Raw genomic sequence first — 288,358 nt, 5'->3', positions numbered from 1 at the left:
TAAATGAACAGCAGAGTTGAATTTCACTTGAGACCAAGATCAGACAGGGAGTCGCAGACCAGATCAGTGATCAGACAAAGAGCCAGACCAGACTAAATCAATAACTGGTGTCCTCTGTGAGGAGGAGCCAGAATAAATATACACTAATGCCGATTGGTTGGCTGAGTTGTCCCACCTCTCAGACAACCAATCTGCTCACACATAGGAGAAGTATCACTGTTGGTGTCCAACACTGAAATCATAGTGAGAATGTGCCGGCATGAGGACTCCATGGGCCGAACTGACATAAGGACGTCACACCAGTCCCGATCCTCAGTTGCAGACAGCACACCATGACACTAGTGGGCATCAGTTAGTAAGAGAAGTAGTGTGACCATTTTTGTTTGTCAAGGACTAAAGAGTCGCTTTAAGGCTTCACAATAAGAGAGAATCTATTTGACTCCTACAGCAGTTTTTAACTGTAATACTGGACTCCGCTGGGTACCATATTTTGAAGCAAACAGTAGAAGCACCTGAAAACATCAACAATGTCCACAAAACTTAATATGACCGGAATCTGGAAAATTGTGAAACACAGACTACTTGGAGGCGCCCAACATCAGAAAAGTTGGTTATTTCATATTGGCAGTAGTGCAAAAGCTGCAATGTTATGGTAAGTGAATCACACAGCACAGTTGTACACAAATTTCTTTCAGCTGAAACCAGGATCGGAACTTTTGGCTCTAAGGAAAAGTGAGTTTAGTCTAACAGTCATTCACGCATGTGGCTACTTTCTGTTGGAGGACAAAACTGTATGTTGAACTGAGCTATTTCAACTCAATATGACTTACTTATACCCTGTCAGCATTGAACTTGTATTCACTGGGTCTACTGAAAAAAAGATTCAACTCTCGAGACAATTCAGTTTTATTTGCATTGTAAACTACAGAGGCAATAAGGTCTGGTGAGGAGAAAAAAACATTTTACAAAGTGACCTGAAAGTTGGCTTGTCATCTGCAGAATTTCATGGGATCTCTCATTCTGTACAATTTGGGCCTACTGGGGGATTATCTGGAGGACCTGTCTAACCCTGATACTCCACAATACCTAACAGTCATGTTTGTATCTAAAAACAGAAAACGCCCTACATATAGACAGGAACACCTTCAGGTGTATGTGGCCCCTTGGTTAACAACGTCACCGTGGATCTTCTATTTACCTCACCCTGGCTTGAATAGCGCAGATACGTTTTCCCAGATTACTGTGGCCTTTCCTTACAAGCCCAGTGGGTCCTGGCATCTTTTCAAGTCTAGCTGGTGTTGAAATTGACCCAAAACACTACCTGAATTTAAAGGGAATCTGTCACCGGTTTCATGCTGCCCAAACTATGGGCAGCATGAACCCAGGACCGGTATGCCTATTGCCATTTTTTTTTTAAAAAGATACTTTGATGTTTGACTTGGGAATGGAGTTCTGAGTCACGGAGGCAGGCCACACTGGCCTCTTCCCGCCAAACCATGTAGACTGACAGCTCTCTTCCTATACACCCAGTGGGGAGAGGCCAGCATGACTCAGAGCTCTGTTCCCAAGTCAAACTTCAAAGTATGTTTATTCTGAAATACAGCAGCATTTCAAATTAAAACATACATGAAGGCAATGGGCATACCTATTCCGGGTTCATGTTGCCCATGATTTGGGCAGCATGAACATGCCGACAGATTTAATAACATAGGTGGCAATTATTCAAATTAAAGGGCTTTTACCAAGAACATAACTCCTTTTCATATGACATCATAGAGTGGGGTTCCCTCCTCGGTATCCCAGTTTATTATCCCGAATGGGTCTGGTGGACTTTGGTGACATTCTGACAGACTTTGTGCCATCCTCGTATTACAAGCAGCTGCTGCAGGGGAAATGTCTGCTTGGCTCCCATGGCAGAATCAAGCTGTTTGCCAAGAGTGCTGGGAGTGCAACCTGGGGCGATCAGCTGTTTACACTGTGTGGCGTGATCCGAAAAGAGTTGTGTTTAATGGCAGAACCTCTTTAAAGGAACACAGTCATCACTTTTAATCCCCTTAAACTAAGTTATGGTGTTCAAAGTGGGAGAACAGGAAGTCCGGGGAAGTTTGCGCGCAGCAGCTTGACTCTTTCTGTGTGCACACCTCCCATAGAGATGAATGGGAGGTGCACATGCAGAAAGAGTCAAGCTGCTGGCACTTGCGAACTTCACGTAGACACTGCACTGGAACGGGGTACCCGGTGAGTATGAAACATACATCCTTGGAATCCCTGTTCCCCCACCTTTGAGCCCCAAAACTTAGTTTATTGAGCTCAAAGGTGATGACTGAAGGCCCATTCACACACAACGATTATCTCTCAAAATTCACTCAAAAGCCATGGTGTGAGCGGTAATCGTTGTGTGTAAGTGCTCCCATCTTCACTATTCGGCTGAACGATGATTTTTAGGTGAGCATAAAATCCACCATTCAGCCGGAGAGAAGGTAACACTGACCGCATGCTGTGTTTGCTGTCCATGGTGCTGTATTCTCCCCAAGAGTGCTGATTACATTGTATTTAGCTTGCAGCCCCGCGGCAGAACAAAGGAGCTGAATGCCGAGAACAGACCACCTGCTGATCTCTGCATACAGCTCTAGAGGCTCATTCACATGCAAAGGTGATAAGCTGCTAATGGACATTAGTGTCCATTAGCAGTTTATGCAAAACAATCGCTCAAAACCTATACTTTGAGCTATTATCTTTGCGTGTAAATGGTCCTTAAGTCCCTCTAATTTCCACAATATATATAGCTGGTAAGCTTATATACCAGTAACTTAACCTATCATGTGTAATACTATCTAGGAAAACGATACAATGACACAGTGTATTCCCTTGTAATATGAAAAGGATGAAAGCTGCATCTTAAGTGAGGTTTGAAGAATTCAAAATTCAATCTTAATCCACAAATGCACAACAGTACATCCCCTATCCCACCTCGTGTGACGCAGAGTGTTAAGGCAGCAGTATACAATCCTAAACTCTCACTCACGAACTGAAGGTTGCAAGTTCAATCCCTTCGTGGTTCAGGTAGCCGGCTCAAGGTGGACTCATCCTTTCATCCTTCTGAGGTCGGTAAAATGGCTGCCCAGCTTGCTGGGGGTGTAATAAATAAATTGGAAGACCCTCAGATGCTGTTTGGACAAGTGTCAGCTAATGTAAAAAATCACAGATATCGACAAGCCAATTTCTCTTCTAACCTCAATAGAAAAATCTGGCTTTTGACCATTCTCTAATTTAGACCATTCTCTAATTTAGACATAAAGGGATCCTTTCCTACTGCATGAGCAGCTATGCAGAATGAAACACACGCTGACCCTTACATGATGCTTTTCATGGTGCAAATATTTTTGCGCAAAGAAGGTTTGATCCTTCCTTATGAGACACTGGAGACTAACCACACTTACGATAGGTACCCGAGAGTTTCAAGAATTCTTAGGGCTCACACTGGTGTATGGGAGTTATATATTATGCACGTAATTTTCAGGCACGTAATACACAGTACATAGTTAATGACGCATTTAGCATTCAGAATTAAGTTGTCTTGACACGGGCGTGTTTGTGCACGCAATTCACAGAGAATAGAACGCATTAATTTCAATGGGTTCATTCACATTCCCTTTTTTTTGCACGCTGAAAAAAACCAGCATGCTCTACTTTTGTTTGCATTTGTGCTACAAAAGTCCCCATAGAAGTATATTTGTACACCCAATATGGAAGATTCGCAACATGCTAAATAGCCATTTAAATCGGGGGGCGTGGTTGTGTCCCATGCACAAAAAAAACATGCCTTGTGGGCGCTAAAAGTACGGTAAAATGTGCTATGCCCGCAAAAAAGCCTTGTTCATAGCGCAAATGCGTTGCATTGAGTCGCATGCAATTGCACATATCCCCGTTTGAAGCCAATCTTACAGCTTATTTTAACCTCCCATAGCTTATAATGGGCGTATTATGCGCCAAAATAAGACATGGTGTTTTTTTCACACTCGTAAAATCCACATGAAAAAAAAACATGCCTGAATGGCCTATATAAATCAATGAACTTTTATAATTGCATATTACACGTGTAACATGCAGCCCCCATGTGAGTCCTTAAAGAAACAGTAATAAAAGTAGACTGAAGAAAAACGTGTCCACTGTGTTATCCCGTCTGCAGTACTTTTTGCATGATTGGAAACAAACAGTTGTGTAGAAATCCTGCAGAAAACACAGGGTTAATTTCCTGGGAGGGATCAGGAAGAAATTAGGTTAGGACTACACATCGACTTTGGCAGCGTCAGGGGTCGTGCCACAAAAGATTGCTGTGTAGCGCTGCGACCTTGCACTCTCATTGACATCAAAGGAAGCTGCAGTGTGACTCGTGGGCTGCCATGACTGCAAGCCGCAAATCAGAAAAAAATCCACCAGATTTTCCTAGGACAATCCAAAATGCGGCTAGTGCCTTTTAATACATTTGGCGCAACTCCAAAAATCTATTTTTTAAAACTGACTTCTTTATGCATTCGTCCCATTGAGTCCACCACTTGGGACTAGAGATGAGCGAACCTACTCGGCCACGCCCCTTTTTCGCCTGAGTACCGCGATTTTCGAGTACTTCCGTACTCGGGCGAAAAGATTCGGGGGGGCACCGTGGGTGAGTGGGCGGTTGCAGGGGGGAGAGGGGGCTCCCCCCTGTTCCCCGCTGCTACCCCCCGCGCCGCCACGCCTCCCCCCACCTCCCGGCGCCTCCCGAATCTTTTCACCCGAGTACTGAAGTACTCGAAAATCGCGGTGCTCGATCGAGTAATTACTCGAAACGAGTACGTTCGCTCATCTCTACTTGGGACCCATTCTATGCGGAGGCTACCTCTTTGACTTCCTTGGATGGACCCCCTTGCCACTCTGTGACAAGCTTATACCCTAAGAGGGCATAGAGAAAGACATTGGAGAGGTATAGTCTGATCATGACCACAGAGCAGCCTAGAAGAATAAGATACTGTATATACATACTAGGCCGTGATGTGTTTAACACTACATTGGTCATATCTTCCTCATGCTATGTGGGAATTCTTTGTCGACTACCTTTTTTCAATTAAGTAAAAATAACGCCAACAAATACCGAACAGATATATGAGAAAGGGACACTTTTTGGAGAATTTTTTCTGGTGTATACGTTGAGTTATATAAAAAGCAATGTCAATAGAGCCTCAGCCTTTTTTTAGATAGCGTTTTTCGCGCATCGTGTGGCTTTCAGTTTCGGGGTTCCTTCTGAATCATCCAAAATGGTATTCAGACGGTATCGTGAACGGAACCAGAAATTTTAATATGTCCGATGGAGGCTCCTTTGGTCTCCTTCTGACATCATTTCTGTTTGTTTCTGTTGGAGGGCAGAAACATGTAGTCAACTACGCTTTCCTGACCTCCAAAAATGGAAAGCAAGTCAAAAAGAAACTAAAGTAGTCTTCATTTGAATCATTAACCCTTTCCAATCCAATTTGTATCCTGGTTTTCCTAGGGGGCTTACTCTTTTTTTTTTGCCATTAAAAAATGGCGCTATCTGCAGGCTAAAGCCATTACTGCATGATGTGACACGTTGGATAGGCTCCGACAGCAGAAAGGCAGGCAATATACAGTAAGAGAACCCCGACGGATGTCTTCCAAGATCAGAGGTGTACGACCTTAACCCTTTCAAATCCAATTTGTATCCTGGTTTTCTTAGGGGGATTACTCTTTTTCTGCCATTATGCAACGGCGCTATATGCTGGCTAAAGCCAGTACTGCATGAGGTGACACGTTGGATAGGCTCCGACAGCAGAGAGACTGGCAATATACAGTAAGAGAACCCCGACGGATGTCTTCTAACATCGGAGCTGTACAACCTTAAATCATAATGCCTTCAGACGTCAGACAGTGGATTGGAAAGTGTTAAATCATAATGTCTTTAGACGTCAGACAGTGGATTGGAAAGGGTTAAAGTCTATGTTTCCATTGAGGATTGTGCCTGAATACCATTTTCAGCGATTCAGAAAGAACCCTGAGACAGAAAGGCACACGGTAGTAGAAAAACGCTGCATGAAAGAAGCCCAAATCAGCATTGCCCTTCAAAACCAAAAAATACTCCAGCTATAAGTCCTTGGTTATACCCTCCGCTCCCTCTCTCTTATTATTCTACTTGTGTAGGTATCACAATATATTCATGAGCCAAGAAGATCAGGATGAAGAGTGTCAACAGTGCTCTTCCGCCACACCCATAGACCACAATGGTGGGCTGCAGCCATCCAGATTACGATGAAAGGGGGAGAGGGGGTCCTCCATTTTAGTGATTCGTAAGTTTACTGCTCCCTAATATAATCAATATTAATAAAACTCCATTACCAATTAAATATACACCCTGAGGTGGGGGAGGGGTTCTCGTGAATGGGCGTACACTTACTCTGCCCATCCCGCCCCTTCCCATTGCAAATAGTAGAGAGGGGGCGGGAGCTCAGTGCACTGCTCCTGGCTCTTCCAGCCTCCTCCCCCTGCAGAGTGGGAGACCGTATGTCGGCCGGGCGTGAAAACCCAGCCGATATATGGTCGTCTGAATAAGCCCAAAAATGGTACTAATACAAACAGCTCTTCACACAAAAAACAAGCCCTTACATAGCTCCGTCAATGGAAAAAAAAGTTATGGCTTTTGAAAAGTGGAGATGAAAATCCCCAAAAAATCGTTGCATCCTTATGGCCAAAATAGGCCCTGTCACTAAGGAGTTAATGGTAATTATTAATGAATTAAAGGTATCGTATTGATTAAAGCAGTCACATGGGCAGGGCTGAGACATTTCAACCAGCGCTTGTAATATGTTGAAAAATGATATGTCAGACGTAGCTGAAACAGTATGATTAATGGGAGACCACCCCCCACCCCCATCTCTAGGCACAACACCTATAGTCAGTGACTAAGAAAATTAATCCCTGAGGGCTATTCAAGGTTAATTGAAATTAAATTAAGATTTTTTTTTGTGCAGAAATAAATGGTTGAGTTCCACTATGTTAATTACCCTCTGCATGCAAGAAGAGGAGGACACGGAGGGTCTTACTCATAAATTATATACGTGGGGAATGGGTTGGCTGCTAAGAAGATAATGCTATATGTACAATCACAAAGCTTGACTTCAATTTCTATAAGTGGTGCACATGCTAACCCCCTAGCCTAGACAATCAACCCTTAAAGGGGTTTTCTGGGCTTTTTTTATTGATGACCTATCCTCAGAATGGGTCCTCAATAGTTGATCAGATGAGGTCTGGACCAAGACTGATCAGTTGTTCGTGCACTTAAAGTCACCAGCTAAACACAAGGTTTGAAGCGGAGGTAGATTGCTCTGACGCCTGTGTAGTGGCCGGCACTGCTATTTGCAGGCGCAGCTCCCAATAAAATCATCACCCCCAGGCATCCTGTTGTGTCCAATCCAGCCGAACTGACGAAGGGGTGCGTACCCGAAATGCGTCTTCAATTGCTGGTCTTTATTTTGTGAAATAATAAAAAAGAAGTGCTTTCACCATCACATATTGGACCTTTTATCTTCTAGTAGCTTAGAGGGTTGTGCCCTCATACCAGTATTTTTCCACATTCTTTTCACTACACTCACGCCCACCCTGGTGGAGCATCAAATGGTTGGCAGCACCTCCATCATTTGAAGTACTCCATCATTGGAAACACTTTGTACTCCAGAAATATTCCACCACCCTCACTGGGTCTTGCTCCACCCATCTTTTTCATCTCTTTTAGGCGGCCTGCAGACGGCCGGGTCGGATTCGGCTGCGAGAATTCTCGCAGCGTGACCCGTCCCGCGCCCCTACAGGGACCCAGCGCGTACTCACCTGCTTCCGTGGCTCCGGCTGTTTGATGAGCCGGCTGCCGGTCAGCCGGCGCATGTGCAGACTGTAGCCGCCTGCCGGGAGTGAGATTGTTGTGCGGGGCTCGCATGCCGCGATTTGTTTGCCGCACGAGATTTCGCACAGACAAATCGCGGCCGTCTGCCTAGGAATGCGTTTGCTAATGCAATCCTATGGCAGCGTCCACGCGTGGATATTCTGCGGGAAACCCCGCCGCGGAATTTCCGCCCGTGTGCACGAGGCCTTACAATAAAATCAAGGACAGCTGCGCTTGCAATTAGCAGTGCAGGCCACAACCCAGAGGTCAGAGCTATCCACTTCCACTCCGTATCCTGTTGTCTTGGGCACCTGAACAACTGATTGGCGGGGATCCCATGCGAGAGACACCAGCTGATCAATTATTGAAGACCTTCCCTGAGTTCCCTCATCAATAAAAATAGCCAGGAACCCCCTTTAAAGTTTAACTATCATTTAAGGTTTTTGTTTTTTTTAACGTACAGAATAGGCAATTTTAAGCATTTTTGCAATATGTTTAATTATCCTACTGTGCAGATTTTTTCCTTCATACCCTTCTTCTGCTATTAAGCTGCCATGGAGTTGCTAGGGCAATCCGTATTCCCTGCATAGCAGAAGAGGCAGTAGAGGGCGCTCCAGCTGTGTCGGCACCTGTTCAGCTGCAGACACAGCTGTTCCCATTGAACACTTTATTAATAAAGGCTGCTTTATACATTTTATTGGGTTTTACACACTTAATTCCTCTCTGTGTCCCACATCTGTCCGCTGCACTTTTATTTTTCTTCTGGCTGCTGTTCTTCACTGGTGGTGTTGTGAATGGAGAACCATTCTATGCTGACAGCCTCACCCTTCACAGTGTGCCCGCTCTTCACTAGACCCGCTGCAATGAAAGCCCTGGCAGTGCATCAGGTCTGGCGGGGAGTGTTTTGTATGGAGAAGCTGGCCCTCTGCAGTACAAACTTCACAAATTGGTGCACCAGGGAGGAAAATCACGGGTACACCAAGTAGTCTACAGTCTCAGTTATCTGTATGGCTCTGGACCCACACAACTTCTCTTCTCCAGCTCCCTACCGGTCAGCACTCACGGCAAACACACTCCACTCTGCACTGAACCTCAGTAGTAGAAACCCACTAGCATCTCCTGGGTGTAACTGACCCAGGGAAATTGGAGGTTACCTCTCTCTTTCTCCCATTCTGGATTGAAGGTGTCCGTGTGGATCTTTGGTCTCTACTCACTCCACCTGCTGCTGGTTGAGAACAAAAGACCCACCCTTGCAAACACCTTGAATTTACATACATAAAGCACGATCACGTGACAAACAACAAGATACATTTCCCAGACATTCTCACATACCAGACAGTTAGCTCATTCAGTGCTGCAGAAATGCAATACCCATCATATTCATGCAACATGAAAGACGCTGACAATACAAAGCACAAGACAAATGCATTCATTTATTATGGAGGGGCCCCGATGTTCCGGGCCACTACAAAGCCATCTGCAGCATAGAACTGCATCTCCCCTTCACAGTGCACCCGCTTCCTGCCCAGACCTGATGCACTGTCAGCGTGGCATCAGGTGCATCGGGTGGTGACATATAGTACTGTACACCAGATGCACTGAGGACCTTGGCAGTGCATTAGGTCCGGCACAGAGTGGGTAAAGCTGTCAGCACAGAATGGCTTCTCCATACCCAGTACGCCTCCAGGGAAGAACAGCTGCCAGAAGAGAAATAATAGCGCTGCGGGCAGATGTGGGGCACAACAGGAATTATGTATGTAAAACTCAACAAAATGTATAAAGCAGTGTTTATTAATAAAGTCTTTAATGGGAACAGCTGTGTCTGCAGCTGAACAGGTGCCGACACAGCTGGAGCGCCCTCTACTGCCTCTTCTGCTATGCTGTGAGATAAACATATAGATTTTCCCAGCAACCTACTCACCTAGCTGCATAGCAGAAGAGGGGTTAGAATGAAAAGTGTACAGAATAAGCTAATTAAGCATATTGCAAAAATACTTAGAATAACCATTTCTGTACATTGAACATCTCTTCTGAGAATACAATGTAGAAGTATGACCCCAGTCGTGACATGGCACTGCCAAAGCTGGAACTTGCCTGCTTCCAGCTCTCAAAACTAGAACCAGGCCAGCCATGCCGTCTGCCAAAGATGTTCCCCCCAGGCAGCCACTAGACTATCGTCTGACCATTGTGACTGCCCAGGCCTAAAACATCCCGGGAGCCGTGAAACGCAGCTAGTGAGTGTCCACTCATGTGTGTTTTTACTGCCATGCAGCTCATGGTAAACTTGCCATAGTCTACCACCTAACCATTGTAGCAGGGCTGCAGTGTTGCGGTCCAGCTTTAGACCTCATGTCCACGGATGTATGGATAAACCACTGTGGTTGTCCCGCAGCTTTTTACCAGTCTGTGTGATGCCGGCAGAGATCGCGTATGGGTAGCAAATGTAGAGAAGGGCCGGAGCTGAGGCCTACAGGGCCTCGGCAAAGGCCACACATGACAGGGTTAAACGGGGAATGATGATGAAGGGGTTAAAGGAGAGAGAAGGGATGGACGGAAGCAGGAGGTTGAAGAAGAAGGAAGAGGAGGAGCAGAACAGGACTGGAAGGATCACTTTGAAGGAAGAAGCAGAAGAGGAAGCAGCAACAAAAGACTTGGTCAATGAATGGTAATGGGGGGGTCTGTAGCCTTTTGGCTCCGACAGGGCGGTGGCCTTGTAAAGAGGGTAGAGTGGGTTAGACCCGGAGTGGCTAGCGGGTCTTTAAGTTGGAAGGTAGCCGGCTGGAGGCAACTGGTGATGTTGGGCCTCCCCAGTCAGGTGACTTGAGCCGGGAGGCATGTGTGAAGATCAGTTGGATTTCCCGAGTCAGGTGAGAAGGCGACAGACCTACGGAGGGGGACTCCAGGGGATCTCCCCTCATCTTCAGGGGTCATGGGGGTCTTCGGGTTAACAGGATGATAAAAATTCAATGTATGATCTGTGTGTATGATAAAATAGCTGCTATGGCCAAATTATCCAAAAGAAAAGGCAGCACGGGTGGGCGTGGAGGTCACAGCAGGAACACCTCCGTGATGCCCGGGTCGTTCTCATGACCACGTATCACAGAGTGTGCAAGAAACATGTATTCACTGCATATTTGCGCATCAATGCAATCGCACACGAAAAAACACAGAAGGGCAGAAATATGCACGGAAGAGGAGTTTTTCGGTCCATCAATCCCCTATGTATTCACAGACCGAAATCCGCTCCTGCCCTTGTGAATGAGCCCTAAGATGTGGCTGAAGGTATTTTTCTAAGGGCTCATGCACACAAGCGTATGCGTATAGAAGCTCCTGAGAGCATGACGTGATTGCGCTGTGAATGGAGCGCTATCACGTGTTCTTGCGAGCGTATCCGTTCCGCTTACTGTACTTTTCTGCACTGCCGGGTTCATTCACGGGTGTGTCCCACGCCGTTTTGAACCGGCTGAGCAACCTAATTAGTCCTAGTGTTAATTGATAACACTGCAGACAGGACATGCATTTGCGCACCTCCATAGACTCCTATGGTGCATTGGAAGTGCAAATGTGCACAAAATAGAGCATTTCTTTTCCCCAACGGCAATCTACGTACAAAAACGGTGAATGTGAGGGAATCCATTTAAAATATGTTCTATTGTCAGCGGTTTGCATGAGTGATTTTACGTGTGAGAAAGCGTGTGCAAAATCACCAGCCCTTATCATGTTTTAATATTGCAGGCCTCTTAAAATTCACAATACCCATCCATGGATCATCTATATGACGTAATGCATTATCAGTCATGTTATATACAGTAAACACTTTGTCCATGGCCTTGCGTTGTGCATATCACATTTACCTGCCCGCGCCATTCTCACTGGTGACTGACAGCTGGCTGCTGTATTGGCAGATACAGAACAGTCCTCTTCATTGGGCAATAATCAGATTATAACTGAGGAAATACATGTATAATATATATATAATTAGATAACAGATCAGCGACAGTGTGATTAATTTACATTTAAAGCATGCAGAATGACAAATAGGATGAAGAGCGCGCCACTTATATAACGATAAACTAGAGTTATAGAACTAAGATTTGTGTAGAAGATGAAAGACAGAGAAGTGATGATTGAGGATTTCACCAAGAAGTGCCCATATCGTGAGACATATACCCCAGGAACGTGCTAAAGTCTGGAAAATCCTCATCTGTTTACATTCCCATATTTTCTGTCATTTCTAAAAAGTCCTTTAAGTACCAAAACTTTTAGATCTATTAAACTGTGATCCCGTCTAGAGAAGTGGTTCCCCATGGATGTGTCCAGCTTCTTCATTATGCTGGGCCTGTGCGGATTCATCCTGGACTGTAGCTTCTGTTTTATTTCTCCACTATTGACCCCATCGGACCACCTTGTACACCGTATCACCTGCACAACATTGGAGGGTGTATCAGTCATTCTGTACTCTCGTTGTGTGTTGGGTATGTGGATGGTGCCCGTTGGCAGGATGTGGGTACAGGTCTTGCACCTTCCCTTGCAACAACAGAAAATGCAAGTCTTCATCATGATGAGAGGCTTTGTTTAAAAGGAGAGGTAAAATTTTTGCCCTTTAATGGATATACAAGTATGATAAACATTTGTAACTTTCAATCTCTCTTACACAGAGTTGTGGAAAATTGTGATTGAGGGGCTATCAGCATTATGCCGTCACCAAGAAATACAATGCACCAACAAACCACATGCCACCACCAAGTAAAAAAACAGACACCATGTGCTGGCACCAAGAAATAACAGGCATCATGCGCCGCCACCAAAATACACCTGACAGCATGTGCTGCCACCAAGAAATATCAGACACCATATGTCACCACCAAAAAACACCAGGCAGTACGTGGCGGCACCAAGGAACACCAGGCAGTACGTGGCGGCACAAAGGAACACCAGGCAGTACGTGGCGGCACCAAGGAACACCAGGCAGTACATGGCGGCACCAAGGAACACCAGGCAGTACGTGGCAGCACCAAGGAACACCGGGCAGTACGTGGCGGCACCAAGGAACACCAGGCAGTACGTGGCAGCACCAAGGAACACCGGGCAGTACGTGGCGGCACCAAGGAACACACGAAAATACGTGTGTGCACCAAGAAACACCGGACAGTACGTGTCGGCACTAAGAAACACCACGTGCTGCCACCAAAAAATATCAAACACCATGTGTCACTACCAAGAAACAAGACATCACGTGCCGTTGCCAAAAAAACACCAGACACCATGTGTCACCAAATAGAAACACCAGACACCATGTGCCTCCACCAAGAAACATCAAACATCAGGAGCCCCTACCAAGAAACATCAAACATCAGGAGCCCCTACCAAGAAACATCAAACATCAGGAGCCCCTACCAAGAAATACCAGACAGATGATGTCAGGATAAAGAAGAATTGGGCCTGATTTTCATTAAAAAATTACTTTAAAGATCCGCTGGTGGGAGGGCCCCGCCAGCCTAAGTGCGCTTTCACATGCGTGGAATATGCCGTCCCGGGGTTCCGTACCAAAATCTGCAAGTTTAAATGTGGAATTATGTGCAAGATTGCACAATTTTCAATTCCACATTAAAATCCACACATTAGCAGCGTATGCGGATTGTGGTGCTGAATATTTCACAAGAGGGCACATTTTGCACTGCTGTTGTGGAATACATGTGAAAGTATCCAGAGCTCTCCTTATACATAAACAGGGAAAGACCTGTCAGTCTAGGCCAGGGGTGTCAAACTTATTTTTACCGAGGGCCACATCAGTGTGGGAGAGAAATGATATTCTTTAATTATTAGGTTTGTATTTCAGTCTAAATCTGCTTATGTCAGCAAGCATCCCCAATACACAATGAGAGTGAGATTTTGTATTGTTTCTTATATAGTTTCAACATAAACAGGAAAAACGGATTATTATCAAACACAATGGAGGAAACAGAGAGACGAGTCGAAAGAACATGATCATTCTTTACACTTCAAAGAAAAACCAGTTTGAACCAAATGAATTATGTAGCTGTGTTTGGCTTTGTAACACCCCTTTCTGTATCAACTTGAAAAACCTATTTATCTATAAAAGCTGTGTCTTGGGTAATGCATCCCATTGTGTTTTTTAGAGTATTTTCTCTGAGCTCGTACCAACCACACCTAAGGGCTCATGCTCACGGCCGTGACGGATTCTGACTGCGAAAACAGACTCGGCATCCCACAGAAACCCCAGATTTTACCTCTCTGGATCAGCCGCGAGCGTCTCGGCTGACAAGCCAGCATGCATGCGCAGGGCAAGGCATGATGCGCCGGCGCTTGGCTGTGAAAGGGATTCTCACGGTACTTCCGCAGTGTACACTGCGCAGAATATTGCGGGACGGACAGCTTCCATTAACTGCAATAGAAGCCGTCCGTGCGATTTTCCGCACAGAATAGAACATGCTGCGATTCTCAGTTGATTTCCACTTGAGGGTAGCGGAGAATCATTTACCACTGCATGTCTATGGACGGTCATTGCTGTGGAATTCAGGGCGGGCGTCTGGCCATGAATTCCACAGCGATCATCCGTCTGTCGGCATTAGCCCTAATATGGCAGCCACAGAATATCGAAGAGCGCGATTGCGCTAACGGCAGCATTATGAAAAGCCGATTGTAATTGGAAGACTGTATTTTAAAGGATATATTAAAAAGGGGAGAACAGATGGGTCAGAGCAAGGTTCTAGTCAGGAAAAACTGGGGCACAAGCACTCAGTCAATATCCACCCGACATCGTAGTGTAGGACTAAGATGGCAGCCACGACCCTGGTACCCAGCGGCAGGCCGCAAACAAGTCCACAGTTCGCCAGAGGGTCTTCCTGGCACAGCTCAGAGGCTCTTATCTGCCCGAACCTCGCGGGGCACATAAAATTATGTGGCAGGCATTATTTGGTCACGGGAAGAGATAAGCGAGCCTACTTGATAAGGCAAACTACTCGAGCAAGTAGTGCCTTATTCCAGTACCTGCCCGCTCGTCTCTAAAGATTCGGCTGCCGGCGCGGGTGACAGGTGAGTTGCCCTGGTGAGCAGGGGGAAGCGGGGGGGGAGAGAGGGAGAGATCTCCCCTCCGTTCCTCCCTGCTCTTCCTGCTCCCTGCCGGCACCCGAATCTTTAGAGACGAGCGGACAGGTACTCGAATAAGGCACTACTCGCTCGAGTAGTTTGCCTTATCGAGTATGCTCGCTCATCTCTAGTCACGGGCATTGAGTTTGACACGTATTCCAGGCAATCCAAGTGGAGAGAGGCTGCTCCGTTCCCCTTTCCACCCCCCCCCCCCCCCACCCCCCACGCTCTGTTCAAAGCGGATTTTCAAAGTGTGTTTATTATCTGAAACGCTACAGCGTTTCGGAGAAAAATATATGCCCCTGCAATATGGGTCCCTGTCCTGAGATCACGCTGCCCGTGGATCAGACAACACGAGCCTGATGATACGTTCCCCATAATGATTTATGTGTACCCCACTAGGTTGTTAGCGAAAAATACAACTCATGACGCAAAAAAACACACAAAACGCCCCTGGGAAGGTAAAAATAAACGCGGCATTTTACAAAAAATGTCCTAAGGATACCATTTGGTATGAATTTTAACTCTGATTTGCATTAGATTTCACCCTTTCAACTGAAGGGCTGAATGTCTTCTGTGGATCCATATCAAATTCTGCATCAATGGCGTGGATTTTAACACGGTTTGTGATTTTGCGCCCTGGAAAATCCACACCAATTCCCACCACCGTGCCCTACTGCAGATAAAATAAAATAAATTATTGATACTTATGAACATGGAATTTTTTTTTCTGCGAGAAATATTTTTATTGCGCAAAAGTGGTAACATTTTAAAAAAAAAATCATGTTAAATCCTTATATTTTTTAAACCAGAAATATATGCATTGAATATATTTCTTCATAGACAAAATAACTGTCCACAAATGTGTACAGCTGCAACGGCAGCCTCATACATTATACTCAGTAGGGGACCCTCTGCCAACCACTCAACCCCGAGGGAGCCATTAACGACGACAACTTAGCCCCTCCCCTCCCTTAGTTTGCGTTCCAAACCTCGCTCTCGCTACAAGCGGCAAAAGCACAACTTGGATTTCGCATCGCTATTGGTCAAGACGGGCCCTGGGCGTGGTTCATGTTTAAGTCCTCGCGAAATGATTGGACAAACAGGAATGATTGACAGCTGGGTGGGCCGAAAGGAGGAAGTTGCCTCCGCTCACGTGATCGTCGCTTGTATTGGGCGGGAGATGCAGCAGGGCTGGAGCCGCCGACGTGACGCTCGTTAGTCACGTGCTTTGTTGTTATCGTGACGTGGCTCCCCGTGACTGGTACAGAGGTGACAGGGGCGGTGACGTCACACGGTGACAGTTCTCGTGGTGGCATCGGGGGGGGACAAGTTTTGAGGGGGTCCCCGTGTGGTGAGTTTGTCATATCGAGGTGAACCGGGCGGGTGGCGCTGATGACGCCGTCTGTGTGACGCGCTGCATGTCTGTGTCGTGTTTGCTTGCCGTGTGCTGTTCAATGGGGGCACTTTAAGGGGACCAGCCGGGATTAAGGCGCTTATGTTGTGTCCTGAGCTCAGAGCATCCCTCAGGGGGAAGGTTTTACCTCATAAATGTCGAAATTGGGGCTCGTATGTGAAACATTTACCTCATATCTATCTGTTTGGCGCACGGTGCGGTATATATACCAGTCCGCCTCAGAAATATGGCACAGCTGCCGAGCATCGCTCTACCGCTGTGCCCGTTACAGGACGTTGTAGGGACAAAGTGCCCGCAGAGGGCATTAAATGCGTTGGCCGCTATTGATTAAGCGTTGCTATGTAACTTTGCCGCAGTGACATAGGAATGTTGGCAATATACATGGTACTTTTTTCTGTTTCCTTTTAGTGCCGCCGTTTCTGCGCAATTCCTGGGTGCAACAGCCTCCAGCGGTCTGGAATACCACATTTCGTCCAAGGAAGGTGCTAAAATGGCATCTAAAGGTGGCATCGTGCGTTGGCGTCCCCCGTAGGGCTGGGGCACAGGATGCGCCTCAGGGTGCGAGCTCGGTCTACGCTTTTGCAGGAACATCCTTGGCGCAGATGATTCTGCGCTGGACTGATGGAGGTCGCGCTACAAAAGGGCGTTGTGGGATCGCTCGTTGGGCACACATCTTCAGTATGGGTGATGCGGCGCGTCTGTAGGTGCCATTTTAGAGCGTTTCTTGAATGAAACATGATTTTTTTGGTTTTGACTGCTGGAAAGGGTGGCGTTAGTGGAAAATAAAAGTGCATTGTGTGCCGATTCTATCTGCTCAGCCGCGTCCGACTCTACGGTACTCTGTAGGCTGGTCCTCTCCGTTGCCTACTCCGCTTGGGTACTCTGTAGGCCGCTCCTCTCTGTTGCCTACTCCGCTTGGGTACTCTGTAGGCCGCTCCTCTCTGTTGCCTACTCCTCTTGGGTACTCCGTAGGCCGGTCCTCTCCGTCGTCTACGCCTCTTGGGTACTCCGTAGGTCGGTCCTCTCCGTCGTCTACGCCTCTTGGGTACTCCGTAGGTCGGTCCTCTCCGTCGTCTACGCCTCTTGGGTACTCCGTAGGTCGGTCCTCTCCGTCGTCTACGCCTCTTGGGTACTCCGTAGGCGGTCCCCTTTGTTGTCCACGGCTCTTGGATTCTCTGTAGGCCGGTCCTCTCCGTCGTCTACGCCTCTTGGGTACTCAGTGGGCCGGTCCTCTCCGTCGTCTACGCCTCTTGGGTACTCAGTAGGCCAGTCCTCTATGGCTCTTGGACACTCTGTAGGCCGGTCCTCTCTGTTGCCTATGGCTCTTGGGTACTCCGTAGGCCAGTCCTCTCTGTTGCCTACTCCGCTTGGATACTTTGTAGGCCAGTCCTCTCCGTCGTCTACGCCTCTTGGGTACTCCGTAGGTCGGTCCTCTCCGTCGTCTACGCCTCTTGGGTACTCCGTAGGTCGGTCCTCTCCGTCGTCTACGCCTCTTGGGTACTCCGTAGGTCGGTCCTCTCCGTCGTCTACGCCTCTTGGGTACTCCGTAGGTCGGTCCTCTCCGTCGTCTACGCCTCTTGGGTACTCTGTAGGCTGGTCCTCTCCGTTGTATACGGCTCTTGGGTACTCCGTAGGCCAGTCCTCTCTGTTGCCTACTCCGCTTGGGTACTCTGTAGGCTGGTCCTCTCCGTCGTCTACGCCTCTTGGGTACTCTGTAGGCCGGTCCTCTCTGTCGTCTATGCCTCTTGGGTACTCTGTAGGCCAGTCCTCTATGGCTCTTGGACACTCTGTAGGCCGGTCCTCTCTGTTGCCTACGGCTCTTGGGTACTCCGTAGGCTGGTCCTCTCCATCGCCTACGGCTCTTGGGTGCTCCGTAGGTCGGTCCTCTACGTCATCTACGCCTCTTGGGTACTCCGTAGGCGGTCCCCTTTGTTGTCCACGGCTCTTGGATTCTCTGTAGGCCGGTCCTCTCCGTCGTCTACGCCTCTTGGGTACTCAGTGGGCCGGTCCTCTCCGTCGTCTACGCCTCTTGGGTACTCAGTAGGCCAGTCCTCTATGGCTCTTGGACACTCTGTAGGCCGGTCCTCTCTGTTGCCTATGGCTCTTGGGTACTCTGTAGGCCAGTCCTCTCAATCGTCTACGCCTCTTGGGTACTCTGTAGGCCGGTCCTCTCCATCGTCTACAGCTCTTGGGTACTGTGTAGGCCGGTCCTCTCCATCGTCTACAGCTCTTGGGTACTGTGTAGGCCGGTCCTCTCCATCGTCTACGCCTCTTGGGTACTCTGTAGGCCGGTCCTCTCCATCGTCTACGCCTCTTGGGTACTCTGTAGGCCGGTCCTCTCCATCGTCTACAGCTCTTGGGTACTGTGAAGGCCGGTCCTCTCCATCGTCTACAGCTCTTGGGTACTGTGTAGGCTGGTCCTCTCCATCGTCTACAGCTCTTGGGTACTCTGTAGGCCGGTCCTCTCCATCGTCTACGGCTCTTGGGTACTCTGTAGGCCGGTCCTCTCCATCGTCTACGGCTCTTGGGTACTCTGTAGGCCGGTCCTCTCCATCGTTTACGGCTCTTGGGTACTCTGTAGGCCGGTCCTCTCCATCGTCTACGGCTCTTGGGTACTCTGTAGGCCGGTCCTCTCCATCGTCTACGGCTCTTGGGTACTCTGTAGGCCGGTCCTCTCCATCGTCTACGGCTCTTGGGTACTCTGTAGGCCGGTCCTCTCCATCGTCTACGGCTCTTGGGTACTCTGTAGGCCGGTCCTCTCCATCGTCTACGGCTCTTGGGTACTCTGTAGGCCGGTCCTCTCCATCGTCTACGGCTCTTGGGTACTCACTCTGTAGGCCAGTCCACTCTTTCCTCTACGGCTCTTGGATACTCCGTAGGCTGGTCTACTCCGTCGTCTATGCCTCTTGGATACTCTGTAGGCCGGTCCTCTCCGTCGTCTATGCCTCTTGGATACTCTGTGGGACGTCCTCTCCGTCGTCTACGGCTCTTGGGTACTCTGTAGGCCGGTCCTCTCTGTCGTCTACGCCTCTTGGGTACTCTGTAGGCCGGTCCTCTCTGTCGTCTACGGCTCTTGGGTACTCTGTAGGCCGGTCCTCTCTGTCGTCTACGCCTCTTGGGTACTCTGTAGGCCGGTCCTCTCCGTTGTCTACGCCTCTTGGGTACTCCGTAGGCCAGTCCTTTCTGTTGTCTACAGCTTTTGGATACTCTGTTATCACTTCCGCATAGAGATTAAAAAGGAGAGAGAATGCATCCTTGTCTTGTGCCCTTTTTGATCTTGAAGCATTCTGCTTTTCGCTGTACTTTCTTGATCGCTGTAGAGGGACCTGATCAACGTGATCTGGTGTGCTGGTACTCCTACATCCCTCTGTGCTTTGCAAAGCTTATTATGCTCAATGCCTCCGAAAGCCTTGGTGTAATCAATGAAATGCAGGTAGAGCTTCTTTTGATACTTTCTTGCCTTTTCCATGATCCATCTCAGGTTTGCAGTCTGGTCACGGGTCCCTCTGCCCTTGTGGGATCCAGCTTGAACACCATGTAGGGTATACTGCAAACATTTCTACACTCGAACATTAAAATTGGAACACAAAGGGGCAAAAATCATAATGAATGACAAGGTATTATAACTGTGCCGCTTGGGAGCCCCAGTGATCCTTTGATGTTTCCCCTCCCCACAGTCACTGCAGCAGGCCGGATGTTGACGACTCTGTCCACATTGGGATTGGAGCTGGAAGTGCTATAGAAAGTATAACTCCCATTGATTTCAGTGTGAACTATACCTTCTATACCACTTCTGTCTCCAACCTGATTGTTGACGTCCAGCCCTGCACAGGCGCTGAGATCAGCTGATCATCGTTGGGGACCCCTATCAGTCAATTACCGATGAGCTTTACTGAGGATAGGTCATTGGTACTAAAAGGGATTCAATGCCTGCAATACCCCTTGAATGAGAGAGGTTGGTGCGCAATCGATAGTTCATGGAGTGGTGGTCATGCATGCGCACCACCGCTCTATTTACTAGGGCAACTTGGGGATGGCCATATTTTTATGATCCCTGGGGTTCCCAGTGGTTGATCCCCAGCAATCATATATTTGTCACCTTTTGGATTTTGATAAATGTCAAAATAAATAAAAGGTGATAAATGTTTTTGGTGGGAAAAAACTACAGTTTCCATTTAAATCAATGGGCTGTCATATAGGGGGGTCTTCCAGAGCAAGAGATGCCTTTGTAACCCCCCTCCACTCTGGCCACGAAATGAGGATCCTGAACAGAGGATCCCCTCTACAGAAGGGGTTACCCGGTCAACAAAAAAATATGGCGCAATGTTTTTTTGCCATTATAACATTAACTTAGCAGTGACACTTTATTGACCCAAGACTGTAGCGTTCATAGTTGCGGTAAAATGTCCCGTCTGCCAATCATTGGGCTTTCCCTCCAGCTCACCCTGCCCCTAAAATAGAATAGGGTAGGGCCCCTGTCACGGTCTGTCTTGGTTGGGCTGGAGAGGAAGTCACATGATCGGCAGACAGGATGTCTTACTGCAACGATAAATGCTGCACTCTTGGGTCTCATGACTGTGGGGGGCAACTGGTTTCAGGCGCACAGGTGTCAATAAAGTGTCCGTACTAAGATAATGCTAAAAAAACATTGCCAAGTGTTTTTTGTCAAGCCGGCAATCCCTTTAACTCAGAGTTCCCTAACGCTCCTTTTACACGTCCCTAATTCTTTGTCCAATGTAACGAGCATCAATCAAACACGTGCGCCGGTTTCTTTCCTCTTGTTTACACAGGCTGTAGATTGTTCGTCCCCGTCAGCCAATCACAAATGCGGTTGTTTGTCCCCATAGTCCAGTTGTGTATCTCCGTTTTCACTTGGGTAGATGTACCGCCAATTAGCGAGCATTCTTATGCTCACAGAAACCAGCCGACAAACGAGTGGTTGCTTGTCCGTAGGCTGACCGTTGGTCCCATTACACAGCCTGATTGTTGGACAACATTCGGCCTGATAATCAGCCCGTGTAAAAAGGACCATAATAAGGGTATATGACACAGGCGCTGTGCCGTACATATAAGTGTGGTTATGCTCGGTATTGCAGCACAGTAGCGTTCACTTGAAAACAGCCTTAGGCTGGATTCACACGAGCGCAGGCGTATTTACGTTTGAACGTCCGTGGCGTATAATACCCGGGAGGGACGTTTTCCGGTGATCATGTTCAGAGCTAGTTAGCGTATTCTCGGCTGTTCATACTTTCAGAACTATATTTTTAGCCACCGTATAGGCATTGGTGCGTATTTCTGTCGCGTATGTTCTATTTTCAGCGGGTCGCTGTTTTTATGTGCCGCATAATCGCCTGTGTGAATAAGCTCTTAGATGCATAAAATTTGAGGGATTGTCCCATATGGACTGCTCCTTTCTTTATGACCTGTTAGGATGTATGGACACCCTTCTATGAGCACAACCAGCTACTACGGCACACGGCTTTCTTAGGCCGCAGTAGATGATCCATGGCGGTTACAGAATCCTGACCCACTACAGGCTAAGGTCACATGCGTTAAAGAAATCGCACAAGAATAGGACATGATACGTTTTTTTGGGTGCTGTTCCCGTCCCGTTTTTGGACTGATTTCTCGGTCTACAAATCAAATGGAACAATGGTCCTTGTACCCTCAGCAGGGGTTATCTGGATGCAACAACCGCTATAAACGCCGCCGCCCTGGTGTTTTCCTTTCAGTTTGCAGCCGCTGTTTGCATTTGGCTCTCGGCGCGCCCAGTACATTGCTGATTTCATGGGAGGAGGCTGCGGTGAGGCAGATATCTCTCCAGCACCTGCACTAGTACATGGCGGTCATTCAGTTAGATGCATGGCCGGAGTATACTGCATTCTTGCTTGTAGATGGGTCCTGAGTGGGAGACCCCAACATATCACCTATATGTGTCCTAGCAGGACATATGGATACGTGTTGGCTGTACCATGAGTTCACATTGCAGATCTCTGTCGAGGAACTTTCTAGCTTCTGTACTTCCCATTGGCTTTTTATAAGCAGGAAGAGAGCGCATAATCACAGGCAATCTGCTATTTATGGCATATCCACCACCTTTAATAACTCAAAGCTTCTGGATGATACTGCATGCAGCAAGCAGCGGCCCATCCGAACCCTTAATGCCGGCCAATAGACAAGATGGGGAGATTTAGTGAAACTGGTGCAAATGAAAAGTGGAGCAGCTTCCTGCAGGAGCCGGCAGATTCCAGCGCTCTTATTAGGGGCCCCGGCTGTAGCCTAATTACTCTCTCTGTATAGCGGCTCCACTTTTTTTTTTTTTTTGCATGCGTTTTTATACATTTTCCTCAGTGTATGTAAAACTGTGTTTTTAGTTTTTTTTCTTTCTCAGCTAATTGAGGATCACAGGACCAGTTTTGTGGCACCATTCTTACATGTGATATGTGGCTGTTCCGTTGGAGCTGTGTGAGCCCAACCATAGGGCTTCTTCAGACGACCGTATTTGCGCATGTTTGTGCGTGTGTAAAATATACACGTGCAATGCGCAGAGAATAGAAGCCATTGGCAATGGGTTTGTTCTCATTTGCCCTCGATACTCAAATATGCAAGAAAACGCAGCAGGACCTATTTTATTTCTTTACGTGTACACTTTTTGCTGGCGCAATAAACAAAATAGATCCTGCTCTATTTTTCTGTGTATTTGTGCACCAAGGGTCCCGTAGAAGTCTATGGGAGCTGCGCAGATACGTGCTCAATGTGTACACAATTGCGCAATTCAGCAGGAAAACGAACACATTTTGACCTCATTAGGCTAAATAGCCTTTTAAATCGCGGAAGGGATGTGTTGTACGTGCGTATGAACTGGCCATGCATGCGCAAAAAGTACAGTACTATGCGCCGATACGCATGCAAATCTATCTCATTGACTGCACAAATACGTTGCGCTGAGGCGAGCATATTTGTGCATACGCTCGTCTGAATACGCCCTTAGCTTGGGTTCAAATCTGGGGGCCTTAGCTGAGAATGTGCCCGAAACTGCATCTACATACCGGACATTATGGTTTTCAAGTTGATTGCAGCTGAAAGAAGTTTGTGTTAACTCCTTCCTGCTTTAGCTCTTAAAGTGTTTTGTTTTTGTTTTTTTTCTTAAATTTTCATCTTTTTATTTTTCCATCCCCACTTTCATAAGATCATCTTATTTTTGACATTTTTTGGATAAGGGGATATTTTCACAGCGTTCAAGGTGCGGTAAGAAGGACGTGTTATCTTTATTCTACAGGTCAGTCTGATTATGCTGATGCCACATTTTCTATAGTTTTCTTTATGGCTTACTAGTTAAGTTGCTCTTTGTCGCCGTCTTCTGACTCCATAATGTTCACATTTTTTGGTTGGTGACACAATACGAGAGCCCTTGGAGGGCGACTTGTAGTTTTTATTGTTATCATGTTGGGATATATATAAAGCCACTATCAAGCACGTCGTCGGCAAAATGTCGCCATTTAGATTTTTATCAGCGTTTTTGAACGCAGGTTACTGCATTCGACAACGCTTTTTAACGCACCCCATCATTGTGATGGGTAATGAGGTGCGATAAAAAGCACGAAAACGTGCCAAAATAGAGCGGACAGCACTCAATGCTGTCTGCATTGAAATCAATGTGAGCATTGTACCACAATTACCGCCGCTTTCAAAATACGCAGTAAAAAGCGCATTTGTGAGAGTGAACTAAGACAATTTTGATAGCATTTTGTTCACTTTTTTTCATGGAGACAAAGTGACTAAAGTGCAGTTCTGACATTGTGTGTATCTTTTTTTTCTGACAAACTTCAACATGCAAGATAAATAATGAGATACTTTTAATTAATTGGATTTTTACACGCAAGGTGAAGCAAATTCTTTTTTTCATGTGAGGACTTGGAAACAGGTTTTTATAATTTTTTTTTTTTAGTTTTTATTTTAAATTTACTAATAATTGAAGAAACTTTATTGATCTTATTTATTCTTTTATTTATCTTTTATTTTTTAGTCCCCACTGGGGTCTTGAACTGACGATCGTCTGATCACCTGTGCAATAGTTCAAAAAAATATAAATACAATCCACTATAACTACACTATAAATACATTAAAATTCCATGGTAGCTGAGCAGTAAACTGCAGTCTCATCTTGGGTGTACCATTCGGGTGACGGAGGAAGCTCCCTCTGTTGGACCTGTTAAACGTCAGTGGCATATAAAAGCTTAAAGTGTTTGTCCTACTATTTACTATTATTAACCTATCCTCAGGATGGGTGGTCAACAGCAGATTGGTAGGAATCCGCCGCTCAGGAGTCCCCCGCTAATCAGCTGATCCTCAGAGCTGGTCATTGTCAGTACAGAGCTATCTTTGTTGCCAGAAGCAGACAGCTCTGTACAGTGTGCAGTGGCCACAGCTGGTATTGCATGCTGATTCCCATTAAAGTCAATGGAACTGGGAATGCAATACCAGCCGGAGCCACTATATAGAGTTGTCTGCTGCAAGCAACAAAGACCGCTCTGTACTGACAGTGACCGGCCCCAGGGATCCCCATTGGCAGATCCTCTCCAATCTGTTATTGATGACCTTACCTAATGATGGGTTATCAATGGTAAACAGTGGGACAACCCTTTAACTGAAGTGATTGGCGTTATCTCTAATCCCAACAGTAGCGACCAGGTGTCAGCTGCTGTGTACAGAGGAGGCGAAGTTCCTTAGCCCAGTCTAAACAATGATACTCTATAAATGTATGGCAGGAAGGGGTTAATGGTTGTGTGATAATTGCCGTTTTGCTGCAAAATTGTTTATCCATTAATAAATCTAGCTGCAATCAATCTGAAAACCGAGCCGACCTGCATGTTGACATCGTGGCTGCAGCGCTTCATCCCAGGTTTATATTGTAAGGACTCCCACACACAGTCGTGCAAAGCGCAGCTATAATAGGGCTCTCATAGAGGTACGTGAGCCTTGTAATGTACCTCTGTAGGTCTCTGATTTCATACATCAGTATAGCTAGGTTGTAAATAATAACAATCTTTATTTATATAGCAACAGTCTAGGGATGAGCGAGTATACTCGCTAAGGCACTACTCGCTCGAGTAATGTGCCTTAGCCGAGTATCTCCCTACTCGTCCCGAAAGATTCGGGTGCCGCTGCGGGGGAGAGCAGGGAGGAACGGAGGGGAGATCTCTCTCTCCCTCTCTCCTGCCAAAAGTAGTCCTGGATATTTATGAGCTGCAGGCTAGCTCAACCCACTCCACTCCCCAGCCAATGATGGACTGCTATCTGCCTATTAGTGTGTATAGGGAGTGATTTGCCTATCATTGGTGGGGTGGATATGGCTAGCCTGCAGCTCCTGAATATGCAGGGCTAGTTCTGTGTCTGGCTGATACTAATTAAACGCAAGTTTCTCCAAAACTACTGCACAGATCTACACAGCAGACATCGCTGTAATCAGTGTGACAGGCACTACCTTATGGCGCTCTCAGCGAGGGCTGCAAAAAGATGGTGACAGAGTGTCATTAAGTCACCCGTCGACTTCTACAAGGTGCTTCTGTATCTCCGTATGCCGCAAATTCCAATTGCAGTTCCTGCATTGCTTGTAGAGGCCATATTACACTTTAGACTTGCAGCATATGTATCTCTTATCTAGGATGTAAGTAAATAATATGACACTTAGCTGTAAAACATGTTAGTCTCTTGGTGTTAACTATTGCCATATGTTCGGTTTGTCAGATGATGGGCCATGCGGAGCATTTGTGAAAAACTATCCCAGCTTTGAAGTTCGTGCACCATGAGTTGTCCAGAGAAGAAAGACGAGTGCTCCCCTCCACCTGCTAAACAAAGGAGAGTTTTGGAGACTGAGGAAAAGAACAATGGAGTTCTCGATCTGCCAGATAGTCAGGAAGCCGAGGCTGCTCAGACTTTATGGGAGATGACCAACTGGAGAGAGAATGCAGAAGATAAGGAGCATCCAGGAAATGTTATTCCACACACTCCAGAAAACGGGGCAGTAGAAGATCCCCACGTAAGATTACCTGTGTGTACACCCGAGAGGGGAGATACTGGGGAAAGTGCAACAGGAACACCCCACATCCCTGAAGGTGGTGAAACCGGAGAGAAGAACACCACTCCATCAAAGCAAGACACCTTAAGAAGAGATGAAGCAGGGAATGGAGATTCGGACGATCAACGTAGAAGATGTGCCCAGCCAAGCCTGGAGATAGCAGACGCAGAAGAGCCTGCTGTTCTGTCACCCCTTTCCTCAGATTCAGAGACAGGGGACCATCCATGCAGTGAGGGGGACGAGTGCTGCATTGTGTCTGTTGGTACCCAAGCTACTAGTACTGATCGCTCCCTACAGGCCCTGGAGTCAGTACAGCAAGAACTGAGGTCGGTGAATGAACGGGCTGATCGGGCTCTGCTGCAGCTGAAACGGAGATACGGACAGCTCCGAAAACCACACATCCAGAAACGCAATGCCATCATACGTACCATCCCAGGGTTTTGGGTCACTGCTGTATCCTATATAACCAGTTTGTTACACTTATCTTTGACATTCTATCCTTTTTTGTTTCTTTTTAAGACAGGCAGTCATTAAAAAGTAATATCTGTGCAGGAATTTCATCAATCTGTATCCATCAATCTGAAGCTTAAATGCTCAGTGTCTGGAAGCAGGTGGTTTGGGGCAGGTCTACTTGCAAAAAATGGTCAGACGGTTGACAATTTTCATTGCTTGTACCAGGCACATGCAATTTGTTTCGTTGCATAGTAGAGGTGCTGTCAGTATGTGTACAACTATATCTGATTGTATTGGTTGTTCCTATTGGCACATCATATACTGACTGCCCGGACAAGGCCTAAAGTGGTCTTTTATCTCCCCTCAAAAAATGTAACCTGTACCTAATCTATTTAAATTATACAAAGTATGTAATAAGACTACTTGCTGTACATCTGTAATACTGTATTTTCCTTAACATTACCCTGTTTCAGTTTCTGAATCACCCACAGCTTTCTGCTATGATTGATGACCGCGATGAAGATACATTAAGTTACATGAACAATTTACAGGTAGGCAGATGTAGCGATAGTGTGAATCTGTTCATGCCTTATACACTAGATTTAGGGGCTCTTCACATTAGGATTTTAGCATCCATCAAGCCGTACGTTTTATTTCAGAAAAAGATGTAAATAATGCGTTACTTTGATAGATTGGACTTTCATGGAATCAGCGATGCTGGATAGTTTTGTTTTTTAATTTTAGATTTTTTTTAAATTTATAAATATCGGGAAAAGTGTGTGTGTGTGGGGGGGGGGTTAACTGTTATATTTTTTTAATAATTAAACTTTCCTTTTTTTATTTTTTTTTTTATTTTTAATCCCTGTAGGGATCATGAATTTGCAATGATTAAATCGCTCCTGCAGTATGATTGTAATACCATAGTAAATAAATAAATCTTGTTATTTGTATAGCGCCAACTTATTCTGAAGCGCTTTTAGGTAATTTATTTATTACCCCTTCACCAAGCTGGGTACTCATTTTACCCACCATGGAAGGCTGAGTAAACCTTGAGCTGGCTACCTGAACCACGTGGGGATTGAACTTGCACCTTCAGGTTGTCAGTGAGTGCTTAGGACTGCATTTCTGCTGCCTTAACACTCTACACTACACGAGGCCCTGTTTACTGTGATTTGACAGGCAATCTATCAAGCCACAGCTCAGGCAGGGCTTGATGGGCAATCTGCAATGGCAGTCCTGGGGGCTTTAAGAAGGCACCCGCCTGCTGTGGCACCTCGCAATCTCATCGCGGGGGACTGTGTGAGACTCCAGAACTCCGATCAGGGCATTTAAATGCCACTGTCAGAATTGATAGCATGTAAAGGGTTACTAATTCCGATCAGCAGGAGTGCTAATCGCAGCTCTTGCAGGTGGGTACCAGCTGTAAGAAACAGTCAACATTTGTATTGTATAGAGTGGGATCAACCTCATTTCCCCCCCGATCCTCCTCCATATAAACCCTGAACCTCCATGACGTGACTGTATGTCATGGAGTGTTAAAGGGGGTAATATTGCAAATTCTATACAGAAAATGAAGTTCTCTGTAAAATGTAGCCCTTGCAATAATATGGCTTAGAAATGTTATTACACCAAAACTACTTGTTTTTATATATTCTTCTCTATACCAATGCCATCATATTTAATTTAGGTAGAGGACTTTACACACCTAAAGTCAAGTTGCAAGATAAAATTCTACTTCAACTCCAATCCTTACTTCAAGAATGATGTGATCATCAAGGAGTTCCAGTATGGTTCATCTGGTGAGTGTTACCTAAAGTTGGCATATCATAGTGGTGTATTGGGACTGCCGCTTTGCCGTCTTCTACTGTATGTAATTGTATCTATTATGAAATGCTTCCTTTCTATAATATCTTACTAACCTTGTTCTGCAGATGTGTCAACATTTCTGCCGCCCCAATTAATCAAGCTTGCAGAATTGCTTATTTCAAGTAAAATAATTCAGCGTCTCCATTCTAATAGACTAGAAAGGTTTATCTGTATTTATGTATTTTTCTTAGTTAGATTTGTCTGTAGAAGATAAATATATTCGATCTTTTTCTACAGGGCTTTCCCTGGTTTTATAAATTAATGACCTTTCCACAAGATAGGTTATCAATAGCCGCCACGGCCACTCAGGTGTTTGTTGAGGCAGTTATCATGCTGTATGGAACAGGGAGTATATAGATCATACATTGTGCAGTGGCATGGTATTGCGGACGCAGCTATAATTCACTTCAGTTGAAGCTGTGCTTGCAATACCAGGCCGGCCACTGCACAATACATAGAGCTATTTGCTTCCTACTCCATATATGGTGACAGCTGGATCAGCAAAACAGCTAATTGGGCCTGGTGGGGTGTACTCCACTGGTCAGCTATTAATGATCTATCTTGTATATAGATCATCAGTTTTTAAGACCTTGAAAACCCCTTTAATGTTGTAGCTGTTCATCATTGTACCATGGGATGGCCATATTGAAGGCACAGACTTCCTTCCTACTCTTTCTAGAGAAACGGTCCAGAAGAATATGTGTACTTTATGACAACTGTGATGATTCAGAGTTAATTGACAAAATTATTAGGGCATGTTCACACACAGCAGGTTTGTTGCAAAAAGTTACGCGACTGTTCTCATTTGAACGAGGTTTGCAGAAATCCATACTTGTGTACAAAAACAGCTACATTCAGAGGATTGGCTGAAGGAAGCCACTCAGATTTCAGGAAAGGAAGGGGAGAAAAAAGGCAAAGGCACAATTTTGTGTAGTATTCCAAAAGCCATAGTAAGTGATAAGTGCCTAATAAGTTCTGTGCCCTCACTTGGACCAATTGTGCAAAGTCTGCGCATAACCACACAAATTTTTTTTTTTAAAGGAATTTTATTTAGCCAGAATTAACAAGCATGTAAACACGTAAACACGGATAACTGTCACCGCAGGTGTCAGATTCAGCAGATAGTACATTGCATGAAAAACAGGGTAGAGATAACCTTTGCCTGCTTACATATACATATTTCTTCTTGGCATGCTATACCTGGCTAGTACTTTTATTTCTTTCGCCCCCCCCCCCCCCCCCTTTAAACTCTTAACTTTATCAGTTATTGCTAAACAGTAGTTTAACCTTGAATAGATCAGCTGTGATCAATCAGGGAAAAAAAACCAAAAAACTTAAACTTAGCCCCCCCCCCCCAACCCCTTGGCGCGACTCTCTTAAGAACAACTGTGGGAATAGAGGAGAAAAAATTAGTTTTCTGAGCATAGGGTTTTATCGTAGAAAGCAGATTTAGCAGGTGTCTCTCTTTTTTTTATCCTTCTCTCACCCTCACTCCCCCCCCTACCGCCTGGCTTGGCTCTCCCGACGCGGTCGCGGGGCAACTCACCCAGCTATCCCAAATCTTGTCGAATTTTTCAGGGCACCCCCCGGCCATGTATGTCAATTTGTACATTGGGATTTCAGCATTAACGACCCGGATCCATGCGCTCCTAGTCGGCCTCCCAGGGTGTTTCCAATTAAGTAGGATCACTTTTTTTGCATAGAAGAGTAGCAACTTGTATAATGTACGTGTTGCTGCCGCCACCGGCAGGTCTCCCACTAGCCCAAAGAGGCATGTTCCAGGATGCATGATCCTCGGTGCCCCTAGATGTGTTTCCATGAAGACAAGCACGTCTCTCCAGTATTCCTGTAGGACCGCGCACTCCCAGAACACATGCATGACCGTCCCATCCGCCACCAAACATCGTGGGCACGTTGCAGTAGGGAGCAAGCCCATGGTGCACAACCTGGAGGGGGTATAATATATGCGGTGCAGAAATTTAACTTGGATGAGCTTGTCTCTAGCGCTAACCAGGGGGGGACCATAGCCACCCAGTATATCCTCATCCTCCCCTGAGGTCAGGTCAGGGATATCTCCCTCCCATCTCTGTACGGCTCTTTCGCCTAGCGGGGCCAAGCATCGCACCGTAAGGGCATAAAAACTCGACAGCGGTTTGACAAGATTGCACATCTGCGCCAGGCTCTCCAGCCGTGTCATGGATAGTGGGATAGACAGACCTCCAAACTGAGCCCTGGCTGCATCTCGCAATTGATAGTACCTAAAGTAGGAGTTTTCGGGCAGGCCGTGGGCAACCCGTAGCTGCATAAAGGTGGAAAACTTGCCCTCGCTGACTATGTCAGAGAGGACATTAACGCCCCGGCGTCTCCAGAAGGCGGACTCCGGGAAGCGCTGGAAGTGTGGCAGTTTGGGGTTATTCCAGAGGGGAGTGTGTGGGGATCGCGCAGTCTCCTCTGTAGTGGACAGTCTCGTGACCCGTTGCCAGGTCTCCAGTGTCACCAGCATGGGAGTAGGCAGAGGGGCGACCGAGGATGAGGGGCCGCTCAGTAGCAGTCCCCGTAGGTTCTGAGCAGGGTGCGCATAACCACACTTAGCGTTTTTATCTCAGAACAAAGCTGGTCTTGTAGGAGCAAACAGGAGCCCGGAGATGTAAGCCTCTGCTGCGAGAACAGCCTTTCCCCCGGGCTTCTCTCTAGTCATCCTATTTGGATAGATGAATAAAACCAGCAAACATATTGACACTGCTCCACAGATATCATGTAAAGGCCAAGAAGGATTCCACTATGTAAGACTATTTATTAAAATAGAGCTACACGTTACGACTCTGGACTGGAGTCTTCCTCAGGCATAAATGTTCTAAAAATACACTCCTTTACTATTTTTGCCTTTTTAAAAATATAGCTTTTTGTTTATAGAGTTATGTTCGCATCTATTTGCTACTTTTATATGGTTTATTTGCCTGCCTTGTGAGGACCCACATGTTTTTTGTGGCATTTTTCCATTTCATGTAACGTAATGTTTCTTCGTGCTGTGATGAGAACCGATTACAGCTTAGGCCCCGTGTTTATTGACGAGGTCAGTGCAGTTGGAATGCAGATAAATATTGCAATTACTATCTAAGGACAGAAAGTGAAATTATGCACAAATATTTTTGGAGTAGTTAATGGAAAGGAGCGGTCTGTTCTTGGGATGGGCAATCTTTTATCTCTTTGCAGGGTTTATACGACATCTCCTGTGATGTTTAGTCCTAAATTATCATGGAGGTTGTCTATCCCTAAATCTTTCTATGATTTAATCAACAATGTACTTATAAATTACATTTTATACTTGTGTTGGCTAAATTGTTGACTGTTTCTTCTTGGAATGACTTGGTAATGTTTTTAACACATTGTTGTTTTCTGTGCAAAGAGTGGCCATCCCCACCTTCTTGATCATTTTTTATACTCTTTCTACCAACATATGCAAACACTAGTAGCAATGTCCATCATTGTCTTGCAGTATTAAAGGGGTTGTGTCTTTAGAGACCACCAATGTGGCCACAGGGTGATCATCTCATTGCCCGTGGGATCTGCTCCTGTCTCCCCTGCAAGCTACTGTTTACTATTAATAGGCTATCCTCAAGATAGGCCAACAGCAGATTGGCAAGAATTCACCATATGAACAGGGATTGAACTGGGGGGCCCCCATGTAACCTCCACCACCTCTGGGCAAGGTCTCAGCAGATCCTGCAGTCCCTCTAGTGAGTAGAGGAGGCAATACTGATTGGCTCAGTGCAGCTCCACCATTTATCCCATTATTAAAATCACTGTATTCAACTCTGGTAAAAGGGGTTTTCCAGTGAAATACTATTAATGACCTATTATCGGGATAGGTCATCAATAGTTGATCGGCTGGGGTCTGTCGCTCTGGACCCGACCAATCAGCTGAGCGAGTGCATGCTGTCAGCGCCACAATAACACAGGGGTCAGAGCGCAAGCCTCCTTCCCTGCCTGCCTCCATGCACAGTAAGCAGACACTTATTCAAAAGTGAATGACTGCCGTTTTCACTGAACACGTCCTTCAGTTTTCTGCATGCAGAAACTGAATAATTCTCGTTCAGTCGCTGCATGCATTTACACGGGAAGATTATAGTTCAGATTCCTGTGGGAGTGCGTGTAAAAGGGCCATTAGTCCCAGAAAATCCCTCAGATTCATTGCAGGCCTGACAGTTTGTGAGTCTGCAGGAGGCCTCAGGGTGCAATCGATCGCGGCCTCATTGACTGCAGCATCTAAAACAGTTGATAGCTGCCGTGTATAAAGGAGGCTTATCTCTTGAATCTGCTTGTACATGTGTGTCATTGGTCCTTTAAGAGAGTATAAGTGGTGGGTGCTAAATATGCCCCCTATGGTTTCCGACTGCACATGTTTGATAGTGCTGTGTCAGGGTGCCACACTACTGCGACTTAGCAAAAACTGTTAACTGTTCTTACAGATCAACCGGTAGTTTGCTGATCACTAAGATACATCTGTGCGGATATTGTGCAAAGTCATATTGTGTTTGTTAGGGAGAATAATTCTGCTTCTGACATGGAAGTAACATGAAAACCTATGGACCCTTTAAGGGTCAGTTCATATAGTTAAATGTATGTATTTTGGGGGGGCTGAAAAACCGTTTTGCAGTAGAGTTATACTAAAAAATTTGCACCATTTAGCATCTGCAGGCATTAACAATGTTCAGGAAGCTAGCAGAGTGCTATTCACTGTATAATCTATCAGTGATCTGACGGCTCAGTCTCCAGCCCCTCTCCTGAACGAACTTCTTAGGTGATTCATGACCAAATCAAAATTTAACCAGGATTTGGTCATAAATTGATTTAGAAGTTCATTCTGGAGTGTTGAGGGGCTGGAGACCGAGCAGTCAGATGAGCACACAGACAGATTGCACCATGAATAGCCCTATGCAGCTGCCTATGTACTGCAATAAACAGAAAATGTAGATGCTAAACAGAGCAACATTTTTTTTAAATAAACTCTTATAGCAAAAAATGCTTTTTAACTAAAAATCCATGCATTTAAGGAATAAAAAACACCCTAAAGGTGTCCTTTTACTTTTTAAATTCCTTCCTGTGTAAAGTGCTGTTCATAAATATAATTTTCCATCTACTTTTGTTTCAGGCCGCCTCACATCTCATTCTACTCCTATTCAGTGGTGGCGAGGGCAGAACCCATCATATAGTGGGAAAAACAGTTCTACACCAAGCTTTTTCAGTTGGTTTTCTGAACACAGCTTCCCTGCTGCTGACCGTATTGCAACAGTAAGATATAAAGTTTCTTCCCTAAAAGTCTGGCCTATACAACAACCAGAGGCCCTAAAATAACATTAAAAACTGCATTATTATTCAAAATTATCAACACTTTGAGAAATAGTAAAGCATGCCTCCACTGAGTGCTCTGTCAGCCTTTGTAGCAGCCTGCACATTTAGTGTGTTTCAGTATGCCGCAAAGTAGGAGGGGAATTACTGCAGCACTTTAAAGCGTACTTGAGTTTTCAACAAGTTTTCTAAAATACATTACAACAGGTTTTCCTTACCCTCTCTTTTTCTGCTATTTATACATGTCTGTAAGTTCTGATTTTCAGGTGGTCTTCCCCAATCTTCTGCGGTTTGCAATCTACTTTCTGGAAGGGGGCATGTAGCAAGCCTGGCATTCTGCCAGTAGTTCACGGTCCTGCTCTTCCTTGCCCTCACTTCCCCTGGTGCATTACACTGTCTCTGGTCCAATCAGCAGGGAGTCAGTATCTGAGTAACTGCCCCTCTACTTTCCCAGGATAATTCAGGCATTTAGAGACATTCTAGCCAAATGGCTAGTAATCCCACTATAATGTATGCACAGATGCTGTAACAGCAGGGGGCAGAGATTGTGGAGATTATCAGTTTCTACAGATCTGTCAGGCTGCAGCCTGTGAAGATTCCCCCCCCCCCCCCCCCTCTTGTTTGCTAAGGAAACGGTCCTGTGTCCTTGCTATTCTAGAATACTTGTCAAACACAAGGCCCACCACCTTATTTTATTTTGTCTGCCTATCAGGCACTGCACTCGTCCAGCCTGCAGTTCCGGTCAGGCGGCAGTGCAGAGTCTGTGACTGTTGGCCTCTTTCCCCCGGTGTCTGTATGCTCCGTTCTGTACGCAGTGCAGATTCCAAGGGGTGAGGTTCACAGACTCAGAAGCGACTGCTGCCATACCATAGCTGCAGACTGGTTGAGTGGAGTGCCTGTAAGGATGCTGGCCGGCCAGAGGCCAATAAGGGGGTCACGGCTACTATGGGGGTCATTTATTATTACTGGGGCCAATACAGGAGGCACTATTACTACTTGACCCTACCGTGGGGGCACTAGTACTACTGGGGCCACTAGGAGGGGTCACTATTACTACTGGGGCAACTATAGGGGACCCCATTACCACTGGTGCCACTATAGGGTGGGGGTCACTAATACTATACAATCTTACAGTTACAATTAGCCCTTTGAAGGCAACCATAAGGCTGATGTGACCCTCAGTGAAAATGAGTTTGACACCTCCGCTCTAGAAGCTCTGTACTGAAGGACAGAAGCTGGGAGACCCTTAGTTGCAGCGACTTAAAATGTTGTTTACAGTGGTAAAGCAACAAAATTATTGCATTTATATTACAGCTATGGTAGTAGATGAGCAAAAGTTGTCAGAAATATTAGTTCTCTTTTAATTCCTTCCTGCTGCTGGAACAGAAAGTGAGATGGCTAAAATAACTGCTTTCAGGGCAATAGACTTGCAGGGGAAGATTGAGGATGGATGCAGTGCTGACGTAATCAGCGCTGGTACATGCAAGAGCAGACAGAAATGTCTCAGACTACCGAAGCACGCCGTGCATAGTGTGGTCTGAGCATTTGGCAGCCATTTTGCATGCCTGTGTGGGGGGGCGGGAAATGGTATGAACTGGGACGACCGCATTGAAGAAAAGGGCATTATATATGTTCACTATACTTTCTTCATCTGTAGAGACATTTTTGTTGTGAACTTGAGGGTTGTGTTGACTATTTCAAATTCTGACAGTGGGGGGGTTGTTGGTTTAATAAGCCCAAAATCATAACTTTATTTTAGTGTATAAATGTGCAGATTAATGTTTTCGCATTAATTTATCTGCCACAAGTGGTGGTTGGCAATTGCATATGAATTTACAATAGCCGCATGTATTTCTTTTAGATAATCAAAGAGGATCTATGGCCAAATCCTTTGCAGTATTATCTTATTGGCGAAGGCGAAAGTGATGACCATCCAGCTGAAGACAGGTTAGTAATGAGATAGAAGTGCACTGTTTCAGTAAATAGTGTTCTGTTGTGGACTTTGAAGTTTTGTTGTGTCTTATAGCGATCCAGACAACACGGATGATTGTGTTGTCATTGTTGATGATGATGACGATGACGAAGAGGAAGATGGGGGAGAAGAGAATGAGGAAGATGATGATGATGAAAATGATGTGCATGAAATATCTGATAATACAGAAAAGCACACAGAAGGTAACTATTGAAACGTTAGAGATTCTACAACCTTTAGGTTTAGCATTCAGTTTTTATTATTAACACTTTCTAATCCACTGTCTGACGTCTAAAGACATTATGATTTAAGGCTGTACAGCTCTGATGTTGCAAAACGCCCGTCGGAGTTCTCTTACTGTATGTTGCCAGCCTCTCTGCTGTTTGAGCCTATCCAACGTGTCGCCTCATGCAGTACTGGCTTTAGCCAGCATATAGCGCCATTGTATAACGGCAGAAAAAAGAGTAAGCCCCTAGGAAAACCAGGATACAAATTGGATTGGAAAGGGTTAAAGGGAACGTGTCACCTCCCTAATAAACTAAGTAATGGTGCTGTTAAGGGAGATGACAGAGAGTCGAGTGATGCATTTTTATACTCATGTGCTCACTGGTTCCAGTGCTATCAGCTGCCGAAGATCACGTGATGCACGGAAATCGGACTCTCTTAAGATAGCTGTGCATGCTTTCTCCCATACAAGTCTATGAGAGAGCTTGGACACACCAATCTGAAATGAGTTAGGTTTTTGTGCGTTGCAGTCTTTAGTGGTGCGGTTTTTGATGCAGATTTTGCACCGCTGATCTGCTGCAGAATGTCCTCTGTGGACGGTCCGCTGCATATTCCACCTTTGCAAACCTAGTTAAGGGCTCATTAACAGCGATGTATTTTTGCTCCATATCACGTGCATATTTTTTACGCACATAACGGTCTAGTTGGCTGTCCGTATTGTTTTGCATTGGTGTATTTTGACCTGCGGTTTTCCCAAAATTTTTGTATGTTCTACTTTGGTCCATATCACAGATCACAATCACCCATGTAAGTTAATGGGGGTGTAAAAAAAAAATTGCAGTGTATACACGTAACATGTGCATTTTTAACGCATGTTGCTATGACACAGAGTGCTGTTTTTTACGCACATGAAACACGCTATGTATACGCATGCACTAAGTACGTAAAAAAACGCATATGTATGAAAAATGCACATATACACGCAGTGAATATGCTGCGTTTTTCATGGACCCAAAACACAGTTGCCCGTGTGAATTAGCCCTTAGCGTGACTTTTTCCAGGACATAACCTCTGATGCAACAGGAGCCAGTATATAAAGTTTATTTATAGAGATGAACGAACGTACTCGGATAAGCACTACTCGTCCGAGTAATGTGCCTTATCCGAGTACCGCTGTACTCGTCTTGAAAGATTCGGGACGCGCTGCGGAGCGGGGAGCTGCAGGGGAGAGCGGGGAGGAACGGAGGGGAGATCTTTCTCTCCTTCTCTCCCGGCCGCTCTGCCCCGCTCCCCGCTGCGACTCACCTGTCAGCAGCGGAGCGCCCCGAATCTTTCAAGACGAGTACAGCGGTACTCGGATAAGGCACATTACTCGGACGAGTAGTGCTTATCCGAGTACGTTCGCTCATCTCTATTTATTTACAATTGCTGTTCTGACAGCGCTGTCTTAGGTCTCTGATCATCATGAATCTGTCACCAATTTGGATGTTTACTCACTATTATAACCCATTAAAGTCAATGGGACTGCGTAAATATGTAGTGAATGCGCATGATACATGCGTATCCACTGCGTATTTATGCGTGAAGCAGTGGTCCGTCATGCATTTTTCTGGTGCATGAAATACACAATGAATACGTGCAATCTAACCATAATATGCAGGGAATATGCACAGTTTCGGTCATTGAAACTTTGCTTATTTCATGGACTTAAACTGAATACACCCATGGGAATCAACCCTTCGTTTAGGATATATTCATGTTGACTCTTGCAGTACTTTAAAGAATAAAAAAAAAACTTGGCAGAAATAAAATATTCTGGTTAATTCTTCCCCTAATCCACTGGTGTGCCTTACTATAGTGATGACCGTGTGGGGTCCCTGCTGCTCAGAACCCAAACTGTGCAGAGATTGTGAGTCAGTCTCAGCACTGGCCTAGCTTCAGGGACTGGGGCACACTCCTTTAGTAGTAGTTAACACATGCACTATACCACTGATGAAATGGCAATGCATATGAATTCCAGCAATTATATTACCAGTTACATAATGAACAGTTGTAGAAATTTACATCAAAGGGCTTTTATCATCTTGGCATATCGCTAGGATCCGTCCTTTGGGGCCCCTGAAAATAAAGTGGCTTCAACCTTGGTGTTTACTTTATAAGATGGGAACCCTCTTTTATGTTAGTACAGAAAGGATGTGATATGATACTGATGTCATTAAATACCTTTTTATATGCTCTTCAGGTACTGATAATGACGACGATGATGATGACGAGGAAGATTTGGAGGAAGAATCGGTGCCTGAGGAAATGGTGGAGTCAACTGTTGTTGATGAATCAGATAACATTGTGTTGGATGCGGATGACTCAGAGAACTCCTCAGAAGAAGGTGGCGATTCTGAGTAGGATGCTGGACGACATTGAATAGCTCAATAATTAGTAGGTGCAGGGAATCCTTCACCCCCACTAGAAGGCGAGTTGCACTACAGGGAGTAAGGTGTGTAGGATAAACTTGGTGAATTCCACTGGTATAGGAAAATCTACAAATACTTGCGGGGCTTCCCATGCCCGGCGCCACAAGCATGTCTGATCAGGGACAACCCATTTATATGCTTTTCTAGGTAATGTAGTAGGGAAGTGGACCTCTGCTTCTATTCCATTGCAGTATCCATAGCATTTGCACTGCAAAGTAGGCACACAGGAGGCAGATTTAAACCTTAAATACTGGATTTGTTAAGGTTGTACTCTAATTTAAGAAAAAAAGAAGCTATTTTATCAGTAAATTTAAGTGTTTTTTAGATAAATAGATATTTACAGTTTTTTATAATTCAGGGGTTTTTGTTTTTCTTGTGTTTTTTCTTAAACTGAAAATGTTAGATTGGCACCAATAAGTGCCACCAAAAATTAAAAAAAAAAATAAAATAAAAACACACGAGACACCAAGTAGTGCTCTGCAGGCCACTGTTGGTAACCTTTTTTTTTCTGCCACTACTACACCTATTGGAAGATTTCATAAGTAATACAGGGTTGGTCTTTTCATTGGTCAGTTATATTTATTTCCTCATTACAATCCATTCCACATCTGTGCCATCTGCTGCGGACCTCAACCATACTTTTCCATGACGAGCTTTGATTCTCCGTCGCGTGGACCACACCTTTAAAACCTCAGTCCTGTCTTACTCCGTTGACACTTGGTAAAGCTGTGTTTCTTCTAGCACAATAGTGTGTACACTGGCTTACTGTGTATGAGTGTATTTATAGAAAGAGAGGTGATTGCTGAAGAACTTGGAAGACCATCCTGCTTGTGTGCTTAGTAGTATGTGATACAGCTAGCGCTCAACATTTTTTTGGGGAAATTAAGCCACCAGCGCTGTAAGTAGTTGCGGCTTCTTAGTTACCAGATGCACAATCCTGTCTTACGTTGAATCTCATGTGCAGAGCTATTTTAACGTCTGTTTTTAGGAGCAGCGACTTATTTTTCCCAACTTCTGCGCAGGCCACACGTTAGCTCAGTGTGATGGTACTGCACCCTGGTGGCAACTATTTGGTTTTTCAGACAAGAGTCACTTGGCATGAAAGCCGCATACTTGAGCAACACGATATCTATTCTTTCACATACATAGCACTCAGTAGGATTTGCTTATCCCATCATTTAATCTCACTGGAAGGGGCATCTGCATCTGCACATAATATCGCCCAGCAAGGTTGATGGTGTTTCTATTTTCACCGTATGTCATATCTTTTTATTGTGATGTCCTCCAAGGCAAATATGGTTGTCAGGAGGAGTCAAAACAAATAGTATGTGCATCATTGTGGGTTAGAGCATTGCTTTGGTGCTTGGGGATTCAGCGTTCAGTCGGTTTAGAAACTGTGGAACTGAAATTTTGGGGTAGATGTTGCAAAATGCTTCATTTTCTGCCGCTAGGCAGTGTAATGCTCAGGATTATAGTGCACTGATTACCTATAGAACACCCTGTTCTTTCCATATTTTCTATTTTTCGGCAACCTGCACTGTAAAGGTTAACGGCCTCTTTGTCCTATTATAGTATTGTAAATAGAGTGTACCCTGTTACATTTCTGCTAGTCTTCCCTTCATTGTTATGTATGCTACCTGTGTAGTTGTTTCTTAGGTTTCCTTTCTCCTGCTGTTATGGGAAGACATTTGCTAGGTATGTGGGAGATGCGGCCTCCCTTCTTCGTGAATATGTCATTCTCCATCCATGCTGGGATTAAACTCTCAGGGCAAGCAGCTTTCCTTCATTGGAATTCAAATCTGGAGGTCTATTCTGCAGTAACTTTCCAGGGTAGCTGCCCACAACAACATCCAGAAGAATGACACAAAATGAAAGGGGTCTCTTAGAATTTCTGTTCGCAAAATAATTATGTAGTGTGACAAGTGGAGTTAACCTTAAAAGAACCGCAGGACCTTTAAAGCATGGATTTGCCTCTGAACATGATTCACATGTATAAAAGTTGAATTTTTTTTTTTTCAACTTTGCATTACTTATTCCTTAGTAGTTTTGAGTTACAGCTTGTATTATATCCCATTACATTTTTGCAAGTAGCTAGAGACTCCTAGCATCCCCTCCTGGTTCACTATCGGCACGCAGCTTGCTTTGCTGATACTTATACATGAGAGTAAGGCTGGCTTCACACGGGCAGATTCCAATTGCGGAATCTGTGATTGGAATCCGCACGGAGGGTCCGTGACCATTCAAAAAGCATGCTAAATCGCTTTTTCGCTCACTCGCGGATATGAATTGTGTATTCCGTGAGCAGAGGAAAAATCGCAGCATGCTCGATTTTTGCAGTGGATTCCGCGCGGATGGCCTCCATTGAAGTCAATGGAGGCCATCTGACCCACAGCCAATACACAATTAACATTTAAAAAGAAAAACTACTGTACTTCGCATGACCGACGGCGATCCGTCGCTGTCATATGCAATACTGCACATTGAGGTACGTGGGGTCGTCAGCCAGGCTCACAGCCCGAATCCGCTGCGGGCCTCCTGCATACGGAATCCGGTTCACCCGTGTGAAGCCAGCTTTAGGGCTTCTTCACATCTGCATTTTGGAATTTCTGTTTGCATTACATCTGTTTGTTCCATTTTTGAAGTAGAGAAACGGTATTAAATGTTCCCCTTTTTTTTCAGCCCTGCAGACGGCACTATTTTTCTGTTAAAAAAACAACCGTAACGGAACAAAATCAAACTAAAAGCGTCCATTTTTTTATCTTTTTAAACCCATTGAAATCAATGAGGGAAAATGGAAATTCTTAATTCCATACAAAAAAATGGAACAGACGGATGGATGGAATTTAAATGGAAATGCCTAACACAGATGTGAGCGAGCGCTTATAAGTTACTGTTGTGGAGTAACCCCTTCAAGGCTGGTTTCATACACAGCATTAGGCTGCATTCACACGAACGTATATCGGCTCGGTTTTCACGCCGAGCCGATATACATCGTCCTCATCTGCAGGGGGGAGAGGATGGAAGAGCCAGGAGCAGGAACTGAGCTCCCACCCCCTCTCTGCCTCCTCTCCGCCCCTCTGCACGATTTGCAATGAAAAAAGGTGGGGCGGGGCTAAGTTCCGAGAATTAGCCCCGCCTCATCCCGCCTCTTCCCATTCTATTATGCAGAGGGGCGGAGAGGAGGCAGAGAGGGGGTGGGAGCTCAGAGCACTGCTCCTGGCTCTTCCAGCCTCCCCCCCTGCAGAGAGAGATGACGTATATAAGCTCGGCGTGAAAACCGAGGCGATAAACATTCGTGTGAATGCAGCCTATGTATGTCTGTGTGTTTTTAGTTTTTTGTTTGTTTGTTTTTTTTAGCCCTAATGCTTCTAGATGTTACTGTAAAGTCATCAATTAATATGACACTGGGTACACGCAAAGTTTTGTGCTAGGTATATTATCTTCCTAGCGTTTATCTCCACAGAAGAAAAATATCAATACAAAATTTCATAAGTAAAAAAAAAAACCTACTAAAATTGACTGTTTAAGAAGAAAGCAAAAAAAAGAGCTTATTTTACATGCATTTTGGAACACAGATGAACATAAAAACTGCTTGTGAATTGTTCCAGTTTAGAGGCAGTTCTCATCACATTTCTAATGCATATTTAGCATATAGCATACATTTTTTTAAAAAATAAGTATACAAACATGCAGTATTAAGCATGTGTGTAAGGTTTTTTTAATATATGTATGTTTACCCTATAGTCATATGTTTGAGTCCTGTTTACATTAAAGGGCCACTCCGGTGATTTTTTTTTTTTTTTTAATTCATTCATTGTGTAGCTACTCCCCCTAGTATATATAAATCAGCTGGTGTTACATTGATTAGTTATTGCTTTCTGTCAGAAGCTTCTGGACTCTTTTTTTTTTTTCCCTCAGATATTCATGTGATCTTAATACTGATCAGCTAAGATCTACTTGGGAGTTATAGATTCATTTTCTAGACAATTTCTCTGAGATGCTTTTACATTGATCTACTAAAGCAACTATGTTGAGGGCAGACAGGCGCTCCTCTCAGTTACTGATAATGATCACAAAACTCCTGTTACACAGTTATACTAGAGGAGATCCTGGTCTGATGCATCATGGGATTGATTGAAAGTAAAAAAAATATCACCATCAAGATGGTACCTGACGGGGGGCTGCAGTGTAGGAAAGTGACTAGCATACACACAGGCGACGTCCAGACTGTGACATACAATCAAGCAAGTGGGGGCAGGGATGGGAAAATTTGTTTTCGCCGGAGTGGCTCTTTAACAAGTATTCAGTTTTTCACTGTAAAGTCTTTCTTTTAAATAAAGTTTTGTAGTTTTTTTTAATTTATTTTGTTCTTTTTAGGCACTTAAAAAAGCAAAAAACATGTATGTTAAGCATTTGGAAACGTACAGCTTTACTTTTCCACAATACGTATATTTCATACTGACCATAATGTAAAAAAAAAAAAGATGCACCAAGCTTTTTTTTTTTTTTTGAACAAAAATGTTTGGTATGCTACGTTTTTCTATTACGCAAAAAGTGTCCCCTCAGGTCTGTCCTCCCAGTATGCAGGGCAGCTTAGAGCATTGTATACTTGGAATTCAGCCAAAGCTGGCCACACATTGGGGATTTCTCTGAACGACTTGTTGGTCTTTGACAGTCGACATCTGTCATGTTCGTTCAGGTCACGAGAAAGCGCCAGTGGTCAGCAGAAAGTGGTCTGAACTGGCCTTTTTGGGCGTCCAGAATCTGCATTGTATGACCAGCATTAACTCTTGAGGGGAGGGTGGGGGTGTCTGTCAACATCGACAATTCCGAATTCATCCCCGGGCTGTGAAACAAGCTGTAACTCGGTATTAGTATAAGTAACTTGTATAAGTTGCCAAACCTTCTTATGTAAAATATATCTAAATGAGTGATTAAAATCTTGTTCAAAGGTAAGCATATGTTTTAAATGTAAGCTCTCTTATGCAAAGAACTACCCGTAATAGTCACAAACATTTATGTAAGACATTTCTAAAAATATACTGGAAGTTAAGTTCTTTTAATCATAGAGGATCCTTTTCCTTCCTTCCTTCCTATGCACAATAAACTTTTATTTAGTATCTTGAACTTAGTCAGCCTAGTCTTTCTGCTAGAACAATACCTTGCAATGTTTTTTTTTTTTTTTTATTCTTATTATTTCAAGATAAATTCAATGTCCGTCGTTCCCCCCGGATCATGTTATAAGTTTTTACCTATTGCTATGTTCTGTATATTATGTTATAGATGATGTAACAAAACTGTTTTAAAAAAAAGACAACACCTCCCTAAAGGCACATGAATTCAATGTTAAAAAAAACATTTTTTTTTTTTTTATAATTGGTTCTACTTTGTATGTACGGCCGCTCTGTTGTCTGTGCTTTTTTATATGTTGTTTTTTTTCTGTGATGTATTTTTAAATTTAAAACTTGCTTGAGCTGTAGAAATTATCTCAATAAATGCCCCAGGTAAGCAATTTCAGCAGATCTCTCCATTCAAAGATGGTTTCTTTAAGGAGTTCCCCCAAAATTAAATTTTGGGTTTATTTACATAGCAGCTCTCTAATAGTCCTTTTACAGTGGGCCAGTTATTAGGCTCTAGCGGTCCTCCGAGCTCTCATTCACGCGAGTGTTGGACCATGTAAATGAACCAATGATCAGCTGACGAATGAATGAACTCTTATTCGGCTCATTTATGCAAGCATATAAAAATGCTCGCTGATTGGCAGGTACGTCAAATGATTGTTTTAGCGATCATGCATCCCCATAAGCTGATTTTTGGCCCATGAAAAGAAAAAGAAATTAACATCGATCAACATACGTGTCAATTGGCGTTCATTATATCGGCCCGAGAATTTGAGCTGCGTTAAAGGACCATTTGATGTGTTACTTCCTTCTGCTCTGCCTCTCCACTGCACTTGGGACAGTAAAACTGGTGAACAAGTTCTCCTCTTTGCTCTTACATGTCTTATAACATTTTATGAAAGCTCTACTCAGTGACTGGATTCTTCACTTCAAGATACAGGACTGAACTCTTGCTTCGCTGGTGAATGGTGATGTTGGTGAGATATCTACCTGATTTAGGGTCCGCTTTAGGATATGTTCCCTTGTGGCATACATGCTGCGGATTTTCTTTGCAGAGAATATCTACAGCATTGACACTACAAGCCATGTGGATGAGATTTTAGGAAATCTCACCCTCATGGTGTGAAAGAATCTGTAGTGAAATGGACATGCGTTGTGAATTTTAAATCCACAGCATGTCAATTTTTTGGCGTGGATTGCACCCTTGCTATGCAAAGCGTGAATTTTGCAGCAAATTTATATTTCCATACTGAGATCCGTGACAAATGCTGCATCGTTTCTGCTGCATGTAAGTCCTGTGGGAATATTTCTTTCCCTTCTGCTGACTATATGTAAAGTATAAGATGAAAGTACATCCACTTGATTAATAAAACCGGTTCTATATATTATAATATGTAATGTTCCAATTAGCAGATGTACAGGGTGTCAAAACCGGTCTGCAAATATCTATCTCAGTGGGTCTGTTGCTGTACAAGTAGCATTGTTTGTTTGTCTTCTTTCTTTCACCGGCTGCTCTTTATGGTCTGGTTATGTGTCCATAGAAAAACCCTTACTTAGTAGCCTTTCCATCCAGCAGCCTGAAAAGACCATCCTGCAGCACACATAATCAAACAATGCCTACCCTGCTGCTGCAGGACTGAATTATTGGTATGTTGTAATGCTACTCTTGTTCAACTATTTACATGTATGCAATGTTCTATGTACATGACTCATGTCCTACACACTGGCCCTGCTGGCATGATGCTGCAATAAAACCTTCTGTAACTACCGATGACATGATTTATTGGTATATACTGCCTATTTGCTTAACGGGGTTGTAATCTATGGATGGCCTGTTCTTGGGTTATGCAATAAACAGTAGATCGGAAGGGGTTCACCACCTGAGATCCTTGCTGTTCACCAGGCTGGTGGCCTCATGCACTTAGTTAATTTTTGCAGAAAGCAGACAGCTCTATTCCCACTTCAGTGGCCAGACTTGGTATTGCAGGCCATGTCCCATTCACTTCAGTATGAACTTTCTGCGTAATATCAAGCCTCACCACTGCAGCGGGAACGGAGCTGTGGGCTTCCTGCAGAAATCTGCACACTGGTGCAAAACCCCTGCTGATCTACTATTCATGGCCTGTCCTGCTGATAGGTCATCAATAGTTTACAACTGGGCAACCCCTTTAATACGCACAGTGTAAGTGATTGTCTTCCTGATTTCTGCAGTTGCTTCCGAAGATTTTCTTTTTGTATTATTTGTGAATGTTGCTCATTATTCTTTCTTATTTAGGAACTTGTAATTAGTGGGCTAAGGTTGTACAAATTCAATTAGCTGGCATGATAATGCAGCGGGTTGTAATTTAAAAAGAATAACTTTTTATATATATATATATTTTTCTGTTTTTAAGGTGTACACTCCCAAATGTTTGACCACTTAACCTGGCATACAGATTGTCTTTATAGGAATGCGTAGTAGTAGTCCCAGACCTGAATTCGATCCACAGAGAACATCATTCATGGAATACGCATGAATGACCCTATAGTCAGGCTCTTTGTGTGCGGAGAACAATAGTAAATAGCCATTTATGAATATGGCGTGAAAAATCTAAATTACTATCGCAGTAAGAGTCATCTTTGAAGACTTTTGTGAAAAGGCAACTTTGTATCGCAGGTCTAGTGGTCATGTGATTTACTGCATTTATTATGTGCTGAATATGATTTCTCTTTTGGTTGCCAGATTTCCAAACTTGCTTTTTAGTCAATTTATTAGTGTAGCTTAAATATTCTGTGTAGTAGAAATGCGGGTTCAGTCCTGCGTCCCATCTACCAGATGTAGAAGTACTTGTATCTCAGTCTAAAGATGGGGGGAGTCCTTCTATTCTTCATATGCAAGGGTGATCTCCAGGGCTACTCTAGCGGTGAGTGTGGGTTTATCTTATTACATGGCTTAAAGTATATTGTATAGTGTATCCTAATGGTGTTCAAATGCTTTTCTTGCTAATTACCCAATGCTTTATATATAATTTTTTTTTTTTTGCCCTATTTGCAGTTTCCCTTTTTGTCTTTAAAAAAAAAAAGGTTTTCATTTCACAGAGGACGTTGTTAATTTTTAATAAAATTCTTCCTACATTATTTGCTTGTGCTCTTCGGTCTCATTACTGCTAATTTAGATTTGGAAGCTATATCCACGTTTAGCAGTAAATGAAATGGCTTATTAACTAGGCAGAAGTTCACAGCGCCGAGCATCATTTTATAGCTCACTTGGAGGGATTTACAAATGGAAGGTATTTTCATGGCTCACTTCTATCTCCTACCAATAAGACCTAGGTAAAACTCTAAGAATATAGTTTGACAGGATGTCGACTTCACCCTCATGTGGTACCATGGGGTCTGTTTGACCCCAGCCTTGTTCATTGAAGTCCTGCACTCTGAAACTGGTACCACACAAGGGGTAAAGCTCCTCCATGCACATTACATTTAAGTCATCTGAACCTGTCTGTTTTGGGGCAACCAGGATGTTCCGCTGGATAGGTGATGTGCGGGAGAGAAGGATCGTGTTGGAGTGTCAGTTGCACCTCGGTGTGATGTTTTAGTAGGACGTATGGAGCTAAAATAAAGATTACTAGAGATTTTATTCTCCTTTTGGAGCTGGATTTTGTTTCTCTACAAAAAAACAATTCAACGCTTGATCTTTTGTTCTTCCTGGAGATAAGCCACTATTACAGTCTGGCTGCGGCTTCCTCCACTGGCCCCATGGAAAACTCATGAACGCTCAGCCAAATCGAGTGTTTGTGTATGAGGGAGTTGGGAGAAGTAGCTGTTGGCCAAACAAGCATTCGACTGACAGCTATTGAAGGTGTAAGGGCAGCTTTACACTGACCATAGGCCATAAAAGATAAAGGATTGTAAAAAAAAAAAAAAAAAGTTGCAAAATTTTGCGCAAAAAGACCCATTATTTGTAGAGATGTGCGAGCACTGCCTTTAGCGAGTATCTCCCCGCTCGAGACGAAAGGTTCGGGTGCTGGTGCGGGGGAGCGGTGAGTAGCGGCAGTCAGCAGGAGGGAGCGGGGGGGGGGAGAGAGAGATCTCCCCTCCGTTCCGCCCCGCTCTCCCCCGCAGCTCCCTGCCCGCTGCCGGCACCCGAACCTTTTGCCTCGAGCGGGCGGGTACTCGATAAAGGCAATGCTCGCTCGAGCAATTGCCTTTAGCGAGTATACTCGCTCATCTCTAATTATTTGACAGATACACTACTCTATGACACTTTCTCTACAAAAGAGTGTGGCTTGTTGGGATGCGATGCAGCCGGCCTGGACTGGCAGATATACAGGGTGCCCAGAGAAATGTATACACACTTTAATAGTGGTTATCTATGCACCTTTTTTAAATCCAAATTGAATTATGGCAGCAGTGTGTAGTATTAGCGTTTCCTTAAAGATGTCAGTAGTCGTATATGTTGGTCCTCCTTTTGATGTATACATAAATCTAGTATTTATGCAGATATTTTGCAGGTTGAAGTGTGTATACATTTTTGGGACCCTCTGTATGTATAACGTACACCAGAAATCTACCCCACTACTAACTGGCGTAGATTTCTGTGTGGGCACATTGGGCTGCCGAGATGCGTCTATTATATGAATAGATGCTAGGCGTATAGTTCACCAGTGGGGATACTATTAAGACTAGGTGTATGAAACATCGGTCATAATCAACTCCCATGTTCCAATTCCCTCATTAGAAAGAGCAGCTGACCACCCAAAATGCCGAGCTTTGCCGAGTGCACGTCTATGTGGTAGTGGTATAGTCGCATGCATATGATTAGAAATAGTAATAAAGAATGATGGCTCTCAAAGTCAAACCAAAAAGCACCGCTGAATATATAACAAAAAAAGAGTGATTTGAGAGTAGAGATGAGCGAGCATACTCGCTAAGGGCAGTTACTCGAGCGAGCATTGCCCTTAGCGAATACCTGCCCACTCAGAAGAAAAGATTCGGCTGCCGGTGTGGTGGAGTTGTGGGAGTGAGCAGGAGGGAACAGGGGGAGAGAGAGATCTCCCCTCCGTTCCCCACCACTCTCCCCCGCCGCTCCCCGCCCTCACCCGAATCTTTTCTTCCGAGCGGGCAGGTACTCACTAAGGGCAATGCTCGCTCGAGTAACTGCCCTTAGCGAGTATACTCGCTCATCTCTATTTGAGAGCCATCATTCTTTATTATTATTCCCCCATTAAAATGCAATGTGCATGCTTGGCGGTGGCAAAGAGCATATTAAAATTGGAGCAGGGGGTATAAGGGGCTACCAAACCCCTCTGATGTCACTTATTTTTCTGAGGGGAGGCTGAAGAGGAAACGTCTGTCTTGCCGTGTCTCAGTGGTGGCCATGATCCAAAGGTTTCCTGGGTTCCGTATTGACTGTCATTGGGTCCTTTCTGCAATGGACTGAAATGTAATGTCATTGGAACTATGAAGGCAGTATGGAACGTCAGTGGACTGTAATAGCAAACAAGATTGATAAAGCAAGTTTCCTCGGCCTAGGCTGCACTTCTGTCACTAATTCATACATGAACTAGATACTTTAACAGTATAAAATGCATGAAGCGCGGCTGTACTTGGACTCGTCTTTTACAACTTTGAAGTTTATTTGCAGAAAAAATATATCCCGGAACTTCTTCATGCGAAGTTAAACATTCTCATACCAACAGTAAGAAGGTTGTTTCTGTGTTTTCACATCATTAGTTAACTACGTGGCAAATTGAAGATCTGTGCAAAGCTACCGTAGGAAATTTGGCTCTTCTTTGTGTTCTGCTAAAGTCATTCTACAGCGTGAGTAAAAATATGTATTGCTACACTGCTAAGTAAGACGATAGAGCGCCGGTGCCGCCTCCATTTATACCCACTTAGAGCAACAACAAAGCCACTAATGTAGAGTAGCACATCTGAGGAACTTTAGGAGCATTCTTATCTTACTGTATAAATGCCACTTACTGTTATAATATAGCAAGCAGTCGGGCTGTTTAGTGCTATTTAGAAGTAGCAAGCACCATATCTCTTATGCTTTAGAAATCAAAGCTAGCATTACTCTTAGCATAGCTGCTGTTGGACACCTATCTCTACTGCCTTCTCCATAAATAGATAGAATTGGCTAACTGTGCATGTTTATTGCTATTGTGAGAGCGGATAAGTGGCTGTCAGAAAGCAAAGAATTGTGACTGTTGTTTCTGACAGTCTGCCTGCAGATCCGCCAGCAACGATCTATCTATGGCCGGCATCGTGGAAGTTTATGTAAACCCTCTCCTTCCTGTTGCATGACAGGGGTACGTGCTGGAAATATTTCCGCAGTCCCCTGCGAAATGCCATTTTCCTGTAACGGAGAAATATTTGTTGACCTTCTTACCTTCTTCTCGGACGTCAGTAGCTTCCACTTCAAACATGAGGGGAAATGAACATAAGGGCATAACTAGAGAGAAGAAGTCTTGACTTCAGTGAGTGCCTAATATAGTTCACAGTGACACGCAGTGATCGGCTGCCGTCATTAAGTGGGGGACAAATTGATATTAAATAGGCTTCAATGGTGCGACCAAGAAAACTAGGCGGTAAATATCTTGGAAACTTTTTATTTTTTTGCATTTCGATCTTTTAAAATTTTGTAGAAAATCCTTGTTAATGTCAGTATTTCTGTTACCCTGATATAACATAGGTTTCTGATTGTGACATGGATTGAACACTGGATATCGGTGATTTTCGTTTCCTGGCAAAATAACATCTCTGCGGGGTAAGAGAAATACAAAGGGCGTCTCAACAGAGCGGTAACATCCATGTAGAATAAAAACTGTTTGGCAAACGGTAATCCAATTTGGCATGCAAGCTGCAGGTGAAACCTCAATTTGTTCTTTTGTTAACAGTGATTTTGCTTTGTGAACGGCGATGGGAGTGATGGCGTTATCTCAAACAGAACGGGTTGAGATTATCCTTGTGTCAGGTAAATGAAGCTCACCTGTCATCGCAGGAGATTTCAGTCAACGCCAGCCAACCAGACCTCTCGTTACCCACAGTGCACTTGCCAAGCGTCTTTCCAAATTCCAAGAAACTGCTGCTATTGTTGACAAACTAAAAGTTGGACGATCAATAACCGTTACTGATGAAGCATCAGCAACCGTTGTCCTGGTCTCATTCAGCAGAAGCCCACAATGTAGCACTCATCGTCATTCTCAAGACTGTAGGGTTAGCCGTGCCTATATCCGGTAAATTGTGTCTACGCATAAATGACCTACTTCCAAATGGCAAATGCTGCAACACCTGATCGAGGGCGATCTCAACACATTCTGCTTGAGAAACACTGTGTTAACATGGGGACAAATAAAGTTATGTTAAAATGAAGTAAACCATTGTTTTCTGGTGAAGTTCTCTGCCAGTTTAATATATCACACACTGACCTTCCCATGGGAGTTGAATCTAAGATGGCAGCATTCAAAATGGCCATCATTTTGGTGACATGGCCTAACTGGGTTTCCCCTTCCCCCAAAGCTTGTATGCAAAATTGGATCACTGTATGCCAGTTTTCATTCTATATGGGTGTTTCCAATCTTTTGAGAGACCCTGTATGTTTGATGCATTGCAGCTGAAGCATTTCTGCAGATCCTGTGTTTTGTTACACAATTAAAAAAATATATATAATTACTTGTGCATCGCTATTAATATGTGTGCACTAAACCCATTTTTATGAAACTAGATAGCTGCTAGTCGCTGTCTTGCTGTTTGCAATCCACTTGCAGGTTTGATGGTGGGTCTTAAGCCAGTCGGTCTGTCAGTACTGGACTAGCTGGGACATCCTGTCCCATGTTGCCTCTGCTTCATGTAGTAACTAGCAGGGTCCCCATGTCCCTGTTACTAAATGCCTAACAACAGGCAGTGGAGTGCAAAGGTGCTGGAAGGGAGACCCCTAGTGGCAGCCACTTCAAACTTTTGAGTGATAAAACCAAAAGATAATACAAGTCTACTACAAGATCGGTGATACATATGTAGCTTGTTAGAGGAGCATAAGTTGAGCAGCTGTAAAACCACCATAATTGAACCATAAACTGCAATTATTTGCCTGTTTTATGGTTTTTATTTCTGCAAGTATTAATAAATATTGCGGATTTTACTCTAATACGAGGACATTGGACCTTTTTCTTTTTTTTTTTTTGTAACAATCACAGACACAATGTGTTTTTTCCTGTGCGATTTTTAATTATTTTTTTTAACCACACCTCAACTGCAAATGTGAATGCACCCTTACACTTTCCGCTAACTATTATGAAAGCTGCTAGCTATCTACTACCTACGAGATCGGTCTTTCTGTGAAAGATGAAACAAGGATTCCCTAGGTTTGATTTCAGCCTGTCAAATCTTGCTGTTTCCGCCAAGATAAGTGGCATCGGAGGGGTCTGTCCATAGTTTGGGTGGTAGCTATTGCATGCCTGTGTCCAGCTTAATGTCAAGTTAGGATTTACTTGTGGCATTTGTAGTTGGAGGAAATGATGACCATGTCATGCACTGTTCAATAATCCTCATCCAGCCTCATTGCCCTTGCTTTCTGGAAATAAGAACTGTTGTTCAGGCTTACATCTTGGCAGTCTTGGCACGGTATTGAATATAAACAGTAGACACCGGTTGCTACAATAGATCATGAGATACGTGAGGCCTGTGATTGTTTAGTATCATGCCTGTATAGTTATTGAACAAAATCTCACACACACATTAAAAAGCCAAAACTTCAGTAACTTCCATGACAAGGCAAGTGTATCTGCTATCACCCAACTCTCCCCAATAGACCAGAGCGGTGGCTGTACGTAAACTGTTCTCTCCGGGTATCGGCAAATCAGTAGCAACAAGGCAGATTTAAGGATTAGCACAAGAGATAACTGGTTGTCATTAGTGGAAAAAATTGACGGGATGGTCTTCATCAGCCTAAGGCCAGGCTCACATGACCATGTTGGTTCAGCGGATTACACATGCGGAATAGGCCCCCTGCACACTGCAGAGCCGGATTTCACATCCGGCTTTGCAAGCAGCATCGTCTGCTTCCATTGACTTCATTGGAAGCTGACCACGCGGAATCTGCCAAAAAATGGAGCATGCTGTGATTTTTATTTTATTTTTTTCCTCCGCTTGCGGAAACCGCAATTGGTTTCCGCAAGTGTGCAGGAATGAATCGATTACCCATAGCATGCTATGGGCGCTATTTGCTGCGGATACACTGCACCAATCTCCCATAGGTGGCAATGTTGCCACTCATAAGAATTGCACGCAAGATAAATTGCTGCATGTTCTATCTTGGCGCGTTTTACACGCACATACGTGCCAATATCGTACATGGCGATAGGCAGCCCGCAGAAGGTGGCACACCGCGAATTAGGCTCTTGTGAGCCCAGCCTAATGTAGTAGAATACATGGCGGTTACTTTACGTTGTAGATTTGCTGCTTTATATGTACTAATTTTTTAATTTGTCTTTTCAGGTCTTTTTAATAAGGGAATTACTGTACAGCTAATGAGCTTTGGTCCTACAATAAAAAAGTAAATCTATTTAATTTAGTAGTCTGCTAATGTCAAGTTGATAATGTTTAGACACTTCTCATTTTACTTTTCTGTGGACGCCATTACATTACGAACCAGTAGCCCGCCAATTATCTGTAAAATGCAAATGCTAGAGGTGGCCGGCTAGTGCTGGTGTACTAAGGCTCTAAGGCTGCTTCAAGCAAATTTGGGTGATAACTAGTATAGCTATTTATCTGGATCCCGCAAGTATTTGCATTCAGCTATTCCCGAAGGACAGCTCTGACTAATCTTGGGGGTTTCATGCTGTTTTGCAGCACTCTGAATTGTATGGAGCTGTAATATGGCATCCACAAAAGTTTGGGCCCTTATAGTTATACAGTCCTCACTTCAGTGCTGCTGCTCAATTTCAGAAAGCTAGGTGACAACCATTGTGGGTACTAAAATGGTAGCCCTTTTTGATTGCCACCCAACTTTTCCATAAACACTTATAAACACTTATAATCAAGAAACAACTGCATAGTACTGATGTCACCAGAGAGCCCCTCTTAAAGACTTGCCCATACACCTTCAACAACTGTTGGATGAACCATAACTCATCCAACCGCTGCTCCCCCATGAACTTATGACTCATCCAAACACTTGTGTATTTAGGGTATTAAGCTGCAGCCAGATAGCTCTACTAATGGACTATCCCTCGGGAAACAAAGGGATTGAGCATTAAAATGACCACCTGGTTTTGGAACAAATGGGACCATATGGGATAGTTCTGTTACCCTACGATTGGTCTTCTGTGCCAATACCCCTCTGATCTGCTTGCTCTGAGTCTAGTTTTCAGTTGTCCCACATGGCCGACATAATCTTTAGACTACGTAATCCCCACCGCCCATTGGTAGTAGTAGACTACTAATGCACTGTACCTGCTCTCTGATTTCCCAGCACTGTTCACGTGATCAGTACTGGCCAATTGGAGAGCTGTACATAGTGTGCATTAAGTAGCTAAAAAATTGCCATCTTTGACAGCTGAAAACAGGATCCCGACCTGGTGGACCAAAGGGACAACAGCAGAGAAGTTAGGCAGCAGATAATATACTCCCCCCTTCCCCCCATCCTCTTATGTCCAAGTACAGAATTTTATCCTGAAGCAGGAGGGTCGCTTTAAGATTCAATCCCACTAATCCCTGTTTCTCCTGACATCATCTGGAGAGAAGGTTGAGCTGCCCTCGTACACATTAGAGAGTCGTCTTGTCTCTGCTGTTAATATGTATGGGGACCTTATTTGCAGCTTTGTGTACATTCATATATTTGAGGTTCATAAAACACCTTACATATTACTTGGGAAGTTGATCCCATCACTGGAAGACAGAAGAAGCTTTGGAAAACCCCGCTATGCTGTTAACGTGCCCTTAGTTTATATAAAAACTCATACAAGAGAGAAGGAAAAACTAGAACAAAAATTTATTTTGCCACATTTTTTTTTCTTTTACGTTTCACTTTTTTCTTTTTTGCTTTTTCTTTAACGGTTTCTTTTGTAGTTCTAATTTTTTTTTTCTCACAATCATGTTATTCTTTTCCCCCTCTTCTGCCTCATTCTCCTTCATTTCCCCTTCTCCTTCTATAACATTTCATGAATGAAGGACCATTACATTGTCCCAGTGAAAGCCCATTGACACATTGTTGTAGTGTAGAAAAACACCTGTACTTTTCATTTCACCATCAGCGCCCTCGTCCAGTCAGCCATGAAGAGAAAGGCTTGTGAGCAGCTGGCCGGGGATGTTGTACACTCTAATACCAAATATTTGAAGAAGCATTGGGAGGAGGTAGGGGTAGCCTGAATGTCATAAAGAATAAACCCGCAATGAATTAGAACATTCTTATGCATTAACTAGTTTGCCCTGATGTATAAAATACTTTGAGAAGTATTGAGAAGCCTAAATTTTCATTTCTCTGTAAAATCAAAAACTTCCATTGCAATTTAAAATTGGTCTAGAAGGAAAAGAACAGAAGAAATTAAAGGGGTTTGGCCAAGATTTTAAAAAAAAAAATGGTTTGGCATTTCCCCTCCCAGAAACGGCACCACTCTTGTCCATAGGCTGTGCCTGGTATTGCAGCTTATCACCATTCACTAGAAGTAATGAGATAATGACATGAGTAGTAGTAGTATGCTGGCACAACACATTTTCACAATGTTAAACGCTTGTTATAATTTTTCATGAACAATTGATTCGCTCAATTACAAGGCTGATTATGGTTTTCCTTAATGCTTATTATGTTATTTTAGTTCACATTGCATGAAAAAAAAACGTTCAGTGCAAATGAACCTTAACTTTCAGCGCTTTATTAGGCTTGATGATGGGGAAGATTAGTCCTTACGCTCAGCAGCATTCTGCTTTTGTGTTTACAATTGCATTAGCTTTTTTTTTCTCTCCTAGGAAAAACCAGGAACACATCCCGAAAAAAAAGCCATATAATGCCTTTCGTTGCACTTCTATCTTTTCTTGTTCCTCTTCACCACCCCGAAAGACAGTCGGCAACTATGCAAACCATGGAGCAGGCACAGTTTGGGGTAGCGGTCTTCTTGTCCAGTGCTTTTGAAGGACACTGTATTGCTACATAGGGTACATTCATACCTAACGGAAAATCTGCACCAGAACCGTGTCAAAAACTGCACCATTGGTGTAGATTTTGATGCGGATCTGCAACAGACTTCACCCCTTCAATTGAAAGTGGGAAATCTGTTGTGGATCTGCATCAAATCTGCAGAAAAGCAGGCCCCAAAAACCACAACCGTGGTTGTAGATTTTGACATGGATTTGCAGCAGACTTCATCAATTCAAAGAGTGAAATCTGTAGCAGATCTGCATCAGCAGTGTGGATTTTCTGCTGTGAAAAATCGGCACCATTTCCTGTACGTTTGAATGTGCCCTTAACCCTTTGCAATCGAATTTTGGATTCACGGTTGCCTAGTGGGTTTTCTTTTTCTGCCATTCTACAATGGCGCCATCTGCTGGCTAGAGCCAGTACTGTGGTATGGGACATGCTGGAGAGACCCCCAACAACAGAGAGGCCAGTAATATACAGTTAGAATAACCTGCCGGACGTCTTCCGACATCAGAGCTTGTATAGCCTTCAATCAAGATGTCTTCAGACGTCAGACAGTAGATTGGAAAGGGTTAAAGTGCTATTCTCATTTGAGACCTTTATGGCAAATCCACAACATATGCCATCTTATGGGTGCAGGTCCCACCTCTGGAGCTACAAACATGTGCAGCCACCTGTCCATTTAGTCTGATGGGGGGCAGCCCTTTGCCTTGTAGAAACATGGACAGGGGATTTAAATGGGTTTTCCCACTAAAAGAACTTATCCCCAATCCAAAAGATAGGGGGATAAGCATTTGATCAGTATAGATTCAAACATTGTGATGCCTACCAATCAGGAGAACAAGTCTGCACATCCGTAAATGGGGAGTAGTGTCTTCGCTCTACAGTTCTATTCATTTCAGTGGGGCCGCTGGAGATGGCCAAGTGCAAATGCTCAGCCATCTCCTGCAGTCCAAAAAGTTGAATGGAGCAGCGGTGTGCACACATGGCCACCCCTCAATTCAGAGACTTCAGATAAGTTGGACTCCCACCCATCAAATATTTATCTCTTATGCTATGGATAGGGGATAAGTTAATTTGGTGGGACAACACCTTTAATATTAGGTACCCCCACCTGTCAGACACTTCTGGCATATCCTGTGGATATTCCAAAAATGTCGAAAATCCATTTTTCTTGTTATGAGAGATCTTAAAGAATATTCCCAGTATGCATGCAAAGAGGATCGTCATTTATGGTTGAGGTAAATTTGGTCTTTTCTCCATAAGTTATTTTCCACATATATGGTAATTTTGTCCAATTTTTCCTATAGAAATGTAAGTCTTATGCAATCAAGTGTGAAATGTGTCAGTGCGATAATTGTAATGATTGTAATGGAAAGGGTTATAGTTAGAGATGAGCGAGCACGCTCGTTTAAGGCAGATACTCGAGTGAGCATCGCTCTTCTCTCTGTCGCTCCCACCCCCCCCCCCCCATGTAGCAAGATCTCATTTGCTTAATCAACTTTCTTGTAGAGATCAGTCCCATCTCCGGCATTGTTATGCAGTACAGACATATTGGTTTACATTTGTTCTTCACATTCTTTATCGTTGCTCGTGTCAGTATCGTATTCTACTAACTTAAGTCAGCCGAGCCTTAATCCGTACACAGCATTTGTGTTGGGCCGAATAAAGAGGCGCTAATAACAACACAAAGGAGCAGCACCCAAATAGATGCAAGTACCTACAATTCATATTCCGTGTCTATATGTTACTCTCCATATTTCAACCACAATGGCCGAAAGCTGAGGGTTTAATTTTTTTCTAAGTGATCTGCTAATTTGCAATAAACCATTCCCATAAAAGTACAAAACATTCTTTTCTGCCCCGTTGAGTTTCACTTATTTGTTTTAAGCGCGTAGTGTATCTGTTCAGAAATAATAAACCGTTTCCAGTCAAAACACCAGATTAGATTAACTCTAAGAATTCTATTACACATTAAACTATGTCGTACGTCAGCGCTTTCCCGCGCCCCGCACTTACTTTCGGTCATGGTTTACATCTCATCATCTAAGTAAATCATGTCAAATTTCAATCTTTTTGAAATAACTATATATATATAATTTTTTTTTTTTTCTCCTGAGGAGAGTAATGATCACAATACAGCATCCAGCCTTCATCCAGCCCTCATCTCTCCATATACAGCATCCAGCGCGCATCTCTCCATATACATCAGCCAGCCCTCGTCCCCCCATATACATCAGCCAGCCTTCATCCCTGCATATACTGCAGCCAGCCTTCATCCCTCCATATACTGCAGCCAGCCTTCATCCCTGCATATATTGCAGCCAGCCTTCATCCCTGCATATACAGCAGCCAGCCTTCATCCCTGCATATACAGCAGCCAGCCTTCATCCCTGCATATACAGCAGCCAGCCTTCATCCCTCCATATACAGCAGCCAGTCTTCATCCCTCCATATACAGCAGCCAGCCTTCATCCCTCCATATACAGCAGCCAGCCTTCATCCCTCCATATACAGCAGACAGCCTTCATCCCTCCATATACAGCAGCCAGCCTTCATCCCTCCATATATATACAGCAGCCAGCCTTCATCCCTCCATATATACAGCAGCCAGCCTTCATCCCTCCATATATACAGCAGCCAGCCTTCATCCCTCCATATATATACAGCAGCCAGCCTTCATCCCTCCATATATACAGCAGCCAGCCTTCATCCCTCCATATATACAGCAGCCAGCCTTCATCCCTCCATATATATACAGCAGCCAGCCTTCATCCCTCCATATATATACAGCAGCCAGCCTTCATCCCTCCATATATATACAGCAGCCAGCCTTCATCCCTCCCTATACAGCAGCCAGCCTTCATCCCTCCCTATACAGCAGCCAGCCTTCATCCCTGCATATACAGCAGCCAGCCTTCATCCCTCCATATACGGCAGCTAGCCTTCATCCCTCTATATACAGCAGCCAGCCTTCATCCCTGCATATACTGCAGCCAGCCTTCATCCCTGCATATACTGCAGCCAGCCTTCATCCCTGCATATACAGCAGCCAGCCTTCATCCCTGCATATACTGCAGCCAGCCTTCATCCCTGCATATACTGCAGCCAGCCTTCATCCCTGCATATACTGCAGCCAGCCTTCATCCCTGCATATACTGCAGCCAGCCTTCATCCCTGCATATACTGCAGCCAGCCTTCATCCCTGCATATACTGCAGCCAGCCTTCATCGCTGCATATACTGCAGCCAGCCTTCATCCCTGCATATACTGCAGCCAGCCTTCATCCCTGCATATACTGCAGCCAGCCTTCATCCCTGCATATACTGCAGCCAGCCTTCATCTCTGCATATACTGCAGCCAGCCTCCATCCCTCCATATATATACAGCAGCCAGCCTTCATCCCTGCATATACAGCAGCCAGCCTTCATCCCTCCATATACGGCAGCTAGCCTTCATCCCTCTATATACAGCAGCCAGCCTTCATCCCTGCATATACTGCAGCCAGCCTTCATCCCTGCATATACTGCAGCCAGCCTTCATCCCTGCATATACAGCAGCCAGCCTTCATCCCTGCATATACTGCAGCCAGCCTTCATCCCTGCATATACTGCAGCCAGCCTTCATCCCTGCATATACTGCAGCCAGCCTTCATCCCTGCATATACTGCAGCCAGCCTTCATCCCTGCATATACTGCAGCCAGCCTTCATCCCTGCATATACTGCAGCCAGCCTTCATCGCTGCATATACTGCAGCCAGCCTTCATCCCTGCATATACTGCAGCCAGCCTTCATCCCTGCATATACTGCAGCCAGCCTTCATCCCTGCATATACTGCAGCCAGCCTTCATCTCTGCATATACTGCAGCCAGCCTCCATCCCTCCATATATATACAGCAGCCAGCCTTCATCCCTCCATATATATACAGGAGCCAGCCTTCATCCCTCCATATATATACAGCAGCCAGCCTTCATCCCTCCATATATATACAGCAGCCAGCCCTCATCCCTCCATATACAGCCGCCAGCCCTCGTCCCCCAATATACATCAGCCAGCCTCCATCCCTCCATATACTGCAGCCCGCCTCCATCCCTCCATATATATACAGCAGCCAGCCTTCATCCCTCCATATATATACAGCAGCCAGCCTTCATCCCTCCATATATATACAGCAGCCAGCTTTCATCCCTCCATATACAGCAGCCAGCTTTCATCCCTCCATATATATACAGCAGCCAGCTTTCATCCCTCCATATATATACAGCAGCCAGCTTTCATCCCTCCATATATATACAGCAGCCAGCCTTCATCCCTCCCTATACAGCAGCCAGCCTTCATCCCTCCATATACAGCAGCCAGCCTTCATCCCTCCATATATATACAGCAGCCAGCCTTCATCCCTCCATATATATACAGCAGCCAGCTTTCATCCCTCCATATACATCAGCCAGCCTTCATCCCTCCATATACAGCAGCCAGCCTTCATCCCTCCATATACAGCACCCAGCCTTCATCCCTCCATATACAGCAGCCAGCCTTCATCCCTCCATATACAGCAGCCAGGCTTCTGTTCAGAGCTAACTGTACAGAGTCATTTCTTACACAAGCGCAGCATGGCACGCCAGCAGTGGTAATTGTCGCCCTTATCCATATGCTATGTAAGGATAAGGAAAGATGCAATATGCATGCCGGCGCCCACATATTCCCTGTCAAGTCACCATCTGCTCGGAGGACGGTGGGATGCTGCCTTTTGAGATGAAACCTTTTTGAACTGGTTACAGATTTTTTTTCCCTTTCTCTTCCACCATGCCACCCCTCCCCTCATCCTTCGCTCCCTGCCAGCTTGCTCTGCCTGTTTGTCTGATTCTTATCACTGGCTCTCAATGCAGGATTAAACACGCTACCAGGAATGTTAACAGAAGGGCGAGAAACACCCTGAAAATTTGTTAAAGTGGCTAATCAAGATGACGCATTAAGTTGGGTTCCCCCTCTTATCTGTTCCGTTTTTAAACCCTCCTTCTATCCCTCATGTATTTACCGCTGACCCAAGTGACTCTTGTAGTAGAAGAGCTCCGCTGCACATACTTACAGAACCATAAGTGCTTTCCAGCGCACTTGTCTATAATCTCGTTGATTCCATTGCATCTCTAAACAGACGTATCTTCTGGCATGGCCCAAACTTGGCACTGTTCTTCTTCTTTTGTTTCATTCCAGCAGAGCCTATTTGTTGTCTAGTTGTGTTATTTAGTGGCAATTATTAGAAGACTCCCTTTCTGCATTTATCTGTGTTCCAGTTTCTTAATTGATGTAGGTGTCCACTGGCCAAGAGGGCAGCATCCTCTCGGAGTGTCTCAATGGGACAGGCAACATTGTAGGAGTGATTGACTTAAGCTGGGCTTGCAGTGGGAGCCTTGATCACTTTATGAGACCCTCAGCACATTCCAGACTTTTGTGTCCCTTCTAACTAGTGTTTGCATTGTCGGGGATGAAGAAGGCACTTACATAGACAACGGGAAAAGCGCAGCTCCCTCGCCGCATTTTATCTGGGCCCTGGTTTCACTGTGCAAGCCTAAAGGTACTGATCATCTAGTACACCTGTATTCTGCCTTGTATCTAGGGTGCAGTCTTGTACTGTTTCTCTGCTTTCTGGTAGTATTGTGAACTTCATTCCTTTTAACCCAGCCAAGTGCAGGAATGAATAAGCAGGCCTACTTTTCCTGCCTTCTATCTGGATTTCCAATTGTATTTGCGACGAAAACTGTATTTCATTTTGCTTACTATACAATTTTCGCTGAAATGCGCTAAGCCAACATATTTTGAAAGAGTTCTTTTTCCTGCATAGGGCCGGTTTCAGACCAGCGTATTGTAATATGTTCGTAATACGGATTTGTAATACGGACGGGTTACAAAGTGACACAGCGCAGTATGGCATCTATGTTTGATCTGTATTAGCTGTCATTGGTTTTATTTTCTGATCTGTATTTGCCAAGAAGAGTAGAACACCATTAAATGCAAATATGGAGGGTAAAAAGTGCGTCATGCTACATTTTTAACCCCTTAGAGACCAGCCTAGTTGTACCTTAAGGACCGAGTGATTGTCATCATCCCATTGCAAGAGACATTACTCGTTGACATAGCCATATGAGGCTTGCTTTTAGTGTATATATTAATGGCAGCACCCTGGAGTACATAAAATGTGCTGTATAATTTTAATAAAATTTAGGGTTTTTTTGGCGGGGTGAGGGGATAGAAAAAACGGGCAGAAATTCTGCCATTGTTTTGGGGTTTGTTTTTACAGCATTCACCATTCAGTAAAAATAACATGATAATGTTCGTATGTGGATCAGCATGATTACTGCGATACCAAGTTTGTGTGTGTGTATATGTGTGTGTATGTATGTGTGTGTGTGTGTGTGTATGTGTGTGTGTATATATATATATATATATATATATATATATATATATATATAAATTTCTACATCGCTGCATTCTAAGAATCGTAGCATTTTTATTTTTCTGGTAATGCAGCTATGTGAGGTTTTGTTTTTCTTTGGGAAGTGATGTAGTATTTATTGGTACCAGTTTGAGGTACCTGTGACTTTTGGATAGCTTTTTATTGCATTTTTTGGGAGGTGAACAAAAGAAAAATCACAATTCTGGCCTTACTTTTGCAAAACTATTTTTATGACGTTCACCAAGCAAGATAGAAAACATATTTTCATTGTCTGTGTTGTTATGAATGTATTAATACCTATTATGGGTTGCTCTTTATTAAAAAATGTTGGGTATTTTATTCATTTAAAAAAATATATTATGGGGAAACCTTCCTTTTTAAAAAAAAACTGGATATGTATATTTTTTAAATTAAACTTTATTGCATTTTTTAACACTATTTTTAGTCCCTGAAGGGGACTTGAAGATGCGATTGTTCAATTGCTAGGATAGTACACTGCATTACTTATGTAATACATTCTACTAAGCCTATGACAACAGCCTATTAGATGTTGCCAGAGGTGCGACCTAATAGGTTGAGTGACATGGAGGCCTTTGTCAGGCTTCCGGATGTCATTGGTATTCTTCGATCGCATTGCAGGGTGCTGATGGGTGACAGAAGAAGCCCCCCTTCCCCTGCCGTCTGCTAACATGCTGTAGTTGCTATTGACTGCGGCATGTAAGAGGTTAAACTGACAGGATCTGAGGTTTCTCCACTACTAGCTGTAGAGCAGAATCATGTCTGTCAGAAGTCAGCCAAGCCACTGCCTTAAAAAGAGGTATGTGCAGGTTTAAAGCCCATTGGTGAGGTCAATAAAAAGGCGTATTGCCAGTCACTAATGGGTTAAAATATAGCCATTTGAATAGAAACGTAAATTTATATTAGCTCTGCATTGTGGTCTGCAAAACATGGATCAAATATGGTGTTGAAATATGCTTATCTGAAAGTCGCCCGAGGCAAGAAAACTTGTTTTTTTAACAGAGGAAACCTACGGGAAGAACATGCAAACTCCATGCAGATGTTGTCCTTGGTGGGATTTGAACCCAGGACTCAAGCACAGCAAGGCAACAGTGCTAACCACTGAGCCACCGTGTCTTTCTGGCATTTAGTGTTTTGGTCACTTGGACTCTTTTTGTTTGTCTTCGCTGTTTGCTAGAGAGAAGCCTAAGGAAAACATCCATAGCCAGAACGTGCTACGATTTTGAAAAAACTCCATTAATGCAAACCCCCCCCCCCCCCCCACAAAACATAATGCAACAAGAGAAACGCCACAGCTAGAGATGGATGAGCGAGCATGCTCGTTTAGAGCAATTACTTGAACGAGCATCGCTTTTTTCGAGTACCTGGCTTCTCGTCCGAAAAGATTCGGGGGGCGGCGGGGGGAGATCTCTCTCTCACCCCCGCCGCCCCGAATCTTTTCGCACGAGTAGGCAGGTACTCGAAAAAAAGCGATGCTCGTTCAAGTAATTGCTCTAAACGAGTATGCTCGCTCATCTCTAGCCACAGCAAAAAAAATATTAACTTACAGTTAATATTTGGACATGGCTTTATTTGGTGCAAAAAAAGTGTGACAAAAACGCTGCAGTTTAGGTTATTCATGGCCTGGTTGGTATCTCCTTTAATTAAAGGCACTTGTAGTTTTACATTTCCTTTATTTTGTGTCCTGGTGTCCCACATCCCTATCCCATGTCAGCCTAACTTTCACCGAGTGAGCAGGCTCGCCTTGTCCATTTGCCAGGTACGTCAGTGACCGCCCACTTATCTATTGTTAGAGTCCGCTCAGACTATTCTGCCTTGTACAAGGCTCTATTGCTACTCTTTGTTATATCGACACTTCCTTGTGTTCTGGTCTCCATCCCATAGCGACGTCTGATAAGCTGTGCGTTTAGAATTCCTTTGGGAGGGGACAAATCTGTTTGGAGTTGTTCCTATGTATTGCCCTGTGCACCGACCTCCCCTCTACATGTGTGACTGCTGACTGGAGAACCTGCGAGCTTCCTGGTCCGCTAATACCATAGCTATTAGATCATTCTAATCTATCTAGTCAAACGACACTCTTGTTTTGTCTGGATGACACTCATTCATCCATAGTAATCGAGACGCAGCCAAAGGTTATTGTGAACCTTGTAAATGAAGGAGAATTAATAAGGTGATTTCTAGTTAATGGTTTTCAAGATTCCATTGAACCTAGTGCCATTAAGAGCATCTCTATCTTCGCTGGTTGCTATGCTCTGCGTCCAGTTATTTACCATGCCTTGGTGTCCCGCTGAGGCAGAGAATAGTCAACAGCTTCCAGCACAGAGCAATCCCTTGTCTTGGCTAGGGGTAAAGGGTAGCAAGGCCTGCACTTCCATTGCCCTTGATATGTCTATATTATGGATGAAGCTATAGGATAGAAATCCGCTGCGCTCAGTAGGGAGCTTAAATGGAAGGGGGGAGGCTTACACTGCTAGCTATGTACCTGCTCTGTATATAAATGGAGTAGTTGACAGAGGAGAGGATTGGCAAAACAAAGCAGAAAGGGCACGTCAAGGTCACGAGAACATGCAAAGAACAGAATATGTAATGAGCCTTTTCATGGGCACGCAGGGGGTACGCTAAAAGAAAAAGTTGCAGTGTTTTGGGCATGGGGCTGTACACACAAAAATACCATCAAATTGAAAAGGTCCTTTGGAAATCGAGAGAGAACGGTGTAGCCACATTACACAAATTCCCTCTTCATGGTTCCTTTTATGCATATTAGTGATTAGTCTTCTATGGACCGGCAGATAGACTTGATCTTCCACCCAAGGGTCTAGTCAAAAGGAACTCATTGCTAGATGCGCATACAGCGGCGTATAGTCTCCATTACATCAAGCTGTTCTACAGTTGCAGGCATGTCAGAGGTTAATTGCATTGTAACGGCAACCTGAAGAGTCGAAGACTTCACATGGGTCTGACATTGCTGGCACTCTCCTCCTTACTACTTTAACTCTTCACTCTTATACTTCAGCCCCCCTCCATAGTGCTACCCCCTCCTCGATGGCTACTTTTGCCTCTCAGGTGTTTGGGTCTTGTTGCTTCTTATCTGATCTATAATCTTGCTCTCCACCTTCTGATTCTTCTCATAGTTGTGATTTGGAATCAGGTAGTTTGCTCCAGTCTTATTCCTTCCCTTTAATCTTCTCCCCTCCCTCATACCTCTGGCTGGCTTGTCCCTCCCTCTATGCTTACTCTTATTCGCTCTCTTTTAACACCCCCCTTGTATTCCCTCTTCTCTCTCTTCCCCTTTCCTTCTCCCTCCTCCCTTCTCCGCTGTTTCTCTCCCCCTTTCTTTTTTTCACTCCAACAGAATGGAAAGTAGAGCTGTCAGGTTCTGTCACTCCGAACCCTCCCTCATACAGTCACACTTTGCTCTACCAACATAACTGCACAGACACGGTGGCTCAGTATTAATCTGGGCTGTGCATGTAAACCTGTCCTGTTTCCGAGGTTTATTACTTGGTCGTAGGCTCCAAGATTTGCAGGAGACTTTTTTTTTTTTCTTCCTTCTTCCATTTTTCTTTGGAAAGCTGGGACCGTAACCACCTGCAGACTTGTCGACGCTTACGAATGACATCCTTACCTAACCGGTATTGAACTTGCCAACGAAAATAGTAGTGACTTCTCTCTCTCGACGGAATACACACCTGGGTTACACCTGCAGTTTCCTGTCGGTCAGTCTTGACAGCTCGCATGTTGCATTCAGTGATCACGTATACTTCCCGTAATGCACATTTCGAAATGGTACAAAGTCATATCAGCTGATTGGAGATATCTTCCTCCTCTTCCCTTATCAAATCCTTGCTCGCAAGAACATATCTAAGGTATGTACCACTTGAATCCTCTCCTGTGAACTCTTAAAACATCCCACTCGGTCAAGTCATTCCTGCAGTTGGCCAACATACGTATTGCTCTTAGTGACTCACATATAGAACATTTTATGTAGCATTTTTTGCCCCCTTTGTCTTGTTGACCTACTTGGTCAGTAAATGGTGGTGATGTGTCTTCGGTCATGGTGGATGGTCTTGCACCACTTACCTTGGGATTGTTCGCTTAATGTGTTACGATTGCCTCTCCATGTGTCGTTGTATTCTTTGTACTGTATCGATTTTCCTGCTCTTGGTGTAGTACGGTAGCTTCAGCTCTGTACTTTCCGCTTGCTGTTTCTCCATTCACACCCTATCCAGTATCTCATTCTTTTGACTTGTCCTTTTCTCACCTTTTTATAATTGACAAGTTCATCTCTCACTTCAAGTCTCCTCCCTGTCTGGTCTCTTTGAGCTTTCCCTCATTAATCTCATCCCTCCATCCTCTTTAGTTCTCTCCTTCTTTCTTTCTTCTCTTCTCCAATTCTTTTCACTTTTTTTTTCTCGTCCCTGCCTTCCAGCACGTTCTCTCTCTCTCTCCCTCCCATCCAACCCCTTTTGTAAGTTGGACAGAGATGGGAAAACACAGAGCTCGCTCCGTATCTAGTGCCTGGTACAAGGTGTCCCAGGTTTGAGAGGTGGTGGTTTCACTGTGTTGTACAAGCTTTCGAGAAAAGCCAAATTGACAGATCGGCATCCTTCCTTTTTTTTTTTTCTAAACCCTGAAATCATACCTCTGCCAAAAATAGAGTAATTACGCTTCTTAACCCTTTCCCCCCTAGTCACGCGAGCACTGATTAAAAAAGGAAACCTTATTGTCTCGTTCCTAATGTGCCGTTTCTAGGATCTTTTCATGCGCAAAATAATGGGAAGCCGCAAGACGTTTACTGCAGATTAAATGCTTAATAGGTTTATCGGAGCTAAATGGTTTCAATAATGGATCGTGGAGAGTTGCGCTTCTCAGCAGGTATCCTTGCTTGGTATGGTAGTCATCAACACTGCTGAAATGGGTTCTGTTATTTTTAATTATAGTAGCAGAGTTCGCGCGCGTCACGTACGTGTAAATTCACCTGAAGGTGCGATTTCCCTTTAAACGATGAGAGAAATGTAACTTTGGCACATCAGTCCGAAAACGCTACGTCTGATCTGGCCTGGCTATAAATCATAGTTCGTGTCGCAATCCAGAGCAATTTTTTCAATGGACACGTCTCAAACTCAATCTGGTTGGGATAAGGAAGAATCCAAAATGTTACTTCCTATGCATAAAAAAAAAAAGTTTCCTATAAGAAACCTTGCGGATTCTAAAAATATAATGTCACTCCCTTGTATATCCTTCTGAAGGACACCCTGTTATAAAGAACTTCCTTTTTACCGCAGTATATTCTCACGCTCCTTCCCTTACACACAAATCCCTTGAAAGCCCTGGGACCAAGGTACAATTGTTTTGCACAAAGTGCATTTGCATCCTAATTTGACCCAGAAATGCTATGCCCAACACCACTTCCTGGTCATTGTTAGTTATAGAATAATTTCAGGTTTCCATTTTTGTAAGCTTTTGTGCCATGACCACACAAGAAATATAGTTCTTGTGGCTGCCGTCTAAACTTTTCGTCTTTGTAATTACAATAACGTAAAAATACATAAAACGCTATAAAAATAAAATAGTGAAAAATAGGCTAAGCAAGAATAAAGTACGTAACCGGTCTAAATTAATAGAAAGATGTACTAAAATGTAAAATAAAATGTCGGGGGAGTTCTTGTAAGGAAGGGGCTGACAAACAGTCTGCAAAGCAAGGATCAAAATAATGATAATAGAAGTGCAGTTAAAAAGTTGTCCATTATTTCCAAAAGATGTCTTACCGCTATATCCCGGGGTGTTTTTTTTATGACTGACGTGAAAAGTGAAGATGAGATGATTAATGGTACGTGATTACGGAAACTTAGAAAACAAACATAAAAATAAAGTTTTGGAAGCCTCCTTGGGTCACGGGGGGTCCGGGAAGCTGCAATATGGGTGGGTGGTTGGTTCCTTGTGGGTGAGAGCTGTTGGTCATAAATTAATTGCTTTACTTGAATTAAATATTGGCTTTTCAGGGTTTACAATATATATATATTTTTTCTTCTTGACCCCTATATTGAGAGCCTCAACAATAAATCTCAGCTACCTGAGTTTGCAATTGAAGAGAATGCTGGGGGTTAACCGCACTCATATTAGTTTTGGGTAAAGTGTACCCCCCCCCCCCCCCCCCTGCCCCAATGGGGATCTTCTGACTTTTTCCCCCCTGATGGTAGATGTTGGCGAGAAAGATGGATTGAGCATGTTGGAGTTCACCATGCCCGATCCATTGTTCCCATGGGAAATTAACCACTTCCATAGGGATCTTGCCAAGGCTTATTCTCCTCCTGTGAAAAATAATGCGCGCTGAAGCTAAGGCGAGTGTGCATGTTTGTGATGCAGTCGGCGGGCTTTTAGGCTTTTTTTTATATAACGTGTAATGATTTTATTGTAATGGATTTAGAAGAAGAAGTTCTCCCAGACTCCGTCCCTGCAGCCTCTTCTACAGCACATTACAGATTAAGCAATTAGTCAATACGTCGGTTGTGCCCCCTCGGGGCTCGGAACATTACAGCGTTCCGGTATACGTAAGCCTACGTTATCTGCCGTCATTAGGTGATCATGCTCTCCTGAGCCCTCGGAACAGAACAAATGAACAGATTTCCTCTTCATTGTCTGTTTTGCCCACGATTCTGGGATGCTTATTTTTATCAGTTTGACTAATGTCTGCATCATTTTCCTTTTCGCTAGAAGGAAAGGAAATTTTCCCGGTACGTCCCAGCAGTGACAGGACAGATTAGATAAGCGCCTTTTCAGCAAATATAGATTTGTTCTATATCAGAGCAATAAAATCTCATATCCTGCTAGGATTCGTCCGGTCAGTTTGATTTACGCCCTTTTTAATTGTCCTGTAAGGTGATCTGTCCTTGATCCTAACGAGCGAGCCAGTGAATGGGATATGTGTCTTTATTGTGAGGTTACTGTGGGAATTCAGCGTTTTTTAAACTTTTTTGTGTTTGTCGCTCTCTCCTTGTGTCTAGGGTAGTGACAACATGCTGGTGTCTGCGCTGCCGTCTCTACTCCTTCTGCTGCTCCTCAGTTTTTCGGTGAGGACATGGAGCTCTAGACCAGCACGTGTCTACCTGTCATACAAAGGTAAGATGAATTCTTCTATCACGTTATTTAAGGAGGGTTTGTAAGGAAATGCTCCGGCAGTCAAGGCTTTGCTTCTCTACACGGCGTCTCCGGGCTCTCTTCTGCTTCCACAGGCCAAGTATCTGTTGTGTTTAAGCTGGATTTATATGGGATCAGCCATCCGTACTCACATGGAGTTTGCGTTTAGATAATTAATTAGGATGGGAATAGAATTTATTTTACCACTTGCAAAATAAATCACTGTTGTTCATCAAAGAGGGGGGATACCCTCCAAACTCCGTTAAATGGCATCATCCGTGGTAATGCGATGGAGCTTTTTACAGGTCATCAAATCCATCATTATTATTAGTTACATGTAGCAGTTATTGCAGCAATCGATAAAGTCAATAGCGCCCTGGCGTGTGTGCGTGCGTGCATGCATGCGCGTGTGTGCGTGCGTGGTGGTTTGTGTATTTGTGCTTTTTTTTTTTTTTTTTTACAGATGCAGCAAAGTTTAACTTGATTGTGATAACTTTCTGCAACACATTGTTTTATCTTGAAAATCTATTTTTCGCTTATCTTAACACAATCAAAGCCATTGTAAAGCAATTACCATATTGTAAAGCAATTCTAAGTATAAACTGTGGCACAGAAAGTTATCACAACACATTAAAAGTCATAGTAAACTGAAACCACTGTAGAATTAGGGCGCTCCAAAGAGCAGCTACGGACGATTGTAAACACGAGACCCAACAGGGCAAGCGAGCGAGAATCACCCACTTGTTGGAGTTGCTTGGTGTTCTGCTTACCTAAAAACCAAGTGACTCTTGGCCCTTTTATACAGGCAGTCTTTCGTGTATGAACAACTGCGGTTTACTCTATATGGAGGTGGGCAGCCTGGAAGAGATCTCCAGTGCACTGCGCCTCTATTCAATGTGCGATCGTCGCTGAAAGCGATAATCGTTGCGATGGCTGCGGGGCGCTTCAGGGCCTGACAGTTGTCCCGTGTAAGTGTACCCTGAGTGCGCATTAAAAGTTGAGTGACTTTTGTACATTAGTGTCCACCCTTATCTTGTATTTCATTAAGGACTCCAGTTTCTAAGGATACAAAAACAATAGCGTCTCACAGCATCCAGTAAAAAAAAGTATACATTAATAAATGTATACGTTTTTTGTAACCAGCGGCTATGGGTGATGGATGGCGTCTGTCGGAGATATCCGTCGCAGCCATACAGTAAAAAAAAAAGTAGATGTTAAACATACAGTATGTTTAGTTTGCTTGCATGCGCACCTATAGTGGCTGATGGAGGACAGATTATAGCTTTTTAAATCTCACCACGCATTTCAGGATTTGTCAAGTCAAAGAAAACCTGTCAGGTTGTTCATTAGGGTCTAAACCAGTGGTCGGCATAGGTGGGCAGTGACAGTGGATAAGTGTCAATATACCTGTCCTTCACTGCACAGATCTCCAAATTTCACCGAAATAAGTGTTAGAATGGGGAATGCACTGTATGTAAATGACTAGCAAGTCGTCTGATGGGCGCTTCGCTAGCTTCAACTAGTCCGGGTTCTCTCCCCTTTGCTTTGCACAAACCTGGACCCTCGCCTAATGATTCAAGCAAGCTGAAGTCCTTAATTATTAGGCAAGGGGTGGAATTTGTGCAGAGCAAAGCAGAGAAAGCCCGAAGTAGTCGCAGGTAGCGAACCACCCATCAGACAGTATGCTAGTAATTTACATATAGTACGCTGCATTAAAATATTGATTTGGGGGACATTACGAGTTCTGGGCAGAGAAGGACAGGTATGTTGACACTTGTCTCTGCCCACCTATATCGACCTCTGGTTTAGACCCTAAAATCACTCGGGACAGATTTGGGTTAAGGAAGGACATAATTGTGCACACCTTGAAATACCTATTTTATTATACTCCACAACTCTGTTCACAATACTGAAGGCTTCAGAGCTGAAACTTCCTTACTGCACAGTTTGTGATTTGCATCCTGCAAACTGTAGTCTTTGCACCCGCTACTATACATTAATCTCATGTAGGACTAACTAAAGCTGCTCATACGCCTAAGGCCCCATTCAGATCCGCGCCTGCGGCGCCAAGACATTTTTCTTATTTGGCTCTGTCCTTGGGGCTGAATAATGGAAATACCGTAACTGCCCAATCTGCCACATGCTGCCGCCCGATAACCAGCTTCTGGCATTCCGGCTGGCATTATACCAGACGAAGTAGCACAGCATGTTGCACTATTTTTTTTTGTTCGGGATTTTCTGCTGGATCTACGCTGGAGAATCTGAACAGTAGTCTGACACTGATGTGAATGGGCCCTGAGATAACTAATGGCCAAACGCTCATTTGGCTGGCAACTAATCCTCCTGACTTCCCTGTACATGTGTGAGTATAAATCTGGCTCTGACTTCTCTTGTGAGAACAAAAGGCCCATTTAGACACAACAATTATTGCTCAAAATTTGCTCAAAAGCAGTCTTTTGAGCGGCAACCGTTGCTTCTAAACGCCTGCCCATTGTGCACTTTTCGTGCATTGTTCGTTCAGTTAGTTGCTCATTTCTCAGCTTTCTATAAATGAGCAATGACTCTTATCAGTGATGCAGACTAATAAGATTCTCTCAGCTGGTATCCCGCTGGCAGTTCTCAGCAGGACACCAGCTGAAAGAGCGGAGAACAATACAGCTGTTTGCCTATGCAAAACAGCTGCATTGTTCTCCTAGGGATCGTCTTGGTATCCTGCTCCGCCTCCATTAACACTTTAGTAGCTACTTAGCTACTTAGAGTTATGCAAAGATGATCGCTCGAAACTGTCACTCAAACTGTCGTTTGAGCGATTTTTGAGCGATCATCTTTCAGTGTAAATGGGCCCGAAGAATTTGGGTCCAATTCTTCTTTCCCCTAATCTTTACCTTAAGAGGAAAGTTGAGAGACCCTCATTACATAGTCAGCTGCTTCCTCCAAAATCCTTGGGTTAGGATGAATTTCCTTTAACATGTATGGGCACCTTATTCGTTCCACTCTGTTTTAAGGGTTCAAATAAACTGTTAAAGGGGTTGTGTCACAATCCTTCTTTAATAGAAATCCACCATAAAGATTGGCTGATTCCAGCAGGTTGGATACGCTCACCCCCACCGATCAGCCATTATTACTGTGGGGGGCCGCCGGCAGCATGGCAGCTCTTCAAATCAATGCACACAGTGTGTCGGATGGAGGATTCTTTGTTCTGGCTCACAGTGCAGGATCCCAAAGCCAATGCAATCTAGGCATAGGGTTCGTTGACTTGAGATGTTGACAGCAGAACTGTAAATACAGCTCTGAAGTATATAGATTACTACACTGGATCTGTACAAGTTTAGTAATGTATCTGTTCCACCTTTCTTTGTGCTGCTTACATAGATAAATAACCACTTTTGCAGATCTTCCAACGCATTCTCTAATATAACGGTATTATCAGCCAAATACTCACCACTAGACCATACATTATGATATGCAGCAGTGCGTAATCTGTGAATGGGGATCCAGACGGTCATAAATTAGTCTGTCGTCTGTATGTTGATAGCAGGAAAGTCACAGGGGCGGGAGGAATTTGGGTTTCCCGTGTCAGCGCTGCAGTTTGGGGATTGTTACATCGGCTAACACAACAATTTCCTTAATCATAACTTATTAGGGATTTGTTATATAAGTAATTCCCTGAACTATATATATGCGATATATCCGTTAGACTTCATGTATGATATGACAAGTACCTGCCTGTGAGCTGTCAAGAGGAGGAAGGATGTCTCGATACTAAAGGTATAATTTTGCAGACTGACACCTGCACCGCACACACATTTCTCTTTGGCGTCCCTTGTTGTACGCCCTGCAGCAGCGCTGTGATCCCACTGATTACACGTGATAAAAATGCAACCCGTGTGGGTAACCTTTGCCTTCGGGTCATCAAGGGGAAGGAATTACCCAGTGTTTTTGTGTGCATTTGACTTCTAACCCTAAAAGGTCGCAGAGGGGTGAAGAATTGTCTCCTTACGTTACCTCCTGGAGGAATTTGTAGTTGCGGTGGGGGCAATGTTGGCAGACTCTTGATATTGACATTTATGAAGGGCTGCTGAACAATGAATACTGTTTAACACCTATCCTTCCATAAACAAGCTTGTGCAATAAAAACACACCCTCATTGTCACCATTTTGTATAGTATTTTTGGCTGTAAAGCGGAGGCTAATGCTCTGGCCATGCCATCTTTACAGCTCTTGGCAACCAGTCGTACACACGCTCATGTTACAAGCAACAGCGAATTCTCTGATATGGTAAATTAATATGAAAAGGATACAAGAATGACTGGACTTTATAAGTATACGAGCCGGGTCTGAACTTAGAAAAGCCGTTTCCGAGCGGGTAAAAGGGTCACGTCTGTAGCAGTTGGGTGTTAACATCTCTTCAACGTTTGATTACACAAAGAACAAAGAGGAAAGGGCAGTTGTCGGGATTTTGATATACTTTGTTCTTGACAAGCGCATCCCAAAAATACCACGGTTACCTCACCGCAGCCGCGGGGGCCTATTAATAGGGAGCACTGAGCCCCGCTATCTGTCTGCGACAGCTGGGTCTTTATCCCTCGAGTCACTGGTTGTGAAGCCGTGTGCTGTATCTCCGTGGCTGGGGACACCCTCTGTGTGTCCGAGTATAAATCCTGAGACATCCTATGTGTCACGGCATATCTATGTGTGAGCAGGATGAGCTCACAGCAAGTGCATGCTTACTGGAATGGAGGCATGGATGTCAACCCAGTTGGGTATATAGGAAATTTAAGCAGCTCTAGCGGACAGAAGATGCGTCTCGGCAGCTCCCCTACGTTGTTGTGAATCTCAGACCTTTCACTTGCAGTTTGCACCTCTTCCTCCTATTTAACTTATTGTAGTTGTTGTTTTAGTAGTTGGGTTTACATTGATTTATCCATCCAATCAACATTCCTCCCGCTCCTCCTCATTAATCTGAAGTGACCGGTTATACTTACTGAGTGAAATTTCAGTGTCGTCATTTAGTGCGGATGTCACGGGTACATGGATGGCTCCCTGCGGCAATCATTTCTGCTCATGTGTTCTATAAAGTGAAGTTGCTATAAGTATGGCCTTCTGAGTTATTCCATAGTACTGTGTTTAACAAATTTTTGTAACCTTGGAGCACTTTTGTCGGGAAAAAAAAATTTCACCACGGAACTCCTATAAAAAAAAAATTCTTAAAAAAATGGTAAAATGACCTCCCCGTTGCAGTGTAATCACAAGCAGAGCTTCACTATCCCTTCCCTTCACAGTTTAATCACTTACAGCACTTCAACAACCCTCAAACCTCTTTACCCCTGCCGCAATATATGTGTATGTGTTGCCAAGCCTCCCCTCACTCTGCCACAATATATGTGTATGTGTGACCAAACCCCCCTCCACTGCCACAATATATGTGTATCTGTGGCCAAGCCCCCCTCCCGCTGCCACAATATATGTGTATGTGTGGTCAACCCCCCTCCCTCTGCCACAATATATGTGTATGTGTGACCAAGCCACCCTCACTCTGCCACAATATATGTATATGTGTGGCCAAGCCCCCCTCCACTGCCACACTATATCTGTATGTGTCGCCAACCCCCCCTCACTCTGCCACAGTATATGTGTATGTGTGGCCAAGCCCCCCTCCACTATCACACTATATCTGTATGTGTCGCCAACCCCCCCCTCACTCTGCCACAATATATGTGTATGTGTGGCCAAGCCCCCCCTCACTCTGCCACAATATATGTGTATGTGTGACCAAGCCACCCTCACTCTGCCACAATATATGTATATGTGTGGCCAAGCCCCCCTCCACTACCACAATATATGTGTATGTGTGGCCAAACCCCCCTCACTCTGCCACAATATATGTGTATGTGTGGCCAAACCCCCCTCACTCTGCCACAATATATGTGTATGTGTGGCCAAGCCCCCCTCCACTGCCACGATATATGTGTATGTGTGGCCAAGCCCCCCTCCCGCTGCCACAATATATGTGTATGTGTGGCCAAGCCCCCCTCCACTGCCACAATATATGTGTATGTGTGGCCAAGCCCCCCTCCCGCTGCCACAATATATGTGTATGTGTGGTCAACCCCCCTCCCGCTGCCACAATATATGTGTATGTGTGGCCAAGCCCCCCTCCCGCTGCCACAATATATGTGTATGTGTGGCCAAGCCCCCCTCCCGCTGCCACAATATATGTGTATGTGTGGCCAAGCCCCCCTCCCGCTGCCACAATATATGTGTATGTGTGGCCAAGCCCCCCTCCCGCTGCCACAATATATGTGTATGTGTGGCCAAGCCCCCCTCCCGCTGCCACAATATATGTGTATGTGGGGCCAAGCCCCCCTCCCGCTGCCACAATATATGTGTATGTGTGGCCAAGCCCCCCTCCCGCTGCCACAATATATGTGTATGTGTGGCCAAGCCCCCCTCCCGCTGCCACAATATATGTGTATGTGTGGCCAAGCCCCCCTCCACTGCCACAATATATGTATATGTGTGGCCAAGCCTCCCTCCACTGCCACAATATATGTGTATGTGTGGCCAAGCCCCCCTCCCGCTGCCACAATATATGTGTATGTGTGGCCAAGCCCCCCTCCCGCTGCCACAATATATGTGTATGTGTGGCCAAGCCCCCCTCCCGCTGCCACAATATATGTGTATGTGTGGCCAAGCCCCCCTCCCGCTGCCACAATATATGTGTATGTGTGGCCAAGCCCCCCTCCCGCTGCCACAATATATGTGTATGTGTGGCCAAGCCCCCCTCCCGCTGCCACAATATATGTGTATGTGTGGCCAAGCCCCCCTCCCGCTGCCACAATATATGTGTATGTGTGGCCAAGCCCCCCTCCACTGCCACAATATATGTGTATGTGTGGCCAAGCCCCCCTCCCGCTGCCACAATATATGTGTATGTGTGGCCAAGCCCCCCTCCCGCTGCCACAATATATGTGTATATGTGGCCAAGCCCCCCTCCCGCTGCCACAATATATGTGTATGTGTGGCCAAGCCCCCCTCCCGCTGCCACAATATATGTGTATGTGTGGCCAAGCCCCCCTCCACTGCCACAATATATATGTGCTCTCCCAAACCACTCTCCCTCAACAGACAGAGAGATGATTGAGCTTATACTTACTGTTGTATAAGTTTGTGGATATCTGACCCCCACATGCAGCTGAATGCGCACACTCCTGTCTGGCGTAGCGGTTGACGAGTACAAGGAGGTGGGCAAGGCCGCTTGACTGTGTTGTGGGCGGACATTGCCTGTGGCGCTTCCTCTCATCCCACTTCCTGGAGTGCTAATGGCCAACAGCTAATTAATCCTCTGATGTGGGTAATTCTGATGCCCTAGTGAGGAGTCTCACGGCACACCTTTTGAGAATCGCTGCCCTTATATAACGTAGTACCTGAATCCTTGCCTATACAAGTGACTTGGATAATCGCCAACGCTATAGGGAAACTAAATTTCTGCTACATACAGGTACCCCGTATGAATTTGGTTGTCACAGACAACCCCTTTACTATAGGATCCACCATGGATACCTGGCCCTAGGAAGACCAGGAAAGTAGTGTTTCAGCAAGAGGAAGCTGCAGCCAGCCAGACGTGGTTGCTGCTGCAGGGTTGGAATGGGTAATGTTTCTCCTTAGGGAGAGCAACCAGTAGGTGTGAGGAGACTTGTACAGCCAGCAAGCTGCTCTGGGAAATCTATGCAAATAGGAAGATGGAACAATGCCTCCACAGCGCCAGAAGGCAGCATTCCTGCAAGCCAACGTCTGACCTTTTAATCGGCCTTGTAACAATGACTGGGAATATAAGCCAAAGTCAGAGTCTTCTCCAAAAGGAAAAGATAACCAAGTGCAGACAGTTTCAGGCTTTTTGCCCCTCATCAGAGTACAGTAGATTGCTGGGTGAGAGGCCTATGATGTGGGTTGAATGGGGTAAAGTTTCTACTGCTGCAGAAGAAATGTAGTACTACATAGAAGCTATTGAGCTTGAGACCGCCTCAGTGAGAGCTACTTCTCGTTATTAGAGGGGTCTTAAGCAAAATAAGGGTCATATGGACAGGGGTTGGCCCTGATGGACAGCCCCTTTGAAACATGTCTACTTTCTTGCTCTCTCAGCAGTAAGATTTTTCCACTTATTCCAAGGTATTCTCCTGATGAAGAGACCTGTTTAGTGTCCAAACGTGTTGCCGTTAATCCAATAAAGCCTAGGTAGCAAAGAGGCAACGAATTTCAGTGGGATCTAAGTTGAGCGTTGTGTCAGAATCTGCATCTGTCTCCATCTGATCCATGCATTTTTTTTCCCCTGCTTCTTCTTTTGGGGGAGATCCCAAAAAGAGCAGCTGGCTGCATTCCTGAATCGGTTTATGCAGTCAGTCTATTAACAGACCCCTCTTGAATTGTATTGAAGAGAAGGATGGGTAATTTATGGATATTATGATCATGCCAGTTGATTAAACATTTTTCTTCAAGTTGTGTTGCGTGCAAAGTCGGTGCTGGACAACCGTTAGTTAGAAAACTTTGCAGTTCTGAAACTCATTAGCTGCCTCTTTGGAGAGCGGACGGCTGCAATCAACCAATGTCTTAACCCTTTCCAATCCACTGTCTGACGTCTGAAGATATTCTGATTGAAGGCTGTACAGCTCCGAAGTCGGAAGACGTCCAGCAGGGTATTCTTACTGTATATTACTGGCTGCTCTGTTGTCGGGGGCCTCTCCAGCATGCCCCATACCACAGTACTGGCTCTAGCCAGCAGACGGCGCCATTGTATAATGGCAGAAAGAGAGAGCCCCCTAGGAAACCCTGAATCCAAAATTGGATTGCAAAGGGTTAAATGTCCCCATTCCCCGCAACACAATAGCGCAAAAATATCCTGCCTGTCCGCTACACATCTGCTCTTCATATAAAGTCACTGCCTTCCAGGACACTTGCATCTCCTGGACAGAAGCTATCGGCCCGGACATAAGAGCAGCGGCAGCCCCTTGTACAATCTGCGTACAGTAAAATCTGAGTTATGTAGGAGAACAGAAACTGTCCATTGTTGTCTGTTGCACTAATGCACTGTGAGTTGTAACAGCTGCCTTCAGATAAACCGTATATTCTGGCACTAGGTAACCTAGATGTCTCATGGGAGCGATGCCCCCTTTTCTCCATATGGAGCATAGAGAATAAAGAGAGAGACAGAGAACGTCCAAATGTGCAAATCCCCTTTAATAACTTAGTGAATGTAGCTACGATGTTTTGTAACCAAAGACAACAATGAAATATTCTCTCTTATTAGTCTAAACCGCTCAGACACGGGGGAGATCTACCTTATGCTGTAGGGTAAGCCTATTAATGCCTTTAGTGCTGCTTTTTGTCTTGCATCGAAAGCCTTATTATTGTCTTGTGTTCAACACTTGTATGTCCTGCTGGTAAGCTGGACTTTCTCTGGCATGTTTGACCAGGTTTACTAAAAAGCTATTTTTTTTTTCTTCTCTACTGCCCATAGATGCAGATTTAGGAGACCTCTGTACAGCTATATTGACCGGGCTTTTGTGCTTTCGCAGATAAAAAATATTTTATATTGTCCTAGTTTTTTCCCCTTTCTAAAATTTTGAGAAGTTTAAATAAAATGACCGGCTAGGCAAGGGCAAGTCGAGGTGAGATTGCAGCATTGCTACATCTTGGGCCACAGTGTTTCACGATAGGGGAAGAAATTGCTCAAGAGTTGGTAGAACTTGGTTGGAGTTTTTGCAATCTTCACAGGTCAGCCGTAACTTTTTCTCTCCCGTTGAGTTCGTGTAGGAGGTCGCGGCAGTGCCATAATACATGGGTGACTTAGTGTCACTTTGGCGCTCCAGCCTAAACTGAAGCAACCTAGTTTCAGGAAGCAAGTCCCCCGAACACTAGTTTCTCACGTGAAAGTGAAAGCTGATGCGTAGATGCCGGCCTCCCCTACAGTAGGGGAGGAAAGCATTGCACAGGGTGTCTCAAAAGTGTGAAAACATCCATAGAGAATGGAAGACTGTGATCTAGTTTTGCGTACAAGCTGTAGGGGAAGTGAGGGTAGGATGACTTGTTATTTGTATAGCGCCAACTTATTCCACAGCGGTTTCAAGTGATTTGTTTTCATTACCCCCCACCAAGCTGGGTACTCATTTTACTGACCTCAAAAGGATGGAGGGCTGAATCAGCCTTGAGCTGGCTACCTGAACCACGCGGGGATTGAACTCGCAACCTTTAGGTCATGAGCGAGAGCTTAGGACAGCATTCTTCTGCCTTAACACTCTGCACCACACAAGGCCCCCTAGCAGGAAAAAACCTGTCACCAAAATGACAGCCATCTTGAATGTTGCCAGCTTGGGTTCAACTCAAATTTTTCCAGTGGGAAGGTAGGTGTGTGATATATCCAACTGTCAGAGAATTTCACCAGAAAAGCAGTGGGTGTTCCTACACCCGGGCTCACTGCTCTGAAAATTAGAGGGGAGTTCCTTTTACATAAATACGTTCTCATGATTATCTGAGGGTCGTTTTTACACGTTGCAATTAATCATTTGAATGAGTCTTTTGCTTTCAAATGACATCCGTTTACATGCGCAGATAATTCTTTAAATCTTTTTGTCATTTTTGACATTTGCATTGCTTGTTCAGTCCTTCGATGGTCTATCAGGGGGTCTGGAAATGCCTTGGGAATGGTCTGTGAACGACCGGCAAATGATGAATCATGATTTTTATTCCCAGGTAAAATGAACGGCGGACAATAAGCGAACTAATTCATTCATTGATCGCAATGTTTACGATTATCGTTCGTTTTTGCACGATTCAACGATTATTTGAACGGAATCATTCCATGTGAGGGACCAAAGTTCATCTCTTTCTGGAAAATGTGGCTGACAACCAGTACAGTTACCATTACAAGTTTTTCACTGGTGGTCATCCAGCTTTACCCAGCTTCTGAATAGCAGTGATTTTTTTTTCCTTTGCGTAAGTAGATGGATTAAGATTTGTGGAAATCTGGGTGACAAACCTTGTTATTGCTGCAGTAATTTGTGCGTTTTTGGAAAACAAGAGAAGGGGGAAAAAAGTTACAGACAAGAAACTTCTCACTTCATGCCAGGCTCGTAGTCTGTTAGACGAAACCTAGACATGCGAAACCTAGACATGCGGGGACAGAATTTGTCATTTTTGTCAGAAGTATCACGTGACATTTGTTTTTGTGACCTTTTAATGCCACTTCTTGACACTTGTGCAGATTTATTATTGCTGTCGCAGGCTCAGGGTTTGACTAGTATTAAAACTTTTAAGTCCACTTTTGTGGGACACAAATATACTACAAAGGTGGAGAACACGTATTGGTTGTACATGGGGTGCATTCATATGTTTACAATACACATTATGAGAACGGAATGGTCTGGGGTGCTTTTAGACTGGGCGATTATTACTTGCACAAGCGTACGGGTCAGAGACATCATCGCTAGTTCGTTCGCTCTCATGCAGCCTGTTTAAACAGATTCATTGTTGATTCGTTCAGTGTTTCACATTCGCTATATTTAGACTGAACAAGCCAACAATAATTTTTATGCCCGTATAAAGTAAATGACGAGTGAGAAGCAAATGATTCTCATTCGTCATTCAGCTGTTGGCTCGCATTTAGACTGAACGATTATCGTTCACGTTCGCTAGTTTGAACGATCATCGTTCCATCTAACAGCGCCCTTTTGTGAAAGATGATGATCGCACCAGGTCATGGATAGAAATTGTACAATGTATATCCCTTAAGCACCCCTGAAAATCTGCATAGAGTTAGGGTAATTTTACATAGACCGAAAGTCGCCCAAGTGATTGCTCAAAAGAGTGATTATTGGCGACTTTCGCCCTCTGTAAACTTTGGACCCGACGGGGCATGTGAGAGACAATCGCTCAATTGTTGGATGGCTGTTGAATGCTTAAGCACTTTTTACTCTCCAAAAGGTATTCCCATCTTCGCTTTCCATAGCCTAGATGGGAATCTGCTGTTATAGTTACTGGTCACCCGGCCACTAACTACCAAAATAACTGCGCATTTCAACGCAGCGCTATTTGGATAGCCCCTATTGACGTGAATGACCGCTATGGATTCGTCGTAACACAGCATGCTACACTAAATTCCGTAGCTTGGGCAGTTATGGAAACAGCGTAGTGCAATATGCTAGACTGTTTACGTAGCTCTCATTCACTTTAATAAGAGCCCCACCAACTATGCAGTATTAAAGTATTCTGCTGTATTTGGCAGTTGGTTGGAAACAGAGGGTCCTCCCATCTTGGCCATGAAAATGATACAATTCCGCCACCACTAGGGGGAGCTTACTGTATACATTGAGATTAATAATAACACAGTATGCAGTACATTCTTAGTTTTCCCCCTAGTGGTGGCTGAATTTGAACTATTTGAAGAGGTTGTCTCATCAAAGACACCCTCTTTCAGAATGCTGCACCATGGGTAAACAGCTGATCAGTTTAGGTCCCACTTCCGACACTCCTGGCAAACATCTGATTTCGACGGGGATAGCTGTGGCCAGCCTTACATTTCCTTTGCAGGGGAAATACATTATTACAAGACTGCCATTCAGATGACAAGGACGACACAAGATCCGTTGGAGTCTGTTCGGGTCATAGAGGGAGGTCCTGACCTTGTCTAATGGTGTTCATATGCCCTAATAGGGCATATAAACAGGGGATTTGATCTTGGCACAACTCCTTTTAACCCCATCACTAAACAGGCTAATTGCAGCTCTGTAGTAGAAAAATGGAGCACCAGCTCCTGTAAAGATGTTAAGCAATCAATCGGCACCGAATGTTGGATCTTACAAATGACATGGTGGCCATTCACATAAGTGTTGTGACATGCATCAAAGCAGATTCTTTAGAGCAGACAAGGCATCGTTCTTGTTAACAGGCTGAATTTCGGCAATAGCAGCCCCCCCCTACATGAACATTACTACATATTTGTCTTGTCTCATTACGTCTGTGCAGAGAACATTCCAATCGCTTTCTTGCAAACGTCTTCATCAATTTCTGTAAACATGAACTTGTCTTGAAAGGGCAGTTCTTACATACTCATTTAATGTGTCAAATTCCTTTTAGAATATAATGGGATTTGGAGCCCATCGCTTGGCAGTATCAGCGTTAACCCCACCACTGGTATATGAGTTAGGAAATGGCACATGGACTTATCAGTGCAAGATATGGAATGCGGGTGCTTACAATGTTACATACAGAACGGCTGTTTATAATTAGTTGAGTAAGGCCTCCGTAACACTAGTGTTTTTTTTTTTCTTTTTATCACCCGTATGTTGGACGTTAAAGAAAAAAAGGACCCATATTATTCAATGAGGTCGTGCATACTACCGAGTTTTTTTCATGCAGACATGGACTGCGTGAAAAAAATCATCACATGTCCTATTCTTATCTGTGTCACGGATGAGAATTGGGACATGCAAATACATGTCAATTTGCTCGGCGTCCACATATTGGAGAGCACAGGTGTCCATGTGGTGTCCGACGCAAATTGGGCCGTGTCTCTCAAGCTCAACCCGGATACATGGCAAGTGTCCTGGTAGCCTAAAAGTGAAAAAAAACAATGCTCCCACATATAGAACCACCGTGGGACCTCGATTACTTAACCAGTGCAGATTACGTTTAGATTATGTTGTTGCTCTGGGTGCAGAGATTGCTGGCGCTACCGTGGGATGAACACCCGGAACGCTGAGATTCAGAGGAGATCTATTTTAGCAACGTGCTTCTGAGTCGCACTGACACCTTTTTCAAGCCTGTTCTCAGTGTAACTGCAGACAAGAACTGAAAATTAATTACTGCTTAAAAAAGAAAAAAAAAGCAGAAGTAATTAGTTTGGACCGCTATACTGTTACTCCGCATATGCACACAACTGCTTAGTTGGAAAAGCCACCTGGAAGCTCGGCTACACTTTGTTATATTCACACATTGCCTCCATTTAATGTATATCCTAAGAAAAATGCACGACGTATACGGTTAACGGAGGTGACGACTGTTGCTATACAGTGGCATCAGTCACACCGCTCCGTACACTATGCAACTGCCCGCTTCGGTATTGCAGTGACTTTTCCTTAAGTTTAATGGGTATAATAACTGCAATACCAACCCAAATTGCTGCCAAGTGTACAGAGCTATCAGCTTCCGGTTTTATAAACGGACGGTAGACCGCCACGATCAACTATTGATGACTTGTCCTGAGGATTGATCATCAACTGTTAGCAACAACAAGTGTGCTTCCGAGGACACTCTCTTGACCTGCCTTGGGCATGAATAAACACAACTGCAACTATTTGACGGGCAGCGAATATTGTGCACAGGTCCTATTAATCACAGTACGACTTTGCACGATACCCACCAAGGGTGGTACAATACGCTCAGCGCCGCCCAACGTGCAGTAACATCTCTTTACACTCAAGATCGCCTGGAAGAATATCCTTGCAGGCACATTTTAAGTTGTGACTAATGAAGATACAGACGCAACTCCTAAAGTGTCACCTGGCATGCTTTGTATGTTTTTTTCTTTCTATGTATTGTAGTATTTCAGCAGACGGCACTGTGTATAAATGACACTCAGTGTGTGGCAGGACACAGCGAGGCCGTAACGCTCTACATGGATTAGAGAAAGTGCAGCGGAGAATGCGATCAGATGGTGAGTTTCACCATTTGTTTCTCATCTTTGTGAGCCTGCCTTGTGCACTGTGAATCTGGAATGGGGCCACATACCAGACAAAGGATGCCTTATGATGGGTGAGAAAGAGTGGAACAAAACCCCTCCACTGTATGAAATACAAAAAAACTACAATGCAGATAAAGGTGACTTCATGAGCATATGGACTTTTCCAGGCTTCCTAGAAGAGAGCTGCACAGTTCTGCTTCAACGTATAATTGTATTAAATCAATAATAGGCTTACGGAACAAGTTTTTTTTTTCACACACATAGTTGGAAATCCTCGTGTGTACAGAAATACACTATCCTTATGTCATATGAGACCGGCCACGGTGGCGGCCAACGGAGGTGCCAGAGTCATGCCCTTGTGCCCGCCTTAGTAAGATTCTCTACACGCTTTTCTTCCCAGCCACAATCAGTTGGAACATTTGCTAAATCCGAGACCAAAGCTTGCAGCTTGGGTCTCCGGTTTACTGATGGTTCTGTCCAGGGTTTCGTCTGTACGCCATTTTCGATCATCCGGACAGAATGCCTAATTGGGGTTGTGATTGCTATATGAATGTGACCTTAGTTGGCTTACAATATGATATACTGTGTCTTATATCGCCCAAAAGTAAAAAGACGCCAGTAAACGTAAGTCCTGATAAAAATTACTTTCAGTTGCTTCTTATATCCGTGACTTCTCAACGCACATACGCCTAGTAATGCAGTAATATGTCACCGCTTAGCTAGGCAGACTTGCCCTTCAGGAGTCACAGAAAAGTGGGGGGAAAACAGATGTCTGAGCTGTAATGGAGGGAAGATTGATGGTTGTCAACCAGAAACGGACGAATAGATGTGTGAAGTGGAGCTGTCAGCTTTCCTGACATGCCTGACTTAGTAAATACTTGTATAACCCATAAAAAAAATCCTTCACTTCTCTGTTGTTCTTCCTGGAAATGTATGAATACACTAAGGTTTACTTTACACGGGATGTTTTTTTTTTTTTTGATGGATAGTTGCCCCATGTAAAGCCACGCTATCAACTGGGTGGTACAAATCACACTGCCGTGCATTGCTGCTCACTCTGATTGGACTGAGGTTGCAGGTACGTGTCCCACTGATAGGATGTGATTGTTCTCAGTAACCTTGTAGATATGATAGCTTTTAATGGCTAACAAAAATACATGATGATGTTGCAAGCTTTCGAACCTCTGAGTCCTTTCTCAGGATCCTGAGAGGTTTGAAAGCTAGCAATAACATCATATATTTTTGTAAGCTATTAAAAGCTATCATATCTACAAGATTACTTGGTTTCTCTTACTGAGAACAATCACACTTTGCTCTACTGGCTAACACCGTACCAAACGGTTCTCGTTTTACCCATTAACAGGGTGAATGGTAAAGTAACACTCATTTAGAAAATATGCTTGACAGAAGCCACTGCGGTAAAACCGTTTGTTTGATGGAGGAATAAATATTATTTTGTCACAAATATTTTTTACCGGTAACACCCAGTTGTCGGTGTAGTCATACATTTCCTGGAGGAATAACAGAGGAACTACACAAAGAGCGCTAAGAAAAGCTGCTCCAGCATTGTCATTGTGTTCGCAGTGACTTGCTCCATCTAATGTGGATTGATCCACGGAAAACTTGTCACATGATTTTATGCGGCGCTGCAAGGTCCCGCCTCTCGTTTCCATACGGGGAAGCTCCAATCGTGAGAGACCTGGGGCTCTAATAAAGTGGCCATTGAGTGCACATTAGAGGACTGTATTTACAGCTGCGCACACTTCCTGCCTGCTCAGCATTTTTGCTCTTCTTTGATTTTCCTATAGCGTCTATTTAAATAATATCCATGTATTACTCAATCGCTTTGCCTCATTTATATTTACTGTGTTTACGTATTGCTAGAGGCGGACGAAACTCAGAATCTGGTGTGTCTTGTTCAGGGCACAATAACCTGTGCGTCCTGCCGGGTGGGAAGTAGAACTGCTTCCATCATCCTAATCGCCTCTGATTACTCCGGACTAACGACGTTCTGCAGGATGAAGCCTCCTACATGCATGGATGACGTGCTTAGATGAGGTTCTTTCTTATGACGGTCTCACATGAGCCTATGTACAGAAACGCTCACGATAGCAAGCATTTTTGTGCTGTGCAGGTTGCGCTATCGCGCACATATCTGCGCTGTTTACTGCACTGCCATGGACCGTTCGGTGACGTGATTTAAAAGGCTGTGCAGCCTAATTAGTCCCCAGTGCTATCAGTTTCCCTGCAAAATTGTGCAGTTCATTATGCTGGGATCGGGTGCGCATTTGCTCACCTTAGACTCCTATAGCGCCTTTGGTGCACAGATGTCAGAGTTTTTTTTGGGGCGGGGGGAGGGGATTGCACGTGAGAAAGTGACAAATGAACCCATTCAAAACAATGTGTTTTATTCTCTGTGCAATGCATGTAAAGGTGTGCACAAACATGCTTGTGTGAGAGAGCTCTCCGTTTCAGCTGACTATAGGGCAAAATCATTCTTTTTTGAGCAATGTTTTTCAGCTGATGGTTGGCGAAAAACAGCCTTAAGCAGCTGAAAATGTATAGCATATGTAGTGCAGCTAGACATCGTATGTTGGTGGCTGTCCTCATGCAGTCCTGATACTCATGGACCCCCGCACGTCGCATTTCCTATTCTCATCTATAAAAACGCATGAGAATAGGACAAACAGTGATCTTTTGTTTCACATGGGCCAATTGAAAAGTCTCCTAAGTGAAATAGGCTATTATGGGGCCATGTACTGTCCGGGTAATACACGGAGAGCACACAGCCCAAATATACGGCCAACTGAATGGGCCCTGACGGGGGTTCTGGTTTTGCGCTTTGTCCCTCCGTCTGCATGCCTTTTCTTTGAATGCCTGCTGAGTAATGTTAATGCCATGCTTGGCACTCCGAACCAGTCGGGTCTTCCCACTTCATACACAGAGGGAGAGGAGGGAGATGCAGCTGCAGTTTTTTGGTCTTTTATTTGCCGTACTAGTATTACAATAGCAACTATTTTTCAGATAGTCATTCAGAAAATTCGTGAAAGCACCCATAGACATGCGGATTTTGGCATGGAATTCCGCCGCTGTGAATTTGGGTGCGTGCTATATGATAATCTGGCCTGTGTGAAATGTCCCTAATGTATTCTGCGGCATTGCCCCTCATGGGCTTGCACCTCAAGGGACCTTTCACACGTGCCAAATATTTCTGCAAGATGCTCTAAGGCTAGTTTCACACGGCCATGCACCATGTTGGGCCGTGAAACTCGGCCTCACGTTGAGCTCTGGAATACATGATATACCCACGGATGTGAGGTGTTTTTGTGTCAAAAACGCTTCCCATCGTTTCGGCATAGCTGCGATCCTCTGGCGCGGTTTTCAGCCTCATTGGAGGATCAGCAAGTGTTTTCAACCTCGCATTGCACGCCAATGCAATACGTTTTCCGGCCCCATTGAAAATAATGGGCGAGGTGTTCCAAGGGAATGTCAACAGATAGAACATGCCGCATTTTTTTTTTCGGCACCACGATGCGGTGGGGAAAAAAATCACTCACGTATATGACCCCTTTCAAAAGAAGGTGTTTCATATTCGTGCTCGATTTTGTGCGTCTCACAGAAATCTGCAGCAGCAGAGTAAGGCCTCATGTCCACGGGGAAAATCAGGCCCGCTACGGATTCTCCATGGAGAATCCGCAGCGGGTCCCTCCTGCCCCGCGGACATGAGGCATAAAAATAAGAATTAACTCACCTCTCGCCCGCTCCGGATCTTCCTTTCGACACGGCTTCATCTTCTCTCCGTCACGGCCGGATCTTCTTTCTTCGGCCCGGCGCTGGCCCGAAGAAAAAGATCCGGCCGCGACGGAGAGAAGATGAAGCCGCGGCGAAGGGAAGATCCGGAGCAGGTGAGTAAATTCCCATTTTGGTCTCCCGCGGATCCGGACGGCTTCCATAGGCTTCAATAGAAGCCCGCGGGAGCCGTCCCCGTGGGAGACCCGCACGAAAATGGAGCATGGTCCAGATTTTTTCATGCTCTATTTTTAAAAAAATCACTTTTATTGACCATCCGCGGGTATTTATCTACCCGCGGGTGGTCAATGCATCCCTATGGGATGCGGATCCGCGGGCAGGAGAAGAGTTAAAATCCGCTGCGGATTTTAATTCTTCTTTTGCCCGTGGACATGAGGCATTACAGAAATATTCCAGACGTGTGAAAGGTCCCTAAATCTCTTATCCTCATTCCTTCCTAATCTTGTGCATGTCTAATGCCGAGGGGGGAGAATGCACAATCTCAATCAAATCCTATTAGATCCCCGCTGGAGGTGATCCTATTGGTTTTGGTGCATCCGATGGGTATTTCCTCTGAGCATTTCTTTCACAAGATTTAACCCCTTGCTGCATCATATTAATTGTCAAGCACTTTTGGTTGAGTTGAAAACGCTTGGGGTAGATTGTAGATAAGTGTGAGAGAAAGTTACTTGTATTCCAAGTTGGTTGATTGGACATTGATCCCATCTCTTACAGATATTTTTAGGCGTGAAGTAACTATAATTACATCATTATATAATTACCGGAATGATAATTTGTAGACTTTACATCATCACTTTAGTGCCGTTTGCTGCCAATGCCTTATTTAGAAGAACTTGTCCTCTTTAATTAATAATTCTGTCGCTATTAATTTGTGTGTCCTACATAATAGAACTTGGCTCGTGGTTTGGTGCGCATCTGTGGAGGGACCCTGTTTATCATCAACATGTATAAAGGCGGCACATTATCACCAGAGAGACAATGCAGTCCTAATTATATGGCTACAAGTAATGATGTCATGTGCGTTTGTCAATTAATGTGTGGAGTCAGTTTACAGGAATGTAGGAAATTTTATAGAACTTTTTTTTGTTGTTTCCACCTTTAAAGTCATTTTAGTATTTTGCTTCGCTGCGTGAAAAATAATGCAGTTTTGCAAATAAACTTTGTACACACAGCTCTTATACAGACCCATGTGTCCATAGAAATAGACTACAAACAAAAACCCTATGTAGTCCAATTCTGTAGGTATTGCTATGTACACTTAAGAGGTTGGCAAGAAGTAGGGGACGGATGGCAATATGACTGCAGAGTCACACTACACAGGGTTGTAGTTGTCTTCTGCCACTATGGAGAAATATAGTATTGGCTTGTATAGGGGCTGCAGGCATAATGTAATAGATTTTTAATGAACACTGCACTCCCTTCAGGCACTGAAGCACTATTGTTGTGGCCACCTTCTACATTTTGGCCAATTTGACTTGAGAAGAACACTTTTTTGTATAGAACATAAGCTTTGTATCTGACCCCCAAAGTTCAGTTTGTGGCGACGTTCAGCCACCACTGCTGTGATTCAGAAAGAACATCCCAAAATGATCTATCTGATAAGGTTAGGATAGTTTTTAGGTCTTCTCTTAATGTTGAAATGTGTTGTATTTTCTCTTTAAAACCCCGTTCCCAATGCATTAACATAACAAATAATCATATACACTCCTATCCCCACTGTGTGCCGTGGCGCCAATCTAGTTCTCCCCTCTGACGTCACCTCTACAGGCTTCCCCAACCTGTTTACGGGGATGTCGCAGGCGCTGCAGCCAATGACAGAGCTCAGCAATCGATCGCTGAGCTCTGTCATTGGCTGCAGTGCCTGCTACGTCCCATAAAGCAGGTAGGACGGCAGGCTGTAAACAAAGGATCAGAGGAGCCAGCAGTTGCTTGGGACACAGCGGGAAGTATATGACTATTTTTTATGTTACTGAATGGGGTTTTAAAGGGAAAATACAACTTGGATAACTCCTTAAAGGCATGCGGAGTTAGTAGGGGGTCCTCTGTTCAGGACCCTCATCTGTCAAAGTGGAGAGCAGTTACAAAGGGCATCACTTGCTCTGAAGGGCTTGTCCTGCGTTCTACAGATAGCCCGTAATTTTGTATCGGCACTGCATAATGCTTAAAGGTTTTGTCCCAAAATTAAAACTCCTCTACCACCTCAGTCATCTCTATGGGACTGCCAAAGATTGCCAAGTGCTGTATCTGTTTCTCTTCAGCAGGCCCATAGAGATAAATGGAGCTTCATGCATGCTTGGCTGCCCTTGTATTCATGTGGGAGGACACAGGATTCCTGTTCTCATGCTCCTGCAGGTCAAACCTCAAGCAGTCACCCACATCCCTAATCCTATGGATCCTTGTTTTTCATGCATCCAGCGGGAATCTGAACGATTATCGTTCAGTGTAAATGTATGAACCGAACGAACGACGAAAGAGAGTTGCCTCACTGCTTGTCCGTTGTTCAGTTTATGCATGCAGAAACATGAACGACAAATTGGCCCGTGTAAACAGGCAGTCCATCTATGGATGACGGACTGCCTGTTTACTGTGAATGGAGGCGGGTGGAAGAGATCTCCGTCCTGCTGTGCCCCCATTCACTAGCGATGATCGTTCATGTATAAAAGCACAGGAACAATCATCATCCCGTTTAAAAGGACCCCAAGTTTAAATCTTGAGACAACTTTAATTTCCCCTATAGTGCCGCTGCGGGGGAATTCACCACTTTACAGTCAGGTTCCCTCACAGATTACATGTGATTATTGGCAACAGAGATGAAACTTTTGTTGAACTTATTTTTAAAGGATCCTTCTAACAAGTAGAGCTTGTTGTCCCAAGTGTAAAGTCCCTTTAAGGAGTATTATGAAACAAAAACCTCTTTGTTGCACTCTCTTGAGTCATCATTTTTAGAGGGGATGTCTTAATTACTGATGAAATGTCTTTACGATAGGTCATCAATAGCTGATTGCTTGGGGACGCCAACTGTTTGCCAAGCTGCTGTCTGTGTGTATGGACCAGAAAGCAGACCACTCCACAAACATTGTAGCAGGTCAGGTTGGTAATGCAGGCACCGCTTCCTTTGAATCCATTGGGTAATGCTGTGCTTACATTATTAACCCGGGGCGCTGCAATGTGTACAGAGTTGTCCGCTTCCTGGCGAACAGCTGATCAGCAGTAGACCCTGGCTCATTAACTATTGATGACCTTTCTTAAGGATAGGTCACCGGTAGGTGAGTAACTGTCCCAATTTGAGGCAGTACTGATTCTCGTTGAAGAGATCCCAGTGATCTATGGGAAAAAAATGCTAATTAGTTATCCTTGGGGAAAAATGCAACTATCTCCCATTAGCCAAAATTAGAGACTCCTCCGAAAGCGAATGGAATCCTCTTCCTTTTTTGGGGGGGCTCTTTGGTTTGGCTGATGTAAGAGTGTTTTTCCTTCTGGATGATGGCTAATTTGCATCCATCTTCCCAGTTGCAAGACTAATTCCTTGCTAATCCTCAGGACATTGTCATTTTGACCCACTCAGATTTTGGTTGTAGGTTTACCAATATAATCTGCCAGTTATAGTGCCACATGCGATCTGACTATCACATATACCCTTATACTCTCTATTATTATAGAACATCTTGGCATTATTTGTGTTTATATGTCCTTTTATGGTATGACAGACAATATAGATCCCGTTGCATCCCCTACATTGTTCTGCCTCCAGCCTTTCTTAGACTCTTAAATGAAAAAACTATCTAGTCATACCCTGATACATCAGCCCGCTTTTGTACAACCACAGTGGTAACTAGAATGGCAGCCATATTGGTTACCCTCCACTCCCACTAGAAATGTCTGCAGCCGTTGAGTACAACTTTTAGGAATTTAGTACTGAGGACAGAAGGACAGCTCAAGGACTATATTTCTGATATATTTTCTCGCTGGCATCAATAGAAGCATACTGATGAAAATCGGTACTTTTCCATTTTTTTTATAGTTGCTATGTGCTGCGTACACCGCGGTGCTCGTTGTCCTCAGAGGCCGACAGCTTTGTGGTACAAAGATTTGAATCATCCTTTTTCCAGTCTACCGCATCTCCCGAGTGGTCTACTTCCCCTCCAACGCTGTGAGGCTGTGACTGAACTGCCTCCATTATATTCTGCTCTATTAAATCCCAGGCACTCAAGCTTATCGAACCATTACAAAGTTTACCAGCAATTGTGAGACCCGGCTCACCCAGGAAGGGCAGCTCCCTCTCTTTGGGACCCTTGTAACCGCTTTCATTGGAGGCATGGAAGTAGAAAGTAAACATTAATGTGGGCACAAAACATTTGGTGCAGTTTTTGTCTCACTTTATTATGCCGTTTTATACATTCCTTGATATATTACTGGCAGGTTTTTGTGTCCCCTTTTATGTTCAGTAAATGTTTAGTCTTTTGCCTATTTGGCAATCTGAATTTTAATGTCCGACTTGTCCTTGGATACAGTTGCAATTAATCATTAACGCGGCTGCAATGAGATACAATGGATAAAGAGATTTTTTTTCTTTTAGATATTTCAAAGTATTTGAACTTCTTCACAAATCTCTGATACCTTGGGGTAACACTAATCTAGCGATGGCACTTACCGGGCAGTTTCCAAACCCACTCATTGGGGCCATAAGGAAGCACAGGTTGGATGTAAAATATTACCTAGCTGACAAAGTATAGAGTACTACTTTTAGGACATCTAATAGATGTTTCCATTTTGAGAGGTCCATCTTTAAGAGGTTTTCCAAGACTTGTCCCTTTTTTTTTTGTAAGTGTAGAGAATGGCACAAACTATGTAGTACTCGCCAGTTAAATGTCCTGCTGGGCCAGTGCAGCCGCCCTGTTCCTGCCACTGCAGCAGTCACGTACCGATTATCGTTCATGTGACTGCTGTAGCCAATCACTGACCTCAGCAATCACGTACTATGCATGCAGACATGATCACTGATCCCAGTTAGATGTCCTGCCCCGATCCCTGTGCTATTCACTGTTCGAATGATCGCTACATCTAATCATTGCCTTCATTGTTCACTTGCCAGTTATACACACACATGACTGCTGAAGGCAGTGATTGGCTGCAGAAGTCACGTGATTGATGAAAAAGGCACATGACCACCGTAGGAGCTTGCAGGATAGCGGGGAGTGTGGTGGTTGTTTTAAACCAATGGGACAGCTAACTGGCCTCATAGTCATGTGTGCATGAATGGTGGGTGAACACTGAGGCCAGTGATTGGCTGCAGCGGTCATATTAGCAATGGAGGGCATATAAACACTGCATGCTGTTGGGACAGGGGCAGCGGAGACCAGGGTGGCTGCCTTAGACTGGTGGGACATCTAACTAACCCCATTGGTCTTTTATGCATGAATGGTGTGTGATCACTGAGGCCAGTGATTGGCTGCAGCGGTCATCTGAACAGTGAATGGCACGGGATCACTGAGGCCAGTGATTGGCTGCAGTGGTCATCTGAACAGTGAATGGCACAGGATCACTGAGGCCAGTGATTGGCTGCAGCGGTCATCTGAACAATGAATGGCACATGATCACTGAGGCCATTGATTGGCTGCAGTGGTCATCTGAACAATGAATGGCACGTGACCGCTGCTACAGCTTCCAGGGCCTGAGCAGAGGAGACCAGAGCAGCCGCTGTAGAGCGGCGAAACATCTAACCGGTGCGTCCTGGATAGTTTACTTTGTGCCGATCCCTACACTTGGCCTCTGTTTTTTTAGCCTTGGAAATACTCTTTAAGGTGTAGGGCTAGAGAAAGAAGCAAGAAGACTTGGCAGGACTCGGTCTATACTGTTTTCTATCTCTCTGTCATATTAACGCCAGCTACACTTAGAGGGATAACCTCATCTCCAGTAATTTATAGCGCTCTATCACTTCTTAGGCAATATTCCTCAGAAAGCTGCTATTATCACCGAAACAGTTGATCATAAGACAGCAGTTGCATCGGTTCAACAGAACGGTTACCATTACGGCGTACAGGGCAACGGTTTGTTTTCCCAACCGAATGATGTATGACAAGAGTATTTACAGAGGAATCTACCAGCCTCCATGTCGAGTTCTTCAGAAATGGTTGTTCGGCACGCTCACAACAGCTGGATTATCCAGCACAATGTCTGTAAACATTGCCTGATTCTTGGCACCCAAACCTCGAACTCGTCATGTACACAAGTTGCAAGTTTTTGGCAATGCTGGACACAACTACCACCAAGAAACGTCACGGACAGCTCATGTGGAAACATCGCTGATTCTGGCGGCAAGCTGGCTCCAAGACGCTGACAACTTTGATGCGATAGAAAGTGCATCTTGAAACATGCAGAAATCTGGATTGTGTAGAAGGAGATCTATTATCGAAGAAGTAAACTTTTTAATATTGGCACATCATGGAAATATTCCGTATCATCTTTTAGCCAGCAATGTTAAGCCTATTAACTAGTCACAGATGATGAAGATAATAGTTGTATATAAAGATCACTTTGGAGATAAATGGTTCTGTATAGTAGCATTTTCTCTCCTAGCATCAGTATGGGAGAATAACTCCATGATACAGCGTGGGGTGGAGACGCACGTTGGTCAGATAGTATGGGCCCGTGGTATTTTAATGGGTGTCTTGTTACAGACCCAGACAACAGAGATAATGTACTCTATTTTCAAAATACTAACAACCACCTGTCCGTGAGTGAGTGAGTGAGTGTGTTACATGCTCCACCCCTGATCACATGATGGTGATGTCATCACAGGTCCTTCATCCCTGTGCAGATTATGAGCGGACTACATTCCTTACAAACCAACGCGGCCTCAGTTTCTATAAAATACTAATGAACACCTAGTCGGACAGCAGCCGTGTGCTTACAGCACCTGTAATAATGTCACCATCATGTAAGCAGTCACCTGTGTGGGAGAAGCCCGAGGCCACATGACCAGGGGCAGGTGGTCAGTTTGTACAGGACTGCTTTGCTGGTTGTGATCCCTGTTGTATGGGATGAAAAATGTATGTAGCAAAGCTCTATTTGATGCACATATAGCAGAGCTGTGTGCGTGTGATGTGCATGTAGCTGAGCTGTGTGTGTGTGACGTGCATGTAGCAGAGCTGTGTGTGTGTGACGTGCATGTAGCAGAGCTGTGTGTGTGTGTGTGTGTGTGTGTGTGTGTGTGTGTGACGTGCATGTAGCAGGGCCATGTGGTGCATTGCGCCACTAGAAACACTTGTTTCAACTCTAATACTCCCATGTGCACAAACTCTATGTAGTAGGACAGCTGTGTATTACAGTCCAAGAAGCCTGGCACTCCATTGTCTGTTTGTAGTGGATCACACTTAACTGCACCCTATGGGGGGAACTTATTAGACCAGTATAGTGTATGTGGAAGGACAGCACTTGTGTGAATGATTCATGATAAACATTAGCTGCTTTGAAGACAAGTGGTTTTCTAGCTGCCCGAAGTGTTAGCAACATAAACACTTCTGATAGCGGTCTTATCATAGTGTGCCATAAGTCGTCTTATGCAGTCCGCTTGAAGGATAGTGACTTCTCTATTAGCCCATTTTCTTGGAGATGCACCACAAATAGTAGTTCAGCACTACCTGCTATATTGTAAGCAGCAATAGAGGACAAGACTGTCTTATAAAATACTTTCTTTATATAATCCAACATTTTTGGGACTCTCTAGGTGCCTTTAATATCCACTTTCCATTTTCGTTATGCTCTAATTCTCATATCTTTGCAGGTTTTCTCTGGTGAATTTCTCACCCTTGCAGACAGGGTTTCTAATGCTTCCCCAGCTGACCTGATGAGGCACCTCTGTTTCCTACCTCTGACCTCACTCCCCTATACTTTACACTTTCATATTTCAATATGGAATTGCTGGACTATAGGACATTTTCCGACTAATCTGCCATTCAGTTTTTTTATGGTTGCTACAGTATGGAATATGCTATGCAGCTTTGCAAAAATAGTTATTCAGTCTCCTTATCATTTGGCTTCTAGCCTGTTTTCCAACTGGTTGACAATTTGCCCTCCGATCCGACTAGTGTTCTGGTTGTTGCAGGAATGTACATTCATTTTTTGTGTGGGAAATATAATCATGAGAAAAACTAAGTAAAACCTCTGTGAATTCTGTGGTTTTTTGGATCGGGACATAATAAAAAACATATGGTCCCTAGAGGGTCTATTAGGTAAATACAACATCAGATGAGTAAAAACACATTGCAGATTACAGCGTGTGTTTAACAAAAAACTACGCCAAAATGCAGAAGCAATGTGTGAAAAAGTTTGTACAGCCTTACTGCTTCCATAGGAATTAAAAGGCTTTTCCACACAAATACAATTACTGACCTATTTTCAAGATAGGTCATCAATAGTTGATTGGCTGGCATCTGCTGCTCAGGACTCCGACCAATCACTTAAGCGGGCGCCCATGCCCACAATACACAGGGGTCAGAGTGGAAGCAGTTGTCTCCGACCCCATTGTAGTGGCCAAGGCTCATAATTGTTGGTGCAGATCATTAAAATCAACAGGAGCTATGCCTGCAGTTATAAGTGCCAGCCACTGCATCGGGTTCAGAGCAGCAGCTTCTGCTCCCACCCTTTTGTATTGCTGATCTATTTGTCTGAGGTCCTAAGCGGTAGACCCCAGCTGATCAACTATTGATCAACACTATTTACGTGGCAAACCCCTGTAAGATGGTAAGTAGCAGCCATGTGCTGCTAATTAAATACCCTTGATTAAGTGCAACAATTTAATCTGAGCCTGCCTAGAAAGAGATTTACCAATTGGCTGCTGCTGGACCAATAAAAAGGATCTTTGTATCACAGAGAAAATGCAGTGGGCCAGTCAAATAAACAGAAATGCTGTCAGGTGGAGTGGACTGACAGAAGAGACAACCTGGAGAGCAACCGGAATACAGCAGGTTGAGCAACCAGAGCTGCTAAAGAGATGCTGATCACTGCGCAATTAGAAACTGCCTGGATCTACCTAGGTCCAACAAAATGTGCCAAAGAAGCAAAGGAACTACCAATTCTTGTGAGGCGGTCGTCGAGAGACTGAAGGTTCGATACTGCACTAGGGAATCAACAGATTAGGATTCACTAAAGGGCATCAAGGAATTTGACAATTCAAGTCGTAAGTGAGGCTAGCCTCTTTAAAAGCCGAACAGTGTGCACACTTATTAGGGCCTAAGAGAAACGCTATTTATTGGAACACTAATAATTGCAAGGTTTTAATACTAAGCGGAGAACTGCGACTGAGCCTTTTACCAGAATCGAGCCTGGGATTATCGAGCAGTAGCATTACAGTCTCTGCAAATCTGTCGGTCTCGGGGAGTATTTTTTTGTTATTCGTTAACTGTGTGCGGTAAGCCGCTTTTATTGCTGCACTACATTGTGTTAGGCCGCCTGCAGACGGTCTGGTCGGATCCGGCTGCAAGAATTCTTGCAGCGGGACCCAACCTGAGCATCTGCAGAAAGCAGCATGACACTCACCTGCTCCCGCGGCCCTGGCTCTTTCATGTGCCGGCGCATGCGCAGAGCGGAGCCGGCGGCCGGTGAGTGACGTTTCTGTGTGGGGCTAACGCAATCCTATGGCAGCTTCCAGGGGCGGAAATTCCGCCCATCTGCAGGCAGCCATAAGGTTCAGTTTATTTGATCTATCGAGTGGTGTAAACGCTGCAACTATTTCATACAAATTGTGGAATATTGTTATTTTCGGGCATTTGTAATACCTGGGTTGTAGGCCATAGCTATTCGAAGACAGGAGTACACGTGACTTTACGGTGACAGTTATTTGCTTCCTGAGCCGTTTCCTAAATTGCCTAACATTGCTCTTTTTCGGTTATTTGTTTAACATAAACATTTCTATTTTTGTAACTCCGTCGTCTGCACTGTACTCTGTAACCCACTTCGCAATCCATCACCCGCAACGTTGTTTATCTGAGGTTATCCTTGCCTAATTTTAAGACCTTTTAAGGACCTTCTTTTGTTTATTTTTTTGGTTTGTTTGTTTTTTATGTCCTGATAAGTAAACCATTGCATTTAAAGAGGGTGTACTCAGTTTTTCTGGTGACTGAAGATCTCCCCGCTCCAAATTGTTCATGTTCATATGCACAAAAGCGACATATGTTCATATGCACAACAACTAGATATTGGTGCCAATATCTGATATTAAAGACGGTGATTATCATTGTCAACAACACAAGTTGTTGGAGTAACATGGCGGTAGAATCAGTAATGGCCATTTTTCTTTTTTCAGATCGTTTATAGTATTGTCTTTCCTTATCCATCCTTCCACCAACAACTGGAAATGCGAGGAGCCCCTTGTCCCTCTGGGTAGATGCAGGACCCAGCTGCACGAACCCTGCACTTCTGTATGGCTAGAACAAACCAGAGAATGCTATCCCGCAGTCCTGTTACTGCGGTGTAATATAGTAGATTATACTCCACGTCTCCAGAGAGCAGTTTCTCACTAGGGATAGGTTTTCCTCTCTGCAACGATGTCGCTTTCTTTAGAACAACTGACTTTTGTTACTTGAAAAGTAAAAAATGGCCCATGATTGACATAAATGTGTTCTCTTGTTACATGTTCTGTGCTCGGCGCATTCTGAGATTTCACAATAACATATTGTCCTCCATAACACAATAGCCGCACGCTGCCGGGAACTCTACTGAATTAGCCGGGCAGGAACATTATCTGCTCCAGGGGTGCCAAGTTGTCAATAAGTGTTTACTAGCTCTTACATTAGCGTGTGTTTCTGGTTTACTAAGAGCCTCTGTGTCCTGGTAATTGCCTAGATTGACCTCATAATATATTTTTACTGGAGGGGATTACAAAAAATCAAGACAGAAATTTATCAACAGGGTTTTTTTTTTTTGTGGACACCGCCACTCACTTACTTGGAAAACCGGTTACCATTATGGTAGATATCTCCATCGCCACGCTGTTTAAAGAGGTTGTCCAGGATTGGAAAACCATGGTTGCTTTCTTCCAGGTCTAGTGCCACACCTATCGATGGGATATATTTAGTATTGCAGCTTGGCTCCATTAAAGTGAATGGGGCTGGCTTGCAATATTGCTCAGAACCTGTGAACAGGTGTGACACTGTTTTTGGGAAGAAGGAGCATTATTTTTCTAACCTTGCAAATGATTTTGACACGCTCTCCCTTCCAAGCTTGGGCAGGCCTAACCCATTAAAAGGGTATTCCAGGACTATTTAGATTTTTTTCTATTGATAGCCGACAGGGACCGGCTGCTCGGATCGCCGTCAATCATCTGATTTCCCCCAAGGCTGCTGTCACTGCAGTCAGCAGAGGAAGCAGAAAGTGCTGACCATAGAACAGTGGCCTGGGATGGTACTGCACACACAGCTTCTATTGAATTGAATGGGAGCTGTGATGCCAGTACTAACCTGAACAGCTACACTATGGTCAGCGCTTTCTGCTTCTTGCAGTGACAGCGGCTTCGGGAATCAACTGATCGCTGAGGATCTGAGCGGTGAGTCCCTGCCAGTCATCTATTAATGACCATCAATGGTCATCATTAGAGAGAATAAAGCATAGAATATTAATGGACCCCATTGATTTTATTGAAGCTGGACAGGCCATTATAATAGTAAGCAGGTATAAGTGGTGTCAGTTAGGGCCCTTTTACACTGAATGACAATCGTTCAGATTCTCACTGGGTTGCTAGAATCTGAACAATGATCGCTCATATTTAAATGCCGGATGTGACTGCAGGGCGAACGATATTCTTTCGTTTAGTTTCAGCAGGCATAAAAATCAAATTATGATCGGCCCGCATAAACAGGCAGTTGTTCATCTAGGAATGACTGCCTGTTTACTGTAAATGGAGGTGGGTGGCCAGAGCAATCTCATTTCACCTCCATTCATTAAGAGGAGTGATTATATAGCTGGGATGACAGTCGTCCGGGGTAAAAGGAACTTTATTGCTCCTTATCATTATAGTCATTATTTATTTCCCTTATTGTTCGGATTCCCACGATCAAGCGAGAATCTGAACGATTACCACTCAGTATAAAGGCACGCCCCGAATGAACTATTCATGAGAAGTCGTTCACTTCTTCTTCGTCGTTCAGTTTCTGCACACAGAAAACCGAACAACATGTCGTTCCGTGTAAACAGACGGTCGTTAACTTATGAAAAGCTGTCTGCTTACTGTTAAAGGAAGCGGGTGGGTGGAACAATCCCTGTCCCGCTCAGCTTCTATTTAGTTAGCGATGCTTGTTCCCATGTAAAAGCCCAGGAATGATCGCTGGGATGACCTATTGGGCATCTCCTGCCAACTGATCGTTCCGTGTAAAAGCACCTTTACTGAAGACTTTGCACTAAATGTTTCTACCGCTTCAGTACTTCTCATATGAAAAAAATCAAGCAATTATGCAAACAGTCTAGATTAAAAATCTCTGACCGTTTTGTGTATACAGCTCCGAAGCAGAATTATGTTTCTGTGGTTACAGATTACATGCTTACCTTGTGTGTAGTCTGATTCTGCAGTCATGTGTTACTCCCTTTCATCTGTCACTTTCTGCTATCCTACAGATGTAGACCTTAGTCAGACGGGCGATTTTTCGCGCGATTTGCGCATGCGGCCGGCGATTTTATAAAACCATTGCTTTGCAATGGTATCGGACACATGAGCGCTTTTTATGCGCTCGTCCGATAAATTATAGAACAAAAAATCGCAGATCGCACCTGTCTGCGATCTGCGATTCCTGTTCTCTTCTCTATATGCGCTCAATGGGGCCGGCGGCAGCAGCGCCGACCCCATTGAGAACATATAGAAGACAAATCATTCTTCTCTGCCACAGCTGTAACAGCTGTGACAGAGAAGAACGATGTTTGCCCATTGAATTCAATGGAGCGGCAATACAGCCGCTCCATTGAAACCAATGGGCTGCCGGCGTGCGCGGGGTGAATTGTCGGGAAGGGGTTAAATATATAAGCCCTTCCCTGCAATTCATTCTAAAATGTGTTAAAATAAAAAAAAAATGTATACTCACCTTTCCGCTGCAGCCGGAGTCCAGCCGCGGCCGCTGTCAGTTCTCCTGAACTGCTTCTTGGCACTATTCAGCCGGCGGGGCTTTAAAATCCCCGCCTGCTGAATGATCTGCCTCTGATTGGTCACAGCCCTGACCAATCAGAGGCAAGTTTCACTCACACACCCATTCATGAATTCATGAATGGGTGAGTGACTGCTGCCTCTCAGCGCTGAGCCAATCAGGGGCAGGTCTGACTCACATCCATTCATGAATTCATGAATGGGTGTGAGTGAGGCATGCCTCTAATTGGCTCAGCGCTGAGCCAATCAGGGGGCAGGTCTGACTCACACCCCCTTCACACCCACTGCAGGACTGCCGCACGGAGCTCCGGCTGCCGGCAGAAGGTGAGTATACAATTTTTTTTTATTTCAACACATTTTAGGATGGATTGCAGGAAAGGGCTTATATATTTAAGCCCTTACCGACAATTCATCCCGGGCTCGCCCGCAGCGCATTGCTTTCAATGGAGACGGCTGTATTGCCGTCTCCATTGAATGCAATGTGCTGGACAGCTCCGGCCCGTTTCTAATGAAACGCGGCTAGGACCAGATTTTCGGGCGACTTGCGCGCAGCGGTCACGCGATTTGCGGATGCGCATCCGTCATGCGATCCGCAAATCGCGCGAAAAATCGCCCGTCTGACTAAGGCCGTAAGGGGATAGATGGATTGCTGGATGACTGCAGGGACAGACCGCGCTTTTCTAGCCTTGGCATACCAGAGAATTATAAAATAGCCAGTTCCCTTAAATATTATAAGCCTTTGTCCCCCCAAAATTAGGCTCTGTCAAGATCTGCGTCGGAGGCTTCGATGCATAACCATCCCAAAAACCTGGATGGAACCTATTCTAGTCAACGGGATCTGTTCGGTTCCATCATAGAACAGATCCGTTCCATCATGGGAGCAGGAAAACGGAATCCCTGGCCGGAACAGGAGAACAGAAATGCATCCGCAGATATGAGCTGAGGCTAAAAGGTAGATGAATACCACACATTGCAGCTTTGCTGTATGAAGATGAGGAATCCTAGCACTTTGCTCTGTTTACACAGTGCAGATTACAGGACTTCCCATCTTTTATGATGGTAAATGGAGGGGAGGACAACTTCCAAGCTGTTGCAAACCCTTCAGGGCAGCACTGATCTGCGGGTTAATGCTGAAAAGCCCCCTGGAAGTAATCCAATATATCACTTTATACAATGCCAGGTGCTTCCAAGCTCCAAGCACATTCATTGAACCCTGTCATGTGTATCTTCATTTAACCCATTGCCTGTTGATGATACTTGGACCATTTATTTGACCTAAAAGTATAGTGGAGCTTGACCAAAACGTCTTATTTACAGTTAAAAGAGAAGGTTAGGCTTACTTCAGACAGACGAATGTGATATCGGGCCAGCATGCAGTGCGATGCTGCCGCCGGCCCCATTTTCAACAGTATGCGATGTGAGGGAACACCCAAAGATAGGTGCAATGCGATGTGGGATAAAATCACTTATCTGTATGACCCAATTCAAAAAAATCTGGTTCATATTCGTGTGAGATTTGTGCATAACTGTCCACAGCGCAGGGAGAAAAAGAAGTGAATCCTTGAATTTATTAACCCTAGATTCCTCTTTAGGAGCTTTCACTTCCACCAGAAGTTTCCTGTTGCGGCAAATAAAATTTGCATAATGTTGAAGAAGAATTTTGGACCATTCCTCCTGACAGGTGTGTTTCAATTCATCAATATTTCTGGGATGCCTTGTGTGCACAATCCACAGCATCTAATTACAGTCCGGAGTGGAGGGAGAAAAATAAGTGAATCCTTGAATTTAATAACCTGTAGATTCCCCTTTCAGTAGCTCTCAACTTCACCAGATGTTTCCGGTTGCTGCAAATACAATTTGCACAATGTCGAAGAAGGATTTTGGATCAAAGTGTGTTTCAGTTCGTCAATATTTCTGGGATGCCTTAGGTGCACAACCCTCTTTTAGGTCATGTCGCAGCATCTAAATAGGGTTAAGGCTAAGTTTCTGACCATTCTTTAGTTGATTTATTTGTGTGCTTCGGATTAGTCTTGTTGCATCACCCAATATCTCTTCCGCTTGAGGTTGTCGGGTCTTCACATCTTTTGTGCAACACCAAAAATCCTCTTTTATTGGCAGCACGTCTCCCTGTAATAAATAGTGATATAGTGATGTGCTGCCGGTTTGTGCTTGAATGATCATAATAAAAATCATGCGGGTTCATGGAGCTATAGAAAGAAGCAGGCGGGTTGTATCTGTTCTGCTGTTCCATGCTGACTGAGCGGCAAGGATCGGGGGCAGTTGAGAAGATCACATGATGGGTGGGCAGACATCCTGCTGCAATGAGTCAACACCGCAGGCTTCGGGTCACGTGACCCTAGAATATAGCCGGGGTCAGAGGCAGCACTTAAAGGGTCATTGCTAAGGGACTGCATTATCTCTGTCCTATATTTTTTTTATTAAATGGACAACCCCTTTAAGGACACATCTGTATGTGAAGCACATATATTGCTTTGATTCATTCCGCATCAATACCAACTCTGACTACTTGATTATAGCCATGCATTGTCTTATTGCCAAGTTGTCAGGTAGTGTTTTAAATATGTTCAAGCCTTTGCAAGCAGGCCTGATTAGACTGGCAGGACTGTAGTGGCGGAACATTCTTTAGTTTGGAAGCTAATCTCGGACAACCCCTTTAATGGACATGAAGTCTGGTATATCTACCATTTGCTTATTCTACATCCTTTATGCCCTCCAATTTGGGGACAATCTATGGCTCTGCAATATGGAGAAATTCTGCCGAGTGGCTCTAAAATATGGGGCGATATGATATACGGTAGAGTATGTCTGGGAGGAATGCACTACTGTTTTAGGACTACTATGTGGAAATAACACTGACACCGTTATTGTGTAGCTGCAAGTTTCTGTGTGGGCAGAAATTACGTTATGGCACAGTTCCTTCTTGGGCGCAATTGTAGCGTGGGCACCTTGTCATAATTATATATTGATTTGTGGTTTTACAGAGGTGTATTGAATATTTATTAGCATTTACACCATTCGCCTGTTAACGGGGATTTCCAGGAACTGACATTTATGTTACAAGAGTCAAATTGGTTGCAGTCTCGAGGATGAGAAGTTCCCGGTCATTGTTTGCATATGACCCATCACCTCATTCTCTTAGTGTCTTCCTCTGACTCCACTACTATTTTGGCACTCTGTCCATGAACAAGGAAGGACAGGATGAACAGCACTATTACAACTGGAACTGCCTTCACTGGAAACCTTCTGGTGGGTCTTGCAGTTTCGTGTAAACACGGCCACCAATCGGGTGACGAGCAAAAATTCGTTCACTAGTCGCTTCACTTCAGCTCACCCAGAAATAGTCGCTGGTTGATTAATTATTGTCTGGTGTAAACAGGTGATCTTTGTCTTTCAATGACTACTAGAGATGAGCGAGTATACTCGCTAAGGCACATTACTCGAGCGAGTAGTGCCTTAGCCGAGTATCTCCCTGCTCGTCTCTAAAGATTCGGGGGCCGGCGGGGGAGAGCGGGGAGGAACGTAGGGGAGATCTCTCTCTCCCTCTCTCCCCGCCGCAACTCACCTGTCACCCGCGCCGGCCCACGAATCTTTAGAGACGAGCGGGGAGATACTCTGCTAAGGCACTACTCGCTCGACTAATGTGCCTTAACGAGTATACTCTCTCATCTCTAATGACTACCCAACAACTTTGCAGGGTGGTGTGCCCTTCCTCGGCATTCGCCTCCCACCGAACATTGATTGGCTTCCACCTTTTTTTGAACATTTTGCCCTCCCGCTTAACGCTCATTGGTTCCTATCTGCTTTTAGTTCAGCGAAAGACTGCGACAGTGAGCGTTCACTCATACGTATTTATGTGCATTCAGTGGACTCGGCAACCAATGAGCGGCCATTGGGGAGGGGTCGAAATTGCCGCCAAAGAATCTCACGCCCCCCCAATTAGTCAACAAACATTTTTTTAACCCCAATGCTCCCAACAATTTGCTCAGACATTGAGCGCGTGAACAAAAATCACTTTGTATGAAGGTTGACAAACGAGTCTTTAAGCGACTATATCGAGGAACTATTTGGACGATCCTTGTCCCGTGTAAAGTCACGCTAAAGCCCCATTTACACGCAATGATTGTCATTTGAACGAAAGAACGACTTAAGGACTTTTTTGCTTTCAAATGTTGAGCGTCTACACGTAAAGGTACTCGTTTGAAATCCTCGCCATTTCCCTCGTCGGCTATGTAAACACTGTATATGTTTGCTCAGGTGGGCGTATACATATGCGAAAAATCTCTAGGCAGGAGATTTTTAATTAGTGTGTGAAGAAAAGCCATTGTCTTCTGCCGCATGAGTCATTGTGTTTAGCTGGGCATACAATCGCCCCTCCCTCAAGTCGTTTGAAAGACTGAACAAATGCCGTTTAAAGCTAACGACAAACGAACGATCCAACGACTATTTTTATGCAGGCTGAAACAAGTGAAGGAATAGCGAACGATGGCTTTGCTTTTACACGTAACGATTATCGCTCACTTTCGCTCGTTTGAAGTAATTTTGAGCGATAATCGTTGCGTGTAAATGGGCCTTAAGGCCTAAGTTGGTATAAATCATCCTCCGCTTTTCAGCCAATGCAATCTAAACACAATGTAGCCTGACATTCAGCAGTCCTTGCATCTCAGCTGTCAAGTTGCTACATTCTGGATCTCGTTTTCGTCGCCGAAGACTTTCATACGTCCCGCTCGCCTCTGCTGGTTCGTGAACGGCTGAGCCCCGTATTTGTAGGATATCGCTGTGTAGAGGAGATGAGCGGCTGAGATCTGTTGGGAATATTTGATAATGACTTTCCAGATTGAAAAAAAAAAACTTTGAAGTAGAAGAGTCAAAAGGCCATGAATGTCTAAGGATGCGTGCCGTCATGTTTTCTGATTTGGGCTGCTGCCATGGAAACAATCTACGAAATCATTGAGCTGAATACATTGCTGAATAAATGTATATTTTCTGTGTTTACTAGGGGGTCGGTGGTATAAGTTGAAGTTTTGCCTCCGGCACTAAGTATCCTTGCAGAACTCTCTACGCGCTCTTGGAAGGAAGAGAAAAATTGATTCTTGCCTCGGGGCAGGAATTCATTCGTGTAAATGCAATTAATTGAGATGGCGACTGTCAACAGTAAGGATTGGAGGGGGATTCTTAATTCACAGGGAAATAGTATTTTGGCAGTAAGGATGACATAGCCTTCTTTTATTTGGATAGAAAAGCAAACTCTTTACTGACTAATTGCCTCCTCGACTCACATGAATCTTAAGACATCCCAAGAGGATTAAAAGAACATACATGTAGAATACAATGGCTAGACTAGTTGGAGCTGCTTCTTTTCAACCTATATTCAACTTTCTGGATGATCAGGTTATTAATTGCATTGTATGGACTTTTCTTCTAGGCCCACTTTGTCGTTAGCAAAGCTCATGTATTCTGTTGTTTTTGTGTGTATTCAATCTGTAGGTGGAGAAATAATGTTGATGTTCTGCCTATAGCCATCACATACCGCAGCCTCATCTGTGGAGAATGATGGACTGTCCAAGACTTCATGCAGGATTATATTAAAAGAGGTTTTGAGAGATAGCATTGGGGACCTAAGGCAATTGAAGGATCCAATACGAGCCTCATTTAAAGGGAGTGGTAAAATGACTTTGGCTGTATGCAGATAGTGTAGTTTAGGTAGAAACATAGAATGGTAGAGTTGGAAGGGACCTTCAGGGCCATCGGGTCCAACCCCCTGCTCAGTGCAGGATCACCAAATCATGCCAGACAGATGTCTGTCCAGCATCTGTTTGAAGATTTTCATTGAAGGAGAACTCGCCACCTCCTGTTCCACTCATTGATCCCCCTCACTGTCTAATATCTAATCAGTGTCTCCTCCCTTTCAGTTTCATCCCATTGCTTCTAGTCTTTCCTTGTGCAGATGAGAATAGGGCTGATCCCTCTGCACTGTGACAGCCCTTCAGATATTTGTAGACAGCTATTAAGTCTCCTCTCAGCCTTCTTTTTTGTAAGATAAACATTCCCAGATCCTTTAACCGTTCCTCATAGGACATGATTTGCAGACCGCTCACCATCTTGGTAACTCTTCTCTGAACTTGCTCCAGTTTGTCTATGTCTTTTTCAAAAATAGGGTGCCAAGAACTGGACACAGTATTCCAGATGAGGTCTGACTAGACTCTGTTTCTCTTAATACATCCCAGAATTGTGTTTGTTTGTTTTTTTGCTGCTGCATCACACTATTGACTCATGTTCAATCTGTGATCTATTGGTATACCCAAGTCTTTTTCACATGTGCTGCTGCTTAGCCCAGTTCTTCCCATTCTGTATGTGCTTCTTTCATTTTTCTTGCCCAGATGTAGGTCTTTGCATTTCTCCTTTTTAAATACCATTCGCCCACTGTTCAAGCTTTTCTAGATCTTTTTAAAATCCTCTCTCTTCTCTAGTGTTAGCTAGGTGCAGGCGCACATGTTTTTACTGCAGCCACATCAAAAACTGCAAGTTGCCGTAAAACCATGTACAATTTTTCGAGTGCCGTTTTTAACCACATTTCAACCGCATTGTCTGAATGCAGCTATTGGCATGAAGTGGTAAGTCGTAGAACAGGAATTTTGTAGATTTTAGTATATGGTTAAAGAGTAACTGCACTTTATTCAAATTTTTGACATGTCAAAAGTTTTGATCAATGGGCTGCTGTGATCCCCGCTGATCACTGAAACAAGGGGCTACAGCGCTCCACCATGCACTGTTCCCCTCCAACTTTTTTTCTTTGCTTGACTGCTAAAGATGGACACACATAAGTATATGGACAACTTCTACAGACCTCTATCGCTATGGAGAGGAGCCCGACAAGTAAAGAAGACGACTGAAGCCCCCTCATTCTAGCGAAGAGCGGGGGTCTCAGTAGTAGGATGCCCATTGATCAAAAGCTTTGATATGTCACTCTGAAAAAAGTGCAGTAACCCTTTAAAAATAGGTGGCTACATGTATATGGAGAATTATGGCTGTTTTCAGATAAGACGGTTCAGGTGCATCAAAACCGTACCTGAGAAAACACACCTGGTTGTATCGCTATTTGCTGCAGTCTTTTATGTGGTTGCGATGAAAATTGCAACAGCATTAAATCATAGTAAAGCTGCATGTGGTTTTTCTAGGGTGGTTTTTTTACGGGTTATGGGGGGATTCATATGAACGTTTAATTGCCATTTTGGCTTTATGTTCTGTTTTTGGAGCAGTGATAAAATTAAGTGCCCCCCTTTTTATCACAATTGATTTCAATGGGCTCTTTTAAAAAATGAAAACTTTCCATTTGCTTCCATCCCTTTACGGCTCCGTTTTTACACAGAACAGATACTTCCGCAGACTACACTATTAATTCTGACGGACTGAAGCACGCTGAAAGCTTTCCATTTTTTAAAAACCCCATTGAAATCAATGATGGTAAAAGGGATTAGTTTTCTTCCGTCTCACTGCTCCAAAAATCTGATGTGAAGATTGAGTAGTGTGATTCGTCACTCCATAGAACGTTCTTCCATTGTTCACCTGCCTTGCACCGTTGTAGACGGTCCGATGTATTGCACTTCATGATGGACAGCTTGTGTGGAGTCATATAACCCGTATATCCAGGGGCGTAAGTAAAGGCTCAGGGGCCCTGATGCAAAAGGTCGGCTGGGGCCCCCCCTTTTATCTGTATCTGTACCCGTACCCATACCTAAACCATGCTGCACAGAGGCGTAACTTGAAGCTCCCGGGCCCCAATGCAAAACCTGTAACAGGGCCCCCAACTATAATGCTTTATTCATAGTACTGGGCTCCCTATATGGAGAAGAGAGAACTAATGGGCCACCTAAGGCTCCTGGGCCCGGGTGCAACCGCATCCCCTGCACCCTCTATAGTTACGCCCCTGCGTATATCCAATAGTATGCGGTTCCCATCACAAACCAGGGTCAACACCATCTAGATCTTATGTAAGACACGTGAAATGATAACAAGACACGATCCACTCTATTGATAGGGTTGGCCAAATACTTTTGGTAGGATAGTGTAGTTTACTTACGCCATAGGCAACGCTGGTCTAAGACATTTGCCCCATTGTCTGGGGTGAGGAAGGTTGTCCACTGACGTAGGTTCAGCAAAATAGTTCTAGCTGGAATGTGTAACCCCAACTATAAAGTTTGGTGGCAGAGAACCCAAACTACGACCCTGCAGAACACCTCTGGGTGCTGCCATTTGTGACCTGTGTCAAAATACCTTCTTAAATCCTTTTTGATGTGATGTTTTTACACAGTGACCCATGCAACAATGTGGAAGAAGGGAATCCTGGAATCTGATGGCAAGTGCAGTAAATAGTACCTGTCTGATCTGAGCCATTTCTAGTGCTGGTAAAAGTGAAGGGTTCACTGCCGAAAAAGAAAAGCTTTTGTAACATTTGAAGGAGCGTTGGCCGGAGAAACAATGCAAACCTACAATATAGTATTTGGAAGTTTCTCTGCCGTTATTTTTTACATGTCTCCTCCATTAATGTTTCCCTGGCACTGGGCAACTTATGGCACGCCAGATGGTGTAGGATTTCCCCCTATTATTTTGACATAATGGGGGCATTGTCTGGATTAGCGGTGTCAGGAAGCTATCATATGTAATTTTAATAGCCCATTAAATCAAGGGGCAGAAGAATACATGCAGTTTCTCTACAGTCACTCTCCAGACAGAAGTCTACACTTGTCAAAATGCAAGCTATGTATATTGTTTATATATACTCTACAGAAGAAGGTGAAATATTTGGTACATACGTTACTTATCGTACAGTATACTCTGCCTGGGTTATAGTCCAGAGCTGCATTCACAGTTCTGCTGGCTTCAGAGCTGGTATCTCCCAGCAGTCCTAGTTGGCTGTCTGTCTGCTCTGGTATAATTGGCATTGTGGGAAGTCTAATCTTTATACCAGGCGCCTTACAGTCTTGGATAAGAAAAAATTACCAACACTTCCATGTTATGGGATCTCAGACACTTTGATAAGAATGTGCCTTTCAACAGGATTGTCAGCTTAAGGCTGGTTTTACATGGGCGACAAAACCACACAATTTTCTCGCGATGCCACAGCATTACAAATCGGATGTAAGTGATGCCCATGCTTTCCTATGGGTTCCTTCACATTAGTGATGTATTGTAGGTTGCTACATTGGGAGAAAAAAAATTGTGGGTTTTGCTGAATATTGCTGCGATTTGTGAGATTTTGTAACCCATGTTTCCCTATGGAGCCTTCCTATGTGTTGCATCGCACGAAAACGCGGTTTTCATGTGGCGTGATGCAACTTTTACAGTCGGAAGTCCGACTGTAAAAGCCCTAAGATAAGCCCTAGCTGCATTAAAAGAATACATCACCTAACAGTCGCTGTCAGCTCCGCCGTGCATCTTCTCTGCATCTCCGGCAGACTTGCTTGTAGTTTTAAGCAAGTGCTTCCTGGTTTGGAGGTTCAAAATACCCGCCTCCAGGAAGCGCTGGCTGTGATTGGTTCTGGAGTGCCGCGGCTCAGCCAAACGGAGCCAGCACTCGATGAACCAATAGCAGCCATTGCATTGAATGACACAAGACTGACACAAAATCGCGATATCATAACGAACACAGATGCGATTTTCTCGCAGTGATATCGCTGTCACCTGTGTAAAGAGGCCTAAAGGAGTCGTCCCCATTATTTTAACTTTTTATATTACACTAAATACATTTCCAATGTACTCCCTTCAGCAGAAGACTGTTGTCATATGAGTCTGCTTTGAAAGCCAAGCAAGTTTCACTGACGACATATATACATTCTTCCATGGGCCTTCCCAGTTTGGTGTACAGGTATGTCAGCATCTACGCCCGTCACTATCGTGGCTGTCCTTTTATTCGTATGTATTGCACATGTATTAATGTGGACTAAAGAAAGTTGTTGCATGTGCAGATTCAAGGATGACGGCAAGACATATGTAGATGCTGCTGTACCCATACATTGAACCACACAGGCTCATTGGGGGTCTGTGTATGGGAAGCCAGTAGAGCTTGTTAAGACTTCACAGCAGGATCACATGACCATAGTACTTATTAGGTAAATGGGACACATTTGTTCAAGTGAGTATGCTGGAAATTTATTTACTAAAATAAAGAGTTGAATTAATGGCGGTTTGGGGTCTCGGTCAACACCTTTAATCTATTAACAACCAGCAGAATTGTGAATACAACTCTGGAGTATAATAGAGGCTGTAAACCTTAAACAGCTTTCAGCCAAGCGCTGATCCTGCTTATATCAATTCCTCATAACCTCATCATACGCATGGACACTATCCTACCAAAAGTAGTATTTATTTCCATATGTTAATACTAAGTGGGGCTCCTTTGGTCTTAATCTCCTTGGCATACTTTCCACTAACGTCTGATTCACTTCAGCTGGTATTTCCCTCAATTCATCCTGCAAATATATGGCAAGTTCTCGCAAAGAAATGGAATGCTGTTTATATGACCCAACATTCCACTTCACTCCAAAGACGTTCAGTAGGTTGGGTCTCTGTGCCGTCGGAACATCCATATCCTCAAACCAACGTAATCCAGTGTTGGATTTGGGACAAGCCACGTTGTCCTGTTGGAAGAATTGCTGACCATTCCCAGAGTATTGCACATTTTTATCCATGAATCCCTTCATGTTCATGGTTCTTGACGCTACAGCCAACAGACCAAGACCGTAACATAACCTCCAGTGTACTTAAATGTACAGCACACTCTGAGGGGCCTCGTGTGGGCAGAGTGTTGAGGCAGCAGAAATGCAGTTCTAAGCTCTCGCCCACGACCTGAAGGTTGGTTCAGGTAGCCGGTTCAAGGTTGACTCGGCCTTCAATCCTTCCGAGGTTGGTAAAATGAGAACCCAGCTTGTTTGGGGGGTAATAAATAAAAATTACCTGAAAGCGCTGCGGAATAAGTTGGCGCTATACAAATAACAAATCCTTTCCCCTTTCCCTGCAGGGCTTTACCTTTACAACACAGGTAAAGGATCCTCCACACCCAGGAACGTCCATCTGATGTGAAAATTGAATAGTGTAATTCCTTACTCCATAGAACGTTCTTCCATTACTCCACTGTCCAATGACGACACTCATTGCACTTCCCATTACAAAGTATGGCTGACACCTCCAAGGATCTGCATGTTATGTAGCATGGGTTAGGACATGTGACGTGTTAAGACATGCTCCATTCTACTGATAGGGGTGTCCAAATAATTTGGGTAGGAAAGTGTATATTTTTAATGGAGAGAGGCGAATATGACGCTATCGGACTCCTCTAGCGGCACCTCAACTCCTGGGAGAAAAATAAATTAGGCATGTTGAATCCTCCTTTCCTTCAACATGTGCCATCAGAGAAGAGTTGGCTTACCCTTCCACATGCAATAGTCTGCTAGTCCCACCGAAATCAATGGTTTCGGCCCAGTTTGCTGTTTTGCATACTGAGGATCAGTATAAGATAAGTTGACAACGTTGTTCAACATTGCATGTAGATTATCTCTATATGTAAACTATTAACCCTTTCCAATCCACTGTCTGACGTCTAAAGACATTATGATTTAAGGCTGTACAGCTCCGATGCTGGAAGACATACATCGGGGTTCTCATACTGTATATTGCCAGCCTCTCTGCGTCGGAGCCTATCCAACGTGTCACCTCATGCAGTACTGGCTTTAGCCAGCAGATAGCGCTGTTGTATAACGGCAGAAAAAGAGTAAGCCCCCTAGGAAAACCAGGATACAAATTGGATTGGAAAGGGTTAAATGTTTGGTGGTTCTGTTAACTCAGACTGGAAGAGGTGTCCGATGTCTTTTTGATATGTCCTTCCCTTGACGTTGTATTTGCTGTTTGTTACCAGAGTGTGATTGAAGTGATGAGTGAGTGACTCAGTGTTGGTATTGCATATTCATATACACACCCTTTGCTGCAGACGAGTGATAATAGGTCCTCACCCTTCCCGCATAATAACTCAACCATAATTAATTAAGGATTAAACCTGCTGCCTAAACAGGTGCAACAAGGAATGGGAAGCCTCCACTTATAACGAAATTTAATGTTGTGTTGAAATAAATGTATTTTCAAATTTCAGCTTTTGAAATGATTGTTCTTAGTCTTAATGCTGCCATGGGTGCCAACGTTGTTTGCTCAGTTGGTAATTAGCCCTCGCACTGAACTAAAAATCTTTGCATTCTTGAAGTCAAGAAATTCTCGACTAGCAGATGTGTTGCAAGACTCCACTTGGCATATTAAAGAGTTTTTCTGGTTCGTGGGTAGGTTTTGTATTGTAGGTTACCTTGCCAGAAGCTGGCAGGAGAAGGATTCACCGGGATCCTCCTTGTTCAGCAGGTGGAGGACCTCAACGTCAATGTTTATTTTGCCTATATTGCCATTATAAGGGACATAAAGGATGCCAGGACATCCATTATAATCAGTGGGGATCCATCATGTCCATTGCTTTTCCTATAGCCTTCCATTGCCCGGAAATGAGTTGGATGTGGTCTTGGTCTACCCAATAGTGTTGGGTTCATTGGTTATAAAAAGAGGCTAAATTTAAAGGGAAATTCCATCTAAATGTATATTGTAATATGCAATAAAGCGATGTCGGACACTGTGGGCCCTTATGTTGTAAAAATCTATCTTATTCAGACCTTTATCAGTGAGTCTTGTCTCAGGGCCAGGAAGAGGTGCTGACTGTATATAGAGGAGTAGGGCTGGTTTACTAATACTGTCTACTGGTTACAGTACAAACTTTGGCTTTAGAGTCTTAAAATGCACCAGATTTATCACCGGGATTCGGCTGGATGATAAATGTTCTGCATCATTAGACTGTCTAAGTTTATAAAACTTAGGCTCACTTTATAAAACGTATTACAGTAGTTGTAGGGCTGGGCAATTAATTGCATTAGGCCGGCTTCACACGACCGGATTTTCACTGTGGAATGCGCGGCAGTCGTCCGCACGGAGGATCCGCAGCAAATACCTTTCAAAGCATGCTATGTAAATTCGCTTTTTCCTTCACACTCGCGGAAACAAATTTCGCTTTCCGCGAGCGTAGAAAAAATCGCAGCATGCCCTATCAATGGCGCAGGGAAAAGAATTCTAAAAAAAAAAATCTTTACTGCATATGACCGACGGCGAGCATTCGGGAACCCACGTGCGGAATCCGGCTCTGCCGTGTGCAGCCGGCTTTAATTTGTTTGTCATTTTGCTGCGACACAATTCTAACTTTTGTCAGAATTGTAAAATTGAGATTTGCCCTGCCCCCTCTGGGTAAGACTAATAGACTGGGCAGAAGTGCATTGTGCAGGATGCTGGGGTGACGGTGAGGCTGATGACTGCAAGGGGGAAAGTACATGGGGGTTGTGGTGGGGTGGGAAAACACAGTATATGGAGGCTGTGATGGGGTGTGTGCATGGTACATAGCAGCTGGGATGCCTGTGGGGTATGCATATAGAACATGGGGGCTGAGATAACTGGGGCGGGGGGGATCCCGTCCTTTATGCATATATAACTAAAGTTCATACCCCCATCCTCATACAGAGCATTTCCTTGATTAATACTCCTCCGGATTGTCCCATTTAATTCTGATAATTAGTATATAATTGGTCTGGATGCAATTCCCTTATGTAAAAATAGGTGCCTTGGTGTTTTTTTTAGCTTGTATAGCAACAGAAAGAACAAGAAAATGAAGATTAAAATTAAGAGGTGATTGAAATAAAAATATTGAGATTTTAATTTTTAGCCAAATCATCCTGCTGTAATTAGTTGACATAGTTTTTTACACCAGTTTGTGCTCCAGAATTATGATGCTTTTTTAGCACACAAGGTCATATTTAGGACACACTCCATTTCCCTCAGAGCCACGCCCCCTCTGTGAAGCCACGCCCCTTTACAGACTTGGCGAAATAAGTGTCTGAAACAGGCCACAAATGTGCTGCAGGCATGTAAGACAGTTTTTTGTTGCAGAATTTGTGCACTGTAACATTTTCAGTAGCAAATCGGCCCCACTTTGTGTCTAATTAATTGGTCGGAGGAGGGGATCTAATGGGAACAATGCACTATTTTACACATAACCCTTCCCTACAGACCGCCAGTAAGGTGTTCAGCACCCAATTCAGATGTTGCTGTTGCATCAAGTAGATGCCCTAAACACTATTGACTACACTGTGTGGTGATGTCAGTGGAGTGACATCACAGGTGACGAAAACAGCAGTATAACGGAACCCCAGAACAGAACCAAACGAAAACATCTTCTTGCATCGTGAAACGAATACCACTTTGTTCGTGTTCTATTTGGAGTCTAGAATAATGCAGTCAACTTCACTATTCTGTACTCCGAATGAAAACCTTGTAAAACTGACACCCAAGTGCCCGATTCACAATGCAAGTGAATGGTTCCATTTGTTTCCTTTCCGGGGTTCTGTCACAATGCTGTATTCTGTACCTGTGATGTAACCATGCTGTGTGAACGCTTCCTAATTAATGGAGACCAACTTCATGACCAATCCCTTTCAACACCTGGAAGTAATATGAAACTACTTTATTTTTGTAAAATTATAGGCAAGTTTTGATTTTTCTAGATGCCATTATATAACACCCTTTAAGGAGATAATGTTGGTGTAGGGAGTCTTATAGTCCTGGCAGTGCTCTCTGGGAAAAGAGATATGCAAATAAGCACCAATGTCATTAATATTTAATGTGCCTAATGTGTAATGGGGATTATTTCCAGTGTACGGTAATGTTATATAGTGTGGGTATAGTGATACGGGAACGAGCATGTGAATCGAATTCTCAGCTAGCTGCTCATTATAAAGGATAGTCAGTGTTTATTTTTTCAGATGCGGCTTTGATTTTCTCTGGATTGCATAAATTTCCCTGAAGGGTTTTCCGCGTGTCCAAATTTGGATCTTATCTAATTTTGTTTATTTCTTCATTTAGCAAGATTAAATAAATCAAGAATCTTGTTTAAAGTCAAAGATATTCAGGTTTTATCAGTGTATGGAGTTAGAAACTCAGCGCTTATTTGGGGATACGTTGGTGATGTGATGAACTCCAAGACAAATGGCAAGGTTGTAGATCAAAACGCCAATGTTTTTCGTTACCGTTAAGCTGGCCATACGTATAAAAGTTGCCTTAAGCTGCTAATATTGGGGAGGATCAAAGCTTTGGTAGCAGTTGATCTCCTGAACAGAGGTGTCTAGCAGCAGCTTTTATTCCCTTTTCCCCATTGAAATAAGCATCCTCCTCCGAGCCCGTCTGGGGGGTTGACAGAAATACTCTATGTTGACAAAAGTATGGGGACGCTGACAGAAGGTGTTGGGCCGCCTTTGGCCTCAATGACTGCAGTAAGCCTTCTAGGCCGCTTTCCACCAAATTCCAATAGATGTGTGAAGGGATTTTCCTCCATTCCTCTAGGAGAGCTTCAGATAGTGATGCGAGGGATGATGGGCATGTTGGGGGTGCACGGATACAGCTTTCTAGTTCGTCCTAAAAATGCTCGATGGGATTGAGATCCAGACTTTGGGTTGGCCAATGGAGTTTACAGACGTTCTGCTCCTCCAACCAAGCCTCAACACCGCCTGTCGTATAGCATGGTGATTGGTCATGTTGGTAGAGATACGGAGCTGTACCAAAGTATTGCCACAGAGTTAGGTAAAGCCACATTGTCCGGAATTGGCGATTGGCGTTGAGGATATACTTCACTGTAACCAATGGTCCTCGTCCTTCCCAGCAGAAACACCCCCACACCATAACAGAACCTCCTCCAAACTCCACTGTTGGAACGATGCAGTCATGTTGAAACCGCTCTCCAGGCAACCACCACACCCAAGTGCGGCCATCCGATCTGAAGATGGTGGACTGTGATTCGTCTGTCCACAACACTTGTTTCCGCTTATTCACAGTCCAAGAACGACGCTCCAAGCCCCATCCCAGGCGCCTCTGTGCAGTCACTGCTGTGATGTCGGGCTTTTGTGCAAGTGCTCGTCCATGGTAACCCTTCACATGTAGCTCCCTACGGATGGTTCTATTGCTAATGGATGTTACAATGGTCTGTGAGACCTCCTGAGAGAGTGTTTTGGCAGATGATGTGCGTGTGATGCCTTCACAGCCCATACAAGGCTTCGCTGTCCTTGTTCTGTCAGTTTTCAAGGTCACCCCGAACATGGCTGCACGGCTCACACACAACAGATATTTAACATTTTCGAATAACATTACAAGTAGCGTACTTTGGAAGGTTCAAAAGCGCTGCAATGTCCAAATTTGTTAGGTGACATCCCACGACCATACCCCGTTGGAAGTCCATCAACTCTACACCTTATGACATAGGTGCAAGAAGAATTTTGGTAGCGATATCTCAATTGAAACAAAATAAAGATAGCGCTACACTCCTCGTTCAGAAACACATGCACACATATTTAGCCTTAATAAGACAAAAATGCACATAGGGAAGATGGAGCAACACCTCTGCAGCACCACCTATTGGAAGGCAGCATTCCTGCAAGTCAATGTTAGACTCTTTATACAAGCCTTGTAACAATGACTGGGAATTAAAAAACCAAGCCAGAATCCATACACAGGCTGCAAACTGATGAGGGGCAAAAACCCCGAAACAGCTGTCTGTGTAAACTTCACCGAACTGTCCTGTATGAACCCGACCTTCCTCTGATATTTAAGCAATGTTGTTAATCACTGACACCTCTGGGCTGTCGTAGTGAAGTGATTTGTAGACATGCGGCAAAGTGCTTGACTACCGAGACGAGGTTTATCAACATGTCCATAAATAAAGGAGTGTTCATGTATGACTGGAAATGTTTGGGGGCATACAGGTTGGCAGGGATAGCGGTATTTTATAGGGCAGCCGTCTTAAAAGCTACTTGCAGAATACGTAGTTCTCCGAAGTTTCTGGATCAGCCACTGTGTGATCATCATCATCTCATTGTAACAGCTATACAGTTGTAGCTTAGTAAGGGTCATGTCACACGGAGATAGTAATCGTTAGAATGAGCAAATGATGACAGTCGTTTGCTTCAAACAACGCCTGTTTACACATGCAGATAATCATGAACATTTTTTTGGCATTTTTCATTATCGCTCGTTCAGTCCATTGTTGGTGTCTCAATCATTTACGGCCTGCACCGTTTTGCATCAATGTGGCCCATGTGGCCTTATCCATAAGACCCTTTTCTTCTCCCTCCATATGCACTGACTGGGCACATTATTAGAGACACCTCCCAATCACGATTGGAGCTTCCCTGTATAGAAATTAGAGCAATGAGTGCAGTCTAAAAATCATGTGACAAGTTTTCCGAGGATCAGTTTCAGTGTGAATCCACATTAGAATAGGAAAATCCAGCGAAGCCTGGTCATCGGTGCTAGACTAGCCGGGGCCAGGAATTCACTTCCAACCTTGTGGGGTTTTCTCAGTCAGCGGTGTGGAGAATATACCGAGAATGGTGTGATCGAGGAAAAACATCCAGCAAAAAGGGATCCTGTGGACATAAACAGCTTGTCGCTGGAAGGGGTCAGAGGAGGATGTCAAGAATGGTTCTGACAAAAAGGCGGTGCAGAGTCAAGCAAATTGCAGCTGAATACAATTCTGGTGCTCCAACTAACGTGTCTGAACACACAACTCATTGTTTCATAGTACTATGGGGCTATAGCAGTAGAGGGCCAGTTCCAGCACCATTACTGTCTAAGGGTGGTTTCACATGGGCGAGAAAATTGCACGATTTTCGCGTGATGCGAGAATCAGTAAAAAAAGCAGATTATGAAACGAATGATTTTCAATGGTTTCCTTCCCATTAGCGATGTTTTTACTGATGCGATGTTGAGAGAACAAAAAATTGCGCATGCTCTATCTTTCTGTGATGTGAGACACTTTTTCAGCAAAATCACGATCCCCCATGTGAAACTGTCCTAAGAGAAACAGAAAGGTCAGGCTCCAGGGGGCAAAAGAGCACAAAAATTGTATCACGGAGCAGCGGAAAAACATCTCCTGGTCAGATGAATCCAGATTTCTGTTGCACCGTGCTGATCAGAGGTCAGAATTTGGCGCAAGCAGCATGAATCAATGACCCCTTCCTGTCAGCTGGTCAGAACATGTCAGCACTTTCATCTAATCTATGTCAACTACAAGAAGCTTCCTGTCCGCAGGGGCCGATATTCCTACAGAACAATTTCATCACCTAGTGGGATCTACACCACAACGAATTAGGTTCTGAAGACCAAAGGAGGGGCATCTAATAAAGTAGCAATGTGGTTTCTATAGGATGAGGGTATGTGTAGCTGATAGCAGGATCCCCGCTGTTGCTTGAAGCTCAGAAGGTGTCGGCAGCACAATTCTCTACTGTTGAGTTTTATTAGGAGTAAGGAGAAGTGAGATTTACACTACGAACCCCTGCAGGTAGAAGAAGCTAAACATAGAGGCTACTAGTGCCAAAACCTGCGGACCTGCAACGTGAGAACGGACCCTTTAAGGCAAACAATGATCATTCTGCCCATTACAAGACTGGATGGAGGAGCAGCTGCAAGAACTGAGAACCTGCTCTCCTATTGTGTGCAGCCTTATCTATGGATCCCTCTTGCTGACATTTGCTGATAACGTGGTGATTCGTTAGTACGCTCAGCTGCACAAACAGATCGCGCTCATCTGTCAACCTGATGGATGAAAATATACTAAAATGTTCTTTTAAAAAAAAATAAAATAAAATTCTGATGATTATATTTTTCAGCGAAACACAAACCAGCCCTGAATCGGACCCCTCACTGAACATGTTCTCATGTTGGATTTGTGTTTTGAAGAACAAGTTACGTCCTTATGTTTTTTTCCCTTTGTTATATTCATACCTTCTGTATGAGTAATACGTTCCGAGGAATATTATTTTGCATCTTGTAGATGCCTTGTCCTCTTTCGTACTTGCAAATTTAAAGAAGACTCCAGCAATGAGGGTAGCAGGATTGTCAACATGGGTGGAATACAGAAGATGTCATTTGTTGTTGCATAGGTGTAGAAGGAGAATACCCGGTGGCAAGAGATGAAATCACTACCTGGTAATTGTAGCATAAGGGGGTTGGTACAAACGTTTTATTCCTCATTGTGATTAAGAGATCAGAGATTTTTTGTAAATAAGTGAAGAGGTTTCTAATCTTCACATCTGGAGATCTTAAAGGTGCATTTACACACTCAGATGATCACTCATTCGTCAGAAACTGACAGTTTTGAGCAGTCATTTTGCATTGGGTACTAATGGGCTACTCAGCCTTCTAGTAGCCAATTTGCATGTATTTAGAGAACAGTGGGTGGTCTGTTCTCTAAATACATCACTGTTGTTCTCCAGTGGGACAGCAGCTGAAAGAATGTTATCAGCGCTGCCCTCGGAGAACTCGGTGTGCGGTCCCTCTTATCAGTCCCGATGGATTTTAAGCTGAGCTGAACTCAGCGGTGGACGAAATGTGCACGGTAAGTGCATGATGGGCACACATTTACCCGCAACTATTATGGCTCAAAAGATGGCTTTTGAGCGATGATTGTTGTGTGTAAAAGGGCCTTTACTGGGTTGCCATTTAAATGATCATTAACTTTTCAACAAACTAGTGCTTATGTGATAGCCAATGCCATAACTAGCAAATATGCAAATCACTTTAGCCTAAAATTGATGTTTTTGTGCTGGCTACAAGGCGTCTCCCTTTCTTTGCTACCCAGTGCCTGTTGTCGAATGAACTTTGTCTCTAGTAGCAAAAAGAACAGAAAGGGAAGAAAGAGAGTGATTCATGTTGCACATAGTTACCCCAGATATTGTGAAACATGAATCACTCCCTTTCTTAACTTTCTGTTCTTTTTGTTACTAGAGACAAAGTTCACTGGACAGCAAAGAATGGAAAAAGTCTTGTAGCCAGCACAAAAACATCAATTTTAGGCCAAAGTACTTAGTGAATGCCATAAGTAGCACATATGCTATCACATAAGCCTAGGTGGAGGAGGGAGACACACACGGATATGCTGCTGGAGCTAATAGTGAGCAATTTATTGTCCTACAGATACTGAAATTACATCTCCACTGCTCGTTACTTCTCTAGTGTCCACCATTAGGCTGTTGTGTCTCCATGTGTGCTATTTAGTTAGGGAGCAGCATCTACTGTTTTCTCTATGTACAATGTTTGGAGACATCACAAAAGAGACTCCCCCCACCAGCTCAGAGAGAACTGAAAATCAGATATGCAGCCTGTGGAGCGGAAAAACTAGTGATAAACGCAGGATACAAGTCATATAATGGTCAGAATTAGCATTATCCATCATGACAACATCACAACGGCTTATTCTGAAAAGTTAGGTCTTCTGTAGGTGCAATAATAATGTATGATTTGCTATTTATACTATATTGCTATAATGCCATCTTAACAGACACACATGTGTATCTGAGTCTTGTTTTTGGAAGAACGACGAGCAATCAGCACTCTTGAGACAATACTTTCATCCAACAGATGTTGGACAATGCTTCTAACTTTAGGCTATGACCGCCCGGCACATGACTGTGGCATAAAGGCAACAATGTCAGTCACATTGTTGGAATTGTGCTTCTGCGACAAACAGTATTTCCTGGGATCCCAAACCTCACATCCAGTTGCTCGCATGAGCTATCACTAGAATAATCCCGCTTTGCTCCAGCTTTATTTTGGGCCCATGTTATTTTTTCGGGCGGGAGGGTTGATCATTTTGGCCAAACTGACCGAATGTTAATTTAGGCACCACCAAGATCCATAAATAGAGTCTGATCCCGCTTGGATAGGATTTCATCAGGTATTGCTTTAATCCGGGCTGGACAATAGCCATCACAACACTTGTACGGGGTCATCATTCAACTGGGATATGCAGGTGGCAATTCAAAGCATTAGGATCGCACTGTTCAGCCAGGAGGCTCCCTGATAAATACATGAATACAATTACATAATGGCCAAGCCATCCAGCAAGTAAGAACTACCCGGGACAGATAAGGGACTGTTCACATCACTCTTTAGCCATCCATCAAGCAGAAATGACTAATACAAAATGTTCAATGGGAAACCTATAGAAGTGTAAAGCTGTACGTTTCCACACATTTAACTTACGCATTATTAGGTTCTCAAATAGCTAAAAAGAAAGAATGTTCAACTACAAAACTTTATCAAAAAGTTTTTAGGTTTTTATTTAATGTAAAAAATGGACACAAGCTATGGAAACGTATGGGAAGACATTTAACGTATGAAAAAAACATATACTGTAAACGTATACATATCCATATGTTCCCAATTCACTTTAAAGGGGGTTTCTGGGCAAAAACTACCGATGTCCTATCCTCGGGATAGTTTCTGAATAGTTGATCACTGGGGACCTGCCGCTCAGGATATCAAGTGATGAGCTTGTCGCCTGGCCTGCTGTCAGTGCAGCGAGGACGGATGTCATCATCGGTTATAGGAGTGGAAGTGCTGTAGCTGGCTTTACTTGCATTGAAATCAATGGGAGCTGAAGCGGATATTAGACTTAGCACCTCCTTCTCCATCACCGGGGTTGGACGCAGAAGTGTAATGGCTGCTTCAGCTTCCATTGAGTGAATTAGGGCACTAATGTTGCCGTCCCCTATGATGACACCCAGCTCCATTGGGGGATCAGTTCTTTGCCAAGCATCCAGTGCAGCAGGTCCCCGGAGATTAACTGTTGATGATGATGACCAATCCTGAGCCTAAATCATCAATAATTTTTGCCCTTAATTGTAAAAAAAAGTGTTTATGTCAAGCACACACTTTTTTTTTTTTCGTGGGACAGCAAAATGTGGCATGCTACACTTTTCTATAAATAAAAATAATAAGAAGTCTAACTTTGGCTTGAAGGAATGCTGCCTTCCAATAGGTGGCACTGTGGAGATTTTATTCCATCTCCCTTATTTGCATATTACCCAGAGGAGCGTGCATGGCCATTTGAGTCTCCTCACTCACCATCTAGGTGCTCTCCCTAAGGAGAAAAGATAGTGTTTCTATCGCACATAAAAAAAATGTATAGAAACAAAAAGGAGGTCAAATGTAGTAAAAAAACAAAAAAATAAAAAACAAATGCACATATGAACTACTTTTTGGTACATCAAACAATACAATTTAATACATTTTTCTTTGCATTAAAACGTCTATGCTTGACGCTAAAATGCGATGTGATCCGCCCCTGAGACGCGCCGTGCTCATAGCTGTTAATGCGAGTTACTGCAGAACATCGCACCGGATGACTGTGGTGCGGGAAGAGCTCCGTTAGACACTCCCGCGGTTCCCTCGTCCCGCCATCAGGATACCAGATTGAAGGACTAAATAGAATTAATCTGAGAGTTGAATCGCACTTCGGGGAATCAATTTGTAAGACCTTAAGGGGGTATTGAAGGGATTTGTTTAGAGGCCGTACCGATGCGGGGTCGGGGTATACGTTACTTACAGCGCGGCGCACTTAGTTTTGCTGATGGATGGCTCCACATTATCAGGCTGACTATAGCTGTGGGCTTTGTATTCCAGCAGTTTCCACATAGCGGAGTATTTATTCCCCGCTCTACGCCAGCTGCCGCTCCTAATGTTGTTATGATAAATCCCCCGGCGCGGCGCCCGCGTCCGCATGAATAATTCATATTAAATGTGTAGGTAAAAATTAATACTGCATGGAGGGCAGAGATTGTGATCTCCATGATGTATAGGGCTGTCTGACAATACGCTCAGCCGGTCTGCCATATACATATCCTAGCCTGGGTTTTTAAAGGGGAATGTACTATTCTAAAGGCACGTTTGTTCATTTCTGTCAGGCTGGTTTATGACCGCAGATGAGATCGGGTCTGTGCATTGGATATAAAATACTCCATTACTGCTGGATGTATGGATGCCGCCATGCTGCTTGCCTATAGGCATTTTGTATGTAGGGTATATGGGGGGATGTACGGTACTGCATTTCTTGTATGTAAGGTGAATCGGGGTGGTGCGGGGGGTCTATGGTACCACATCCCTTGTATGTAGGGTTATGAAGAGGGTTTTTTGTATGTAGGCTATATCACTGGGTGTACGGCGCCATGTCTACTGTATGTAGCGTGTGTGGAGGGTTGTACCGGACCATGTTTCTTGTATGTAGAATGTATGAGTGGCTGTACACTATAGTGTCTCTTGTATATAGAGTATACAGGGGGGGGGGGGCGGTACGGTACCACATGTCTTGTGTGTAGGTTGTATTAATGGCTGTACAGTATAGTGTATTCTGTATGTAGGGTAGATGGGAGGCTGTACAGTATCACGTGTCTTGTATGTAGGGTATATGGGAGACTGTACAGTATCACGTGTCTTGGATGTAGGGTGTATGGGAGGCTGTACAGTATCACGTCTCTTGTATGTAGGGTATATGGGAGGCTGTACAGTATCACGTGTCTTGGATGTAGGGTATATGGGAGGCGGTACAGTATCACGTCTCTTGTATGTAGGGTATATGGAAAGCTGTACAGTATCACGTGTCTTGTATGTAGGGTATATGGGAGGCTGTACAGTATCACGTATCTTGTATGTAGGGTATATGAGAGGCTGTACAGTATCATGTATCTTGTATGTAGGGTATATGGGAGGCTGTACAGTATCACGTGTCTTGTATGTAGGGTATATGGGAGGCTGTACAGTATCACGTGTCTTGGATGTAGGGTAGATGGGAGGCTGTACAGTATCACGTGTCTTGTATGTAGGGTATATGGGAGGCTGTAGAGTATCACGTGTCTTGTATGTAGGGTATATGGGAGGCTGTACAGTATCACGTGTCTTGGATGTAGGGTATATGGGAGGCTGTACAGTATCACGTGTCTTGGATGTAGGGTATATGGGAGGCGGTACAGTATCACGTGTCTTGGATGTAGGGTATATGGGAGGCTGTACAGTATCACGTGTCTTGTATGTAGGGTGTATGGGAGGCTGTACAGTATCACGTCTCTTGTATGTAGGGTATATGGGAGGCTGTACAGTATCACGTGTCTTGGATGTAGGGTATATGGGAGGCGGTACAGTATCACGTGTCTTGGATGTAGGGTATATGGGAGGCTGTACAGTATCACGTGTCTTGTATGTAGGGTATATGGGAGGCTGTACAGTATCACATGTCTTGTATGTAGGGTATATGGGAGGCTGTACAGTATCACGTCTCTTGTATGTAGGGTATATGGAAAGCTGTACAGTATCACGTATCTTGGATGTAGGGTATATGGGAGGCTGTACAGTATCACGTATCTTGTATGTAGGGTATATGGGAGGCTGTACAGTATCACGTATCTTGTATGTAGGGTATATGGGAGGCTGTACAGTATCACGTGTCTTAGATGTAGGGTATATGGGAAGCTGTACAGTATCACGTGTCTTGGATGTAGGGTAGATGGGAGGCTGTACAGTATCACGTGTCTTGTGTGTCGGGTATATGGGAGGCTGTACAGTATCAAGTGTCTTGTATGTAGGGTATATGGGAGGCTGTACAGTATCACGTGTCTTGGATGTAGGGTATATGGGAGGCTGTACAGTATCACGTGTCTTGGATGTAGGGTATATGAGAGGATGTATGTAGGCTGTATCGGCGGCTGTATGGAATGTAGCGTGTATGAGGGGCTGTACAACAACACGTCTCTTGTAGGTAGAGTGTATAATACCGCATGTATTAGTGGCTGCATACCAGCACTTCTATTGTATGGACAGATGTGTGACACTACAGGCAGATTTATGGTGCCAAGACTCTTCTGTGTGTTCCTGAAAATCCAGTTATTTTACATGTATAGAGATGCAGTTGTGAAGTCGCTCCTAAATGTTATAGAAAGATTTCTCAAACCCACATTTTAATATGATGCTCATTTTGTCTGGTTTCTTTCGCTTTCTTTCCGTAGAGCTGATGGAGTCCCGCACCGCACGTTTCTTCAGCTTCGGCTTTAACACCAGCGACTACCGGATTCTCCTCCTAGACCAGGATCAGGACAGGATGTACGTAGGGAGCCGCGACTACCTGGTGTCTATGGACCTTGGCAACATCAACCGTGAGCCCTTAATTGTAAGCCCAGAAGTTGGAAAGAGTTATATGCAAGATGCTAAAATAAGATGTTCAGAAGCTTTACATTGGGGATTACCCAGGTCTGCTGTTAGGAATCTGAGATAAGGGATGCCCACTAATCCCGGAGATGCTGAAGCGCCCCCTTTCTATTAGGGCATCTGCGGTCAATATACTAGTCTATATGGTGAGATATTTTGTGGAGAGAAATGGGGAAGTTTGAAGATTGTCCAATAATTAATAGGTCTTCCAATAATTTATGCTCAGTTGAGTGCAATCCGTAATATGAGGCGCAGAATAGTAAAATAGTTCTATCAGCTTGAAGTGTTGTCAGCCATCGGGGAGGTGCAGAATGCTGCGACATGATAGATGATAGCAAGTGCTGTACTAGAAATGGATGGATGCAGATGGTGAAAGAGAATAGCTGCAGGTTGTGAGCGACTGGAAGAACGGTGACTGCCTCTCAGTAGTTGGAATATACAGTAACTGCTATGAGACGTGGGGATGTGCCCGTCACAACCGAAATCTGGTATAAGACTGCATGCTACTACCGCTGTGTATATAGAAGGGTAATGTGTGAATACAGTTAGAGTGCTTTCACATCTACTTTGGGGATTCTGCTTTCCTGCTTCTCTCAGGGAGCAGAAAAGGGGAATCCTCACGGCCGAATAGTTCTGAACAGCTCTAGGTGGACTCCATTGACTATAATCGGGTCCTCCGCTTTCCACATAGCTTCCCCGTTTTGGGATGGAAGAAAATTTCTGTATGCAGCCCTTTTTCTTCTGGTATTTGCAGCTGGATTTGCAACAGAGCGTCTGACCGGTGGTTCCGATGCAGATGTAAAGCCGACTCAAGCCCTGACTGCCACTTAGTGGTCCTGGTCTCCAATAGCTTCACAGCGGCTCCTTCAGTTTATGGAAAAGTTTCCAACACACACAATGCCGTTTGCTTTGAAAGGCACTTGGCGTCGACACAAAACTCACAGTTAGGGCTCATTCGCATGAACGCATGCAAATTTGGTCAGTGAAAAATGCAGTTTTCACTGCGTGTGTATGCGCATTTTTTACATCCATGTTGCATCTGTGTGTCATCCATTCTTCACACGCACATAAACAAAAAAAAAGCGCAAGCAATGTCAGTTTTGTCACAGCCCACAGAACATGGGATATGCAAAAAAAATTGCAAAAACGCAGTGAACATGGATGCTACTGTGTGTTTGGTGCGTCTTTTTGCACACCCATAGACTTTAATGGGCAATTTTGGTCTGTAAATATGTGCTGGGGAGCAGGGAGTACATATAAGTGTATCTGATGGGTCACAATATCCAGTAACCCAGAATTATAGACACACTGAATAGTCACTTTATTAGAGCCCCCGGCCCTTTCACAATTGGAGCTCCGCTATAGAAATGAGACTTCAGAGTGCAGCATAAAATTATCTGACAAGTTTTCCGCGCATCCGTTTGAGTGTTAATCCATATTAGATGGGAAAATCCAGCGATCTGAGAGACTTCCAACAAGCCCCGGTCTTCGGGGGTAGACTAGCCGGGCTCAGGACTTCACTATGAACTGCGTGGGGTTTTCTCATGTAACAGTGTGGAGAATATACCGAGAATGGTGATCGAGAAGAAACACTCAACGAAAGCGGATCCTATGGATGGAACAACTCGTCACTGAAAGGGGTCAGAGGAGGATGTCAGGAATCACTCTGATGAACAGCCGCTGCACAGTCAAGCAGATTGCAGCCAAAGACCTCGATGGGGCTCCAACTAACGTGTCCGAACGCACAATTCACCGTTCCCTAGCATGAATAGACTACAACAGCAGACAACCAGTTCCCAGTGCCATCTCTAAGAGAAACAGGCGAGGCGCCAGTGGGTAAAAGAGAGCAAAAATTGTATCACTGAATAGTGAGAAAACATCAGCTGGTCAATTAATCCAGATTTCTGTTGCCCTGTATTAATGAGAGGTCCGAATTTGGCACAAGCAGCATGAATTGGTGACCCCTTCCTGTCAGGTGTCAACAGTTCAGGTTGGTGGAGGTGAAATAATAGTGTGGGGAATGCTTTCTTGGCGCACCCCAGGCCTCTGATACCTGTGGATGGACACCATGAAGAATTTCTGCAGTTCTGAAGTCCACCCTGCTACTAGACGGGGGTCTTTAATAAAGTGGCCATTCAGCATAGATCTTATACAGCATCATGCGAGCGTTGCGGTCTGTTAGGTGGTGATCTCAAGTTTAGCGCTTGCACCTTGCAAGGCTCAAGAGTTTCAAGCTTTGCAAGAGGTTCTTGAGGATTAGAAAACATGGCTGCTTTCTCTCAGACATGGCGCCGTACCTGCCCATGGGTTGTGTGTAGTATTACAGCTCCGCTCCATTTGAGTCATGACCTGCAGACAGGCGTGCCGCTGTTTTTGGAAGTTTTTTTTCTACTCTTCGGCATCCCCTTTAAATCTGAATGACAAAGGAATCGGACACGTTCCCTACCGGGTCATGCGGGGAGCCATAACAATTGCCGTGTTCATAGAATGTAGTTATAATGTTTACTAGGCAAACAGAGAGTGTTTTATCTTCGCTTGTACTTCAGTAAAGGAAAATAAGGGAGTTGTTGTCTTTTCTATGATTTTATTATGTTTCTCTGCTGAACCGCCCACAAGATTAGTATGGAACTTGTCACATAATTTGGTGACAGTCAAACGTGGGTGAGATACACTAATCCTGGGCACTGTGGGCGGATGGTGACCACACACGGCGCCTTCTTCATGCCAGTGCTACCCGTATCAGATTATCATTTTGCATTGTGGTCAGTTCTAGCCACAGAATGCAAATCAGTGACCAGAGTCAACATAAGAGGTCGGATCACCCCTTGGAGGACCACACATCAGTCTCCCGGGAGCTGGAAGAAAGCCAAACTGACCAGCACAAAAGACGAGGCTATATCTGTACAAGTCCTAGACTATAGAGCCCGAAGCGCGTTTGTAAGATCATGATTGACGGTTCTTTTTTTTTCCTCTTCAGATTCATTGGCCCGCTGCCCCAAGTCGGCAAAAGGAATGTCTGATGGCTGGTAGGGGACGTGCAGTGAGTATACCCACCTGTCCTTTACCGGACATATAATGCATTCTGTATTTAGGTACTCGTTGCAAGTTCTCGGCCGCAGACACGCATCGGCACTTCACATTTCCTTATACGTTACCCTTTCAAGTGTCTTAGGGGAAGGCTATTGGTAAAAGGCTGTTGCATCCGCTTTAAAGATACATAAAAGTCCAAATAGGCTCTCTGCGTAACGCTAAAGTGCTGCAATTCAGTCAATCTCATGTTAGGCGGCACGGAAAAGCAATCACAGAAGTAATGCTGTGCCTGGAGGAACAATACATGTGAAGTGTGAGATCATGCGGTATTTAAATAATGCTTCTTTCCATACCTAAAAGGGAGAACAATAGTGGCAAATGTTCTATTATAGCAAATGGAGAAAGGTTTTAGGGCTTGCTGAGTCGGAGTTATATAATCGCCCATCAAGTTCTAACATCCCACCCTTTCCTGGATGTGCTGAGATTACACGTGTTCTGTGATATCACTACTTTTACTTATGGCCATTACAAACTATACTTACATTCGGGGTGTTGCAGCCTAAGGAAAGGATCCGTTCAATGCAGAAACCCGTTACCAGTAAGTCCTTTACATCAAGTCCATGTCCTGGTCCATTATCTGAAGCGCTTTAAAGTGTACCTGAGTTTTCAACACGTTTTCTAAAATACACCAGAATCTCCTTAGAGAAGCTGGAAGGGAGACCCCTGGTGGCAGCCACTTCAAACATGATTTACAGTGGTAAAGCAAAACTATATTTAATGCAAGTGATTACATGAAAATACACAATCGACCGTGTTTCCCCAAAAATAAGCCCTACCCAGTTTTTTGGGGGAAGCTTGAAATATAAACCCTTCCCTGAAAATATGCCCAAGCAGCAGTACATAAATTTTAAAAAAAGTAATACATTACCTAGCAGGCTCGGTCCGGGTCCTCCCACTGCTCTCCGGAGCTCCAGTGTGCTTTCTGCAATCCTCAGCCGCCCACAGAAGATCGGTTCCTGGTTACGGGATTCATAAATCCCGCCTCCAGGAAGTGATGGCTGTGATTGGTTCATCGATTGCTACATTGATTGGCTGAGCAGCGCTTGAGAACCAATCACAGCTGTCACGTTGTGGAGATGGGATTTATGAATTGGCCAATCAATGCCGTGGCTCAGCCAATTCATAAATCCCGCTCCGCAACGCGATGGCTGTGATTGGCTGAGCAGCACTCGAAAACCAATCAATGGAGCACTCTGTGAACCAATCACAGCCATCGCTTCCTGGAGGCGGGATTTATGAATCTCCTAACCAGGAACCGATCTTCTATGGGCGTCCGAGGACTGCAGCAAGCGCAATGGAGCTCCAGAGAGACATGGGAGGGTCCGGACTGAACCTGCTAGGTAAGTATGATGAGACATCCCCTAAAAATAAGACCTAGTGCCTTTTTTGAGGCAAAAGTTAATATAAGACAGGGTCTTACTTGATGGATTGTGTAGGGAGGAGGCATTATCTTTTCACCTGACGCTGCCATCACGTCTGTGCCAGTTCTTTGATTTGGGCAAAGGAATTATCTAGCATGTCCATTGGTTTCATATAGCACAACGAGATTTTACGACATATTGAGGCATGTCTGCAATAAAGCTATACTCATGAGCCGGAACAAGTTAGTCTCCCCCGCACTGTCCGGCCCCTTATTTCTGGACTGATCAGCACATACCTGATTTATGAATTGGCCAATCAATGCCGTGGCTCAGCCAATTCATAAATCACGCTCCGCAACGCGAGGACTGTGATTATGTTGGTGCTATACAAATAAAGTTTATTATTATTATTACATACCGGTCATGTATACTATATTTGTATTTTTGTCAACAGTTTTTTTGTTCTGATTTCAAATTTGCGCTGTATGTCCTGTTTAATTACCTCTCTGATTGCATGTATCCCGTAGGACGAATGTGCCAATTACCTGCGTGTCATTCAGCCACTTAACCGAACACATCTCTACGCTTGTGGGACAGGTGCCTATCAGCCTCAGTGCACCCTTATCTACCGGGGCTGGAGGTCAGAGGTGAGAAATGCCACAAGTTCCCTAAACCATGCAAGAGAGGGAATGTCGCTCATCTACTGGTTCAGTATATACAATAGGTGACTTCAGTCTTGACTAGTTTTGAAGAAATTTCACCACATCCTAAGTATTTCCTCATAATATCTGTGCCCGGCTTTGTTCACACTAGTGGATATTCTCAAGTAGAAGGAGCAGTCTAATTAGTGCACTAAGTGGCGTCACACAATTTGAGAGGCCATTCAGTGCACTATACTGTGCGTCACAAGTGCTTCTTCTGGATCCACGGTACCATTCCCTGCACAGATTGGGCCCAGGTCTAGTAGAGCAGGCAGCAGTCTAAGCTATCAGAGTGTTGCGTTATGCACAACCTTACAAGGCGAGAACCCTTTAGCATTTATTGCAGTATGTCTGCTGAGGAGTCTCCACATGAGGCGCCTGTCTCCTTTCTCTTCATATGCATCTTGTTCACACTAGTGTCATGGTTTCCTTTTTTAAAGGACGGATTTATAATGAATGTCACTGACTTATATTGGACTTTTTTTTTTTGCTACTGGGTAGAACAGTAAAGCCGACTACAGCATTTGCTCCATCAGAGGCAACTTAAATGGGACCTAAATGCCAATGTGAACAGAATCTTGTGATTGCAGGCACAGTTTCTATTGAATTCAGTGATAGTTGCAATTAGAGATGAGTGAGTATACTCGCTAAGGCACATTACTCGAGCGAGTAGTGTCTTAGCCGAGTATCTCCACGCTCGTCTCTAAAGATTCGGGGGCCGGCGGGGGAGAGCGGAAAGGAACGGAGGGGAGATCTCTCTCTCCCTCTCTCCCCCCCGCTCCCCCCTGCTCCCTGCCGCAACTCACCTGTCACCCGCGCCGGCCCCCAAATCTTTAGAGACGAGCAGGGAGATACTCGGCTAAGGCACTACTCGCTCGAGTAATGTGCCTTAGCGAGTATACTCGCTCATCTCTAGTTGCAATACCAAGCCGGGAGCCTGCTGTCTGCTTCTGTCTCTGACCGCCACAGCAGTGGGCCTGGCGAGCAGCGATCAAGTGCATGTTTCTTCTGTCACCAGCTATTTTTCCTGACACTCCAGCCTCCCCCCATATACATGCATGCTGAGCTTGCTCAAGTGTGCATATGTTCTAGAAGGGGGAGTAAGCTGCAGGTAGATATCCCTGGCAGCGGCTTATCTCCCCACAGAACAAAAACATAATTTCTTGAAATTCATCCTTCTTTTCCTCTCTATTTTCTGTTAGTGGAGAGTCATATAGATAAGGTTGTCCGCATGTATAGCCGACTTTTCTCTTATGTGCATCGGAGGTTTTACCTTTTTACCCTGCTTATTTGCTGTGCTATCTTTAGAAGTCTCCACTGTCAGTTTAAGAATTGCAGCGCCATCTTGTGATTGACAAAGGTTACTACAGGGAATGCATCCTAGTGAACACTAATAAGCCTTCTACATTCCTATCATTACGCTTACATTTTCATTTTTACCCTAAAAGATGATCTAGTTGGTGGCTGTTTTTTTAGATGGTGCTGCCATTTACTGAGAGGTCAGGGTGTAGTCAAAAAGACTGATCTCAATGCTGGTGCCCGATATTGAAATAACAGTAGCGTACTTGAATAGGATAGTATGGCGCACAGGCCCCTGGGGGCCCCGGAACACGGATTTACATATTGTATTGCGGCCTCTGTCAGATAATAAAGCCCAATTGTAAAGTTGAAGAGTAGCAGGTGAGAAGCAGAAATCCGCTTCCCACATCTCTCTAAGCCCTGTGGGACCGCTGCTAGGACTGACATAAGGAAAGCGTACTGGAAGTGTCCTCCTTTTGCTACGATACGGGCGGGGATCATCCAGGAAGTCGTCCGCCGTCCTCTGCAGGAGATTCAGGTATCGACCCGCTTTGAGGGTCCCCGGAAGGAACGCAGGTCCAACGACGGCATGTATCGTAGCAGAAGGAGGACACATTTCCAGTAGACTTTCCTTACGTCAGTCCTAGCAGCGGTCCCACCGGACTTAGAGAGACGTAGAAAGCTGATTTCTGCTTCTCAACTGTACAATTGGGTTTTATTCTCTATCTCTTACAGGGACCACAACATAGAATTCAAATCCATTTTCCGGGGTCCGTGCACCATACCATCATGTAGCGCATCCATGCTTCCCTTATAGTTGTTACAATATAGGACACTCGTACTAAGATGTTGCGCCTGATCCAGCTTTTTGACTACAACCTGTATTTATGTTACTTTCATTCTCGCCCACATTGGCTATCACATCTACACAAATGACTGCTCTTTCTCTGCCCTAGGACTATGTATTCCGAATTATTTCTGGTTCTCATGAATCCGGAAAAGGGAGATGCCCGTATGACCCTAAGCAAGAAAACATGGCCACCATTATTGGTGAGTTCCTTAACTTTCTGTGTACATCAACCAATAGGTCCGAACAACCACACAATTCTGTGAGAACAGCTGCTATAGAATAAAGCTCTATTCATGTTCTATTACAGACGGGGTGCTGTATGCGGGGGTGCAGGTGGACTATATGGGAACAGACTCTGCAATTTTCCGTACAATGGGTCACAAACTTCCAATCCGGACAGAGCAGTACGACTCTCGCTGGCTGAATGGTAATATATCGCCTTCCTTGCTTCTCTGAATGCCACTGATAATAATGTGACTTACGTATAGGAGCGATTTATTGATTGTATTCTATTACTGATCCCTTATACATAATCCTGTTTTTTCCCTTACCAGACCCGGTATTTGTGGGATCATTGGTGGTGTCTGAAAGCAGCTTCAAAGAGGACGACAAACTCTACATCTTGTTTCGAGAGAGAAGTCTGGAAGGGGAGAGCGGCCCGGCTGTGGTATCGCGCATTGCACGGATCTGTTTGGTGAGACCAGGGTTACCTTTAGTTCTGAGTGGGTTTGCACTGCTGGAGATCAATGACTATATTGTTGTCAATCACTCGCTCTCATTGCAGAATGACGAAGGCGGAATGCGTTCACTGGTTGGAAAATGGACATCCTTCCTCAAGGCAAGACTCATTTGCTCTGTCATTGGTCCAGATGGAGTGGAGACATCATTTGATCAGCTACGTAAGTAATGTCCTTCTGTGCGACCCGACAATAACAGGAAGCCATATACAGTGAAAGGGGAAACAAAGTAGATGTGACTGTGAAGGCCCATTTACACACAACGATTATCGCTCAAAATGAATTAAAACGATGGCATATGAGCGATAATCGTTGCGTGTCAAAGCTACCATCGTGCAATTTTCGTCTGAACGATGATTTTTAGGTGAGATTAAAAACCATCGTTCAGACCGCATGCTGTGTTCTCCACGAGAGCTAGAGATAACATTGTATTCTCTCTGCAGCCAGTGCAAGAAAACAGACCGCAGGATGTGTTCTGCATGGGAGCTAGAGATTACATTGTTCTGGCAAGGGCTGCTAAGAGAATACAATGGAGCTGATTGCAGAGCTTAGACCACCTGCTGAGTTTTGCGAGCAGCCCCCAGAGGCTCATTTACATGCAAATGAAGCTGATAAAGTACTAATGGGCATTAGTGCCCATTAGTACTTTATCCAAAATGATCGCTAAAACATTTTTAATCTTTCAGTCGTTTGAAAGATTATATTTGCATGTAAATGGGCCTTAAGACTGTCTAACAGAGATTGGTGATGTACAGATAGAAATATGTTAAATTTTAACACAGCTGCCTCACAGAGAAAATACCGAACCATGAAGATTTCGTAGCAGCATTTGGCAATTTTCAGGTATGATCAGATAAGCAAGTTATACAAATTGATGCAGTTTCGAGCCAATCAAGCGATCTGGGAGCATGATAAAAGGTAATAATCAGTCTGTGAAGATAACTTGAGAGACATTATCATGCCGACAGAAACTGCTTTGTCTCATTGTTTCTTGTGTCTGGATAGAAATCAAGGAGTGAAGATGTTTCTAAGGGCCTTTTTTTATACGGAATGACTGTCAGGCGCACAGAATCGCCCGACCGTCATCCCAGTGATAATCACTCCTGTGCTTTCATAGAGAAGCAATCATCAATCAGTGAATAGAGGCGGAGCAGGTGGGGAATCGTTCCGGCACGCTCACCTCCATTCACCATAAACAATCTGTTCATAGATGAACGACATCCTGTTCACACCGGCCAATCGTTGTTTGATTTTTATGCCTGACGGCATTTACATTTGGCAATTATCATTCAGATTCCCGCGATCCAGTGAGAATCTGAACAATAATTATTCCGTGTAAAAGGGCCCTGAGATGCCACTAAGAGCCATTTCAAACAGACAAGTCTACTAAAGTTTCAGTATAGGGCTATGTATAGCTGGTTGATCTTTGTGTTGTAATGTGGCAGAATCTAAACGGGATGCCACAACCATGGGTCGAATTTAGAGACGTTGGACAACAGAACAAAATATGCATCGCTGTAGTGGAACTAGAAAACGGAGACAAATGTCACAACACACAGATCGACGCATCCAGCCTCCTGCAGTAGCAGTTCTACAGCCGGCAACATCATATGGCAGCTACGGACAGATTTGGCTGATCCAATATTGACGATGACCGTTTCATGTAGATTGGCTGAGGCAGGTTTGCAGTCAAGCCATCCATTGCGAAGACCGCCCTTCACACTGCAGCATCATTGTGAACTATGCAATGGGGTCACACAAGAGCTATCTGGCATGATGAATGGCACAGTGTGGTGTTCAGTAATGAATCCAGATTGTGTCTCAGCAAGGTTGATCGCCATGCGGGAGTCTGGAGGCAATGTGGTAATCTGGCTGATCCTTCCTCAATTTTGGAGCGCCCCACAGCTTGTCTTAATGGAGTCATGGTTTGTGGTGCCATCAGCATTGACAGCCAGTCACCTCTAGTATGTATCAGGAGCATATTGATGACATGTTATGTTGATAAGGTGCTACAACCCATCGCACTACTATATCTTCAGGACGTACCCAATGCCATTTCCCAGCAAGACACCATGCGGCCCCACACAGCGAACATCAGCCGGCATGCCTAACAAGGCGTCCAGATGATTCCTTGGCCAGAACGATCCCCAGATCTCGGTGGGACAAGATTGACGCCAAATGATCGCTCTCTGACAGCCTCATAATGAAGATGACCTGTGAACTATGGTCAATACCACATGGTCAGCACTAGCCCAGGACTGTATTCAAGCACTCACTGAATCTAGGTCACGTTAAAGACCGTATCACCAAACACGGTGGCCCAATACTTACTGATCATCCTACTTGTTGACCCTGCGAGGCAATGTATATGTACTGTTGGATTCTGTCCTTCACCATCAATCCCCCTTCATCCTGGACAAGCCCTTGAGTGACATTGTATTGGGGAATTGCTGTGTAAGTGACTCCCAAAAAACACTCTCAATAAGTAGGATTACACTTTAAAAAGTGGTCAATTTTAATGCAGAAATCGGTTATTTGGTATAGTTCATTCACTGCAATTATAACGGAGCTGAGGAACTTTACCCTGACAGCAGGATTTTGCCGCGAGCGCTTTCCACTCCATTGTCTGTGAGTGCTACATGTAGAGCCGGTGTGACGCTGCTGTCAGGTCCGGAGCCGGGCGGCAGCCGTCACATATCACTCATTAACAGTTTGCATTGTATGTGTTGTGCTCCGACATCCTTCCATCACAGCAGCCAATTAAGCAGACGGTAAGGACTTGTACTCCGGTCTCTCCTCCTCTGTATTTGCTTGCTCCATCACCTCTGCTGTTTAATTGGCTGCTCAGCGATGGGAAGACGCCCGTGTGAATTCGGCCTAAGGGCTCAGAGCTGGGGAGAGACAAATGAGAACTGCTAAACAAAGAGCACATTCTGATACAACATGATGGTCCTGATCTGAAACCTTGAGAATCGACCAAATGTTAGGAGTCACGAGCCTCACGGTTATCATTAGTCACGTTACATCTCGCAGATGAGATCACCGGAAAGTTTTTCTAAGATCTAACTTTTCCCCTATTCTTTCTCTTTTTCTTTTCGCCTGCCCCCTGTGTGCGCCGACATTTATACTGAGGGGACGGATGAGGGGGAGGGCCGGGCACAGGGGCTTATTTCATCTTTTACAAATGTTTCTCGATGAAGAAGTAATGAACTCCCCGGGACACCACTTGAGTCACCGCATGCCTTGGCAGAGCTCTCTAGTGCATGTCAATGGGTTTGCTCTTTTGGTGACTGAGTATTCTTGAAGGCAGACCCGAGAGGGGGTATTACTTACAGGAGTTTTCCTCCTTAAGATGACTTACATTAAATATTGGCTTATTCACGTTTTGCTGAATGCATTGTTTTCCTTCCCGGTTTCCTCTTCGTTTTCAGTCCTTTACAGCACATCATTGCACTGCATGTAACAGGAGTTGTAACTAATGCAGAACAGATCAGACTTCAGAATTTAAAAACTGCACGATTACCAAAAAAAACAGGAGTCTGCAAAGAATGAGTAATGCATTTTAAATAAAATCCATTTATATTCAATAGTCAGTTTAAAGGGGTTGTCCAGTTGCAATCAATTGATGGCCTTACCTTAGCATGGGACGCAACAGTAGATCAGTGGTGATTTGCCACCCAGGACCCCCTCTGATCAGCTGTTCACTGGGTCGGTGTGCTCCTGCATTGAGCTGCTTTCTGCAGGAAGCAGACAGCTCCGTTCACACTACAGTGGTGAGACTCGGTATTACAGGCAAAGTTCCCATTCACTTCATTCTAGTGCATTTGTTGGCCAAATGTAATATTTCATGTTATAGCCGTTGCAGTAAAAGTGGGAAGCATCCCCAGGAAAAATCAGCAATTTGCTGGAGTTCGCAGGAGTGGCTCTTTTGTAAAAAGGCTGATCTGTGATGGGACAGCTTGTTTTAAAGGGGTTTTATAGCTTAAACTATTCATGGCTTAGGTCATCAATAAATCCAACACCTAGCATCCCGCTGATCAGCTGTTCAACGGAGCTGTGTACTACCAGTCCACATGAGGCTCCATGAAATAGTGCAGCGGCCCCAGCAATCAACTGATTTATCGGACCCCCTCTGATTAACTATTGATCAGTAGTTTAAAACTATAAGGCTGGGTTCACACACGGCATATTCCCGGTGGAAATCCCGTGGTTTGGCTGCAGCGAAAAAACGCGAGATTTCCACCGGGAAAGAGCTGCTTCAAAACCCGCAGCACTTAGCCGCAGGTTTTGGAGCGACTTGGCTGCACGCTTTTGCGTTGCGGCTGGCACTCCCATAGAGGAGAGCACGGCTGCAACGGAAAAAAAAGAATGGGCATGCTGCGACCGGCGAATCCGCGACGCAGCGCCGGTTTCTGCCGGCTTTGCCGCGATGGATTCGCCGTCCCGTGAGGATGAGATTTCCGAGAAATCTCAACCACATGGCCGGCTAATCCCGGGATTTGCCGCGGCGAAATTACGGACAGAATTTCCACGGCAAATTCGCCCTGTGTGAACCCAGGCTAAAACCCTAGGGCAGCATATTATGTGTATATGTGTTTGCACAGGGAAGGCTGTCAATCACTGATTAGCACTGCCCACTAGACCTAACCATAGAAAGAGCAGGGATTTAGGTCAATAAATGACAAGTTATGCTCTTTTCCCATAAAACTATATATCAGTCTGCTCAGCTCCTCCTATTTTATAACCTGCTGCCTGCAGATCAGACACCATAATCAATATGACAGGTTCCCTTTAATTAAAGGGATTTTCCAATTTTGAACTACCGATCAATAGTCAATCAAAGGGGGTCCGATACCTGCAACCCCACCAATCCATTGATTGCTGGGACTACTGCACTACTGAATGGAGCGTATGTGTGCCGGAAGTACATAAAGGGGTTATCCCACTATGACATTTATCCCCTGTCCACTGGACAGTAGATTAATGTTAGATTGCTGTGGGCCTGACTGCTGGACCCCTTGGCGACCCCGAGATCTGTGCCCCCTGAATCCTCCTGTGATGTGAATGTGCGACTACTGCTCCATTCACTTCTATGGGATGGAGGGAAATTGATGCACTCAGCTGTTTTACTCCACCTCACAGAAGTGAATGGAGCAGTGCTCATATATAGCACTTCACCACTTGATTCACATGCAGGACCCGGGGCGCACAGATATTGGGCCCTGTAGTTGGACCCCCAGCGATCCGACATTTATTCTTTATCCAGTGGATAGGGGATTAATGTCATAGTGGGAAAACCCTCTTAACGAATTGCAACGATGGGCTTTCCAGTTTCCATGTTATCAGATACAAGCCCTTGATGCCACCGAACACGCTCTGGGAGCTATTGGCCGACGAAAATGGTGATATTCTCGATTTTTGACTCTTTCTATCTTCCAATAGGTGATATTTTCATCCAGCCGACTCAGGACAAGCAGAACCCCCTGATATATGGGGTGTTCACCACATTAGGGTGAGAGCACCAATCCTTCTAACCGCCTTCCAATAGCTTGTGTGGCTGTCTCCTCTCTCTTGTACGTCTTTACTCTCCAGGGATGCTGGATGTGTCTTATATTGTTCTTTACATCATTGTTTGGCCTGCCCTGCATGAAGGCCTGTACTGGTAGAGGTGTCCTCGTTGGCATGGTACATGGCTGTCTTGTCCCCCCGGTGTGTGATCTCTCTAGTCACCCTGCTGTGTGTTTCCTAATGTATCTGTCTCTGTGCGTCTCTTAGTTCCGTGTTCCGGGGCTCTGCCGTCTGTGTGTTCTCTCTTGCTGACGTCCGTGCCGTGTTTAATGGGCCATTCGCACACAAGGAGGGACATGGGTACCAGATGACTGCGTATACAGGGAAAACACCCTATCCCCGACCTGGAGCGGTGAGATATGTTATGAAAATGTGAGAATGATGCAGTAATAAGTGCACTGAGACTTTACAGCAGAGGTCCCCAACTCCAGTCCTCAGGGACCACCAACAGGTCATGTTTTCAGGATATCCTATAGTAAGAACACCTGTGGCAATGTCTGAGGCACCGACAATAATTACATCACCTGTGCAATACTGAGGAAATCCTGAAAACATGACCTGTTGGCGGTCCCTGAGGACTGGAGTTGGGGACCCCTGCTTTACAGGATGTTGTACCAACACGGTCATCATAGGAGGGCAGAAAGGCAACAATTCCTGCCCTTGCAAGGGAGGCATTCAGTAATGGGGTAGGGATACTGCAAACCCTCTGTATACGCTGGGGCTTGAAGCCCTTTAGGATTACCGATTTTTTTCATTTTTTATTTTCGTTTTTTCGTCCCCGCCTTCAAAGAGCCATATCCTTTCTCTTTTTTTCCATTGCCACAGCCTTATGAGGGCTGGCTTTTTGAGGGATGAGTTGTATTTTTGAATGGTATCATTTAATGCACCACATAACCTGCAGAAAAAAAATATAAAAAAAATTTGGAGGGCGAGAAATGAAAAAAATGCAATTGCAGCATTTTGGGGGTGTTTAGTTTTTGCAGGGTTGACAGTGCAGTAAAAGTGACATATGGACTTGCTCTATGGGTCAGTACGATTACGGTGATGCTACATGTATACATTTTTTTTACGTTTTTCTACTTTTTAAAAAGTAAATATAAATTTTTCTTTAAAAAATAGCTCTCCGTCATATTCTGAGGCCCATAACTGTTTAACTATTCTATATTTTTTGTTGATTGGGCTGTGTGAGGGCGGGTGAGATGTAGTTTTATTAGTAGCATTCTGGGAAGCATGTGTCTTTTTGATCACTTTTTATTCAAATTTTTTGGGAGTCAGGAAACCAAAAAAAACTAATTCTGGCATTCTGTACTTTTTTTTTTTTACAGCCTTCACCGTGCAAGATAAATGTTGCGCTGTTTTAATAGTTGGGACTTTTATGTACACCACAATATCAAATATGTGGGGTTTATTAATTGTTTGGATTTTTTATGGAAAAATGAGAATTTTGTGAACTTTTAAATTTTTAAAAATTTCTTTTTACTATTAAAAAACTTTATTAAATCTTTATTTACACTTTTATTTACTCCCCACAGGGGACTTGAATTTGCAATCCTTTTTTGCTTGTTCTATATATTGCAGTACTTCAGTTGTCTATGGGCAGGGCTTGATAAGCATCTATGCGTGACAGCTCTGGGAGCCTTCAGTAGGCTTCAGGATACCATGCCAGCCTATCGGCACCCCCAATCATGTTGGGGTGTGGAAAGGGGTCAGGCTGACTGTTTAGACATGCGGTCAACTTTGACTGTGGGATCTAAACAGTCAACAGCCGCGATCAGAGCTAACGCTGATAGCGGTAGTTACTGGCGGCTGTAAGCTAATAGCCACCAGGTATGGAGCGGTCTTGGCTCCTGAGCCCACTGCATAATCTATATTTGTTCTGCAGTTGGGAAGGGGTTAAAGAGGAAAGTTAGTAGTTTAAGCAATGTATATAAAGCAGGTGCATTACACTTTAAATGCAGCTTAAAGTGAATGTTCCTCCTTGAACACCTTTTTGTTTTTGTTAACCTAAACAGGTTCAATATGCTGTTCCGAATATTTTTTTATGTCACTGTAACGGTCAGAGCTCCATTTTCTGATAAAGAGCTCCAAGTCCCTTTATGGGAAGTGTTGGGCTTCATTCACAGCTGTGCCAAAGGCTCGGGGCCTCCGATGCAGATCCAGGACAAATTGCCCTAAAAAACAGTGTGAATGTAGCCTTAATGCAAATACCTGCAAACACCACTAGGGGGAGCAACAAGCTTTCTTCGTACTATTTAGTTCAGTCTATAAACAGTATGCAATTCACTCTTTGGCTCCCTCTAGTGGCGGCTTCCTGGTAGTTTGAGGGTTACATTTGTAACTCCTATACAGGGAATTTACAGCTCTGTGTCAAAAAATCACACAGCAGACCACTATAACTTTCAACCAAAAACCAACATGATGTCAAAGGAGTACACCCATACACCTATCTCTAGTTATAGCCCGCGCTGCAGCTGGATGCGATGGCCAAGGGTGGTCAGTAGCTATGGAAACAGTTGAACGGGCTGCGCTACGCTGTTTCCATAACTTATCCCCTTCTATGGGATTTAGAGAAACCGCATAAGACTGTCCGCTACGTTACTTCTGTAACCTCTGGCCACGGCATTCAGCCAGACTGTGGGACCCGCATGTATCTGTCACCACCCTTACATTGCCCTCTCTGCGGGAACAGGCAATATGCTATACCTGCTTGTGCAGCTCTTTGTCCAAAACGTATATTTTATTAGTAGCAGCTACACATAAAGAAGTAGTCCTCGAAATTCGTGAGCTGCGGCTAGCCCCGCCCACCCTGTTTTCCAACCGCTGATTGACAGCTCTCTCACCCTTACTGTGCATAGTAGTCAGCTGTAAATCAGTGGACAGCAGGGAAGACTTAATTCATGAGTCAGCTGATGAGGCGTTACCTGTACTGGTTGTCTCCCATTATACTTGATGGGCTTCTGTTTAATTAAACTAAAGCTCCTCCCATCCTCCATCTTCGCCACAGGAATCCTTCACGCTGGTCATAGATTGGTGACACTTGAAATCCACTACACTTCTTCCTTTACTTCTCTGGGGATCGTGGCCAACGTCAGTTAGGGGTCCTGTGAATATGCCATAAATGTTGGAGATGGGAAATCCCCCCTTTGGACCGTGTTAAATGACGATGTCCTCTCTGGAGTTATATTTATGACTTCTTTGCTGATGTTTTGGCCTTGTATTTCATTGTGGTCTATTTTGCAGTGTGCAGGTGGATTCTCTGTTACCGGCATCCACTCCAGTAAGCTTTTCGGGGAGGATGTACTGAGATTTGTACGCACGCACCCCCTCATGTATACCTCGGTGTATCCTGTGAACCGGAGGCCCCTGCTCTTGCTCTCAGATGCTTCGTACACTTATACTAGTATTGCTGTGGACACGGTGCCCGCTGCTGATGGGGAATACACTGTTCTGTTTTTAGGCACAGGTGAGTAAAACCATTTATATGCAGTATTGGGTGCCGTCACAAGTGCAGGTATTTAAAAGCTAAAATCAGATGTGAATATTAAAAAGAGAGAAAGTATCAAAGACGGAAACAACTTCTCCTCTTTTCTGAATCCACTAATGGTTCTGGCATCAAAAACTGCATAAAAAAACCTGAAACTGTGACAAGAGTCTGATAGATGGTGTGAGGCTGAGGATACGCAGTTTGGGTGGCCATGCTACACCACCTTGCTGGTAAATCTTACCACCATTGCATGTGTGGGTGGGCATGGTTTACCCAGACCATGTGTCCACAGAATGATGATTGAGTGAGTGCAATTTAACAATTCGCTCCTATCTCCTTCAATCTGCAGATCGTGGTACAGTGCAGAAGGTGATGATTCTGCCTAAAGGTCCCGAAGAGACAGAAGGTATCACACTAGAAGAAGTGGAAGTTTTTAAAGTAAGACCTGATTGACTGCAAGATCACACAATATTTACTATGAAATGTTTGCCTACACTTAAGGTCTGAAGACATTGTTAGTGTTGGGGAAAAAAGTTTTGAAGGATGTGTTCACATGTTGTAGAAAAACTGCACCAAATAACGCATCATAAGCCACACCATCGAAAGGGTGAAATCTGCTGCAGATCCGCACCGCAAGATATGATGCAGGATTTAGTTGCAGATATGCACCAAAATCCATGATGTGTGAATGCACCTTAAAAGGGGGTTTCCCACACCTTAAAATTGCTTCATAACCCCTCTGTTCTTCCTGGTTGCTGCTGACCATGACATGTGACTGCTGCAGCCAATCATTGACTTTAGTAGGCAACTGCTGTGGCCACTGATTGGCTGTAGCAGTCACATGTCTTGGTCAGCAGTAATCGGGAAGACCAGAGGGGTTGTGAAGCAATTGTAAGTCATGAGAAAACCCATTTCTTCATTTACATGGAGTTCTCCTTTCACAGCCAGGCAAATGAAGGACACTTTCACTGAACCTCTAAGGGTTCTGTATGTGCAGGCAGGTCCTTTTACAGCAGACATATTTGCAGCACATAATGCAGATTTTCACCCCTTCATTGTGGATTTCTGATCCGCACGGCTTGTCGATTCTCTGTCTATTTATTTCTACTCATTGAAGATAAAATTTGTTAGACAGCAAAATCAAACCAGGCAAATGCCAAAAACGTATCCCAGCGGCTCATTGTGGATGATGAAAGTGTTTATAGATGCCACTAATTTGTTTGACTTTATACCACCTACCCGTTGGCTTAGTTTCCTCCAAAACTTTGGCACATGTTGTCACATTTAGGCCACTCCCCCTCATAAAGCAAGGCTTAAAGTGTCTAAAACACATAGTATATATGGTACAAAATTGAGCGAGAGCTCAGGGAGCTTAGTGAATGTCACCTTATGTTTCTTGTTAAAGGGGTGGTACACAATTGCAAGTTATCCCCTATTCACCAGATAGAGGATAACTTGCAGACTTGTGGGGGATCTCGCCCCTGATACCCCCACCGATCTTGAGAATAGGGATGCCGTGTCCCCCGTCGTCCTCTCTGTGGGGTTACTGCACCCCCACAGTATAGAGCAGACTGAATGGAGCGCTGGTTGTACAAGCGTGCTGATGCTCCATTCACTTTCAGTGGGACTGCGGAGATAGAGGAGTGGCATCCGCACGCGTATTTGCATCAGCCCCACTGAAGTGAATGGAGCGCTGACAGCGCATGCTCGGCCATCACTCCATTCAGCCTCCTCCTCACTGTAGGGGAAGTGACAAGATGCAGATCCACAAATCCAACACAGGACAGGGGGCAAAAGCAGGTTGCTAAGGATGATGACTTGTTCAGTCCTGACTTGATGAGACATGGAAGCCTAAATGTTTTGGCCGGATCCTCTTCTTTAGTTTCCTCAGTATGAGCCATGTGTGTTACTACCTTCTCTCTCTGTCACACGCAGGTGCCGTCCTCTATTAAAAACATCAAAATTTCTTCTAAGAGGGTAAGTGAACCATCGCTGTTAGTGGTAACCTGTCACCGTGAAGCGCATATCGTAAAGTTCAGTTGTCAAACACCCCGCACAACGTATACAGTCTGCATTCTGCACCCGTATGAATAGCGGTGTGAGTTACCACCGGCAGAGGTGTCACTCACTGTTTCTTCCTACTTGCAGCATCAGTTGTACGTCTCTTCAGATGTGGGGGTGACACAGATGTCTCTCCATCGCTGTGCAGTCTATGGGAAGACTTGTGCAGACTGCTGTCTCTCCAGGGACCCGTATTGTGCCTGGGATGGGAATGCCAATGCTTGTGCACGTTATACCCCGTCACCCGTGAGGTAAGATAGCACTGAAGGTTCCAGATTTTCTTGTTAAGGGGTATTCTCATGACTCTAAGGGGTGGCCTATTGCTAGGACTGTCGGCACTAGTAAAGTGACTGCCAGCTCCCACAAGCCCCATAAAGTTATTGGTTTGTAGCTGAAGGGGTGCCGAGTCGGTGGATGTGTTTTTATACTTTAACAATCACATCCCCAACTCTGTGCCCCTTCTGCTATGAGCCCATAATGTTATGGGGCTTGTGGGGGTTTTAACCACTTCATGACTGCCTAATATAAATTTATGTCAGGCAGATGTGAAGTGTGTATAAAGTGGGCATGGGAGTCATGCCCACTGTATACCCAGCAGATATCAGATGTTCCTGACAGCCAACATCTGCCGGTGACATCCGAGTTAACACTGATCAGGGCAGTTAACTCTTAGATATTGCGATTGGGGGGTGCCAATGGGCTAGCACAGCAACCCAGAGCTTACTGAAAGCTATTGGGCTGCCATGCATAGATGTCTGTCAAGTACTGCCCATGGCAGGGCTTGATTGGCAACATAAACAAAAATTGCTTTCTGTTGCTATATTGCTGTATATAAGGATTCATCCCCGTCATCGTACTGACCCATTGAACAGAGTTCATGTGTCATTTTTACTGTACTGTGACTGCTGTAAGAACTAAACCCCTCAAAAATGGTGCAATTGCATTTTAACGATAACATTAAAAATACAAGTCGCAAAAAACAAGCTATGTGAATGGAAGAAGTTATGGTTCTTGGAAGGCGGGAAAGAAAAAACAAAAATATAAAAAAAGAAAAATCTTGGGTCCTTAAGGGGTTAAGCACTGCTGCTCCTTCATGGTATTTCCCTATGTACAGCACCACCTGCTGTACAGGGAACTGCACTACAGCTGAAGGGACTTTAATGTTAGGCCATAAAATGGAAATACCCCTTTAAGATCTGTGTGATGTGAGTGATTGCAGTGTGTGTACTGCAGTGCATTATGTTAGTGCTACATGAGCAATGGATACAGGTGCCGACAGACTGAGCGGTGTAGCTTCCTGCCCTTAGCACAGGCACACTGAGCCAAGCAGTAGAGGCAGGTTAACAGGAAATGCAATGATGAAACCTCACAGTGCCGCAGCATCACATTCACTTTGTTACTTGCAGGCGGAATCGGCGACAGGATGTTAAACATGGTGACCCCATGAGACAGTGCAGAGGCTACAACATGCAAGGTCCGTCCTGTGTGCTACAGTAGTGCTTTTCCCCAAAACCTTCTCTGGTTTCCTATTCTTCTGACTCGCTCCACAGAATCTGACGATTGTTCTTGGTTTTCAGTGGATCGAGGCGTCTCCGAGAAAATGCAGATAGGAGTCGAAGGAGGAACGGTATTTCTTCAGTGCGACACAAACTCTCCCCTGGAAAGCATCACGTGGTTACTGCAGAGAGATGGGGCTCAGCATCGAAGAGAGGTAACAATGGCAGCACTCGGCTTCCAGAACTTTTGATGGCAGCCGTGTTATAAACATGCAGTTTTGCGCTTCACCAGCACAGCTAAACACGTTCCTTACCAGAAGCAGCTGAACATAAATGTAACGACAGTTATCACCTCCACCACTAGGGGCGCATTCACACCGGCATATGCAAGTTGCGCCTGAAAACTTGCAGTAAACAGATACTTGCGGGCAGAGGGCTTTGCATGTCAGATTCTGGTCGACAATAAGGACCAGCATAGAACATGCTACTAAAGATGAGCGAGCGTGCTCCTTTAGAGCAATTACTCGATCGAGCATCCCTTTTTTTTGAGTAACTGCCTAATCGGGAGAAAAGATTCGGGGGGCCCCAGGGATGAGAGCTCCTCCCTGTTCCTCCCCCTGCCAGCTCTCGCCCCCCAAATCTTTTCGCCTGAGTAGGCAGTTACTCGAAAAAAAGCGATGCTCGTTCGAGTAATTGCCCTAAACGAGCATGCTCGCTCATCTCTACATGCTACCCTTTTATGTCACACGGACCATCAGTCCCTGTGAAAAATACACCTGAACGGTCTGGTGCTGGCGACGGCTGAAGGATATCATTTCTTATGCTGCGCCTCTGCTGTGATTCAGCTCAAGACGTCGGCCCATCTGTCTGTTTCTATATCAAATACGGTTATACGCTGACTGGCCTGGAGAGGAGGAGCAGCGGGCCGGTTGTATATATGTGTATGCAGGTCGGGATGAGAAGACTGCTCCATCTCCTCCACAATGGCTGCCTAAGGTTATGCCCTCCTGTTCCACAATAGAGTAGGCAGAGCAGCGCTAGAACAGAACCGCCGCTCCGCCACGTGAAACACTCTGCTTATGGAAGAGGAAGATTTTAGGAGGTTTTTTTTTTAATACATGTAAAATAATCCATTCTTCTTCCAGCATATGGAAATGTTCAGCTGGGTGTGCAGCCTGGCGGCCTGTTACCCTACAGTACATGCCAGAATGCTAATGTGGGTATTAACATAGCGGTCCACCTCCCTGATTGTTATGTGAATGCTGATCTCACCTCCTCCCCATCAGAATCTGCAATGTACATGGAGATGAGGGGACAATACGGAGCCTTCAGTACCGCTCTCGGCTCACCTCTGGTTGGAGGCTCAACTATCGCAGGTTCCTTCACGTTTACCAGACAGAATATGCACGCGGCTATCTTTACTGTGAAAGTGACTACTTAGTATCGGGCGCCCCTGTTGTCTGCTGTGTGATGGATCCTTTTTATTGCTCCAGCAGACCCCCACGATCTACTGTTCATGGCCTATGCTGCAGATAGACTGCCAATAGTTACAGCTGGGCAACCACTTTAACCCTTTCCAATCCACTGTCTGACATCTGAAGACATTATGATTGAAGGCTGTACAGCTCCGATGTCGGAAGACATCCAGCAGGGTATTCTTACTGTATATTACTGGCCGCTCTGTTGTCAGAGGTCCCTCCAGCATGTCATATACCGCAGTACTGGCTCTAGCCAGCAGATGGCGCCACTGTAAAATGACAGAAAGAGAAAGCACCCTAGGAAACCCTGAATCTTAAATTGGATTGCGAAGGGTTAAACCCCCAACTGGGTTAAACTCCCAACTGTCACATTAGAATTAGAAAAACCCACCCAAAAACGTCACTTTTTTTATTGTACCCTTTAAATTTGTCTCATGTAAATATATTTAGTGCAAAAATCAGTTGCCTTAGGGCTTATTCAGACGTCCGTGTATCGGCCGGGTTTACACGACCGGCCGATATACGCTGTTCCTCTCTGCAGGGGGAGGAGGCGAGACAGGCCGGGAGCAGTGCACTGCGCTCCCGCCCTCGCCCCTTTTTGCAAGGGAAGGGGCAGAACTTAGCTCCACCCCATCCCGCTCCTCCCATTGCAAACAGTGGTGAGGGCGGGAGCTCAGTGCACTGCTCCTGGCCTGTCCCACCTCCTCCCCAGGCAGAGAGGGATAGTGTATAATGGCCAGGCGTGAAAACCCGGTCGATATACGGACATCTGAAAAAGCCCTAAAGTGCATTTTTAACCCCTTAGTGACACAACTAATTTTAGCCTTAAGAACCATTAAACAATTTCTCCTTTTGGTTTCCAGCTGTGATAACTTTTTCTGACCGCTGTATGGCGGTTCGTTTTATTTTTTGCAAGATGACTTGTAGTTTGTATTGGTAACATTTTGGTGTTTTTACATGACTTATTGTTTACTTTTTATTCTGGTTTTGGGGAAGCAAGATGAGCGGAAGACACCTATTTTGGCATTGTGTTTAGTTTCGTTTTTTTATGGAATTTACTGTGTCCGATAAATAATGTAATATGTTCTTGCACCGGTTGTTCCTGATGTGGGGATACCACGTTTGTGAAGTTTTTTTTTCTTTGGTTTTTATTTCTACAATACAGAAGAATAATTTTACATTTTTCCTCTTAAATAAAGATGTTTAAATGCCGCGGTCAGCAATGACTGTACCATCCGTGATGTTAAACAGCATATGAGAGTGATTAGATGTGCAAATAAGGAAAGATGGAACAATGCCTCTGCAGCGCCAGCTATTGGATGGCAGCATTCCTGCAAATCAATGTCAGACCCTTTAACAGGTCTTTATAACAATGATTGGAACTAGTAAACCAAGCCATAAAACCATACACGGACAGCTGTTTCGGGGTGTTTGTCCCCTCATCAGTGTGCAGCAGGTTTCTGGCTTAGCTGGTGAGAGGCCTGCGATGTGGGTTAAGAAGGAAGTCATCTGTCTCTACTTAAGGAGAGCAGCCAAAAAGTGTGTGGAGACACCTAGGGGTTGAGTGGGTTGGGGGATGGCATAGTCTTCCAAATCACACTTTTCAGGTGATTAGATATGCAAACGCTCATATTCTCATTCCTTTTCTAGGATGAAAAAAAGACCCTTATATATTACAATCAGACACCTCCATGTTACCACTCCCTGGGAGAGGGGGGGGGGAAATCACAGCTCATCCCTGCTGCTTGCTTCTCCATTATCCCCCTTTCTGTAGACACACACTAAAATGAGAACTGTAAATTTAGTATTCCGGACCCCACTTCAAACAGCTCTAACTCCGGTTCTATTGGTCCTACAGACAAGCTCCTGGTGTTTTAGAGCCAAGCATGTCGGTAGAATCTGACCTACAGCCATTTGAAGTTGAATGAACTGTAATGTCCGCTGACGGGGCAAAATGTTCTTGCCAATCCTGCAGTTTTAGAGGCAGAATCCACGTGGAAAAATTAATGTCCGATTCCGTCTTGCGAGCATATTCTAGTGGGTGCTGTCCCCCTGATGTAGCGTAACCTCCGCTGGAAGCAATTTATTTAGGGACGTTTCCTGCCTCACAGATCTTGTCCTGGAAGGCGCCATATTGTGTTAAGCATGGATAATCAATGAGACGGAGAAAAACAAATCTCTGTATGTCTCCATGTAAGATCAGAGGCACACTGAGGTATATGGTGGGCCCACAAACTGGCCACTGGCTCCTGGGATCATCGTGACATCCCCTATACAGCTGTGTAGCTACAGCCCCGTACTCCTCCTGCTACAGTAATGTTGTGCTTACTCCCTAGGTGCGTCTTCACCCCTTGGAAGGAGGTGCTATTCTACGCTCCGTACAGACTAATGACGCAGGCCTCTACACCTGCCTGGGGACAGAAAATGGCTTCAGACGCTCACGTGGAAAAATAAGACTAAGCGTTCTACCCCGTGAAATGGTGGAAAAACTGACAGCTGTCCCTACTGCGCTCCCACTAGCAGCACAATGTCCACCTACCCGCAGCAGGCAGAAGTCAAGAACACAAGCAGAGAGGAACTGAAGACGTTAAAAGTACGGACCTACCCCCCAGAGAGAGCTGGCCGGCCGCCGCCACACAACCCACTTTTATAACACAGACTCCACCTACTGGGAGACACGGCAGGTAGCACCTTCCCAGAGGACTAGCACATGTGCTGGCGCGATGGAGTGGATGAGTATTGGTTTGTGTAGGGATGAGAGGTGTTAGTGGTAGTAAGACATTCCAGGACGATACTTTGTATAGAGAAGTGTGTGAGTGAGGATGTAGTGAGAGTGTGAAGTATTCCTATTTATCAGAAACACTGGATGCCAGATTTCTTCTTTCAACTTGTGAGCAGCTGCCATGTTGTGTGCCATCCTCAGTCTGTCACTAGGTTGTTTTCCCTCATGTATCTGATTTCCTGCATAAGAGACTGCGTTGCACCGCGAGCCGCACATTGAACTGGACAGATGCCAGACCCCACGGCTGGCCCTCCTGTAACTAGCAATATCAGATTCACAAACCGAAGTAAGACATTAAATCTATTTTGTATCTGTTCATGGTTCTTGTATCCTCCGTGCGCCCGTGGCCGTACCTACAAGATCCGCACCGTGTCTACATGTATATGCTTTGTTATTATGTTGTATAGTTTGGAATTCAATGGAAAAGAAGAAAAAGGTTAAACCACTGATGAAGACTGGAAAGTGGTAATAAGTAAATAAGTTCATCACCTGCCCTATACAGTGCTAATAGTACCTCCAATGCGTAGTATACAATGGCTGCTCTAAGTGCACGTTCACACTGGGTGGATTTGCTGTGAGTTTTCCATGTGGACTGTCTTTACAGTATTAGCGATGTGAAGGAGGGTTTCAAAATCGCATTCACATGCTGCAGAAAAAAATCCACCCAAAATACTTGCAGACTACCACTGCATGCTGTGCATCAGGTAGGCAGAGAAGTGGGTCGGCCATCTTTGTTTCTACGGGGGCAGAGGTCTGGAACAATCGGTATGTAAAATGAACGAGCCGGCTAGGATTTACACCCTTGCATAAAATTAACAAAAAGCAAACCATGTTTCTTTAGGTTGGTGGCTGCGTTTACACTAAGCGAATCACAGATGACAGATTCTTGCAGTCTCCTCTCCCAGCTTCAGTATGAGAGTTAGTGCTGTAGGAGGTAAATGGGACCTTAGTCCACTTAGTCTCATACTGAGGTCAGAAGCCTGTAGGCACCAGGCGTCGCTCACCACGGCTCAGTAGAAGCAGATTTGGCTACTTTCCATAGTATTACATTATTCTGCACCATAAGGCTGGGCTCACGCGAGCGGGACAGATTCTACATGCGGGAGGCCCGCCTTGGTTTTCGGCTGTGAGCCTGGCCGGTGACCCTGCGTACCTGCTTGAACTGTATTGCAGATGACCACTTCACCGCCATGATGGAACCAGTTGACGTCTCCACTCCGCCCTCTGTTGTATTTTTAACAGCAAGAAATAGCACTGCGTGGAGAGACTTTTCACCTTATGAGAAGCCGACCACCAGGGGGCTCACCATAGTGTTGACACCTTTGTTTGCAATAGAAGTCACCAAGGTGAACAGCCATCCACCGTAAGATGGGCAGTCAGTTCATTTGTCCAACAGCTTATCCTCCGCTATGGCCAATCATGCCTGTGTTCTCAGGAAGGAGAGCGGAAGAAACACCTCTGGTAGCCGCTTCTCTCTCGGGAAAACAAAAGATCAGTCATGTTGAAACCCAACATAAATTTTTCTTCTCCGCACTGCTGTTGTTTGAACGGTGTTCACTCTACCCCATATACATTGGTGTCAATGGGTGCGGCTGACCTTCATCTATGGCTAGGCACATATTAGCTGTAACTGAGTTGTGCCCAAGGAACTCATTGACAAGTCCTGAGTTTTTCATGTGGCCCATCAGTCTGAGCGAGAAACATCCATGTGTATAGCCTGATAGGTTACAATGAGGTTGTCTGTGGAGTACATAGACAACACATGACCCCAAAATACAGCAATGTGGCAGAGGCCTAATATGTATAGCCACGTTTACATGCTCATCCCTGTATAACTCCACCAAATCAGTCTGTGGGGGTCCTGTAACTCCACATCCCTCCTACGTTATACACAGGGTGTTTTTGTTAATTCTGTTGCCCCAAGCGGCCGATCACACAGCTGTATTTTCAGCGCCTGTATTCCACAGACAGCACACAGCCCCACAAGACGACCACTTACATGAACTATTTTCAGTATTTGTGCGTTATCTGTCACTACGTTTTTAATATATACCATTCAACACTATCACGCCAGCCAGACATTGCAGAGATAGCGTCCCTTTTTTAATTTCACAGTGTACAGCCCATGGGCGAGGAGATCGTCCGCTGCTCTGCCAGTCATCTCAATAGGATGGCTTCTGGACACGCTTGCGCAGAAACCATTCTATGGAGGTCACTAGATCTTCGTTCTCAGGATCGCGCCGGTACTAGGTGTCTGTTATCTCTATGTACATTACTGAGAGGACAGCCTGCATCCTCCAAATCTCAACGGCAGGTGAGTTGAGTAGGACAAATGTAGCAGGTGAAGCAGAGGCGGTATTGAGCCGCTGGGAGGACTAAAGAACGGGGAATGGAGGAGGGAACAAGGCAACAGCTAGCATAGGTGGATAGACTGCAGGGAGGGTTTGGGGGCTCATTTACACATCCAAAATCACAGAAAAAGGAAATAAAAAAAAATGTATTCCCAGAAAGCAGCCATATACTTACTGAGAGGGCAGGAATAAACACCACCCATCCCCCAACATGCAGACAGCCAGAATGATAAATGGAGGAGCAAGTAACACACATGAGGACACTGATGAGCCGCCACTCATCCTTCTTATATAGAGGGGGGCTACTTAGTGCTTATTTCGGCACCAAAGAGTAATACAGGGTGTCAGGCCACACGGTATACAACCTATTAATGGTGCTATACTTGAATGCAGCGGGTTGCTCTGCACCTCATAGGTGAATCATAGCGGCACCCCGGCCTCCCCAGCGTTCAATGCCACTCCGTGTTACTGATAATACCTCGAATTTAATATTTTGGCCAGTGTCACGGGTCCTCGATTATTGTCCTTACACTTACATTAGTTAAAAAGCACAGAAACGGAAATATCAAACAGACAAAACAAAAAAAATTTCACAGAAGGCAGCCATATACTTAGGGCTAACTTCACACGGATGAGCTTGATATGGGGCCGTGAATCCAGCCCCCATATCACGCTCGCCACCATGTGAAATCCCCCTGCATACAAGGTGTTTCCATGTGAAAACAGCCCCACATAACTTGGGGAATCAAGCGAACCTCCACCAGGGCTATCGAGTTTCTCCCATTGAAAACAACGGGGCCTCGATGTAAGTTCACGCAGCCCGATATAGACCGTGCCGCAATTTGTTTCCCACCTCGGATTCCACATAAGAAAACATCGCTCATATGTATGACCCCGTTCAAACTAATGAGGTTCATATTTGAGTCTCAAAACGCACAAATCTCGCGCAAGTAACATGTGACAGACACGGATGAGCAGCCACTCACATACAGTCATTATATTGAGATGGGGCTGCTTAGTGTTTAGTCATGCACAAGAGAGTAAATACGGGGTGTCAATATAAAGACGGTTTGTGAGTGGCTGCCCAGCAGTGTCCTTCACCTAAGCTGGCCGCTTTCTGTGATTTTTTTTTTCCATTTCCACAGCCATGACCATATTTCGGTACGCATATTCCTTGCATTTCATCCGTTGCTCCTGCTTGTTTTTGCGCACATAATACAGCCATTGTAGGGGCAATGTGATGCCTGCAGCTTCTACAAGCACAGCAGGCTGTCCCTCTGCTGAGGTCTGACCCAGGAAGGAGCCGGCCACAGAAGCTGCACAGGAGGTAAGCCGGAGAATGGAGCACCCCTTTAAAGACACACGAAATGCAGGCAAAGCATTTTGGCTATAAACCTACGTCCTAAAAACACTGAAAATGTCTCTTTTTCTTGTCACCCTGTTCTACTACATGACACAACTAGTACCTGTACTGGTTAGAGACTGTCCCTGTATGCATCCATTGAGCGCTCTCTTAAATCTAATGCCCAATACTCTTACTAGCATCCAGCGGCACCATTGTATTACTAAGTAGAATTCCCTATGAAAGATGGAAACCATTAGGACATTGCTGTAATCAGTCCCGTCTATTTACATGCCTGCGGCCCAGGGGCAGGGGTCTTACAGCACAGCAACTTATTCCATCACATACCCGTTCAAATCTGAAAAACATGATCTTTTTTTTCCCCACCGCTGTCCTCACTTTATGGCAGTTCCCCACTAAAGCAGGTGGAGCAAACATACACAAGATGGACAAAAGTATTTGGACACTGCCTGTTTTTCAGAAAAAGTGCTTTATTTTTCTACTAATTAACATGTCGGCCCTCCTTTTGCTTCTATTACAGCGACAACTCGTCAGGGCATACTTCATCACAAACTCTCTGTAGGTCTGGGCAGTAATAGATAGACATTCCTCATGGAACGCTGTGAGAAAAGATTGCTGGGTACGATGCCGCCACCCACGCCCATCTTCAGTGAATAGTTATTACAAAATGAGCAGCTTTTGTTTTACCCATGCCCTTCAGCAAACTCAGTATTTGCATATTTGCTAATTTTCTGCAGTGTCCACATACTTTTGTCCATATAGTGTACAAGTTTTCGAATGCCCTTTAGTCCAGGCTGCTGTGAATCGAGGCCCCCGAGATCAGAAATAGCAACTTTGAATTCCCTACTATCCCCCCAACCGCTGCTGTTCATAAACACAATTCCTGTGAGCATGAAGGAACGACTTCTGGTAAATCCTCTCCTTACAACGTGGGGCTTCACATTAAAACTTCCCGTACTTTGGCTATGAAGTGGTTAAACATCTAAACAAACATTTAGCAATCAAGTATCTGGAAGAAAGATGTCCAAGTTGGAGAGCGGAGCGGGCGCTGTCACATGTATCATGGCTGGTGCTGAAACACGGATCTGGCAGCGCAGCGCTCAGCATTCAGACGCCATCTGTCAATGAAACTCCATGCCAGACAGCGGGCTTGGCTGTATCAGTTACTTGCTGGAGGACATCAAAGCCATCAGCCCCATACAGCACAAGGACGGGGGCTCTAGTGACACTGATGTATATATTAATGGCGTGACCACACCTAATCAATAAAGGTCATTTATCCCCTGCTACTTCTGTAGTGATGCGCACACTTACCAGCAGCTTGGAGAAGTTGGCAAGCAAAATGGTAAAACTCCACCTAATAGGGCAGAGAGAAAGGGGAGCAGATCCCCAGAGCAACCAGAGTCTCCATGAAAATTAACCTCTTAGTGACCACCGATACACCTTTTGAAAACCTGTAGGAGTGGTCTACGCATGACGAGAGATTGTGCGATCTCTCTTCAAACAACGCGGGGGTATTAGTGTATCTTGTCACCACCAGGCAGTAGGGTTGGAGACAAGATTGATAGGGCAGTGACACCCCCTGTTCCTGATCGGCCTCATAGGTTCTGCCAAGGAAGGTGAGGCAACCGCCAACCAGGTACTGAGAATGTTGTCTGGGCGGCCAGCAGGGAAGATACTCAGCTCCCCATCTGCCTCTCAGCAGGGGCAGCGGTGACAAGTGCTGAAGGTAGAGGAGCAGTACAAGACACTGGGCTCCCATCTCCCCTTTACTGGCCCCACTGTCACTCTCCGCGGCAGCTGTAGTCTCCCATCTGCGCAGAAAGAGACACATTCAGAAGCTACAATACACAGCTGTGGGTGGCAGGAGATGTAAGGAGGACGGCTACTCCGGGGACACAGCAGCAGCAGCAGCGTCTGTAGTGATTTTTACCTGGCCTGGAGGGTTAGTTTTCCTGTTAGGCTCAGATTATTACCTCTAAATGCTTCCATGTTACAGCTGTAACACTTGGAACATGGAAGCATGTACAGCTAATAATGTAAGCCTAACAGGAAACGAAACCCGAAGCCTGCATCCGAGGCAAAAATCACTACTGACACTGCTAGGACCTTCAGGAATTCAGCCAATCTGGCGCTAGGGGGTGTGACAGGGGCATTCCTCCATGCAAGCCCTGTCAAACCCCTAGCTTGCTGGTGGTGACAAAGTACAATAATACCCAACGCAGGTGCCAGCTGTTTCTTACAGCCGACACTCGGCGGCAACAGCTTCGTTCAGCCGCGCAGCTGATCTGAGCTGTTAACCCTTTAAATGCCACAGTCAATTCTGACAGCAGAATTTAATCCCCCAAACAATGTTCGGGTCCAATACATATTTTTTTTTCTTTTCCCGCCCATGTTCATCTACCATTATTTGACAGGGGCTTACCATGTGTTGTGTTCACACCGTCATTGTGGGTCCTCTGATAATTGGAAGTCATAATAAACCAAAGCAGTCATACAACAGCTCCAAACAGCCATTAAAGGGGGGTTTTGCAGGCAAATTCTATTGCTGACCTCTCATCACAGTAGGTCAATAGATAAATCAGTGGGGAGCTGTTCCCCAGGATCTTTGTCAAGCAGTTCACTGTCCAGCCCATTGTTAGTGCAGCAATACTAGACGTCAGCATCAAGGTCTGAACTAGAAGTATCAGAGGGCTTCAATCCCACTGAAATTAATGGGAACGCTGCTTTCTTTTCCATTTCCAACGCCCATGGCAGAAGTCCAATAACAGGCTTCAGCTCCCACTGATATCAATGAGAGTGAAGCCCTCTGACACTTCCACCTCCAACCCCACCTACAGTGGGCCTGCTGAGGGCCAGGGATCCTGAGTTCTGGGGCTTCAGCAAGTATTATCTGGAGGAGAGGCCATCAACAGGCTTTACCTGAAAACCCCTTTAATGGAATTCGCTTGAGTTCTGTGGTTGATGGAGTTTTGATGTTAATAGAGCGGCTTAAGCTTCTGTTCTCCAAAAGTGACAAACACCCAACAGAGGCTCTGAAGTAGGTGCGCTGCCTGTTAGTACAGGGCAAGACTGTTAGGCCTCATGTCCACGGCGAAATTCGAGCCCGTGCAGATTCTCCATGCACAATGCCACAGCTGATCCCTCTTTTCCCGCTGCCATGAGGCCTGAAAATAGATACCTGTCCAGACACTGCAGGCTCCCGTCTGTCGTGGATGCATCTTTTTTTTTCTGCCTGCCGGATGTGCTGGGCCGCGTGTCGCACATATGCCGTGTACACTTTTTTTTTTTTTTAACTCCTGCTTTTCCACGGCCCCACGGCACAGCAGAAATACAGCTGCGGGTGCGCCGCAGGAGCGAACGGCTTCCATAGGCTTCAAATAGAAGCCGCGGGAGCCATTGATGCGGGAAACCCACAGAATATGGAGCATGCTGAGGGTAATGTCCCGATCCGCGCGGCAGGGAAAAATGACATCCGCATGCATTTAATTACCTGCGTGTGTCCAATGATTCCCTAGGGGCGCAGATCACGCATGCAGGACACCCACGCAAATTTATTAATTCAATTTCGCTAGTGGACATGAGGCCTTAGAGAGGGAGGGTTTTACAAAGGACTGGCACTCTGATACAGGCGCACCACAGGAGCTGGAAAATATACGCCCTTACAGTAAAACTGCGTGGGTTAAAAATGTGAAGAGAAAAACGTGTGGCAGTGTTAGCCAATTTGTAAAGTAACCAGGCAGCAGCTGATGATTTTTTATAAAGATAGAAAAACTTTTATTCCTCCATAAAAGTCAGACTGGCGACGTTTCGGTCTCCACTGAAACCTTTCTCAAGCTTGAGTGTTTGGTTTCTGGATCCGGACCACACCAGGCTCTTGCACATCTCTCCTCATATCCACAACAGATGATCCTCTGGTGGAATCCGGAGTTTTAGTTTGCTAACTCTGGTGAGTGCTGTGGTTGCATCAACTTCTTCTGGCAGTGTTAGCCAATGGCATAAGACATTGGTCAGAGAAACGATCTTCTAGATAAAATTTGCTAGCAGTGCAAGCTTTCAAGATAACTTGCGTCTCTTTATCACGGGTGATATAAAAGTGAGCAGTACTAGGTAGAAAACGACTAATCAGGGTAATGTGCTGGCCCCACCAATCCACCCTAGAAGTGGTAATCAGCTGAACGCAGCATGTCTGCCACTACTTTACTCCCTTCCCTGAGGGTAGCATAAAGTAGTTAACAGGTTGCTATTAAATCATTGTTACTATGGACTATAAGCAGACCGCACCGGCACACGTCTTGCTCAGATCACGGTCTTCGGATACGGAATACTAGTCTACAAGTCTGTTATACATCAAATGAAGAAAACCTAATGCACTTTCCCGCATTTTGCCCATTCCTGCCCCATCACTTAGCTACTCTCACAAATGCACAGCTTACAGGAAAGTGCTCTACACATCAGGATGATATACTGCACCGTCTGCCACGTTTTCTGTAGGCAGTAAAATCTCCATTCCAGCACTTTATAATAGAAAAAAAACATGTTTTTCCTAATATGTATAAATTTAGATCAGCGTTCCACATCTCCCACACAGTCAAATCAGAAAAAGCCCCATCAGCCACCACTAGAGGGAGCTGTATGTTTATCTCTTTAAATTTATAAACTATGACCAGGAAGCTCCCTCTAGTGGTGGCCGCAGGCAGAAGCCTTATCCTTTACCATACTGAGGTGTTTAAAAAAAACAAAAAAAAAAAACTTTTTCTGTGCCTTTCTTAAGGCCACTGCGGTGATTTCTCTTTATTCATTATATAGCTATCCCTCAGTATGTGAGCTACTATACCTTAGTTAAGGCCTATTTAGGCCCAAAGATTCTCCTTTAAAGCAATCTTTTGAGCGAGAATCGTTGGGTCTAACTACATGGACATCGTGCAGTTTTTGCTGCGTCGTGCATAGTCTTCTTTCAGCAAGCTGGAAGAGAACAATGGGCCTTATCAGTACAGTGCGCTGAGTTTTCGGTGGAGAACACGGCCGAGTATGAAGGCAGCGGTCTAGCTGTGCGCGCCGCTGTATACCAGCTGTGCGCTCCGCTGTATATCCCGCTCGGAGCACGCAGCTGTATACCAGCTGTGCCCTCTGAGAAAACAGCTGTATACAGAAGACAAGCGGCTCTGCTTGTCTTCTGCATACCCCGCTTGGAGCGCTCAGCTGTATACCAGCTGAGCCCTCTGAAAAGACAACAGCTGTATGCAGAAGAGAGCGGTCCCGCTTGTCCTCTGCATGCAGCGTGAGCCTTCATTTACACACTTATGCAAAGTGAACGCTCAAAACTGTCACTCAAACTATTGTTTGAGCTAATTTTGAGCGATCACCTTGCCGTGTAAACGTACGCAACGATCACTTAAAAGATGTCTTTTGAGTGAGAATCATTGGGTCTAAATGGTCTTTAGTTATTCCTGTCTAACTCCTCGCCTCTTTTTGCCTCAGATAGGTCATGTGATCCCAGTTCTAACCCACTCAGATCTGCTCGGGGTTATGGATGCACTGTCTGATGAAATGTCTGTTTGCGAGATGCAGGTATACAAATCTACCATATAAAACACATTTTACAGGGGGTATACACGCACTCCTATGACTGTTACTGATGATGTTCACACAGCTCCTGTCACACAGTTATACTAGAGGATACTTATGGTCTTTGATTATTTAGGCAAATACAGAAGGCAATGATAATCAAACTGTTCCTTTCTCTCTCTCTCCTCCCCCTCCCCCCCCCCCATGCAGACAAAAATGGTACAGGCTCAACTAATGGTAGGCAGAGGCATGAGATTGCTTGAAAGGGCCTTATACGCAGAATATTGTACATTTGTTTGTGAATGATGATCAAATAGTCCAATTGTTGACTACATTTTCATTGAACGATAAAATCGTTATCACTTATACAGCGGATGTGAACGACTTAATGATTTCTCGCTTGAAGGACCCAACAATGTATCTGCTGTATAAACAGGCTGCCCGAGTGGACTCTGAATGGGCGAATGACATCAAACGAGAAATTGTTTGGTGTTAACGGACCCTTAGAAATCTTACCATCAAGATGGCGCCTGACAGAGGGCTGCGGGGCAGGAAGGGACTAAAATACACAGAGAGGACCTCCAGAGTGTGACGAGCAGGCATGGAAAAATGTGTTTAACCATTTTTAAATAGCTACTCTGGCATATAGATCTCCATAGTGGTCAGATAAATCACAGGATATTTCACCTGGTGCAACTAATAGATGCCGATTCACCTGCACCTTTTTCAATTTCACCCGCTATGGTGTTAATGAAAGTGACTTCCTGATCACTTCTGCTTCCAAATCAGACAGACTGATACATAGTGGGATGCTTAAAGAGTTTCCAAATTTTTTTTTTTTTTTTGAGCAGTGTATTTTACCTACATATGGTCGAACAGGCAAACAGGAAGATGGTGTTCCACATTACCCCTTACAAAGGCAAAACCAGACTTTTAGGAAGACGCAGCATTCAAGAAGCCAGGGTGATTTTGACATAACTTTATGAATTATTGAAAAAAGTGAGATATTCAAAGCGTCACCTAGTAAGGACTGTTATTACCAGTTACCTGAACCTAATAAACAGAGCAATACTTCCAGTCATAGGACGGCAATAAGTTAAATCTTTCTGGGTGAAAAGGGGAAAAGGAAAATTAACAAAAAAAGAAAAAAAAACAAAAAAACTCACTAGCATGAACCAAAGTCCCCAGAGGCTGCAGTCCTGCTAAACATAATTTATGTAAAATAAACATCTGCAATACTGAGGTATAACAGCTTAGAGTTTGCCTGGAAAAGCAAACCGAGAGACAGCGTCCAAAAACCTCTACCTTTATTTCTACATGTCAGAAAAGATAACTCTCCAGAACGGAGTCTTCAGGGATTTTTTTTTTTTTCCATTTTACATTTTTCTAGAAATTATTTTTTTCATTTTTTTTTTTAAACAAAGTGTTCTCAAAGTGAACATGTTTTACAGGGGTGGGAAGTGCAGAGCACCCCCCGGATCCTGAACTATTGGGTGAAGCAGGAGGGAAGCTGGGCAGTTAGTGAAACTAGAAACCACAAAAGAATAAATAAAAGGTGTGCCCCCCACCCCGACCACTGTTACAGTCCCCTGACAGGAGTCCCTTGCTTCAGTGAAGCACCAGACGCTGGTATTGGTCACATGTATGACTTCAGTCCGGAAGGCTGAATTGCACATGCTTAGGCAGGGCGGGACCTCACCCTGCAGGATCTACGGGGGAAAAAAACTTGCATCCAAAATTTGGCTCCAATTGGAGTTAATTGCTTTACGTCAGCAAGAAAAGGAAGAGATGTTCTTGGGATCCTAGAGTCTTTTATGCAGAGTTTCGCCGTCTGTCACAAAGTAGTAGCACCAGCTTCCACCAAGTGTCCCCAGAAAGACTTCTCGCCAATCTTTCCAGGAGACAAGTGTGTGTAGAACACAGAATGCAGTGTAAGAGGTAGAGGGGTTTACCCCTACAGCCGCCTCTAACCATTCATCAGCAAGGTAAAACTCGTGTCTGGTGGGGAGTGTTACTGTCCCATATTCGAATAGTGTCACGTCGTCATGCTGAATGTCACAAGCGCTGCTAGCAAGAAAGAAAATAAAGTTAGTTTCAGAGTTCAGTGCAGAATACAGACAAATCATTCATCGTATGTACAAACCATTAAATGGGTTGTCCTGATCAATGTATGGGTACTTTTACACGGAACGACTGTCAAGCACGCAAATGCCCAACAGATATCCCAGCGATTATCATTCCTGTGCTTTCACAAGGGAATCGCTCACTGAATGGAGGCAGATCATGCCGTAGATCTCTTATGGCTGACCGTATCCATTCATAGAAGAACATGTGCCTGTTTAAATGGGCCGACAGTCACTTGTTTTTTTTAGGTGAGCTGAAAACCAAGTGAATGAGAAGCGAGCAATTTTTGCTCACTTACCCAGTTAGGTCCCATGTTTACATAGACAGTCGTCCATAATCAAGCTTTTGGGCGATTACTCAGGCGACTGTTGGCCTGCGTAAAAGTAGAGTGAAGAGTTCTACAACTTTCTAAAATACATTGTGATTAAATTCATCACTAAAGGCGATTTTACATGGCCTGATGCAGGCATTTGGTATGCGTTGATCATAATGATCGGTGCTCGTTTACATGGCCTGAATCAGAGACTCTATTGAGGTTGGGTGGTCGTATGAAAACAATTAGTAGCTCATGCTCCGCTCAACAGGACAAGATATCTTGTGCAGCTGGAAAATGTCATTGTTCTCAGCAGCACATTTATGTGATCAGCTGACAAACGAGCATTTGCACAGAATTCGGGGGCAATGGTAGCACCATTTCTTACAACCCTTAGCTCACCTCTCCGTTCTGATTACTTTCAGCACCAGCTTTTCTCGGGCTCTCCTCTGCCATCATGTCCTGAGATCTGTCACTGCGGCTTCTCTTTGGTCCCAGCTCCTCTTTCTGGAGTGTTGGGGGCAGGTAACCACCTTCTGCTCTGTCGCTCCTCCTCTTTTTCTTCTTTTCATGGTCTTTTCCTTTCAGTCTATTGGTTCTTCGTTCACATCGTTCTATCTGTTAATGAAAAGGAACATTCAAGTCCAGTTTTTAAGAATGAAATCATTTGTTGCAGATCTTGCCAATTTAGAAAGGACATCTAAAATATATACATGCTGACAAAGTACAGCCCCACGAATAATGGTTTGCGGGTCTATACAGCCCCACTAGGTTATCCTTTTATGGGTATCTTGGATGAATGCACGTCACATGAGGAGCTGTCAAGAATTACTGATAATTGCAGCAGTAATTCAACGATCGCCATTCCCTAATGCAATGTGAAGGGAGGTGAAGCCCATCCATAAGTACTGATCATGCAAAACTCAAACTGACCTAGTCAAGAGTAACCTCGAATTTTAACTCCTTCCTGACAACCGCTGTATAAATTGGGAGTGTATGAATCAGGCTCACAAGCTGAACCCACTCCATAACAGCAGGTGTCAGCTGTACATTACAGCCAGGATCAGAGATCATTTCAACTGGCCCGTTTAGCCTCATAGACACCATGGTCGCTACTGATCCATCAACTGATCAAAACCAAGTTATGCTTCAGATGAAATTGAATTTTAATGAGTAAGGATTTTAGAAGAAACGCATGTGCTACCTCTATCAGAGTCCGTAGCCTCTCCAACGGTGGGTTCTGTGAAGCTTGTAGTAGCCGCGAAATAGTAAGTTCTTCTTCAAGTGTAACTTCAAGTAGGTCCCCTTCCAACATGAGGTCCTCCAGCAAAGTTCGAGACCCGATAGAAATATCCAGAACCGGTGCCTTGTCTATACGAGGGAGTAGAGCTGCCATTGCATCTAGATCTGGAAGAGAGGCACTATACAATGAAATCAGGGTACATACAACGCTGCCACTGTGATACTAGAGATGGTACCTGAGGTTAGGTTACCTGGCATTGCACAATTGCCATTCTCCGAGTGATCATCTCCATTTTCATGGGGTGCCTGTTAAACAGCAAATCAACAAAATGCAGATTAGCAATGAAATATTATCTACCTACAGGGCTTTCTAGGAACTGGTTTCTACTCTATGGGTCACAATACTATTTAGTCCCAGATAACTCAAAGATCATTTAACAACAGAATCCTAGTATTAGACATTATTCCACAAACAGATGCAAAATCCACATTGTGGAGAAAAAAGTAACAGATCCCTTATTGGGGCAGATTAGGGCAGCCAAACGCAAAACTGCAGCAGAAATTCAGTCAAGTCTCAGATTTCTGCTGTGGACTTTATTGCAGATACTTGACGGATTCTTCCACATGAAACATTTGTCATTTGAACATAGGCTGCTGTCAAAGGCTTAGTAGAATGCACTACCCTATCGATCGAACTAGTAAAAAAGTCCGAGACCAAAAAAATAGTTTCAAAAAGTTCAATAAAGCTTAAAGTTGAAAAATACTTATTTTTATCCTACAGAAACCGGGTATTGTATCTTGATGCCACCGGAACTAGGGGGTGGAGCCAAGATGCACACACCCCCCCCCCCCCACGCTGGATTGCTGGCCAGGCCAGCTTCAGCCAAGTGCTAAGCTGCTCACAGTCTGCCCCACCGCCACTCTGCAGCACTCAAAAGAAGAAAAAAAAATTTTTTTACAAAATTTACAATTCATCCCGCAAAAAATAAGCCCTTACAGAGAGAGAAAACTAAAAATAAGTTATAGTCTAAATCTTCTATAGTGATGCAGTTTTTTTCCTTAAAAGAAAAGTGTTTTTTGGTTTTGGTTGCTAAAGTAAAAAAAGAAAGATCTAAACCCGCTATTGCTATCAACTTGGTACTGCAATAAGTGCTGATACAGATAGGTAGCATGTTCTATTTATCCAATGCTGGACGCTGTGAGAGCAAAATGAAAAAAGAAAAATAAAAAAAATAAAAAAAGCTGAAATTCACTTTTTTTCGTCTCCAACACCCCCACCACCACCCCACACACAAAAAAAGAGAAGTTAAACAATGCACTGTATGGCATCCAAAAGTGGCGCTATGAAAATATACATTTAAAAAAATACAAGCGCCTACACCGTGTTAACACGTTATGGCTCTTGCAATGCAACTATAGAGATCGCTTAATCCTTAAGGTTAAAAGGTGTTAAAGTATATAATCCATGAGATTGGTAATAATTTCAGTCAATGCTGACATTCATTAATCTCTTAGCATTTTCACATGGCCTACAAAATTGCGAGATTTTGTAGAGATGAGACATTGCTACAAAACGCATGTACATGAAGCTCATGGTTCCCAATAGGTTCTTTCAGGCTACAAAATATCTCATGTGAAAGAACTCTTTGGAAGCCATGGGCTTCTCATACATGTGTTTTGGAGCGGCGATGTCGCATCACTACAAAATCTCGCGATTTTGTAGCCCGTGTGACAGACACCTTAAGGACACAACCTAGTTTAGCACTTAAAAGCGTTTTTCCAGGCAGCCCCTACTGTCACAGCCGGATACAGCAGGGTCAGCGTGGCAGCCACTGCTCCAACCCGCGTAGTGGCCAGTGCCACTCTCACCGAAATCAACGGGAACAGTGCCTACAATTATGAGCGCCAGCCACCACACAGGGGGTCGGAGCAGTGGCTTTGGTTACAAACAGTGTATCCTAGCTGCGAAACAGTCCTGGAGGCTATAGCAAGCCATCAGCCCTCCACGAGGACGTCAAAGGGACCTCATGCTCTCTGTTCACCACCCACTTACAGGTCGCAATCAGTTGATTTTGGCATGTAAGGTGTTAAGAGTTATCCCAGATTGCGGCAGGTTGCAGCAGGACCCCATCTGTCAATTACAGCAAGTTCCTGAACTTCTACCTGCTGTGCATGTACATCATTTGCACTAAGCACCTCACACTACATGTGCTTCATGGAGAAATGAAGGTGTTAAAAGGAAATGCCCTAAAATAAAATATTTTTTATACATAAATACAGCACCTAAACATTTTTTTTGCCATTTAGACTTAATAGAAAATGTTCCTATCTGCAGAACGTCCAGAACTAATGTTAAAAGTGCGCCACCTGCTGTTTGCATTTTGTGACCACTTCAGTAAATGTTCCAAGGTGGTTACACATGCTCAGTCTTCCTGTTCTGGGGCAACTCCATCTCATGCATCACTTGGTCAACATCTCTGATGTTAGAGAAGTCGCGGCACCTTCAGAATTGGCCGCTCCCCACAGCAGTAATCCCTCCACATTGCCAGCGGAGCTGAGAGGGAAGACCCAGAGCAGGCAGCACCATTACTCAGGTGGACACAGAATGGGGACAGCTGGTGGTGCCATTACATTAGAGTTGATCTGGACTACCCGGGGGCAGAAACCTTTTTCTATAAAGTGCGATAGATCCAGTGCTCAGGAGGCATGAGGAGACGGCTTGCATTTTTGTAATCTGCACCCTATATACTAAGGAATAGTTTTAGAAGCTTATACCAGGCAGTTTTATCATGAACCACCTCATCACTGTCATTCACTACTATGGGCCCCTCTGACAGGATATCATCCATGCCATTAAACCTGCAAAAGGCCACATTAAAAATGCAATTAAGGGCGGAGTTCTAATCAAACTTGTAGTTTTTATAAAAGTTTGATTTCAGCATCCTCCTCTACAAACTGGAAGCTGCACTTAGGTTTACTGGTGACAGATATAGGAGATCTAGCACACAGTATATAAAAATGAGGTTGTGGTTTAAATCAGAAAAGCTTTGTCTGGATCTAAATCACTATTCACATCAATGTCCACATTCAGGTTAGGTCATGGATGTTTATGTACCTGGCGTAGAGATGAGCGAGTACTGCCTTAGTCGAGTATCTGTCTGCTCGTCTCTAAAGATTCGGCTGCTAGCGGCGGGAGGAATGGAGGGGAGATCCCTCTCCCCCAACTCACCCGTCACCCACGCTGGCAGCCGAATCTTTAAAGACGAGCGGGCAGATACTCGACTAAGGCAGTACTCGCTCGAGTAGTTAGCCTTAGCGAGTATGCTCGCTCATCTCTAACCTGGCGATTTCAATCCACTAAACTTTGAATAACTGGGGCAGAGGACCGAAAAGGTTGCCATAAGGACACCTCTCTTCGGCTCTGCTACAATCACTGTATATAGTAGCTGCAGACAGTCTCAATAAGAGATCCGTCAGTGAAGCTGGACCGATGGCTTGATTGTGAGCCCTTCTCTCCCCTCCTGAAGCGCTTAGCCAATTTAGGACCTCAAAGTTTCTTTGTAGTCATAAATTAGTCAATAACATTCAGGAGAGGAGAGGGGAAAAACGAATTGTCCTCTTACACAGGCCAATTATCAGGCCCGAACGGTCCTCCAAATGCTTGTTCACCTGACAATTGGGCTATGTAAAAGGGACTAAAGAACAGACGAATGAGCAAAACGTTTATGAGAGCATACACATTGCTTGCTGATAGGTGGTGTATCTGTAGATGTATCTCCTTGTGTGAGCAAGAAAATGTGCAGCCAGCCTAGGGAGCCAGCTAGTCCCCATAAGCACATTCTTGTCCAGCGTTAAAGAAAACAAGCACCAATATGCACTCATTACATCGGGCTGAGTATTTGGCCCATGCAAAGAAGCATAAGCAGCAGTCCAGCCTTACCAACAGATATAAGACAGTCTGCAGTTTCTATATAGAGTGGAATGTAGAAGCCGCAGAAGACAAAATCCTTAAACCCCATTACAAATCAATTGTTAGCCCAAAATACATACATTTAAGTGAAGAAAAAGTGTAAAATATGATGCAATGCTTAAATCCTATGCCTCAGTCAGTCTGAGATTACACAACGGCTGAAGTAAGAGACTCGTGGCAGGAGTTTGAGAATAAAAACAGTTGTATTCATCAGAATAGAGTTGCGTCAGCAGCACAAGCATAGACTTCTGCAAGCCCAATTCAGATGAAAGCACCAGTCGCAGAAATTTCTGCCATGTACGAACATACCTAGTGTCTTCCAGAACTGAGCTCTGTGACCAGACATAATCTATGATTTTAGGAGAATGTTCAAACCCAGAGTAAGGACTACATTTAAAAAACCCTATCTTCACTATTCCTAAAGATTCCTCCAAAAGTACTTACAGGATTCTGCTCGTTGCGTGTCGTCTCCCTCAGTGCCTGTGGGTCTTTATAATGTTGTAACCGCTGTCTTCTCTCCGCCAGGGTTGCAGCAGCATTAGATATTTCTGGTGTTGCCAGGACCCTGCGAGCTCGATCCTGCCAGCTCATTGCCCTCTCTGTTAAACACTGCAGGGCTTCTCCTTCAGGTAAGCGCACTGACAACTTCTGAAGAGCAACCAACAGAGAAAGTATAGTCTGAAGCCGAGGCCGCCGCGAACGCACACAGAGCGGGCACAAGAATCGACTGTCCCATTCCCACCAAGCTAGAGATGGAGAAGAGTGTGCCCCACGATGAGTAGAGAGTCTGGGTCCAGATACACAAAGGCCATGAAACATGTCCTGGCAAAGTTCACAGCGCAGCATAAGCTCCCCTGGAGCCTCTCCGCACATGCAAACACAACCTCTCTCCAGCGAGGAATTCATAGTCCGTAGTCTTAGAATACCAGCCTTTTCCTTCTGTTCCCCTTCTTTAAAGGCCAGGACCTGAATAGATTGACAGTATGATGTTGAATCAATACAAACACTTCATTATGCTATATATAAGGCTTATGTTGTGTAGTACTTACGATGCATCCAGGATCTCGCAGGTCTTGTGCAGATAGCCCCAGGCTCTCTATATCAGATCGATACAAACCATGCTCCCTCTCTTTCCGCCACTGGGACCTCTTGCTACTACCTGAGCATACATCCGCACTTGGGCACAGTACCTGCAATAATAAGACGAGAAGTTACCCTCTTACAAAAGCTCCACATATGATGGAGAAAAAGGGATGGGACAGTTTTTGGGGTATCTCTGGGGTAAAATGGTTTAGAAGCACTGGAGAGCATTTTATAGATACTTTTAATTAACAAGACCATGTTGTTACGAGTCATATAAAAGGCCATCAGTAGACACCAAGAAGAGGAACAATGTAGCAGTTTTCCAATTACTGAGGCCCGATACCTGTATCCACCCCAATACCAAGTCAGGTTCTGTTCATATTTCAAATTTTACTTAACGTTCGGCACGTGCGCAGGGAAACGTGAAGCACAAGATGAATGTATCCAAAGGCTTTCATGCACTTAGAATCTTAAAAGCATGCAAGAGCCTTACTGAGAACACTTCCTGCCTAGCTAGGCTTCTCCTCTTATTGAGCAGCTCCAAGCCACCACCTGAATCAAGGTTCATCCATATGTACAAACTGGTTACGGTTTTTAGTATGTTCATGGCAATATCTCATGAAAAACTGCACAAAGCCAGTGACCGGGAAAGAAGTGCTGTCACAGGGCACAAGAGTACAGCAGCTGCCGGAATGGAGGTGCCAAAAAGGGACATCAAGTAATTTCTTCCCATTCGCTTTTATTTAAGCTATACTTATCTTGTTCCGTCATTAACCCCTCCCTCACACTGGTGAGCATATCGCCGTAAGAAAAATTGCAGCAATATTGCATTTTTTGCTCATGTGATCGGAGAATCAACAATGCTTTTTCCTGAAAAGACACGGCACATCACATCGCTGCTGCCTGCAGTTTTCTCGTGCTATAGAAAACAAGTATTGCTAACAAAAAAAAGGCATCGAACAAACATTGCAAATTCATGCGATGCAATAAATCGGAGGCTCGATCGGGAAACGGGCGAGGGAAGAAAAAAATGCAGAAAAGGGGTAGGCAGCGATTTCCAAATCTAACATCGCATAATAGAAAAACATCGCAAATGGAAATGAAGTCATTGGAAGGCATGGGTTTCAGAATTCTGCCTTTTCTCACCAGTGTGAAGGCAGCCTTAGTGACAAAGCCTCTTTGTACCTTAATGACTAACTACATTTTTCAGTTTTCATAGTTACATTCCTAGAGCCATGATACATGTAATGTATTGTAACAAGGTTTTGGGGGGGTTTTGGTGGGGGAATTTGAGAAAAAAAAAATTAAGGCATTAGCTTTTTTTTGGGATTTCATTTATATGGCGTTCAGTATGCAAAATAATGTGACATTCTCTAGATCAGTACGATTCTGGCAATACAGAGTTTACAGTTTTTTTGCGTTTTGCTATTTTTGTACACAAATTTTCTCTTGTTTTAAATATTTGCTTTCGTGTTCTCGCATTCCAAGATCCGAAGCATTTTTTATTTTTCCAATCGACGATGCTCTATGAGGGCTTGTTTTCTGCCGCGATTCATAGGCCACCATAGGCTGGAGTCCTGGAGGCCATATTCAAACCTATTTGGATAAATAGGAATGGAAACCCCATCTTTAGCATGACGTTAAGAGTTCCCCGAAAAGCGCGCACACAACTACTGAAATGGTTTCTCAGTAGCTAAACATTGATAATCTTTTCTTCAGACTGGTCTGTGTCTGAGCCTCCAAGACCTCTGCTAATCAGCAGAATGAAGATGCCATGGCACAGCGAAATTTTGATTTTGCTAATTGGCAAGAGTCCCAAGATTCAGACTCTCTCCCATCAAACATGGATACCTACACTGTGGAAAGTCTATCAATGTATAACACATTAAAAACTTGGATAATGGGATGAACTTCAGCAGGATTTACCTCTAGAAGACTATAACAGGAGTTCTTCTTTAAGAAAGTCTTTGTTGCCTTGTCCCGCCAGGAATGAGCTGCAGCCACTTGTACTTCCAATTGATGAAGTTCGTCCATTTTGACGGGAAGATCTCGACCAACAGCAACCAGCCCCTCCAAGTCATCAAGACAGGGGTAGTGATCACCACTCTAAAAAGTACATAAAAGATGTCAAAAGAACAATAGATTCTACAATTTCATGCTTGTCAAATACCAGAATACTTCACTGAGGTAATTAATGCTGAAACCTCGAAGCATTACCGGTTTTCATTGTATTTTTAGACTTGACAAGACTGAGCAGAATAAGCTCATTACTGGATCAGCATCTGGCAGCTACGGACTCCGATCAGGACTTGTTCTGGGAGAATTGCAGCTCGTTGACTAATGCTAAAATGACCGTGTGGCTCACATGGAGTCGGGGGTTGGCAGAAGTTTACATACTTTAGTATGCGAATTTAAAATGTACATTTTAAAACTTAAAATTAAACATTTTTAATTTATAGAGTTCAGCAGCAGCAAGACAAAGGACTTTCCTCTTCCGACACAGGATTCAGTTTCTTTGAGCCAAAGCATGAAGTGACTCAAATCAGGAAAATCTTACCAGAAAATCTCATCTCAAATCAATTGGGGGATACAGCTTAAGACCAGGAGTAGAGCTACTACCACTAGGAGGCTATACCCCTCCTGCAGGCACCAAGTTAACCAATTTGTACGCAAGCAGTAGGAAATAAACCGGGTAAACCAGATAAAGTGAACAGATTAGATTTTACTAAGAACTTACTGTAAAGTCTCTTTCTCGTCTTGTTCATTGGGGGACACAGCAAAGAACTTGGGTATAGCTTCTGCCACTAGGAGGCGACACTAAGTATAAAAGTGTTAACTCCTCCCACTAGCTATACCCCTCCTGCGAGCACCATGTTAGCTCAGTTTGTATGCAAGCAGTAGGAGCAGCCAGTAGGATACGACAATAATAAATAATACTGAAAAGTTGTACTTCGCTGTAACACCATGTGCGACTGCACGGTGGACACTCCTCCAACCAATGAGTATACGTTACAGTCCGAATAACCAACTGGGAGGGTGCGGTGTCTCCCAATGACCAGGACAAGAAAGATTTTACAGCAAGTTCTTACCAAAATCTAGGTTTTCTCATCTGTATTATTGGGGAACACAACTTGGAATGTTCCAGAACAGTATCCAAAGGGGTGGGAAAATATAAGAAGCCACAGGAGTAAAGAAGCGAATCCACTCCTTAACTGTTGATAGTTGTCTAGGTATCCAGCATGCTCAGAGACAGAGCATAAAGGGGCCAGAGTAACAGTCCCATCCACCCTCCGGGAGAAGAGACTCCTGATTAGGGGCTTCCGACGAGACAGCGGTGTCCGAGTAATATGTGCCATAACATGGCCTGAAAATATAGCATCACTGGCATGGTAACCCTTTACTGCTGCAAGCAAATCCACGGCGAGTAGTTCACCTTGGAAAACTAATGATACAAAATCGGGATAGCCAGTAACAGTCTAGAGCCAGTGCAACTAAAGAATGCCTCCTGAAAAAGGTAGTCCTGCATAGTCAGACCGAGTCCACTTTTAAGCGGGGCGGTCCTTGGGGTGCCACCAAATTCTTCACTGAAGTCGATCTCGATACCACCAGCAGCAAGAGAATATACCACAGGTCGATAACGACAGTCTCCTGACTTCGGCACCAGTAAGAATCCCAAAATAGAGCTGTGGCGCCATCAGCGTGGAACTTCAGAGGGCTGGGGACCTTCCAATAGTCGACCTGGCTGTACGTCAGCTTCCATAAAACCCCAGGCTGCCAATATCGCTTTCACAGTCCCACCTAAGGACGGGAATGGTTCGATTCCAGATGCCAGTGTAGACAACTCGTTGCGCTCCACAACCGTTTCTGGATGGCGTCCCGTAAAGAACATTGCTGGAAAGCTTGCGGAGGGAAGTTCCTGGCTTCCCAGTTGTACTATCTTGCAGAAGTCGTATACACAGCTGACTACCGCCAGAATGTGGGAGATCCAGAACTCCAGAACCACTCTACGGTCCCAGGCTGCATAGCTGAAGCGCAACCTAGCCGCGATGCTGCGCATCCCGGCAACACATGACCGTGATGTAGGCTGTCTGGTTAGCTGTAGAGCAAAAAGAACTTGCATCAAGAGATCCTTCGGCCCCATGAGCCTGTGACAAAGCCCACAGCATCCACTTCTGCATGAAGCCATGGGTTCCCAAAGAAGTCTAGCCTTGGAAAGGTGACTGATTGGATAGTGAACTAGGGTTGGCACTGTAGTGGGATTCATTGCAATCACATAAATACACTAGGTACAAGAAGGTTGGCCACACAGCAAGGGTACACTGGTACGGAATTCTCGCAGGTCCCTTGAGGAAACATCAGCAATAGAGGGGGACGACCCTTAAGATTGCAAACAGTACAAGTATATACTGTTTCGCGGTCTCCTGCAAGCAATAGTGCTGGAAGATCACAACGTGCTTCTGTATCCATCCGACGTAACTAACTCTAGGGCTGGTGGGTCACATTTAGGTTAGGGCCTAAATGTGCCTCTTTTCTTCTGAGGGACCAGGCAGACGAGAAGGTTAGCTTCATTCAGTTCGCCCTCCTTGGCGGGTTAACAGGGAGAGTCCTGTCTCCCTGTCTTCCAGAAAAAGATTAAAATGAAAATAAAGAATAGTCTCCGTAGGCGAGACAGCCTGCCTCCTATGACACTAAGCTCAAAACTGAGCATGATGCTCGCAGAAGGTATGCAGCTAGTGGGAGGAGTTAACCCTTATGCTTAGTGTCGCCTCCTAGTGGCAGAAGCTACACCCAAGGTTTTTGCTGTGTTCCCCAAAGACACAGATGAGAAAATAGGTTACAAATGCAACAGAGCTTTATGTACCCAGTAGAACCTTGAGAAGGTGTGTAGAGAGGCCCACATAGTAGCCTTCTACATTTGAAGAGCAGAAGTGCTGTTGCGTACTGCCCAAAATGCATCCACTGCCCGGGTAGAGTGTGCGGTAACCCGAAAGGAAGGTTCTGAGCCATCTGGCACGGTAGGCCTCCACCACTACTGACCTGATCCAGCATGATGGGATGGTTTTAGGAGCTGCAAGGCCACGTGTCGGGCCTTCTGGAATTACAAAAAAGCAAGTATGGGCGTCAAAAAGACAACATCTGGGAGAGGTACATCTGCAAAGCTTGCACCAAGTCCAACTTGTGGAGAGCCAATTATCTTGGGTAAATGGTAGAGGGGCATAACGAAGGTAAGACAAGGTCCTCATTGATGTGGAAGGCTGACACCACACCTTAGTTTGGAAAGCAGGCATGGGATGCCGGACCCAGTTGTCCTGAAAGAAGATAGTGAATGGAGGTTTGACCGACAAGGCTGCGAGCTCAGAAACCCTTTGGATGGAAGTAACTGCTACCTTCCAGGACAAAAGACGAGCCAGGATGTTGCACAACAGCCTGAAGGGATGAGACTCCAGTGCATCCAGTACCAGATTGAGGTTAGAGGATGGGACAGGAGACCAATATGGAGGGATGGTGTGAATGAACCCCTGTAGGAAGGCAGCAGACTTAGAAGCCAGGGGTCTTTAGAAAAGAATAGATAACGCCGATACCTGACCCTTAAGGAAACTAAGGTCTGAGCCCTCCAGCCCCTTCTGAAGGACAAAAGAAAAGAGAAAGAACAAAGAAAAAAAAAAGTATAGGATGACACAGTTGCGTCGTTCTCACCAGAGGAATAAGGTCTTCCAGACGAGGTTTTAAACCCAGGAAGGCAGCTTTCTAGCCTTAATCATAGCCTGAATGACAGGCTCTGCAAATCCACAGGCCCTCAGAATCACAGCGTTAATCGCCACACCATTAAACGATGCACAGATAATCTCAGCTGTAAGTGAAGATCTTCAAGGAGGGAGGCCCCACAGAAAGTCAGTGAGTAGGTTGACAAAATCCGCGTATCACGCACATCCAAGTTAGTCTGGGGCGATCAGAATTACCAGAAGGCCTTCGAGCTTGATCTTCTTGAGAAGTCATGGGATGAGTGGAAAGGGAGGGAAGACATACAGGAAATGGAAGTTGATCTAGGGAACTATGAGGGCACCCACTACATAAGCCTTGGAGTCATGTAACCTAGACCAGAAGGTTGGGAGCTTGCAGTTCATTCTGGCCGCCATCATATAGACGTTTAGTTGATCCCTATTTCCAACAGGGTTTGGAACATGTCAGGATGGACCTCCCATTATCCTGGCTTCATGGGTTTCTTGGTTCAGAAAAATCAGCTACCCAGATGTCCATGCCTGGAATGTGGACCACCAAAGGGCTGGAAGGTGATCCTCGGCTCCATGTCAGGATCATTGCTGCTTTTGCCATGACTGCAGAGCTGCAGGTTCCACCTTGATGATTGATGTATGAGACTGCTGTAAGCTTTGTCCGTTTGGACCCCAAAATGTTAGGTGGGGTGCAAAGTGTTGAAGCGACAAGAAAACTGCTTGAGGTTCCAACATGTTTATCGGGACGGTCGACTCCTGCACAGTCTTAATGTCCTAAGCCGTGCGTTTCTGCAGTCTTGCACCTATAACCAAGAGTCCTGGTATAGCAAGGCAGTGAAGAGGCAGGAGGAGAAGAGAGGGATGAGGAGCCCCCTGCACATGTGCAAGTTATGCCTCAGGATCAATAAGAGAAGCTAGGGAAGAGAGCTGCAGTGCAGGTAGCAGAGCCTGAAGTGAATAGTGGAGTTGGAAGTGGCAAGAAAATAATAAGAAGAGGAGCAGAAAGGACAAATACATACCTAGATGAAGGAATACTCATGTTTGAAACATAGCTCCAGCAATCTGTGCCCGCTTACCTTTGAATAGGTAGAGTGCTTCAAAAACCAGGAAGGGGTGGGGTTCACTATGACTCCTTTCTCTTCTGAGGGTCAGGCCAGCAAAAGACTGGCCAATTCCAATCTGTTCACCCTCCTCGGGGAGGTAATAGGGAGAGTCTAATGCCAGTCCTGTATTCCCAAGAATCAAGAGGGAAAACACCTGAAGGCTAGTAAGAGACAGAACTAGTTATAGCTTGGTGCCTGCAGGAGGGGTATAGCTGGTAGGAGGAGCTAACAGTTATTTGCTTAGTGTCTACCTCCTAGTAGCAGTAGCTATACTCATGGTCTTCAGTTGTGCGCCCCAATGCAAAGGAAGAGAAAGTATAAAAACTTTTAGGTTTCTTATTCCTTTTGAAACCACTCCTCCAATGCATAATTTCAGCCTTGAACATAGTAGAAAAATGTTAAGCACGCACACATTCCTAAAGTTGAAAACAGGTTCTCAAAAATGTGGCCATGGTCCGTAAGCCTAAATTAAAATTCTCAAACTAGCCTATAAAGTATCAATTAAAACAATGTCGGACCTGAATCTCATCCACATCAGCGCTCCAAGCTCGGGCCTTGCAGAGGGCCTCCTTCAAGCTTAGTGTATTAGGAAGTTGTACTGGAATGTTCTCGGCTTCCTTAATGATTGCTTCAAGGGTAGCAGGAGGATGCTTCTGCCTACAAATATTCACACAAGAATGTAAATCAAAACAAATGAAATAGTGGGCTCATATTGACTGACATTAATGACCATTCAGAAAGATCACCTTGCTTCTAAGCACATCTGAGCTTTTTCTTCCCAGCGGAGGGCAATGGAGATTAGTTCTTTAAGTTCACTCCGAGCTTTCTCCACCGCAGGGCTCTCAGCCACAGCACCAGCTTCTTGTAACAACGAACGCATCTCTTGGAGTGTGCCTGAACGACCTGCAACGAGGGCCGCCCGTACCCGTGATAACCAGTGCCCTTGACGAAGATGCCTTGCCAACTGCTCAGCTTCAGGTAACTGAACATTAAAAGCATCACAGCGCTCCAACATTTCCTTCATCTGGGATGCACTTTCTGGGAGAGACTGCAAGCAATTCTTTGCCTCTTTCTGTAAGGAATCAGCCCGTTCCAGAAGTTCCTGAGGAGATTTAACACAAAGGTTATACACTAAATATCCTTGATATAACATTACAAGAAGCAGGGCAAGAGGAAAAGTTAATTACCTGTAGTGGTGACAGCTGATCCAGTGCACATGGAAGAACTTGGATACGTTGTACAAGCTTATGCAAATTGTCCAGAGACTTTACTGTAGAATTGCTCCTAAAATTAAAATAAAAAATTTAGAAAGAACAGTTCTGCTAGCAGGCAGGGAAAATAAAATGAACTTTCTATAGTGCTGAGTTATAATGTAACCCAAGCTTTACCGACTGGGCACCATCACATAACTGAATACTAAATATATGATCTACTCACTCTCCATCTCGCCATACCGTGCACATCTCCAGCCCCTTCATCTTCTGCATCCCCCAATTATTTGTAGTATGTAAGCTCGCTGGAGGAGGTCCCTCATCCCTACTGTTTCCATCAACTAGTTACTATGCAACAGTGGTTTTGGTATTTTTGTACGGAATATATTTGGGGCTATATAAAGATTGATTACTACTACTACTCATGAAGCTAACCTTGTAGGTTCGGGATCACTGAGAATATTCCGTGCCTCACGAATGCAAGACTCAATCTCTTTAATGGTGCTTTTCAGTTGCTGGAGCATGTCATTCTCAGCAAACCGCTTGTCGGAGGCCTCTTTTGCAAGAGCCTGCAGCTGCTCCAGTTCTGAAAGACAATCAAACCCATGCAAAATATATACCAGGAAAAGAGACAAATTCTGTAACTTAAAGAGCAGATTAAACCTCACCTATCTTAGCCCCATTCTGAAGCTCCAAGGCCTGACGAACTTTGTTTGCCCAGGTGTCAAAGGACTCGGCCCGAATTTTCAACTTGTATAACATTGCTGGCAGCTCATCAAGCGTGTAGCGGTACCTAAAATGGATTATTCCATACAAAACGTGTCACTTCCCCTACTGAATCCCCATGTTCTACAACCAGATGCTGGATTGGAATGCAGCAAATGAAACTCATTGGTAGTACAAAATAAAAGAAAATGTTGTTCAGAAGTTGCAGGCTTACCTGAGATACTGACGAGCTGCTGGGCACTGGCACAAGTCCTCAATGTGATACAAGCACACAAGGCCCTGAGGGCAGTTATAGCATGCCAGAGCAGATAGAAAGCATGTAGTCTTGCACTTCTGACATTGTCTTTCATCATCAGGGAGCAACTCAAAAGCTTCGCGTTCTGCCTCTGTAATCCCTCGCTCCATCAGCGACTTACGTAGTCTCCGTTCTTCCTGCACTAGAATAAGCATTTCCTTGTGCACTGCAGCAGCCAAAGTAAGGTCCAGTCTTTCAGGACATGCAGCCATCTTGCAAATTAGTTCCTCATGTGAGAAGACGCAGTATCGACGAAGCCTCCGATAATGCTCGATGCACTTTCGGCCAGCTGTGAGCTAGAAGTTTGACAGATTGTCTGTGAGACAGACTTAGATACACCAGAATTTACTTAGAATTGGTAATCTTTCACACAGTGCTCTTTTATTGTGGCCAGATCTCGCCTTAAGGCCAGCCTGTTAAAGGTGTTGTCCAGGCATAAAGACTATTGACCTATCATCAGGATAGGCCATCAATAGTTGATTGGCTGGGGTCAGTCGCTCGTGACCACAACTGATCAGCTGTGCGGGCGCATGCTGTCAGTGCCGCAACAGAGCCAGCCACTACACGAAGGACAGCGTGGAGGCTTCTGCTCCAACCTCTGTATTTGTAGCGGAAGTCTCCACGCCAACCTCCCATGTGGCAGCCGGTGCTTGTCACTGCAGGCACAGCTTTCATTGGTTTCAATGAGAGCCAAGCCTGCATTTACAAGCACCGTCCACTACACAGAGGTCAACACGGCGGCTTCCGCTCTGACCTTTATGTTACTGCGGTGCTGACAGCATGCGCCTGCTCAGCTGATCGGTTGGGGTCCAGAGCAGTGGACTCTGGCCAATCAACTATTGATGACCTATCCCGATAATAGGTCAGCAATAGTATTTATGCTTGGAAAACCTCTTTAAAACCTGACTACTCTGATCTAGGTCTTTACAGTATTAATGCTCGATCTGCAGGTTTAGGCAAAAAACATTTTAATGAGCCACTCACCCAGTCAGCAGTGCAGAAATTAACTGCCTCAGCAAAGTTGTAACCCTGGTTGAAGCCACTGTGATAAGCTCTTGGAAACGTTATTACGAACTCTCCAGCACATTGGTTTGTTCGCACAACCTAGAAGGAGAATTTAATATTGAGTGTAAAGAGAATAAAATTAACCAATACCAACAGAAAACACTATTGAAAAAGACTTATGATTACTAACCGGCACCCCATGTGCCATCAAGGTGTTGGGGTTCATTAGTGTGACCAGCTGATGCAGGAGATCTGGTTGACTTTCAAAGAGTTCTGGAGTCAACTTTTTCATAACCTCTTCAAGTTGTTCAGCAGCAGAAGATGGCACCCCATACCAGGTCTTAGGCTCTCCCCTAGAAGAATAGCACAGCAGAGGTTTAATACAACTACCCAAAAATAGCAAAATCTCAATTAAGAGAAACACGTGCAGTGAAAAATCACTAGTAATTATCAGAGAGGACATCAGTTTTGTAGATGAAGAGGTTTTCCTCCACACATTAGAGACTTTAGCCTATAACGCTGGAAAAGGTTTCTATTCCTCCCAGGACACTTACCAGTGAAGGTAATTAATGGAATAGCTCCAGTGATCCTCAATATGCCAACAGAAGGCAGAGAACACCATGCCCACATAGAGCCAAGGTACCTTCATCCCAGAGATGTCAGCATTAATGTGACACAGAACAGATTGTTCAAGCACTGGCATAACATTCAAGTTCCAGCCACTTTTAGCATATGCCTGAAGTAATAAACAGAAAGTGTCAAAAGACCAAAAAAGGAAAATATAAAAATACATACGCTTCTGGAAAATTGACATAATGTGATAAATCAAAATCACCTCCTCTTCAGGAGTCAACTCTGTTTTGCCATCAAGCATGGGGAAACCACTGCCAAATTCCTTGGAGTGAATATCTGCTCCATACTGTACAGTCACATCCTCTTCTATACTGTTCACCAGGCGCCAAAACTCTTTCTCTACCAGCTCTGTAGGTACCATCTGCAGACGTCAAAAAGCAATATTAACATGGGTCAAGAAGAAGCGAGTGTTAATTATACATGTTAATGAGTTTTAACTACCACGAATGAGGCATATATCTAGATTTATTACTTGGATATTTAAACTATCCTTTTCCCTACGTGTGGGTAAGGAATCACTCCAAGTGCAGGTAGCATATTTTGTTGCAGCATCACTTCAGTGTCAGAAACATTGGGATATTTCAAAAAATAATCATGCAGAAGGGGACAGTGCAAAAACCTCAAAAAAAAAAAATACATGGCATATATTCTCAAAAACAGATTTACTACATGTTGAGAATTTAGAGCCAATAAGGGTGTTTCGCACTCCCCATAGACTGAAGACATTATTTTACGCACGCCGACTGGTTACTAACCAACGTGTCCACCTTAGACAGGTAATGTCGGTGTAGTGCCAGTGTATGCTTTGGTGGGGAGGGGGGGGAAATTGGTAAAAAGCTAAAACTTCCTTGCAAGTGGAAACCAAATAAGCAAACTCACATGAACTGGCATGTTGAAGTAATCTGCCTTAAATGCATCTGCCATTTCACCAAAGCTCTGTAATGTATACTCTCGAGTTGCCTGCTCAAACCCAAATGCTTCAGGGGGCCTTTTGCATTCCTAGGAGGAAGAAAATATTTCATACAGTTAAGGATTATAAAGCATGGGAACACCCACACCATCTAAAGATTACAAAAATGTATTTGTCTTTTTTTTCTACTTACGGCCATAACACACTTGGGACAGTGCCAAATGCCTTTTGGAGGTTCTGGAAGTGGAGGCAGCAAACAGAATGTATGATAATTGTCATCACATCCATCACAAAGTAATAACTTCTCATCGTCATCTCCACGGGAGCAAATCCGACAAACAAAAGTGTCGGCCTACATTAAAACAGTAAGTAAAGGCCATGTCAGTAGAAATTAAAAAAAAAAAATATAGACAGTCTAAGAGACAATGCCTTTTTAGATCAACTGATTGAGGGTACAGGGAGCACAGACCTTTAGCAAACAGCCAGCTGCTGCAGGGAAAATTCAGTAATACATGGTGACTAGAGATGAGCGAGCATACTCGCTAGGGACAATTGCTTGATCGAGCATTGTCCTTAGCGAGTAACTCCCCGCTCGGAAGAAAAGGTTCGGCTGCCGGCACGGGTGACAGGTGAGTTGTGGCCATGAGTGGGGGGAGAGAGAGATCTCCCCTTCGTTCCTCCCCGCTTTTCCCCGCCCGCCGGATCTTTGCTCCCGAGCGGGCAGGTACTCGCTAAGGGCAATGCTCGATTGAGCAATTCTCGCTCATCTCTAATGGTGACCACAGAGAGACTACAAATTCTTGCTCAGACCTGGGTCCTGTGCAGAGGATCCCTCCTTATGCCCTAATAGGACATGGACAGGGGTTGTCTTCAAGAGAGGTAAACAGGTAAATGCCAAAACACAACAAGCAAGTGTACTTACAAACTGCGTACTACTATTATTCCTTCGAAGCCTCATAGTCATCTTAGTGCAGGGTTCAGGGCTGAGTGATCTCTCCCGCTTTATATGCGTATAGTATTCATTGAAATCTCTTGAATCTACACCGACCTCCTCCTTAACCACAAGAGTTGGCGGGCATTCTGGAATATCGCTTTCTATAATACAAACAGCACTCAGTTGTATACAATATATAAACACAATTTGGTTATATACGTGTTGCATGGATGTAGCACAAATAGAATATGCAGAATCTGGAGCAGTTTTAGTTTCATGGTTGAGTCGTTGTCAACTGGTACTTGTGAAAGCAGCCTTAGCTGGCACTTTATCTGCGGAGGGGGACCCGTTTGCCTGCTTTACTCGGGAAGCAGGAAAGGGGAATGCCCTGGCCGAACGGGTCCGTCTTATGACTGAACAGCGCGGAACGGACCTCACTGACTGATCAGATCCGTTCGGCTTCCACTCAGCTGTCTGCATTTTACCGCAAGAAAAAGCATGCAGTGCCGTTTCTTCCAGTATTTTGAGGCATATCTGCGATGAAACCTCTGACGTGAACTCACAACTTCGAAATAAGAAAAATCGTCAATATAGCCATATTTCTTGCAGGATAAGTTGTAGGGCAACATTTTGTTGCATACATAATGTATTAACATATCCATGGTTTTGGAGGGGGAAGTAAAAATTAAAACAAAATAATTTCAGTAGTATGCACCATGTGGTAAAAACATCTTTATTCTCTGAAACAGTATGATTACATTAACACCAAGTTTATATTGTTTTTTGTTTGTTACCACTTTTGCACACTAGACAAAAAAAATTAAAAAAAAAAAAAAACACAGTTGGTCCCCTACTTGCGAACAGGTTCTGTTCCAGGAGCTGGTTCGCAAGTATATTTGTTCGTATGTCCGATCAAATGGTTGTATGGAGGGGAATTGCGGGTGGATCCCGCTCCACACAACGTCAGGTGCCGGCTGTTTCCTAAAGGCATATTGGCAGTCACTAAATGGGTTAAAAGAATCAGTAAAACTGGTCCCCTACAAAGATATAATGCCTATGGGTTGTGGCTGGTATTCTAGGTATTGAGAATGGACTTGAACTGTAACAGACATTACCCATGGACAACAGCAGCATTTGTGTTTATTTAATACACCCTGGACCAACCCCCTTAATAAAACCACAAATTATGTATTAACTCGATTTTTGCACAAGTCTCTTCTGGAGAGGAAAAAAAAAAGTCATCTTGTATACCTTTCTTACGAAGATTTTTATCTTTTGCCATTAAGCCAAGTCCCATCATTTTAGGGCCAGCGCCATAAATTTGAAGTTTTTTCAACTCTGGGTTCTTTTCTATATCCTCTTCTGTGGGCTCCGGCTTGAAATGAAAAAAGGGAAAGCCAAGGTGAGACGAGTCATAGCACAAGAACGAACACTGAGGCAGAATAAGAAGGAAGCGTCAAAGGAGTGAAAAAAAAACTAACAGTACAAGGTTAGGTCAGAGATTTTACAACAGACAAGACATGGGTTTACAGAAATTCAGGGAAAAGGACACAATCTTAGAATTAAACAGGAGGTCACGGTCAACCCAACATGTTAGAAGCATCGTATTATGTTGAACATAAGACACACAAGGCCATATACCCAGGATGGTGATGTTTCTGGGGGCCGGGAGGAACTTTGAGAGGCAGGATCTGAGCTGTCAGGATCCTGCATGGAATGACAAAAATAAGGGAAGTAGGGAAAAAAATAAATTAAAAAAAATGTGAAATCAAACAGTCCCTAGAGATCAGGCTCTCTGTGAAACCTTCCTCACAGCCTCCTTGACAAAGATGAATGCAAATCGCAGCTAATACAGTAACAGAACAGTCTACAGACTAGAAAATGAAGGTATGAACAATTGCATGAGTGAAGGAAAAAGGAGTCATAATATAGATCTCACCTCTTGAGTCAGACGTTTGGCTCGTCGCCCATAGCTGGTAATTTTGGAAGGTTGCACAGACTGTCGCAATGGTATGCTATGTGGTTTGTATTCCTTATCCTTCTCTTCACTGTCATAACGTGGTCGTTCACCACAATCCTGTATTTAAGATATTCCAATGTAAGGGGGGGAAAAAAGGAAATTCATACCTTGGCGCTGGATCAATGTTTAAAACATTGGGAACCTTACCACCAAATTTGCTCCTGACTGGTACATATGAAAGGGGTATATAATACGTTCGTAATGGGACCTCAACAGGGATCCGAGGTTTTTTCCTGAGGGATATCCCATGCGTTGTGCCACACGAGCCCATCTCCTCTCTCTGCAAATCATTTCGTAGCCACCCTCCTCCTGTACGATCTAAAAAAAAAAAGGGGGACATATGGACATAAGATTTTGCAACAAGAATAAAACATTGAAATATTTGCATACTGAGTCTCTTATATGGACTCCAATATAGAAAAAAAAAAAAAAAAAAGACAAAAACACAGCAAATTCAGTTAAAATTATGTTAAAAGCATAAATTTAACATTTCCAAAACGCTCAATAGCACAATATATAAAAAATGTATGTAACCTTGCTGAGACCATATAAGTCCAGGATTCGTCGCTCGACATTTGGAATTTTCAGAGAGGATAACTGGATCTCCCAGAACTTGGCAATTTGGTCCAAGTAGTTTAGCTTTACTCTAGTTTCTGCCTGCAAAATTAATAGAAAACCCAAATTTAAAAGTTACATGCATTCATTCAATAAAAGCATATTAAACTCTATTTACCAAGTCCTCAAAAAATTGAGTTGCAATACTTCCTTCAAACACAGCTCATCTACAGCTGCTCCCTCTCTATGCATGCACAGCTAAGCAAATGTCCCTGTCAAAGCGGTTCACATTCCAAGCTCTACTAGAGGAAGAGGCATGCAAGCCTTGAAACACATTTAAGTGTGCTTGGTTGCTTTAAATGAAATAAAGTATTTAGGTTAAGGGCGGTTTCACATGGGAGACAAAAATCACGCGATTTTCTCACAATGCAACAGCGCTACAAATCGCATGTAAGCGATGCCCATGCTTTCCAATGGGTTCCTTCACATTAGCGATGTTTTGTAGGCTGCTACATTGAGAGACAAGAATAAATAAATCGCTGCTCAGCCAATCAATGCAGCGCTTGATGAACCAATCACAGCCATTCAATGTGATAGCCGTGATTCGTTCATCGAGTGCCGCGGCTCAGATAATCAAAGCTAGTGCTTCCTGGGAGGTGGGATTTATGAACCCCCTAAACAAGAAGCAGTGGCTAAAGACTGCAAACAAGTAACGCAGAGCTTCGGAAGCAGAAGTGCAGGGGAGCGGACAATGCCTGTTAGGTAATGTATTGTTTTATTAAATGCAGCTAGGGCTTACATTTCAAGCCCCCCCCCCCCCCGAATATCCCAGCAAGAGAGTGCTACCAAGTCACGCAAAAAGACACAGCGATAGTGCACAGAAATCGCGGGAACACAGCTACGATAGCAATATTGCCGCAAGAAAAGCGCAGTGATATCACTGTCGACAATGTGAAAGAGGCCTAAAGGTAAAAATGGGTCTCCGCCTAAGGCTGCCTGTCCACAGGCGTTGCGGTATCCTGTGGCGGAGCCGCCGCCGGGAAGCAGAAGCCATCTGACAGATCTTCACAGTAAGAATATCTGATTCTCCGCTCACCATGGAGAATCACAACAATTCGCACCATGCCCTGATTGGCACCTCGCGAGCGGAGAATCGCTATGATTCTCCGCTAGTGGACAGGGTGGACACCGCTTTCCATAGCAACGTTATGGAAAGCGTTCACTGCGTTCCCCGCGGCCGTATTATCGCCGCGGGGAACACAATGCAAAAAAAACACCCGTGGACAGGCAGCCTAACATTTATGACTGGCAATGGGAGAAGCTACAAGCAACTGTAGGATGCTGTATCCTTACCTGCACATCAGCTTGTTTCAATGGGGACCCTCATCAATAGCAGTCAACACATCACACTATAAGCTTCTACTGAACCAGTTTTATTGTGGCTCATTTGTAGCCACCGATCAGATGTAAACTACAGTGAGAACATGCTGTTCTCAGCCTCATAAAGAACACAGTAAAACCGTGATTCCAATGTTATGTAGGAAGCAACCCCCTTGAAAGAGGGTTTCTGGGACTTTTACTATTGATGATAGTTTACTGTCGGTGGTCCCCTACTCACGATTCCCAGGGCCACTCAATGTGAACAGTGTTGGAAGCAGATGGCCAATGCAATGCTGATAGAACCATCTGCTTCCAGCGCGGTCCTCTCTACGGATAGCTGGCCCGGTGATCAGCTGATCGTTAGGGATTAGAGATGAGCGAGCATACTCTATAAGGCGATTTACTCGAGAGAGCACCGCCTTTTTGGAGTAACTCCTGGCTCGTCCCTGAAGATTCGGGGGGCCGCGGGGGGAGCGCGAGAGAGATTTCACTCTCCCGATCCTCTCCGCTCACCCCCACCCCCGAATCTTCAGGGACGAGCTAGGAGTTACTCGAAAAAGGCGATGCTCTCTTGAGTAAATTGCCTTATCGAGTATGCTCGCTTATCTCTATTAGGGATCCCTAAGTGGAGGACCCCAACCGGTAAACTACAGATGCCTTACCCTAAAATTAGGTCCTCAATAATAAAGGTCCTGGAAAACCCCTGTGATCTTCTGACTCACCTCTAGTTCATTAAGCCTCTGAATGCGTGGGGTGAAACGGAAGTTATCAACTTCAACAGCAAATGGTGGCTGCCAATCCTGAAAAGCAGCGAAAAAAAGCCATTACTTTCAAATAAGTAGAAGGACAGAAGACATCTCCACAATGACAAGCACAGCGAACAGCGCTTCAGGAGTATATAAAGGCATTACAGTGCACTTTCCCATTGAGGTTCACAGAAATACAAGTTGAAGAGCACTGAGGAGGTGTAGGTTGTAAGATACTAACACATAAGAGGACGGGTAATGGAGAATAACGCTGTGTGCATATAGTGGCCACAATCTGGTTTGACCACATACCAGCTTGGCATAAGCGGATTGTTAATGCCCATGCTGTTTTGTGGGCAAGATTAATGCTTACCTGGAAGAGAGAAAAACCACAAAGCCATTGTAAGTTTGGGTTGCTGGTGAGGTTTGTAACTGCACTGCGGCTGCTACTTGTGTGCTCACCCTAATAGAGGGGTCAAACCTATTTATCCCTAGCAAAACTCAGCAGACACACTTTCAGTGGCTACAACGGGCTACACTGCCTCCTAGTGTAATAATATTGCATTGCAGCAGATAATCTTCCATGAAAACAGACAATAGTGGGACATGAGTGGAGGGTGCACTGGGGTGGGATTAGACTTCAAGGTAGACTGCTCTTATCAGCAGATCCCAATCGGTCTTGAGAGGGATCCAGTAACAATCTAAGGTCTACAGGATTTGGTAGACCGGACGTGCACCCCACTAGTAACACGAACACCCTGTTGAAATCTCTCACATCTACGACCGACCGACTTCAGTTTTCAATCTCACGACAAATTGATTAGTACCAGAGCGTAAGGCTACAGTCACACAAGCCTAATACAGGCACAAATCATGGCCTGACTGCGGCTCCGCGCACCTGAACCAACAGCATCAGAGAGCATAATGCCATCACTTCTCCCTAGTCTGGAGGGGTCAAAGTACAATATGGGGATTTGGGGTTATTGGCATCATCTATGTGCTGTATCAATAATATTAATCTTTATTTGTATAGTGACAACTTATTCTAGAGAGCTTTCAAAGCACATGGGGGGGGGGGGGGTAGGATTATTACATGTGGTATTCAATTAATTCTGGAGCAGAAGATGTCCAAGATAGTGTAAAGTGTGGGAAGCCATAGGAGGGGCAGGAGATTTGGTATGCTTCTTTGAAGAGGTGCGTTTTTAAAGCTTGTATAAAGTTCTGTGCGTCGGGGATTGTTCGGATGTTTTGGGGTAGAGCGCTCAGAGGACCGGCGTTGCTCTGGAGAGGTCCTGGAGACGAGAATGCGAGGTTCGTATTAGAGGGGAATTTAGTCTGAATGTATTAGCGGAACGGAGAGCGTGGACTGGGTGATGTACGGACAGGAGGGAAGCGATCTACCGTGGCGCGGCGCCATATAGAGCTTTGTGAGTGAGGGTAACGAGATTGAAATCAGAGCCAGCTCCAGGCTTACATGAACCCAGGGATGGGCAATTGGGCCCAAAATTAAAATCTCGATTTTTGCTCAACAAGTTAAAAATACTAAAGACATTTTGTTTTTAACGTAAAAAAAAAAATTAAAAACACAATTCCTTAATATATGATCAGAAATTAAAAGGACATTTGCCATACATGGGCCAACCACGCTGTCTTTAGCGTCCTTTGTTTCACATATGCAGATCCAAAGAGAGTCTCGGCCCGACCGCGCGTCTCCGGACCCCAACTCTTGAGCATAATACAAGAGCATGATGCTTCGAGTTTGGGTCCAGAGACCTGCGGTCAGGCCGCGACACACACTTAGGAGCTCTGCATGCGAGTCAGATGAATCTAAAAGGGCAGTGTGGTTAGCCCCTGAGGCCTCCCTCACATAGGTGTTTTTGTATAGCGTGTAGCGCTGCGCTAAACGCTGTACAACACTCCCATTCAGTTCAATGGGGCTGCTCACACAAGGCTGAAAACGCGACGTCTTCAACACTGCACTTTGACAGCCTTGCATGTTCTATTTTTGGCCGTTTTCAGCCGTGTCGCCCATTGAAATGCATGGGCAGCGGTTTGGTACCGCGCTTTTGGCAGCGCTTAACGCCCTAGCTACACTGTACAAATAAAAAAAGATAAAAATCAATACTTACCTTACAGGTGATGTCGCTGTCATTGAATGGCTGTGAATAGACGCATCCAGTGCTGGCTCCGATTGGCTCAGCCGGCTGTCACTCACCGGAGCTTAGCCAATCAGAGCAATCGACCGGCTTCACAAGGTCCTGACAGCAGCATCGGGGACAGCAACTTCACTAGCTGTGCTGAAAATACAACCATAACGCTAGCATAACGCATGCCAGCGAGGCTGATATCAGATGGAATCTGCAGTAAACGCAGCGTTGAAAAACACTGCGTTTCTGCAAACGCCTGTGTGAGGGAGGCCTAAGTCAGCAATAAGGCCCCAGTTTATGCCGGTACTGTTGTATTAGGTCTACATCGGAAGCTAGGGGCTGACAGGCCTTTGGTGACGTGAACACCCCGTCAGGCCCCTAGCTTCCGATTGGCTAGTACTGCGGCAGTGAGGGAGGAGTCTGAGAGCCAAGGTGTTGTGGCGACAGCAGGGAACACTGACTGCGGGGCCAGCTTGCTTCTCGCTGATGCCAAACTAATACCTCAGACCACTCAGCTCCCCTCTGCTCTCCCCAGCGGACTGGCACCTTCCACTCCCACCCCCCACTGCCAGCGGGGACCGCTTTAAATGTGCTCCACACTCCTCTTCCCGCCGCACTGCCATCTGGCCTTCCCCTTGTGGCCACTGCAGCCAGGAGCGCTGTCACTGGGGTGCCAGCTCCTCTCCCCGCCGGACTATCATCTCCGCTACTGGTCCCCCTGCGGCCAGGACCGCTGTCAGTATGGGGCACGCTCCTCTCCCCGCCGCACAGCCACGTGCTCTCTGGTTACCCATGCGTCCGCAGCAGCCAGGACCAGAGCTATCGCTTGAGATGTTGGTAGGCTGCCAGGACGGGTCACCTTGGATGCAGGGTTAGAGTTAGTTTAAATGTTAGGCTTACATTAATAGCCGTTTACGCCTAACACTTAAACTAACCCTAGCCCTGCATCCAAGGCAAACCTCAGTTCCCACGCTGCTAGGACCTTGCTCCAGGCAGCCAATCACTAGCTTGTGGGCATACACTGGGCAGATACAGCTCATCACTGGGTCTCCACCCATACTTGTGGTGGAGACAAGGTACAACAGTACCATTTACCCCAGCAATAAAATAACCTCACCTCCATATCGCTCCTATGGCCTCCTACATCCTTTGCTATGGCTTCTTCCGACCAGAATCGTGTGGAACATAGGCAAGGCAGGGCAAGCATACTGCACCGCCTGTGCGATGAGAAGGTGCCAGATGGCGAAGCAGGAAACACTTGGCTTCCTGTGGCACTGGTGCCATTGACAATTATTTCCTCGTCCAAGACACGTATACAATTAATTTCAAACGAACAAATCAATCCCACCTGAGTGGATCCGCCAGGCTTAGTAGGCCACGGCACTTGTTCGGGTTTGCCGGGTGCCGATGCCAGCCTAGCACTGTATGATCAAGAGAGATTAGATTTGAGGGGTCCAAATGCCAAGACCTCAAGCCAAACCCCAGCCTCCTCCAGCACCACCAGTTAGGAGGAGGTTGTATGGAGTAGTAGCAAGTTTAAGGCCATACATTTGGGCCACTTGCTGTTCGGCTATCCCATAGACCGCACACGGACCCACAATAGCCTATATGAGGCCATCCAGAAACAAAATGTCACACGATGCAAGTTATTCCCAAGTTTAAGTACACAACACACTTGTTCATGTAAAACTGCCCTAATACATATTTTAAAAACACAAGTGTGAACAAGGACCAAGTGCATTTTTGTATCAAACAATCGACAATGGAAAAGCCCAGTTTTCAATGGCGTGTTCCTGATTACCATAAGTATTTATCGAGTTTCTTTACACTTTCCTATGAATCTCTCCCAACAGAGACCTTGCTATAACAGAGTTCAAGTGAGTTTGTGCAACTGCCTGGCAAAGTGCCCGCTTGGTACCTTTTATACTGCAGAGGCGGTACATGCCACTTCTGTCCAGGAATCAGAGGAAGCTGCAGGGACCTTGGAAGTCCTCCGCAACGTCCTGCACATCCCTCAATAGACGCAGCAGTCCACAGGGCAATCAGCAGCAGAGAAACTTGCCGGCGGTCCAATGTATGCCGTTATTGGCTTGGGCTTCCATCCCTCTACATACAGCACTAAACGGGTATTACGTAGTTCATCGCCACAAAACCTCATGAAAATAGATGGTTTTGCCTCAGTTGTGGCTTGTTGGGGGTTTTAAAACATTGCAAAACCACCATCAATACAGCCTTAGATGTGGTAGGCACCGGAAGTGCGCTCCATGACTGAAAAGCAATCACCCAATGATCATTCATACGTCGTTTAATTGATTTTATTCTCCAAATTAGGGATTCCCCCCACCCAAAAAAAAGGGAACAGTTTTGTATAGAAATTGATGACTCAAAAACACTGATCTAGTTTGGATGAGGACACTGAAAATTCTGCCTATGGCCTCATGCACACGGGTGGATTTTTGCTGCCGCATCCGGAGCAGGCGTTCTGCTCCAGATTCTGCAGCAATAACCCTTCATCGCATGCCATGGAAAAAATGTGGTTTCCGCTCACGTATGGAGGGGGAAAAAAAAAAAGGGACATCCCGGACAGGTACGCAGGGTCCTCGGCCACGGGTAGGGTCAGATTCTGCTTGGGGCTCCTGCATGCGGAGTCCGATCCGCCCGTGGACTTGAGACCTAGAGCCAAATCACACGAGTGGTAACGGCAAGACACGTCCAAGAGATTCACGCACAACTTGCATCAGTACGTGTGCAGCCCGATGTACACAAACAGCCCATTTAAATGCCTTGGTGCAAGACGACAGGCTGGCAACACACAATCGTATTTTGGTGCCATTACAAACATGCAGCCCAGCCTGACCGCGCATCACCTGCCCCCCAACTTCAGGCATCACTGAAATGTATTATGCTCGGAGCTCTGGTCAGGCCAAAACAAATGTCGAAATTATGGACCAAAAAAATAAAACCGCTGACGAAAAACCATCCCTCTGTTCCCATCCATAGCACTTTCTTTGTTTTTTTAACGTGAAACATGGGTACAAACCACGGGCAGCATGAACCGGGACAGGTAAGCCCGTGGCCCCAGTGCATGTTTTATAGTGCAACGCTACAGAGTATCAGAATGCAAACACTTAAGTTTGACTCTGAACAGAGCTCCAAGTCAAGTGGGCGGGTGAAGCTGGCCTCACCCCGCCCGCAGCATGTTGCCCAACAGCTTTCCGCCATTTTGTGTATAAGGAGAGAGCCGTCAGTCTACATGAGGCAGGCGGGGAGAGGCCGGTGTGGCCCACCCCTGTGACTCAGCTCCAAGTGCATTTATTCTGAAACTCCGTAGTGTTGCAGAATAAAACACCAGAAGGCATCCCTGTTCCGCGTTCACACGGCCCAAGGTTCGAGCAGCATGAACCCGACAGCAGAACCCCTTTAACTTCTATTGAGTGTGAGCCATTTTCCGACCGAATAATTTAGTCAACATTCATACAGGTCCGGGACATCTAGAAGAGGCCCTTGTGTCGTCCAATTAAATCACTGGATTGTGCGAAACTGAACGATAATAGTTAATTGCACGGATGGTCAACGATCAAATTGTTATTAGTCATTCATTCGCTTCTTGTTTGTTCAGTTCATGCAGGCATAAGAACCTGATGACAAATCAGCCTGTGCAAACAGGCCGTCGTTCATAGATGAAGGCGGCCGGCCGGAAAAGATCTCCAGCCCCCTCTGCCTTTATTCAGCGAGCGATTATTGCTCCAGTATGAAAGCATACAAGCGACCATCTTTGGGACGGCTATAGAGCGCTCAGCAGGCGTCCCATGTAATACCACCCTAACTCATGCAGCGTTTTTCACTGGAGGTTCCTAAGATATTTCTTGCTACATCCACCACCGTCAGCAGCCATTTTCAGGACAGAAGCACCATGTAGTTTGGGGAGGGGTCTTTGCTGAGATTAGGGGACGGCTTCACAGTGGGAGAAGTCAGCACTGAACTTCCTTTAAGTAAAGAAAAGCTGCATATATTTTTCTAACACATTAAATTTATATATAAATTGGTCAATCCCGCTGTTCCTACAGGAACTCAAATAAGCTCTCTTGCAGAAGGAAGACAACCCTCTTTTTGTTGCTACCTATTGAAGGTAGCCACCCTGCGAGCCAACGCCCAACTCTAATGTGCTTTGCAACATGACTAGGCATATTATGCAATTAGTCGGCTATTAGATTGTTTGGTTCACGTTGGTTGTGCCATTGGGCCCAGGTCAAACGAAAACTGAACAGAATGCATTAGAAGACATCAGCATCGTGAAGGCTGTAAAAACTGAGCACACGATGCCGCCGATGCATTGTGGAAATTCATAACTTCTCCACGGGGATTCCAACTGTAAATCGCGTGGATCCGCACGCAGACATGGCCCTTGTCAACTGACAAATCTGCGTGCAGAATTCTTCATGAAGAATCCGCATCAAGAAGTGTGGATCTGAGATCCGCTGGCAGAAAAAAAAAAAAGCATCATAGAGACTCTGCTACGTTTTCATTTTACCTGCTAAAATTGCCCGTGTATCAGAAATGGTGCGTTTTCACACAGCCGAGAAAAATCGCACGATGATCCCCATTATTTTGAATGGGGTCACACATAAGCGCTTTTTATCCCCCAAAAAATCGCGGTGCAGGAAAAAAATAAAATCGTGGCATGTCCCATCTTCGGGCGTTCCCTTGGAATGCCTCACATCGCCCATAGTTTTCAATGGGATGGGCACAGTATTGTACGGCGTGTGATGTGCACGCGAGTGCGACGTGAGGCTTATCTACGGCTGATAGCTACTTCCTTGAAGTGATGTGGGGCTTTATTGTGTTATAAAACTGCTGCGCGACTGCAGGGCCATAACGTTTGCCAGCGAGATATCAGACCAATTTTGCGCCCGATATAGTATTCGTCCGTGTGAAATTAGCCTGAGAAAGCTTTATTTCCTTCGAGCGATGCGGGATACACCCGCGGATTTACACCGCAGGAGTACCACGATTAAAAACAAAAAAGTGCCTGCAAGTGATCGCGGATTTCCGCGGTCTCTATTACTGCTATATTAATGGAGACCTCCCGCGGCGCAAATCTGCGGAAAATAGAACATGCTGCGGTTTTTTTTCCCGCTCGTGGAAATCCGTGGTAGAATTCTGCATGTGAGCATTGGCAGGCAGAAAGCTATTAGGTTCAATAGCTGTAGAATTCACGTGCGGATCTCCGCTACAGGAAATGCGGTAGAAATCCGTCCGTGAGCATTCAGCCTAAGTATTGCGCTTTGGAGACTGCTGTATGACCAGTCAAATCTGGAGTACATTTTGGTGTAAGAACAATACTCATGCTGAGGTGGGGCATGTCCTCCATTGTGTCCGTAAAAGGCAAAAAAAAACTACTTCAATTGAGACGTGTGAAAAAAAAATATGACTATTACAAGTAGGAAACAAACTGCATTCCTTCTGCATCATTAAAGAGATGCAAACCATTTTCTGCTTACTTCCCCTTCAATCAATAGCAAATAAAGATAGCAAAACTCTTCACCCACAGCCGCACGAGTTCAGCGCAGGCCGCTTACTGCAGCGAAGCAGATCGTCAAGATCTCCCTGCTTACGTGAGAAAGGAAGATCCAGATAATGGACAGTCTTATCCGCCTGACTACAGAGGTGTGACTACACCGTATGAGAGGAGTGGCGCCTCCGCATCTACAGCAGCTGCATGAGCTCATACTATAGGGGATGGTTATGAACTGTAAAACGCATCTTCTTAGTCATTTAAAGCCCATCCCCCTCCCATTATAAAACGTAGCACTAGATTCAACCGAGTCAACTAGTTTTACCACTTTAAAAATAGTGTTTTAAAGCACCGACAAGAGTATATCATTATCAGAAGTCCTCAGTGAATAGTGTAAGACGACTTGGCTTCGGTCCTCGGGCCTGGATGACAGCCATGGTGCTGCCATGTTGCCTGGGGCAGCCCCCTCCTGTCGCTCGGCTGACAAAGCCTCTCACTTAGAAGCCATGTTATACAATACGAGGTTGTGTATTGTGGTAACAAGGAAGGTGGGGGAGGGGCGCTGGATTGTACCACGCATCTCCTGGAGTTGTCTGGTCTTCTAGGGTCACAGGGATAATACAAGAAAGGGGCCTACAGTGTCGGATACATGGAGAGACTTCAGAACGGGTGGATTGTTCAAGGCAAAGAAGTTTCCTTATAATAGTGATCAGAGAGGTCGTTATGAAAAACCGAGACAGAACTGCCACCAAGGGGCGAGGAAGGCACTCCTAGAAGTAGTAACGTCGCCTCCTAATAGCGGTAGGATATACCCCCGACGGGATTAAATACAAGTCTGAACTCTATCAAGCGACTGCATCTGCTTTTGGGAAAGTTAGGTGGCACAAATATGGCTGCCGACACAACTCCCACTGAGACTCCAACTAATCTCCCAGATTTTGAAGCAGTCTATACCCCGGTGGCTTCAAGTTTGTTTTCAGGAGGCCTGAGAAAGTTGAACAACAACAAAGATGGCTGCTATTACAGCATTTACTGCTATTCGCTTTCCCAGACGTTGGAAAGGACACCTGCCTGGTTATGCAGTAATGGGGGAATATTATACCTACAGATACCCAACATGTTGGAGTCTGAGATAAGTGAGCGACAACCCTTCAGGTGGCCATATTGGTTGCCACCCATTTTATACCTCTATAGCTTATATAGGTAAGGTTTGACCATGATGACGGAGGGATGAACCTTTAGGCTGCCTGTCCATGGGCGTTTTTGGATTGCGTTCTCCGCGACGATAATCCGACTGCGGGGAACGCAATGCACCCTTTCCATAGCGTTGCTATGGAAAGCGCAGCCCCCCCCCCCCCCCCCCCGAGTGGAGAATCATAGAGATTCTCCGCATGCTGCGAATTACCACGATTCTCCGCGGTCAGCCCATCAGATAGGCTGACCGAAGAGATCCGTCTGCAGGCTCCTGCTCCCGGGTTGCGAATGCCGCAACGCCCGTGGACAGGCAGCCTAAGAAGTGACTTCTGCACTGTGGAAGGAGGGGGGAGGGGGGAGAGGGAGAAAGAGGTATCCCTTTATCCATAGGATATCTAGCTGATCGGTGGAGGTCCGACCGCTGAGACACCCACCGATCCATAGAACAGAAGTCGCGTTGGTCCCCAAATAAATGGGACGGTGGTCACGCAAATAAACGCAGCACACTCTGAAACGATTGTAGCAGCAGAGTGGCTGTACAACCTCCACTCCATTAATTTGGGGACTGACCAGACCCAGTGACCCACATCCCCCCCAATCCGTCACCCAGCTGAGCATCTCCTGCTGCCCTGTCCCCTGTGACAAAAACCTGACCACAGTGGTCACTTATCAGAGGCCAGAGCAGCATCACCATCGCAAACGCCTGACATCCTGGCGCCCAGAATGTAAGCACTGATGCCAGGAGTTCAGAAGGTGACGCTGCGGCCTCCGATTGGCTGTAGAAGTCACCTAACTTTCGGCGACCATCCACTGGGGGAGGAGACACGGGCTGCAGGAGCTGCTCAGCTGGGTCCTGGGGTTGAAGACAGGCAAGTAGGTTTTTTTATGCGCGTTCGTGCCCAGCTGTTAAATTGTCATGCAACGATAGAACCCTTTTAAATTAAGTTTGATTCACTTTTTTTTTTTTTTTTTTTTTTTTATTAAATTAGTTTCCTGAAAAAAAAAAAAAAAAAATTGCACGAATAAGGCCTAACATACGGATTTTGATACAATTCTGTCGCAAACACAAGTTAGACATGCAGATATGTGGACCGCGGAATATTCCGTGTGTGAAAGCGCTCTAATAATTCCTATTATGCCAAACGAAAGGCTGTAGAAATACAAAAGCAGCTGAAAACACGTGAAAAATATAACAAATGGCTCAACGACTGCAGAACTAAAGGAAATAGAAGGGGAGTGAAGAAAACGAGGCCGGGCGTTGGGAGCCGATACTCACCACGGGCGGCCGGATTTTGCATATTCCGGACTTCTCAGCAATAGGCCGGATCCGGGCGATATAACCCAACGGGTTGGCAAACTCTTCCCAAGTCGGCTCAAACACGGGGCACTCGGGAGGGGGGATGAAATCTTCAGACTCCATGTCTGTGTGCCTCAAGAACTAAACTCCAAGGGTGTCGGCGCGTATCAGCGCATTATCCTACAAGAGGTACAATGACGTCCGGGTACAGATGCAACAATGGCGGACGGGTCAGGAAACTGATCCTGGATCAAAGATGGAGCCTCCAGATGTGACGACGTCAACGGTTTCCTGAGACGCGGATTATTCAGCCTGTGTAATAAAACAGAGAAGAGGGTGAGAAGCGAGACGACACTTCCTGTCCTTCCGCAGCGCGACTACGGACGCCTGTTTGCTATTTATATACATAGGAACGCAATTAAAAAACGCACGGTCGCAGGCGTTTACCGCATTACAAAGCGACAAGATCCGATTTGGTTATAGCAATAGAATACGGGGTGTGATAAGAAAACCACGACACGCGTTTTGTCTGTCACCCGCGCCATAGTCCATATAGACCTACGCCATAATATCCAGCACAACCATACGTACAGGAAGGTTCTAGAAGGTCACTACCCCGGTTAACAACAGCACATATGTCAAGTCAGCCATTGCCGCAAAAACACACAGCCCCCTCCCCCGCATCCCAATAGCTTTTCACGGGCAGGGACGTCAAAACCCGTAGAAATATTTCGCTACGGCGGTATTTTTCTGGAGACCAAAATAATAAAAAACGAAGAAAATCACCCCAAATACGGCGCAATTGCCGCCGGACTGAAATTATCGGCCAGGTACGGAGTCGGCCTGATAAATGTCGCAACGAAATTTTCGTTCGTAGAAATCTACGGATTTTTTACCTCAGAAACGCAGAATATCTGTCGGGGCGCTCGGCGTCCGCTGGAATTATAGGCGAGTCTATGGCCGCCTGTTCCGGTATACAGATAAGTCAGTCAGGGATAGGTCGTAGCTTTCTGGCTGACACAGAAGTTTCTTGCTCCCTACAACCCCCCTTGTCACACAAGTAATATGGAGATTTCTGTCAGGATGACAAAGATGGCGGCAGACATGGCTCCTCATCCCTACACGCCTCCTACTTTCCCCCCTCTCCGGCCCAGGCTGTCTACAAGGACACTAATGAGCAGCTCTCCACCTTGTTATTGTTGTTTTCTTCTTTCAGAGTCGATTCTCCCCCTCAGTCTCCGCAGCAGCCATCTTGAAATCCTATCACAGGTGTCCTTCCGCGCCCCCTTTGGTGACCCCACCCTTTATCGAGCCCTATGCGGCAGGAGAAAAGGGCTAGTCTTCAGAAGAGATAAGAAAATATCTAACCTGACACTTGTTAGGATCCTCCATAGAAGGACAGAGGTCGAGAAGGAGCTCATGTGACACGCACATCAATAAGTCCCCTCTCGGCGGAAGGATATATGAATACACTGCACCCAGGCCGGGAAGGGAGCCGGCCTTGATATTCCCGTGCAGTCGCACGTTTAAAGGTCCCAGCTGCGCATGCGCGGCCACACAGGAAGCGGGTTGGAGAAGGGAGGGGAAATGCCTGATGCATGACGTCAATGGAACCCGGAAGTGTGAGGAGGCACGTTGGAAAACAATGTTTAAAGGGACAGAAGCAGCATAAGGCTGACTGTAGAGCTGCCTCCCTTGTGCTGCAGCTGGGAGAAGGTTATTAAGGCAGTGTACCTTTAAAAATAATAGCTTTACAGTCTTTTACAGCAAAAGTAACTTTAAGGAGGTAGATTAAAAGGGAGGCTCCCTTTTAAAAGATAGTGACACATTTTTGGTATTTTAAATGAATCTAAGCCTATAGACATCCTTTTTCGCAAGCCGTCTAAAAGGGGTTGTTCATGAGTTTTTTACCCCTTGAGGACATGGACGTTTTTTATTTCGGTTCCCTACGAAACTTTCAAAAAAATCATAATGTTTGTCTTGTTTCATTATTGTAGTTTTGCGATACAACTTCTCTATTGTAGTGGCCCTTATTTATATACCATATAATGTACTGAAAAACGTAAAAAAGTTGCTAAGTGCAGTGAAATCTAATATAAATAAGCCTACATGCTTTTTCTTGCAGCACACTTTGACCCATTTGCTGTAACTTTGGTGGATGATGTTGGTGCCATTAGATGACACACACGCTCACCGCTGCCATAAGATCATCAAATGTGAGTTTAATACATTCAGGGAGATGTCAGGCGGGTTGAAAGTTACAATGTTAAGTCTATGGGTGCCGCTGCTGTGCTTCAGGCATGCGCTGGAGTGAGTAAAGCATTGCTAAGCAACGCAGCATACACTGCTAAGCTGCACCATACACTGCCCAACCAAGAGCGATAGAAAGACAGAGAGAAAGAGCGATAGCGAGAGCGATAGAGAGACAGCGATAGCAATAGCGAGACAGTGAGAGAGCGATAAAAACACAGAGAAAGTGATAGAGAGCGATAGACGGAAAGAGAGATAGCTAGTGAGACAGACAGAGAAAGACAGTGAGAGAAAGCGATAGAGAGAAAGACAGATAGAGATTGATAGAGAAACAGAGTGAGAGCAATAGAGAGACAGACAAAAAGAAAGAACGATACAGAGACAGAGAGAGCAATAGAGAGACAAAGAGAGCAATAGCGAGAGAAACAGAGAGAGCGTAGAGAGCGATAGAGAGAGACAATGAGAGAGAGCGATAGAAACACAGAGAGAGCGATAGACAGAAAGAGAGATAGTGAGACAGAGAAAGGGTGATAGAGAGACAGAGACAACGATAGAGAAACAGAGAGAGCAATAGAGAGAAAGCGTGAGAGCGATAGAGAAACAGTGAGAGAAAGAGCGATAGAAACACAGAGAGAAAGCGATAGACAAAGAGAGCGATAGATAAAAAGACTTGGATAGTGAGAGAGAGCAATAGAGAGAAAGAGAACTAGAGAGAGTGATAGACAGAGTGAGAGCAGTAGAGAGAGACAGAAAAAATGATACAGATAGACAGAGAGAGAGCAATAAAGAAGAGAGTTATCTCCAATTGCAGCTGTTGCACCTGACACCCGCCCTGTATAGAGTGGGGTAGTTTCTCAAGCCCTCTCCATGCAAACCCCATGCACATTTAATGTACATGTACAGCAGATATTGCCAAGGGGGGGGTAAGTGAATTGTGCTTACGCAGGATACCAGCACTGGGGATGGATTTTAGGGCACAGAAGGACCAAGTAGGTTTGAAAACAAAATGTAAAGCAGACATTAATAAACTGTCATATGGAACAGCTGTGCCTGCACTAGAGAGAACAGTGCAGGCACAGCTAGAGCTCCCTCTACTTGTATGCAGCTAGGTGAAGATGGATTTCTCAGCTCCGTCTTCCCCTAACTGCATCACTGAAGAGGGATTTTGTATGAAAGATGTACAGAGTAGGCTAATAAAAGCTATTGCAAAAGTGCTTAGAAACGCCTATTCTATTCAGCTCCTCTTTAATTGCCAATATGTGTATAATATGGTTGTACCTTATTTTGTGGCCCTGCCAGGACCTTCAGGGAAAGGTCACATAACATTTTTCACTCAAATTCTTTTGCTATGGACTGTCAGGACTTTAGCTGCACACAGATTGGCTGAAGAGCTGGGTGTAAAAGACTGGATCTGTATTGATCTGGAATATGATTTCTCCAGCAGGCTTTGGGGTATTTTGTCGCTTTCCTAATTGTGTGGAAGCAGTATGCGCACACTGACCAAGTCAAACACAAGGTATGAATCTCATGTTAAAAATGGCTCTCCGTCCAGAAACAGCCAGACAGGGCCTTTTATTGTACAGACACACAATGGGCGTGCAACAGGTTACATCAGTAACATATAGGATTCTCATTTGTCGGATCATACAGAATCCCCCACCTCTCTGCTCACCTCTCTGCCCACCCTCTCTCACGTCCGCCATAGTATGGACTTTGTATTCTTTAGCATGCAGACAACCTTAAGGAATTCTGTGTAGTTGACAAGATGTGTTTAACTAGCTTGTGTTTGAAGAGTGGAAGGGGGCCTAGGTAAACACACAGGATATACACGACACTATGGCCCTTTAACTTCTTAGAAACTGGTTGAGCAACTTCGATGTATTTAGAGCAAATACATCACCCATCCATTGGCTAGCAAATACCATGATTAGATTGTGTGTGTCCTTTGAACTCCTCAGAGCTGAAAGTCATTACAATAGCAAAATACATTTGGGTTATATACAAATATTGATAGACATTTTATACTAAATAATTATCATGTCTATCACAATCCCCCCTTAAAATGTCTATCCTCTAATTTTCACAGTTCTCTGCGCATGAGCCTATAACTGGAGCGCGTTGAAGGTTCGTTTTAGGGTCTTCAAGGGGGTGTAGGACTTGTCCACTCCTTCTGGGGATGCATCCAGCAAACTCATGATGGGAGCGGCTTTTCCAGCATCAGTTTCACAGGTCTCTCTGACACAGGGGATAACACAGCAGACTAGAACAGAAAAGGTAATCAGTTCACATACAACAGCGACGCCCGTCTGTGCCAGGATCCTTTACCACCCGCTCATCCATGGCGAGTGCTGGTCCCAAAAGTTAGCTCTTTTTAGTTAGTGCGGTCAGCTTCTTAATGACAACTGCGTCTTTACCCGCGGGTCACGTGTCGTCTAGGATGTAGGTACAACAAGTCTCCCCTATCATCTTACAGACACTCCCCTTTTTAGCTAAAGTCATATCTAAGGTCATTCTATTTTAAAAGTCATAGTCGAGGTAGGTCCTATTGGTCGACTAGTCCCTATAAGGCGTCTCTAGTATAATTTATAAACCACTGCTAATTATAATAAACATAATTAATCCAGTCAACGTTTATTTACCATAATGATCAGGAAAATGGACTCGAATCTAGTTTTAACTTGGTCTCTAATTTTTAAAACTTGTCAGGTACCCCCCTTGGCTATCCTATGGCGTCAATGTATACGTGTAGATCAAAACTACCACCAGGGGTCTCTCTTCTCGCTCTAGCATAATGTTACAATACTAGTAGCGTGAACAGGTACGCACGGCGTGGGACTCCCTAATCTTCACCCACACCAAAGTCCCTCCTGGAGATAGTCCTAATGGTGAACACGTCCAAGTCGCCTCACCCTTGCGTCAGGGTTTTCCCACTGCCCGTAAGTCCCTACTCCTAGGAGGGGGGGGATCCCTACCTCACCTCAGAGGGAGGCCATGGATTCCCTCGGCTCATTTCCGGGCATCCATACCCTCTATCTGTACAAGTTAACACCCCACAGGGTGTGCCCTCGCCGGAACCTAAGGTCTTCTGCACTATCCCTAGGCAAATGGGAATTCCACTGACAATCCATCTTAGGAGATCGGGGCAGGCACAGTACTAGTACATTTCTCCTTTTCTTTGGTAGCGTATGTGGTTGGCATTATCGGAACTGGCTCTTCATCTTTTTCAAACAAGGGAAACGTTGGTGTCTGACAGGATGTGGAGGAACATAAGGGCTTTACTAAGGCACACTCCCCTGTCCAATTACCCTCCAGGCGGGTCTTCTACCTCATGTCTCCACAAAGCCAGTAAACGTCTCCTAAGGACTGGACCTGATTCTGCATCTATTCCCCTCCTATCATTCTGTAGGAGGAGCAATACCCGTTGGTGAGTTCCCCAAAAATCTCCCTCCACCCTGCCTATTTGCCTGGCAGGTGTAGTTTCCAGGGTAGTCAGTAATACTCTCTCCGGTGCAAAACACTTAAGTAGTTATAGAGTATTCCTTCTTCCATTTCTCACGGACAGTGTAATTAGCGGAAATGTTCGTGAAGAGACTAATAAACCACTCTTCAGCATCTACAGGGAGATTTAGGGGGACCATTCCCGAGTGTAGTCGGGCACTACCGCACACGCAACAGTTAGACTTGTTGCTCCTGTTAGCATTGTACCTCATCAACTCCAACCAGAGATTCTGGTCAGAGTAGCCAGTCGCTACTGTCAAGGTGTCCTCAAAGGTAGGGTCGGCTATGATCATCATGTTCGTCAAGGTCTTTATCTTACGGCGGAGGGGGTTAATTATGGGCACGGGACTAAGTGAAGGCTTCCATTCGGCTGCATCTACCATATCCCTTATTTTAAACTTCCCTAAGGGATCTGTCCTCCCGTACCGGTATGTCCCCAGACTATAAGTCTCCCCCGTCCCCCGGGCTTGGATCTCCCATGGTTAGTGTAACAACCGCATAAAAAACCAAGCAGCATACTAAGTTCAGCCTTCCAATACCTGCTGTCCTTATTATTCTCAAGGAGGGTTATACGACTAATTAGGGATTTCCCGCTCTTATTTTTCTTATTTAAGGCACTTCGCGGTTTATAGGACTAGTCTGTTCCTGCGTTCCATCCCACTAATCCCCAATAACGGCAGTCTTCTCCCCAGACGTTATCAGTGGCGCAAACATATTGTATTCCCCGGGTATATAAGTCATATAACCAGCTGGACTGAGCTAAATCTGGCCTGCGGTGGGATCTTGCGCCTAGACACGGGACCACAGTACAATAGTCGAAGGAATATGCGGCTACTTGAGCATTGGACGAGTTATACCAGAAGGTAACCATACCCTCATATTCTTCCGACTAAGGATTCCAGTTGCCACCCTCCTCTCTCACTAGCCCTAACCAGAGTAACGTCTTTGGCACAACTAAGACTGGTCTCCCGGATCTGAAGCTTTCTTACAGTATGAAGCATGGATCCATGTAAGTCTTTCGGCTAGTTTCACAGCTGTGGCAGTAGTCAGAAGCACCTGGTAGGGGCCATCAAATCGGAGCTCAGGAGGGTGCTTCCTGAGGAACTTCTTGACGCACACCCAATCCCCAGGCTGCAAGATATGTGTCCCAGTGTCTGCCTCTGAGTCTGGAAGAGAACACCTGTGCATAGGCTTTGGTTAGTTCTTTAACAACGGAAATCACATACTTAGTCAACACATCAGATTGTAATTGTAACCACTGAGGATAGTAACAACCTAGCCTTGGGGCTAGCCCAAACAATCTCGTAGGGAGATAATGTATAATCCCCCCTAGGTTCATATCTAACACTGTATAAGGCTATTGGATGACAGTCTTTCCAAAGTGGCGTCATTTTTAAGTATCTTACTTTTTAGCGCGCCACTACGTCTCTCCACCTTTCCACTACACTAAAGGTGGTACAGTATGTAAAAGGCCTGGGATACATCCAGAGCAGACATGACATGTTACATTTACCTGCGAAGTTTATACCTCTGTCTGACTCTGAATCACCTCTGGTACCCCATATTCACAGTTTACCTCGTTCATGAGCTTCTTTGCGGTTACCTACTTGTTTGCCTTGGTGACAGGGTCGGCCTCCAACCTGCAAAGACATCAACAACAACAAGCACGTAGTCATACTTCCCAACAAGTGGGAGCTGAACGTAGTCAATTTGCAATCCCTGAAATGGGTAGAGTGGTCCCGGCAAGTGTGATGTGGCAAATTTACTTCTGCCCTGACTTACCCATGGCATAGATCATGCTGAACCGGACAAATGATGCAGCAGCTACAGAGAACCCAGAAGTCGCCCAACCTCTTTCAAGCGTCGTCGTCATTACTGCTTTACTAGGTGGGTCTTTCCGTCCATCAGCTGGGCCATCATGGGATACAGGAACTGTGGTAGGCAAGTGCTGTTGACTGTTCACCACACGCTGTCCTGTTTCTGCTGCTCCCATATTAGTCCATTTATTCTTTCCTTCCTTGCTGGCTGGTAACTGTAAAAGTCTTTAGCATATCAAAGTCCAAATTTTTGTCAATGTCCAAAGTTTTTTGCCACTGACTCATGCTGTCAGTACCTTTCTTCTTTCTTCCACGGCTTGAGGGCCGCTGCCTTTGCTGCGCTGTCAGCGAGGGTGTCGTCTCTCGCCTCTCCAGTGTAGGAATCGGTGCGAACTCTCAACTTTGTCAGGTAGAAGTAGGGCCTCCATGCGACTCTGTACCGCTGCACCATTCTCAATTGGTTGTCCTGCTAAGGTAAAAAACTGTCTGGCCTTCCATATTGGGCCGTAATCATGAGCTATGCCAAATGCATACCAGGAGTCAGTGTAAAGGATTGCCGGTCTTACCTCTCGCCACTCTACACGCCTCAGTGAGGGCCTTCCATTCCGCTTATTGTACTGTGACATGCGGAGGCAGAGCTTCTGCTTCTAGGACATCTTGTTGTGTGACCACTGCATATCCGATGTGGAGTCATCAGTCCTCACCCTGGTACCATCTGCAAAAAGCTCAACATATGCATTATCAACAGAGGTTCTGATAACTGTTTGCATACCTGCAGTTTCTTACTGTATTAGTACTAAATAATCGTTCTGATGTTCTATTTCACATGGCTCGGAATCTTGTAGCACAAAATCATTTATTTTTTTTTTCCAAACCCAATAGCTGATCTACAACACCTAGATCATCTATGACCCAGATCACCTATGCCTCCCCCCTTTTGAACCGCAATACTCAATGGAAAAAGAGTCATTGCGTTCAAACTAGTAAACCAAGAGGCACAAAAACAAGCACTTTGTAGGTCAAGGTGACATTGTATGCAGCGAAGTCTGAGCGAAAATCTCCTTTAGATTTTTTTTTTTTTTTTTTTTTTTTTCCCGGTTGCAGTTAGCATTTTTTAACACAAGGGGGCGCCACACAATTCAAATTTTACGTCACCCAGTGTAATAGTATTTCAGGGTATGGCCAGCGTTTAGCTTTTACTCTCCTGTCGGAATATAATTATAGCTTCAGTGTAGACTGACACTAGAATATACAAAAGACTTAAAGAAAAAACTAAAGAATACGGATGAATTAACATCCTACTCTGGGCAATTCAGTCCCTCTTTCTTCACATAAAAAGTAAAATTACTTCACCAAATTGCATGAAAAAGTTTGCTGGGTGACTATAGTGAAATTATTCCATCTGTAGGAGCCTTCCATAACATCATCTGTCTGAGCATCCATTGGAGAAGCGGGCAGTGGAAAACAGAGCCCCTGGGAACATGAGAGAGCGTCCCCTGTCATGTATTCCTGGTCTCTGCCCCCCATGCATCAACTCCAATCTTCCATGCACTATAAACCAGCTTAGTCATCTACTATGTCCCAAGCTGCGTCTCCACAAAGGTTTGTTTCCCTGAACTTATCACACATCCAAAGTGGCCACATCTTGGAGCGTAACAAAGTCTGGTCAAACAAAACCTTACTTCAGACAATCATGATGTTAGCACTGGATACAGTGGCATTGGGGAATATAGGCCTCCCAAATGCAGCAAAATGGCCGCCAGAGGCAGAAAGGGGCGGGGCTACAAATCTCCCAAGTGAGGCAAAATGGCTGCCGGAGGACCGGGCGGGGCCAGGGGCAGCAGCACTTCCAGGTGAGGCAAGATGGCCGCTGGAGGAGGAAGGGGCGGGGCCAGGTCCTGTCCCGGATGGGGAGGGACCGGAAGTAACATCACACACCCTGAAAGTGAGCACATGGGGGGAAGTAACTTCAGGGTGGGGGCAGGCCTCACTACATTTACTGCAGAGTCACACTATGTTGGATTGTAAACATTGCAAGCACGGCCGCCATTACAGGGAGGGGCTGTAGTCAACACAAAGACATTACATTGTTCATAAGCAATACACATACCCCCCTACATGCTTTCCCCTCTTCAATCTCTTAACTACATTATACCTCCTACTAGCAATCTAAAAACACCTTTCTTTCTGCTGGGCTTCCTGCTCATCTTCTGAAAACTTTCTACAGCCTATCTTACCTGTCCATGACCTAACATTTCTTTCTGCAACTTTTCCTGGTCCTTCTCTTTGTATAACATTTCTACATGTTCAGTAAACTCTGCTGCCTTCAGCAACCAGATCACAAGCTCTATGACCTTTGTCCTTGCTCACTTTGCTCAACTCTATGCTACCTGCTTATTCTATTCTATTCAAAGTTTCTATTCATTCTATTCGAAGACACAGTAGTGTTTCTCTTGTAAAATCTGCTTTCTTCAAATCCTTCCCATATAACCCCTCTTTCCCACTCAGAAAAGACAAAGGAAACAGAAAGGGTTAATTGAAAAAGCTTTCAGTTCACTCTTATCAGCAGCCCTCCCCCCAACAATAAACACTGCACATTCTTTCTATAATACCAGACAGACGGGATTACTGGAGAAGACCCACAACGGCTCAAGGTATATATATATATATATCCACCTTTATATCAACCCAAGGTATATATCTCATCTACCTTTTTTAACAGCCCACCGTATACTAGTAATCCCCAAGAGCACTCCTTGTACACGATCTAGACAGGACATTTAGCTATACACAGAGACTGACGATTATTTTCAATGACCAAAACCTCAATAATATTCTGGAGAAATCAGCCGTCACAAAGCACGACTATACTTCATACGTATATACCTTTCCACATATGAGAACATAACACGCTCAATCATAAAGTTAAGTATACGTATCATAAATCTTCCTAACCTCACACTAGTTTTACCTAGGAGCACGTGTCACTGGCGTGTTCCCTCAGACTTAAACAGCCGAGTCCGCCCTCCCGACACATTAACCCTCACAGAATTTATCTCTTGGTCTTGTATACACAATTTTTAACCGTCTCAGACATAACAGCATACACAGCGTACAAAATACCCCTAGACAGGTAACGTGGTGGTTTTACCGAGTGGACAGAACTAGAGTTATTACCTGTCTTTCAGTGAAGGTCCAGTCTGGATCAGGAACAGGCAGAAAAGCAGTCAGAACCCAGCTTTGACACAGGTAGATAAAGCAATCTTACCGTGTTCTGTAGATTTTCGGGCCCCTGAGTTCTGCGTGCCATCTGCCGATCTCTGTACGTTCCAGGCTGTGACCTCACAGATCCACTCGCCCACCCAGGGACGCCACTGATCTGGAATATGATTTCTCCAGCAGGCTTTGGGGTATTTTGTCGCTTTCCTAATTGTGTGGAAGCAGTATGCGCACACTGACCAAGTCAAACACAAGGTATGAATCTCATGTTAAAAATGGCTCTCCGTCCAGAAACAGCCAGACAGGGCCTTTTATTGTACAGACACACAATGGGCGTGCAACAGGTTACATCAGTAACATATAGGATTCTCATTTGTCGGATCATACAGAATCCCCCACCTCTCTGCTCACCTCTCTGCCCACCCTCTCTCACGTCCGCCATAGTATGGACTTTGTATTCTTTAGCATGCAGACAACCTTAAGGAATTCTGTGTAGTTGACAAGATGTGTTTAACTAGCTTGTGTTTGAAGAGTGGAAGGGGGCCTAGGTAAACACACAGGATATACACGACACTATGGCCCTTTAACTTCTTAGAAACTGGTTGAGCAACTTCGATGTATTTAGAGCAAATACATCACCCATCCATTGGCTAGCAAATACCATGATTAGATTGTGTGTGTCCTTTGAACTCCTCAGAGCTGAAAGTCATTACAATAGCAAAATACATTTGGGTTATATACAAATATTGATAGACATTTTATACTAAATAATTATCATGTCTATCACAGTATTGGGCTCTAGTGTGACTCAGCAGTCTTGGAGAGTGAAGGGAAAAGACATCCCAGCTAGTGGGAGCTGCAGCAGAGCTGACCTGCAGCTGGACTTTGTGAGTACCTGAGAGAGGTGATTGATGAGCAAAAGGGACCTGTAGTGGTGAGAGCTGACAGCGCAGGATACAGGTGCGCTGTGAATGGTCACCAGCAGAGTCTGCAGACAAAGTGCACTGTAGAGAGGGACCTCGAGAGTGGAATCCTGGACCGGATTCTGTGTAAAGATGAAAGTGATTGCTGAAGAGACTAACCATAGAAATATCCGAATACCTAGCCTCGGTGTTGTGTGCACAGTTCAGCAATACCCCACCCTCTTGGATAGAGAGTGATCCCTAAGGAAATCACATATAGCCACTCAGGCTTCTTTTACACAGCCGAGAAAAGGCAGTTGGAGCTATTGTAGAAATGTTGTCCAGTAACCTGAGAACCCCTTTAAAGGGACTGTTCAAAATATCTTTATATATATTGAGATTTCACTTATACAAAACTGTTCACATTGTTTGGGAGTATACAAGTTATTCTTGATATTGCTTCATTATCCAATTTTCAGTAAAGTATTGTTTTTGTTAATAACCTCTGTGAAGTCATTCCATAAGTGGCGCTACCTGTTACAGTAATAGTGTGCAGATTTCAAGCACACAAATCCGTTTAGGAAAATCTATATGTTACTATTTAGTGGGGCTCCTTTGGATATTTTCCATGGCATACTTTCTACTAATGTCTGATACAAATCAGCTGGTATTTCCCTTCATTCATCCTGCAAACGTCTGTCGAGTTCTCTCAAAAAAGATGCATCAGCCCGTCTACAATGGCGCAAGGAGCGTCATCATTGGACAGTTAAACAATGGAAGAACGTTCTATGGAGTGACAAATCATGGCCCTTTATAATCAGATGGATGTATCTAGATGGAAGAGCCTGGGGAACACCTTTGTTTGAGTGTGTTGTACCAAAAATTAAGTCAGGCGGAGCTTTCATTAAGCTCTGGGGATGTTTTACGTGGCATAGTCTCGGTCCATTAGTTGCATTGTGACAATACTCTGGGAATGGTCAGCCATACTTCCAACAAGACAACGCACCTTCTCACAAATCTAAGGCTGTTTTACATTGGTTTGAGGATATGGATGTTGCACGATTGGACTGGCCTTTACAGAGTCCCCACCTGAACCTACTGAACATCTTTGTGATGAACTAGAACGTTGGGTCAGGAAATATGAACAGCCTCCATCTTCTTTGAGAGAACTTGCCAGATGTTTGCAGGATGAATGGAGGGAAATACCAGGTGAAATGTATCAGACGTTAGTAGAAAGTATGTCCAATGTCATTAGGGCCAAAGGAGCCCCAGCAAGTATTAACAAATGGAAATAAATGCTACTTTTGCTCATGTGTCCAATTACGGTACTTTTGGCAGGGTAGTGTAGGTTAGAATGGTGACAAGGACGATAATGTTCAACACCTGTCTTTACGTTATACAGAATTCTGCACCCCCTGAGACACGACGGGGGAAACAGATGTCATTTTCAGTTCTCTACATACCCAAACACGTGTTATTCTAATGAGAAGGTCCACCACTGTTCATGAACTTTAATGTATTTAAATGTAATCAGCAAACGTTTAACGTAGCCTCTTCTAACATAACTTTATCGTTATTTCACCGCATTCCTGTTTTATCTAAATCATTAAAAAAATATATTTTCTGTTGCCAACTGGAAACCATCAGCAATAAGGCTAGCCTCTCAGATCTTAGTATAGTTTTATTTGTATTCGGATTATGGCTGGTGTAAATATCCAGGATTATTTAGCCCAGCGACTTAATACAGGAATGCATGATGCTCTTTAGTTTATGAACACCCAAATTTGCTGATTGCATATGGATTAGGAATATTTACATTTGATATTAGTAGAGAAGATGCCAGCTCTCCTGAAGTGTCCGTTTTAGAAAAACGTGCATTTCCCAATGAATTTGAAATTCAAAAGTATATTTGTTCCTCTGTTATTCCTCCTGAAAATATATTAAAAAAATTCAAAGCTAGGTATTACCACTCCGCTTGTCAATTGGGAGTGTCCCTACGTACTCTGTCACTGTCCAGTCAATGCTGACACTCTGACTGTGTAATGGCATGTCCTTCTTAGGCCACCTGTACACGGGTGGATTTGCATTGTGGAATCCAAAGCGGGCGTCCGCCTCCAGATCCCACAGCAAATTCCTGCCATAGCATGCTATGGCAAACTGTGATTTCCTCTATACGAGGGATAATAGATTGTGATTTTCTGCTCACGGATGAGAAATTGCAGCAGGCTGCAATTCTGTGCGGCATCCGTGTGGACGGCTTCCATTGAAGTCAATGGAAGCTGTCCGCCCCGCGGCCCTTCCGCAGTCATCATTGTGGAAAGTTCACAGGATCTGCGTCATCACCTAGCGACGGCGTGGGATGATCTGTACTGCGCATGTGCGCCAGCCGGTACATCCGCAGTACAGATAAAGAAGACTGTGGACAGGTATGCAGGGTTGCCAGCCGGGCACAGGGTCGGATCCCGCCGTGTGTATGTGGCCTTAGGCCGCCTGCACACAGGCAGAAATCCAGCGGGATTTCCGCCACTGAAAGCCTGCATAAGAGTGCATTACAATACGCACTCCTATGCAGACAGCCGCGGTTTGGCTGCGCGAAATGTCGTGCGGCAAACAAACCGCGGCATGTCCTATTTCTGTGCGGGGCTCACAGAGCCTCGCACAGAAACGTCACTCACCCAGCCGCCGGCTCCGGTCTGCGCATGCGCCGGCAGCCGGCACATGAAAGAGTCGGGGCCGCCAGGTGCGGGTGAGTACGCGCTCCTCCCTGCAGGCGCTCAGGTCGGGTCCCGCGGTGAGAATTCTCGCCGCCGGATTCGACCCGCCCGTCTGCAGGCGGCCTTACAAGGAGAAAGGCAACTTCCCATTGTAAGTTTATTAATATATTTCCAGGAAGAATAACAGAGGAATAATACAACCCAGAATTGTTAGAAAAGTTGTTACTGCTATCACAGAAACATCCAGCGCAATCTAAGTCAGGTTTTAATGGACCTACATCACACTTGCCCATGTGACTACGACCTAAGGGCTCATTCACATGGGCATATGCGTACAAGGCTGCGATTGCCACTGCACATGTCCGAAATTCTGATGTCACGGATATGCACAGTGTGAGTTTTGCAGAGCGGGGGGTACATATTGAAATGCTGTCCCATCGCAATGCCTGAGAATAGATGTTTTATATGCAGACCTTCAAGGGCTGCGTATGATATGCAGAGAAATAAAGCATGCTGCGATTTATATCTTCTGCGTATCATGCACAGTGTCCACTCGCATTTCACACGCAGGTCTGAATAGCAGAATGAAATTCCATTGACCCTCATTCACTGCGTAATACACGGTGACAATACGCCTGTGTGAATGGACCTTAAGGGTTACTTCACGCTGGCAATCGCGATTTTGCCGCAATCAGATTGGGTGTTCACCAACTGTTTTCAGTGGGGCCGCTGCTGCTGCTGCCCCATTGAAAACACGTGGAACAGGGCTGAAGGAATCCCCTGCCACAGCTGTCACAGCCGCAGCAGGGGATAGTGATGTTCTCCCATTGGTTTCAATGGGCGGCGCTGCTTCCGCCGGCCCCATTGAAAACAACGGGAGATATCACTAAAAGAAAGAACATGCTGAGATTTGTATTCTGCGTCGCATCGCAAATCGGTGCCATGCAGGAAAACATCGCAGATGTGAATGAACCTATTCAAAAGAATGTCTGTCATATTTATGCGTTGTGCAACGCACAAATCTTGCACTATTTTATTGCCAGGCGCCCTAAAGCAGCATTGCAGTTGAGTGATTAGCCAAAACCCCTAATTCTTAGGCTGCCTGTCCACGGGCGTTGCGGTATCCCGTGGCGGATCTCCGAGGCGGGAGCCGCCGCCCGTGAGCAGGAGCCGGCAGACGGATCTCTGCTGTCTGCCTATCTCCGCTCATGGACAGTGGGGCTGCGCTTTCCATAGCAATGCTACAGAGAGCGTTCACTGCGTTCCACGCAGCCGGATTATCGCCGCGGGGAATGCAATTCAAACTTGCCCGTGGACAGGCAGCCTTACTTTTACAGAAGCGCCCCCAATATGCAAATGCACTGCCTCGAATCAAAGATGGGAAAAGAAAAAGGCTCAGGGTCCAGCAGGGTCCCACTGTAATCAATACTAAAACCAAAATATTTGCCAAAAGCAACAACTTTCGGTGAATCCCCTTAAAAGTAAACTTTTATTAATCACATAAAATTTCACCTCAAAGAAATATAAAAAAATAGTTCTGATTATACAAACTCAAAGAGTCTGAACGTATACATACCTGCCTGACTAAATACATTTTATTTGGGACAGTGGAGCTAGCGCTCGCTCCACCGGCTCCAGCACAATGGCTTATGCACGCTAAGGCCTCTTTCACACGGCCGTATGTGTTTTTCGTTCAGCCAAACGCGCTGAAAAATCACTTGAGTGAAGAGTAGCCAAGATCAAGTCCCGATCTTTAGCCACATAGTTTCTGCTGTTCACACAGGTGGCTGCGGTGTATGGGGGGAAAGAAGCAGAAATCCCTCGATCGGCAGAAATCCTCGGAATGTCTGCTAATGCTTAAAGGGGTTGTCCCGCGCCGAAACGGGTTTTTTTTTTTTTTAACCCCCCCCCCGTTCGGCGCGAGACAACCCCGATGCAGGGGTTAAAAAAACAACCCGCACAGCGCTTACCTGAATCCCGGCGGTCCGGCATCTTCATACTCACCTGCTGAAGATGGCCGCCGGGATCCTCTGTCTCCATGGACCGCAGGGCTTCTGTGCGGTCCATTGCCGATTCCAGCCTCCTGATTGGCTGGAATCGGCACGTGACGGGGCGGAGCTACACGGAGCTACACGGAGCCCCATTCAGAAAAGAAGAAGACCCGGACTGCGCAAGCGCGGCTAATTTGGCCATCGGAGGGCGAAAATTAGTCGGCTCCATGGGAACGAGGACGCCAGCAACGGAGCAGGTAAGTAAAAAACTTTTTATAACTTCTGTATGGCTCATAATTAATGCACAATGTACATTACAAAGTGCATTATTATGGCCATACAGAAGTGTATAGACCCACTTGCTGCCGCGGGACAACCCCTTTAAATAGAGCCAGCTGTCTTTTTTTCCCAGCGTTGGTCGCTGCTAAACTCCCTCCCTCTCCTTTTTTTCAGCTCCCATGGGTAAGACCTATCTTTGGATGCAGCGAAAATGGTCACCGATGTGCTATTTTTGATGGCACAATTTTTTTCACGCAGCTAAAAATCGCTCATCTGAAGGAATACATTGGAATGGTCATGATTTCTGGACGCAGCTAAATAGCTGCATATATACAGTTGTATGAATAAGGCCTAAGCCATAGAAACCAATATGACCATGTGAACTAATGCATATGTGACACTAGTCACTGACTGCCATCAGTGGTACTAATATATGAAAAGCACCACAATCAGTAGTGAGGAGATAAATGCCTATAGCATAAATCTAAAGCTCAAACATGGCAACACTGGCGTAACTTCTCCATATATTGGGAGCCCAGTAGTATGAATAAAGCATTATACTTGGGGACCCTGTTACAGGTTTGGGGGGGCCCCCAAGATAAACTTTTGCACCTGGGTCAATGAGCCTTTAGCTCCCCCGACATGTTTCACGAGACAACTGGCATCCTCAGGGGTACATGGAGCTATAGATGCAGCGCCTGGCATGAACCTATATATGTAGCAGACATATATATCAATAAAAGGCGGAATTATTATCATCCCCACTATCAATCAGCTGTATGAGAGACAGAGGGATTAACCAATAATGGCTCTGAGCATAATGCACAGACATCAGGGTAAAGTACAACAGGAGAAACAGTGTGTGGCAGCCAAGAGAAACGCTTTCTTTTCTCTTTAGGGAGAGCACCTAGATGGTGAGTGCGGAGACTCAAAAGGCCATTCATGCTCCTCTGGGTAATATGCAAATAAGGGGGATGGAATAATACCTCCACAGTGCCACATTGTTACAAGGCTTGTATAAAAAGTCTAACTTTGGCTTGAAGGAATGCGGCCTTCCAATAGGTGGCACTGTGGAGGTATTCCATCTCCCTTATTTGCAGCCAAGAGAAGAACACATAACAGTCAGGTATTCCCTGAGTATGCTTAGTAGATCAAAACAGGCTGATAGAATGAAAATCTCCACAAAACCGAGGCATTCCCAATGTTCATCAGCCTGAGCATGTACAGTATGTCAAAACGGGCATTAGCAACGTTACTATAACATTATGCAATGAAATTTTGCAATTAAACTATGCAATTAATCTAGGAATTGTGAACATTTGGATTAATCACATATGCTGTAAAGGGGATAAAATAACCTAAGTCCTTTTGGGCAGAAAAGGGAAAAACAAAGTCTTTGAATAATCTTTAGATAGTGATAAGGGAGTCCCTAGAGTCCATTAACACCAGGTCACTTTTGAGTAAGGGACGGTGGGCTCTTCCGACTCAGATCTCGTGCTGAAACCTGATGGTGTGAAACTGCTCTCCCATGAACAAATTCCCACAGACGTGAAGGAAAAGTTCCTGTCACCAAACTTTTTGAAGAGGGGCAACAGGTGCCCTGGCAAAATGTCCTTCACTTTCTGGTTGTCGCAGGGGATAAGAATCCAGGATGGATAACGACTTTCCACAAATCCATCCCCCACTCGGTATCTCTGAAGACTCCGGAGCCTTTCTACGGCAGGAGGAGTAGCAGAAGAAGTACACTCAGGAGAAATAGGGTCCAGATTTGGTGATTTCTTTAGTCTTCCCTCAGGTGAGGGTGAAATGGGAGAAACACGAGGTAGCCAGGCCAGCATCTCCTGTTCATCATTCAGCCAGGCTTGAGGTTCAGGCCGCGGACCGACAGGGAACCTTCTTGGTGCAGGAGCCATCTCGGCTGCAGAGTGGTTCATGCTGGACCGTTGGGATAAGTCCAAAGGCTCGCTCACCAGCACTAGCGACTCCTCCTCTGGGCAGTGCTCAGCGCTCTGCAGCTGATGCTCCACAGTGGAGGCAACCCCCCTACTTTTCCCTCAGCCTTGGCGGGAACCTGGTGGTGGAAAAGTTTTGCGGGCTCTGTAATACAGGAGGAAGAAAAAGATTGAGCGCCATCTTGGGTCTCCATCTTGTCTTCTATATTTTCCTGAATAACGTGTAAACTCGCCACCTGTCCTGTAACACTACACGATTTCTCCTCATGGTATAACACATCCGGGACACAAACAGTAGGTTGAGAGTCCTCTTGGTTTCTCTACATTTTTTCGCAGGCAACTCAGATTTAACTTCTCTGGTCTTGTCTTAGAGGGCTGGAACCGGACACAAACAAAACTATTCTTAGAAACTCGGGCATGGGCATGAACGTCCACGGCTGGGAAAAATGTCAGAGGCTCTTCTCCGTCTTTTTAATGAAGGCACGGAGGAATCTTCCTGTTCGTGACGCCAATAAGCCCCACGCTGCAGCGTCCGAGGCCACTCACTCGAAGACTTAGACTCTCCCAGACTCTTTAGACTGACTCGCATAACATCCTTACCAACACATATATAAGACATAGCCACATGACATACAACATGATACATTTCTCAGACAAAACCCAGACATTAACCCATTCAGTGCTGCAAAGGTGCAATACACATCTTAAATGGACATTACATAGAAGACACTGACAATACAATTGCACGAGACAAACATATAACATTATGGAGGGGCCCTGCTAACTTTGAGCCACTATAGGGTAACAGCCTTTAGTGTCTATAGGAGTCGTCATCCAGCTTTCTACAGACCCTGAATGGCAGATAAACCTTTAGGCCTTTTTCACATGGGCAACCACGATATTGCTGCGAGAAAATCGCTCTTTTGCCTGGATTTTCAAGGGGGCTTGAAATATAAGTCCAATCCCAAAAATAAGCCCTATCTGCATTAACCCTTTCCAATCCACTGTCTGACGCCTGAAGACATTCTGATTGAAGGCTGTACAGCTTCCGATGTTGGAAGACGTCCGGCAGGGTATTCTTACTGTATATTACTGGCTGCTCTGTTGCCTCTCCAGCAGGTCCCATACCGCAGTACTGGCTCTAGCCAGCAGATGGCACCATTGTATAATGGCAAAAAGAGAAAGCCCTCTAGGAAACCCTGAATACAAAATTGGATTGCAAAGGGTTAAAAAGCAAAAATACATTACCTAACAGGCACTGTCCACTCCGCTGCACTGGCAGTTGTTTGTAGTCTTCAGTCATAGAATGGTAAAGTTGGAAGGGACCTCCAGGGTCATCGGATCCAACCCCCTGCTCAGTGCAGGAGCCACTAAAACATCCCAGACATATATTTGTCCAGCCTTTGTTTGAACACTTCCATTAAAGGAAAACTCACCACCTGCCATGGTAACCTGTTCCACTCATTGATCACCCTCACTGTCAGGAAGTTTTTTACTAATATCTAATCTGTGTCTCCTCCCTTTCAGTTTCATCCCATTGCTTCTAGTCTTTCCTTGTGCAAATAAGAATAGGGCTGATCCCTCTGCACTGTGACAGCCCTTCAGATATTTGTAGACAGCTATTAAGTCTCCTCTCAGCCTTTTGCAAGCTAAACATTCCCAGATCCTTTAACCGTTCCTCATAGGACATGATTTGCAGACCGCTCGCCATCTTGGTAACTCTTCTCTGAACTTGCTCCAGTTTGCCTATGTCTTTTTAAAGTGGGGTGCCCAGAACTGGACACAGTATTCCAGATGAGGTCTGACTAAGGAAGAGTAGAGGGGCATAATTACCTCACGTGATCTAGACTCTATGCTTCTCCTAATACATCCCAGAATTGTGTTTCCCTTTTTGGCTGCGGCATCACATTGTTGACTCATGTTCAGTCTATGATCTATTAGTATACCCAAGTCTTTTTCACATGTGCTGCTGCTTAGCCCAATTCCTCCCATTCTGTATGTGCTTTTTTCATTGCATTGAATGGCTATGATTGGTTCATCGAGCACTCCAGTGATTGGTTCTCGAGCACCACAGCTCAGCCAATCAGAGCTAGCGCTTCCTGGAGGCAGGATTTTTGAAACCCCTGACCAGGAAGCACTGGCTGAAGACTAGAAACAAGTGCTGGGGACCTGCGGAGGAGAAGTGCGGCGGAGTGGACAGTGCCTGTCAGATGTTTTTTTCTTTTTTTTATGTAGCTAGGGGTCATTTTAAGGGAAAGAGTAGGATTTCCTACTGTAAAAGTTGCATCACACCGCACGAAAACGCAATACAACACAAAGGAAGGCTCCATAGAGAAACCTGGGTTATAAAACATAGCAAATCGCAACAATATTCAGCATACCGTGTTTTTTTTTTTGCAATGTGACAGCCTACAAAACATCGCTAATGTAAAGGAACCCATTGGAAAGCATGGGCTTCATATACATGCGATTTGTAGCTCCTTCGCATTGCGAGAAAATTGCGCGATTTTGTCGCACCTGTATGAAAGCTGCCTGATTCTCAATAAAAGTGACATTTCCCACATTCTCTATGCTCTGGCTCTATGTGCAAATCTTCATTGCTCTCGTGGCATGAACCAGGGAGAGCACGCAGAGTGGAACGTGCTTAGCTATACAATGGTATGGAGAAAAAATAAAAACTAGAACTACAAATTGTATGTGACCCTCCAAGAAAGGGTTAACGGTATCTTTTTATAGCAAGAAGTAAAACAACAACCTATTTGTAAGTGCAGTGAAGCAGCAAATGCTGTTAATTCCCCTGAAAACAGTCATTTTGTCTGTTTTATTGCAGCATAATAAACAAAATGTACCTTATTCCCTGTACATCCATTAGAGCGCAGCGTCCGCAGCCCACACGCGCCCATTATAGGGGCTGTATTATTAGAAACCGCATCGTGAATTTCTGTCTATCGGAATACAGAGGTGTGAAGGCAGGTTAATTATAAGAACAGCGGGAAGGGTTTTAATTAAATCTGACGCACCCCTCACTAGACATTTAGTAGCCTGTCTTCTGGGACGCCCCTGTGCATTTTACCGCATTGTACCAGCTCTTTCAAGATGACATATTACCTAAATGTGGATTGCTGAGTGCGTAGGTGGCGCTGCACTCAGTTAATTCTGCATTCCGACTCGATGTGCCCTGTGTAACAAATTAAAAAAGTGAACCCCCTAATGAATAAATCTCCTACAGATATATCATTTATCTTTATTGATTCCTGCTGCTTGCACCAAATTCTGACCCTCCCATCAACATGGTGAAACAGAACTCTGGATTCATGTGGCCAGGTGATATTTTTCCACTGCTCAGGGTTCCAATTTTTGTGCTCTTTTGGCAACTCTCACCTTTCTGTTCCTCTTAGGCTTGTCTCACATGAACGTATTGGCTTGCGCAATACACACTTAGGGCTCTTTGACACGAGCGTATATTGGCCGCGCTTTTACGTCCAGCCGATATACGCTGTCCATTTGATGCATTGGTTTACAATGCATCAGTTGAGATGGGTGTATTCCCGTGGCATAAAAGCGCCCGGCCAACATAGCACATATGATTGGCATTCTGGTTGGGCGTTTTTACACCAGCCAGAAAGGATAGCTCAGGAATAGAGATGAGCGAACACGTTCGGCCCCGCCCCTTTTTCGCCCGAACACCGAACTTTGCGAACACCTCGGTGTTCGGGCGAAAAAGTTCGGGGGCCGCCGTGGCAGCGCGGGGGGGTGCGGCGGGGAGTGGGGGGGAGAGGGAGAGAGAGAGGGCTCCCCCCTGTTCCCCGCTACTGCCGCCCGCGCCGCCGCGCATCTCCCCGCCCCCCGGCGGCACCCGGACACTTACGCGCGAACACTGCAGTGTTCGCTAAAGCCGGTGTCCGGGTGCGGATGTGTCCGTAACGGACACGTTCGCTCATCTCTACTCAGGAACTATCTTTCGGCCGGAATATAGCAGCAGCTCCCATAGACTCCTATGGGAGCTGCCGGGAGGGAGGTGGGAGGGAGTTTAGCAGCATGACTGCTAAACTCTCAGCCCCTTCCCTTCTCCTCTTCGCCCCTTGCCGGCTGTTTACAATGGGAAGGGGCGATACGGAGCAGGAGCTAGTTGCAAAGCTTCCGTCCTGCCCCCTTCCATAGCTGGCAACCGACAAGTGGTGGGAGCTTAGCACACTAGCTCCCACCCTGTCCCGCTTCCTCCCCTTGCCGAGAGGCAGTGAGAGGGTGGAAAGGGGGAGGCAGTTTAGCAGAGCTAAACTGTCTCCCCCCGCCCAATAGTATCCCGGCTCGGCACATGCTCGCCGGACCCGGGCTGTCCAAACAGGTGCACAAACGGGAGATGCAGCCGTGACTTGGGTTCATTCACATAAGCAGATTTTGCAGGCAAAATAGCACATATTGAACTAATTAACCTAATTGCCCATTTCAATGAATGGGGGCATGGTTGAGTTTTTTTTTTATTGCTCACATTTTGCGCGCTTCTAAAAAGGTACAGTTAAGCGCACTCAAATACACAATGCCTATTGCGCACACGCCCGCGTGACATCAGCTTTAGGGCTCTTTCACACTGGCGAGGGCGATATCGAGCTGTGAATCATCATTGAAAACAATGGGCGATCTCACTGAAAGATAGAACATGCTGCAATATGTTTCCTGCATAGCATCACATAACAGTGCCATGCAGGAAAACATAGCTAATGTGAATGACCCATTCAAAAAAATGGGTCTCATGTTTGAGTCTCGCAACGCACAAATCTTGCATGATTTTCTCACCATTGCGAAGGCCCCCATAGGTCTCTCTCATACAGGCTCTTTTTACCGTGATAAATGCCACCTGCAAACAAATGGGTTGGATTCCGCATGCGAAATGTGCCCAGCTGGTGACACCCGCGTACCTGTCTGGAATTTTCAAATCTATACTGCGGATGGTCTGGCCGGGTGCCAGCGCACAGGCACAGTACAGATTTTGCCCCAATGACGCGGATACTGTGACCTTTCCGCAATGCTGATTGTGGAAGGGCTGCGGGTTGGACGGCTTCCATTGACTTCAATGGAAGCCGGCCGCACGGAATCCAGCTAAAAATAGAGCATTGATTTCCACTCGTGTGCAAGAAAAATTGCTTTCCCATTGCATGCTATGGGTGGCATTTACTGCAGAATCTGGAAGCAGACGCCTACTCCAGATTCTGCAATGCAAATCCGCCCGTGTGTAGGCGGCCTAAAGATGGATTCACACGGACGTTGGTATTTTTATGTTTGCCCCCCGGTGACGTAAAAATGCATGAATGGGCACACAAATCTAATGTTTGTCCGCCCGTTTAGATGGCCCTGGCCCGGCGCATATACGCCAAGCCCGCAATGTTGTTGGGCAGGAGGAGACAGTTAAGCTCTGCTAAGCTATCTCCCCATTCCCTTGCCGACTCTCTGCAAGGGGAGGAGATTGGGTGGGGCAGGAGCTAGTGTGCTAAGCTCCTGCCCCCGCTCCGCCCCCATCCCATCCCTTCCATAGCAAACAGCCCGCAAGGGGAAGAGGGGAGCAGGGAAGGGGGTGGGAGTTTAGCAAATATTCTAGAGTTGTGGCTGCCTCCACCTGGTCGTGTACACCTGCCGCCCATTTACCTTCTGTCCCTCCTATTGGACCATATAAATGGTGTACTACCTTTCCTGGTTTTACTTGTTGGCTTAGTCCCAAGAGGGGAGCATTCTTAGAGGTAGGTACCCATGTTTCCCAGGTTAAGATTAGACCACCTGGTATTAGTGTTAGGACCCATTTGAAAGCTTGGTCGCCTGGACGTTGGTAGACGGGCCAATGTGATTTGATTAAATTATATACCAGGAACCTTGCATTATTTAATGTGGTTAGTGTATTTATTATAGGCATGTATACTTCTAATAGTAAATCAGAACACAAATCCCCTAACCACGTGCTTACCCTCGCTATCCTGCTAGTCCTAGCCGCAGGGGACATATTCCCCAACCCAGGCCCTCCCCGTATTGCTCTCTACCAAAATGCCCCCCATGCCCCATCCAAGTCCACACCCTACGACTCTTCCACCCACTGTCCCTGGGTGTCTCAGTTATTAACCGGCCCACAGGTCCCACCCATCTGTTTCTAGACCACTTTGCCGCCTGGCTCCCCCACTTCCTACCCTGTGAAATCCCAACCCTCATCCTTGGCAATGTCAACATCCCTACTAACGACCCCAGCTCAGCTCCTCATCTGCCTCCCGGCTATTAACTCTTACCTCCTCCCTCGGCCTATCTCACATCTCAGACTCCTCCATTCACAAAGACAGCAACACTCTCGATTTAATCTTCCTCCGTTTCTACTCTGCCTCTCACTTTACTAACTTTCCCCTTCCACTCTCAGATCACAACCTTCTCTCTTTCTCCATCAGGCACCCTAGCATCGCCCCTGACCCTCCTATCTATGGCACCTCTAGAAACCTCCAGTCTGTCCGCACCCAACAGTTCGCCAAGACCATCCAGTCCTCCCTGTCCCTTAGCTCTCTTCTCCCCTGCCCTAACCTGGCAGCCGAACACTACCACACCACCCTCAGACGTGCCCTGGATGAAGCACCCGTGACCCGAGTTATCAACCGCAGACCACAGCAACCTTGGCTCACGTCCCAAACACGCTTCATCCGGCGGTGCTCTAGGTGCGCTGAGCGGCTGTGGAAAACATAAAAGCTGCCCGCAGGCTTCCTCCACTTCAAATTCATGCTTAAGACTTATAACCTAGCCCTTCACCATGCCAAGCAAGTTTATTTCACCTCCCTTGTCTTGTCACTATCCCACAACCCCAAACGACTCTTCAGCACTTTCCACCCCCTCAGCCTCAAAAAACAGGCCCCCGTGACAAATCTCAGTGCTGGAGAACTAGCCACCTATTTTAAAGAAAAAAATCAACAACATCCAAAAAGAAAACTCCAAAAACTGCACAGGTAGCATCTCAGTCTCCTTAGAAGGCATCTGGGACCTGCCGCAGCCGTGCAAGAAAAACACAGTGTGATTGCTGACAGCGCTGTTCAATCACTGGAATATTATCACATGGAACGATAAGCACAAACTGCTATAGAAAAATGTGGTAATTCATGGAACCAATTTCCCTGCGCTGATCAGACAAACGACGCAGAGTCACACGTTTGTGAGAAAAACTATCCCGATGGGCAGGAACATTTTTATGCACGCAATAGTGGAGGCTAATGTACCGACTGATATCACTGCAGACGCATGTACTCAGGAATTGGCGTAATCTTTGAGGATGGATTTTTTAATAAAGGCCATGATGACTTTTGCGCTGTTGCCACTCAAACATAATGGACTTCATCTGCTAGGCTACGCCACCAGGAATAACACAGGGGAGCTTGCTGCCTAAAAAGCGATCAAAACCGCTGTTTCCCATGGCGCGGTTAAGTTTGTAAATGATTGTAAAAATGTGACTATATATCTGTTAACATTATACAGTGTTATACATATCTATGTAATAACTCTATAACCCATATTTTATATTTTTAACGTATCCTGTTTATGCATTCATTTATGTAATAACTCTATAATCTGTATTTTTTTTATCGCACATCGGTTATATGTTCAGTGCGCTCAATCAAGCTTTATAAAATTTTGCATTTTGTCTACTGTGTGTTCTCTATAATACCGTCACTGTCAGGCCTCAGTCACACGGGCATTTTTTCGTGCGACCAGGGCCGACGATTCGCTGAACAATCTGCACCTAGCCGCGTTTTATCGTCGCACCAAACGGCCGTCTGACCTGAGAAAAATCGCAGTGCGCATCAAAATGCGCATGAATCTTGGACCGGGCGGAACTTTTTCAGAACTTTTTCATCGTGCATGTAATCATGCTGCAGCCCACTACAAGGTGTTTTGAATGTTGCGCATCCTTTAGCCACTGCATTTGAGGGCGAAGTTTTGGAGGAGGCTGTGCAGCATGGTAGGTCAGCACAATCTGCTGTCCTCATCAGGGACTTCTTCAAGGAGTATTTCCTATCTCCACAGGGAGCACTTCCGTGGCAGTTGGAACATGCTCGAGGAGGCCGATGAGCTGGTTTCTCAAGATTGTATTTTTTTTTTAAGCTGGTTGTGCCCCCTTTTTTGTAGTTAGCTGATTATTGGCACATTCTCTTAGTTAGGGACTCGCAAGTAACAAAGATCCTTGAGGGGAAAAAAAGGGAATGAAAAATTAAACACTACCCTAACCCCGCCCCCCCCCTCCCACACACACACACACACACACACACACACACACACACAAATATAACATTGGCAGCATGATTACATGCACGACTGAGCATTATAACTACCATGCTTTTGGCTGAAGCGTCATGCGGGACGTAGGACGCAGGATCTGCAGGTAAGTATTGGGGTCTCTGGGGGGCGCCGTGACGGGCTCTGCCACGGAATTCCTTGGCAGAGCCCGTCACGGCCGTGTGAAGCCGGCCTTATATTCATAAGGCGACTTGAATGGTATATAACATCAAGTCAGACTATAAATATAATAAAGCCATTATTATCATGAGACACACTTTATTCACAGTGTGTCCCATGATACGTCACAGGCCTGGAATGCAGATGGGGGTCCCGATATGTCACAGCCCCTGGAATGCTAAAGGGGCCCCCAGGTTCCAAATGGGCGCCAAATGGTACGTCAAAGGGAGGGAGGGTCAGAGGTAATGGGAAGGGGGCATGGCACCTGTCTCTTTCCAAAAGGAGGTATCATGGCGAGATGTATGTACGCATCACTTAGTCACTCTCTAAGGGGAAAACCGTCCGACTCATGCTGACCTCCTGGAACTACAGCCCAGCATGGAGGCCCTGGATTTTCCCCATCCCGATTCTCACAACCCGCATTTTCACTCGCCTCAGCCCCAGCTCCTGGGGCCCAAATTCGGCATGGCCAGCTGGGTCTGTCTCCATAGCTAGCGCCTGGAGCGTTTGGACTTAGAAAAATTTGCAAGCTTAAGGGGACGATAGTGCGGCAGTGGGGGGCTCTCCCCGACCTTCTGGGACTTCCGTCGGCCACTGGTGCAGCTATCACCCCATTGCAGTCACTGGCTCTTCCCCCGTCTCCTCTCTTCCACCCCCAGTAGTCCTGACAAACTGTCAGCGGTGACGTTTAATCGGCTCCCCTTTTGGACATGGAAAAACCATGGGGGAGACAGCAGCGGCCTTCAGGCCGCCTCCCTGGAACTTTAACCTGGCACCCCCGCTTGAATGGTATATAACATCAAGTCAGACTATAACTATAATAAGGCCGTTATTATCATGAGACACACTTTATTCACAGGGTGTCTCATGGTACGTCACAGGCCTGGAATGCAGATGAGAGCCCTGATACATCACAAGGCCCCCCCAGGTTCCAGATGGGCGCCAGATGGCACGTCAAAGGGGTAGGGTCAGAGATAATGGGAAGGGGGCGGCTTGACAAGATGTATGTATGCATTACTACTACTCTTTCTGATTTCTTGGTCGGTGTAGTGTGACTGGAGAAAAATCTGCCATTTTTTTGAAAAATGTTTTTGCTGCTTTTTCTTCGTGCCTCTCTGTCTCACCTTGTTCCAGGTTTAATAGGTGTTTAAGTTAGGCTACAAGCTCTGTTATTCCTGGAATTGTTTGCAGAAGCCAATGTTTGAGCAGAAGTCTTTTCGCTACTAGAACTGCGTGGATGAATTTAGGGAATTTTAGAGGAGTAGATCCATCTGGTCCTGCTATTTCCTCATTGTGGAAGATTATAGTTTGTATCTCCCTGGGTATTACTATTCTGCATTGCTCTTGTATATACTTTAGAAGTTTTTTCCAGAAATCCTGCATCTGAGCACAACTCCATAAGCCATGAACTAAATCTGTGGCTGGTGTTCCACATGTTGGGCACTGTGTGATGCGCTCTGGGAATTAAGGAGATGCTGGTATATCAAAGCCATATATGTCATGATGCATAATTTTGAAAAAGGTTTCCCTCCAGGTCTTACTGATCAGGCAGGCGCTGATTTTTGACCAACCCTTCAGGGTCTTTTCTCCCATATCTGTGTCTTGTGTTATTTTTTCCCATCTGGAAAATATTTTGTACTTTTTGATTATTAGGATTTTGTCTTTTATTGCCTTTTGTAGCGTAGATACTAAGAATCTTCCCAGTGGTTGTGCGATTATGGAATGAAAGTCCGTTTTGCCCGCCTCTCTATTAAGATCCCTAAGTCTAGTCTTGCGAAACTGAAGTGCCTACGAAATCTGTAGGAATTGCGTCTCTGGTATATAATACTTGATTTCGAGTTCAAATGGATTAAGCTTAGAGATGAGCGAACATACTCGGATAAGCACTACTTGTCCGAGTAATGTGCTTTATCCGAGTACCTCCCCGCTCGTCCTGAAAGATTCGGGACGCGCTGCGGAGCGGGGAGCTGCAGGGGAGAGCGGGGAGGAACGGGGGGGAGATCTTTCTCTCCTTCTCTCCCGCCCGCTCTGCCCCGCTCCCCGCTGCGACTCACCTGTCAGCAGCAGAGCTCCCCGAATCTTTCAAGACGAGTACAGCGGTACTCGGATAAGGCACATTACTCGGACGAGTAGTGCTTATCCGAGTACGTTCGCTCATCTCTAATTAAGCTATCTAGTTTCTGTCTTATGCGTCAAGTGCTGGGCTACCTACCACTGGGCTACCTAGTGCTGGGCCTCTTTCTTGCCACTCTACAAAGACTCTGTCATCATGACTCTGGGGAATTCTGGGTGGCCTATCAATGGCATAGACTTGGACAACAAGTAAAGAAGTCCGAGGAGTTTCCTTGCTTCCTTCCATGTCACTATCGTGTCTCTTATTACTATGGATCACTTAAAGGGGTTGTCTCGCGAAAGCAAGTGGGGTTAAGCACTTCTGTATGGCCATATTAATGCACTTTGTAATATACATCGTGCATTAAATATGAGCCATACAGAAGTTATTCACTTACCTGCTCCGTTGCTGGCGTCCCCGTTGCCATGGTTCCGTCTAACTTCGGTGTCTTCTTGCTTTTTTAGACGCGCTTGCGCAGATCTATCTTCTCCATTCGGCTCGTCTCGGCATCACCGGCATTTTGGCTCCGCCCCCTTGTACGCGTCATCGCGAAGCTCCGCCCCCGTCACATGTGCCGATTCCAGCCTCTGATTGGCTGGAATCGGCACATGTGACGGGGGCGGAGCTTCGCGATGATGCGTACAAGGGGGCGGAGCCAAAATGCCGGTGATGCCAAGACGAGCCGAATGGAGAAGATAGATCTGCGCAAGCGCGTCTAAAAAAGCAAGAAGACACCGAAGTTAGACGGAACCATGGCAACGGGGACACCAGCAACGGAGCAGGTAAGTGAATAACTTCTGTATGGCTCATATTTAATGCACGATGTATATTACAAAGTGCATTAATATGGCCATACAGAAGTGCTTAACCCCACTTGCTTTCGCGAGACAACCCCTTTAATGGCTGGTGGAAGGTCAGAGAAATGTGTATGCAAACATGCTATAAGGTTCTAAGGGGTGGCTTCTTTGATCCAAGGAGGCTGTTGGAATATATGTCTGTGCCTCTCATCCAATCTACTATGTGCCTTGTTAAGCATGCTATATTGTAGCTTCTGACATTAGGGAGATTCACTCCTCCCTCACTCCTGTTCAGCATTAACTTCTGCAAAGATATCCTTGGATTCTTTCCTGCCCAAAGGAACTTTATAAAAGCTGAGTTAAGTCGCGATACATCCGCATGCTTGATTAGTATTGGTATTGTTTGCATAGGGTACAGCAGTTTGGAAAAGCTCATCAACTTGATAAGTTGGCATCTTCCTAGCATTGAGAGAGGAAGATTTGACCATCTCCTTAATTCTGCCGCTATCTTATCAATCAATGGCAGATAATTTAGGGTGTATAGTGAAGTGGGATCTTTACCTATTTTTTATCACTAGGTATGCAATATGTGGTTTTCCTACACTTTCTCCCTATCCCAGTGAAATCCAAAAAGACCTAGGGCTAGATGCACTTATTTCTAGTATTTCCCTATTTGTTGGATTAATTCCGTAACCTGAAAAGGTCCGGAAGGTACTGGTGTATCTTGACAGCACCGGAAGCTAGGGGTTTGACAGGAGGAACGCTCCCGTTACACCCCTAGCTGCCGATTGGCTTCCAAGATACTTCGCCTGGATGAGTAGTCTCCTACTGCTGGCGGTATCGGCGACTCAGCCGGGGAACATAGGGGACCCTGAGGAGTCTGGAAAAGCTTCTACCAACCATAGCTCCACATTGGAAACCCCGGCGCAGCCTGACACACTGTGGTCCCCCGTGGTGTTGCGGTGAGGTGCAGACGCTGATTGCTACTTCGTTCCCCATCTGCCTCTGAGCAGCGGGGACCGTGGCAGCAGCTGAATGGACAGGAGCCAGGGGAGACGAGTAGCTGTCAAGTGGCCACTGTAGGCTGCCAGGCCTGTCACTCTCCTCCCCACTCACCGCTGTGAACCTGAAGGCTTCCTCGACTGTGCCCCTCCATGCTATAGGCGGTGGCAACAGTGAACCAGGGAATGCTCCGGCACGCACACCGACAGCGGGGACACCGGCACACAGACCGCGGACAGGGCTGAGGGCAGGCAGGGGTAGCGGGCACTACGGACGCCTCTGTGGACCATTATGTGCAGCGATCAAGGCTCTGACAGCCAGAAATGGCACTGCAGTGCGAGCGGGGTACGGACACCGCTTCAGAGCTGAGATGCGGTGCCCGGACGGCACTTGAGGTGAGAGAGCCTCACATAGTACGTTAGCGGTGACAGCCTATGAGAAGCTGGGGGCGTCAACAAATGTCTACACTGCTGTATTATGTCTCAACCCCTAACTTCCGGTGGTGACATAATACACCAGTGCCGGTCGCAGATTCAGCTATGTCTGCTATTTCTCTTTTCAAATGTCGAGAAGGAAGGGAGGAAAACCACTGATGTATTGACGCAATCTATTCGGGCAGACGTACGTAGGCTTTTAGGTTGAGGGAAAATTTATTTTCTTTGAATGGAAGCCAGCAGATAAACGCACAGCATTCTAAGGCAGACATGCACGCTGTGCATTTATTTGCTGGCTTCCATTCAAAGAAAATACATTTTCCCTCAAAACCTAAAAGCCTAAGTATGTCTGTCCGAATAGGTCGCCCCAATACATCAGGGGTTTTCCTTCCTTTCTTCTCCACTTCTATACTGGCCAACCCCAACAGGTTGCACAGTCACTGATCTGGCATCACCAGGACTAGAAACGTATGCAACTTTTTTCACTTATTACTAAAAGACATCACCCATTGGAATCTACACCCAGCTCTTCTCCTCATCCTCCACCTCCTTCCTTTTTTCACCACTGCATCTTTTCAAATGTGCTTTAGGATCTGCCATAAATATGAGAATGTCATCCGCAAAGAGTGGTCTTGATTTCTCGTGTTCCGATTTTTATTCCCAGATGACGTATTAGGGGTTCAACGGTCGATCAAACAATAGGGGAGATAGCGGACAGCCCTGCCTGGTACCTCTATACAGTGGAAATGGGTCCAATAAGAATCCCGGTGTATGGATTCTTGCTGTTGGGTTGCTATGGATGCTGTTAATGGAAAGGCCCCTGTAATGCTATTTTATCCAGGAGCATACCCAGCCAACTCCATTGTACATTGTCAAATGCCTTTTTGGTGTCTAAGGATATTAGTACTGGATTTGGTGCTGGATGTGTTTGATGCCTTAGTGTGTCTAATACTGCAAGGACCTTTCTAATATTTGCGATTGCTGAGCAATTTTTTTTAATGAACTCTACTTGCGAGGGTCCCACTAGTATGGGCATGAGCGAGCGTAACCAATCTGCTAGTATTTTTGCAAGTATTTTCAAGTCTTGATTTATGAGTGAAATGGGCCCATATGATCCTGGTAATTGTGGAGCTTTATTAGGCTTGGGAAGCACTTTTATGTGTGCTGTGTTGGCACATTTTGCAATTTCTCCCGTTTGTAATATATAGTTGTAGTATTTCGTCAATGCTGGTGAAACTTGGTGTTTTAAGGCTTTATAGAATTCCGCTGAGTACCCGCCTGGGGCTTAGTTGTTGTGTAGCAATTGTATGGTGAGTTTGACCTCTTCCTCTGTTATGTCCCCATTGAGGTACTCTATTTCTGATGCTTGGAGGGATGGTGACATGGAGACTGAATTCAGGAAACTCTGTCTGCCATTCGTGCTCAGATTTGGGGATTTGTAAAGTGCTTCATAGTATTTTTGAAGAACACTATTGATTTGCTTTGGGTGTTTATGTATACAGTTAATATTATCTTTCAATGTCGTAATGCGATTTGGGGGGAGGCGTCCCTTGCCAAAGCGGGCTAGTAGTCGCCCCGCTTTGTTTAGAGATAACATTGGAATGCCTAATTGTCAGCCTGGACCATTTCTGCCCTGTGATAAAATCGCGCAATGCGAAGGTTAGTGAAAACGCAGAATTATGAAACCAATGGTTTTCAATGGTTTCATTCACATTTGTGATCTTTTCACTCATGCGATGTCGCTTGTTCTATCTTTCTGTGTTTGCCAATTTTTTTTAAATCGCCCATGTTTCGCTATGGAGCCTTCTTTTTATCGCATCGCAATGCACACAAGTTTCGTGCCATGCGGTTTTAATATTAGAAAATCCTATTGACTTTTCGGGGAAAAGCATCGCTGACACTCAACAATCACAGGAACAAGGATCACCAGTATGAAGGAGCCCTGAGGCCCAATATCCATGGGCGGATTTGATTTGTGGAACTCGCGCAGGAGATCGTCAAATCAAGCTGCCCATAGGGATGCATTAGCATCCGCAAAACAATTCTAAGCACGCGGATGTGACTTTTTTCCTCAGCGTGTGGAACGCACGCACTGGAAGACATCGCATCAAGCCCCATTTTTCTGCGGCTTCCAGTGAAGTCAATGGAAGCTGTCTGATCCCCGACACTGCTGTCACTGTGGACGTGCCATGGATCCGCAGGAAAGCAGGAGATTTTAAAAAAATTGCACTGCGCATGCGTCTGTCATGTCTGGACGCAGCCGCCTTGCTGAAGAAAGAAGATCTGGCCGGCCTGGAGGAGACCCGCGCTGGATCTGGACAGGTAAGAAAATGTCTTTTTCTGTCCATGTCTGCGGGCATGGTTGGATTCCGCTGTGGGATTCAGCAGTGGTACCTGGGCATGCAAGTGGATGTAAGCCCTTAAGTCTGCATAAGAGCTGAATACACAAAACAATAGATTTTTTTAATTTATTTTCATTTTAGAAGCAATGGAACAACAAACTCAAAAAAGTTGGTTGCAAAAAAAGGATCATCATTCAGTACAGCATTCCGATAATGTTAAAATGATAGAATCCTGAGTCCTCAGCACTAGTGATACACACAAGCGGCTGAGCTACATGCACAATGCCTTTATCCTACCGTAGTAGATGAAGGATTGAAACAAACGCCTGCACTGGGGAAATGAAATAATAATGTGTGTAGTGACGACGGCCCTGCGAGTCCCTTTGCAGACACCCCTGGGCCCTTTCCCTGGGAATGGAAGTGCCATAATTGTCAGATTGCACAGCTTCATGGTCTCCAAACATTTAATAAAGCCACAAGTGATTATGGTTACTACCGATTTTCAAAAGGGGGACTTGAAATATAATCCCTTCCCTAAAAATAAGCCCTAGCTAGGCTACATGTTAAAAAAAACAAAAAACAATAATCACCTAGCAGCCCGTGTTCGAGTCCCTCGCGCTGCCGTGTCCTCCTTCACGCTGACAGAGCAATTCTTCCTGGTAGCGGGGCTTGAATACCCCGCTTTCAGCAAGCTAATGTTCTGATTGGTTAATCAAGGGCCGCGTCAGCCAATGAAACCTGGCGCTGGATTAACCAATCACAGCCATTTAATGATGTCATTCAATTAATGGCTGTGATTGGTTAATCGAGCGCCGGCTCTCATTGGCTTGAAGATACGGTAGTCTGCAGCAGCACCACAGGCCATTGTGAGGGATATGAAAGCCGGCTGCTAGGAAAGTACTATTAGACACTCCCTGAAAATAAGAAACTGTGCCTCTTTTGAGGCAAAAATTAATATAAGACAGTGTCTCATTTTTGGGGTAGCACTGTAAGATGGTTTAGCTGAGATCAGATGTGCCGCAAATTACAGCACCATACATGTGGATGGCGATTTTACAATGACCCTCTGCATGGAAGAGGCGAGCATGCTGCGGATTTTCAAATCTGCATTATGTTGTTGGAAATGCTGCAGACTTTCACCTCTTGTGGGGTGAAATCTGCTGCAAATTTGTAGCTTGATCCACAATTAGATCAACATGAAACACTTGAAATCACTGCAGATCGGTGGCAAGAGCCACAGCAGAACAATCCTGCCTTACAAAGTGAACAATCTCATTGTAGTGTCCCAGAACAACATCCTGGTCCCCTCCATAATTGTCATATATGTTTTGTCTCATGTGGATGCACTGTGCAAAGTTGTCATGTCATTTTCTGTATGTGTGTTGCACAGCTGCAGCATCTGAGGGCTTAACTCCCATGAAATCATTGCCTGTCAGCTCTGCTGCTGAATGTGTCTTTCCTACTGTGTCATGTGGTACAAGTGAGGTTATAAAAGTGAGCGTATAAGTGCTAGAGTGGTTGTTGATGATCATCCTGTGATAGACATGATGATTATTTTGTATAAAATGTCTATCGATTAATATAACCCAAATGTATTTTGCTGTTGTAATGACTTTTAGCTCAGGAGTTTAAAGGACACACACACAATCTAATCATGGTATTTGCTAGACAATGGATGTCTGATCTAATGTTAGCTAAGTACATAGGGATTGCACAAGAGACCTCTAAGAGTTAAGGGCTATAGTGTTATGTGTATATCCTGTGTTCAATACTGAGTGTTTACCTAGGCCCCCTTCCACTCCCATCCTGAAGCTAGTTAAACAATGATTCATCACTACACGGAGCTGACTTCAGCTAGGACAAAAGTCCATACTACATCAGCACTTGGAAGAGGGTGGGCAGAGAGGTGGGAGATTCTATATGATCCGACAAATGAGAATCTTATATGTTACTGATGTAATCTGTTGCACGCCCATTGAAGGGCGGTTGTCATGTGTTATAATAAAAAGCCTGAGCCTCTACACATGGTAGAGACTCTCCCGGTTTTAGACCAGCATTTGTGTCTGATTCTGGTCGATGATGTGTGCACACGATATAATTCGGAAGCGGCAAAATACCCCAAAGCCTGCTGGAGAAATCATAATCCAGATCAGTGTCGTCCTTGGGTGAGCGAGTGGATCTGTGAGGTCACAGCCTGGAACGTACAGAGATCGGCAGATGGCACGCAGAACTCAGGGGCCCGAAAATCTACAGAACACGGTAAGATTGCTTTATGTAAATCTACCGATGTGAGCTGGGTTCTGACTGCTTTTCTGCCTGTTCCTGATCCAGACTGGACCTTCACTGAAAGACAGGTAATAACTCTAGTTCTGTCCACTCGGAAAATCACCATGTTACCTGTCTAGGGGTATTTTGTATGCTGTTGTGTCTGAGACGGTTAAACACTGTGTATACAAGACCAAGAGATAAATTCTGTGAGGGTTAATGTGTCAGGAGGGCGGACTCGGCTGTTTAAGTCTGAGGGAACACGCCAGTGACACGTGCTCCTAGGTAAAACTAGTGTGAGGTTAGGAAGATTTATGATACGTATACTTACCTTTATGATTGAGCGTGTTATGTTCTCATATGTGGAAAGGTATATACGTGTGAGTATAGCCGTGCTTTGTGACGGCTGAAGCTTCCAGAAAACTCTTGGTCATTGAAAATAATCGTCAGTCTCTGTGTATAGCTAAAATGTCCTGTCCAGACGGATTACTAGTAGAGGTTGGTTGTTATAAAGGTAGATGAGATATATACCTTGAGCCGTTGTGGGTATTCTCCAGTAATCCCGTCTGTTTGGTACTATAGAAAGAATGTGCAGTGTTTATTGTTGGGGGGAGGGCTGCTGATAAGAGTGAACTGAAAGCTTTTTCCAATTAACCCTTTCTGTTTACTTTGTCGTTCCCTGTGTTTTGTAGAATTAATGTGCATTGTAATGAGTGGGAAAGAGAGGTTATATTGGAAGGATTTGAAGAAAGCAGATTTTACAAGAGAAACACTACTGTGTCTTCGAATAGAATGAATAGAAACTTCGAAGAGAGTAGAGAATGGGGAGCAAAGTGAGCAAGGACAAAGGTCATAGAGCTTGTGATCTGGTTGCTGAAGGGAAGGGAGCAGAATTTACTGAACAATGGGAAAGGACCAGGAAAAGTTGCAGAAAGAAATGTCAGGTCATGGACAGATAAGATAGGCTGTAGAAAGTTTTCAGAAGATGAGCAGGAAGCCTAGCAGAAAGAAAGGCGTTTTTAGCTAGTTTTTTGGTATAATGTAGTTAAGAGATTGAAGAGGGGAAAGCATGTAGGGGGGTATGTGTATTGCTAATGAACAATGTAATGCCTTTGTGTTCACTACAGCCCCTCCCTGTAATGGCGGCCGCGCTTGCAATGTTTACAGTCCAACATAGTGTGACTCTGCAGTAAATGTAGTGAGGCCTGCCCCCACCCTGAAGTTACTTCCCCCCATGTGCTCACTTTCAGGGTGTGTGATGTTACTTCCGGTCCCTCCCCATCCGGGACAGGACCTGGCCCCGCCCCTTTCTGCCTCTGGCAGCCATTTTGCTGCATTTGGGAGGCCTATATTCCCCAATGCCACTGTATCCAGTGCTAACATCATGATTGTCTGAAGTAAGGTTTTGTTTGACCAGACTTTGTTACACTCCAAGATGTGGCCACTTTGGATGTGTGATAAGTTCAGGGAAACAAACCTTTGTGGAGATGCAGCTTGGGACATAGTAGATGACTAAGCTGGTTTATAGTGCATGGAAGATTGGAGTTGATGCATGGGGGGCAGAGACCAGGAATACATGACAGGGGACGCTCTCTCATGTTTCCAGGGGCTCTGTTTTCCACTGCCCGCTTCTCCAATGGATGCTCAGACAGATGATGTTATGGAAGGCTCCTACAGATGAAATAATTTCCCTATAGTCACCCAGCAAACTTTTTCATGCAATTTGGTGAAGTAATTTTACTTTTTATGTGAAGAAAGAGGGACTGAATTGCCCAGAGTAGGATGTTAATTCATCCGTATTCTTTAGTTTTTCTTTAAGTCTTTTGTATATTCTAGTGTCAGTCTACACTGAAGCTATAATTATATTCCGACAGGAGAGTAAAAGCTAAACGCTGGCCATACCCTGAAATACTATTACACTGGGTGACATAAAATTTGAATTGTGTGGCGCCCCCTTGTGGTAAAAAATGCTAACTGCAACCTGAAAAAAAAAAAAAAATCTAAAGGATATTTTCGCTCAGACTTCGCTGCATATAATGTCACCTTGACCTACAAGGTGCTTGTTTTTGTGCCTCTTGGTTTACTAGTTTGAACGCAATTACTCTTTTTCCATTGAGTATTCCTGTTCAAAAGGGGGGAGGCAGAGGTGATCTGGGCCATAGATGATCTAGGTGTTGTAGATCAGCGATTGGGTTTGAAAAAAAAAATAATAATAAATGGAATAAGATAACAAGATTCCGAGCCATGTGAAATAGAACATCAGCACGATTATTTAGTACTAATTCGGTAAGAAACTGCAGATATGCAAACAGTAACCAGAACCTCTGTTGATAATGCATATGTTGAGCTTTTTGCAGATGGTACCAGGGTGAGGATTGATGACTCCACATCGGATATGCAGTGGTCACACAACAAGATGTCCTAGAAGCAGAAGCTCTGCCTCCGCATGTCACAGTACAAGAAGCGGAATTGAAGGCCCTCACTGAGGCGAGTAGAGTGGCGAGAGGTAAGACCGGCAATCCTTTACACTGACTCCTGGTATGCATTTGGCATAGCTCATGATTACGGCCCAATATGGAAGGCCAGACAGTTTTTACCTTAGCAGGACAACCAATTGAGAATGGTGCAGCGGTACAGAGTCGCATGGAGGCCCTACTTCTACCTGACAAAGTTGAGCGTTCGCACCGATTCCTACACTGGAGAGGCGAGAGACGACACCCTCGCTGACAGCGCAGCAAAGGCAGCGGCCCTCAAGCCGTGGAAGAAAGAAGAAAAGATACTGACGGCATGAGTCAGTGGTAAAAACTTTGGACATTGACAAAAATTTGGACTTTGATATGCTAAAGACTTTTACAGTTACAAGCCAGCAAGGAAGGAAAGAATAAATGGACTAATATGGGAGCAGCAGAAACAGGACAGCGTGTGGTGAACGGTCAACAGCACTTGCCCACCACAGTTCCTGTATCCCATGATGGCCCAGCTGATGGACGCAAAGACCCACCTAGTAAAGCAGCACTGACGACGACGCTTGAAAGAGGTTGGGCGACTTCTGGGTTCTCTGTAGCTGCTGCATCATTTGTCCAGTTTAGCATGATCTATGCCATAGGTGAGTCAGGGCAGAAGTAAATTTGCCACATCACACTTGCCGGGACCACTCTACCCATTTCAGGGATTGCAAATTGACTACGTTCAGCTCCCACTTGTTGGGAAGTATGACTACGTGCTTGTTGTTGTTGATGTCTTTGCAGGTTGGAGGCCGACCCTGTTACCAAGGTAAACAAGTAGGTAACCGCAAAGCAGCTCATGAACGAGGTAAACTGTGAATATGGGGTACCAGAAGTGATTCAGAGTCAGACAGAGGTATAAACTTCGCAGGTGAATGTAACATGTCATGTCTGCTCTGGGTGTATCCCAGGCCTTTTACATACTGTACCACCTTTAGAGTAGTGGCAAGGTGGAGAGACGTAGTGGCACGCTAAAAGTAAGATACTTAAAAATGACGCCACTTTGGAAAGACTGTCATCCAATAGCCTTATACAGTGTTAGATGTGAACCCAGGGGGGATTATACATTATCTCCCTACGAGATTGTTTGGGCTAGCCCCAAGGCTAGGTCTTTACTATCCTCAGTGGTTACAATTACAATCTGATGTGTTGACTGAGTATGTGATTTCCGTTGTTAAAGAACTAACCAAAGCCTATGCACAGGTGTTCTCTTCCAGACTCAGAGGCAGACACTGGGACACATATCTTGCAGCCTGGGGATTGGGTGCGCAACAAGAAGTTCCCCAGGAAGCACCCTCCTGAGCCCCGATTTGATGGCCCCTACCAGGTGCTTCTGACTACTGCCACAGCTGTGAAACTAGCCGAAAGACTTACATGGATCCACGCTTCATACTGTAAGAAAGCTTCAGATCCCGGAGACCAGTCTTAGTTGTGCCAAAGACATTACTCTGGTTAGGGCTAGTGAGAGAGGAGGGTGGCAACTGGAATCCTTAGTTGGAAGAATATGGGGGTATGGTTACCTTCTGGTATAACTCGTCCAATGCTCAAGTAGCCGCATATTCCTTCGACTATTGTACTGTGGTCCCGTGTCTAGGCGCAAGATCCCACCGCAGGCCAGATTTAGCTCAGTCCAGCTGGTTATATGACTTATATACCCGGGGAATACAATATGTTTGCGCCACTGATAACGTCTGGGGAGAAGACTGCCGTTATTGGGGATTAGTGGGATGTAACACAGGAATAGACTGGTCCTATAAACCGCGAAGTGCCTTAAATAAGAAAGATAAGAGCGGGAAATCCCTAATTAGTCGTATAACCCTCCTTGAGAATAATAAGGACAGCAGGTATTGGAAGGCTGAACTTAGTATGTTGCTTGGTTTTAATGCGGTTTTTACATTAACCATGGGAGATCCAAGCCCGGGGGACGGGGAGACTTATAGTCTGGGGACATACCGGTACGGGAGGACAGATCCCTTAGGGAAGTTTAAAATAAGGGGTATGGTAGATGCAGCCGAATGGAAGCCTTCACTTAGTCCGTGCACATAATTAACCCCCTCCGCCGTAAGATAAAGACCTTGACGAACATGATGATCATAGCCGACCCTACCTTTGAGGACACCTTGACAGTAGCGACTGGCTACTCTGACCAGAATCTCTGGTTGGAGTTGATGAGGTACAATGCTAACAGGAGCAACAAGTCTAACTGTTGCGTGTGCGGTAGTGCCCGACTACACTCGGGGATGGTCCCCCTAAATCTCCCTGTAGATGCTGAAGAGTGGTTTATCAGTCTCTTCACGAACATTTCCGCTAATTACACTGTCCGTGAGAAATGGAAGAAGGAATACTCTATAACTACTTAAGTGTTTTGCACCGGAGAGAGTATTACTGACTACCCTGGAAACTACACCTGCCAGGCAATTAGGCAGGGTGGAGGGAGATTTTTGGGGAACTCAGCAATATTTCCCTTGTTTAAAAAAGATGAAGAGCCAGTTCCGATAATGCCAACCACATACGCTACCAAAGAAAAGGAGAAATGTACTAGTACTGTGCCTGCCCCGATCTCCTAAGATGGATTGTCAGTGGAATTCCCATTTGCCAAGGGATAGTGCAGAAGACCTTAGGTTCCGGCGAGGGCACACCCTGTGGGGTGTTAACTTGTACAGATAGAGGGTATGGATGCCCGGAAATGAGCCCAGGGAATCCATGGCCTCCCTCTGAGGTGAGGTAGGGATCCCCCCCTCCTAGGAGTAGGGACTTACGGGCAGTGGGAAAACCCTGACGCAAGGGTGAGGCAACCTGGACGTGTTCACCATTAGGACTATCTCCAGGAGGGACATTGGTGTGGGTGAAGATTAGGGAGTCCCACGCCGTGCGTACCTGTGCACGCTACTAGTATTGTAACATTATGCTAGAGCGAGAAGAGAGACCCCTGGTGGTAGTTTTGATCTACACGTATACATTGACATCATAGGATAGCCAAGGGGGGTACCTGACGAGTTTTAAAAATTAGAGACCAAGTTAAAACTAGATTCGAGTCCATTTTCCTGATCATTATGGTAAATAAACGTTGACTGGATTAATTATGTTTATTATAATTAGCAGTGGTTTATAAATTATACTAGAGACGCCTTATAGGGACTAGTCGACCAATAGGACCTACCTCGACTATGACTTTTTTAAAAATAGAGTGACCTTAGATATGACTTTAGCTAAAAAGGGGAGTGTCTGTAAGATGATAGGGGAGACTTGTTGTACCTACATCCTAGACGACACGTGACCCGCGGGTAAAAACGCAGTTGCCATTAAGAAGCTGACCGCACTAACTAAAAAGAGCTAACTTTTGGGACCAGCACTCGCCATGGATGAGCGGGTGGTAAAGGATCCTGGCACAGACGGGCGTCGCTGTTGTATGTGAACTGATGGTTACCTTTTCTGTTCTAGTCTGCTGTGTTATCCCCTGTGTCAGAGAGACCTGTGAAACTGATGCTGGAAAAGCCGCTCCCACCATGAGTTTGCTGGATGCATCCCCAGAAGGAGTGGACAAGTCCTACACCTCCTTGAAGACCCTAAAACGAACCTTCAACGCGCTCCAGTTATAGGCTCATGCGCAGAAAACTGTGAAAATTAGATAGAGAATTAGAGGATAGACATTTTAAGGGGGGATTGTGATAGACATGATGATTATTTTGTATAAAATGTCTATCGATTAATATAACCCAAATGTATTTTGCTGTTGTAATGACTTTTAGCTCAGGAGTTTAAAGGACACACACACAATCTAATCATGGTATTTGCTAGACAATGGATGTCTGATCTAATGTTAGCTAAGTACATAGGGATTGCACAAGAGACCTCTAAGAGTTAAGGGCTATAGTGTTATGTGTATATCCTGTGTTCAATACTGAGTGTTTACCTAGGCCCCCTTCCACTCCCATCCTGAAGCTAGTTAAACAATGATTCATCACTACACGGAGCTGACTTCAGCTAGGACAAAAGTCCATACTACATCAGCACTTGGAAGAGGGTGGGCAGAGAGGTGGGAGATTCTATATGATCCGACAAATGAGAATCTTATATGTTACTGATGTAATCTGTTGCACGCCCATTGAAGGGCGGTTGTCATGTGTTATAATAAAAAGCCTGAGCCTCTACACATGGTAGAGACTCTCCCGGTTTTAGACCAGCATTTGTGTCTGATTCTGGTCGATGATGTGTGCACACGATATAATTCGGAAGCGGCAAAATACCCCAAAGCCTGCTGGAGAAATCATAATCCAGATCAATCCATCTTGCCATGCTGTTGAAGGACCCACAGTGATGCAGGGAAGCACCTTTAGCTTCCTTGTATCGAAAATGGAGACGAAGGAAAGGCGCCCTTTGCAGGAGCTGAGGTCTTCCCTGATCCATTGGAGAAACCGCAGGGGCACAGGGACACATCTCTGGTTTCCTTGTGTCTAATATGGAGAAGGAGAGACATCCCTACCGCATGTGAAACGCATGAGAGAACGAGTGAGTCACTAAATCTCCCAGAGTGAGAGCAACCCCAAAATAATTCTGTACATAGGGACCCACCATACCAGGTACCAATTCACACCACAGGCGTCTTTTTCCTGTGCTGACGTCCGTCAATAGGATCACCGCACAGAGGTACGTAATTGTGACACCCACGCGGATGATGTGCGGGGTGCATCTAGGCCAGTGGTGGCAAACCTATGGCACGCGTGCATCTAGGCCAGAGGTGGCACGCAGAGCCCTCCCTGCTGGCACTTGCTGATGTCAGCCGCTCACCACATTAGTGAATACCAGCTTCACTCAACAGCGCTGATCTCAGCGTGCAGCCGGGATCCTCCCTCCTCTCTCCTGATGTCTCCTACTTGATTCCGCATGAGCAGCTGAGGAGGCGTCCGGCAGCACACACTGACGTGACAGTGTGCACCTGGAATCAGTGACAGCAGCAGCGCCAAACAGAGGAGCAGCGGCTCTTCCACGAGGAGCAGGGGTAAATATATGGGTCTCATGAGGGACACTATTACTATTGGGGCCACTGTGGGATGTCACTATTACTACTGGGGCCCGCTATGGGGTGTCACTATTTCTACTGGGGGCCGCTGTGGGGTGTCACTATTACTGCTGGGGCCGCTGTGGGGTGTCACTATTACTGCTGGGGCCGCTGTGGGAGGTCACTATTACTGCTGGGGCCGCTGTGGGAGGTCACTATTACTGCTGGGGCCACTGTGGGAGGTCACTATTACTGCTGGGGCCACTGTGGGAGGTCACTATTACTGCTGGGGCCGCTGTGGGAGGTCACTATTTCTACTGGGGCCGCTGTGGGAGGTCACTATTTCTACGGGGGCCGCTGTGGGAGGTCACTAATATTACTGGGGGCCGCTGTGGAATGTCTGTCACTATTACTACAGGGGCCGCTGTGGGGTGTCACTGTTACTACTGGGGCCACTGTGGAGTGTCACTATTAGTATTGGGACTGCTATGGGATGTCACTATTACTACTGGGGCTGTTGTGGGGTGTCACTATTACGGTACTACTAGGAGCCGTTGTAGGATGTTACTATCTCTACTGGAGCCACTGTGGAGTGTCACCATTACTACTAGGGCCACTGCGGGATGTCACTATTACTACTGGGGCTGCTGCGGGATGTCACTATTACTACTGGGGCTGCTGCGGGATGTCACTATTACTACTGGGGCTTCTGCGGGATGTCACTATTACTACTGGGGCTTCTGCGGGATGTCACTATTACTACTGGGGCTGCTGTGGGATGTCACTATTACTACTGGGGCCGCTGTGGGGTGTCACTATTACTGTTGGGGTACAGTATGTTTACACGTGGCAGAAATGCTGCAGAATGTACTCAGCGGAAATTTCTGTGGAAAATTCTGCAGTATTTCCGCATCCAAAAAGCAGTCAAAATCTGAACGTTGTCTATTTTGAAACAGCCCTGCAATCCCACAGCGACCCCCAAAATAGCGACACCCCACAGCGGCCTGCAGTGTAATAGTGACACCCCACAGTGGCCCCCAATAGTAATATTGACATCCCACAGCGGCCCCCAGCAATAGTGACATCCCACAGCGGCCCCCAGCAATAGTGACACCCCACAGCGGCCCCCAGTAATAGTGACACCCCACAGCGGCCCCCAGTACAAGTGACACTCCTCAGCGGCCCCCAGTACAAGTGACATCCCACAGCGGCCCGCAGTACTAGTGACATCCCACAGCGGCCCCAGTAATAGGGGCCGCTGGGGGTCACTGGGCAGACTCTGCGTATTCCAGATGAGATCTGACTAAGGAAGAGTAGAGGGGGATAATTACCTCACGTGATCTAGACTCTATGTTTACAGAATTGTGTTTGCCTTCTTGGCTGCTGCATCACATTGTTGACTTGTGTTCAGTCTATGATTTATTAGTATACCCAAGTCTTTTTCACATGTGCTGCTGCTTAGCCCAATTCCTCCCATTCTGTATGTGTGTTTTTCCTTTTTCTTCCCCAGATGTAGGACTTTGCATTCTCCTTGTTAAATACCATTCTGTTAGTCGCTGCCCACTGTGCAAGCTTTTTTAGATCTTTTTGAATACTCTCTCTCTCTTCCCTAGTGTTAGCTATCCCTCCTAGCTTTGTGTCGTTGGCAAATTTGATCAGTTTCCCATCAATTCCCTCCAGATCATTTGTAAAAATGTGGAACACTACGCTTTTTGGTACCCCACTTGATACATTCTTCCACTTGGATGTGCAGCCATTTATGACCACTCGTTGAGTATGGTCACTCAGCCAGTTGTGAATCTACCTAAGGGTGCCTACCCACTAGCAATATTTTTTTCTGCGATGCAAGAGCGATGATTATGAAACCAATGATTTTCAATGGTTTCATACTCATTTGGGATTTTTACTCTCAAGTCTCGCAGCGCTAAAAAAAATCTGCGATATCGCTTAGTGTTCTCAATGGGGCCAGCGGCAGCAACGCCAGCCCCATTGAAAACAATAGGGAGTATATCGCAGACTTCTGCCACAGCTGTGACAGCTATGGGAAAGGATTCCTTCATCCCTGCAAGGATTGTGGGGGTGAAGGAATCCTCTGTCACAGCTGGGCAGAAGTCCATGATGTTATCCAATGGTTTTCAATGGGGTCAGCGCTACTGCGGTCCCATTGAAAGCAGTGGGTTTCAGGCAACCCCCTAAGCAATGATTTTCGAGGAAGGGCTTGAAATATAAGCTCTTCTCTGAAAATCAGCCCTAGCTGTAAAAAAAAATTATTATAAAATAAATATATATACACTCACCTAGAAGAGCCGTTCGGCTCTTCTGTCCGACACGGCAGTCTTCTTCTGTGTTCTGGAGGCCGGGGATTGAAAAATCCCCACCCCCAGAAAGCACTACAGCATCTTTCTGCAGGGGGAGGATGCTGGAAGAGTCAGGAGCAGTGCTCTGAGCTCCCACCCCCTCTCCACCCCCCTGCACTATTTTTAATGAGGAGAGGCGGGACAGGGGCAGAGCTAATTCCAGAAACTTAGCCCCCGCCTCTATCCCACCTCCTCTCATTGCAAATAGTGCAGAGGAGCGGAGAGGGGGTGGAGAGGAGGCAGAGAGGGGGCGGGAGCTCAGAGCACTGCTCCCGACTCTTCCAGCCTCCTCCCCCTGCAGACAGACACGCCGTATATCGGCTGGGCGTGAATACCCAGCCGATATACGGTCATCTGAATGTACCCTTAATATTACCTTCATTGAGCTTAGGTTTTTTTTCCAAATACGGAGGCAAAAGAAGAAATGTCACCTGCAGTTCTGCAGCGTGTTCGCGAAGACTGGATTAACCACGCCCATCCGGCAGAAAGGACGACACCTCAAACACGTCACGTAAAACACTCTGGGAAACTTTGCCCTCACTTACCTCCTAAAAAATAGAGATAGGGAGAAACTGACACCTATACTCCTGTTTCTGAGTAGATCCTGCATTGATATATCATATGACACCCTTCCCATTTGCAAAACCGAAGTTCAATTCAATAAGTTAGAGTTCAGAATGACTGCCGAAAGTGTCCTCTACAAAAAAAAAAAAATACAGCTTTCCCCCAAATTAACACTTTCACACATTGAAAGGCAATTTTCTAATTACACAAGTTAAACAGGTGTGTCCATACTTTTGCCTCACCCTGTATTTAACCCCTTAGTGACACGGCCTATTCTGGCATTGAGGACGCAACAATTTTTTGGGGATTTTCGTCTCCACTTTTCAAAATCCATAACTTTGTTATTTTTCTGTTGACATGGCTGTATGAGGGCTTATTTTTTTGCGTGGTGAACTGTAGTTTTTATGGGTACCATTTTGGGGTACATACAGCTTTTTTGATCACTTATTGCTTTTTTGGGGAGGCAAAATGAGAAAAAGAAGCATTTTGCCATCGTTTTTTTTAGTTTATTTTATACGCTCTTTGCCGTGCAGAATAAAAAGAATGTTCAATTTGTTGTGCGACTTGTTACGGATATGACAAAACGAAATATGTGGGATTTTAATTTTTACAATTTTTTTTATACTAGCAGGGGAAATAGCACCAAAAAAGTTGTTTTTTTTAATAAAAATCTTTTTTATTTTGACACTGTTTTGATCTTATTTTTACGCTATTTGTGTCCCTGTGGGGGACTTGTACCATAGCTGTTATGATCGCTATGATAAAACAGTGAGAGACTTCTGTCCTGCAATGCCTTATCGCTTGTTATAGCGATCATAGGCAATGGCAAAGCAGGACGCTTGTATCTGGCATCCTGCTGCCATAGTAACCCGACGGCCCTCCGCGATTACATAGCGGGACATCCTGTGGTCAGTTTGACCCAATACCACTCTGCAAATTGATTTGTTTTTCCTGATAGCATTAGCTAGGGATTCCATTGTCAATACATAGAGCAGTGCAGACAGCGGGCAGCCCTGTCTTGTTCCATTATGGGTACTAAAAGAATTTGACAGAGACCCATTAATTCTCACCCTGGCAGATGGATTGGCATTAGGGATGAGCGAGCGTACTCGCTAAGGCAAACTACTCGAGTGAGTAGTGCCTTATGAGAGTACCTGCCCGCTCGTCTCAAAAGATTCGGGTGCTGGCGGGGAGGAACGGGGGAGATCTCTCTCTCTCTCCCCCCCACTCACTCCCGCAACTCACCGCTCTACCTCGCCGGCACCCGAATCTTTTGAGACGAGCGGGCAGGTACTCGCATAAGGCACTACTCGCTCGAGTAGTTTGCCTTAGCGAGTATGCTCGCTCATCTCTAATTGGCATGTACTGCCATTATCCAAGCTCTCATGTGAGATCCCAGCCCCACCTGCTGCAGAGTAGCCTCCAGAAACTGCCACCTCACTCTGTCAAAGGCTTTCTCCGCATCAACCCATGAGACATAGCGGTGACCCTACACGACGGGCCCTCGCTACTAGGGACATTGATTTAATTATGTTGTCTCTGCCCTCTCTCCCTGGGATAAAGCCTACCTGATCTCTATGTAGTAACTCCGGTACATATGGTACCAAACAGGTCGCTAACAGTTTGGCAAAAAGTTTGATGTCTAAATTTAATGAGCCGATAACTACCGCAGACCGAGGTGTCCTTTCCTGGTTTATGCAGAACCTCCAGGTGAGCCTGTAGGGCCTGAGTAGGAAAGGCACATCCCCCTGATATCCTATTAACGGATCTAAGGAGGGGCAGAGCCATTTCTTCTTTAACCTTTTGCAATCCAATTTTGGATTCAGGGTTTCCTAGGGGTTTTTCTCTTTCTGCCATTAAACAATGGCGCCATCTGCTGGCTAGAGTCAGTACTGCTGTATGGGACATGCTGGAGAGGCCCCCAACAACGGAGCGGCCAGTAATATACAGTAAGAGCACCCTGCCGGATGTCTTCCGACATCAAAGCTGTACAGCCTTCAATCAAAATGTCTTCAGACGTCAGACAGTGGATTGGAAGGGGTTAAAGAGTTTATAAAATTTGGAGGTGAAGCCATCTGGTCCTGGGCTTTTACCTGATTTTAATTGTTGAATTAATTCCAAGTGTTCAGAGGACAAAAAGTCCTCCTCCATCTAAGAGTTGTATTTTTCAATGATACTATTTAATGTATCATATAATGTGCTGAAAAACCTAAAAAAAGAATTCTAAGTGGAGTGAAATGGAAGCAAAACTAAATTCCGCCATCTTGGGTGGGTGAGGGGTGTGTATGTATATATATATTATATATACACACACAGGGCTAGTGAGAGGAGGTCAGTGCTGACCGGCTCTCACTCTGCAGCTGCTCCTCCTTAGCATCGCTCTCCTCGCTGCAGAGATCATGTTCGCTGTAGTTTTCTTCCCTCCTCCGCGGCCGTTGTCAGTCTGCTGTTGGCACTCCTCTATTACTGTCTGCACTAGACAGAACAAGCCAACAGATCGCATACTGCCACCAGCATGGAGGTGAGGGAACGTTGTGCACAGCCGGCGGGCCACAGAAAATGAGGTGGCGAGCCGGATTCGGCCCGCGGGCCTTGTGTTTGACACCTGTGATATAGGAGTACCAAGTCTTGGAGATGATGTTGACCCCTGGACGGAGGTAGACATGGTAGAGGAGCCAGAGGCTTTGAGAAGGGAATAGAGAGAGATGGGGTAAAACCGTAAGTATCTCCTGGCACAATAGTATAAAGGAAAAATGGCTTATCAAAAAATCACCCCCTCCAATTTCCCTATTCTACCTGTGTTTATTACTTTTCAATAATACGGTTTTAAGGTTTGAGTTATGTAACAACTTCAAAGAGTACAGCCAATCAGTGACAGCTCAAGTGTTTTGCAATGTAAACTATATGTTTTGCCTGTTTTCATCCTATTCTATTACTACCTTCAATAAAAATTATTGAACAATAAAAAAAAAAAAAAACACAACATGCACTATACTGATCCGATTTTTGGATGAGACTCGCCCATTCACGTCGATGGAATACAAAGAAACCGGACAGCGCATGGATGCCATCCATGTGCTGTCTGTATATCACAGATCTATTGTAAAGTAATGGAAGAAAAAATGAATTGGAGCCCATTTTTTTTCCTGTGGGTATAAAAAAACAAAAAACAAATACACAGACCACATATGGAATAGCACATGAATGAAAAACCGCCTGTCCTTTGCGGATGCAGTACAGAGGAAATTTTATACGCTTCTATGAATTCAGCCTAAAGGATATAATGAAAAAAAAAAAACTTAAAAAAACAAAAACGTTTGCAAAAATTTTTTTTTAAAAAGTGTGCGCGTCTTTCGGTCCTATTTCAGGAGGGTCCTGCAGCACCAGACCCCTCTGACCGCTTACATACTGATCAGGCGCAGCACTTTTGCGATCTGATTAAATAGGACCACCAACCCCACAAAGTAGTACTTTACCTCACTCTGCCGCTTTGGTCCGGCCACCTTGTGATCTCTGACCTTTCCCCCAGCTCCTGCACTGTGTATAGGACATGACACTGGAGGGGAAGGGTCAGAGTCTGATTAATGATGAAGGTAAAGTACTTTCTGGTAGAGTTGCTGTCAGGCCAGAAGTAGAGGGGGCACCATTACCACTGAGGGCCACTATCACTACTGGGGCTTCTGAGAGAGGGCACGATTATTATAGGGCCACTATGGCTATCCATGTCCCCTTGAAACCAAACAGTCCACTTTTCTAGGCCACCAGGGAAGCTTTAAATAGTATGAAATATTTCTAGCCTATTTTCCGTCGCTTAAAATCCGGGTGCATCTTATAGTCTGAGAAATACAGTATGTGACCTACATCTTCTTTAGGTGATCCAATGCCCCTTTTTATTTGATCTCTGAGAGTGTTATTTTTTTCTTATTTTTAACCACAACTGGATGGGTTGGATTATAGGATTAGCATCGCCCGCATCTTTTCAAAGAGTTTCCAAATTTAAGAGAAAACTACAATTAAGCTGAGGGTATAGCTCACCATTTCCTGTCACATTCAGACAGGATTGGACCATATCAGGATAAAGCAGCAAAACCTCACTATTTTATTTGGGAAAGGCTTTGTTGCTTTGTCTTGTTGGCATCTGATCCTGTTCTTGGCATAAAATTCACAGCTACCATTCGGAACTGTAGTACGTCCATCTGACCGTGTCCTAGGTAAATAAAACAAAATGTTAGGACTCAAAGAAAGGTTTTTAAAAACTTCCTTCTTCCTTCCTCTGAGATCCAATCCCTTTAAGAGCAGTATTGTGTTGAGAACAAGAACTCCTAGGTGATGTTCATGCATCGTACACCCATTGTCAAAAAAAAAGTCAAGTCCTAAGAAATAGGAGTTTTGCTGCAAAATGTGGCATGTGGTCACATCTCAGGCAGATATGTAAATGATGACAGTTGTATTGTGATTAGATGAACGGTCTTGTGACCGGAGGCCCTAAAAGTGGTCCCACCGTTGGCCTATAAAAAGACCCTTAGAGGCTACTTGTGTGTAGAGGACCTCTATTTTGGCTTGTGTAAAGCTTGTTGACCACTAGACGCCTCTTCGATGCAGAGAAGAGATTTCACTCAATTAAGAGAGTTTTAGAAGGGGCGCATCGTTGGAATACGAAAAGCTGGATGGTCGAATCGATGAATTGCCGCCACCTGCGCAGTCCTGATTAGTTGGGAAGCACACATATGGACCGGGCTCAGGACGCTTTCAACAGATCACCTGTAGAGAGGATCATCTGATTGTTTAAGCACAAGCAGCTCCAGCCATTTCATTGTCGGCCATTCAGTGACAGGTGGTGCCATCGTTACAGGCCCCTGTATCTGTTGGAACCATTTCTAGGCACTTGACTGAAGGACATTTAGTCTTACGGCACCTATTAGTTGTACTGTCTTTGACACCCACCATTACCCCTGTTTGCAGTGGTTTCATGAATGACAAAACTGAAATTGCTATGTAGTGGAACCAGATTGTCTTCTGTGACAAATCCAGGTTCAGTTTGGGCAATGACGATGGCAGTGTTCATATCCTGAAACCTCGGGTGAGCGCCTCATTCCTGCCTCTGCTAAGGAGCAGCACACTGCCCCCTGCTGGTAGGATGCTCTGGGGGGGCCATAACACAACATTCGGTCCCCCCTAGGAGTGGTACGAGGGACAATGACAGCTCAGCGATATGTTCAGGACATCCTGTGGCCACACGTGTTCCTCTCATGGTGGCTTCCAGCACAAGAATGCTCGGCCACACACACAAGGGGGTCACAGGAGCCCCCAACAACATTGTCACACTTCCATGGCTGCCCGGTCACCAGATTGATCACAAATAGAACATGTATGGGAACATCTGGGACACCAACTTTGACAGCCTACGAGTTTACACAATCTAGGGGCTCAGTTACAGTAAATGTGCAGCGATATGCTACAGGATACCATACAGAACCTGTGTGCCTCCATACACACCCATATCACATCTTACATTCAGGCTAGAGGCATTACAACAGGGTACTAAAGCCTCAATGCCTGCCTGTGTCACATCATACATCCAGGCTAGTGCCGGTACAACAGGGTACCAGAGCCTCCAAACTCACCCGTATCACATCTTGTATCCAAGCTAGAGGCGGTACAGCAGGGTACTAGAGCCTCCATGTCCGCCCGTATCACACCTTGTATCCAAGCTAGAGGCGGTACAGCAGGGTACTAGAGCCTCCATGTCCGCCCGTATCACACCTTGTATCCAAGCTAGAGGCGGTACGACAGGGTACTAGAGCCTCCATGTCCGCCCGTATCACACCTTGTATCCAAGCTAGAGGCGGTACAGCAGGGTACTAGAGCCTCCATGTCCGCCCGTATCACACCTTGTATCCAAGCTAGAGGCGGTACAGCAGGGTACTAGAGCCTCCCTTTAGGTGTCAGTTTTCTGCAATAAATAATCACTTACTTCTATTAACGTTACAATCACACAGAGAAAGCTTTATTCCAGTCCGCCATCTCCTGCGAGGTGCTTGAATTTCTTTTTGACAATAAGTGTATTTCATGTTCTGTATTACACTCCGCTTTATCTTACTGGCTTGATATTTCACAGATGAACTCAAATGAACCAACAGAGCACTAAACCCCTGCGAGACATTGTATTTTTAGTTGCTGGTAGTGTAGATTCCAAGAGGAGAAAAGGAAGCACCTCAAGGATATGTAAGCCACGCACTTAACACCACTCACACTTTTTCTCAGAGTTGCGGCTACATGTCTTTTTCCCGGAAGCAGCCAGATCGATGTATAAATGTGATTTCGGCATTCCATGGGTTAAACAGCAAGCTGTATTTTGTAAACTTCAGCATGCTCTATTATTGCTTTTAGTGTCAGCAAGAAACAGAATCAGAATAGAAATGCAGTAACATATAGACGTATCTGAACTATACAGCATGTAGCCAAAAAGACGGATCCAGCACTATATCTCAGTACTGATATCCTATCTTGAAATAAAAGTGTACTTAAATATGAAGGCATGGATGTGCTACATGGTTGTATGGTTCCTGGAACATGGATTTCAATTTTGGGTTGTGGTCCCTGTAAGAGAGAAAGCGTAAAACCCAATTGCAAAGTTTAAAAGTAGCAGAAATCCACTTCCCACATATCTTTTAGTGCTGTAGAAATACATATACAGATAGCTCCCCCTAGTGGTGGCTACATGCAGCCAGAATTATGTACAGTGAAGTATTAAATGACAAAACTTAGGTGGGCTTCACATCTACGTTGGAACCTCCAAGTAGGAGGTTAAGTCACAGATGCGGCTGAGCATACCATCCAAAAGCTGGGCAGCTGGGTGAGAGTGAGCGGACCCTATCATAATCACTGGGATCCACCAGTCTCTGTTGAGTTCCATCCATAGGCAGAACCATTCGGCCGCAGGGATTCCCCTTCCCTGCTCCCCAAACAGAGCAGGAGAGTAGAATCCCCAACGCAGAAGTGAAACCACCTGTACTCAACTGATATATTATGAAATTAATCAGTCCAAAGTCTCACACCCAAACACAGAATGGTGAATATTAAGTTTCATAAAGGTGTAAAGCAAATGCTGAGTTTTTCTATGGGGGCCTATGATTTCAGGGTGTACCCCTGTGGCCCATAGAATGAAGCCGATTTATAATTCTAGAACAAAGAGAATTTAAAAAAAATTAACTTTTAGTGCTAAGAGGGCATTCAGAAACTAACTGAATGTTGTGAATTTAATACCCATTCCCATTAGGAACCAACGAAAAGCTTCTACTGGAAGGTTTCTCCTATTTGCACTTTTTGGATGCATTCCTATTTTGCTTAAAGGGGATATGTCAGCAGGAAATGACGTAAAAAAATGAAGCGTTGTTTAAATTTAGTCTCTTACATCTTATTTTAAATGTCATTACAGATGCTTAAAAAATATCCTAAGATCTTGCAGTTTTCTCTCTGACCACGACCTCTAATAATAGTCTGACACTTCCTGTTCTGTAGAGATCACTTCTCAGCAGTCTTATCATCTCAGGCACAATTACAATAAAAGGTGACACCTATACAGGGTGTCATAAAAAAAAAACTTTAATAGGAAGGCATGGAGGAGCTACACGATGGTATGGGCCACGGGCCACTGGAACATGGATTTCAATTTCGTGGTGTGGCCCCTGTAAGAGATATTACCCAATTGCCAAGTTGAGTTTAGTGTTGAATTTTCTATGTCGTTTAGTGCGTTTTGCAGAAATATTCCACTCTTCTGAAAGCATCCTTAGACTTGGGCTACATGGCAGTTTTTTGTAGTACTGCTGATTGATTGTGAGTAACAGCAATAGCCTACAAGATTGCATGCAACTCAATAGCCAGTTAGGGACACACGGCCTGATGCTGCACTTTGCCAAAGCCCTGTCCCACCCGCAGCTACCAATGGCCACATGATTTTACCACAAATTGGGATTTTAGCCAAGTCTGGCCATATGTGGCTTCCCTTATTATTACTTTGGAGTGCAGCTGTATCTTTGATCAAGGTGTTGACCAGTTGCAAACTACTGACAGCCTAGACAAAAGATAGACCATCAATATTAGATTAATTTAGGGCCCAGGCGGAGGACTCCTGTCAATCAGCTGGCAGTTGAACCAGCACGCTTATGCACAGAGCTGATTTCTGCAGGAAGTAGACCGCTATCCTACTGTAGCGGCCAGACTTGGTATTACAAGCAAAGTTTCCATTGGAGTGAATGAGAACTTTTCATGTAATACAAAGCCAGGCCACTGCAGTAGGAACGGAGCTGTTTACTCCCTGCAGAAATCAGCTCAGTGCATGAACACACCGGGCCAGAGAAAAGCTCATCAGGAAGGATCCAGGGTGGTGGATCCTTGCTGTTCTCTTGGTGGCTTATCCTAAGGCTAGACCATCAACTTACAACCGGAAAACCATTTAAATCTGATTTTCTGATTCCACGGTAATTATTTTGTTAGACTGTGTGGCCTAACATAGTTATTCAAGTGTGTACTACATGATATATAGAATGTTCTGTGTGTAATAAAACAGACACCAAAAGGAAATAAATGAGGACACAGTGAAATACACACCAGTAACAGACTTTTTTTTCCATTTCTGAAGCATTAAATATACACAATATATACATCTGGATTTCATATATACTTCATAGGATTTGTATGCACCCCCCATTCACGCCCAGACACAAAAATAAATCAGTCCAAAAACTGAGCGTAAAAACAGATCTAAAATAAAATAACCAACTTAAAATAAGGACAAGATACCTGTCCCACAGAAAAATGGCCCATTACTTCCCCATAAACCTCCCTCCCACCCCACGCGGCACAGGCTGGATAACCATTCCATAGGAAATATTTATCATATATAGTCTATACACACATCCAGAACTGTACAGCAGTGTTGTGCTTGCAAGCAGCACACCACAAGCATGCTATGAGCATACAGAAGGGAACAGAAGCCATTAAGAGGAATAAAAAAAATGGTGTACTGGCCCTGTCTGGGAACAGAAAAGCAAGTCATATTGAATGAATCTTGACCCCATCTATAAAATCTATTTCACTTATCTCCAATGGAAATGACCTGCAAAGCATCACACACCCATGCAGGAAACATTCAAGCTATCGTGAAAAAAAAAAAAAAAGAAAAAAGACCAAGCTTCTTTGGGTCTTTGAGCGTTCCCACTTGCGGGTGTTCTAACCCAAATCCACAAAGCTTGAAACTAAGTTTTATTTTAGATGGAATTTGCGTTGAGAATAGATTTTCAAAATAGTAGAATCTCTGCATAAGGATTCCAGTAGAGAAAAAAAGGCACCACCTACAGGACACCCTGAGAATTACAGTGAGATTTAGAAAAACATTTAAAAACTGCACTGTCTAATATCCAATGCACTAACGTGACTAAGTGATAGGCTCCTGGCTTGTGTTTACGCATTAATTTTTGGAAAATTGTGGTCATGGTACAGAAAGACAGTTACACCAAAATGATGCACAATTAAGCCATGATTCTTAAAGGGGTATTCCTATCTCGGGAATTCTATGTCAATGTGTTTGAAATTGCGGAAGAATACACTCACCCATAAGATATTTATTTCCAAAGTGCTCCGTTCTCCAGATATTGCAGCTATTGATTCCTCTGCCCCCCCTCTGCTTCTTTACTGCTCATTGCCAGGGAAACAAACCACATCTTCTATGGAAAGAAACAGCAGAGCACAATGGTAGCGGGTGGCCGGGCTGAAAGCTAGTGCGCTGGCAGTCCTGAGATCCTGGCCATCATAAGTGTGGAAGTGCCAGCCTCCTCTGCTGTTACTTTCCATAGAAGAGGTGACCTGATTCCCTGGCAACAAGCAGTAAACAACCTGAGGGCAGAGGAATCAATAACTGCAATGTCTTGAGAACAGAGCATTTTGGAAATTAACATCTTATGGGTGAATGTCTTGTTTTTCGATTTCAAACACAATTACAAATAGGATTTTCAAGATAGGAATACCTCTTTAATGTATGAGGGTTTAAGGGAATTATCAAAAGTTGTATTTGCTCTGGAGCGCCCAACTCGTTCATGCATTACACAGACAGCCCATATTGATGTAAATAAGAATGGGGTGTAATGCTTTATTCCTCCTCTGGGAGCACTGCAAGCAAATTGAATACTTTCTGATACATTCTTCCACAAATTACAGCTGATCACTGGGAGACAGCATTAGATCCTCTTTAAATTTACTTGCATGGGATATCAAAATTTGGAATGGACAGGATGGGAATAATTTTCAGCTTTGAAGGTCAAGAGAAATTTCCTAATTTTCCTCCTTCTATACAGTCCACTTACAATATGTAGAGAATTCTCCACTTAATACCCGATGCATGAAAGCAAATTCGTAAAAGGAACCTCACCTAGTCACGGTACATGGAAGTTCCCTAACAACTAAATTGTACTGGGGAAAAAAAATAGAGGACAAGGATATCACCTCATTTATAAAGTGCATTCACTAGGCCACAGAAACTATTCCTGCTATACAACATGGCTTCTAAATGGTTAATGGAGTGGGATAAATAACATAGAATTAGTCATTTCAAAGTTTTTAAATAAATCTATAAAATTCTGCATTTTGTAACATTTCCAAACAGGTTGGCAAACTTTTTCTCCAACCACATGAAACAGACTCCTGCCATATAGATCAGGATGATTTACCTATACAGATTTCCCTCGTATGGGGATGTACTTCAGTTTCAGCTTTGGTCTTTTACAGTAAGTTGCTGCAGAAAGCCTAATGGGACAGACTTGATGCAGTAGAATTTCCGTTGGCGATTTTGCCATGGATCCTAGGCAGAATTAGTATGCGTTACATGTGGGTTTTGCCAGGGAATCCACGCCACTCATTGCAAGGGGTAAAATCTGCAAATTGACATGGAACGGATATAAAATCCACACCTCATGTCAACTCTGATGCGGATTCCTTGCATAATGTTCCCACACCTTGTGGATGAGATTTCCAGAGACCTTTGGTACACTCACCGTGGATTTCACCCTTTTATTTGTATGGGATGAAATCTAAAGGTGAAAATCTGCAACATAAATGGGCACACTGCAGAATTGAAATCGGCAACCATAGTCAATTTACGCTTCAGAATTTTTTCCGCAGTGTATGGTAAAAGATTTCTTGAACTTTCATCCACTTGACTTGTACTGTGATACACTGTGGCTTATCCTCTTGCAAATACCCTTACGCCGCTTTGCTGGCGCACTATTTGATAAGTGATCCTCACTTTGTCTTGCCCCGCCCCTGAGGAGCCACATCCATAGGAAAATACTTACAGTAGAGCAAGTAAGGGAAAGCAAGACACAAAGTGATGTTACTTAGTATCAAAATTATATGGAAGGTGCCCATTGTTTCCCCAAAACAAGAGACCCAACTGAGATAAAACATGTAGGGGATAGCAGAAATCTGCAGAAAGTAAATTTCCACCTTTGTAAGCTCCTGTTGTATAAAATTCATTCCTGAAAATGTTACAAAAAGCTCATTTGTACAACAGAAATCAATATTTTACCTGCTCTATGGTTCCGATTAGGGATGTCCCTATTCTGTGGGCTGAGGCTGGCACCACTTACCAAGAGGGCAACTTGTGTACACAACTGATACAAATGAATATAACATTTTTTGATATAATTAAAGGGGTTATTCTTAACGCTATAAGGTGCATTTATGAGAGTCGTGGAGGCGATTCCATTTTGTACCCACTGCACCAATCCTGTCCCTAAAAGCATATCTTGGGGGCCATGGCTAAAGACGCTGCTGTGCTATTCAGTACGGGCTTTCTCTACATACAGCTCAGTATGTATATTCTGTATCCCTCGTCATTATGGGAAAACTGAGCCAGACTAATACAAGTGGAACGCGTAGTTGCCCATACACTAGTTTTGATAACTCTTTCCCGGTCAGTATGACAGCTGCATTTGTAGCCTTGGCCCCTCAGATCTGCTATTGAGGGCCCAAATTGCTCACTTCAGCTGCATTCTTATAATGTTTTGGAGAACTCCTTTAACTTTATTTTGCTGCCTAAAACAGCTGCCCTAATGTGTCTTGCTCTAGGTGCACCCCTAAGGAAAAGATTATTTTTCATATACTGTATGTACAATAAAATTAAAAATAATCTGGCAAAATACAAGGATGAGGTTTGCACTTAAAAAAAACATTTAGGACAAGGTGCAGGTTGTTGCATTGCTTTTGGTGATCCCTTTTAGAGGTCTAATATGAGTCAGTGATCCCATACAGAGATACTCCTTGTATTTGGAGGAATCTAGTTTGCATTCCTTACTAAGAGACTCAGTGCAAAGCTATACATGCCACGCATACAGACCAGCAATGAAGAACGTGGTTTTTTATAAATATACCCTGCTTGTTTTATAATGAATGGAAGATTGGAAGATTTCCCTTCACACCTACAGTAGAAGCAGCTATTCTATGAATGGTTCTGTTAAAGGGGCTCTCCGGCCTTTTAGAGTGGATATAAAGATATTTCACATAAGCAAAAGATATGATCAGAAATGGTTATATACCAGAATAGACCTGCTGGACCATGGCTACTTGTACAGAGGCTCTGTATTCATCCATCGTGTCCATAGCATGCTAGTTGCAATCAGAGGATTTAATGTACAAACTTCAAAAGAAAGATTTATCATGGCAAAAGTGGGTTAAAAAAAGTCGCAAAATTTGGCGCAAGTCCTATTTATGCAAAAATGTTGCAACTATTCCAAGTATATGTCACTTGTGCTAGTTTTACAAAGATGGAGCCTGTGGCTTATCTGAAAAAGGACACAGACGCCCTATCCAGCAGATTTTAATATAATTTACGTCATAAGCTGGTATAAATTATACCGGAAGCCTGCTCCTGCTCGTAGCTGGTGTAGATTTCTTTTTAGGTGGGCAGACAGCCCGAAATGCGTGCCCCTTCATACATTAGACGCATCTTGCTCCTGCAGGAATTTTGAAGAGCAATGTTTGAAATATGGGACCTAACCCTTTCCAATCAGATTTTGGATTCAGGGTTTCCTAAAAGGCTTTCTCTTTTTGCTGTTATACAACGGTGCCATCTGCTGGCTAAAGCCAGTGCGTGCGCGCCAGAGAGGCTCCGACAGCGGAGTGGCTGGCAATAGAAAGTAAGAATATCCTGTCGGACGTCTCCTGACATTGGAGCTGTAGAAGCTTAAATCAGAATGTAGGAAGACGTCAGACAGTGCATTGGAAAGGGTTAATAAATTGCCCCCTTACTGTACACAGAGCTTCACGTTTTCACACCTTGCTAGGGGTACATCACTTTCAAGGTAGCCATGGTTGTTGAGAGCTTTCCTTAATAGGGGTTATCTTTTGGATAGGTCATCAATATCAGATTGGTGGGCATCTGACTCCTGGCAAACCAACCGATCAACTGAAGAAGCCACATCCCGTTCATCGGTCACATGGCCTTACTGACGATCATGCTTGGCATACAATTACGAAGGCCGCAGAGCTTACCAAGTCACAACTCCTTCAAACAGCTGATCGTGTCGGTCCTGCGAGTCTGACCCCCCACTGATCTGATATTGATGACCTATTCTAAGAAAAGGTCATCAATTCAGAGGTCTTTTTTTGAGTTCAGCCACATTCCCCACCGGATGTTTCAGGGTATGTTCACACGGGGCAGATTTGTCACAAATTTTCTGCGTGGAAAGTCTGCAGCATTTCCGTGTCTACGGCTTCTGTGGCCGATTATCTGCGTATTTTCTGTGTGGGAAATCGGTTCTCTAAATCCACAGCTAGCGTTGCAGATTTGCTGCAGTTTTTCGCTCCTCCATTGAAGTTAATGGCAGTAATGCACAAGTTTTCTGAACCAAATCCACTAAAATTGATATGCTACGGATTTAAACTCCACACTACGGGGCAATATCCGCACTGATTTATTGTGGATGAGATTTTGAAAATTTCATCCACATTGCTGCTACTGAAAATGTTGCAGATTTTCCATGCAGAAAATCTGCAAGACAAATCCTCCCCGTGTGAACATGCCCCAATAGTGACGGGAAGAGATGCAGCAGATCCGGTTCTCCAAGCCACAATACGACACTGCCGAAGGCTTATGGTTGCCTAGAACCTAAGTAATCAGACCAAAAGCCTGTGCATCATCTTCTGGCAAGCGACGCACTGACAGCATAAAATCCCATATTTGTATGGGTTTTCATTCTCTACATGTATACAAAAAAGTTTCCAATCACCGCCAACAAGCAGAGATCTTGAAATTCATATTAGAAAGTGGCAGAACCTGTACTGAATACATTTTATACACTTCGGATAAAACACAAAGTATGAAGATGCTATGCGTCTAGTTCTAAAAGTCTGGAGAGCCCCTTTAAATATAAAATCTGCCTCCATTGAGTGTAAGTGATGGGTCCTCTTAAAGTGACGCTGGTTTACCTGTTGACTGCTGGGATTGCATGATCCGATACGTCAGCTTTTCTGTATCTGCACCTTCTACTCAAGCTCAAACATCTGCTTGATGTAGAAGATCTCAGAAATGTTACAATAGAAGCAGACGCTCTACCTCGTACAAAGGATTTTACACTATATATATTTATATATATATTAATATAGACATCTTTTATCTCTATACATAGAACTCTGTATATAGTTTTCTTAAGAAAGCAGTAACTGCTCAATGATTGTGCAGAAATAAAATGGCACAGAACATGCCCAGAACATTAGTTTGTTTTTTCTTTTGGCTATATACACTTTTTGTTAATGCTGTTTAAAGGGGTCCATTCCCTGCGTCATTTAGTGGTTTATCCCCTGGACTGCACATATACAGGGAGTGTTTCGTAAAAGTCCGTTCAGAACATTAAAACACAAGGCCCTCCTTTGACATGGCACTGGGTTGGGAGAAGAAAGGTAGCGGACCTTCTAGTCTCAGTCACTGCGGTGAATGTCCTAGTGCCCGCCATACTTGTCAGCTGTCCATCACATTCACAGGCCCTTACAGCACTAGCAGCGGGGTCCGTTTGGACCAGGAGTCTGATTACCCTCTAACACACAAGCACACACTCACCAGGCACACCTTCATCACGGAGGTGCATTAATCTGCTAATAAAATATTAGAACGCTCATCCATTCGCTAACAAGACCGCACAAGTGACTCTGCATTGTTACCTTTCACTAACTATCGACTGTCCTTCCAGAAAGTCTGGAACTTTGTAAGACCCAACAAAAGAGGACTTCAGAGCAGGGAAGGTAACGCAAGGGTGGTGCATATATTAGGACATACATAGTCTCTTCTTCACATATCAGAAACATAGTCCCAGTGAATAAATAGATCACTGGCCATGGCTCTGTCCTAGTGAGCGCCAAGGAGTGCTGATGGAGCCAGGGGAGAACAGCCAGGAGCCTTCATCCGTATTTCCATGTGCATGCTATTCTTTCGCACCTTCTGTACAGCCAGCGTTTTTACACCACCGTGCTGATTCTGTTAACAGGTTTTTGTTTAGGGTTACCCTGGGACGTATTTGTTCCCATAGGATGATGGGATGCATGCTGGGGCAATGGTGATGTTGGAGGAAGAGGGGAGTGTGGGGTGAGAGGAGTGTGAGGTGTATGGGGGGATGGAGGGGGAAGAGGTGGATAGGATGGATGTGGTGGAATGGGAGATATAGGTGAGCAAGGAGACTGGTTATGTGGCTGACTATATGGAGTTGGTGTATACGGAGCCTGCTGGGGGCGCTGCGGCTGTGGAGGCATTTGAGAAGGATGGTGCGTAAATACAAAGTGCTTGGGTGGTTGCTTTTGCATGGACAGTTGAGGCTGGTGCATGTGCTGAGGATAGGTGTGCGTCATGGGATGCTGCGGCACAGATCCGTACATGGGTAACGGAGACTGTGGTTGGTTTGGAGTATGTCGGCTATGCAAGGTGTACTGCGGGTGAGGGGAACTGGGCGTCATGGGTGGCACAACTGGTCTCTTCTGTTGACCAGGGCGCTGCAATGTAAACTGAGCCGATGAGGGCGGCACATGGTAACGATGAGACGTTTGAGGGGGAGGTTGGTGCGGTTGTTGCGGTGGTGCAGAAGACGGCGGCTGAGAGTGATACGGTGGTGGTGGCTGGGCAAGCACCCCCTGATTGTGGCAGTATTGAGCATGCAGAGCCTGAATTTTTGATTGTCCATCCATTCCTGGAGGTGTGTGAGGATGAGGTGGCAACGCGGTTGGGGGCAGGTTCTGGAAGGGACCTTTCCCTCTCTTGCTTCCAAACAGAGAACCCAGGAAAGAGGAAGAATTGGACACCGGTCTTGGAGCCTTGTACTCCTCAGGAGCAGGTGGTGGTGGGACCGGAAGCCTCTGGTGGGGGCGAGGGCTGCTAATGATAGATCCCTGTGGAGAAAAAGAAAGACATACGTATGACTAGAGCTGCATTAACCATGTCACCTGCATGCACCCCCCTCCTCCATGCACATCCCTCCTGCATGCACATGGAGGTACTACAAAGTACAACATCAAGAGAGGAAGAGGACAGGTAGCTATCCCTTTATCCCCACAACACTCTGAAGCAGCTGGCAGGGGGTCCCACATATATACACAGTAACACGTACGTGCAACTAAAGCTCAGGACTTACTTCGATGGTGCTGTCCAGAGATCCCGCGCTGTTACGCCTCCCTCTCTTACCTAAGCATCAAGTTAGTAACAAGCAAGCATTAAGGAGCAGGAGGAAGAAGATAAGTGGGGACGTAAAGGATAAATGGGCAAGAGAGAAGGAAAGGCCAAAGGAAAAACAAGGGGCCGACTGTATAACACAGAAATATGAGGGCAGAGGCATGCGTATGGAGGTGGAAAATAGACAAATGTTGAAAACCATGAGAATATAGAATATGCAGAGAATAAATGGGTATTGTGTGTGTAGCCTGGATACACACGACTGCTTTACATCCTGAAAGGTTGCAATCTGTTGAGTACTGCAAGTTCCCTTCCCGCAAGTTACACGTCTGCCCACACAACCTGTACCTTCTGTGCCTAGTATAGGAGCGGTGATACAACCACTTCTCCACAAGGTGGCAGCAAGCCTCTGTTTTACATGGAAATCAATGTGCGGTTGACCAGCAGGGGATTCCAGCACAGCAGCATTAGAGTAGGGAGCGAGCAGATTCTTTATCACATATCTGAATTCACAGTATCCGCACCGTCAGCCATGTGCAACCTGGTCCGTTATTACGTTTTATCAAGGACAGATTAATGCTGCCAGATCTGGAAATGAAATGTGACGACCAGGAAAATCTATTCATATAGGATGTTGCTTCCTGGATCTGCATTTAGGTATAAGGTTTTTAGATGGACGCTTAGAGGGCACTAATACAAAATCTGTAACCGGCCCCAACCTACCATATGCCATTTATAATACTGGTGCCATCTTCTATGGCAAAGGACGCTCTGGGCACTAGGACCCAGATACAACTGCTACCAATGCACCTGCTATAGCTGCACCCCTGGTGACACTATCTGATGCGAGCTATACAAATCAACAGATATAATAAAGGGGTGACAGGGGTGGTCGCACCAAATTAAGCTATGCCTTCTCTACAAGATAGAATGCAACTACCCGATTGGTGGAGCTCTGACCACTGGGACCCCCACTGATCTTGAAGGTCCTGGAGTGGCAGTCAAGCATGAAGGGTGCCACTCATTAATTTCTGATAGACTGCCGAAAACAGCGAAGTGCTTGAACTAAGCTATTTATGTCATCCCCATTGAAATGAATAGAGTAGCAGTGTGCACGCTCGACCGCAGCTCCATTCATTAGGGGACCAACGGGACATCTGTTCTCTTAACCACTGGGGGTCCCAGTGGATGATCCTCCACCGATCGCAGAGTTGCCCCTTATCCTGTGGATGGGGGATAACAATTTGATGGAACAACCGCTCTGACAGAGCTTTTCCAATTTTATTTAAGCCAAGTTTAATTATTGCATTATGATAAATTACACGACTTTCTAACATAATTTGTGTTTCAATTCCTCACCATTTTCAAGATCCCTGCTTGCTGTCAGTGAATAGTAAAAACCCTCCACGTCTGATAATCCGTATAAACCTAAGGCCTCATGTCCACGGCACGTGGGGGACCCTGCGTACCTGTCCATGTCTTCTGTCTCCTGTACTGCAGACGTGCCAGCTGGCGCACATGCGCAGTACAGAATTTTTAAAAATCTCCTGCTCTTCCCATGGATTCCTTGGCCCGTCCGCGCGCTCCGGATTCCGCAGCAAAAAATCCACCGGTGTGCATAAGGCCTAACACTCCCCCCAGCTGATCATTTGTTACAATGATATCTACCGGTAGTTAAGGTGAAGCCCTAAATCCATACAGACTCCTTTAACCTACATTGATGCTTTGTAGCAAAGGTCAGTGTAGGAGATAATTTCTTATGCAACATTTGTTCCATAAGAAAAAATTGTCACTGCGCATTAAAAGGACTAAAATATTGATAACTTATCGTGTCTTCGATATCAGATCTGTGGGGTTCCAACTCCTGACACCCCCCAATGATCAGCTGTTTGAAAACGTCCCATCACTCGGATGAGCATCGCAGCCTCTTCTCTGGCCTGTGACGTCACATTCATGGATTACATGGCCTAAAAGCAGCTATGTCCCATTCAAATCAATGGGATGGAGCTGCAATATAAAGCACAGCTGCTAAGAAATGTACAGCGCTGTGCCTGGTATACAAACAGATGATCAGTGGGGTGTGCCGAAAGTCAGACGCCAGGGACGGATTGGGAAACCATAGTGACCCTGGAAAAAAAATTACAAAGTGGTCTCATGGTGTAGATGGGCTAAAACCGGCAGCAAGTGGGGCGGACACAAGTAGGCATGGGTCAGTAAACCGCCAGCTGCAGTTACATTGATGGTAGGAGAGGAGAAGTCTATGCAGCATGCATAACAAACCGCAGCAAGTGGGGTGGACACAAGTAGGCATGGGTCAGTAAACCGCCAGCTGCAGTTACATTGATGGTAGGATGGGAGAAGTCTATGCAGCATGCGTAACAAACCGCAGCATGTTTTCCATGGGACACAGAAAACATACTTCACCAACACCAAGACCGGGGATTGGTCACAGCTACCACCTGACATGATAATGCTATTTGTCAGTAGGGGGACAGGAGGGATGCAGTCTGACACAGTTGGGAGGTAAATGTAAATTTAAAAAAATTTTTATTCAAGAGCCTATGCACCGGCCCCAGGACCCGACCGGTCCACTGGGATTTCTCTAGATGGAGTCTATGGCTAATCATCCCTGTTACATACCCAGTAATCTGATATTGAGGACCTATGGAGGAAGACAAATAATCCCATATTTTTGGATTATAGAAAGAACCTGGAGAAAATTCAGATGCAGAACATAATAACTTCATAAAGTAGTTGTCCCTGGTCAGCTGTGAACCGACTGGAATATAAGATGACGGAACCACAAGGGTCATCGTTCAAGCTTCTGCCTCCTAATATTCATCCCCTGGCTCAGTGCCGATTAATGTTGGCAAGTGAAGAGACCGGGGTCTGGCTCATTATAAAGCTGGCAGATATCCTGCTTAACCAACAGATTGTGTCAAAGATTCTGACAGCAAATGGAATAATATAATCTTTGTACTCAAGGACTGATCAGAGGAAGTGCACATTTCATGTAGAACATGGCTAGCATAATTAAAGGAACCTTCACACAACCCAATTGGGCGGAGTGGGAAGAGTCAATTTTTTCAGATCTTCCGATAAGCTTGTTGGAAGATTACCTCTGTGGAGACGCATGAACTGTGAGCCCCTAAAAAGCTCACAAAGACCCCAATGGCTATGGCATGAGCAAAATGGGTCTTGGGCTTTCAAAGCATCAGTGGGAGCCTATGTTCATGGACCATCACCAATCTACCCTTCACACCTTGGTGGGGTATCTATAGAAAATGACTAGTCAAAAACAAGCGCTGCTAACACTGGTTTCCCTGGATAAAGCCTTTATTTTTTTCACCATAGATTTTAAAAAAATGGAAGCACTATTCGCTTTGTCCCCATTTCCTCCTCTTAGAGCTACAGGTGGTCCAATCTCGAAAATGTGTCTGCCAGTAGAATGGGCATGATTATGAGCAATGGTTTGGATGTTGATGACTGGGCAGAGATCAATACTTACCGACATCAGAGAGGTCTCTTAGGGAGCTGCTGAGGGCACTTCTCTTTAGTCCTTCGCCTAATGCATATGTGTCGTCCAGACTGGGCCGGCCCAGAGTGCCATTGACAGCTTCCTTTATCCCAGGCCCGGGGGAAGTGTTGGGACGCATCACCCCCTTCTGTTTCTCTAGCTCAGCTGAAAAGGAGGATTAAAAATGTGCCGTGAGTTGAGCTGGTGTTCTAAAACAGCCTGATTACAGGAAGAAACCCTAGCGGATGATCCACTTACATTCCACTCTGTATTTCTCCATCTCCTGAACTTCTGCAATGGACTCCCGTAGGTCGCTTGTGAACCTCAAGCGGTCCTGAAGACTTGGTGCATTGAAGATGATTAGTACTTTCCTCTCACCACCAGGGACAGCAGAGAGCAATTTGATGCCATTCTGGTAATCTGTTTACAGGGGCACATAATAGATGGGTTAGAATATAAGGCCATACACACAAGTGGGCTTCTGAGACCATTCTGGACATATGCGTCACAAATGTTTGTGCATGATACATTTGCCCCCCCCCCCCCAAAAAAAAAAAATATGCACATTTTTTTTCTAATTTTATGCCACAACTCACCACTTTTGGGGAAAAAATGGCCATGACTTGACATGAGGGATTCTGAGAGACCCACAGCTTGAGAAATTTACTATAATTTTATGCCAGAAATTGGTGTACAGCTCTTAAACCCGGCTTATTTTAAAGGGATTCTCCAGGACTTGATCAGCAGGAGTCTGTCTCTTGAAATCCCTACCAATCAGCTGATCCCTGGACCCACTGTCAGTGCTGAAAACAGGTAGCATTGTCCATACTGCAGGCACAGCTCCCATTGAAATCAATGGGAACTGTACCTGTAGTACCGCATGTTGCTTCCAGTTAAAGTCTCACGAAACCCCTTTAATCCAGCACATTGTTGTTGAAGGCTGCCATTCTTTAGTGAATTCCTCAGATACCATTTCTCACATTTACTCATTTAATATATATTAATGTTGGCAGACCTTTCACTAGATGGTCTCTGCATAATGGGGATATCTTCCATATGGTGTGCACAAACCCACTCTGTAAAGAACTTCGAAATCTGACTTGTGGGTAACGAGGCAGTTCTGTAAAGTCTTGGACAATCTGTTATGCTCCTTCCTCCACTTGGCTTTGCTATTTTGCAAGCACCTGGCCACGGGCCATTTCTCTGTTTCGTGGACGTGCATATCACCTACACTACACTACAATGACCGGCAGTGACAAGTTTGCTTCAGATGGGCAAATTGCTTTTCACTGCTTCTGGCCAAAATGAAATGGCTGTCTTAGGATATATTGTATACAGGTATTTCTGTACCTATATAGAGGAATATTGTACTTACTAAAACCCCTTTGAATTCAAGTTTTTTACAGCTATGACTAATCACTTGTTGCACATGTGCGCTAAGCAGCTATTGAATACACATGAAACATCTTGATCTGCTCACTTCCGCCTCGTTGCACCATTGAGCACCATGCTCGGGCAAGTGCAACATGATTTGTTTTAAGCTCTTCCTGCCGCCTTTTGATCCCATATGTTTATTTTTCAGTGGATGCAGCTGTGTGGAGGCTCGTTTTCTGCAAGGTGACCCGTAGTTTATCGATACCATTTTAGGGTACATATGACTTGACCAAAGAACAATTAGGCCTCATGTCCACGGGGAAAATCAGGCCCGCTACGGATTCTCCATGGAGAATCCGTAGCGGGTCTCTCCTGCCCCGCGGACATGAGGGCTGAAAATAAGAATAAACTCACCTGCTGCTGGCCGTGCACGTCTTCCCTTCTTCGCGGCCGGATCTTCCTTCTTCAGCCCGGCGGATGTGCTCGGCACGCCGCCTGCGTGCCGCGCGCATGCGCCGGGCCGAAGAAAGAAATTTCCAGCCGCGAAGGAAGGAAGACCTGCATTGCCCGGAGCAGGTGCGTTTAATTCAGGCGCGGGTCTCCTGCGGATCCGGACGGCTTCCATAGGCTTCAATAGAAGCGGGAGCCGTCCCCGCGGGAGACCCGCACCTAAATGGAGCATATCCGTATTTTTTTCTGCATGCGGGACCCGCACCTGCATGGAAAAATGACATATGCAGGTATTTAACTACCTGCGGGTGTCTAATGCATCCCTATGGGCGCGGATCCACGTGCAGGAAAAACGCTGCGGATTTAAAATCTTAATTTGCCCGTGGACATGAGGCCTTGTGGCATTGTGGGGTTTTTTTGCAGAATTATGTGATATTTTCATAAAACAGACTTTTACGGACACAGCGATACCAATTTTTACATTTTTTAAAGCTTTTAACTTACTTTAATTACTTATGTAATTAAATAAAAATTACTTTTATATTTTTACTTTGATCTATTTTTTTTAGTTCCTATAAGGGAGCTGATATACAATTGTTTGATTGCTTACACAGTAATATTGCAATACTATAGTATTACATTATACTGTATTTTGACAGGCATTCCTGGCACGCCCAGGAGCCTCCAGAAGGCCGCAGGCTACCATGACAACCAAACAGCACTAGGTACACCAGCCTGGGGCCTGTCTGAACATTTAAAATGCCACTGTTGGGACTGACAACAGTATTTAAATGGTTAACAGCCACGATTGGGGTTATTGCCAATTGCAGATGTAGTGGGAGGGTGTCAGCTGTCAAAGATAGACCAAACCCGTGGTATATGGAGCAGGCAGACATGTGTTATACATGTACAACGCACATCAGGAAGGGGTTGTTGAGACAGAAATATTGTTGACCCATCATTAAGATACCCAATCTAATATTGATGACCTGACGTCCAATTCCCAACAACCCACACCCCAGATCAGCTGTTTCAAGGGGCCGTGGGACTTACGCGAGTGCTGCAGCTTCTTCATTGTACACCAGGTACAGCGCCATACATTGTGTAGTGGCTGTAGTTGGCATTGTAACTCAATCTCATTCACTTGATTGCGGCCAAGCTGCAGAAAGGCCATGTGACTGATGAATGAAGTGTCATAGGCTAAAGAAGAGGGTGGTCATGTAGTGGTCTATACGCTGCGGATAGACCAGCCAGCCAATAGGCTGGCATCCGACTTCCTTACCACTGTCCTATTTCATAATTGGACTAATCCCCACTTATTTTATTGTGTTAGTAGTTACTCACAGGAATTCTGGAAGAGCTGCATCTGCATGTCCACCAGTGGAAAGGACTGCCGGAAGCTGTAGGTCACTAAAATTTTCTTCTTCTGGAAGATCTTTGTTACCTACATAGCAGGAGAAGAAAGACTCATTGGACTCTGATGCCATTATGTGTTGTCTCCATCACTGACCAAACCGCACAAGCTAGTTACGTACCACCAGAAGATCATTGAAGAGGAAGACCTCTCTCTGGTGCAAACCCATCCTCTGTGGACGATTTGGATCTGGGACCTCGTAGAGTTGACAGCAGCAAACAAGACGCCGATGTGGAAGAGAAAGTACCTGCAGGGGTGAGAGCAGCAAAGCTATAAAATGAAGAGCGACCACAGAGTAGGTCCACTATAGAGATAGAGGGAAAGGTGTTGAGGACACCATTGTTCCTTACCGGCTTCTTTCCAACAATCATCCTCTCTACAGCTTGCACCTGAGATACGTGATCGTCATTTGTTCTCAGCTCTCGACCCTGAATCCTCTGATATATTCCCACTAGCAAGTCTCGGGGAATGTCCTCTCCATTATCCACCCCTAGGACAAAGAAAATATTCTAAGGGAATATCAATCACAAGTGCAGTCATAGCATTTTCTTGTAATAAAGCTCAGAATGAAGGAATAGGTGCAAGAACTGGGAAGAAGTTTGCATTTGTAGAACTTCTCATCTCGTACTTCTGTCAGCTAGTTTTATACACCCGTAATGAGAACATGAGAAAGCGCTAAAACTCTCTAAACTATGAAAGAGTCCAATAGGGGCCTGGTTGCCTTTCTTGAGCGATACAATATCAATGTTACAATCATTCATAACTTCAGAGGGGGCGGTGATCCAGGGATTATTTCGATTGCTAGATTGCAGTCGGGAAAAAAAAAATGGATTCTACTTTTTTTTTTTTTTTCCTTCTTCTGGATCAACACTGGGGGGTAATAGGCTGAACTGAATGAACAGATGTCTTTTTTTGGCCTTACATAATATGTTACTATGAACCCATTCGAAGTGGACTCATTGTGGTCTAATTCTTTTCTACGTGTAAGGGCATTTTCATATTGCAATGCATGTCAGAGACATAAACTGAAAGGATTTACCAACATATACTTCTGACGGATGTTGCTGTAAAGAAAAACAATGGCATTTATCGCTGCCTAAATATACGACTACTGCATGACTCTGTATGGAATAGCGCTGCAGATTGCACTCATTCATACAACAGAAGAAAAAAGGTGTACTGGCATATACCAGCTTAATGGAAGGCAAAAGGACATTCAATTGGCCTCCATTAGCTGCAGATAGATTTGATGTAAGTGCAGAGAGCTTTCCTAGCATATACTGGAAATAGTGTCAAACAATTCTAAAAGCGTGAAGAAAGTTCTGGGTAAGAGGAGATCTAAAGAGATGCAGAAACTCCAGTAATGGAATCCATGTTAGCGCAGCATTCATAGATGTAGCTTATAGATTTTGCAATGGGGCCTAGGATCTGCAACAGTCCAATCCACCTATGAAGAACCATTCATGCAGGTGTTTGTATGTGACAAAAAGGCTTTTATGTCCTATGAGGTAGCACAGGGGTCCCCAACTCCAGTCCTCAGGGACCACCAACAGGTCATGTTTTCAGGATATCCTATGGTAAGAACACCTGTGACAATGTGGGAGGCGCCGACAATAATTACATCACCTGTGCAATACTGAGGAAATCCTGAAAACATGACCTGTTGGCGGTCCCTGAGGACTGGAGTTGGGGAACACTGATGTAGCAGAGTCTCAGTGCGACTGCTATTGCTGCATCCTCTGTAGCCAAACCATCTATAGAAAATGTACAAGACGGAAAGGAATGCGTCCAAATGTACCTGGAGACCTACTTAACCCTTTCCAATCCAATTTGTATCCTGGTTTCCCTAGGGGGCTTACTCTTTTTCTGCCGTTATACAACGGCGCTATATGCTGGCTATAACCAGTACTGCATGAGGTGACACGTTGGATAGGCTCCGACAGCAGACAGGCTGGCAATATACAGTAAGAGAACCCCGATGTCTTCCAACATCTGAGTTGTACAGCCTTAAATCAAAATGTCTTCCGAGGTCAGACAGTGGATTGGAAAGGGTTAAAAGAGATTGTACTACAATTTACTTTTATCACCATCCCACCCATCCCAAGACTGGGGGTCCCATGTCCTTCTCTTCTCTTAATTGTTGGCAAACTGCAATCCCCACAGTGAGAAAGAGACTCAGTGAAACGGCAGTCCAGCATGCATGGTGACACTCCATTCATTTCCAATGGTACGGATGGAGATAGCCAAACTTTTGTACTTTATTTTCCTCAGCCCCATTGAAATGAATGGAGTGGCACCGTGCATACACGACCGCCACGCTATTCAATATGGGGGATGCAGCGAGCCCACTACGAGGAGAAGTCACAGGACTCCTGCTTTAGGATTGATAGGGGAATTCAGCATTGAGAGCCCCACCCTTCCCAATCAGACTTATCACCTATACCATGTATAGGTGATAAAAGCAGATTTTGACCCAACCCCTTAAAGGATGCATTCACAAGTTACGGAAACGCTGCAAAAAAACTCCTCAGGAATCATTTACTATTAAAGTGAATGGGATTAAGGCAAATCCGGTTCACAAGTAGAGGAAAAAAAAAACACTGCAGATTTTTCTGCTGTAATTTTAACCTGCGGTTTCGCTGCATTTCGGCTACGTGTGAACACAGCCCAAGGCCGGGTCACAGCAGCGTTAGAATAGAGTTGTACTAAGGAAAACCTGAGAGCCAAACAGCAGAAAAAAAACCCAGATGTGTTGAATCTGGCATAGCACTATCGGATGGACCCCACTGACTATATTGGGGTCTGCTCGGCTTCTGGTATGCTGGCAGAAAATTACCCATATAAACCAGTGCAGCATGCTGCGCTATTTCATCCGAAATTTCATGCTGGATCTACACTGGAGGCTTTGGACAGAGCCTCCAATGCAAAAGTGAAGATAACCTAAAAGAGGTCTTCCAGTCTGGCCAAGTGAAGCCATATCTTGAGGATATCCCATTACTTGCTTTCTAGTTGGGGTGTGACTGCAAAGACCCAAAGATCCCAGTCTCTAGAAAGTGCTATTCCTATTTCAGGCACTTTACAGAGAATTGTAACTCGGCCCCAATAAAGTGAATGGACAGAGTTGTAAGAACTTGGATGGGGCAATTTAGAAAGAGCCACAGTCCTCCACAGATTGCCTATTCTGCGGTCAACCCCCATGATTTATTTCTTACCACGGAGATTCTTGATGAAGTCATCCAATTTCATTTTGCGCTCAGCCTTGACGCTCGGACTGTACATATCCGTGTTGAGGAGAATGATGGCAAATGCCAGTATAAATATGGTGTCCGGGTTCCGAAACTGTCGAACCAATGCAGGATTGCACACGCAGTAACGTTGGCTGGGAACCATTGAGAGAGATAAACATGTAAATACTGAGGCGGCTTAATAGATACAATGCACAAACAGAGATGATGATGTGATCGAGGAGTCACCTGAACGCTTCTATGAGCCGCTCCACCTTCTGAGCCTCCCCTTGTACACGGATGTGAGCCTGGAACTTCCTCAGAGCGTCATCTAGATCCATGTTGGAGAAATCCATTTCATCCACCACACAGCTGGAAATACAACAGATCCGTCAGAAGACACCAAGGTAATAAGTACGCTTCACGGTTGAGTTCGCGATTTCACAAAACGCAAGGAGATGTATCACTCAGTGTGTGGTTTTACATGCAGATGTAGCAGAGCAGAGAGGTGATAAGAATTAATCTTGGCATAACCCCTTTAACAGTCTCATTTTTGCATTGCAATAGTGTAGTGGACTTGCAGTCCCATGCAAAAAGTGCAGTTAAAGGGGTTGCAAAATCCCTTCCAAAAGCAGCCGCACACCCGTCCACGGGACACGTCCAGTCATTTCATTCAGCTACATTGAAGTGAATGAAGCTAGGCTGCAAACGCGTGGCCAGGTGTGGTGCCGTTTTTGGGAGAAAGCAGCCATGTTTTTCTCATCCTGTATAACCGCTCTATTCGCCAACAGTTTGGACAAATAAACTCCGCTTTGCTATAGCGCCGTGTCTGATTTATCATGATTCGTAAATGATGGATTGGCAATGACAAAGTCAGCTCTGCTACATCCATAGTTGCCATTTGTTGATTTTCCGGTGCCTCCATACCGCCAACATACATGTAGTGCTGTATACAGATTGCAAATCACTAGTATCAGCTATTTAGGGGTATAAATAAGAAATCTGACAGATCTGCTAACCGAAGCCCTTACTTACTGGCAGATACAAATGACTCAGGTTAATAGCAGCTCTGCAGGATAAAGGAGGCAAAAATAGACTCTTTTTACCCGACAAGGTTGTTATTATATTAGTCAGGGAATAAAAGTCACCGCTCATCGCTTCTCTCAAGGACATTCTCGAAAAAAGTCCCTATATACAGATTCTCGGACATTGGGGAGAGGTTCACATTAGTGGTGGGGGGCGGAGGGGGGGGGGGTAGTGTTTTCCTGTTACAATTACGAAGCAGAAAAATTGCACCCCCTCGCTGAACGGAACAGTCATATGATAGAGCTGAATGTCCCCATTGACTATAATGAGGGCTGTTCGGTTTCTGGCCGGCTGGCTAGCTATTTGCCAGATTTGGAAGGATGGAATAGTGCTGCATGCAGGGATATATATATATATTTATTTATTTATTTTTTTAGAGGAAATCAGTGACGGAGGTTCTGAACGTAACCCCTGACGCTGATGTGAACAAGCCCTTATCGTACCCCTGCAAATTCCCCTTGGCTGACTATGACATGATGCATTTAGAAAGAAGAATCCTTCCTCGGAAAACACTGTAATCCTCCACAGACAAGATGGCAGTCCTCATTAGTAAGACGCATGCTGCTCTCTTGCAAAATGGCAGACCTCCAGCACATCCTTATCCGCTCGCACAAGATGTCAAGCATTCTCATTCCAGGACACCCTTCAGCTCTCCGCCAAGAAAGCGCGCTTCAATACATCCTGCTCTAGCAAAGAGAAGATGGAAAGCCCCTTCTCTCCGGCACACGCACAAGATGGCAGGCTATCCCTGCGGTGTTCTCCCAGTACCCCCTTGTAAGTATCGGCCAGGTCCCAAGGTGCCTTACTCTAAGACGTCCCGGTTAAACTGCTTCTGGCGGTTTCCAAGGAACTCTCCGATCATCTGTCGACTCAGGCCTTTCCTCTCCAGGATGAAATGTGCCACCCCCACAGGGGTATCTGATAGGAAGCCCCTCTCAATCAAGTACTGGATCCCTTTTTCTGGTTTTCTGTGGTAGAAAGAAAATAGAGAATAATTATAACAACCTAAACATCTAAAAGTAACAAATAGAGCAAGAACAAGCCATGGAAAAAACCCTCCTTAAAAAGTGGTTCTCTGCCCTATTTTTTACTGATAATTATCCTATCAGTGGTTGATGGATGGGGTCCACCGCTTGGAAAGTGTATGTGTCGGCTCCACTCCCTTTGAGATCAATGGGAAACCCGCGCTGCTCCTCCACTTCCTGCTCGTCAGGATGTTCCATCCCGTTCTGACCAGCAGGGGAGCAGGAAGTGGCGGAGCAGAGCAGCGCTGCCATTGATGTCAACAGGAGTGAAGCAAGCACACGTGCCTCCTTCCCTGACTGCTTATGACAACATCCATCCCGCAGCGGGCCGGACAATCAGCTGATCAACAGAGGTCTCGAGCGGCGGACACTGTCCATCAACTACTGATGACCTATCCAGTGGATAGCTCATAAGTGAAAAAGAGGGCAGAAACCCCTTTAGTACCCTTCTACATTGGCAGATTATTGGCCAAATGAGTGTTCATATGAACACTCAATTCTGGATTATTGTAGCTACAGGGGGTGAAGAGCATGCGCCAGAGTCCTGGTGCCCGACGGTGGACGCAGGACCTTCTGCCATATAAGGAGACACCAGTATTATAAATGGCAGCTTTGGCCCGGTCCTAATCCATGATTGACAGCAGTTTTTGAATGTATATACAGAAGTAATGGTCAATTACCTATATGGCCTTGTCTTAGATTCTAGGCTCCCTACATTGTGAATGTGTCAAATAGGCGGTCCCTAATGTCACTGTCAATCAAGCCTGATATCACAGACTGACAGTGAACAGTGGGGGGGACAGCCCACTTGACATATTCATAGGGTGAGATAAAACAAAAAGATGTAGAGTCAGCAGGGCCACATCTACAAGGCTATGCCACCAACTCCACCGACATGAGGACACGACTGATCCTCTTTAGAGATGTGGTTTGCTATGGGCAACCACCTTTTGTTAAAAACGTCCCCCGAACATATTAGTTGTTCATAAGTTGTCTTGCTACTAGAACCCCCAGCAAGAAGCATGGGGATCCATAACAACCTAGTAGGGTATATAAATATGGGTTCTTTAGGACGAGTTCACAAATCACTGATCTGCTGTGAACGGGTCACAGATTTTGGGGTGGATCCGCAGCAGGTTTAACCCTTTCAATTCAATTTAAATTGAAGGGGTGAAATCTGCTGCAGATCTGCAGCACATCAGAGCGGCAATACACAGACACTATATACCTCGCGCTCTAAGTTGCACATACACTGAGTCATTTGGACACCCGGTCTAGAGAGCTCCGCAGCCGGACACCCGGTCTAGAGAGCTCCGCAGCCGGACACCCGGTCTAGAGAGCTCCGCAGCCGGACACCCGGTCTAGAGAGCTCCGCAGCCGGACACCCGGTCTAGAGAGCTCCGCAGCCGGACACCCGGTCTAGAGAGCTCCGCAGCCGGACACCCGGTCTAGAGAGCTCCGCAGCCGGACACCCGGTCTAGAGAGCTCCGCAGCCGGACACCCGGTCTAGAGAGCTCCGCAGCCGGACACCCGGTCTAGAGAGCTCCGCAGCCGGACACCCGGTCTAGAGAGCTCCGCAGCCGGACACCCGGTCTAGAGAGCTCCGCAGCCGGACACCCGGTCTAGAGAGCTCCGCAGCCGGACACCCGGTCTAGAGAGCTCCGCAGCCGGACACCCGGTCTAGAGAGCTCCGCAGCCGGACACCCGGTCTATAGAGCTCCGCAGCCAGACACCCGCTGCTCTACTTATGGTTTACGATGGAGAATCATTTACAATAAGAGATGCGAGCAAAATGATTTCTGACACCATTTCTAATTATCGTTTATATGACCGCTTACTCGGCCCGATTCAGAACCCTACAATCTCCTAATAGACCGTAACAATTAATAAACACACATTTATAAGGGATTTGTAGCTTTACAATCCCAATAAAATGTGTTTTCCGTATCCTGCATTGTCCTTGCAGTGTGACCCAAAAGACTTGTGCTTATAGGTGAGCCTTCCAAATCACGGACAGCAATTACCGGAATGAAAGCGTCACACGTTAATGAGTTGTTGCCGGGTTCAGTTGAGAGAGGATACATCAATTCTGAATCATGGGAGGAGGATGTACCGTATCCCGTGTCATTAGCTAAAAAGCGCTCATATAAAAGGTGACAACAATTAGGAACTACGGGGAGAATTTAACATTGTGCGTGCGACAGATTTCTGGCATAAGACAGTTGGTTATATTTTCAAAAACATTCACAACATTTTTGATTGTTTGTTACCACGGCCTTAAAAAAAAAAAGCAAACAAAAAAATAAATAAATAAGTAGCAGGTATCATCGCCCCCCCCCCCCCCCCCCACAGCCTATCAAGCATTTTTAGCATATATTGGCGTCAACTATAGCTGAAAGGTCATAAATGTCTGATTGTCGTGCATCAACGACACAAGATGCGACAAATGTATTAAATTGATCCCCAGGCTTTAGGACACAATTCTGGTCTTGGGACAGGAGTAGAGGGGGTATACTACTTGCAGTTATTCTCTGCTGCCCCTCCAATCCGCTGTTTCCAGACCCCATTTACAGCTGTCCAAGATGGCTACGGCAAATTTTCAAAATACTTAGCGCACTCTGTTCACAGCTCTTTGATTGGCCAGTGCTGTTCACGTGATCAACTCTGGCCAATCAGAGAACAGATATAGTATATTTGTAGCCTAACACTACCAATGCACTGTGGGGGGAATTTGGCAGTCTTAAGATTGTGTCAGCAATCTTGGATGGCCAAAAACATGACTCCGAATTGGTGGATCGGGGGGGGGGGGGGGAAGCAGACAAGAACAACTGCAGGCGATATACCCCCCCACCACCACCACCACCAATCCCCCAGTCCTGGCACAGAATTTTATCCAGAAACCGAAAAGTCTTGTTCTAAATACATTACGCCATCCTCCGATAGCGGGCGGCACCATTAAGAGCAGAAGACAAAAAGTCAATCTTCATAAATCTTTGTGTCGGAAAGTCTTCTTGTGTATTTTTGTTTTAAACGATTCTCCTCCAGATGAGTAAAAAAAAAAAAAAAGCTGAAAATCGGCAACCCACCTCCACCAGATCTGAACCTTGGGTCCAAATTGTGACAATTCTAATGATATAGGAAATTAGCGGTCATGCTGTCCTGACTGGGCGACCATCATTGTAGGTATAAAGCTTCATATCTACAGCAGACTGCCTCTCTGCCTCACATGCTTGTTGTCTGTTCGTCTCAGTAGAGGAGCAAAAAGCGTAAAAGCTAGCACAAGGAAAGGCAATAAAACAACTGTAGCCGCCTGTTAGAATCCGTTAAGACCGTATTTTACTCTATATAAGCGCTGCGGAATAAGTTGGCGCTATTACAAAGATTATGATTATTATTACATGCCTGGACAGAGTCATAGTCCTTCATTAGTCAAAAGTACAACAATAAAGATCTCCATTTGGGCAAGTTTCCGGCATTGGTGCTGGCCTGAATAGTGCAGTCGATGTAATAATACATGATATTACGCCGTTCGTCTATCACTGACTTGCTCAATGTACATTTTTGTCCAAGGAATCCATTATGTCAACATATTACGCACAAATGTCACATCAAGTGAAGAATTCTCATTTCCGTCAAGATATCAGCTTGTTCACGAGTTTCCTTCTGCCGCATGCAAATACGGCACCTGGCTGCGGCTGACAACAGAAAGCAGGAGGACTGGTGGTACAAAACCACAGAAGAAGGCAGGTTTATCCCAAAATGTCAACAATTCAAGTGTTGTCCTACCCGTTTCTAGGAGTTGTAGATTCACAACAGCTGGAGAGTCACAGGCTGGACACTACTGGTCTAAATGTAGTAGGGGTGTCCGCTCCATATGAGGGAGGGATTCTTTACAGTAACTAAAGGAGTTTTTGCACTTTAAGGCTTTAAAAAAAAAAAAGAAAATCCCAAGCGGCAGTAATGATTAAAGGGCTATTCACGTCTCACTTGGCTAAAATTATTCATAAAACAGATGGAAGAAGCTCAATTGACCAATCTTCCCCACCATGGGCCAAAACTAGCCACAATACAGTTAGCCCCAGGGCAAGTTGTGAGGTAATCCCTCCTAAAGTCCACGTCCGCCGTAAAATTTATGGGCTAATGGAGAAAACAGACGGACAAAAGCAGCAAATACTAAGCAAATAATGCATTTCTGAAAACAAAGCACAGTACCTCTACTAGAGACATCCAACCCAGCAGATCACCTAGCATCTCTGATATATGGTACTAGTTTTACTATGTGAAGGATCAGTACCAGCCGCCTTAAGTTAGATGGCTCCCTGTGAAAAATGTTTTTGGCGCACCCCCATCATAAGAAAAAAACAAAACAATATACATTGTACAGATAGGCTGCTTGTATTCTACTTGTGCAGAAAGCAACAAGATAGCAGGATACCCCCACCAGAACAGATCGGTGAAGACATACGATACCAGAACAAAGCTCATAACAAAAATACAGTACCACAGTATAAAGTTATAATACTAGAACCAAGCTCATAAATACGGCACCAGGACCAAGCTCAGTATATAAATAAAGTCCCAGAACAAAAGCTCAAAAAATAAATGCAGCATGGATCAATCTCAGTAAATGGATACAATACCAGAAGCAAGCTCCTAAAATCAGGCCAAGAATCAGGCTCATAACATCAATACAGTAGCAGAACTAGGCGATTGCCAATCAGGCAATCAGGGGTGCCATTCATAAAGGAGGAAACAGCCAGGAGTAGGATAATCATGTTGCTCCCACAAGACAGAACCATACGAAAGAGGATGATCATCTGGAGAGCGCCCTCAGCCTACATGTGCCTGATGCGCCACCCCCTCCCTAGTAGAAGACCACCACAAATGAGGGTGTTCTATAAAAAGTTCTCCCTTGATCAAATTTAACACACTGTCCTGATCATCATCTATTATTGGATTTTTCGGCTTCTATTGCCACCTATCCCACAATCCAGCATTGTACACTCAGCAATCAGACTACCTTAATTTCCATCCGACAACTTTGCATTGTATATACGGTCCATAAATCTGACAAGCTGGACTTCATACCCACCTATCTCAGAAACTTGCATCGTTTGTGAGACCAAAGCACAACCATGCATTGCAAGCCCATGTTTTCCACAGCACTGCATCCTATAAGTGTCTATAGCGTAATAACATTGTATTACACCAGGGAGCGAATATTAAAGTAACACTTTTTGCTTTCAAATCAACATTGGAGCAAATCATACAGGTCATTCCACACAGAACGTGACGGCGGCCAAGCACTCAGGGCTTACATAACCATCACATGCTCACTACATTCCTTAGCGTTTTACCAGTTCAATAACCTTGATATTGCCCGATGTCTGGCACTTTGCATGTGAACCCAGAATGCACCCGCCGTGAACACAAACTGCTTTAGGCCTCCTGTCATGTTGCAAAGTCAGCAGGATTGGCTGCAAAGCTCTGCGGCCGGCTGACTCTAAAGCCGCTTTTATTCTAAGTTTCATGGTCCTCTATTCGCCAGTATAGGTTTTGTTTTGTTTTCCAGTTCCATCTTCAGACACTGTGAATCTGTCAAGTGGGCGGTCCCCACCAATCCTCATCAATGGGCGATGTCAGACTTGATGGACGGTGAGGTCTGCCCACTTGACAGACTCAGGGAGCTAGATCTAAAAAGAGCCTACATAAGCGAACGAGGGCAAGTATGAAAAAAAGAAGAGTGGCGATGGTGTCGGCAGCTGGTTATATATGCTATTAAACTTAGGCTGTATTTACATGGGAGAGTGCGGTATCCGTCTGTGCGATATTGCACTCTTAGGAGTTTTCTGCAATTGCTGTGTTTTGGGAGAAGAACGCATAAAAATGGAAAAATGCATCGCACTTGCATGCAGATCGCATTTACAAACGAGCGTGGTGCAAGTTTTTTTTGGCTACCACAGGAAATAATGGGGGATTTGTCCAAAAAAAGGGCCTGCTTTAAAAAAAACAAACACTCATGTCAGTTAAGGGGGAGAGGGAGAGGGAGAAGGAGAGGGAGAGGGACCAAAAAAAAAAAAAACAGAAAAAAAAACTCGGGACCCGGCGTCCCACATACAAAAATTCTCGAGTCTCCCATTGTAGCCAATGGGGTTCATTACTCGAGTAGAGCTCTCGAATTTTACGAAAAGCTCGACTCGAATAACATGGACCCGAGCATTTGGGTGCTCGCTCATCTCTACTCCTAACCAATCAGGCAACAAGCTGATTTATACCCTGATCAAGTCCCTACCAGAAGGAGGAATATATGATTGCACCCTTTGAGCATGTATATTTTATAATGCTGCTCCACCTTTAATATTGTCAGCAGACATCAAATAAATTTAGTATCCCTGTAATACATCTTTATCAACATGTTTGTTGGTTTTACTCATCTTGATAGCGATTTTTTTTTTTTTTTTTATTCTGTGCAAAAAACCTACATGGAAACCATCAACAAGCTGCTGCTGACTGATCTTATTCTAATTTATTACTATTTATTGCTTATTAATATTTAGCATTCTGACTGCATAACTGTGTCCGCTCAAATCATTAACGAATGAAGATTCATGCTAACCCCTTCCCAATATTGTAGAGGAGGGGCCTTTAGCGCTCTACAGTCAACCCGTGTAAAAGTGTTCGACAATTGTCCCAACAATTAGCGTGGTGTGACACATCGCTTACTGAGTGTGCCGGAGATCGCTTCCAGCCGCCCGCCTCCATTCAGAGTAAACAGGCAGTGGTTTATAGATGAATGACTGCCTGTTTACAGGCGCCAATCATCCTCAGGTTAACGATAGGCAAATGAATTATCGTTCCTTGCGCAATTGTTGGCGGTGTTTACACTGAATGATTATTGTTCAGTTTTGCACGATCCAACGATTACCGGAACGATAATCGTTCCATGTCAAAGGGGCCATAAGAAATTCCCTTCTGGCCACTTAATGAGTCGACCGTCGCTCGATCCTGCCATCTACATGCTGCAGAGGATCACCATTATGTGGACGAACCATCATTACCACAATGGTCTGACCACATACAAAGGGCATCTGTCAGCGGCACATCTCTGTTTACATGTACAGATGTGCTGCAGATGAGCGGGCATTTTCATGCCGGTATAAACTAAACCAATCAGCTCACAAATTAACGTTTGCTCATTTGTAGGCCGACTGCGGGCATAGTTCCAGGGGGCGATGATCCGGCAAAGGAACGTTTGTACAAATATTTGTTTCCAATCACTGACTCATGTAAAAGGGCCTATTAGTCAGGCACCGATTTTTAGAATCAAACAAAAAACTATGATATCTGACAACCCAAACTATCCTGCTTGCTGACGGTTTCTATGCAGCAGCAGAACAATTTTGCGCAGTGCAAAATTCAAAAACAAACAAACTCAGGATGAGTAAAAAACTAACATAAAAGTCCCAGTAATATTTCACAAGGAGGATGAGGAACTTCATGGAATAAATTTGCATGGCGTAAAAAAATCTTGCAGTAGTGCGAGCTTCAAAGCGCGTTAGGTTGTGCATTCACACCTAGGAAATACCACGACTACAAAAAGTACAATGTAAATACCACGTTTAGGGCACCTTCGCATGAACTTACCTAGCAGATATTGTCCTTTGGGGGAAAAACCCCACTGACTGCCCCAAAAAACCCGCAAAAAAACCCGCAAAATGCAAAAAAAAGATATATTTCACTAAAAACTTTAATTAAAACATCTGGTTGCACAAACACCCCCCTCCTCCCCAAACCACCGTTATCATGACTTCCACTAATTCCCTAATGACTTTATATGAAATTCTGTGCATAGACTATTTGGCGTAGCCAGAATGGAGGAAGATTATGAGGAGACCGCAATGTCGTATGGATAGAGGTAGGAGAAAGGACGGTACTCCAAAGTCAAAAGGGAGCAGAACAAAACGAATAAAAAAAAAAAAAGACACCCCAGAATACTGACAAGGTCAAAGGTCAGATGGGTTATAAGAGAGGTTCATGATATTATGTCCTGCCAGAAAACGGCAACACAACCATCTCACGAGCCGCGGTTCAGATGGAAGGAGTCGGTGTATTATTCATACATCCAGTTAAAGTACACGACGCTGACACGTCTACCACCAACTACAGGCCTCTACAAGACGCAATTAAATTGCGGATGTCCTTAGCACTTATTAGTGCTGTATATACTAAAGGGCAAACAGAAGAGAAGCTTCCACTAATGGGTATTGCTCATCCAATGGGAGCTTGGATTTCATTATCTCTAAGGCGGTGTATCTAGCAGATGCTTATTTCGGGGGCCGGGGTGGGGTGGGGAACTGGACCTAGTCAAAGGCTACCCCATCCCCCACACCTTGTAGCTTTTTTTTTTGTCCCAATCAGATATTGAAAGGAATGAAGCGCCTAACTATGGGTTTTCATTAAAAACTTCCTACTGTTCCATTTCTACAGTTCCTATTCAGATTATCTGTCTCCATGGTAACAGACAACAAAATCTCTGTAGTCTGATCCTGCAGTCATTCATTTTTGTAATTTATTTTTTGTTAATCTAGATTACACTAGATAGATTGTGCTAGCTGTCTGTTACCATGGAGACCCATAGTCCGCCTAGGAGCTGTAGAAACAAAATGGTAGGAAATTGTTACTCGAGTCAAGACCTATTGTTTCAGTTGAAATTTATTGGGACAATTAAAAAAAAAAAGGTTTGTGGAGCTGTAAGAAGCCTTGAGGGGTTACCAACACCTGGTTGGAACATATCAATATACTGGAAGCTAGTCAAAGTTTTCCAAACTTAGTTGATGGGAGATCCAGGGACCGCCATCAGGCAGCTTGTAAATTAAGAGGTGCCGTTCACAGGGAAAAAAACCTAAAAAAGTTTGTTACATTCCTAGGAGAGGAAGACACAAGAAAATAAATTCTCATACCAGACCGTTCACGTACCATAAGGTATTTGACGACATGCTAACTTTTTAAGCTACGGCGAAATGAGGTGGATTGACTTCAGTGGCGCAAACTAGACCAGATTGTGTTTTTTGTCGCTTCATTTGGTGCCGAAATGCTGCTGATTTGCTGCAGATTTCATGCTTTGCATTCCAAAGGGTGGAACCGGGGCTAAAAATCTACAGTATTATCAGAATCACCAGTTATTCCCTGTTCAAAGGATAAGGAATAACTTGCTGATTGATCAGTGGGAGCCTCACTACTGAGACCCCCATCGAATCTGAGAATGGGGTTCCCGTGTCCCCCGTACTCCTCCCACCGATCAGCAAGTTCTCCTCTCTCCTTTGGATAGGGAATAACTTGTAATTCTGGTAAATTCCCTTAATTAGTGCAGTAGACTTTTTTGTAGTGTGTGGGTGAGACTTTCCGAAATCTCGCCCATATTACATGCACTGTAAAACTATGTGGGTTTTCCACAGTCAAATCCACGGCAGGAAATCTGCAGCATTTCCGCTAAGCGTGGATGTGCCCTTGAAGCCCCCATACATAGACTGCGGTGGGAGCGGACAGCTCTTGCATGTGTCTGGTGGCCTCTCTACTCTCTCCTTACAGAAGTATCGTACACATTGGATTTCAGCGCCCGATCTATTGTCTCCCCCCTGGAGATAACCTGCCTACCGGCGGCTCCTCACCTCCACAGGTAACATGGCTTTAGCATATAAGGTTGGTCAACAATGGATCAAAACTGTATCAAGCAAGTGCAGTTCCCTCCTATCTTAATCAGTGGCATGAACCAACATCAGGAGGGGAGCCCTAATGTAATTCTCAGTATGGGATGGCACATAGCTTGGTGTCATACAGTAACCTTCACCAGCCCTGACCTACACAACCCATGAGGTCCAGTGTACATCACACTACAGCTATGAAAGCTTGCGTCGAGTCCCTTCTAGCACCTACTTGTTGAAGAGGTTGAGGCCGATGCGGTACTGTCTCCTCTGAACCACATCGTTGTTGAAAGCAGGCGAGTCCCAGCTGTGCCTAGTTTCCCTCTGGTAGGTTTGCTTACAGAGCGTGTTGGGAGGCTCCCGTAGACTATCACGGGAAGAGGAGCCTGAGCTGCAGTTGATCGTTTCGTTGGAGTTGGTAGTACTATTTAGACTTTCGTTATCTCCATCGGAGTTTTCCCCAAGTTCCTGCTTACCATGGTGCATATGCCGCACCCCTCCCATGCCACTTCCAACTCCCACCTGTGTACCATTATTTCCACCTCCAGAGTCCGATGGGGTAGGTGGAGCATCTGGGTGATAATGGCGATGCGGATGAGGGGAACGAGCAGGTCCTTTGTGAGGTGCTTGTTTTAGAGTCCCATGTGGGCTGCAGTTCTCTTGTTCATAAACAACCTGTCTATTTAGAGACCCTCGGTCTGACCTATCACTCAGGTCTACAGAACTGTCACTAGGGGGCTCGATAGTGAGCAAAGGAAGGTGGGCTCCCCTCATCCGAAAGTCTCGGCACTCCATGCAGGGCGTACTCCGCCTGCTGCCATTCTCCCTGCTGTCTTCCCGTGAGGAGGAAGTGGCCCAGTATTCTTGCCGAGAACTAGTTCCTTGTGGAGTGTCTTGATCAGAGCTTGGAGGCCTATCAAGAGAAAGGGGGGATACCGGCACTCCCTCATCCATGTACAGTGTGACATCACTGAATGAAGTAGCGGTGCTGTCTCCATGTTGCTCTTTGCTTTCCCCTTTTTCCAAGCTCCCTTTTTCATCTCTGGGATCGGTGCAGTGCATAGATCGGCAGCTTAGAGCATCATCTATTGACTCAGCCAGAGATTTCACCTGATGAGGAATAAGAAATGGAAAATCATACCAAGCAACTAATAGAGGACTGGAGACAAGTTCCAATGGTGTTTTAAAGGGGTTTTCTGGCCACATATTTTTTTTCACTCTGCTGCTCCCCCGGGGTCTCCCGCTGGTCTCTGTACTTCCTGGTCCCTGTTGGTATGAACATGTGACTGCTGCAGCCAATCGCCAGCCACTGTACTGACTTGATACAGCCCCTGATTGGCTACAGCAGTCACATGACCACAGGGACCAGGAAGTACAAAAACCAGCTTAAGACAGCAAGAAGCGTCAAAGTGGTGGAGGATTAGTAAGGAGAGCATTACTTTTGTTACTTTAACCCCTTAAGGACCAAGATGTTTTGCACCTTAAGGACCAGACACTTTTTAGGGATTTTACTCATGTGGTGGCTTTACTGCCATATTTTGTTTCCTTTAGCTACCAAAATTATTTTTGCTGGGTTTTTTTCCATGACATATAGGGCGATTATTCAAATATCCTTTTCATTGACTTTTTTTTCAGTTTTTTTAGTTTTATTGGGGATAAAAAAACTAAAAAAATTATTTTTTTTTAACATTTATAGTTTGTTTTTTTTACATTTAGTATATTTATGCTAAAATAAAGTATGGGAATGGGTTCCTCTATTTATTTCGGACGTTTTGATATATAATATGTATGGTTTTAGTTTACAGGGTACATAAGGCGACGGTTTTGGTTGGCGTCGACTTTATGTTATTCTCTTTCTTATGTATATATCGCTGTTTTATTCTGTAATATTGTTCTACATATGTATGTAATCATGTTTTTTTTACTATCTATGTTTCCCATGATGTCATATAAGACCTCTGGGGGACATTCATTTATTTTTTTTATTTGACACTTTCCCACTGTAACTGGGGCATCCATAGGACATTAGTCACTGGTAGAGCTGGCCAGGGTCTAGTATGACCCTCTAGCTCTGCTGTAGCAGGGAATCCCAGCGGCCACATGACCCCCTGGCTCCTGCAGTGGAAGAAACCCTTCCACTTTCACTTTTGAGTACACAGTGCTCATTAAGTGCTGTGTATTCGGCGAAGCAGAAGGCAGAAAGCGTTAAAAACCACTCCTCCCTTCTCCTCTGGGTTATCAGCTGTTACGAACAGCTGATAACCCGTCCTGCCTCTTAATAATTGCAGAGCAGGAGGCTTAAAGCCCCACCATAATTTTACTATTGGCGAGGTTTTAAGCCCAGGACCAGCCGCCGTATATTTACTGTGCCTGGTCCTTAATAGGTTAAAGCATCTTGAGTATTTTTTTCCAGTGGTCAGATGAAAACCCCTTTAATGTGCCAGGAATCGTCTGGGAAATTCCGTTATAAGGGCGCAGGAAAAAAAAAAAAGTTCATATTCTATTATTACGTGACAGAATGAACTTAATGTATTTGGTTTACGGTAAGAACACAAGTATTCTGCTTGCAGGCGACACACAGGCTAAAATTAACCAATTCATCAATCTTACATAGCAAGATCTGCTTACACTTCTAGTTGAGCAACTTGCAGACTATTTATGGAGGCTATGAAGCGTTATCCTCCATTGGTTTACTTATATCAGGTTTACAGATTTATCCACACGCAGATTTTTTACCACAGCGTGTGGATAAGATTTCTTGAACCGCTTCCACTCGGCTGTACTGTAAAACACTCAGTTTTTCATGAAAATTTTGAGTCAAGTCAGAAGTGATTTCAAATGGAATGAAATATACTAAAACATGGACTTGGACTTCTTCCGCTTCTGGCTTTAAAAAATTGCAATACTGATTTTCCAAAAAAGTGCTGTATGAAACCACCTTAAAAGGTGGAGCATGCGGATGATAAAAGAGCTTGTCCAGGATCAAAAAAAAAAAAAAAAAAGGGTTTGTCTTTTCACTAGCTGCAGCCGGCGCCGTTTCAGGAAAAAAATAAAAAGGTGTCCATAAATGCAGACATAGTGCAGTTTTTCCCACAACTTAAAGGGGTTTTCCGTGGAACTAAGGCTGGATTCAGACGACCGTATATGGATTTCACGCCCAGCCGATATACGTCGTCTCTCTCTGCAGGGGGGAGCCTGGAAGAGCCAGGAGCAGGAACTGAGCTCCTGCCCCCTCTGCCTACTCTCCGCCCCTCTGCACTATTTGCAATGGGGAGAGGCAGGGCGGGGCTAATTCACGGAACTTAGCCCCGCCCTGTCCCGCCTCCTTTCATTGCAAATAGTGCAGAGGGGCGGAGAGGAGGCAGAGAGGGGGCGGGAGCTCAGATCCTGCTCCTGGCTCTTCCATCCTCCCCTCCCCCCTGCAGATGAGGACACCGTATATCGGCTCGGCATGAAAACCGAGCCGATATACGGTCGTCTGAATCCAGCCTAATATGGATGACCTATCCTCCGGATAGGTCATCAATAGTTGATGGGCCAGGGTCTGCCGCTCAGGACCCCAACCGATCAGCTGTGCGGGCGCATGCTGTCAGCACTGCAATAATAGAGGTCGGAGCGGAAGATTTCGAGCCGGCCTCCCATGTAGTGGCCAACACAGCTCTCATTCGTAGGTCATCAATAGTATTTCCACGGAAAACCCCTTTAAAATTACTTCACAACCACTTAAATAAATTTCTTAATAAAACATAAGGCAAGATTGGTCAAGCGGAGGTCAGTCCAGCCGCTGTCACTAGGTTAATGATTTACCCATTTGCAGACTGATGGATCCAGGTGATTGGATCTTTAAAGGCTTCAAATTTATAGGCTAAACAGGACTTTATAAGCAGCTATTGGCACCTAAAAATGGGTTTTCTCATGACTTAAAAATTGCTGCTGACTAGGACACGTGACAGCTGCAGCCAATCGCTGACCACACCGGTGATCTTCTATAGCCAATGATTGGCTGCAACAGTCACATGTCCTGGTCAGCTGCAACCAGTAAGTAGAGAGTGGTTGTGAAGTTTATGTCATGGGAAGATCTCCTTTACGGTGTTAATAGCTGCTTATAACGTTCTCTTCAGCCTATAGACTGAAAAAGCCTTTAAAGATCTGGATCCATCAGTCTGCAATTGCATAAATCCTTTAACCTAGTCACAGCAGCTGGGCTGTTCTCTCCTTGCCCAATCTGACCTTCTATTGTATTAATGGTGTCCCACCACTTGCTATTAAAGCCCTAGCCTTCCCGCGCCCACCGGTCTATCTTGTGTTGTTTACCTGTATACCATAATCCTCACCATCACCTTGTTTATTCCACTTCCACATTCTTGCCCAAAAGGGAGAACACATGCTTTTGTACGATTAGTATGCTGCTCCATGGTAGGACATACAATATTTTATCAAGAGCAGAGCGGTACTAAAGGCTCCGTAAGGTTTGAAGCCTACATAAGCCACTCACGTCCTCCGCTTTATGACAAAAAGATATTTTGTGGCTAAAAAGACTCGGAATATACGGAGGCAACAATGTATATTAATTTCTGCAAGTGCAAGAACACAAAAAGGATAACTGGGTAGGGGGGGGGACTCACAAAAATATAGCAGGAGGAAGACAAATGTAGCTATATAGTGCGCTAGGACACAGTTTGGAGAGAGAACACAGTAGGAATAAATATATCTAAAGATGGTCCATCCCGTATACATATGAAGGCAGTCATTCCACTGGACGTGCCATTCTTCTTCACCAGTCTGTTAGGGAGCGTTCTCCATGGCGTTTCTCACTACGATGTTGGATTGTGTCTGTGGCGCTTACGTCACAGGGGTCGAACATGGTACTGTGACGGGACCCCCGAACAAAACCACTGTCATTAGTGACATGGACACCACTTTGATGTCTGTTTTACAAGGGCTCCTTTCGATTCCGTTGTATTTGGAGTATAGAATAACAGAGTTGACTACGCTATTCTATACTCCAATTTATAACAGAAACTAATGCAAACTCAGACGGACACCAAAGTGTCGGTTTTACTAATGACAGTGAACTGTTCCATTCGGGGCTTCTGTCATAGTACCCCCCAGAACGAACCCCACACCGTAGTGAGAAATGGCGTGGGAATGCTCCCTTAGGCTCTGTTCACATTTCCATTATTATTTTCATTTTTCTGTCATATCACAGAAATAGAAAAATGAAAATAATGGTCTGCCTGATCCGTCATATGATTGACACCAATAGCGCCCGACCAGAATGGGTTCCGTCACTTTACCAGACGTGCAGCGTTCTTGCATTTATGATAAACCCTGAACGGAGGCTGCTGACGGAAGTCTGAACAGGGCCTTAGTTTAACAGGAACTGGTGATATTACTGCGGCACTAGGTACTTAATGCCTCAGTGATGTCACTGCCTCCATGTGCGCACATGGTGGGTCCACTTTACCTGTATGACACGAGAGCCATAGAATGACATTACAAAAGAAACAAGACTCGTGTCCTCATTATTCGTGCTTCCCTCACTGGTCTCTTATTCTCATAGCGCCTCACCTGTTTGGAGAAGGAATCCTCCAGCTCTGTGATCTCATTGGAAAACTCCCCCGAGGTGTTGATAGAATCACCGTCCATCCCGCTGCAGGAACCCCCATACTGAAGGCCTCGCTCCCCCTGCCCACGACATGCAGCTACCCCTTCGTCCAATGATACAGGTTTGCCCTGGAAGTACGGGACGTTGTGGCTCTTGTCGTACTCCTCAAAGGAGTACTGCATGCGCATGTTGGATAGGATGATCCGACGAGACATGCGGCTCTCAGAAGCAGAGCTGCGTAGACGTTCAAAGTTCTTATTCATGCGATATTGTCTGAATGCAGTCTGGATGGTACGAGCTGCTCGCCGGCTGAGGAAATAGCCCCCATACTTCCTCTCCAGCATTTCCACCTACATCAGGAGACAGGTAGAGTGTGTGTGTAAGAGAGGGCCCGAGGACACATCACAGGGGGTAAAAAGTAAGAGACATGAGGTTAAAAGGAACATATGGGACAGGAAAGAAGCATAAACTTTAGTAATGAAAAGAAGTTTTCAAACTTGTCCGTCAGATCGGTTAATAAGTCCGCATAAGCCGATACGGGATTCTAAAAATTTAGTACGTTGTTGGACGTTACTAGGACATGTTTGAAAACCACCGCTCAGTAGGACAGGGGAGAAAAAGACTGAAATCACAGACCAAGCCTCGATGGAAGACAGAAGGGAAGTGATGGACAGGGAGATTGATATGGATTGCAACAGAGTAGATACCTTCTTGTCCTGGAGGTCAGTAGACAATTCATAGCTGTCAGACAAGGCTTTGGATCTTTTATTCTCTTCTTCCTCCTGTTTGCGCAAGGCAACGCTGGCAGGCTGTAGTCTGGCCCTTTGACTCCACTGGAGTCCCGGGTGAGACGTGTGACGGGTGGGTGATGGCAAGTCGTAGTGATCGCTTTTCAGCTCTCCCCGATACGGTGGC

General features: G+C 45.0%; 4 protein-coding genes across 16 annotated transcripts in view; 2 read left to right on the top strand and 2 right to left on the bottom strand.

The window, feature by feature from the left end:
• The first annotated feature begins 16,310 nt into the window (after nucleotides 1–16,310).
• LOC136580240 (protein SET-like) lies at nucleotides 16,311–39,218 on the top strand. Its single transcript, XM_066580636.1, has 8 exons — nucleotides 16,311–16,388; nucleotides 26,199–26,982; nucleotides 27,456–27,533; nucleotides 28,670–28,781; nucleotides 34,001–34,140; nucleotides 36,059–36,144; nucleotides 36,224–36,372; nucleotides 38,637–39,218. The coding sequence occupies exons 2-8, from the start codon at nucleotides 26,257–26,259 to the stop codon at nucleotides 38,795–38,797; spliced, it is 1,452 nt and encodes a 483-aa protein (XP_066436733.1). The 5' UTR covers nucleotides 16,311–16,388; nucleotides 26,199–26,256; the 3' UTR covers nucleotides 38,798–39,218.
• Nucleotides 39,219–65,863: 26,645 nt separating this feature from the next.
• LOC136580239 (semaphorin-3F-like) lies at nucleotides 65,864–151,773 on the top strand. The gene is made up of 18 exons (XM_066580635.1): nucleotides 65,864–66,439; nucleotides 69,578–69,692; nucleotides 126,352–126,512; nucleotides 129,528–129,590; nucleotides 131,529–131,648; nucleotides 133,958–134,051; nucleotides 134,159–134,278; nucleotides 134,406–134,545; nucleotides 134,636–134,750; nucleotides 140,031–140,100; nucleotides 140,364–140,508; nucleotides 143,397–143,619; nucleotides 143,990–144,078; nucleotides 145,576–145,617; nucleotides 145,789–145,952; nucleotides 147,108–147,175; nucleotides 147,279–147,412; nucleotides 151,012–151,773. Exons 2-18 carry the CDS (start codon nucleotides 69,590–69,592, stop codon nucleotides 151,255–151,257), a joined length of 2,097 nt encoding a protein of 698 aa, XP_066436732.1. The 5' UTR covers nucleotides 65,864–66,439; nucleotides 69,578–69,589; the 3' UTR covers nucleotides 151,258–151,773.
• A 9,930-nt stretch (nucleotides 151,774–161,703) lies between these two features.
• On the bottom strand, nucleotides 161,704–198,386 carry KDM5C (lysine demethylase 5C). Of its 7 annotated transcripts, XM_066580633.1 has the most exons (28): nucleotides 198,064–198,168; nucleotides 196,854–197,186; nucleotides 186,698–186,775; nucleotides 184,575–184,697; nucleotides 184,188–184,358; nucleotides 183,960–184,097; nucleotides 183,662–183,727; nucleotides 183,272–183,395; nucleotides 182,009–182,181; nucleotides 181,280–181,438; nucleotides 181,056–181,175; nucleotides 180,379–180,537; nucleotides 180,098–180,279; nucleotides 179,734–179,896; nucleotides 179,523–179,642; nucleotides 178,458–178,834; nucleotides 178,186–178,310; nucleotides 177,953–178,103; nucleotides 177,494–177,590; nucleotides 177,053–177,408; nucleotides 176,825–176,963; nucleotides 171,398–171,577; nucleotides 169,438–169,578; nucleotides 168,833–169,354; nucleotides 164,670–164,724; nucleotides 164,381–164,583; nucleotides 163,579–163,794; nucleotides 161,704–162,806 (listed from the first exon to the last, which is right to left on the bottom strand). In XM_066580633.1, exons 2-28 carry the CDS (start codon nucleotides 196,995–196,997, stop codon nucleotides 162,795–162,797), a joined length of 4,494 nt encoding a protein of 1,497 aa, XP_066436730.1. In that variant the 5' UTR covers nucleotides 196,998–197,186; nucleotides 198,064–198,168; the 3' UTR covers nucleotides 161,704–162,794. The 7 variants fall into 7 exon arrangements, with proteins under 7 accessions (XP_066436730.1, XP_066436726.1, XP_066436724.1 ...); XM_066580629.1 differs by lacking the exon at nucleotides 198,064–198,168 and adding an exon at nucleotides 198,243–198,386 and having other exon boundaries at nucleotides 180,098–180,537; XM_066580627.1 differs by having other exon boundaries at nucleotides 180,098–180,537.
• Nucleotides 198,387–258,631: 60,245 nt separating this feature from the next.
• The window catches only part of IQSEC2 (IQ motif and Sec7 domain ArfGEF 2), a 192,931-nt gene continuing 163,204 nt past the window's right edge, over nucleotides 258,632–288,358 (bottom strand). For 6 of the 7 annotated variants that reach the window (XM_066580614.1, XM_066580615.1, XM_066580617.1 and 3 more), the window contains 13 exons: nucleotides 288,151–288,358; nucleotides 287,407–287,793; nucleotides 282,068–282,945; nucleotides 271,916–272,077; nucleotides 270,273–270,395; nucleotides 270,012–270,178; nucleotides 267,150–267,289; nucleotides 266,921–267,046; nucleotides 266,730–266,829; nucleotides 263,820–263,981; nucleotides 263,553–263,726; nucleotides 260,007–260,056; nucleotides 258,632–259,764 (listed from right to left, as the gene is read on the bottom strand). The exon at nucleotides 288,151–288,358 is cut by the window's right edge and continues 63 nt beyond it. In XM_066580614.1, coding sequence (XP_066436711.1) covers nucleotides 258,844–259,764; nucleotides 260,007–260,056; nucleotides 263,553–263,726; nucleotides 263,820–263,981; nucleotides 266,730–266,829; nucleotides 266,921–267,046; nucleotides 267,150–267,289; nucleotides 270,012–270,178; nucleotides 270,273–270,395; nucleotides 271,916–272,077; nucleotides 282,068–282,945; nucleotides 287,407–287,793; nucleotides 288,151–288,358 — 3,598 coding nt within the window. In that variant the 3' untranslated portion in view covers nucleotides 258,632–258,843. The remainder of the gene's footprint in view (nucleotides 259,765–260,006; nucleotides 260,057–263,552; nucleotides 263,727–263,819; nucleotides 263,982–266,729; nucleotides 266,830–266,920; nucleotides 267,047–267,149; nucleotides 267,290–270,011; nucleotides 270,179–270,272; nucleotides 270,396–271,915; nucleotides 272,078–282,067; nucleotides 282,946–287,406; nucleotides 287,794–288,150) is intronic. The other variant, XM_066580621.1, reaches the window with a different exon arrangement.

This window comes from Eleutherodactylus coqui, chromosome 10, assembly GCF_035609145.1.
Source record: "Eleutherodactylus coqui strain aEleCoq1 chromosome 10, aEleCoq1.hap1, whole genome shotgun sequence".
In the NCBI taxonomy this organism is placed as follows: domain Eukaryota; kingdom Metazoa; phylum Chordata; class Amphibia; order Anura; family Eleutherodactylidae; genus Eleutherodactylus; species Eleutherodactylus coqui.
The sequence above is the reverse complement of the archived record's forward strand: the minus strand, read 5'-3'. Positions and strand labels throughout refer to the sequence as shown.

Excerpts from the sequence above, each read along its gene's own strand:
- LOC136580240 (XM_066580636.1), top strand. The coding sequence starts at position 26,257 with ATGAGTTGTCCAGAGAAGAAAGACGAGTGCTCCCCTCCACCTGCTAAA. Across the intron at positions 28,782-34,000 it reads GTTCCAGTATGGTTCATCTG|GCCGCCTCACATCTCATTCT; the intron begins GTGAGTGTTACC and ends CTTTTGTTTCAG. Across the intron at positions 36,145-36,223 it reads GACCATCCAGCTGAAGACAG|CGATCCAGACAACACGGATG; the intron begins GTTAGTAATGAG and ends TGTGTCTTATAG.
- LOC136580239 (XM_066580635.1), top strand. The coding sequence starts at position 69,590 with ATGCTGGTGTCTGCGCTGCCGTCTCTACTCCTTCTGCTGCTCCTCAGT. Across the intron at positions 69,693-126,351 it reads TGTCTACCTGTCATACAAAG|AGCTGATGGAGTCCCGCACC; the intron begins GTAAGATGAATT and ends TTCTTTCCGTAG. Across the intron at positions 134,052-134,158 it reads AAACATGGCCACCATTATTG|ACGGGGTGCTGTATGCGGGG; the intron begins GTGAGTTCCTTA and ends GTTCTATTACAG.
- KDM5C (XM_066580629.1), bottom strand. The coding sequence starts at position 196,997 with ATGGAGTCTGAAGATTTCATCCCCCCTCCCGAGTGCCCCGTGTTTGAG. Across the intron at positions 181,176-181,279 it reads GTCCCAAGTGTGTTATGGCC|GAATGCAAAAGGCCCCCTGA; the intron begins GTAAGTAGAAAA and ends TCTTCCTCCTAG. Across the intron at positions 163,795-164,380 it reads GGCTACGGACTCTGATAGAG|ATAGAACGATGTGAACGAAG; the intron begins GTAGCACATGCG and ends TTTCATTAACAG.